The following is a 272,081-nucleotide window of genomic DNA, read 5'->3' on the forward strand; positions in this document are numbered from 1 at the left end:
ATATGGTCTGGACAAAGAATAATTAATGAATAACTTTATTCTGGGCTGTATACTCAGAGCTTCTCGATATAGGCACACTTACAACCAGCACAATAAAACAAATTTGTGACCTTTGACTGTTTTAGTTTTTTTTGCAAGGGGCTCCCAGCCAACCAGCAGAATTTATAAATAGTTCAGCACTCTTGTTTGCGCTGCATTTCTTCTGTGTATCGTCTTAATGAATACATCAATAGATTAAAAAAAAATCTTGAACCTAAAAGGGTTCTTCGCCTGACCCCGTGGGAGAATCCTTTGAAGAACCCTTTTAGGTTCCAGGTAGAACCCTTTTGGGTTCCATGTAGAACCCTTTCCACAGAGGGTTATACCTGGAATCTGAAAGGGTTCTTCAAAGGGTTCTACTACTAGGACAGCTGCAGAACCCTTTTGGAACCAATTTTCGTAAGAGTGCAGTTATACAATATAAAAATTATTCAGGGAAATTGACATCATGCAACAGACTTGTGCATTGTGATTGAAATATGTGCTTTAGGATTGTATCGTAAAGCATTTATCTCAAGTCACAATTCAACTTTTCTAAAATTAAAAATGGTCTATTGTGGTCAGACCTCAGAGTTAGCTATAGTCTGTTTTTCACACAGAAAGATCGCTGTTTTGCTTTTTGTTGTTGCATGTATGTTGTCATCATGCTCTTTCAAAACTTGCATTGTGTTGTTACCACACGGAAACTGTTACTTGAGAAAGAGACCTCAGTAGGGAAGTTTCAGTAAACTAAGCAAGGTATTTAACTCCTAACATGACTAAGTTCATTTGAAATTAAATAGACACATAAATACTTTGGATCTTGTTTAGATATTCACCATCATACTTCCTTGTTTCAGGGAGTGACACTTTATTGATATTATCATAGGAATGGTGTTGTACAGTAACAATGTGCGGATGCAGTGCATTTGCACAGGGAAATTCGTGGTACCATATTGTTATTTTGTGTTGTTCTTTATGGAATGTGGAATGAGGAAAGACAAAAGGAAAGCCTGAGGTAATATTCTGTCTGTGATGATGATGTGTGTTCCATGATTAATCGAGTTTAGGGTTTGTGTCTGGATGAGCATTTAGACTCCCGTCTAACAGTGATACTGCAGTATTACCTGTTTCCGAACACTTAGACCAAAACAGAGGTTTACTTTGCCTGTCTGATTACTAATTGCTTGGACCTGCCCAATGACAGACATGTGAGACAAGGGTTGCAACGCGCATTGTTCCTTGGGGCATGCCGCTCTGTCGTGTCTGCCAGCCTCTATGTTGCATTGATCTGTTGTAGATTCTCAGAACTCGTGTTTTACAGATCCACTAACATAAATATCACTGGGAAAACTATGAGTCCTTCTGTGGTACATGGCCCACACAGGAACGTCTCCAGTCCGGACAGTTCCCTATATTGAGGTTTTAGCAACGTTTACCAAGACATGGTTTCTCGTTGGCTAATACTATGACACAGCAAAAACGAATTAGAAGCCACTTGATTGCAACAGTGGTGGGAGGCTTGCAAACTGTCAAGCAGTTAGTTGCCCCCTAGCCCCTATACCTTAGGCCATATTGCTTCCATGGCCTATCCAGTCCTCTTAGAATCCTGCCAGGCCATATTGCTTCCATGGCCTATCCAGTCCTCTCAGAATCCTGCCATATGGGGGACAAAACATAATAAGTTTCTTACACCTATGCAAGACAACACATTGTGGTATCAAGAATCAATGTAATTACCATGATCTATAGTTAAGGTATGGCCCAAGAAGTGGTCTTATTTTACAGTTTTCTTTTCAATTGCTGTGGTACATTTTCACAACGCTTAGTACAAAATCTAAACAGATCATCAGGCAGTCGTTTCAAAACTCTAAGACCATTTTTAATTGACTAAGTACAACGCACAAAATCATACAGTAACTTTTTCACCAAACTTGAGTGTTTCATCTAGAAATACCAAATATGGGTAGTTGAAGCCGAAAATGTCGACCGGAGTATGGGCGATTGGGTGTGTCGAAAGGAGTGGGTGTATGGAAAGCGAATCAGCTAACTGGGCAGATTTGTTGCCAGACCATTTTGCATGGCTGATTGGGCTGCAAGACGAGTTGATAAGCCGGCGGTGTCGTGTTAACGTGCCTGCTGACTTGAAGTGCTTCTTACTGGATATAACAGTTGTGTTGCCGCCATTTCTTTTCTCACATGATTTTAATTTCAAGTTGGATTGCGACCAACACAAGAAATAACTAATATTGACAACCATCTAGATGTCACCTTGATACATACAGTACCAGTCAAAGGTTTGGACACACCTACTCATTCCAGGGTTTTTCTTTATTTTTACTATTTTCTACATTGTAGAATAATAGTGAAGACATCAAAACTATGAAATAACACATATGGAATCATGTAGTAACCAAAAAAGTGTTCAATATATTTTATATTTGAGATTCTTCAAAGTTTATTTTTTATTTATTTATTTCACCTTTATTTAACCAGGTAGGCAAGTTGAGAACAAGTTCTCATTTACAATTGCGACCTGGCCAAGATAAAGCAAAGCAGTTCGACACGTACAACAACACAGAGTTACACATGGAGTAAAACAAACATACAGTCAATAATACAGTAGAAAAATAAGTCTATATACAATGTGAGCAAATGAGGTGAGATAAGGGAGGTAAAGGCAAAAAAAGGCCATGGTGGCGAAGTAAATACAATATAGCAAGTAAAAACACTGGAATGGTAGATTTGCAGTGGAAGAATGTGCAAAGTAGAGATAGAAATAATGGGGTGCAAAGGAGCAAAATAAATAAATACAGTATGGGGAGAGGTAGTTGTTTGGGCTAAATTATAGATGGGCTATGTACAGGTGCAGTAATCTGTGTACAGGTCGCAGTGGTGGGTAGTATATGGGGCTTTGGTGACAAAATGGATGGCACTGTGGTATTGGAGGCTATTTTGTAAATGACATCGCCGAAGTCGAGGATCGGTAGGATGGTCAGTTTTACGAGGGTATGTTTGGCAGCATGAGTGAAGGATGCTTTGTTGCGAAATAGGAAGCCAATTCTAGATTTTACTTTGGATTGGAGATGTTTGATGTGAGTCTGGAAGGAGAGTTTACAGTCTAACCAGACACCTAGGTATTTGTAGTTGTCCACATATTCTAAGTCAGAACCGTCCAGAGTAGTGATGTTGGACGGGTGGGCAGGTGCAGGCAGCGATCGGTTGAAGAGCATGCATTTAGTTTTACTTGTATTTAAGAGCAATTGGAGGCCACGGAAGGAGAGTTGTATGGCATTGAAGCTCGTCTGGAGGGTTGTTAACACAGTGTCCACAGTAGCCACCCTTTGCCTTGATGACAGCTTTGCACACTCTTGGCATTCACTCAACCAGCTTCATGGGTAATACTTTTCCAACAGTCTTTAAGGAATTCCCACATATGCTGAGCACTTATTGAATGCTTTTCCTTCACTCTGCTGTCCAACTCATCCCAAACCATCTCAATTGGGTTGAGGTCAGGTGATTGTGGAGGCCAGGTCATCTGATGCAGCACTCCATCACTCTCCTTCTTGGTCAAATAGCCCTTACACAGCCTGGGGGTGTGTTGGGGGTCATTGACCTGTTGAAAAACAAATGATAGTCCTGCAAAGCACTAACCAGATGGGATGGGGTATCGCTGTAGAATGCCGTGGTAGCTATGCTGGTTAAGTGTGTCTTGAATTCTAAATAAATCACTGACAGTGACACTGTCACGTTCCTGACCTTATTTCCTTTGTTCAGTCTTGTTTAGTTGGTCAGGACGTGAGCTGGGTGGGCATTCTATGTTATGTGTTTCTATGTTTGGTTTAGGGTTGTCAACTAGCCTGATATGGTTCTCAATCAGGGGCAGGTGTTTTACGTTTCCTCTGATTGGGAACCATATTTAGGTAGGCTGTTCTCACTGTTTGTTTGTGGGTGATTGTTCCTGTTCATTGCGTTCTTCGTTGTCTCTATGTTCACATGTTCAGGTCTGTAGCGTCGTTAGTTTCATTTTCTATTTATTGTTTTGTTCGTGTTAAGTGTTCCAATAAATTATGGAAACGTACCACGCTGCAATTTGGTCCTCCTCTCTTCCACCTAACGATGAGCGTTACAGACACCAGCAAAGCATCCCCACACCATCACACCTCCTCCTCCATGCTTCACGGTAGGAACCATACATTTGGGGAGATCATCTGTTCAACTACTCTGCATCACACAAAGACACGGTGGTTGGAAGCAAAAATCTCAAATTTGGACTCATCAGACCGAAGGACAGATTTCCACCGGTCTAATGTCCATTGTTTCTTGGCCAAGCAAGTCTCTTCTTCGTATTGGTGTCCTTTAGTAGCGGTTTCTTTGTAGCAATTCCACCATGAAGGCCTGATTCACAAAGTCTCCTCTGAACAGCTGATGTTCAGATGTGTCTGTTACTTGAACTCTGTGAAGCATTTATTTGGGCTGCAATCTGAGGTGCAGTTAACTCTAATGAACTTATCCTCTGCAGCAGAGGTAACTCTGGGTCTTCCTTTCCTGTGGCGGTCCTCATGAGAGACAGTTTCATCATAGCGCGTGATGGTTTTTATGACTGCACTTGAAGAAACTTTCAAAGTTCTTGAAATGTTTCGAAATGACTGACCTTCATGTCTTAAATTAATGATGGACTGTAATTTCTCTTTGCTTATTTTAGCTGTTCTTGCCATAATATGGACTTGGTTTTTTACCAAATAGTGCTATCTTCTGTATACCACCCCTACCTTGTCACAACACAACTGATTGGCTCAAATACATTAAGAATGACATGGCACACCTGTTAATTGAAATGGATTTCAGGTGTCTATCTCCTGACGCTGGTTGAGAGAATGCCAAGAGTGTGCAAAGCTGTCATCAAGGCAAAGGGTGGCTACTTTGAATAATCTCAAATATAAACCACTTTTTTGGTTACTACATGATTCCATATGTGTTATTTCATAGTTTTGATGTCTTCACTATTATTCTACAATGTAGAAAATAGTAAAAATAAACAAAAACCCTGGAATGAGGAGGTGTGTCCAAACTTTTGACTGGTACTGTATGTACAGTCTACTACTCAATGGGGAGGGCATGAACAGCAACAACACTGGGACACAGTGACCTTCGCTCTACCTAAGTACTACTGTCCAGCAACGGTGTGGGAAGTAGCTACCTAGTAGCCAACATCAGGGTGACAGTCACAGTAAGTATAAGAATACAATGCATGAAGCAACAGTACACCCAACATCAATACTTTTAATAAAAATAAACAATCGTCAGTTTTATAACTGAAAATGTGCAATTATTTGTGTAAAACTAACAGTGAAATATGATACCAGAGCGCTTTCGACACACCCACTCCTGTCCACACTCCCAGTACATTCAGCCGCGAAGTGGTAGGCCACACCAGTTCACAGAACGGGACTGCCGAGTGCTGAAGCACGTAGTGCTTGTAACACTCACTACTGCTTTCCAAACTGCCTCTGGAAGCAACCTCAGGACAAGAAGTGTTCGTCGGGAGCTTCATGAAAAAGTTTTCCATGGCCGAGCAGCCGTACACAAGCCTAAGATCACCATGCGCAATGGCAAGCGTCGGCTGGAATGGTGTAAAGCTAGCCTCCATTGGACTCTGGAGCAGTGGAAACGCATTCTCTGGAGTGATGAATCACTCTTCACCATCTGGCAATCCGACTGACAAATCTGAGTTTGGCGGAAGCCAGGAGAATGCTTCCTGCCCAAATGCATGGTGACAACTGTCAAGTTTGGTGGGGCTGTTTTTCATGGTTTGAGCTAGGCCCCTCAGTTCCAGTGAAAGGAAATATATATTTTTATTTATGTTTAGAATTATCCAATAAAAAATAAACAAAAAAGACAGAGATACAAACATTGACATTCATTGTACTGTTGAATGGGATGGCAAATTTAGAGGACAAAACAAAACTTAACTCACACATACAAAAAATAAAACTAATTCTATTAGGTGGTACATATATAAGAAGACAGCATATAGTCATTACAAGCAGTGTAGTTAAGCCAAAAATAAATATTGAGTGGAGTACAGCACAGAGTAGCAGCAGATCATCAACCCAGTTATGAAGCGGCACTAGAGCATTTATCCAGTATCGGCTGCCATATTTTGTAAAACATTGGACTTCTATTGGAGGTATTGTATCGTATCTTTTCCATATGTATTACATTCCCTGAATCACGTAACCATATTTCAAAGGTAGGTACAGTCTCCCATTTCCAAAATTGCAATATGAGCCTTTTGGCTAATAGAGTAAAAAGAGAGACAGCCTTCCATTCCTGGTTATTCCCATCAACAGTACCAAACAGAGTGATCAATGGATCTGGGGCTATAACTCTATCCAAAGGCTTTAGATACTGTAAGTAATCAAAAATGAGAGCCCAGTGTCACGGACGTCGTAAGAAGCGGACCAATATGTGGTAAGCGTATATATTCCTTTTTATTAGAAACGACGCAGACAAAAACAATAAACAACACAAAACAACCGTGAAGCTTAAGGGCTATGTGCCACAAACAAAGTTAACTTCCCACCCAGAAAGGAGGGAAAAGGGCTACGTAAGTATGGTTCCCAATCAGAGACAACGATAGACAGCTGTCCCTGATTGAGAACCATACCCGGCCAAACAAAGAAATACCAAACATAGAAAATAGAACATAGAATGCCCACCCAAATCACACCCTGACCAAACCCAAAATAGAGACATGAGGGCCTCCCGGGTGGCGCAGTGGTCTAGGGCACTGCATCGCAGTGCTAACTGCGCCACCAGAGTCTCTGGGTTCGCGCCCAGGCTCTGTCGCAGCCGGCCGCGACCGGGAGGTCCGTGGGGCGACGCACAATTGGGCTAGCGTCGTCCGGGTTAGGGTGGGTTTGGCCAGTAGGGATATCCTTGTCTCATCGTGCTCCAGCGACTCCTGTGGCGGGCCGGGCGCAGTGCGCGCTAACCAAGGGGGCCAGGTGCACGGTGTTTCCTCCGACACATTGGTGCGGCTGGCTTCCGGGTTGGAGGCGCGCTGTGTTAAAGAAGCAGTGCGGCTTGGTTGGGTTGTGCTTCGGAGGACGCATGGCTTTCGACCTTCGTCTCTCCCGAGCCCGTACGGGAGTTGTAGCGATGAGACAAGATAGTAATTACTAGCGATTGGATACCACGAAAATTGGGGAGAAAAGGGGATAAAATTTAAAAAAAAATAATAAATAAATAAATAAATAGAGACATGAAAAGCTATCTAAGGTCAGGGCGTGACAGTACCCCCCCCCCCCCCCCCCCCCCCGAAAGGTGGGGACTCCGGCCGCAAAACCTGAACCTATAGGGGAGGTTCTGAACCTGAACCTCTGGGTGGGCATCTATCCGCGGTGGCGGCTCTGGTGTGGGACGTAGACCCCGTTCCACCTCTGTCTCACCTCACTTCGGTGGCGCCTCTGGTACGGGGACCCCCGTCGCCGACCCCGGACTGGGGACCCTCGTAGCGGGCCCCGGACTGGGCACCCTTGTTGCGGGCCCCGGACTGGGTACCCTCGTTGCGGGCCCCGGATTTGGCACTCTCGTTGCGGGCCCCAGACTGTGCACCCTCGTTGCGGGCCCCGGACTGGGCACCCTCGTTGCGGGCCCCGGACTGGAGACCGTCGCCAGGCCCCGGACTGGAGACCGACGCTGGAAGCTCCGGACTAGAGACCGTCGCTGGAGGCTCCGGGCTGGAGACCGTCGCTGGAGGCTCCGGACTGGAGAATGTCGCTGGAGGCTCCGGACTGGGGACCGTCGCTGGAGGCTCCGGACTGGGGACCGTCGCTGGAGGCTCCGGACTGGGGACCGTCGCTGGAAGCTCCGGACAGGAGACCGTCGCTGGAGGCTCCGGACCGGAGAACGTCACTGGAAGCTCCGGACAGGAGACCGTCGCTGGAGGCTCCGGACTGGGGACCGTCACTGGAGGCTCCGGACTGGGGACCGTCGCTGGAGGCTCCGGACTGGGGACCGTCGCTGGAGGCTCCGGACTGGAGACCGTCGCTGAAGACTTTGTGCCATGACTCCTCACTGGAGGCTTCGTGCCATGGATCATCACTTGAGGCTTCTTGCCATGGATCATCACTGGAGGCTTCGTGCCATGGATCATCACTGGAGGCTTCTTGCCATGGATCATCCCTGGAGGCTTCGTGCCATGGATCATCACTGGAGGCTTCGTGCCATGGATCATCACTGGAGGCTTCGTGCCATGGATCATCACTGGAGTGAGGAGACGTATGGGCAGTCTGGTACGTGGCGCTGCCACAGGGCTCACCAGGCTGGGGAGACATACAGGAGGCCTGGTTCTGGCAGCAGGCACAGGACTCACCAGGCTGGGGAGACATACTGGAGGCTTGGTTCTTGGCGCTGGCACCGGATACACTGGGCCGTGGAGGCGCACTGGAGGTCTCGAGCGCACAGCTGGCAAAACCCGTTCTGGCTGGATGCCCACTTCCAACCGGCAAATGCGGGATGCTGGCACAGAGCACACCGGCCTGTGAATGCTCACTCGAGACACGATGCGCATCACCCATAACACGGTGCCTGACCAGTCACATGCTCCCCATGGTAAGCACGGGGAGTTGGCTCAGGTCTAAACTCCGACTCCGCCAATCTCCCCGTGTGCCCCCCCCCCCCAATTTTTGCCTCTCGTGCCTGCTTCGCTGACTTGCCTCCTTATATCGCCGCCGCTCTGCTTTCGCTGACTCCAGTTCCTCCACTTGAACGACGATACTCCCCAGCCTGCCTCCAGGGTCCCTTACCGTCCAGGATCTCCTCCCATGTCCAGGAGTCCCTTTCACCACGCTGCTTGGTCCTTTGGTGGTGGGAAGTTCTGTCACGGCCGTCGTAAGAAGCGGAACGAGGTGCAGCGTGGTGAGTACATATTCCTTTTTATTAGAAATGACGCCGACAAAAACAATAAACAATACAAAACAACCGTGAAGCTTAAGGGCGATGTGCCACAAACAAAGTTAACTTCCCACCCAGAAAGGAGGGAAAAGGGCTACCTAAGTATGGTCCCCAATCAGAGACAACGATAGACAGCTGTCCCTGATTGAGAACCATACCCGGCCAAACAAAGAAATTCAAAACATAGAAAATAGAACATAGAATGCCCACCCAAATCACACCCAGACCAAACCCAAAATAGAGACATAAAAAGCTCTCTAAGGTCAGGGCGTGACACCCAGTAAGCATGTAACTTAGGACATGTCCAAAATAAGTGGGTCCACGTCCCCTCATCCTGTACCTCTCACACGGTGGTGAGGTGTCTGGGAATATCTTATGCAGTTTCACTTTTGAGTACTGTAACTTGTGTATCACCTTAAACTGAACAAGGTTGTGTCTGGCATTCACTGAACTGTGGTTTATATTCCTGAGAGCTTCTACCCAGTCCTCATCTGAGATTTCTGAACCAAGTTCCTGCTCCCAAGCTATACAGTCTCGAGATCGATCCTTTTGAATGGGGTTTGACAAGGATGAGGCTATCTAATGTAGGATTATTTGGTTTAATGCCACACTGTAGGATAAGTGTCCTTAAGAAATTCCTGATTTGGAGGTATTCGAAAAAATGTGTTGTTGGCATGTTAAACTTACCCTGTTAAACTTACCCTTTCGGTTACTGGCTCAACACTCTAACCACTAGGCTACCTGCCACCCCATCTTTCTTATACCTGCATAAATGCTTCTTTGAAATTCTGGCTGCCTTGTTAACCCATAAGAATGGAATTACTATTGAATCCAGTTTCTTAAAATAGCTTTGTGGTATGAAATTGGGTAGACATTGGAAGAGGTAAAGAAGCCTGTCTAGGACAACCATTTTAATAATAATTAATTTTATACGCCCAACCAAGGAGATAGGCAGAGTTTTCCAAAAATCTATTTTTGTTTAAGCTGATCAATTTTCATGTCCCAATTGGTTTTCAATAGCTGATCAAGTTTTCTTGTCTCTACAGTGCCAAAGCTTGTGAACTTGTCCATCACTGTTCTAAATTGGGTAGATTGCAAAAATTGCATATCCACAGGCGTGATATCGGACCGAGGTAAAGACAGTTTCAGGTTGGATATTCAACGGATATTCCCGCTTTCAAACCTCAATAGCTTTCAAACTACTTGATCCACAGACTTCAAATAAGGCAGTTAAATATTTTGTCTTGCCCATTCACCTTCTGAATGACACACATACACAATCCATATCTCAATTGTCTTAAAAAAAGGCTTAAAAATCCTTCTTTAACCTGTCTCCTCCCCTTCATCTGCAGAGATTGAAGTGGATTTAACAAGTGATGTCAAAAAGGGATCATAGCTTTCACCTGGATTCACCTGGTCAGTCTATGCGAATTTGTGAATTTTTATAAGAATCCCCATTAGCTAACGTCGTAAAGTCATGTGATATCCTGGGTGATAGAGGGGAGGTACATGCTGCCATGTTGGCTCCCTCTGCTGAGAGTACACGGGCTGGGCACCACGACGCGCATGACTACAAGTAGAGGCAATTAGGGGAAATTGCCAACCAGCCGTGGAGGCCACGTAAAAGGAGCACTGTGGCAGACCTGTGAGAGAACAGAGAGACCGACACAGAGCAGAAGATGAGAAGAAGGACACAGCCAACCCTACGCGATTTTGTTTTATTTATTTTATTGCCTAGTAAAGTCGTGTTTGCTGACTAGAACCTCCCTGTCTCTGTGTTGATCTCTGCACACCCAGCACAACACCCAGCAGTTTACCACAGTTAGCTAATCTTCTTGGGGTCCAACACCAAATAATAAGACATTACAAACAATTCCAAATTAAGACTTTACAAACATTTAACAAGTAGACAATACTAATACCTGACAGGAAACACATTTAACATTCAGTTGATGCTTTCAATTTCAAGTGTGATAGGACCAGGGATTGAATCAACTGATTCAGAGTGCTAGATGTTACATACTCTGAACATTTTCTTGTAACAGAAATTCCCTTACCCATCTTAATAACAATATTATCTATGTGTTCTGACCATGATATAGCTGCGTCCAAAATAACGGCTAGTAGGTTTTTTTCTCACTTGCTCTACATGCATTCTATTCTTCGACACATTCAATTGGGGATCATCTGCAAGCATATATCTTCAACCAAATACAAAACATTTAGTTTTAGAAATGTTCAACACCAATTTGTTCATATCAACCCACTCAGACACCATTCTTAGTTCACTACTCAGTACATCTGTTAGCTCATTACATTCTGATGCTGCGCTATACATTGTAGAGTCATCAGCATACATTACCACTCTTGCTTTGTTCATTACTGAAGGTAAATCATTAGTAAAAATGGAGTAGAGAAGAGGGCCTAGATAACTTCCTTGAGGAACACCACAGTGTATATCTTCACTGTTTGAAAAGCTATTAAAGGACACTTTTTGCCTTCTCCTGGATAGATAGCTTTCCATCCTGGATAGAGCTGCAGACTTAAAACCATAACATTTCAGTTTACAGTTGAAGTCGGAAGTTTACATACACTTAGGTTGGAGTCATTAAAACTCGTTTTTCAACCACTCTACAAATTTCTTGTTAACAAACTATAGTTTTGGCAAGTCGGTTAGGACATCTACTTTGTGCATGACACAAGTCATTTTTCCAACAATTGTTTACAGGCAAATTATTTCACTTATAATTTACTGTATCACAATTCCAGTGGGTCAGAAATTTACATACACTAAGTTGACTGTGCATTTAAACAGCTTGGAAAATTCCAGAAAATTATGTCATGGCTTTAGAAGCTTCTGATTGGCAAATTTACATAATTTGAGTCAATTGGAGGTGTCCCTGTGGATGTATTTCAAGGCCTACCTTCAAAGTCAGTGCCTCTTTGCTTGACATCATGGGAAAAACAAAAGGACTCATCCTTGGGAGCAATTTCCAAATGCCTGAAGGTACCACGGTCATCTGTACAAACAATAGTACATAAGTATAAACACCATGGGACCACGCAGGCATCATACCGCTCAGGAAAGAGACGCGTTCTGTCTCCTAGAGATGAACGTACTTTGGTGCGAAAAGTGCAAATCAATCCCAGAACAACAGCAAAGGACCTTGTGAAGATGCTGGAGGAAACGAGTACAAAAGTATCTATACCCACAGTAAAACGAGTCCTATATCGACATAACCTGAAAGGCCGCTCAGCAAGGAAGAAGCCACAGCTCCAAAACCGCCATAAAAAAGCCAGACTACGGTTTGCAACTGCACATTGGGACAAAGATCGAACTTGTTGGAAAAATGTCCTCTGGTATGAGGAAACAAAAATAGAACTGTTTGGTCATAATGATCATCGTTATGTTTGGAGGAAAAAGGGGGAGGCTTGCAAGCCGAAGAACACCATCCCAACCGTGAAGCATGGCGGTGGCAGCATCATGTTGTGGGGGTGCTTTGCTGCAGGAGGGACTGGTGCACTTCAAAAAATAGATGGCATTTTGTGTGGATATATTGAAGCAATATCTCAAGACATCAGTCAGAAAGTTAAAGCTTGGTCGCAAATGGGTCTTCCAAATGGACAATGACCCCAAGCATACTTCCAAAGTTGTGGCAAAATGGCTAAAGGACAACAAAGTCAAGGTATTGGAGTAGCCATCACAAAGCCCTGACCTCAATCCCATAGAAAATTTGTGGGCAGAACTGAAAAAGCATGTGCGAGTAAGGAGTTACACCAGCTCTGTCAGGAGGAATGGGCCAAAAAGAATCCAACTTATTGTGGGAAGCTTGTGGAAGGCTACCCGAAACGTTTGACCCAAGTTAAACAATTTAAAGGCAATGCTACCAAATACGAATTGAGTGTATGTAAATTTCTGACCCACTGGGAATGTGATGAAAGAAATAAAAGCTGAAATAAATCATTCTCTCTACTATTATTCTGACATTTCACATTCTTAAAATAAAGTGGTGATACTAACTGCCCTAAACGGGGAATTTTTACTTGGATTAAATGTCAGGGATTGTGAAAAAGTGAGATTAAATGTATTTGGCTAAAGTGTATGTAAACTTCTGACTTCAACTGTACATAGTAACAATTACATCAAAAGTAACACTGCACCAACTAACTTCCTGTCATCCATACTCTTTAACCAATCATCTGTCATTTGTGCTAAGGCCGTACTCGTAGAATGCCCTTCTTTGTATGCAGACCATTACATGAGAAATAATCCTTGATTTGTACAGATACAATTTTTCCAATAATTTACTTAACACAGGCAGCAAGCTTATAGGATGACTATTAGGACCAGTGAATGCAGATTTTTTATCCTTAGGTAATGGAATAACCTTTGACTCTTTCCAGACTTCTGGGAACACCCCATACATCAAGCACTTCTTAAAAATATGAGAGATTGGGGTAGATATTTGGTTAGCTGTAACTCTAAGCAATTTGGCGTCAAGATTAGCTGTACCAGGTGACTTGTCATCCGAAAGAGACAACAGCATCCTTTCTACCTTTTACCTTTCTACTTGGTGAAATTCGAACATGCATTGCTTCTCCTTCATGATGTCACGACTTCCGCCGAAGTCGGTCCCTCTCCTTGTTCGGGCGGCATTCAGCGGTCGATGTCACCGGCCTTCTAGCCATCGCCGATCCACTTTTCATTTTCCATTTGTTTTGTCTTTGTCTTACACACCTGGTTTCAATCCCCCAATTACTTGTTCATTATTTAACCCTCTGTTCCCCCATGTTTGGTTGTAATTGTTTGTCTTGTCTACGGTCCGTTATTGTGAGCTCGGTATATTGTATTGTATTTGTGAATACTCAAGTAAATAAGTTGATTACTCATATCTGCTGTCCTGCGCCTGACTCTCTACACCAGCTACACACAGGCCGATTACACATGATACCATCTTTTATAAGGGTATATGACATGGAGCCATCAGTTGGAATCAAAGCATTCCTCAACTTGTCTACATTGCCTGTAAAATATTCATTAAAGTAGTTTCAATGTCATGTGGTTTTGTAATAAATATACCCTCTGTTTCAACAAGAGGCGGACATGTTTGAATTCCTACCCATAATTGCGTTCAACGTTCTCCACAGTTTTTTCCCAAACGCCCTTTACTTCATCAATTTTGTGCTGATAGAAACCCTTCTTATTTCCTTTGTTTAGCATGGTTACACAATTTTTTAATTTACAATAACTTTGCTTCTGAAACAGTGCCAGATTTATCTGCTGCTTTTTTGGCATCATAATGTTGAATTATTACATTTCTCAGCTCATCATCAATCCATGGGGGACTGTTTGGCCTCACAGTGCATTTTCTTAAAGGGTCATGCTTATCAGCTATACTCATAAATAATTTAATAAACAAACTTAGTGACATTTCAGGATCATCCTTACTACACACTTATAACCATTGCACATTCTTAATCTCATCCACAAATGAGCCCTGATTGAACCCTCTGTAGGACCTTCGGTAGATTACCTTAGGGCCAGCCTTCGATATTTTAGTTTTCCTAGTGAGTGCAACCAAGTTATGATCACTACAACCTAGTGCCACTGATACAGCTTTAGAAAAATGTTCAGCCATGTTAGTAGAAATGTGATCGATACAAGTTGATGATGTAATACCGGACCTATTAGTGAACGTTCTGGTTGGTGATGTCATAACTTGGGTCAGGTTACATACATTGGCAACAGAAATACGTGTATTTCTCATTGGACAGTTGGTGTTAAAAAAATCTATATTCATATCTCCCCAAAAATATATTTCCCTATTTTCATCAGATACCTTATCCAACATTTCACAAATTACATCAAGATATTTCACATCAGCACTAGGTGGCCTATAGCAGCAACCAACTAGTATAGGTTTCAAATGTGGTAAATGCACCTGTACCCATAGTGCCTCTAATCCATTCAACATTAAGTCCTGACGTTGTTTTGCTGGAATATGACTCTGCATGTAAACTGCCACTCCACCCCCATATCTATTTCTGTCCCTCCTGAACAAATTATATCCATGTATAGAGATCTCAGCATCCTCAAAAGAGAGTAAAAGTGAGTCTCTGATATTGGCAATACATGAATATTGTTTGACTGCACAAGTTTATTTTTTTATAGTTTTATAGTTTTGTAGTTTTCCATTGACTGCCTATACAGATTCCATTGATTTAGGACTCAAATTGCACTTCCTATGGCTTCCACTAGATGTCAACAGTCTTTAGAAATTGTTTCAGGCTTGTATTCTGAAAAATGAGGGAGTAAGACCACTCTGAATGAGTGGAAACTGCAGTGTCCCAGAGTTTTTCATGTGCACGACCGAGAGCGCACCTTTCTTGTTTTCCTTTTATATTGACAAAGCTTTTGTCCGGTTGAAATATGATTGATTATTATGACTAAAAACAACCTGAGGATTGATTTTGAAAATCGTTTGACATGTTTCTACAAACTTTACTGATACTTTTCGGATTTTTCGTCTGCCTGTTGTGACTGCCTTTGAGCCTGTGGATTACTGAACAAAACGCGCGAACAAAACTGAGCTTTTTGGATATAAAGAGGGACTTTATCGAACAAAACAAACATTTATTGAGTAAATGGGAGTCTTGTGAGTGCAACCATATGAAGATCATCAAAGGTAAGTGATTAATTTTATCACTATTTCTGACTTGTGTAACTCCTCTACTTGGCTGGTAACTGTTTGTAATGATTTGTCTGCTGGGCGCTGTTCTCAGATAATCGCATGGTATGCTTTCGCCGTAAAGCCTTTTTCAAATCTGACACCATGGTTGGATTAACAAGAAGTTAATATTTAAACTGATGTATAACACTTGTATGTTTTATGAATTTTTATAATGAGTATTTCTGTTTTTGAATTTGACGCTCTGCAATTTCCCTGGATGTTGGCCAGGTGGGACGCTACCGTCCCACACCCCCTAGAGAGGTTAACAGACCTTTCTTTGGTCAATATACAGGGTCTACAGGCAATTACGGACTACAAAAGGAAAACCAGCCACGTCACAGACATCTTGCTTCCAGACAAACTAAACACCTTCTTTGCCCGCTTTGAGGATAATGCGTTCTGCATTATCCCCACTTCGCCATCAAGCATAATTTATTGTATTATGCTATTATTGTATCAGGTAGTAAAGCAAAATACTTTGTACTCATACCCACCCAGTATGTTAGGACTGTCTTGCAGCTCGCCCACATCCAATTGCTTGGGGCACACCTGGGGATGGAGAAAGCCAAGGAGCAGATCGGGAATCAGTTCCACGGCCTGGAGTCAAGCGCGCCGTAGAGGACTACTGCCATACCTGCCCGGAGTGCCAGATCACATCTCTGAGGGCACATTATAGAAAGTCTTTGGTCCCTTGCCATTTTAGGGGTGCTGTTTGAGTGGGTGGCGATGAATCTGGTGGGTCCGTTGGTGAAGACCGCGAGGGGACACCAATACATCCTGGTAATCGTGGATTACGCCACCTGGTATCCGGAGGCGATCCCGTTATGCACGGCGGCAGCGAAAGGTATCGCACGGGAGCTCTTCCATTTATTCAGCCGGGTGAGTATTCCGTGGGAAATCCTGACGGACCAGGGCACTGCATTCATGTCTCGTGTAATGAAATATGTCTGCAATCTATTACGAATCAAACAGGTGAGGACTAATGTGTACCATCCACAAATGGACCAGCTAGACGAACACTTCAATAAGACCCTAAAGCAGATGCTGAAGGTCATCGGGAGAGACGGGGGACCAGCTGCTGCCCCACCTGATGTTCTCGGTGCACGAGGCACCCCAAGCGTCCACTGGGTTCTCCCCCTTTGAGCTCCTGTATGGCCGTCGGCCCAACGGACTGCTGGACCTAGCCAAGGAGGTCTGGGAGGAGCAACCAAACCCCCTTCGCAGCGTGGTGGAACACGTGGAGGAGATTGCCAGTGGTGAGGGAGCACATGACCCAGGGGCAACGCGCCCAGGAGTGCGGATACAACCGGGGGACCAAACCCTGAGAGTTTTACCCGGGTAAGAAAGGTCTTGGTGCTGATCCCCGCAACAGAGAGCAAATTCTTGGCTAAGTGGCATGGGCCCTACGACATCGTTGAGCGAGTAGGCAACGTCAATTATAAGGTCCGCCAACCTGGGCGGAGAAAACCCCTCCAGCTTTACCATGTGAATCTACTGAAGAAGTGGCATGCATGAGAGGTGCTGTGCGCAACGTGGACCCGGCCACAGCAGAATCCGCCCTCTGTCGAAGTTGCCATGGGAGAAGACCTCAGCCCGACCCAACAACAAGCGCCCCGAGAGTTGGTCCATCGGAATACGGCCATGTTCTTCGAGGTGCCGGGGCGCACGGATCTCGTGGAACATCATATCCACACACGTCCGGGAGAAAAAGTGTGCAAACGGCTATACCGGATACCAGAAGCCCGGAGGGTGGCGGTCCAGCGGGAAGTGACGACAATGCTAGACATGGAGGTACTGGAGGAGTTCCACAGTTAGTGGTCTAGCCCTATAGTGCTGGTACCAAAACCGGATGGAACCGTCCGCTTCTGCAACTATTTCCGGGGCCTGAACGAGGTCAGTAAATTCTACGCCCACCCCATGCCCCGGGTGGACGCACTGTGAGTACGCTGCTGCTTATTTGGATGACATAATTGTGCACAGTGACAGTTGGGAGTCCCATCTCTGTAGGTTACAGGCGGTGGTGGATGCGCTAAGGGATGCGGAGCTGACCGCGAACCCCCACAAGTGCAAGGTGATATCCCGGGAGGTCTACCCCTGGGGTTGGTGATAGAGGGAAGGTACGTGCCGCGACGTTGGCTCCTTCTGCTGGAAGTACACGGGCTGGGCACCCCGACGCTGATGGCCCCAAGTAGAGGTAATTAGGGGAGAGTGCCAACCAGCCATGCAGGCCACTTTTTATTTTTATTTTTATTTAACCTTTATTTAACATGGCCAGTCAGTTAAGAACAAATTCTTATTTAAAATGACGGCTTACACCGGCCAAACCCTAACCCAGGCGACGCTGGGCCAATTGTGCGCCACCCTATGGGACTCCCAATCACGGCCGGTTGTGATACAGCCTGGAATCTAACCAGGGTCTGTAGTGACGCCTCTAGCACTGAGATGCAGTGCCTTAGAATACTGCGCCACTCAGCAGCCTATAAAGGGAGCACCGTAGCACACCGCAAGGACAGATGTAGAGACAGACACGGAGCAGAATCTGAGAAGGACTGAGCCAAACCTAAGTTATTTTGTTGTTATGTTTATTTTGTTGCCCAGTAAAAGTCGTGTTTTCTGACTAGAACCTTCCTGTCTCTGTGTTAATCTCTGCACGCTCAACCCAACACCCCACGGTTTACCACAAGTATTTATATGTCCAACCATGAATCAGCAGAATCTGAGAGAGAGATACTGGAATTAACGTGTCGGTTGCTCTTCCTAACTCCTTGGGAGGGAGGGTGAACAATCAGTTTGTCATACCTCAGGTATGCTATGTCACCTCGTTCTCTTGCAGCCTTCATAGCTGGTATTAGTTCCTCATTGATGAAGATGTCGGACACTTTAAGGCTGTTGTCAGAATGGTGCTGGAGGGGATGTCTGCCGTCTTATCGGCTTTTAACCAACCACGCTATTTTGTTTGTTTTTTTCGCATTTTTCGTAACTTGTTTTGTACATAATGTTGCTGCTATCGTCTCTTATGATCGAAAAGAGCTTCTGGACATCAGAACTGTCATTACTCACCTTAGATTAGACAAAGAGTTTTTCTTCAATGAGTCGGATGGGAGGGAAATACTACAGACACCCGACCAGGCCCAGATCCCCGTCATTCGCTGGAGAAGGAAACTGAGATTTCGTAGAAAAAGATCAGGATGCCTTGTGAGGATCAGGTGACAAATGGCTAATCTGCCTTTGCCTTCCGTCCTGCTAGCTAACGTTCAATCACTGGAAAATAAATGGGACGAACTGAAAGCACGTATTTCCTACCAACGGGACATTAAAAACTGTAATATCTTATGTTTCACCGAGTCGTGGCTGAACAACAACATTAATTTAAGAACACACAGCTGGCGGGTTATACACTCTATCGGCAGGATAGAACAGAAGCCTCTGGTAAGACACAGGGCGGGGGCCTATGCATCTAGGTAAACAACAGCTGGTGCACGATATCTAAGGAAGTCTCAAGGTTTTGCTCGCCTGAGGTAGAGTATCTCATGATAAACTGTAGACCCCACCATCTACCTAGAGAGTTTTCATCTGTATTTTTTTGTAGTTGTCTACATACCACCACAGAACGATGCTGGCACTAAAACAGCACTCAATGAGCTGTATACCGCCATAAGCAAACAGGAAAACGCTCATCCAGAGGCGGCGCTCCTAGTGGCCGGGGACTTTAATGCAGGGAAACTTAAATCAGTTTTACCTCATTTCTATCAGCATGTTAAATGTGCAACCAGAGGGAAAACAATTCTAGACCACCTTTACTCCACACACAGTGTCACGTTCTGACCTTAGTTCCTTTGTTATGTCTTTATTTTAGTTTGGTCAGGGCGTGAGTTGGGGTGGGCATTCTATGTTGTTTTTCTATGTTTTTGTTCTATTGTTCTGTTTCTATGTGTTTGGCCTAGTATGGTTCTCAATCAGAGGCAGGTGTCAGTCGTTGTCTCTGATTGGGAGCCATATTTAGGTATCCTGTTTTTCATTGTGTTTTGTGGGTGATTATTTTCTGTTCTGTGTTTTTGCTTCACCGTACAGGACTGTTCGTTTTATTGTTTTTGTTCAGTGTTCAGTATTCCTATGAAAACAAAATGGACACTTACCACGCTGCGCATTGGTCCTCCTCTTCTTCCACCCACGACGAGCGTTACACACAGAGACGCATACAAAGCTCTCCCTCGCCCTGCATTTGGCAAATCTGACCATAATTCTATCCTCCTGATTCCTGCTTACCAGCAAAAATTAAAGCAGGAAGCACCAGTGACTTGGTCTATAAAAAAGTGGTCAGATGAAGCAGATGCTAAACTACAGGACAGTTTACGTAGCACAGACTGGAATATGTTCCGGGATTCTTCCGATGGCATTGAGGAGTACACCACATCAGTCACTGGCTTTATCAATAAGTGCATTGAGGACGTCGTCCCCACAGTGACTGTACGTACATACCCCAACCAGAAGCCATGGATTACAGGCTCTTGGACCAACAGGCTCCAAGACAGCTTCTACCCCCCAAGCCATAAGACTGGTAAACAGACAGATTGCTAAGTAGTCAATTACTGGTACCCGTACTATCTGCACTGACTCTATCTTGAACTGACGCTATGCACACTCACCAGACTATATACAGTGCCTTCGGAAAGTATTCAGACCCCTTGACTTTTCCCACATTTTGTTAGGTTACAGCATTATTCTAAAATGTATTTTCCTGTTTCTTTCCTCATCATTCTACACACAATACCCCATAATGAAAAAACTGAAATATCATATTTACAGAAGTATTCAGACCCTTTACTCAGTATTTTCTTGAAGTACCTTTGGCAGCGATTACAGCCTAGAATCTTCTTGAGTATGACGCTACAAGCTTGGCACACCTGTATTTGGGGAGTTTCTCCCATTCTTATTTGCAGATCCTCTCAAGCTCTGTCAGGTTGGATGGGGAGCGTTGCTGCAGAACTATTTTTATGTCTCACCAGAGATGTTCGATCAGGTTTAAGTCCGTGCTATGGCTGGGTCACTCAAGGACATTGAGACTTGTCCCGAAGCTACTCCTGCATTGTCTTGGCTGTGTGCTTAGGGTCGTTGTCCTGTTGGAAGGTGAACCTTCACCTCAGTCTGAGGTCCTGAGAGCTCTGGAGCAGGTTTTCATCAAGGATCTCTCTGTACTTTGCTCCATTCATCTGTACTTTGCTCCATTCATCTCTTTTTCATCTCTAAAAAAACATCCCCACAGTATGATTCTGCCACCACCATGCTTCACCGTAGGGATGGTGCCAGGTTTCCTCCAGATGTGACGCTTGGCATTCAGGCCAAAGAGTTCAATATTGGTTTCATCAGACCAGAGAATCTTTTTTCTCATGGTCTAAGAGTCTTTAGTTGCCTTTTGGCAAACTCCAAGCGGGCTGTCATGTGCCTTTTACAGAGGAGTGGCTTCGGTCTGGCCACTCTACCATGAAGACCTAATTGGTGGAGTGCTGCAGAAATGGTTGACCTTCTGGTTACGCTACTGCTACTCTCTGTTTATCATATATGCATAGTCACTTTAACTATACATTCATGTACATTCTAACTCAATTGGGCCGACCAACCAGCTAACCGGGCTATCTGCATTGTGTCCCGCCACCCGCCAACCCCTCTTTTACGCTACTACTACTCTCTGTTCATCATATATGCATAGTCACTTTAACCATATCTACGTGTACATACTACCTCAATCAGCCTGACTAACCGGTGTCTGTATGTAGCCTCGCTACTTGTATAGCCTTGCTACTGTATATAGCCTGTCTTTTTACTGTTGTTTTATTTCTTTACTTACCTATTGTTCACCTAACACCTTTTTTGCACTATTGGTTAGAGCCTGTAAGTAAGCATTTCACTGTAAGGTCTACACCTGTTGTATTCGGCGCACGTGACAAATAAACTTTGATTTGATTTGATTCTTGGTCACCTCTCTGACCAAGGCCCTTGTCTGTGTTCTAGGGAACCTTCAATGCTGCAGAATGTTTTTGGTACCCTACCCGAGATCTGTGCATTGACACAATCCTGTCTCGGAGCTCTACGGACAATACCTTTGACCTCATAGCTTGGTTTTTGCTCTGACATGCTCTGTCAACTGTGGGACCTTTTATAGAGACAGGTGTGTGTCTTTCCAAATCTTGTCCAATCAATTGAATTTACGATAGGTGGACTCCAATCAAGTTGTAGAAAGATCTCAAGGATGATCAATGGAAACAGGATGCACCTGTGTTCAATTTCGATTCTCATAGCAAAGGGTCTGAATACTTACGTAAATAAGGTATTTCTGTTTTACATTTTATACATACAAGAAATTCTAATAACCTCTTTTCGCTTTGTCATTATAGGGTATTGTGTGTAGATTGCTGAGGATTTTATTTAATCCATTTTAGAATAAGGCTGTAACGTAACAAAATGTCAGAAAGGTCAAGGGGTCTGAATACTTTCAGAAGGCATTGTATACACACCTTATACACACTCACTCACTCACTCACTCACTCACTCACTCACTCACTCACTCACTCACTCACTCACTCACTCACTCACTCACTCACTCACTCACTCACTCACTCACTCACTCACTCACTCACTCACTCAAACACACTACATTGACTCTCCCACACAAAACCCACACCCATTCACATACACTACATACACACGCATACCGGCACAACATAAACACACATACATACACATTACACACACACACACACACACACTTACACTTTCACCATTTGCTGCTGCTACTTTCTTCTTTATTTTACTCCTAATATTATCCATCCTGATGCCTAGTCACTTTACCCTGCCGTCATGTACTTATCTACCTCAAATATCTTGTATCTCTGCACATTGATCTGGTACTGGTACTCACTGTATATAGCTCCATTCTTGTGTATTTTATTTTATTCCTCTTTTGTTACTATTTTACACTGAATAAACACAACATGTAACATGTTGGTCCCATGTTTCATGAGCTAAAATAAAAGATCCCAGATATGTTCCATACGCACAAAAAGCTTCTTTCTCGCTCAAATTTTGTGAGCATTTCCACTTTGCCATGTTAATCCATCCACCTGACAGGTGTGGCATATCAAGAAGCTCATTAAACAGCATTATCATTACACAGGTGCACCTTGTGCTGGGGACAATAAAAAGCCCCTCGAAAATGTGCCACAGATGTCTCAAGTTGTGAGGGCATATGCAATTGGCATGCTGACTGCAGGAATGTCCACGAGAGCTGTTGCAAGGGAATTGAATGTTCATTTCTCTACCACCATCTCCACATCCAACGTCATTCTAGAGAATTTGGCAGTATGTCCAACCGGCCTCACAACCGCAGACCACGTGTATGGCGTCATGTGGGTTAGCGGTTTGCTGATGTCAACGTTGTGAACAGACTGCCCCATGGTGGCAGTGGATTTTTGGTATGGGCAGGCATAAGCTACGTACAACGAACACAATTGCATTTTATCGATGGCAATTTGAATGCACAGAAATACCGTGACGAGATCCTGAGGTTCATTGTCGTACCATTAGTTCACCACTATCACCCTATGTTTCAGCATGATAAAGCACGGCCCTTGGAAGTTTTAAATGTCCCAGTTTTCTATGGCCTGCGTACTCACCAGACATGTCACCCATTGAGCATGTTTGCGCTGTTCTGGGTCGATGTGTACGACAGTGTCTTCCAGTTCCCGCCAATATCCAGCAACTTCACACAGCCATTGAAGAGAAGTGGGTATCTGTGACCAACAGATGCATATCTCTCTTCCCAGTGTTGAAATTCTCAGATTAGGGCCTAATGAATTTATTTCAATTTCCTTATATGAACTGTAACTCAGTAAAATCTTAAATTTTTTTGCATGTTATGTTTCTATTTTTGTTCAATATATTTGTATTTTATTTGTATTTTTAAAATATGCTTTGTTGGGAAGGGCTCGTAAGCAAGCATTTCACTGTAATGTCTACACCAGTTGTATTCGGCGTATGTGACATATACAATTTTATTTTATTTTATTGAACAGAAAAGGTGTATACAGCAGTAGTTTATAGGATCAACCTTGACTAGAATTAAGCAATAAGACCCGATAAGGTGTAGTATATGGCCAATATACCAGGGCTAAGGGCTATTCTTACGCTTGACGTAATGAGGAGTGTCTGGATACATCCCTTAGCCGTGGTATATTGGCCATATACCACAAACCCCTGAGGTTCCTTATTGCTATTATAAACTGGTTACCAACGTAATTAGAAGTTTCACATTTTAATGTCACATGCACAAGTGCAGGGAAATGCCTTTCTTGCAAACACAAGAACAGTAAAAATAAATGTTTTGTCATACACAAAGTATACAGTACAGGCTATACCACGGCTTTCATCCAATTATTCAGCGCTTGAACCACCCGGTTTATAACACAGTATATACACTGAGTGTACAAAACATTAGGCACACCTGCTCTTTCCATGATTCAAACCATGTTTCCAGCCAACCTTTTTATGCAATAAAGTACATGTTGGATGAGAAATTTCAACTTTCCAAATGTCCACAAAACAAAATACCTAGACAAGGTGAGATCTTTTTGTGTTGGTAAATGAATTATGTGCGAAATGTCAGTGGAAACCCTTTTATGTGCAAATATTACCATCATATTGTCACGTTCTGACCTTTATTTTCCTTTGTTTTGTCTTTAGCTAGTATGGTCAGGGCGTGAGTTGGGGTGGGCAGTCTATGTTATGTGTTTCTATGTTTAGGGTTGTCAATTGGCCTGATATGGTTCTCAATCAGAGGCAGGTGTTTTGCATTGTCTCTGATTGGGAACCATATTTAGGTTGCCTGTTTTCACTGTTGGTTTGTTGTGGGTGTTTGTCTTCCGTGTCAGTGTTTGTGCCGCACGGGACTGTTTTTCGGTTAAATTCTCTCTGTTGTTTTGTGTAGTGTTCAGTTTTCTATAATAAAACATGGACACTTACCACTCTGCATTTTGGTCCGATCCCTGCTACACCTCCTCTTCAGAGGAAGAGGAGGAAATCAGCCGTTACACATATCAAGTAAATTTGGAGTCACGTGATGTGTGGTCCTCCCACTACTAATCGTCAGGAAAGCATGCAGTTTATGGAGGCTATTACAAAATAGCCTCCAACACTCTACTCAGCAAATTGGATGCAGTCTATCACAGTGCCATCTGTTTTGTCACCAAAGCTCCATATACTACCCACCTGTTAATAAACCCACCAAAATCAACTAATAGGACACAAGACAGACAGACACAAACGAAAAGGAAAAATGGATCGGTGGCATCTAGTAGGCCGGAGACGACGACCGCCGAGCACCGCCCGAACAGGGAGAGGAGCCACCTTCGGTGGAAGTCGTGGCACCACCACTGCGACTTGTATGCTCTCGTTGGCTGGCCCTCGCTTCATATTCATCACCAAACCCACTGGCTCCAGGTCATCTATAAGTCTTTGCTAGGTAAAGCCCCGCCTTATCTCAGCTCACTGGTCACCATAGCAGCACCCACCCGTAGCACGCGCTCCAGCAGGTATATTTCACTGGTCACCCCCAAAGCCAATTCCCTGTTTGGCCGCCTTTCCTTCCAGTTCTCTGCTGCCAATGGCTGGAACGAACTGCAAAAATCACTGAAGCTGGAGACTCATATCTCCCTCACTAGCTTTAAGCACCAGCAGTCAGAGCAGCTCACAGATCACTGCACCTGTACATAGCCAATCTGTAAATAGCCCATCCAACTACCTCACCATATTGTTATTTATTTTATTTATTTTGCTCCTTTGCACCCCAGTACCGCTACTTGCACTCATCTTCTGCACATCAATCACCCCAAACTTTTAATTTGCCAGACTGTATTAATTTCGCCACTATGGCCTATTTATTGCCCCACCCCCCTTATCCTACCTCATTTGCCCACACTGTATATAGACTTTCTCTATTGTATTATTGACTGTATGTTTGTTTATTCCATGTGTAACTCTGTGTTGTTGTTTGTGTCGCACTGCTTTGCTTTATCTTGGCCAGGTCGCAGTTGTAAATGAGAACTTGTTCTCAACTAGCCTACCTGGTTAAATAATGGTGAAATTAAATACATAAATAAAACTTGGGTTTTGTTATAGCATCCAGATACTGAAACAAAAGTTACAGCTTATATTGAATTGGGACCCTCATTACTTTTGTACAACTCAGTTCCGCAATACCAAAGAGAATACAAATAGCTTATCACACTTCAACCTGTGGTTTTCTGTCAAACTCTGATTGGCAGGGCTTTCTGTGGCAGCTGGCCCCTGTCTATACCCCAGTCCTACATTGAGCGGTTATTCATTTTCCAAGTAGTTTTTGAAAGAGACTGACTTATGATGGCCTCTTTCAAGCTTGCACTCGTTGTCTTAATTTCTTACCAGACCACAGGTATGCTATACAATTGCACACAGTTTCGGTTAATACTATAACATATTAATATGATGTTATAGTATATTTAATTCAATGTACATTATTGACATATACATTCATGTTTTAATTAAACATGTAATTAAAATATATAATCTTGTTCATGAGACATTTAGAACCACAAATGGAAAAAAGTGTTTATGGAGACACATTTATATAACAGATTTAATTTTTCTTCATATTTGTATCTTTCCACAGCTTTGGCAAGGGTTGTCGGTGGGGAGGGAACACGACACGCCTGGGACAAGCTGAAAGTAAGAACTATTTTTATTTTGAAAACAATGATTCCCCCCTTTAACCCACAAAATATAGGACTACCAGTGTATGCAACATTGTGCTGCATACTAACAACCCCCTGGCAGGATTCAAAAAGCAAAAAAATATAGAGAAAAAATATAGAAATATTATTGTGTTTTACTAAGAGAAAATGACCAGATAATGTGCTCCATAATCAATATCATTACTACAGTATATGAATCAAATAAAGTATAATTATCAATAGTATTATCAATCAGATTAGTTCCCAGGGGTTCCCAAACTTTTTTGGCCCATGATCCCATTTTGATTAATGAATACATTTTTTGTGTTCTCACCAAAGGTGATGTAATCAACGGCCAATGTTTATTTAATATTTTAATTGGGGCTATGGCAGTCTACTACAAATCAGTCTGACAATACTTTTGACAGTATTTCAAGTTGAATGAAGTATGTTTTTTCGCTCAAGTTTTCATGTATCGAATACAAATCTAGATTTCAGTGTGTTTCAATCGCATGTTCAACTCTACTGATTTTTGTCACAAAAATTATTGCGTAAAATAGCAAATGTGCCTACTCTGTGCTTGGCACGTGCGCTCTAGCCAACAACACGCAAATACAGAGCGGGTAGACTGTGCGGGTAGGCTAGTCACATTATGAGATTATTATGGATAACAGCCAGAATATTTGTATTTGTCAAACGGCAGTCAAGCATCGATCATTATGTCACCAAATTAAGACCCTAAATATTTATTGGAAAGGAGCATTAAACTCATCGCCGTGCACTTTCACCACCCTAATCTCAGGTCTCAAACCCTCGACCTTCTAGCCCGAGGTCCGGCGCGCTATCGACTGTACCGCAAAAGCATGCTCGTGCGGCAGAGTCGATTTCCGCGTTTATAAACCCAGGGTCGTTACACTATGTAGTTTAAAGACTGCATGGTTTTCCGAGTAGGCCTAGTAGTGGGAGGACCACACAACATGTCATCGCGTGATTCCAAGTTTACTTCGATATGATGGTTATTATATCAATATTTGCACATAAACTCGTTTCCAACCCTTTTCTTGAATAATTCATTTTACCGACAGAAAAAATCCCACCATGTCAACTAACAAATGATCTGTTGGCATTTATAAAATTGTACCGAAACGTCCTATTTCCATCACAGCTATCTTGATTTTTTTCTCATACAGTATGACTTTACTTGCATAAAAACTGTAGATGGAAACTTTTCTCCCAGTCTGATTTAGTGCCTGGTCTTGTCTTCTCTGTTCAGTGGGGGTAGGTGCCGTTTAAAATGAGGGAGGATAATTGTATGTTTTATGAGCATGGCCTTATTTCTATCACAGCATATTGGATGACTGTCATTCATATTCCACTCACCCAGCTCAGTGTAACATCGGTAGGTTTATGCTACTACATGATACTCAAAATGTCCCTGTTCCCATCATGAGGTTGCTACAACCTAGCCTATGAATGCAAGTTTATAATGTAGGTGCACAGGTCGAGATTACTGAGTAATCAAGGTGACAGAATTAAGGTGACAGAAACATTCAATACCGTTTTGCACACTTTTGCTTGCATCTAGCTGATCTAGGATGTAATCATTAGTCCAACAGTTGCAAATGAGAGTTTCTATTGAAATAATTCAGGTATATTTATCCCCGTTTCGTTCCATTTGCTTTCATTTAAGAAACGTTTTCAACAGAATTGGTGGAATGAATACACACCTGATCACACGCATTCACAGTTGACTTTCATAGCAACCATATTAAAACAGCATGATCACTTTGCTCCTTGTATATATAATTCCTTCTCGCAACTCTCTACGCGCTCTCCTCCTCTCACTTTTTTCCTTCGCTTGTAGACTTCAGTGCACAACACATCAGCTATCTGTGACCAGGAAAAAAAACTTCCCAAGTCAAACCTTCATATCATGACTGTTAACCATCATTGTCACCTCATAGTCAACATACACAACATGACCAAAGGTATGTGGACACCTGCTCGTCAAGCATCTCATTCCAAAATCCTGGGCATTAATATGAAGTTGGTCCCCCTTTGCTGCTATAACAGCCTCCACACTTCTGCGAAGGCTTTCCATGAGATGTTGGAAAATTGCTGCAGGGACTTGCTTCCATTCAGCCACAGAACATTAGTGAGGTCGGGCAATGAGGTTGGAATCTGTGCAGTCAAGTTTTTCCACACCGATCTCTACAAACCATTTCTGTATGGACCTCGCTTTGTGCTTGTGGACAATGTCATGCTGAAACAGGAAAGGGCCTTCCCCAAACTGTTGCCACAAAGTTGGAAGCACAGAATCGTCTAGAATGTCATTGTTTGCTGTAGCGTTAAGATTTCCCTTCCCTGGAACTAAGGGGCTTAGACCAAACCTTGAAAAACAGCCCCAGACAATTACTCCTCCTCCACCTAACTTTACAGTTGGCACTATGCATTGGGGCAGGTAGCGTTCTCTTGGCATTCACCAAACCCAGATTTGTCCGTTGGACTGCCAGATGGTGAAGTGTGATTCATCACTCCAGAGAACGAGTTTCCACTGCTCCTGAGTCCAATGGCGGTGAGCTTTACACCACTCCAGGACGTCCTTCGGAAGTTGTCATAATTACTGTGTACGTCTGTGGAAGGGGGTGAGAACCAAGAGCCTCCTAGGTTTTTTATTAAAGTCAATGAACCCAGAGGAGGACAGAAGCCAGCTGTCCTCCGGCTACACCATGGTGCTACCCTATAGAGTGCTGCTGTGGCTACTGTAGACCTTCATTACAAAACATTGTGTTTTAATCAATTATTTGCTGACGTGAATATATTTAGAATCGTTTTATCTAAAAAGGATAACTTTTTAAATGTTTCATTATTTTTATTTTTATGAAATTCACTGAGGAGGATGGTCCTCCCCTTCCTCCTATGAGGAACCTCCGCTGACACTGTTCTAATGAAGCTTGTGGGCATTGTATAGGGAAACGGAAGACACATACAGTGGGGCAAAAAAGTATTTAGTCAGCCACCAATTGTGCAAGTTCTCCCACTTAAAAAGATGAGAGAGGCCTGTAATTTTCATCATAGGTACACTTCAACTATGACAGACAAAATGAGAAAAAAAATCCAGAAAATCACATTGTAGGATTTTTTATGAATTTATTTGCAAATTATGGTGGAAAATAAGTATTTGGTCACCTACAAACAAGCAAGATTTCTGGCTCTCACAGACCTGTAACTTCTTCTTTAAGAGGCTCCTCTGTCCTCCACTCATTACCTGTATTAATGGCACCTGTTTGAACTTGTTATCAGTATAAAAGACACCTGTCCACAACCTCAAACAGTCACACTCCAAACTCCACTATGGCCAAGACCAAAGAGCTGTCAAAGGACACCAGAAACAAAATTGTAGACCTGCACCAGGCTGGGAAGACTGAATCTGCAATAGGTAAGCAGCTTGGTTTGAAGAAATCAACTGTGGGAGCAATTATTAGGAAATGGAAGACATACAAGACCACTGATAATCTCCCTCGATCTGGGGCTCCACGCAAGATCTCACCCCGTGGGGTCAAAATGATCACAAGAACGGTGAGCAAAAATCCCAGAACCACACGGGGGGACCTAGTGAATGACCTGCAGAGCGCTGGGACCAAAGTAACAAAGCCTACCATCAGTAACACACTACGCCGCCAGCGACTCAAATCCTGCAGTGCCAGACGTGTCCCCCTGCTTAAGCCAGTACATGTCCAGGCCCATCTGAAGTTTGCTAGAGAGCATTTGGATGATCCAGAAGAAGATTGGGAGAATGTCATATGGTCAGATGAAACCAAAATATAACTTTTTGGTAAAAACTCAACTCGTCGTGTTTGGAGGACAAAGAATGCTGAGTTGCATCCAAAGAACACCATACCTACTGTGAAGCATGGGGGTGGAAACATCATGCTTTGGGTCTGTTTTTCTGCAAAGGGACCAGGACGACTGATCCGTGTAAAGGAAAGAATGAATGGGGCCATGTATCGTGAGATTTTGAGTGAAAACCTCCTTCCATCAGCAAGGGCATTGAAGATGAAACGTGGCTGGGTCTTTCAGCATGACAATGATCCCAAACACACCGCCCGGGCAACGAAGGAGTGGCTTCGTAAGAAGCATTTCAAGGTCCTGGAGTGGCCTAGCCAGTCTCCAGATCTCAACCCCATAGAAAATCTTTGGAGGGAGTTGAAAGTCCGTGTTGCCCAGCAACAGCCCCAAAACATCACTGCTCTAGAGGAGATCTGCATGGAGGAATGGGCCAAAATACCAGCAACAGTGTGTGAAAACCTTGTGAAGACTTACAGAAAACGTTTGACCTCTGTCATTGCCAACAAAGGGTATATAACAAAGTACTGAGATAAACTTTTGTTATTGACCAAATACATATTTTCCACCATAATTTGCAAATAAATTCATTAAAAATCCTACAATGTGATTTTCTGGATTTTTTTCTCGTTTTGTCTGTCATAGTTGAAGTGTACCCATGATGAAAATTACAGGCCTCTCTCATCTTTTTAAGTGGGAGAACTTGCACAATTGGTGGCTGACTAAATACTTTTTTGCCCCACTGTACATGTTCTTGAGAATGTTATCTTTCAGTGATGGGGTCATAATATTTTGTGTCTTAATAAGAACCGAGCCAATTTCACTTCTGTTTTCTTTAAAACAGATTTTCAGTCTATAGACTATAGAAGCAGGTATAAAAGAGAGGAGACATGTTTTGCAACACAAAATAACATTTCATAGAAATCCAGCACTGCTTTTCAGGGAGTACCTTCAGGAATAATGTCAACTTCCACTTATATACTAAGTGGAATAAATGGATGTCTTTGCCTCAGTATCCCGCCACAGCTTTGAGTTGGCATTCTTCTCTTTCCCTTTCCTCCTCTCAGAAAGGGGACAGCTGCCAGGACTGTACCCAAATAATTGAACTCCTTAAAGACCTTATCTCCAACCCGGACATACAGGTGAATGCATCGACAGAACATGCACCCCTGAACCATACATACCATACATTTGAATCATTCATAATAACACCCAGAAACATATAACCATCACATCAGTACTACTTGTATGTGCATATGATGCTCATTCACCTGGGTCAGTTTTTCTTCCTATTTATGGCTGCAGATAGAGCATTCAGGTTTCTTTTCCGCAAACAATGAAAAACAACAGACACTTTCAGTTCCTGAAATGGTTTTCACCTGTTTTTTCCCACAAACCCTCACTCAACACAAGTGGTACAGTTTGTGTTTCTGTTCTGCGATGCTGTTTTGGAGAGTTAGAAAGCCACTTCCTCTTTTCTATATAAAAGTAACTATAAAAGCAGTTCACAGTGTATTTCTGACTTCTAAGTTCCCCTTTCCTCTGAGGCTGGTCAGGCACTTCGGTCTGTGTAATCTCACCCCGGAATAGTTAATTCTTCTTAAACACAATCAGTGGCCCAACAAACCAGTGGTATGCAAAAATAAATGTACTTTACTGTAGCTTTTAATACATATTCTAATATGTCTTAATGATTGTAAAACACATAATTTACTTAATGTGCCTCAAAATGATTTCAACTGATGCCTCCCACTCCTCCATCCCCAGACTGAGATCAGGGGCGAATTGGAGAAACTATGTGACCTCATGCCAGGCCCTGCGTCCCCCAAACTGTGCCGGGAGCAAGTGGATAAGAACCTCCCCCTGGTCATCACCTTCTTGACCAGCTTCTTCGTAAGTGCTGGTGGGAGGTTGAGAAAGATCCTGGTTTGTAATTTTTTATATCATTCTGACTGAATGAGCCTGAATTGAGCCTCTCTCCTCTCCCACAGAAACCCACTGAGGTGTGTACCGTGTTGGGACTTTGTGGCTCCCAGTCAGACAGCCAGCAGCAGAGCCTGCTGACCGATCACATTCAAGAGGGTCTGAAGTCAGCCATGACAATGACAAAGGTGAGACAAAAAGAACAGGACTAATGCACTCTCTCTCTGACCTCTACTCTGTGTCCCGCTGACTGTTTTTGTTTGTCTGTACCTGACTGTTTGTCTGTCTTTATCTTGTTCTCTTTCTCCCTCTGTTTTCTTTCTGTTTTGTCTACCAGGTGCAGTTCTCGCCAGAATGTACCTTCTGCATTTATCTTATCAAGTCACTGGAGAGTATGCTGCCGAAAATAAGGACTGAGGTAAGGCATGCCATAGAAATATAATTAGTGCAGGGATCATCAACTAGATTCAGCCAAGGCATGCACATAGGAACACACACACCCCAGCTGTTGTTCATATCTTTATAATACTGTTATTCAATCGAGGTGTTGCCTGTGTTAGTGTTCTTTTTTTTTCCAATCACTTTGGCACATTTTTCAGATGTAAGTTGTATATTTTCAAAACTCTTAGAACAAAACTCTAAACTGATAACACTTGTAATGCCCCTATCTTATGTTCAGAACATTTGACTGTGTATTCATAGAGGTTAGGGTTAGGGTTAGGGTTCACCCCTGAGTCATTCATGCAAAATTAATGAAATACCATGAGAACATTCAATTTAATCACCAATATATCAGGTAATGACAGGCTCACCATTTAGTCATTTTAACTACCATTTAGTCCAATACCAAAAAATACAAGACACGCATTTCAAAACTGTTCTTTTTGAAATGCTTAATAGAAAGAATAGTAGATGGTAAATATCATTTTCCATACAGTATTTGACTATAACTTGCAAAAAAATATATAATTTGTATCCAATGGCAGATTGTGAGCATGTTGAGAAATATGTCTGTCAGTTTTACATTTTATTATTCTTATACAGTAAATAGGTAGGACAAATCATCAGAAATTGGGGTATTGTAAAGGAGTTGGCTACTGTAAAAACGTAGCACGGTGTTGTATGTTATTTCTGCCCCATGCTACATTTTCCAAGATCACCTTTTCTACGGGACTTGTCAAATGATACAGTATCGCCTGTCTATCTGCTTGAAATTCATCAGCTTACAGTGTATCAATGAAATTCAGATAATGAGTGGACTATATTGTTATATATAACGCAGGTCTTTCATCAGATCATTGTACAGTACACTATCGTTCCAAATGATAGCACATAGAGTGACTCTTTCCACTTCCTATTGAAGCACAATGGCACATACATACAGTATATGATTTGGTTTACCTTCCATCATAAAGTGATGTCAGATTGATACGTTTATGAGGCAAACATATATACATTTACAGTGTTCAGCAGTTATCAAACTATACTGTATATGCTAACTACAAGCACTACATAATTTTGGTTCAGTACCTACCAGTTTTGATTAAGTGATTGTCTGATTATTTGTATTGTTAACAACAAATAAGAAAATCTAATCAAAAGTCAAGTGAATGTTGCATTTTGAAAAGCAGATACTTAGGTTGATTATGCATCCAAATTGAAAGAGTGATTTGGTGCAATGAACAAGTAACTTTGTGATAGTCATTTTGATGATGTTTGTGTTTAGTATTGTGAAAATGTAACACATACTTGTGAAAATTGTACCAAAGTGATTTTTAAAAATGTAATACAGTTTTTCACCGTATTATGGTGAAATTGTGGTGAATTTTCTAAACTCTTAGTACAAAACTCCACACTGGTAACACTTGTAAATTACAGTACATTATACTGTTTTCATATTAGGTACACTATCCCATGTGTGATCAAAGGTGTGATCAAATGAAAGAAACATTGTTTAGCAGGCACTAAATTGCATCAAGCCTGTCTTGAGCATTTGGACATAGGTTCTCATCGAAATCAAAGTAAATATCCTTATTGTTCATGCACCTGGGGAATAACCTTTTAGCATTGCAAATCAAAGTCGGATTTAGGTCTGTGTGAAATCATTGCATGCCTCATCCATGGCCTGAAGGAGGGTGGTACGCTTATGGGATGGCAATCATACATCTTCCACCTGTATTGTAATCATGTATTGTATTTTAAAGTATTGTATTGTACTTCTGTATTGTGTTGGTCCTGTACGTGGCTTAGTTCATTAGAACACAGCACTAGCAACACCAGAGTTGTGGGTTTGATTCCCACTGGGGTCACATACCAAAATGTGTAGACTATTGTCACTTTGGATTAAAGTGTCTGCTATGTAAATGGCATATATTACAGTACTGGGGGATGCATTTCTTTCTTGTTTTGGACTTTCTGAATTATTTGCATATTGGTATTGTATTGATATTGTATTACTGCACTGTTAGAGTTACAAATACAAGCATTTCACTACACCTGCTGTAACATCTGCTAATCTGTAGATGCGACCAATAAACTTTGATTTGTTACGTACAGTACATATCTGATCTTGTCAATGTCAGATTTTTTTTATGTACTGTGAAGTAAAATCATCAATTGTCATCATCATAGTAGTACATTTGAGTATACAGTAAATCATACTTTTTATGTTTCTACTTTACAGACATATATTTTAATTATGGAGTTCTCAAAATCTGTAGTAGACAAAACAGTTGACATGTCAAATCTATAGGTTTACCAAATGTTTAAGTGATCATCAATTCAGAGCAGTCGGATTAAGTAATAGTAAAATGTATTTTAACAAAAGAGGAGAGAATCATATCAAAAGTAATGTGAGCATTGCATTGTGAAAAGCAATTACTTTTATATGAACATGTATTGCAATGTGAAATGTATTTCTAGATGATTAAGTTTGATGAAAGGTGACTGTATGATTTTGTGTGTTGTAATTAGTCATTTGAAAATGAGTTGTAAAAATTGCAGGTACATATATATTTTTTTTTTTGCATGTACATTGATTTTATGCTACACAAATGTAAATACCATGAAATTTTTCTAAACTAATCCAATCTGTTAGTACCGTAGTTGGATTTATTGCACCCGTTGCTGAGATGGTTGTTCCAGTTTAGATAGTTTAGTTGGTCTACATTTTTTCGAGCTCTACCTTGGCAGTCATTCTAAATGCAGGTTGCAGGTGATTAAAAGTACATTTTACATTTACATTTTAGTCATTTAGCAGACGCTCTTATCCAGAGCGACTTACAGCATACATTTTATTACATTTTACATACTGAGACAAGGATATCCCTACCGGCCAAACCCTCCCTAACCCGGACGACGCTATGCCAATTGTGCGTCGCCCCACGGACCTCCCGGTTGCGACAGAGCCTGGGCGCGAACCCAGCCCAGCCTGGGCGCGAACCCAGAGACTCTGGTGGTGCAGCTAGCACTGCGATGCAGTGCCCTAGACCACTGCGCCGCCCGGGAGACCGGGTAAAGTAAAAATTGTTGGATATCCTCAATCTGGCTGGAATTCAATAGGATTTACACATCATTTTGCAAGCCAGCATAATGTGATGTAGCCAGTTTATAAGCTAGTAAACTGTTAAATTCAAATTCCAAAATACACGGTATCAGTGAACACCATAGGACTGTACCTTACACACTGAGTTAGTGTAACATTTTAATGCCACTGGTGTTAGAAACTATCAGTTGGAACACACTAAAAAGTGTTGTCGTCACCTAATATAGCGTTCAATACCTACATCGCTGGTGTTAGGAAATATACACTGCTCAAAAAAATAAAGGGAACACTTAAACAACACAATGTAACTCCAAGTCAATCACACTTCTGTGAAATCAAACTGTCCACTTAGGAAGCAACACTGATTGACAATAAATTTCACATGTTGTTGTGCAAATGGAATAGACAAAAGGTGGAAATTATAGGCAATTAGCAAGACACCCCCAAAAAAGGAGTGATTCTGCAGGTGGTGACCACAGACCACTTCTCAGTTCCTATGCTTCCTGGCTGATGTTTTGGTCACTTTTGAATGCTGGCGGTGCTCTCACTCTAGTGGTAGCATGAGACGGAGTCTACAACCCACACAAGTGGCTCAGGTAGTGCAGTTCATCCAGGATGGCACATCAATGCGAGCTGTGGCAAAAAGGTTTGCTGTGTCTGTCAGCGTAGTGTCCAGAGCATGGAGGCGCTACCAGGAGACAGGCCAGTACATCAGGAGACGTGGAGGAGGCCGTAGGAGGGCAACAACCCAGCAGCAGGACCGCTACCTCCGCCTTTGTGCAAGGAGGTGCACTGCCAGAGCCCTGCAAAATGACCTCCAGCAGGCCACAAATGGGCATGTGTCAGCATATGGTCTCACAAGGGGTCTGAGGATCTCATCTCGGTACCTAATGGCAGTCAGGCTACCTCTGGCGAGCACATGGAGGGCTGTGCGGCCCCACAAAGAAATGCCACCCCACACCATGACTGACCCATCGCCAAACCGGTCATGCTGGAGGATGTTGCAGGCAGCAGAACGTTCTCCACGGCGTCTCCAGACTCTGTCACGTCTGTCACATGTGCTCATGTGCTCAGTGTGAACCTGCTTTCATCTGTGAAGAGCACAGGGCGCCAGTGGCGAATTTGCCAATCTTGGTGTTCTCTGGCAAATGCCAAACGTCCTGCACGGTGTTGGGCTGTAAGCACAACCCCCACCTGTGGACGTCGGGCCCTCATACCACCCTCATGGAGTCTGTTTCTGACCGTTTGAGCAGACACATGCACATTTGTGGCCTGCTGGAGGTCATTTTGCAGGGCGCTGGCAGTGCACCTCCTTGCACAAAGGCGGAGGTAGCGGTCCTGCTGCTGGGTTGTTGCCCTCCTACGGCCTCCTCCACGTCTCCTGATGTACTGGCCTGTCTCCTGGTAGTGCCTCCATGCTCTGGACACTACGCTGACAGACACAGCAAACCTTTTTTGCCACAGCTCGCATTGGTGTGCCATCCTGGATGAACTGCACTACCTGAGCCACTTGTGTGGGTTGTAGACTCCGTCTCATGCTACCACTAGAGTGAGAGCACCGCCAGCATTCAAAAGTGACCAAAACATCAGCCAGGAAGCATAGGAACCGAGAAGTGGTCTGTGGTCACCACCTGCAGAATCACTCCTTTTTTGGGGGTGTCTTGCTAATTGCCTATAATTTCCACCTTTTGTCTATTCCATTTGCACAACAGCATGTGAAATGTATTGTCAATCAGTGTTGCTTCCTAAGTGGACAGTTTGATTTCACAGAAGTGTGATTGACTTGGAGTTACATTGTGTTGTTTAAGTGTTCCCTTTATTTTTTTGAGCAGTGTACATTGTAACACTGTTAAAAGGGCAACACTTTGAAAAGTCTTTAGAAAAATACATTCTGGTGGTTCTCATGTAAACACTTAAAAATCATTCAATTGTACACCCACAGTGTAAACTTACCAATCAGAGTTTTCTGTGCGCTAACGCACACATGTATATTTTAGCAGACATTTGTATCCAAAGCAACTTGCAGGAGCAATTAGGGTTAAGTGCCTTGATCAAGGTCACATTGACAGATTTTTCATCTAGACAGCTTGGGGATTTGAACCAGCAACTTTCTGGTTACTGTCCTAACACTCTTAACCGCTAGGCTACCTGCCACCCTACATGTGTGTGCATGTACGCACACACAAACAATCCTTTTCCCAATGCCCTGTATCTGTTTCCCGTCCCAGATGGCTGTGATTGATCTGCTGGGGAAGGTGTGTGGTATTCTACCCATGTCCTACAGGAAGCAGTGTGAGAACCTGATAGAGAAGTATGGTAAGATGCTGATGGACATGCTCCTGACCTACGCCACCCCTGAGGTCATATGCACCCTCGTCGAAGCCTGTCATGGCATGGATACGCCTGTCCTGGGTGAGTTCATGACCACTTCATCGTTCATCCCTCCTGCCCTGCTTTGCACCACCACCATATAATCACTTTTCTCTCTATAATTTCCTCTTCTATATTATCCTCTGTTTGAAATGTCTCTCTCTTCTTTCCCTCTCTCCTCTCCCTCTTTCTCTCCCTCTCAGAGAGTGCTCCTCTGTCTGACTGTGACTCCTGTCTGACCCTGGCGGTTCTGACTCGTCTACAGCTGGGCTCCAATGCTTCAGAGCCTCAGACCTCCTCCTTCCTGGCCTCTGTCTGCCAGCTCCACCCCAAGGCCCTGCCTAAGGTCAGCCCTGCCCCCTGGTCTACATCTCCCCTCATCTCACATAGGAGCCTTATAGATGCCTCTGGGCTCATGTCTTATTTCTCTCTTTTCAGTGTGATGGCTTTACCCAGCGTCATGGCCACCAGCTGAAGGGGGTTCTGGGTAAACCAGAGTCTGCCCTTGATGTGTGTGAGGTATGTCATGTTTAGAGTCACTCGACTACACACTGTAACATAACATGAAAGTCACTAAGGATCTGACCCTTTTTTCAATTTTCGCCTAAAATGACATACCCAAATCTAACTGTCTGTAGCTCAGGACCTGAAGCAAGGATATTCTTGATACCATTTGAAAGGAAAGACTTTGAAGTTTGTGGAAATGTGAAATTAATGTAGGAGAATATAACACATTAGATCTGGTAAAAGATAATACAAAGAACAAAACATGCGTTTTTTAGTATTTTTTTGTACCATCATCTTTGAAATGCAAGAGAAAGGCAATAATGTATTATTCCAGCCCAGGCGCTATTTAGATTTTGGCCACTAGTTGGCAGCAGTGTATGTGCAAAGTTTTAGACTGATCCAATTAACCATTGCATATCTGTTCAAAATGTTGTATCAAGACTGCCCAAATGGGCCTAATTGGTTTATTAATACAATTTCAAGTTCCTAATTGTGCACTCTCCTCAAACAATAGCATGGTATTATTTCATTGTAGCTATTGTGAATTGGACAGTGCAGTTAGATTAACAGGAATGTAAGTTTTCTGCCCATATCAGATATGTCTATATCCTGGGAATTTATTTTGTTACTTACATTAGCCTACGTTAGCTCAACCGTCCCGCGGGGGGACACCGATCCCGTAGAGGTTAAATTCACATTTCTATGAGGTGGGGATGTACTTTAAGTTTGTTTGTTTCTCAGAGAGTGGGCCTGTGTGGGGGAGTGATAGAGGCAGGAGAACAGGGAGGGGACCCATGCACTCTGGGCCCCAGCTACAGTTGCAGAGACCTCAAGACTGCCCTGGAATGCGGGGTAAGGCCACTGAACGCACCAACAAAGTTTTATTTTATTTTACCTTTATTTTATCAGGGAGTCCCATTGAGACTAATGTCTCAAGACTAAGGGAGCCTTGCATCACACAATCACACAAGAAATTACACAATAGGAAATACATCAAGAAAATACATAAAAGGATAGTACACATTTCATAACAGAACAAAGGTGTTTAAATCTTTGCATGCAATTTGTCTTATATAGATGATGTCAATCTGCCAGAAGTTTGCGTGGAAGTAAGAACCTCTGCCCAGCACCTACTCTCAAAGTGGACGGTAAGTTGACTCTTGATGTACATACAGCGCCTATAAAAAGTATTCACCCGCCTTGGATTTTTTCACATTTGTTGCTTTACAAAGTGGGATTGAAATGGATTTAACTATGATATTTTGCCATGGATCTACAAAAAATACTCCATAATGTCAAGGTGAAAAAAAATCCTGTACATCTTTACAAATGTATGCAAATTAAATAACTAAAATACAGTTGTTGCATAAGTATTCATCCCCTTTGTTTTGGCAAGCCTACATTAGTTCAGGAGTACAAATTGGCCTAACAAATCACATGAATTAATAGGGGTTGACATGACTTTTGAATGACAACCCACTGGACACACACACTGGTTTAATCATTGTTGTTTCAACGTAATTTGTCAATGTATTGTGACGTAGAATCAACATGGAAATACATTGGATTTGAAAAGGGTCATCAACCAGTAAGGGAGAGGGGTAAATTGAGGGAAAGGGTTAGTTAAGCCACCCCTTGTTTCTAAGAAACCATACACAAAATGTATAATTTGAACAAATATTTAGGAAGAGATCATCTTTTCATACAGTATTATCATTCATTCATGGTTGAATGGATCTTTGGAAGTTTAGAAGTAGTTAGTGATATTAATAATACACTTTTACCTTTGGATATTTTATTTTTTATGAAGGACGGTGGGTTGATCTACAAGTTAGTAATATGTTGGATTTATGTCTCCATCTCAACCAAAATTCTAAGTTGAAGAATAGGACTAAATCAAATAAAACTATATTTGAAGTGCATTTAAGTTGAATTTTATTTAGTGCTATTCATTAACTGAGAGACAAACTGGATATTGAATTGTGAACACAACCACATATCAACATGTGAAGGAGATGTGTCTTCTGCTTGGATAGTGTATACATACAGTACCAGTCAAAAGGACACATCTACTCATTCAAGGGTTTTTCTTTATTTTTACTATTTTCATCTTTGTACTTTGAAATAACACATATGGAATCATGTAGTAACCCAAAAAGTGTTTAAAAAATCCAAATATATTTTATATTCTTCAAAGTAGCCACCCTTTGCGTTGATGACAGCTTTGCACACTCTTGGCATTCAAACATACCATTTTACCATCAACATTGAAACATGGTCAAATAATACATGTCTAATCAAATATGAAATTCAACATACACTGAACAAAAATATCAACGCAACATGCAACCATTTCTAAGACTTTACTGAGTTACAGTGCATATAAGGAAATCAGTCAATTTAAATTAATTAATTAGGCCCTAATCTATGAATTTCACATGACTGGGAATACAGATATGCATCTGTTGGTCACAGATACCTTAAAAGTTACGGGCGTGGATCAGACAACCAGTCAGTATCTGGTGTGACCACCAATTACCTCATACAGCGCGACACATCTCCTTCACATAGAGTTGATCAGGCTGTTGATTGTGACCTGTGGAATGTTGTCCCACTCCTCTTCAATGGCTGTGCGAAGAAGCTGGACATTGGCAGGAACTGGAACACGCTGTAGTACACGTCGATCCAGAGCATCCAAAACATGCTCAATGGGTAACGTGGAAGAACTAGGACATTTTCAGCTTCTAGAACATGTGTACAGATTCTTGCAAAATGGGGCTGTGCATTATCATGCTGAAACATGAGGTGATGGAGGTGGATGAATGGCACGACAATGGGCCTCAGGATCTCGTCACAGTGTCTCTGTGTATTAAATCGCCATCGATAAAATGCAATTATGTTTGTTGTCCATAGTTTATGCCTGCCCATACCATAACCCCACCGCCACCATGGGGCTTTCTGTTCACAACGTTGACATTAGCAAACCGCTCGCCCACAACGCCATGCACGTGGTCTGCGTTTGTGCACATTTTAGAGTGGCCTTTTATTGTCCCCTGCACAAGGTGCACCTGTGTAATGATCATGCTGTTTAATCAGATTCTTGATATGCCACACCTGTCAGGTGGATGGATTATCTTGGCAAAGGAGAAATGTTCACTAACAGGGATAGAAACAAATGTGTGCAAAAAAATGCTTTTAATACGTATGGAAAGTTTCTGGGATCTTTAATTTCAGCTCGTTTATATTTTTGTTATGTGTTTGTGTAAATCGCTGACAAAATATTATTATTTTTTATTTCACCTTTATTCAACCAGGTAGGCTAGTTGAGAACAAGTTCTCATTATTACAATTAAATCCATTTTAATCCCACATTGTAACACACAGGGCCGGTTTAATGCAGGGGCTTACAGGAGCCCGCTCTCAATGTTCAAAATACACCAGAGAGCATAATGTAGCCACATTTCTTTATTTTGGCAGTTACAGGTATGCCTTACAATTTGGGCAGCATGCTCGCCAAATATAGAACAGTTTGTTGCATTGTGGCCATAGACACATTTTCCATAGAAGGGTTTTGAAGCCTCTTACGGCTGTTAATTTGCCTTTTGCTAATTTAAAAATACAATCACAGGAAAAACATAGTTTGGAAAGCAAATGCCTACTGCTGAAAAGAGAAGAATAATCTGTTTGTAGATTTTTTTTGTTTGTTGAGGGAACAGTATCACTGTTTTTCAAAGTAGTTTATCTTGAGATATGCTATTGCCATGAACAGCGCATCGGCCATCACCGGTGAGTACTAGCCTAGGCTTCTTCTTCATCACCGGTGAGTACTAGCCTAGGCTTCTTCTTCATCACCGGTGAGTACTAGCCTAGGCTTCTTCTTCATCACCGGTGAGTACTAGCCTAGGCTTCTTCTTCATCACCGGTGAGTACTAGCCTAGGCTTCTTCTTCATCACCGGTGAGTACTAGCCTAGGCTTCTTCTTCTTCATCACCGGTGAGTACTAGCCTAGGCTTCTTCTTCATCATTGGGTGAGTCAGTGTGCCACTTATTTAGTAGCCAACTGTAGCCTATAATATACTGTACATTTAACCTGGTCAGTCTGTCATGGAAAGAGCAGGTGTTGGTAATGTTTTGTATACTCAGTGTATTTCCTCCTAATATTGTAGGCTACATTGAATCTGTGTGTCGCTTCATTGGCCACAAAGCCAGATTGTTTTTATTGATAAGTTTGTCACTGTCAGAGTAGCCACTCTCACAGTAATTTGCTTGGCATTAAAAGAGATTCTGCTAATGTTATGTAGAATTGCATGAAAAGGCACATTTTCCAGACCCTGCAAAAAGAAATGTGGAAATCTACTCAACTGTAGCCTGTGCTTTATTACAAAGGGCCTTTTTCTTCAAGGGTACATTTAATCACACAACGATTTGCATTTTTGTGCACGGATTGGGCTTACAAAACACTAGGATGTGTCAGGAAGGTGGGGGGGGGGGGGGGGTTATAAAAAACAAAGACATGATTTATTAAACTGACCCTAGTAACACATATGAATAAATCTTATGATAGGCAAGCTATTTAGGTTTCAGATGAACTGGTTGTCACACACACAAATGACTCGGGTTGTAAATAAATGTTGTGCCCACTCTCTTTTCAGATTGATAATCCAAGACTTTGAGAGCCTGAGGCCTTCGCTACAATGGAAGATCCCAAAACTTTCAACAACAAATTACAAATATTCTATTTACTGTGTCAATATTTTTCTATATGATAACACTTCTTTCACACATGAACATTGCACTGAATATTTTGCCAATGGATATGATTTTATAAAACTCTTCTGTACTTTTACTTGCAGGCAGCACACAACAGTCAGTATGAATAAATCAATGCATTCCTGTGAGCTAGGGATTAAGAGAACATGATAAAGACATTGAAACTATTTAGAGACATATTAGCAGTAAAGGTGGTCTACAAAGCTAAATGTACTAAGAAAATGGTCAGATTACCTTGCTTGTGATTTTAGCTTTACATGTGACCTCAATCCTCATGAATATTAGTTGTGTTCCCCATGCTCTTTCTTTTATGGTTACTGACATTATCCAAATCAAATCACATCATAAATAAAACTTTTCCCATTGACTGACCCTTTCATGGAAATAATTTCTACAAACAGGAGCAATTGTGTATTGAAATTCCAAACATTGTACATTAAATTGTGTCCTCATTAGGGACATGATAATCTACCTCTCCCAATTAATGTATTTCTGTTTCAGTACCCATGGAGGTTAGTGCTGCAAGAGTTGCATATTGAGAATTTTTGAAAAATTCAAAAAGGAATTATGCACAGAACATCAGGGTAGACTTTTATTCAAAGGTTTCACATGGAGCATTTCAAGTCTTTCAGAAATTGAACATTTGAGCCAAGGGGAGGGGTCTGTAAGCATCAAGAGAGCATCACAGGTGAGGGGTTGGAGATGGTAGCAGGAGCAGGCAGGGTGTGTGTGGGGAGGTAAAAACATTAAAAAAGGCACTTTTACACCTTCAGTAACCAGACTGAGCCTCACCACCAAAAATGTTAAAGATATTAAAAGAATGTAGAGAATGCAAATGATGCAGTCCGCACATACCCAACAGAGAGAGCATTGTAAACGAGGCCGGTTTCTCTGTACAACACCCGCCAGACTTTTGCTCCCATCAGTGGGCATGTGGGAAGGAAAAAAAAGGTTGAAATATTTCTGCGAAGTCAGTCATCTCCCAAACCAAACCCTTGTCGCTAAAATATAAATAACACTGGCAAATGCTTAGAGCACCACCTAGTGGCTGCAACCCAAAGTTTTTCTGTGGACCACTTTAGGAACCAGAGGGTAAAACAATGCTCTAATGCTTTTTTATTGTTTATTTTTTTAAGTTTACCTTACTCACTTGTCAGCATCCATGTTAAAAGATCCCTAAAGGCAGTCAAAAATGAAGCACTTTCGTTTGTTTTCAAGTATTGAGTTATCAAATAGTAAAGAGAGCCCCTCACAGGCGCAGACTGAAGCAGTTTCTCTAGCGACACCCAGTGGTCACTGTCTAGAGGGGAAGTGCCTTGCCTTCACCTTGGTCTATCAGGACAAACAGAACATTCTAGAACGTTCACATGTAATCTTAATTTGACAAAGGATGTGACAGAGGGAATAGAGATACAACATACATCCCAACAGAACCAGAATTCATTAGAAGCTTCTGACTTCTCTGTAACACGTCAGAAAACATGGTCTGAAGGGTTAACTGTTCCAAACAAGGTACTATAGTTTAAGAAAACTCAAGTTCTGCAGTTCCACTTTGACAAATGGGGTTTTGGTTGCATCTGACAAATGGCAAAAACTTAACTTTTAATCAAAAATAGTTAAGGGGACAAGATGTACATCCTAATTACCTATTGCAACTCCTAGCATTCTTAGGCCTAAAATGTGCCATCAATTATTTCTCCAACCAGAGAAACATTGGGTGGGGGATAGGTACAGTAACAGCAGGGAGAAGAGAGAAAATACATTTCTGTGAAGATAAAACAACTGTCAGAGGGAAAGACAGGAAATGGATTTCAGGGGGTGTGCAAGCAATTGCAGATGGGTAGAGGGGACAGGAGAGTAAAATGTTTCCTTTAGGGATGAGAGTTTGGGGGTGATTGTGGACATTCGTCCCTCCCAGAGCTTGTAGGTTTTTCTGTAGTACACCCATAGCTCAGGGTGAGGGATTCAGTATTTGAGCTTTTTGGGGACCTCCCAGGGGAAGGCCTCCCGCCCAAAGTGGCCATAGGCAGCTGTCCGCTGGTAGATAGGCTTTTTCAAGTCGAGCTCCCTGGAACACAGAAAGCACAATAGTGTTGAACTGGGTAAATAAATGCACAGATTACTAGAGGGCAAACCAAGCCGTTGCCATTCAAATGTAGAACCCCTAGACCCATGAGGACCAGCTCCGGCCCTATGGGACCGCTGATAACAAAATATGTTACTGGCAGCCACCATTGTTCCACACTACCTGACAATAACACCAGGGCGGAGGTCAAAGTTCTTCTTGACGATGTCCAGCAGCTCCCTCTCGCTCTTCTGAGAAGTCCCATAGTGGAAGATGGAGATGGATAGGGGATGGGCCACTCCAATAGCATAGGCTACCTGACAACACAGCAACTTCTTATTAACTTACATGATCAAGATTCACATGACAGGTTGTAAAATATGCTATCTTTACTTTTCATCTCATTGTTATACATAACAGTTCTAAGTGAATGACTCTAATAGCAAATCAAAACCTGAATCCACAAGCTGAAAACAACCACAAAAGACAAATAAAAATGTTAGGTTGCAGCCATTAGCTCAATCCTGACCTGGACCAGTACGCGCTTGCAGAGCTCAGCCTTCACCAGGGACTTGGCCACCCAGCGGGCAGCGTAGGCAGCAGAGCGGTCCACCTTAGTGTAGTCTTTCCCTGAAAAGGCCCCTCCACCGTGGGCCCCCCAGCCTCCGTAGGTGTCCACAATGATCTTACGTCCGGTCAGGCCAGCATCACCCTGTGAGGGGGAGAGTCAGCCAAGGAGCCCAGGACAGCCTTGGAAATGTCTCTCGTGTTGACAAGAGCCTACTTTAAAAAACAAATCTGACTGACTATGTAGCTACTTGATCACATCTCTCTGGATGGCCATTTTCTAGAGTCTATTGAGGACAATGGTGTACAATACATCTCTCAGTCTCACCTGAGGACCTCCGATGACGAAGCGGCCGCTGGGCTGCAGGTGGTAGATGGTGTCGTCGTCCAGGTACACGGTGGGCACCACAGCCTTCACAACCTGCTCCTTCAGCGCGTCACGCATCTCATCCAGGCAAATTACTTCATCATGCTGCACGGACACCACGACAGTGTGCACACGCACTGGGAGCATGGCCCCACGGTCCTGCCTATACTGAACAGTCACCTAGAGAGGGCGACGAGGTATGAAATGTCAATCAAAGAGTACACACGTTTGACAAGGTAAGGCAAGGTACTAGGATACCTGCATGTGATTGGAGTGCATCTGAAAAGCCAGCTTCATTACGAAGATCTGGACAAGGGATTACATGACTTCCTTGCCATAGTTGGTACATGGGTGTTCATGGGCTACAATGCTGAATCTAACCTGAGTTTTGGAGTCTGGCCTCAGCCAGGGGAGGGTTCCGTTGCGGCGCAATTCAGCCATCTTGGCATTGAGCTTGTGGGCGAGGACGATGGTGAGGGGCATACACTCCTCAGTCTCATCAGTGGCATAACCAAACATCAGACCCTGTAACACAAAACACAGTCAAACACGTTGAGCGGGATCAAAAACAAACACTAGCATACAGTCAAGGCCCAGTCACTTCCTCTCACAAACACTCAAAGACAGGAGCCTTCTAACCTGGTCTCCAGCTCCCACATCCTCCTCTTTGCGGTCCAGGTGAACACCCTGAGCGATGTCAGGGGATTGCTGCTCCAGAGCCACCAGGACATTGCAGGTCTTATAGTCAAAGCCTGTGGGAAGGGAAGTCAAACCTCAGTGTTACTTTCTGTACCTACTAAAGCAAACCCTGTGACCTCTTAAAACCATGTTTTCAATGGAAAGTAGCAATTTAATTTAATCAGAGCAAATTCGCCATAATACCCTTGGAGGAGTCGTCATAGCCAATGTACTTGATCGTGTCCCTGACGACCTTCTGGTAATCGACGTTTGCCCTGGAGGTGACCTCCCCTGCCAGCAGGATCATCCCAGTCTTAGCTACAGTCTCTGAAGAAAATGCAGACAGAAAGAGAAAGCATGTGAGAGAAAGAAGGGGACAAATGGAAGAAAATCAAGTGAAGGAAAGTGAGTGGAAGTGAGGTAAACATGAGCATTAGCTATTCAGGGTGATAAAGGGGGGACAGAAGCAAGGTCATGTTAATGTAACATGGACAAATCCATAGAAAAGTTTTTAATGGGTGCTTGATCATTACCACATGCCACTTTGGCATCAGGGTCCTGCTTGAGATGGGCATCAAGCACAGCGTCACTGATCTGGTCACAAATCTTATCTGTCAAACAAGAAAAGGGAGTTATGGGGTGTATCCTGCTTAAACATATAAAAAAGACACAGCTGAACACTTCCCCAGGCAGTTTATCCCTGCAAATGCAAAACCAATGGACCAATATGAGTGACAGCTGCAAAGCACTAGGGTGGCCACATTCCTAACCACAGTCCATTCACACCCTGGCTGGCACCCCCCAGCCCTGCAAGGAGGGGGGCAGTCTCTACAAGACTGTCTCACCACTAGCACCATGTTGGCTTTTAATTCAAAAGATTATCATATGGACTGAATTGTTACAACATTGACTGCTTGCTTAAAGCAGCTTCTTGTGACAAAAGGTGCATAATGCTACAGGCTGCCCACAGTTGCACTGCAGTCCCTGGAGAAGAGGCCTAGGCCTATATTTAGGGTGGAGGTAAGCCTAGATAATCAGCTGCAATGGAGCTGTCTCCCTCCCCCAAATGTTGAGTGAGCATTGCACTTAAACCTGTACATGAGGACTGTAGCCAGAAAACCTGGCTAGCTACTGTAATGCAAACAAAAATATAAAAACATGAAACAATTTCAAAGATCTTACTTCATAAGTAAATAAATTCATTAGGCTCTAATCTATGAATTTCACATGACTGGGAATACAGACATGCATCTGTTGGTCACAGATACCTTGACAAAAAAAGGTAGGGGCTTAGATCAGAACACCAGTCAGTATCTGGTGTGACCACCATTTGCCTCATGCAGTTCGACATCTCCTTCGCAGAGTTAAATCAGGCTGTTGATTGTGGCCAGTGGAATATTGTCCCACTCATCAATGGCTGTGCGAAGAAGCTGGATATTGGCGGGAACTGGAATGAGCTGTCATAAACATTGATCCAGAGCATCCCAAACATGCTTAATGCGTGACATGTCTGGTGAGTATGCGGGCTATGGAAGAACTGGGACATTTTCAGCTTCCAGGAATCATGTACACATCCTTGGGACATGGGGCTGTGCATTAACATGCTGAAACATGAGGTGATGGAGGTGGATGAATGGCACGACAATAGACCTCAGGATCTCATCACGCTCTCTCTGTGCATTCAAATTGCCATCGATAAAATGCAATTGTTTGTTGTCGGTAGAGGTGAACAGAATGCCCCACAATGGGGCATTCTGTTCACAACGTTGACATCAGCAAACCGCTCGCCCACACATGTGGTCTGCGGTTGAGGCCAGTTGGATGTACTGACAAACTCTAAAAATACATTGGAGGTGGCTTATGGTAGAGAAATTAAAATTCTCTGGCAACAGCTCTGGTGGACATTCCTGCAGTCAAAATGCCAATTGCACACCCAAACTTGAGACATCTGTGGCATTGTGTTGTGACAAAACTGCACATTTGAGTCACTTTTTAAATTGTCCCCTGTAATGATCATGCTGTTTAATCATAGTCTTGATATGCCAAACCTGTCAGATGGATGGATTATATTGGCAAAGGAGAAATGCTCACTAAGGGTATAGTAAACAAATTTGTGGACAACATTTAAGAGAAATAAGCTTGTTGTGCTTATGGAACATTTCTGGGATCTTTTATTTCAGCTCATGAAACAATGGTAATTTGAGGTGAAATGAGTACACCGTGGTCTCATGCTTCAGTCAAATCAAAATAAATCACCGACACAATTGTTACTATACTACACGCATTGGAATGAACTAAAATACACCACTGCTAGAGAACTCCGCTAACCCAGTGACCAGATAACAACAAAAGCTACTTGGTCCGCGCTCGCAGTTGCATTATGTCACGTGCACGAGCTCGCAGTCTACTGATGTAATACCGTTGTTCGACTCGCCCAAAATGTGGTAATAAATTCAATGAAAGGAACAACGACGAATATATAAAAATATGGCATATATGTTACGTTTTTAAATAAACGCACCACAGGTGGCGACTTGACCATCCAGACAAGTATTTTAGTGTCACACTTTTCTGGATTAGCATTAGCTCCTAGCTAACGTTAGCTAGCACCCGATCCCATGGCGAAGGCAACCCGCGTGGCCTGACTCTGGCTCGCGTTCCCCATTCATAATATCGGCTGACTCAAAGATCAGCAAATGTGAAAAATAGTCAAATAGCTAGCTGACTGAGGCATACGAACAATATGTTAGCTAACGTTTATGCGTGTTTGTAAAAATGACTGGCAGGCATTTGGCAGCACTTGGCTGCTAGTTCGCTGAATCTACCACATAACCTTTCCTTATGTTGGAAACTAGCTAGCTAAAATAATACGGTCGCAAACTCACCTGGGTGTCCTTCTCCAACAGATTCAGAGGTGAACAAAAAGCAGTCTTCATCAATGAGTGAGTTATGGAACCCGTTCAATTGCCCGTTCATTTTAAAGGAATTGTTATTTGCAGAGTATATCTAGCTAAACTCAGTCAACTGTAGTTTACAAAATATGATGTATCTGATACTAAGTATATTGCCCAATTTAAAAATTAGGGTTTCTGTAGACTTAGCTATTTCGCCGGTGTTCTTGAAACAATCTGGTGGCGTTGATATTTATCCTTCAATCGCGTCAGTGAGGGGCGTCCCCGTGTTCTGTCTGTTTAGCCAATTGCAACGTATAGGAGGGGCTGTTGACTAAGGACACGTTCCAGGTAGTCTTTTTTCGGGGGGGGGGGTGTAGTGATGATCGAGTACACACTGCGCCCACCAAGTCGTTTTTTACATTTATTTTTTATTTCACCTATATTTAACCAGGTAGGCTAGTTGGGTTCTCATTTGCAACTGCGACTTGGCCAAGATAAAGCAAAGCAGTTCGACACATACAACAACACAGTACAACAGTAGTACCACGGTGAAGCATGTGTTGATGTATTGTTGTTAGTACCGGTATGTGGAAGAGAGGGAAAGATTGGTGTATAGGGTTATTGAGGTTGGAAGGGGATGAAGGGGATGGGGCAGGGTTTGATAGAAGTTAGTAGGTCTCTTTTAATTTTCTTAGTAGTACAGGATAAGTGTGCAAAAACTAAATTCGGTCTTGCATTCCTAAATAACATTTTTTTTTTTAAACTTTGGCAAAGTCTACAAAACGCAGTCCACTCTGTTTGTTACAGAGTCTGGTTTTGGAAACAAAAAAATTGTATGGAGATCATACGTTTGATCGATGGCCTCCCAAGTGGAGCAGTGGTCTAAGGCACTACAAACCTGGGTTCGATCCCAAACTGTGTCACAACCGGCCGTAACTGGGAGTCCCATAGGGCAGCGCTCAATTGGAGTTGCAGCGATGAGACAAGATAGAAAAAGGGGGTAGAATATAAACAAACATTTTATCGATGAGAAAATTTGCATAATCTCAACCAAAATCCATCTTTTCCCACTTCCGACCATTGGGCTTCCTCTCATCACCATATTTGGTGGTGAGTGAAAATGCCAACCGGATGCTTCCGGTGAAATACCTGTCTCGTTCTTCTATCTGTGGTTGAACGTTCCGAGAGCACCACTTTCTCCTCCATAGTTGTTGCTAAGTGATAATTAACGATTCCGCATTGTGCTGTTTGTTTCTGATAGTTTTCAAAACATATGAAGATGTCCAGTGAAAGCAGATATGCAATTTGATGACACTACAACACAGTAAAAACTTGGATACCCATTATCTCAAATGGTAACCAATAAAAATGTCTGTTAAATTTGTTGCTCTGATTTGCTCGTTTACAGCGGGTAATTTCATAGGGAACTGTCGGAGGCACTCTCGTATTGTTACATCACCAACATTTCAAGAATAGAGTTCTATATGGGTGCTAACATGGCGGCCGTTCTAAACCCTGGCCTAAACTCTCTATATACAGTGCGTTGCAAAAGTATTCATCCACTTTGCATTTTTCCTATTTTGTTGCATTACAACCAGTAATTTAAATAGATTTTTATTTGGATTTCAAGTAATGGATATACACAAAATAGTCCAAATTGGTGAAGTGAAATTAAATAAATAACTTGTTTTAAAAAATTCTAAAAAATAAAAAACGGAAAAGTGGTGTGTGCATATGTATTCACTCCTTTGCTATGAAGCCGCTAAATAAGATCTGGTGCAACCAATTACCTTCAGAAGTAATTAGTTAAATAAAGGGCATTAATCAGGGCATTAATCAGAGAGGCAACAAAGAGACCAAAGATAACCCTGAAGGAGCTGCAAAGCTCCACATCGGAGATTGGAGTATCTGTTCATAGGACCACTTTAAGCCATACACTCCACAGAGCTGGGCTTTACAGAAGAGTGGCCAGAAAAAAAGCCATTGCTTAAAGAAAAAAATAAGCAAACATGTTTGGTGTTCGCCAAAAGGCATGTGGGAGACTCCCCAAACATATAGAAGAAGGTACTCTGGTCAGATGAGACTAAAATTTAGCTTTTTGGCATCAAGGAAAACAATATGTCTGGCGCAAACCCAACACCTCTCATCACCCTGAGAACACCATCCCCACAGTGAAGCATGGTGGTGGCAGCATCATGCTGTGGATATGTTTTTCATCGGCAGGGATTGGGAAACTGGTCAGAATTGAAGGAATGATGGATGGCGCTAAATACAGGGAAATTCTTGAGGGAAACCTGTTTCACTCTTCCAGAGATTTGAGACTGGGACAGAGCTTCACCTTTCAGCAGGACAATGACCCTAAGCATACTGCTAAAGCAACACTCGAGGGGTTTAAAGGGAAACATTTAAATGTCTTGGAATGGCCTAGTCAAAGACCAGACCTCAATCCAATTGAGAATATGTGGTATGACTTAAAGATTGCTGTACACCAGCAGAACCCATCCAACTTGAAGGAGCTGAAGCGGTTTTGCCTTGAAGAATGGGCAAACATCCCCGTGGCTAGATGTGCCGAGCTTATAGAGACATACCCCAAGAGACTTGCAGCTGTAATTGCTGCAAAAGGTGGCTCTACAAAGTATTGACTTTGGGTGGGTGAATAGTTATGCACGCTGAAGTTTTTTGGTCTTTTTTCTTGTTTGTTTCACAATAAAACATATTTTGCATCTTCAAAGTGGTAGGCATGTTGTGTAAATCAAATGATACAAGCCCCCCTCCAAAATCAATTTTAATTCCAGGTTGTAAGGCAACAAAATAGGAAAAATGCCAAGGGGGGTGAATACTTTCGAAAGCCACTGTATATGTGTACTAGCTTGCTAGTTAGTGTTGCATCTTATGTTGTACTAACTAGCTAGCGTGTATGTAGTGACTTAATGCTTGTTGTGATGTAATGCTAATGGGCTTATGTAACCGATGTGAAATGGCTAGCTAGTTAGCGGTGGTGCGCGCTAATAGCGTTTCAATTGGTGACGTCACTCGCTCTGAGACCTTGAAGTAGTTGTTCCCCTTGCTGGCGCGATGGGTAACGATGCTTCGAGGGTGGCTGTTGTTGATGTGTGCAGAGGGTCCCTGGTTCGGGGCGAGGAGAGGGACGGAAGGTATACTGTTACACTTACTGTTACTAGTACCTACAATGGCAGTAGGCGCTGTGTGTAGTGGGTGCGGCGTGTAGTTACTGCAGTCCACAGATATATATTATTGCATATGCCATCTAATGTATATATAAGTATTGATTAACCTTCATGTCTTAAAGTAATGATGGTCTGTTGTTTCTCTTTTCCTATTTGAGCTGTTCTTGCCATAATATAGACTTGGTCTTTTACCAAATAGGGCTATCGTCTGTATACCACCCTACCTTGTCACAACAAGTGACAAAGTCAACTGCACTACCTCCTGTCCTGTGCCATAAAGGTCCAGAGTCCAGACACCAATTGGCTGGGGTAGAAGGCCTACACAGAACTGTGGTGTTGTTTTGCCTACTCCTCCATACCCTTTGTTATTGTGCTTCATAATCAATCATCCTGTTTTCATCAATATCTTCTGATGTCCTTCCTTTAAGATGTTTACTGTGCTAGCCAAATAACATTTTATTGGTCGCATACACAGGTGTTATTGTGGGTGTAGTGAAATGCTTATGCTCCTAGCTCCAACAGTGCAGTAATACCTAACAATACAAAACAATACATGCAAATAACAAAAAAGAATGAAAGAGGTCATTGAGTGCCAGGGAGGGCATTTTATAAGATGACAACAAACTAATGCTGCAGTGTGTTGCTGTTAATTCCACTGTCTGGCGCACACTCAGAAGATTGCAGTGGCATGGAGAAATAGAAGCTTTCATGTATTTAGTCAAACATACAATACATGACCAAAAGTATGTGGACACCTGCTTGTCGAACATCTCATTCCAAAATCATGGGCATTAATATGAAGTTGGTCTCCCCTGTGCTGCTATAACAGCCTCCGCTCTTCGGGGAAGGCTTTCCACTAGATGTTAGAACATTGCTACAGTGACTTGCTTCCATTCAGCCACAAGAGAATTAGTGAGGTCGGGCACTGATGTTGGGCGATTAGTCCTGGCTTGCAGTCGGCGTTCCAATTCATCCCAAAGATGGGGTTGAGGTCAGGGCTCTGTGCAGACAAGTCAAGTTTTTCCACACCGATCTCTACAAACCATTTCTGTATGGACCTCGCTTTATGCACAGGGGCATTATCATGCTGAAACAGGAAAGGGCCTTCCCCAAACTGTTGCCACAAAGTTGGAAGCACGGAATCGTCTAGAATGTCATTGTATGCTGTAGCGTTAAGATTTCCCTTCACTGGAGCTAAGCTCCAGTTCTAGCTCTAACCATGAAAAACAGCCCCAAACCATGATTCCTCCTCCACCAAATGTTACAGTTCGTACTATCAATTGGGGCAGGTAGTGTTCTTCTGGCATCTGCCAAACCCAGATTCTTCTGTCGGACTGCCAGATTGTGAAGCGTGATTCATCACTCCAGAGAACGTATTTCCACTGCTCCAGAGTCCAATGGCGGCGAGGTTTACACCACTCCAGCCAATGCTTGGCATTGCGCATGGTGATCTTAGGCTTGTGTGTGGCCATGGAAACCCATTTAATGAAGCTCCCGACGAACAGTTCTTGTGCTGACATTGCTTCCAGAGGCAGTTTAGAACACTCGGCAGTGAGTGTTGCTCTTCAGCACTCGGCGGTCTCGTTCTGTGAGCCTGTGTGGCCTACCACTTTTTGCTCCTACACTTTTCCACTTCACAATAATAGCACTTACAGTTGACTACACTATATGTACAAAAGTATGTGGACACCACTTCAAATTAGTGGATTCGGCTTTTTCAGGCACACCTGTTGCTGACGGGTAATTAAAATCGAGCACACAGCCATGCAATCTCCATAGACAACCAGTGGCAGTTTAACAGGTGTGCCTGAAAAAGCCGAATCCACTAATTTGAAGTGGTGCCCACATACTTTTGTACATATAGTGTAGCTCTGGCCTGCATTCAAGAACAGGATTGTACTCAAATCAAATCTAGTGGCACTATAAATAGAGTTTGAGGACATACTGTTCATACTCTATTTATACTGAAGTATGTGCTTTTTTTGTAGCAGACCATTTTAAAGATTATATATAGTTGAAGTCGGAAGTTTACATACACCTTTGCCAAATACATTTAAACTCACTTTTTCACAATTCCTGACATTTAATCCAACTAAAAATTCCCTGTTTTAGGTCAGTTAGGATCACCACTTTATTTTAAGAATGTGAAATGTCAGAATAATAGTAGAGAAGGATTTATTTCTGCTTTTATTTCTTTCATCACATTCCCAGTGGGTCAGAAGTTTACATACACTCATTTAGTATTTGGTAGCATTGCCTTTAAATTGTTTAACTTGGGTCAAACGTTTCAGGTAGCCTTCCACAAGCTTCCCACAATAAGTTGGGTGACTTTTGGCCCACTCCTCCTGACAGAGCTGGTGTAACTGAGTCAGGTTTGTAGGCCTCCTTGCTCACACACGCTTTTTCAGTTCTGCCCACAAATTTTCTATAGGATTGAGGTCAGGGCTTTGTGATGGCCACTCCAATACCTTGACTTTGTTGTCCTTAAGCCATTTTGCCACAACTTTGGAAGTATGCTTGGGATCATTGTTCATTTGGAAGACCCATTTGCGACCAAGCTCTAACTTCCTGACTGATGTCTTGAGATGTTGCTTCAATATATCCACATACTTTCCCTGCCTCATGATGCCATCAATTTTGTGAAGTGCACCAGTTCCTCCTGCTGCAAAGCACCCCCACAAGATGATGCTACCACCCCCGTGCTTCAAGGTTGGGATGGTATTCTTTGACTTGCAAGCCTCCCCCTTTTTCCTCCAATCATAACGATGGTCATTATGGCCAAACAGTTCTATTTTTGTTTCATCAGACCATAGGACAATTTTACAAAAAGTACGATCTTTGTCCCCATGTGCAGTTGCAAACCGTAGTCTGGCTTTTTTTATGGTGGTTTTGGAGCAGTGGCTTCTTCCTTGCTGAGCGGCCTTTCAGGTTATGTCGATATAGGACTCGTTTTAGTGTGGATATAGATACTTTTGTACCTGTTTCCTCCAGCATCTTCACAAGGTCCTCTGTTGTTGTTCTGGGATTGATTTGCACTTTTCGCACCAAAGTACGTTAATCTCTAGGAGACAGAACGCGTCTCCTTCCTGAGCGGTATGACGGCTGCATGGTCCCATGGTGTTTATACTTGCGTACGATTGTTTGTACAGATGAACGTGGTACCTTCAGGCATTTGGAAATTGCTCCCAAGGATGAACCAGACTTGTGGAGGTCTGCAATTTTTTTTCTGAGGTCTTGGCTGAGTTCTTTTGATTTTCCCATGATGTCAAGCAAAGAGGCACTGAGTTTGAAGGTAGGCCTTGAAATACATCCACAGGTACACCTCCAATTGACTCAAATTATGTCAATTAGCCTATCAGAAGCTTCTAAAGCCATGACATAATTTTCTGGAATTTTCCAAGCTGTTTAAAGGCACAGTCAACTTCTGACCCACTGGAATTGTGATACAGTGAATTATAAGTGAAATAATCTGTCTGTAAATAATTGTTGGGAAAATGACTTGTGTCATGCACAAAGTAGATGTCCTAACCGACTTGCCAAAACTATAGTTTGTTAACAAGACATTTGTGGAGTGGTTGAAAAACGAGTTTTAATGACTTCAACCTAAGTGTATGTAAACTTCCGATAACAACTGTAGATATGAATATATTTAGATATGTTTTGTATTTTTTACTTATAAAATTAAAATTAAATTAAATTATTTTTACAGAAACATTGTTTTACAATGTTATACTGTAGTTGCCCAGGACAGGATTTATAATCCAGTACTAATCTATAGTGAGGTTTGTAACATCAGATTATGAAAATGTGTTTTATCACATCTTTATATACCAATAATGCTTTACTTTGTAAATGTAACAAAAAGTAGGCTAAATAGCTCTCTCCTTCTCACCCTCTCTCTCTCTCTCTTTCTCTCTCTCTCTCTCTCTCTCTCTCTCTCTCTCTCTCTCTCTCTCTCTCTCTCACACACACACACACACACACACACACACACACACACACACACACACACACACACACACACACACACACACACACACACACACACACACACACACACACACAGTTGTGTTTAACTAACCTTGTGGTGACACACAATTGATTCCCATTCAAAATCCTAAACCCCCTAGAAATAGCCTTTTTTTTATTTTGGGGGCTAATAACATGTTCCCAGTTGGTCAAATTTAGTTTTTTTTACTATTCTTGCAACTTGTAACTCTTAATCAAAATATTATCTCAAATAATTATGCCTCTCTCACTCTCTCTGTTACACACACACACACAAACCAAGATTAGCTTATGGGCAAACACTTGAAAAGTCAAACAAACACACAAATTCCTCAAGTTATGGTGCCCCATGTGACTCTGTACTGTACACCCTGTGATGTCTCATGCTGCTACAGAGCTTTAGTCTCAGATTATCCTCTTTCTAATCCTTAGAGTAATTATTCTGATTGCTAAAGAACAGGGGAGACTACAGCTACCACACAACATGTGTGCATGTTTCTCTCAGTCATGAAGTCATGGCAGTGACTCCTATCTCTGCTACACCATAACAGCTGGGGCTGCTTAAATCAACTGTCAGATTCATTTTGAGTGTCTGCCATGCCAAGGTGTGACTGTGCTGCCTACAGTTGCTTTTGTATTGGGAGAAAGTGTGTGTGTTTGTGTGAGGAGACTTCTCAGCATATTCAGGGATTTACGACAGGATAAGCTGCTTTCCATTAGCCTCTGTCTCCTCTCACTGACAGATCTAAATACCACTTTCCTTGCCTCACAACACTCTCAATGCACGTACGCAAGCACGCGCACACACACACACACACACACACACACACACACACACACACACACACACACACACACACACACACACACACACACACACACACACACACACACACACACACACACACACACACACAAACAAACACATGTATACATGTATCTGTCTAATAGCATTAGACAGATACAAAAGGTAATCCTCTTATAATTGAAACAAATCATTCAATTGGATACAGTGACTTGAACCGACTGACACGTAAAGGCTACTGAGCTAAATTAAATGTGTGGTGCTTTTTCACCAGTTCTATTGTTCTCTATCACAGTTCTTGATTCCATTCTTTAGTTTTATTAATTTGAGTTGACAGACACCAGTTTCTTTCATTGTTTTATAAGATGATTCAAGGCCATGAGATGCACACAATGCACAAAACTCCCAGGATGGAGACAGAGTCAAACTTGATACTTATAAGTCCAAATATTACTCATGACGCAGGCAAGGAGATAAGGGACCCGATAAATCCAAATAACTTTTGAACAATTTTGAACATACAGTGCCTTCAGAAAGTATTTACACCCCTTGACCTTTCCCACATTTTGTTGTGTTACAGCCTGAATTTAAAACTGTTTACATTTAGATTTTTTGGTCACTGGCCTACATACAATACCCCATAATGTCAAAGTGGACTTATGTTTTTCAAATTTTATACTAATTAATTACAAATGAAAAGCTGAAATGTCTCGAGTCAATAAGTATTCAACACTTTCGTTATAGCAAGCCTAAATACGTTCAGGAGTAAAAATGTGCTTAACAAGTCACATAATAAATTGACTACCTCATCTCTGTACCCCACACATACAAGTATCTTTAAGGTCCCTCAGTCGATCATTGAATTTCAAACACAGATTGAACCACAAAGACCAGGGAGGTTTTCCAATGCCTCGCAAAAAAGGGCACCTATTGGTAGATGGGTTAAAAAAAAAAAATAAAGCAGACGTTAAATATCCTTTTGAGCATGGTGAAGTTATTAATTACACTTTGGATGGTGTATCAATACAGCCAGTCACTACAAAGATACAGGTGTCCTTCCTAACTCTTTTGCCAGAGAGGAAGGAAACCGCTCAGGGATTTCACCATGAGGCCGATGGTGAATTTAAAACAGTTACCGAGTTTAATGGCTGTGATAGGAAAAAACTGAGGATGGATCAACAACATTGTAGTTACTCCACAATACTAACCTATTTGACAGAGTGAAAAAAATGAAGACTGTACATAATACAAATATTCCAAAACATGCATCCTGTTTGCAACAAGGCACTGAAGTAATACTGCAAAAAATGTGGAAAAGCAATTCACTTTTTGTCCTGAATACAAAGTGTTATATTTGGGGCAAATCCAATACAACACATTACTAAGTATCACTCTGTGGTGGCTACATCATGTTATGGGGATGCTTGTAATCGTTAAGGACTAGGGACTTTTTCATGATAAAATATAAACAGAATGGAGCTAAGCACCAGGAAAATCCCAAATCTACACTGGAGTTGCTTACCAAGAAGACATTGACTGTTCCTGAGTGGCCAAATTACAGTTTAGACTTAAATCTACTTTGAAATTGATGGCAAGACCTGAACATGGTTGTCTATCAATGACCAACATCCAATTTGACAGAGCTTGAAGAATTTTTTAAATAATAATAGTCAAATGTTACACAGTCCAGCTGTGGAAAGCTCTAAGAGACTTACCCAGAAAGACTCACAGCTGTAGTCACTGCCAAAGCTACTTCTACAAAATATTGACTCAGGAGTGTGAAAACTTATTTCTGTATTTCATTTTCAAAAAATTAGCAAACTTTTCTAAAAACATGTTTTAACTTTGTCATTATGGAGTTATTGTGTGTTGATGAGAAAACAAATACATTTTTCCCATGTTGAATTCAGGCTGTAACACAACAAAATGTGAAATAAGTCAAGGGGTATGAATAGTTTCTCAAGGCTACACCAAACATTCTGTGACAGGATATGTAAAACAATAACCTGACCTGAAGATAACAGTTACATATTAACTTTCCAGTTTGCAGAATATATTATCCAATGAGTACTGTTGTGTTGTTGAATTAAAGAAGTAGTTCTGGATCTCGTTTAACTCACTTTAATAACAACTAGTACTTTTCAAGGTTTCACAGTTGTCACGTTCCTGACCTTATTTCCTTTATTTTGTCTTTGTTTAGTATGGTCAGGACGTGAGCTGGGTGGGCATTCTATGTTATGTGTTTCTATGTTGGGTTCTTTTCAATTAGCCTGATATGGTTCTCAATCAGGGGCAGGTGTTTTACGTTTCCTCTGATTGAGAACCATATTATTAAGGTAGGCTGTTCACACTGTTTGTTTGTGGGTGATTGTTCCTGTGTCAGTGTTTGTGCCACACGGGACTGTTTTGTTTGTTAGTTTGTTCCTGTTCGTGCGTTCTTCGTTGTCTGTAAGTTCTCATGTTCAGGTCTGTTTACGTCGTTTATTGTTTTGTAGTTTGTTAAGAGTTTTTCCGTCTTCGTCTTCCTTTAATAAAACAAACATGTATTCTACCCAAGCTGCGTTTTGGTCCGATCCATGCTCCTCCTCAGACGAGGAGGAGAACGAACGTTACAACAGTTCAAAGCCATTTTCATTCTCTGGTCTTGGGGCTTTTCCTACGGCCTCAACTTTCTGTGGGTCTGGTTTTATCCCTTTTGCTCTGACTACAAGCTCAATTATTTCAATCTGCTTAAGTCCAACAATGCATTTTTGTTAAGTGTCAGCCCTCTGTCTTGGAATCTTTGGAAGACTTTTCTCAGTCTCTGTTCTGGTTCACTTTCTCTTTCAGCAAAGACAACAACATCATCCATGTAGCAAACTACATCTTGTAATCCACATAGCATAAATTCCATGGTTTTCTGGTAGGCCTCAGGTGCGCTTGATTCTCTTGTTCTAGTCCTGTCTTCATCACTATAACAAGTAGGTAATCTTAAAACAGTCCAATCACCATACTACAAGTACCAATATACACAATATGTAAATATTTAATGGGCCCCTTGAGGGGAAATGTCAGGTATGTGCACATCTTTGTTACAAAACCTGTTAAGCTAGTGGCAAGGCCCCCACTGTCACAATTGCCATCGTCGTGGAAATGACAGGACAAAGGTGCAGCGTGGTGAGCGTACATTTTTATTTATTATAAATGTCGCCAACAAAACAAGAAACAACACAAACGAACGTGAAGCTTACTAGGGCTATACAGGCCACTAACAAAGACAACTACCCACAAAATACAAAAGGAAAAAAGGCTGCCTAAGTATGATTCCCAATCAGAGACAACGATAGACAGCTGTCCCTGATTGAGAACCATACCCGGCCAAAACATAGAAACACAGAACATAGAGTTTCCCACCCGAGTCATACCCTGACCAACCAAACATAGAGAATAAAAAGATCTCTACAGTCAGGGCGTGACACCCACATTTTTTAGATACCTCTACCCGAGGTAGAACAAACACAACCATGTTGTTTCACATCCATAATGTCTCCCATTCATGAAAGAAATGGTTGTGTAAAAATATTTTACTTCAAAAGTACTTGAAGGTGTTGAAGCACCTTTGGCAGCGATTACAGCCTCGAGTCTTCTTGGGTATGACGCTACAAGCTTGGCACACCTGTATTTGGGTAGTTTCTCACATTATTCTCAGCAGATCCTCTCAAGCTCTGTCAGGTTGGAAGGGGAGCGTCGCTGCACAGCTATTTCAGGTCTCTCCAGAGATGTTCGATTGGGTTCAAGTCCAGGCTCTGGCTGGGCCACTCAAAGACATTCAGAGATTTGTCCTGAAGCCACTCCTGTGTTGTCTTGGCTGTGTGCTTAGGGTCGTTGTTCTGTTGGAAGGTGAACCTTCACCCCAGTCTGAGGTCCTGAGCACTGGAGCAGGTTTTCTTCAAGGATCTCTCTGTACTTTGCTCCGTTCAGCTTTCTCTCGATCCTGACTAGTCTCCCAGTCCCTGCCGCTGAAAAACATCCCCACAGCAAGATGCTGCCACCACCATGCTTCACCATAGGGATGGTGCCAGGTTTCCTCCAGACGTGATGCTTGGCATTCAAGCCAAAGAGTCATCAGACCAGAGAATAATGTTTCTCATGGTCTGAGAGTCCTTTAGGTGCCTTTTACTAAGGAGTGGCTTCCGTCTGGCCACTCTACCATACATTCTACCTGATTGGTGGAGTGCTGCAGTGATAGTTGTCCTTCTGGAAGGTTCTCTCATCTCCACAGAGGAACTATCAGCGCTGTCAGAGTGACCATTGGGTGGCCAGCTCTAGGAAGAGTCTTGGTGGTTCCAAACTTATTCCATTTAAGAATGATGGAGGCCACTGTGCTCTTGGGGACCTTCAATGCTGCAGAAATGTTTTGGTACCCTTCCCCAGATCGGTGCCTCAACACAATCCTGTCTCTGAGCTCTACAGACAATTTCTTCGACCTCCATGGCTTGGTTTTTGCTCTGACATGCATTGTCAACTGTGGGACCTTACTGTATATAGACAGTTGTGTGCCTTTCCAAATCATGTCCAATCAATTGAATTTACCACAGGTGGACTCCAATCAAGAAACATCTCAAGGATGATAAATGGAAACAGGATGCACTTGAGCTCAACTTCGAGTATCATATCAACTTCCGGCGCCGACAGAGATGGCCGCCTCGCTTCGCGTTCCTAGGAAACTATGCAGTATTTTTTTTTTTATGTGTTATTTCTTAGATTGGTACCCCAGGTAATCTTAGGTTTCATTACATACAGTCGGGAGGAACTACTGAATATAAGAGCAACGTCAACTCACCATCATTACAACCAGGAATATGACTCTCCCGAAGCGGATCCTGTGTTTTGCCTTCCACCCAGTACAATGGATCTGATCCCAGCCGGCGACCCTAAACAACGACGCCGTAAAAGGGGCAAACGAAGCGGTCTTCTGGTGAGGCTTCGGAGACGGGCACATCGCGCTCCACTCCCTAGCATACTACTCGCCAATGTCCAGTCTCTTGACAACAAGGTTGATGAAATCCGAGCAAGGGTAACATTCCAGAGAGACATCAGAGACTGTAACGTTCTTTGCTTCACGGAAACATGGCTCACTCGAGCGACGCTAACGGAGTCGGTGCAGCCAGCTGGTTTCTTCACGCATCGCGCCGACAGAAACAAACATCTTTCTGGTAAGAAGAGGGGCGGGGGTGTATGCCTTATGATTAACGAGATGTGGTGTGATCATAACAACATACAGGAACTCAAGTCATTCTGTTCACCTGATTTAGAATTCCTCACAATCAAATGTCAACCGCATTATCTACCAAGGGAATTCTCTTCGATTATAATCACAGCCGTATATATTCCCCCCCAAGCAGACACATCGATGGCCCTGAACGAACTTTATCTGACTCTTTGTAAACTGGAAACCACACACCCTGAGGCTGCATTCATCGTAGCTGGGGATTTTAACAAGGCTAATCTGAAAACAAAACTCCCTAAATTCTATCAGCATATCGATTGTGCTACCAGGGCTGGTAAAACCTTGGATCATTGTTATACTAACTTCCGCGACGCATATAAGGCCCTCCCCCGCCCTCCTTTCGGAAAAGCTGACCACGACTCCATTTTGTTGCTTCCAGCCTACAAACAGAAACTAAAACAGCAAGCTCCCGCGCTCAGGTCTGTTCAACGCTGGTCCGACCAATCTGATTCTACGCTTCAAGACTGCTTCGATCACGTGGATTGGGATATGTTCCGCATTGCGTCCAACAACAACATTGACGAATACGCTGATTCGGTGAGCGAGTTCATTAGAAAGTGCATTGACGATGTTGTACCCACAGCAACGATTAAAACATTCCCAAACCAGAAACCGTGGATTGATGGCAGCATTCGCGTGAAACTGAAAGCGCAAACCACTGCTTTTAACCAGGGCAAGGTGACCGGAAACATGACCGAATACAAACAGTGTAGCTATTCCCTCCGCAAGGCAATCAAACAAGCTAAGTGCCAGTATAGAGACAAAATAGTCGCAATTCAACAGCTCAGACACAAGAAGTATGTGGCAGGGTCTACAGTCAATCACGGATTACAAAAAGAAAACCAGCCCCGTCGCGGACCAGGATGTCTTGCTCCCAGACAGACTAAATAACGTTTTTGCTCGCTTTGAGGACAATACAGTGCCACTGACACGGCCCGCTACCAAAACCTGCGGGCTCTCCTTCACTGCAGCCGAGGTGAGTAAAACATTTAAACGTGTTAACCCTCGCAAGGCTGCAGGCCCAGACGGCATTCCCAGCCGCGTCCTCAGAGCATGCGCAGACCAGCTGGCTGGTGTGTTTACGGACATATTCAATCAATCCGTATCCCAGTCTGCTGTTCCCACATGCTTCAAGAGGGCCACCATTGTTCCTGTTCCCAAGAAAGCTAAGGTAACTGAGCTAAACGACTACCGCCCCGTAGCACTCACTTCCGTCATCATGAAGTGCTTTGAGAGACTAGTCAAGGACCATATCACCTCCACCCTACCTGACACCCTAGACCCACTCCAATTTGCTTACCGACCCAATAGGTCCACAGACGACGCAATCGCAACCACACTGCACACTGCCCTAACCCATCTGGACAAGAGGAATACCTATGTGAGAATGCTGTTCATCAACTACAGCTCAGCATTTAACACCATAGTACCCTCCAAACTCGTCATCAAGCTCGAGACCCTGGGTCTCGACCCCGCCCTGTGCAACTGGGTCCTGGACTTCCTGACGGGCCGCCCCCAGGTGGTGAGGGTAGGTAACAACATCTCCACCCCGCTGATCCTCAACACTGGGGCCCCACAAGGGTGCGTTCTGAGCCCTCTCCTGTACTCCCTGTTCACCCACGACTGCGTGGCCATGCACGCCTCCAACTCAATCATCAAGTTTGCGGACGACACTACAGTGGTAGGCTTGATTACCAACAACGACGAGATGACCTACAGGGAGGAGGTGAGGGCCCTCGGAGTGTGGTGTCAGGAAAATAACCTTACACTCAACGTCAACAAAACAAAGGAGATGATTGTGGACTTCAGGAAACAGCAGAGGGAGCACCCCCCTATCCACATCGACGGGACAGTAGTGGAGAAGGTGGAAAGTTTTAAGTTCCTCGGTGTACACATCACGGACAAACTGAATTGGTCCACCCACACAGACAGCGTTGTGAAGAAGGCGCAGCAGCGCCTCTTCAACCTCAGGAGGCTGAAGAAATTCGGCTTGTCACCAAAAGCACTCACAAACTTCTACAGATGCACAATCGAGAGCATCGGGCTGTATCACCGCCTGGTACGGCAACTGCTCCGCCCACAACCGTAAGGCTCTCCAGAGGGTAGTGAGGTCTGCACAACGCATCACCGGGGGCAAACTACCTGCCCTCCAGGACACCTACACCACCCGATGTCACAGGAAGGCCATAAAGATCATCAAGGACAACAACCACCCGAGCCACTGCCTGTTCACCCAGCTATCATCCAGAAGGCTAGGTCAGTACAGGTGCATCAAAGCAGGGACCGAGAGACTGAAAAACAGCTTCTATCTCAAGGCCATCAGACTGTTAAACAGCCACCACTAACATTTAGTGGCCGCTGCCAACATACTGACTTTAATAATGGGAATTGATGGAAATTATGTAAAAATGTATCACTAGCCACTTTAAACAATGCCACTTAATATAATGTTTACATACCCTACATTACTCATCTCATATGTATATGTATATACTGTACTCTATATAATCTACTGCATCTTGCCATCTTTATGTAATACATGTATCACTAGCCACTTTAAACTATGCCACTTTATGTTTATATACCCTACATTACTCATCTCATATGTATATACTGTACTCTATACCATCTACTGCATCTTGCCTATGCCGTTCTGTACCATCACTCATTCATATATCTTTATGTACATGTTCTTTATCCCTTTACACTTGTGTGTATAAGGTAGTAGTTGTGGAATTGTTAGGTTAGATTACTTGTTGGTTATTACTGCATTGTTGGAACTAGAAGAACAAGCATTTCGCTACACTCGCATTAACATCTGCTAACCATGTGTATGTGACAAATAAAATTGGATTTGATTTGATTTGATAAGGTTTGAATACTTATGTAAATTAGGTATTTTTTAAATCTGTTTTTGCTTTGTCATTATGCAGGATTGTGTGTAGATTGATGAGGCAAAAAAAATATTTGATCCATTTTAAAATAAAACTGTAATGTAACAAAATGTGGAAAAAGTCAAGTGGTCTGAATACTTTCCGAATGCACTGTATGTACAGCTCTAACCTTTTCCCCTCTTTTCCCCACTGAAACTAAGTGTGCAAGGTTGATTCAAAGTCTTGACCAGGTGACCAGGACATGAGTGTGTCCTAGCAGGATGAGTAGACAAAGTCGGCAGTGGTGGTTGTAGTTCTGGGGCCTGACCAGCTTGCACAGCTAACTGGTCATTCTGGGAAAGCTGCAGCGACAAGGCCAGTGTCCTTCCTGAATGACAGGCTGGGTATTGGGGGTGTGTGGTGATCAGTTTCCAATTCTACAACAGTTGGGTGCAGGCACTCAGATGCAGCTTGCATGCCAACTAGACACACTGACTAACTGGAGTGTTAGCTCAGCCTGAATGATGCAGGGGATACTCCAGTAGTGGATTTTTTTGTTGCCTGGTTGTAAAGGAGAGTCTGTGAAAGGGTTGGCACAAACAGACCTGCCCTTAGAGTTTTTTATGTTGAATGTGGCAAAAAGTTTCAGGTCACGTGCTATATATTCCTTCATATTCCATTGGAAGTCAGGTAGGATGAGAATTTGGCTGATATGAATTGTGGGTGGTTGGCTGTGATTACGGTCTGGGGCAGGCCCAGCAGGAGATAAGGAGAGTGACAGAACCAGTAAGGGCAAGCTCAGGTTAACTAGAGATTACTGAGGTCGTAGGTCATAGAGTACGACTAAGAAGCATTGTGAGGGTCGTAGCACAGCTCCACACACACATACATTTGAAGATGATCCCTGGGCTTTGACAGTAAAGGGGTTGCAGAGGAGGTGAAGCTGGTCAAGCAAGGTGCACAAAGGCCAATATCTCAAAGCCAATCCCCAGTCACCATACACGATAAAATACAGCATCTTTCTTTACATTTGACCATTCTAAGGGGCCTCTTGTTTGCCATAGATGCCATATGTCCTTAAAGGGATGTTCAAATCAAATTGTATTGGTCACATACACATGGTTAGCAGATGTTAATGTGAGTGTAGTCAAAAGCTTGTGCTTCTAGTTCCCACAGTGCAGTAATATCTAACAAGTAATCTAACAATTTCACAACAACTACCTAATACACACTCATGTAAAGTGATGGAGAATAAGAATATGTACATATAAATATATGGATGAGCGATGGCCGAGCGGCATGGGCAAGATGCAATAGATGGTATAAAATACAGTATACATATGAGATGAGTAATGTAAGATATGTAAACATTATTAAAGTGACATTTTTTAAAGTGACTAGTGATCCATTTATTAAAGGGATTACTGCACAGACCAATGCATGAGTCACCCCAACATGAGAAGTCATTATTTACATGTGAGTCCAGTTCAGGTTTCACATGGGTTGGCCAGCCATGGTTGGTAGCAAAATAGGTACATAAGAGGGCAACGCACGCCAGCACTTTCTAGATGGTATTTTGGATGTTGAATGGCCCTCTGACCTGTGGCAGTCCAGTTTTAAGGTGTCTCTGGTTGTAGTAACTGCCAGAGTGGAGGACTGATGGTCGGATTGGGCCTATTGAGGACAGTTCTGGGAGATTCAGGATGGCACTGACATTGGAGAGGTTTAATTCTTATCATATGTGAAGGCTCAGTAAGTTGATGGCATTTCTTGTCAATGATTGTCAGGTTGTGTTGGTTCAGTGTAGTGAACACCTACCTGCCTTATGCGCTTGTAATCATGTGTGGTTGCATCCTACCCATACACCATAATGTCACCAAGTCAACATCTATGGGATCTCCAGGACAGACAGCCAGGATGGTAGACATGGTTTTCTGGAAAAAGTAATGTGTTAGCTCAACCTGAACAGCATAGGAGTGCACCGGAATATCCCAATGCGCATCACAATTTAGTGAGCCAGCGGAAGGTCATGTTGCTAGTCGTATTGGACTAGCCATGAAACAAAATGTATTTCTAAATGATAGCGAGGTGACTTAAGAGCCCAATCCTGGAGGCACAAGTTATACCACAGTGAGTGCAAGATGTAGAGTTAGGGAGAGGGTGTCAAGAGTCCAGAGTTGGATTCTCTTTCCTTTCGTTGGACCCTCTGAGTTGCCTCATTGATCCTCAATGACTACTTAGTGTTGCCATGTCAAGCAGTCTGCTACCTTTTCTATATCCAGACAAATGTAATTATGGCAGGTATATTGGAATCCCAACAAAGTTGAATTGCACAAAATAGTATTGAGTACAGGTCATAAGAACAGTACACAAATCTGAAAGATTTACATGTGATTTAACCACAATTTAATGGTATTGTGGCAGCCGTGTTGGATTTTGGATGCCATATTGGATTTATAGTCAAATTTAGGTGGGCCTCCTAATGTAATTGCAAGAGTAGGGGCTGAACAAACAAAATCCACAGAGGAAACTGTTTTTTTGTGTCTGACCCAACTTGTTTGTCTTAGAGCCGATTAGATTACAATAGCCACAACATCAAAAAACATATGTAACTGTATGTATTCTTGTCAGACAGGACCATACAGCACTGAATGAGAGCACATTTGACTTGGAAAGTTGTCTATTAATCAGCTACCAAAAAGTAAAGCTTACATTCATCATAAATATTCATAGTTGATATTTCTGCCTATTGTATCTCTGTGTCTACAGGACTGTAATTCCAAGATGCATTAAGATATCCTGACGATGTTTGTTTGTGTATGTAGTGCAGACAACTGACTACTTGTATTTCAAAGTCTAGCAACATCAGAGCTTCAATATTGAGTTACATGAGCTTATGTGGCCCATCCCACCTCCAGCCAGGAATTATTCAGCATTTTTTGAGTTCAAGGGGTGTTTTCTTCAGAGCAGATTACAATAGCCACAACATAAAAAAAGAAACATGTAAACTGTACAGTGCCTTCAGAAAGTATTCACACCTGTTGACTTCTTCCACATTTTGTTGTGTTACAGCCTAAATTTAAAATGGATTAAATTGAGATGTTTTGTCACTGGCCTACACACAATACTCCATAATGTCAAAGTGTAATTAAGTTTTTAGAAATTCTTACAAGTTAATAAAAAATGAAAAGCTGAAATGTCTTGAGTCAATAAGTATTCAACCCCTTTGTTATGGCAAGTCTAAATAAGTGTAGGAGTACACATTTGCTTAACAAGTCACATAATAAATTAAATGGACTCATTCTGTGTGCAATAAAAGTGTTTAACATTATTTTTAAATCACGACCTCCTCTCTGTACCCCACACATACAATTATATGTAAGGTCCCTCAGTCAAGCAGTGAATTTCAAACACAGATTCAACCACAAAGACCAGGGAGGTTTTCCAATGCCTCGCAAAGAAGGGCACCTAAATGTAAAAAGTAGGCATTGAATACCCCTTTGAGCATGGTGTTATTAATTACACTTTGGGTGGTTTATCAATACACCCAGTCACTACAAAGATGCAGGCGTCCTTCCTAACTCAGTTGCAGGAGAGGAAGGAAACCGCTCAGGGATTTCACCATGAAGCCAATGGTGACTTTAAAACAGTTACAGAGTTTATTGGCTGTGATAGGAGAAAACTGAGGATGGATCAACAACATTCTAGTTACGCCAACATTCTAATACTAACCTAAATGACAGAGTGAAAAGAAACAATCATTCTGTTTCAACAAGGCACTAAAGTAAAAATTTGGCAAAGAAAGGAACTTGATGTCCTGAATACAAAGCGTTATGTTTGGGGCAAAAACAACACAACACATCACTGAGTACCACTCTTCATATTTTCAAGCATGGTGGTGACTGCGTCATGTTATGGGTGTGCTTGTCATCGGCAAGGACTAGGGAGTTTTTTAGGATAATGCAGAAACAGAATAAAGCTAAGCACAAGCAAAATCCTAGACAAAAACCTGGTTTAGTCTGCTTCACAACACACAAATTCAGCTTTCAGCAGGACAATTACCTGAAACACAAGGCCAAATTCACACTGGAGTTGCCAACCAAGATGACATTGGATGTTCCTGAGTGGCCTAGTTAGAGTTTTGACTTAAATCGTCTGTAAAATCTACGGCAAGACTTGAAGAATTGTAAAAGATAATAATGTGCAAATATTGTACAATCCAGGTGTGCAAAGCTCTTAGAGTCTTACCCAGAAATACTCTAAGCTGTAATCGCTGCCAATGGTGTGATATTTCTGTATATCTTTTTTTTTTGTAATTGAAAGAAATTCTAAAAATATGTTTTTAGTTTCAATTAATCCGTTTTGAGTTTAGGCTGTAACACAACAAAATGTGGAATAAGCCAAGAGGTATGAATACTTTATGAAGGCACTTCATGTATTTTTTTCAGGCAGGACCATACAGAACTGAATAAGAGCTTATTTTACCCGGCATTATTCTACACTTTTGGAGTTTAGGGTGTGTGTCATATTTTCTATCAATTGAACTGGTTTTGCAGTAAAATATTTTTACACACCCATCCATTTCATAAATGGGAGACAAGAGATGTGAAAAAACATGGCTAAGTTTTGTTCTACCTTGGGTAGGGATATCTCAAAAAACGAAAGCCCTGTTTGAGGATTGGCCATTAGCCTATGTGGACTCTGCACGTTATAATTACGAGCTGTCCCATTGAATGTTCTGTGCATGATATCAAAAACCAAAAGTATTTTCTCAGGATTATAATTTTATTTTCCTCACACAACCAATATGTCCACAACCAAAACAAACCACCAAATCATTAGAATCGTTATCACTCTGAAAATAAGACAGGAATGTTTTTTTCTCTCAAACATGTACAATTCTACACACATATACACAAGATGGGGAGATTCAGAAACAAACCAGTTGGAGTGGTTTAATATCAGTTGGCGCTTAGGGGCATGGAAAGATGGATATCATACCACACCAAGTGATCCAGCCCATATGGGTAGGGCATATAGACATCCTTTAAACTTACCATAACAACAGCAGTACTGTACATTGCAGATTTACTCTTGCTTTGGCTTTACATTTATTGTGTACATAGAGTATTGATATGAGTCTGTAAAAGCACTTCTTGGGGTAAGACTTAGACTGTTATCGATTTGGACTAGCTCCTGACTCCAAAGTACACACAGTGTATGTATGGGATGAAGTCACTGATAAGTAGATTAAGAAACAGAGACAACTGGTTCACTACCATGTGGAATGTTGCAAACTACAAGTCATACAATGCACTGCTTTTATGAGCGCAGTGACAGTGTGGGGTCAGATCAGCATCAGAATAATGGACCATATCAGCCCTAGATTCTATCATCATATAGTCTTTACTGGCCTGATTTCAACAGTCTTATCTTAATGTCTGTGCACATTCATGACCCCACAGAGATTGTTGCTTGGGCTTCTCATAAACTTGTCTCTCCAGTCTTGCCTGGTGACCTGCCCCCTGTGGGGGTGACCTGAGTTGGCCTGTGTTCCCCCAGGATGGCAGCGATCAGAGCCTCTGGGGCTGAGACCCCACCCCCGGGGGACACAGGGCTGCGGGGCGTGAGTGGGCTGATGGGCGACGATAGGGTGTCCTGGGGGGAGACCAGGTGCTCCTTCTTAGCTGCAGAGCAGGGTGAGCGGCTGCTTGGTAGCCCCTCTAGGGGACGAGGGTGCAAGCTGAGGCCCTGCAGGGAGGGCATGGGGGTGTTGGAGTGAGCAGGACTGCGGCTGCGGCGGTGACGATGGTGGTGTTTGCCTTTTCCAGGGCTTGGGCTGCGGGAGCTAGCAGGGGCCAGCAGGACCAGTGTGCTGTCATCCTCCGAGCTGACATCAGAACTGTCTGAGCGGCATACTGGTGGGGCTGTCGGGCTGCGCACAGGAACATGGATCTATGGGAGATGGGAGGGTTGTTGAAGAGAGTAGAGGAAAGGGTGGGAAGCAATTGCTTTATTCTCTGTTCATTGAACAACACAGGAAGAAAAACCGCAGGAAGGGTCCTGACCTGAAAGGGCAATGTCACTCCGATAATGGTATTCATGTTGTTGCTGTAGAAACCCAAAATGTATTCCCCTGCATCCCTGGGTAAATCCTCCTCTGTAAATGTCACCTGAGAAGAGAAAAGGAAAAAGAAAGAGAAGAACAAATTAGATTAAATGGAAAGATAGCAAGTGTGTGTGTGTGTAATGTTATTATCTTAATGGATCTCTGAGGTTGGTTGTGAGAGCATGTTTGTCAGGCTTTGTATCATACCTGTGACCCATGATCTGCCTTGGCCCACACATATGCTACATAGTCCTTGTGATGTTTGAACCCAACCTGTGAAGAAAAACCACAGATATCAATTAACCCCATATTGACAAAGTGGAAACATGTTTTTAGAAATGTTAGAAATGTATTGAAACTGAAATACACAAATATCTAATTTCCATAAGTATTCACACCCCTGGGTCAATACTTTGTAGAAGCACCTTTGACAGTGATTACAGCTGGGAGTCTTTAAGAGCTTTCCACATCTGGATTGTGCAACATTTCGCCATTATTCTTTTCAAAATGTTTCAAGCTCTGTCAAATTGGTTGTTGATCATTGCTTGACAACTGTTTTCAGGTCTTAGATTTTCAAGTAGATTTAAGTCAAAACTGTAACTCAGCCACTCAGGAACATTCACAGTCTTCTTGGTAAGCAACTCCAGTGTAGATTTGGCCTTTTTTAGGTTATTGTCCTGCTGAAAGGTGAATTCATCTCCCAGTGTCTGGTGGAGGACAGACTGAACAAGGTTTTCGCCTGTGATTAGCTCCATTACGTTTCTTTTTTATCGTGAAAAACTCCCCAGTCCTTAACTATTACAAGCATACCAATAACATGATACAGTTACCACTATGCTTGAAAATATGGAGAGTGGTACTCAGTAATGTGTTGTATTGGATTTGCCCCAAACATAACACTTTGCATTCAGGACAAAAAGTTAATTGCTTTGCCAAATGGATGTATGTTTTCGAATATTTTTATTCTGTACCGGCTTCCTTCTTTTAACCCTGTCAATTATGTTAGTATTGTGGAGTAACTACAATGTTGTTGATCCATCCTCAGTTTTCTCCTCTCCCAGCCATTAAACGCTGTAATTGTTTTAAAGTCACCATTGGCCTCATGGGGAAATCCCTGAGCGGTTTCCTTCCTCTCCGACAACTGAGTTAGGAAGGACGCCTGCATCTTTGTAGTGACTGGGTGTATTGATAAACCATCCAAAGTATAATTAATAACTTCACCATGCTCAAAGGGATATTCAATGTCTGCTTTTTACATTTTTTTACTCAACTACCAATAGTTGCCCTTCTTTACGAGGCATTGGAAAATCTCCATGGTCTTTGTGGTTGAATCTGTGTTCGAAATTCACTGTTTGACTAAGGGACCTTACAGATAATTGTATGTGTGGGGTACAGAGATTGTAAGTGTAGGGTACAGAGATGAGGTAGATAAAAAAAATTATGTTATCGTTATTATTGCACACAGAGTACTCATGTGAGTCCATGCAACTTATTATGTGACTTGTTCAGCACCTTTTTACTCCTGAACTCATTTAGGCTTACCATAACAAAGGTGTTGAATACTTATTTGGCACGTAACCAAAAGGATGCCGGATAAAATCCCAGAGCTGACAAGGTAAAAATATGTCATTCTGCCCCTGAGCAAAGCAGTTAACCCACTGTTCCTTGGGTGCCGAAGACGTGAATATCGATTAAGGCAGCCCCCCCGCACCTCTCTGATTCAGAGAGGTGCGTTGAAGACAACGTGTGTTGAGGTGTGTTGAAGACATTCAGTTGTACAACTGACTAGGTATTGTCACGCCCTGACCTTAGAGAGACGTTTTATTTCTCTATTTGGTTAGGTCAGGGTGTGATGTGGGGTGGGCATTCTATGTTTTGTATTTCTGTGTGTTTGGCCGAGTGTGGTTCCCAATCAGAGGCAGCTGTCTATCGTTGTCTCTGATTGGGAATCATACTTAGGCAGCCTGTTATGCCACCTTAGTTGTGGGTAGTTGTCTTTGTTAGTGGCCTGTATAGCCCTAGTAAGCTTCACGTTCGTTTTTGGTGTTTCTTGTTTTGTTGGCGACATTCTTAATAAAGAAAAATGTACACTCACCACGCTGCACCTTGGTCCGGTCATTTCCCTGACGACGTTCGTGACAGAACTACCCACCACAAACGGACCAAGCGGCGTGGCCGGGAGGAGAAGCGTTTTCTGGAAGAATGGACATGGAAGGAGATCTTGGAAGGCAAGGGACCCTGGGCAAAGGCTGGAGAGTATCGGCGTCCAAGGGAGGAGATAGAGGCGGCGAATGCAGAGCGGCGACAGTACGAGGAGTTGGCACAGCGGAGCAGGCACGAGAGGCAGCTCCCAAATTGTTTTTGGGGGGGGCACACGAGGAGATTGGCTGAGTCAGGTTGGAGACCTGAGTCAACTCCCCGTGCTTACCGTGTATCCAGCCAGGACGAGTGGTGCCAGCTCTGCGCATCAGACCTCCAGTACGCCTCCACAGTCCAGTACGTCCTGTGCCTCCTCTCCGCACTCGTCCTGAGATGCGGGTCATCAGCCCAGTGCCACCGGTACCGGTCCCACGCATCAAGCCTCCAGTGCGTCTCCACAGTCCAGAGCTTCCGGCGACAGTTCCCAGACCAGAGCTTCCGGCGACAGTTCCCAGTCCAGAGCTTCCGGCGATGTTTCACAGTCCGGAACCTCCAACGACGGGCCACAGTCCGGAACCTCCAACGACGGGCCACAGTCCGGAACCTCCAACGACGGGCCACAGTCCGGAACCTCCAACGACGGGCCACAGTCCGGAACCTGCAACGAGGGTCCCCAGTCCGGGGCCTGCAGCGAAGGTCCCCAGTCCGGGGCCTACAACGAGGGTCCCCAGTGTAGGGCCTGCAGCGAGGGTACCCAGTCCGGGGCCTGCAGCGAGGGTCCCCAGTCCGGGGGCCTGCAACGAGGGTCCCCAGTCCGGGGCCTGCAGCGAGGGTCCCCAGTCCGGGGCCTCCAGCGACGATCCCCAGTCCGGAGCCTCCAGCGATGAGGGTCCCCTGTCCAGGGCCTGCAACGAGGGTCCTCCGTCCGGGGCCTGCAACGAGGGTCCTCCGTCCGGGGCCTGCAACGAGGGTCCCCAGTCCGGGGCCTGCGGCGAGGGTCCCCAGTCCGGGGCCTACGGCGAGGGTCCCCAGTCCGGGGCCTGCGACGAGGGTCCCCAGTCCGGGGCCTGCGGCGAGGGTCCCCAGTCCGGGGTCGGCGACGAGGGTCCCCGCACCAGAGGCTCCACCAAAGTGGGGTGAGCCAGAGGAGGAGCGGGGTCTGCGTCCCGCACCGGAGCCGCCACTGAAGTAGATGGCCACCCGGAACCTCCCCTATAGGTTCAGGTTTGCGGCCGGGAGTCCGCACCTTTGGGGGGGGGGGGGGGGGGGGGGGGGGGGGGGGTAATGTCACGCCCTGACCTGAGAGAGACGTTTTATTTCTCTATTTGGTTAGTTCAGGATGTGATGTGGGGTGGGAATTCTATGTTTGTATTTCTGTGTGTTTGGCCGAGTGTGGTTCCCAATCAGAGGCAGCTGTCTATCGTTGTCTCTGATTGGGAATCATACTTAGGCAGCCTGTTTTGCCACCTTAGTTGTGGGTAGTTGTCTTTGTTAGTGGCCTGTATAGCCCTAGTAATCTTCACGTTCGTTTTTGGTTTCTTGTTTTGTTGGCGACATTCTTAATAAAGAAAAATGTACCCTCACCACGCTGCACCTTGGTCCGGTCATTTCCCTGACGACGTTCGTGACAGGTATCCCCCTTTCTCTTTCCCTTACTGACTCAAGACATTTCAGCGTTTCATTTTTTTTATTAATTTGTAAAAATTTGTAAAAACACAATTCCATTTTGGCATTATGGGGTATATTGTGGAAGCCAGTGATAAAAAAATCTACATTTTATAACCAAAAAATTCAGGCTATAACACCAAAACATTTTTTTAAAGTAGCGGGGTGTGAATACTTTCTGAAGGCACTGTACTGTAGCTATGTGTGAGAGCAAATATGAACTCTCACTGGTTTAAAGTTGAATTCACAGTTACCTTGTATATTGCAACCCAGTCCCATGAGCTGCGCTGGAAGCTGGACCTCACAGTGAATCTGACTGTAGCGTCAGAAACTTTAGTCCACTCCTTCTCATACTCTAACGTTACAAGAGGAAGGTCCACTTTGAATGGGAACTGGAGGAGAAAGTATGATAGTGAAAACAGACACAGAGAAAGATGGAAAGAAAGATAATTTCAGAGGCTGATTCTAATGATGTGAGGTCATACTAGTGTTATAATGTGACAGTAACTGTGAAGGTTTTTCACCATATCTGGATAAACATCAAACAGTGTGACTGCTGGGGTGAGAGTTCAGGGGTCACAGGGAGGTTAGACTTACATGTAATGAGAAGACAGCAGAGACCGGTTTGTGGTCGCTGCAGGTGTAGCCCATGTGACTGCGGTAGGAGTGTTGCACCACCTTGGTTGCCCCACCCAGCCACGAGGTTAGGCCACGCTGCAGAGCGGCATTGTGGGTAGGAACAGGGGAGCCCGTACAACGCAGACGCCACAAGATACGGTCTGTCCATGCTGGCTTTCGCTTCTTACTGCTGTGAGAGGTACAGAGAGAGAGATAATAGTGGGAAATATAGGTCAGTGAATCAGTTAATGGAGGAGGGAGCATCATCTCAATCACAAACCGTGTATTTCTCTACACAGAATCACATACCTGGTGTCGTATGTGTGTGTCCCCACGTCAAACTTATATGTGGGGGGAAATTTGAGAGGGCCTTCCAAGAAGCCATCTAAGATGGACTCACTGTTTTTGGCTATGTTAAGCTGCAAAACAAATGAGAGAGAGAGAGAGAAAAGAGAGAGAGAGAAAAGAGAGAGAGAGAGAGAGAGAGAGAGAGAGAGAGAGAGAGAGAGAGAGAGAGAGAGAGAGAGAGAGAGAGAGAGAGAGAGAGAGAGAGAGAGAGAGAGAGAGAGAGAGAGAGAGAGAGAGAGAGAGAGAGAGAGAGAGAGAGAGAGAGAGAGAGAGAGAGAGAGAGAGAGAGAGAGAGAGAGAGAGAGAGAGAAATATATATACCAATGAATCATCAAAGTAGCTGGTTTGACTTGATGTAGTCACTGAGTGAATAAATATTATTGGGCGTAGGTTCATTTTTGTGGTGCTATAGCTCCCTCTGTTGGTAATGAATCAACAGTCTTTGTTTCCAAAGATGATCATGACTTCCAGAAAATTCCATTTGGACTTTTTTTAATGTCAAATAAGTAGATTCTACAGCTTTCTCACCTGGTCTCGCTCCCACAGCAAAGGGAGCTTATTGCTGTCAATGGCACTCTTCACCACATGAATGTCATAGTCCTCGATGCGGAAGTTAAGATCCCCAAACCAGAACACCACGCTGGGAGAAGAACAAATAACCATTTCATCGACCACTCCATGAGCCAACGACTGATCATCAGACCACATAATTAGGAGTATTTCGTGACCATATGACCAAGGAAAAACTCCCAAAGGTCAAATAGGGGGTTCTTATATTTGTTATGTTTCACACATGTACATGTGTAGTGTAATGGAATTGTGTTTTTTGTATATCCCAACTACCTCAGAGAGTGGAATCACGGCATGGTATCAGCCATTATTGACAGCAACCCGGGAGAAATTATGGTTAAGTGCCTTTCTCAAGGACAGTTTTGTTTTACTTAGTCGGTTCAGGGATTCAAACTAGCAAACTTTCAGGTTACTGGTCTAAGGATCTAACCACTAGGCTACCTGCCGCCCGGTGGACAGGTGGGAAAAACTCCTGGCCCTACACATACTGTTTACATCAGCCCTCCCCCATCCAATAACCCACTCATGGTCCAGCACACCCGAGGCGGTCGCGCCATCAAACTGCTGTTGCTGCAGGATGCTCTCAAAGTCCTCCATGCGCTGCTCCAGGTTCCGCATGTGAGCCGGCAGGTGACAGTTCAGGAAACACACCGGGTGGCCGAACATCGTCATCCTCGCACTTACACCCCCTTTATTACCCTGGGGGCGGGGAAGAGAGCGATAGAGAGAGAGTGTGAAAATGTCACACACATTGATGGATTAAACATAGATGCTCTCCAGGTCTCTGTAATCAAACATCCACTGTGATAAGCATGAAAGGACAGATGGCATGGTATCAGAGAACCAGACAGCCTGACAGTCCTGCTGCACTGACCTCAGAGAAAAGGAGACTGCACCAGCAGCCAGTAGTCATGCTGACATCAACATGCACAGGAAGGTCACACACACACACACACACACACACACTCACACACACACACACACACACACACACACACTCACACTCACACTCACACTCACACTCACACACACACACACACACACACACACACACACACACACACACACACACACTCATTCTCTCTCTCCCTGGCATATTAACATATTTTAATGCAATCTAAAAACAATTTGTGTACAAGGGTTTCTGGACTGTGCATTTACTGACAAGCTCCTATTTTAGAGCAGGGGTTGCTATGGGTGACACTCACCCAGTAGCCCCCGAGGCCTGTGCGTGTTTTCTCTGTCTGCACCCCCCTCAGGAATGGAAGATGGCAGAATTTAGAGAACACCAGCAACAGCACCCCCTGCATACGCTGGGACGCCACCTATAGTGATTAAGGAGGATGTGAAGAGAAGGGTAGAGAGAGACAGAGAAAGAGAGAGAGATGAAGAGAGATAAAGAGACAGAGCAAGAGAGAGATAAAGAGTTAGATAGAGAGATAAAGAGAGAGGAGAAAGAAGAAAGAATCGTACATTAAGAAGATAAACCATTAGATAAGATGTTTGACATTATACTCTGTCTGTCACGACTGTCGTGAGTAACTGTCCCTATAGAGATTGAGACAGTGACTGGCACATCATAGCGAGCTAACTCCTTACTGACCAGCACATATCCAAAGCGACTGAGTGTGTCCATGCAGAGCTCACTCCACTGGTCGTGGAAGAGAGCGTCCTTCAGCCGCTTGTTGATCATAGAGTTCATTTCCTGAAGCCTGAGTGGGGAGGAAGAGAGGAAGAACAACTCGTAACTCAGTGGGAGCAGAAGAGCAATGAGAAAATGTTTGGATGGGTAGATGAGGTAGTAGAGGAGAGATCAGAACAGTGATAGAGATATGATGGAGGAGACATTCAAGGCTGTCTCCCTGGCACCGTTGTGATTGGAGCAGAAGCTCACCCAATGATAAACATGTCTGTGCTCCCATCGCCAGCATGTGGCCCAAACAGAGATGCGACGTCATCAGGGGGAACAGCAGAGCCCACATTCCATGTGACAATGTGCACCCTATTAGAGGACAACACAGGTGAGCATGCACATCCTACATTATCAGTAGTTATGCAAACACATACATTACTTTCCCGTTACAGTGATTTGCAATCATAACTGTGTAGTCACAATGTAATTATTATGTAATAATGTATAGCTCAATGTTAAGTGTTGAACCCATACTGTACAGTGACCAGTGGGGGTTCTGGGACCTCTGTCAAGGAAATGTACAGCCTGCATCCATTCTGTCCACTTCAGACAGCTCTTACTGAGATGTATGACATTTGATTCATGTGACACACTCTGGCTCAAATCAACCCATCATGCTGCAAATGGCTTCTATCACTGAGGCTGGGTTCTGCCTAGCTGGTCTGCCAAGGAGGGAAAGAGAAAACTATCTCCATGGAGACAACATGTTACTATATTTAGTTAGGGAGTAGAAACTTTAGAACAAATGTCATACAGTGGCATGCTACTAAAATAGTACTTGGCATCATCAGTCGTGATCTGTCTCACCTGAAACCGTGATCCGTTTCTCCTTCAGTCTGTGGCTGATTCTCCATAGCGCCCAGAGGGGAGCTGGTCCTCTGGGACTGTGGACTGGAGCCTGGTTTGGGGCTGAGGCTGGATGGTGGGGTGAGGCAGGGCTGAGGCAGGTTAGGCTGGGGGATGAGGTAAGGCTGGCCGGTGTAAGGCTGAGTGCTGTGAGGACTCTGAGGGTTGCGGGACAACAGGGAAGACTCTGTAGGGGACTGGGACAGGGAGATGGAGCTGTGTGGTCCAGGAATGCGGTTTGGAATAGAGGCCTTATCCTTCATATCAGCCTCTGAATCTCTGGAGGAATTTAGTGCAGTAGGTCTGGGACGGCTGAAATAGACTGGAACTGCAGGACTGGACCCAGGTTGTACATGCTCCAGCCTCACCTGGTCTGGCATCTGACGTACACCTGAGGCCAGTCCTGGGAGTTTCCCAGACCCCCCTGTGGGACTGGGGATAGAGGTGTCCTGAGCTGTTGGTCGCCGGGGTAGAGCAGGTCCTGGAAAGGTTTTCCTCCCAGGTTGTCCAGAGTGTCTGGCTGGATCTGTGCTGCTTTGTTTATGCTGCATTTGATCCATCAACCTGGTTAGTAACTATACATCATGGTGAAGGGATGGGAGAGCGATTGTGAGATAGAGAGAGGAATGTGCAGTCTGCTGAGCTGGGTGTGTAATAGAGGAGGCTGGTGAGACGAGCTATGGGAGGACAGGTTCATTGTAATGGCTGAAAAGGAATCAATGGAATGGTACCAAACACATCCAACACATGGAAACAACGTGTTTAACTCTGTTCCATTGATTCCATTCCAGCCATTACAATGAGCCTGTCCTCCTATAGCTCCTCCCACCAGACTCCTCTGGTGTGTAACTGATACCAATGTAGAATGAGAAGATGAGTGACCTGTGTTTGTTTGTCCTTCACAACCCCCTCCCTCGTCCTCCCTCTGGTCACAGACCATCTCTCCATCTATCACAGAGCCCTGTGGCCCGACAGGAGGGGGGGATTGGCATGGAGCCAGAAGCGGGTGGGGGGAGCTGGCTCACATTGAGTACCTGTCCACCTCCTGCCCCCTAGTCCTCAGACACCACTGCTGACATCATCACCATACTGAACCACAGGCAAGCTGGTGGGTACCAACTTTCTACCCCCATCGTGGTCTACTTCCCTGTTGCTTAGCAACATATTTCAGTCCTCCAACCCCCTTTCTACCCCATTCCCTCCTTGTGTCTTCCCTTTCAACTACTGTATGTTTTGGAGATGGAGGGGGGAAGATTGACTTTCTGTGCATGAAACCAATATTTCATGCTCCTCTGCCTCAGGTAGAACTAGCTAGGTCTCTCTCTAATACACTCTAACACACACACTTTCTGTGGCAGCGAGAGTGTGTGTTTAGAGATGCAACACTAACCCACTGCAGCAGCAGATATAGAGGGACACAGCGCACAACACAAATGTCAACAGACGAGCCACATAGTGGTCTACATAGTCCCCCTCTCTATGAGAAGTAGCCTATAGGCCAGTGGCAGGTGTGACAGCTCACTTACCAACCACATTGTTTGTTCTCTGACCTACAGAAATAAAAAAATACCCTCCTCAGGGCCGGCTCCAGTTGCTTAGGGCCCCCAGCCGCTAGAGAGCCCCCGAACGCCCCCCCCAAAAACAATTAATATTATTATAATTTGTTCTTTTTGGGGGGGGGGGGGGCTCAGTTGTGGTCTCAATTTACTGTTGAGAGTTAGAATAGTAGAATACACAAGGTGCAAGTTCGAAATTTGGTTGTGCATCCGCAGTTTTACTCTTGTCAGTCACTGACAGTCACAACCAAATCTCGCTTAGGGCCCCCATAATGCTAGAGCTGGCCCTGACCCCCTTAATTTATTTATGACATTCAGAGGGGCTCTGAAAATTGAAGGGCACATGTTGCTTGCTTGTGCAAGGGTAGCCTAAACATAATAGATTGTGGTTGTGGTCATTGAAGGTGTGTCAATACATCAATATATTGGAAAGTGAAAAGCCACCACAAATGTTGTTGATAATGGCTATTTCAGCAGAGGTGGAGTCAAATAGGTGGATTAATATTGTAATGGCCTGGAGATTCTATTCTACCCATCTGTCACACATCAAAGTTTATAACAGATCTACTTAATACAGCTCTCCTCAGCCATGCACCTCTCTGCTGGGGCACACTGACATCATAAAAAAAAATAACAAGAATGTATGATCATCAATCAACATACAATAATAATCACATAGCCTATAGGCAGATGCCTGTTGTACGGTTGCGCACACTCCGACAAATACATTACCTTTTATCTGAAAGGTGAACAAGGAATCCGTCTCAAACTGGCGCAAGGCAGGGCATGGTAAAATAGACTTATCCAATTGAATCGGTCCAGGATATGGACAGAAACATCTACGCTTTCTTTCAATCCTCAAAAAGACAGGACTTTACGGTATACGGTTTTCTTCGACGCGTCTGAAATATATACTACGCCTGGGGGAATGACAAATAGATACCGTGGAGAGACAAGTGCATACGGTGGTGAATGACAGCAGTCAGTGACGCTTGCGCGAGCTGTCAAAGGTAATGAACCTCGCGCCGGTCCCGGTACGCGAGTTTAGTGTCATAAAACGTGAAAAAACAGTAACCTAGTGTCTTATTTCCAGTAAACATATCCTTGAGATGTGTGTTTAGCTCATTTAAATAAATAGGCTACCAGAAGAGCATCTGTACGCGTGATGCAGACTGCCCAGTTAACGGGACAGCTGCCTGCGCCTCGATCCTGCTTACCTGCTGCCTGACCGGTGCAACTGTTTTCCTAGAGAGGAACCCACATTACTCACACAGCGCCCTGATAATATCTGATTGAGAATAGAGTCAGAGTGAGACCGTAATAAATGCACCCAAGAAATCACAACCTCCAAATTCAGCAGGCGTTGTTACTAGGTTTCTATAAATGAACTGCGCAGAATGAAAATGTCAGGCTGGTAGGCTATCTTAACGTGCACAGCCGTGTAGCCTAGTTGTTATCCTACAGGACACTGCGCAAGAGCGCCCGGAGTTGGGGCCCCGCGTGACCACTATGGTTGAGCGCATTTAAATGATGTTATCTCTGCTGTCAGAGTTATCTTACTTGTGAAATTATTGTTTTAACCGTTATGTGAACTATGATTGTCCGTTGAAAGCGTAAAATGTAGTGAAAGATGCCCGCACCTGCTGTCTCAAAGTCTGAATGCTTGGCTATGAAAAGCCAACTGACGTTTACTCATAAGGTGCTGACCTGTTGCACCCTCTACAACCACTGTGATTATTATTATTATTATCTATGAACGTTTGAACATATTGGCCATGTACTGTTATAATCTCCACTGGCACAGCCAGAAGAAGACTGGCCACCCATCAGAGCCTGGTTCCTCTCTAGGTTTCTTCCTAGGTTCCCTGCCTTTCTAGGGAGTTTTCCTAGCCACAACGCTTCTACATCTGCATTTCTTGCTATTTGGGGTTTTAGGCTGGGTTTCTGTATAGCACTTTGTGACAACAGCTGATGTAAAAAGGGCTTTATACAAGCATTTGATTGATTGATTGATTGATGATGTGACCATCTGTCAATCATGCACGTGGGCAAGAAGAAGACACCCCACCGTGTCAGAGGTGCGAGTTATGTTATGTTATTTTATTGTGTGTTTATTGTGTATATATCAGTCCAAATTGACACACATACAGCGCACTCTATTGGATTAGTAGGCTTGGTTTGTTTATTTAACTGTTATTCACTGATATACATTAGCCTACACAGTCTGGTGAGCTAGAGTAGAGTGGCAAAATTTTGAAGAATCACTTCCAAACTGTATGTATTTAGGCTACATAATGTAGGCTATATGACTAACATAGTGCACTATCAATAATGGAGGGAAAAACATCCAAACCATTCAAGATGAAAATAAAAATGCAGGACAAGGTATGGCAACTCTGTGTTTATATAGTATGATTATAGTCTGTCCCTGAGCACATGGTGGTCCTGAGAAGCTTAGCCTATAATAAGTCAGTGTTACTGTGAGCCAGTCACTGCCTTTTATTTGCCCTGGACCAAGATGCCTTTGGGTCTAAACTTTTAATAGAGTAGACTTCAGGGATATTTTCCATTTTTAAATAGTGACCAAATACAGTAATGATTTGGCAACAATCCTCTTTCAGGCTGAAAATGGTGAGGGTTCCCCGTAATAGAAATGTAGTAGTACTCTATAATGTGATCAGAACAAAATAAATGTTCACAAATCAAACCACATCATTCACATTACATTTGACCTCATGTATCTTTAACCCATACATAGCCTACCCACAAAAAGCCATTGTAGTCAGGGCACAGCACTGCAGCACCATAAAAAGCCATTCCCAGATTCTCCATGGCTCTGACTGAGATTATAGCAGATGTGTAATCTCAGTGGAATGTACTGATCTTAAGTGCCAGCTGTCCTCTCAACACATAAACAGAAAGTGTCAGCTAATACACACAAACCAATACAAAGATACACACAGTTAATAAAAATCCCAACTATGTGCTTAAAAGGCACTGCAGCAAACTACAAACTCTTATATGCCCTCCCCATCCCCATATTGTGAAACATCCGTCTCTAGAGTTTCTTTTTGGTTTTAACTAGGCCTTTCTCCACCAGGCATCGGTAGAACTCCTGAATGTATGTGTACACACACTTCCAGTCAGGCTCATGCATCCGCAGCAAGTCTTCAACGTCCAACAGAGGGGGGCAATCTGCCAGCCTTCTACAGCCAAAAGAGAGGAGAGAGACACAGGCCTGAGCTATCACAATCATTGTCCCCAGGCAGGATCTACTGGCAGTTGAGCTAGTGGACAATACAGGTTATTTTTTTTCTCAGAGAAGGTATTTTTGTCAAGTTCAATCGATCACTGCACAGCCCTTGGGGCCTTCCTGTGCATCTAAAAAGTGCATTTTGTCAGAGTAGGTTTTCTGTGGCTGAGGGTGTGTGTGTGTGTTTGTGTTTCAATGTTTGTTTAGAATAGATACATAGGGAACTCACTCTGCAGTGCTGAAGGCCAGCTCAAAGTTGTCTTTGCGTGCGTTGGGGTTGAGTATGGAGTACTCAAATGCATCTGGGAAGAACCTGTGCACCAGTGCACAGAATGCTATGCCATCACTCCAACTGGAAGAGAAGTTGCGGATTTCCACCCCCTGCACAGAGTAAGGGAGGAGGGGACATAAAAGGGAACAGCAAAGAGAACGAGGAGAGGGATTGGATTTACAAAGACATTGATCAAGTGAAGTAAGGTTATTGGTATGCTGGGGACACTGTGGGTATAAAACAAGAATATATTAATGTAGAGATAAGATAGTGAGTCCTCAAATGCTTACCTCATATGGTTCGGTTTTGGCCCTGCACCAATCCAGTAACATCTGCTTGACATTTTTCATGTTGGGTGCTGCAACAACAGGGGAACACTGATGGGCTGGTGCCATAGCTGGGTTGGCCATGCTGGGGAGAGAGGATAAACACGTTATTTAACACACTACTAGTATCACAACTTAGACATGCAGAATTTGATCAATCACACGTGAAGCATGGCTGGCTGTTAGCTCAATGACTCACCTGCCAGTTGTTTTAGTGAAGGAGTTGGTAGTTGATGCAGAGAGTTGGCTGTGCACTGTAGAGAAACAGAAGGGGGCATGTAGTGATTTTGAGTAGGCAAGCAGGTCATCTCTCACAATCCCACTTTGATTTGAAAGATTGGAGAGAGAGAGAGAGAGAGAGAGAGAGAGAGAGAGAGAGAGAGAGAGAGAGAGAGAGAGAGTGAGTGAGTGAGTGAGTGAGTGAGTGAGTGAGTGAGTGAGTGAGTGAGTGAGTGAGTGAGTGAGTGAGTGAGTGAGTGAGTGAGTGAGTGAGTGAGTGAGTGAGTGAGTGAGTGAGTGAGTGAGTGAGTGAGTGAGTGAGTGAGTGAGAGAGAGAGAGAGAGAACCAGCACTTGGTCTGCCTCTACTGATAGCTACTTTATTGAGGAAAAACGTTACTTTCTATGCCTGATATGTGATATGTGGTTATCCCACAATCTTCAGATGAATGCACTAACTGTAATTCGCTCTGGATAAGAGCATCTACCAAATGACTAAAATGTAAAAATATGTGTGTGTTGTGTCCTGCGGAGGGATATGATACTCACTGTGGGATCTTTGCTGGTGGTTGCTGGTCTGGCCTCTGTTCATTCCCATCCGTCCTGTGCCTGCTTTACTCAAAGCCTGTTGCTTCAGGTCATCTTGCCTGGACCCCCGCTCTTTCTCTCGCTTCTCTTTGGAGAGAAGTAGAGGGAGAAAAAGAGAATTGTAGTATTAAAATTGGAAGTAGGACAGCGAGTGGACATTCAAAGGGGTTGTCAGGAGTGATAGCAAAGATGCGATCCTGTCACATTTCACGTTGAAGCTCTCTGATCTTACCTCTCTTCTTCTTGAGCAAGTCCCTCAATGCAGCGCGGATCATTCGCCTTTCATCAAAATCCACAGCTTTATCCAACTGTCAGAGATAAACCCATGTAGAAACCAAAAGATGAGGAGACCAAGGCCAAACTCAATAGTAATGGCGTCTTTTGTAGGCAATAACTCCACCATGGTTTGTTGTGTTATAGCCTGAATTCAAAATGATTCAATATATTTTCTCACCCATCTACAGACAGTACCCCAATATTGTTGTTTTTAGAAATGTTAGCAAATGTATTGAAAATAAATACATAAATATCTCATTTACATAAGTATTCACACCCCTGAGTCAATACTTTGTAGAAGCACCTTTGGCAGCGATTACAGCAGTAAGTCTTTCTGGGTAAGTCTCTAAGAGCTTTCCACACCTGGATTGTGCAACATTTGGCCATTATTATTTTAAAAATTCTTCAAGCTCTGTCAAATTGGCTGTTGATCATTGCTAGACAACCATTTTCAGGTCTTGCAATATATTTCCAAGTAGATTTAAGTCAAAATTGTAACTGAGCCACTCAGGAACATTCACTGTCTTCTTGGTAAGCAACTCCAATGTAGATTTAGCCTTGAATAACTCTGAATGCTCGGCTATGAAAAGCCAACTGACATTTACTCCTGAGGTGCTGACCTGTTGCACCCTCTACAACCATTTATTATTATTATTTGACCCTGCTGGTCATCTATGAACGCTTGAACATCTTGGCCATGTACTGTTATAATCTCCACCCGACACAGCCAGAAGTGGACTGGCCACCCCTCAGAGCCTGGTTCCTCTGTAGGTTTCTTCCTAGGTTCTGGCCTTTCTAGGGAGTTGTTCCTAGCCACCGTGCTTCTACATCTGCATTGCTTGCTGTTTGGGACTGTAGGCTGGGTTTCTGTATAGCACCTTGTGACATAGGCTGATGTAAAAAGGGCTTTATAAATACATTTGATTGAAATTTGATTGATTGTGTTTTAGTTTATTGTCCTGCTGAAAGGTGAATTCATCTCCCAGTGTCTATTGGAAAGCAGAATGAACAACGTTTTCCTCTAGGATTTTGCCTGTGATTAGCTCCATTTTGCTTCTTTTTTATCCTGGAAAACTCCCCAGTCCTTAATAATTACAAACATACCCATAGCATGATGCAGCCACCACTATGCTTGAAATATGGAGAGTGGTACTCAGTAATGTGTTGTATTGGATTTTCCCCAATCATACCACTTTGTATTCAGGACAAAAAGTTAATTGCTTTGCCAAATATTTCACTGTGTTACTTTAGTAAACAGGATGCATGTTTTGGAATATTTATATTCTGTACAGGCTTCCTTCTTTTAACCCTGTCAATTAGGTTAGTATTGTGGAGTAACTACAATGTTGTTGATCCATCCTCAGTTTTCTCCTCTCCCAGCCATTAAACTCTGTTTTAAAGTCACCATTGGCCTCATGGTGAAATCCCTGAGCAGTTTCCTTCCTCTTCAGCATGGTTTTTGTAGGGTTTTTGGATAAATGCAGAAAATAAGGTCTGTGGTAAACAAAGGCATAGGAGATCTTATTAAAAAAAATCTATGAGATAATCTTCATCAGCTAATGTCACTTTTTGTGAATTTTGAAGCATTTATGTAATTAAAAAACCCATAACGCACATAAAGGCTTCCTAATTCATAAAGGTCATGTTAACTGACACCGTATCATCTCATAGATCAAAACGTATAAGATCTCATAAGCCTATCCTTTCTCCATTCATTTTGCCCATCGGAATGGCTAAACGAACTAGAGGTAAATCATTTCCGTTTTTAGGACTACAAACTGGCGAGATTATAGCAAAGATTATGGAAATACTGACAAGATACATGTCTCTCTGCCCTAACAATGGGAGTCGTTGTTTACAAAGCGGCATGGCAGGCTGTCTATCTCTCACCTTTCTTTGGATTGGTGGATACATCTCGTTATTGTAATCCTTATTTGAATATTCAATAAGGGGTTGTCGACCAAATTCGACACTCATTAACCTCCATACTAAAACGTCTTACTTGGTGTGCGAAACAAACAAAAAATGTCACCTGCTGTCTATTGGCAGGTGTCCATTGACCCAGCTTTACTCTACAAAATATGTCATGGAAATGGCAGATATAGGATAAATTATCTAAAGATAGCCTACACTTCTACAGGGGTGGATTTTCTTGATTACGACAAATGTTGATGGAAACAGTGTTTTTCCGAATAAGTAATCATTGGCGAATACTTTTGCAGGTAGGCAGAGCACGTGATGTCATCATGTAGCCTTACTACACCCTCCACTCCACATTTAATTCTAAATGCCTACTGCTTGCAAAATCTTTTTTTTTCCAACTATAAACAAATAATGCTTCTTTGCAGGACAAGGATTGCCCTGACCTTCAAGAATGCCTGAATTGTTTCACCTTGCTTTTCTGGTTGGCTGGATGCAAGTTTCACCATCCAATTATTACAGATCTACAGGAGTGCAAGTCTCACTATGGCACGGACCATGGTGATACATTGGCACATGATAATTATTAGAATATGGCAAATATTAGTCAATTATTGTATTCTATCCATGCGGGCTTGCACGGGCCACCTGAGACATAAAACAAATAGGTGGAAGGGCACACAGGCTTTCGCCAATTTATTCATGCACAATTTTCCTAAAAGGGTAATGGAAACACTTCAACCACTACATTTTTATAAGACACTGTAGACTTTTGCAAATACGCAAAAAGGCCAGCATCCTGGAGTATGAGTATCTTCACTGTTGACATTGAGACTGGTGTTTTGCGGGTACTATTTAATGAAGCTGCCAGTTGAGGACCTGTGAGGCATCTGTTTCTCAAATTAGACACTCTAATGTACTTGTCCTCTTGCTCAGTTGTGCACCGGGGCCTCCCACTCCTCTTTCTATTCTGGTTAGAGCCAGTTTGCGCTGTTCTGTGAAGGGAGTAGTACACAGCATTGCACGAGATCTTCAGTTTCTTGGCAATTTCTTGAAAGAAATAGCCTTAATTTCTCAGAACAAGAATAGACTGACGAGTTTCAGAAGAAAGTTATTTGTTTCTGGCCATTTTGAGCCTGTAATCGAACCCACAAATGCTGATGCTCCAGATACTCAACTAGTCTAAAGAAGGCCAGTTATATTGCTTCTTTAATCAGGACAACAGTTTTCAGCTGTGCTAACATAATTGTAAAAGGGTTTTCTAATGATCAATTAGCCTTTTCTAATTCTAAACTTGGATGAGCTAACACAATGTGCCATCAGAACACAGGAGTGATGGTTGCTGATAATGGGCCTCTGTACGCCTATGTAGATATTCCATAAAAAATCTGCCGTTTACAGGTACAATAGTCATTTACAACATTAACAATGTCTACACTGTATTTCTGATCAATTTGATGTTATTTTAATTGACAAAAAATTTGCTTTTCTTTCCAAAACAAGGACATTTCTAAGTGGCCCCAAACTTTTGAACGGTAGTGTACAGTCGTGGCCAAAAGTTTTGAGAATAACACAAATATGAATTTCCACAAAGTTTGCTGCTTCAGTGTCTTTAGATATTTTTGTCAGATGTTACTATGGAATACTGAAGTATAGTTACAAGGATTTCATAAGTGTCAAAGGCTTTTATTGACAATGACATGAAGTTGATACAAAGAGTCAATATTTGCAGTGTTGACCCTTCTTTTTCAAGACCTCTGCAATCCACCCTGGCATGCTGTCAATTAACTTCTGGGCCACACCCTGACTGATGGCAGCCCATTCTTGCATAACCAATGCTTGGAGTTTGTCAGAATTTGTGGGTTTTTGTTTGTCCACCCGCCTCTTGAGGATTGACCACAAGTTCTCAATGGGATTAAGGTCTGGGGAGTTTCCTGGCCATGGACCCAAAATATCGATGTTTTGTTCCCCGAGCCACTTAGTTATCACTTTTGCCTTATGGCAAGGTACTCCATCATGCTGGGAAAGGCATTGTTCGTCACCAAACTGTTCCTGGAACGGTTGGGAGAAGTTGCTCTCGGAGGATGTGTTGGTACCATTCTTTATTCATGGCTGTGTTCTTAGGCAAAATTGTGAGTGAGCCCACTCCCTTGGCTGAGAAGCAACCCCACACATGAATGGTCTCAGGATGCTTTACTGTTGGCATGACACAGGACTGATGGTAGCGTTCACCTTGTCTTCTCCGGACAAGCTTTTTTCCGGATGCCCCAAACAATTGGAAAGGGGATTCATCAGAGAGAATGACTTTACCTCAGTCCTCAGTAGTCCAATCCCTGTACCTTTTGCAGAATATCAGTCTGTCCCTGATGTTTTTCCTGGAGAGAAGTGGCTTCTTTGCTGTCCTTCTTGACACCAAGCCATCTTCCAAAAGTCTTCGCCTCACTGTGCATGCAGATGCACTCACACCTGCCTGCTGCCATTCCTGAGCAAGCTCTGTACTGGTGGTGCCCCGATCCCGCAGCTGAGTCAACTTCAGGAGACGGTCCTGGCGCTTGCTGGACTTTTTTGGTCGCCCTGAAGCCTTCTTCACAACAATTGAACCGCTCTCCTTGAAGTTCTTGAATATCTGATAAATGGTTGATTTAGGTGCAATCTTACTGGCAGCAATATCCTTGCCTATGAAGCCCTTTTTGTGCAAAGTAATGATGACGGCACGTGTTTCCTTGCAGGTAACCATGTTTGACAGAGGAAGAACAATGATTCGAAGCACCACCCTCCTTTTGAAGCTTCCAGTCTGTTATTCAAACTCAATCAGCATGACAGAGTGATCTCCAGCCTTGTCCTCGTCATCACTCACACCTGTGTTAACGAGAGAATCACTGACATGATGTCAGCTGGTCCTTTTGTGGCAGGGCTGAAATGCAGTGGAAATGTTTTGGGGGGATTCAGTTCATTTGCATGGCAAAGAGGGAATTTGCAATTAATTGCAATTCATCTGATCACTCTTCATAACATTCTGGAGTATATGCAAATTGCCATCATACAAACTGAGGCAGCAGACTTGAAAATTAATATTTGTGTCATTCTCAAAACTTTTAGCCACGTCTGTCTGTCTGTCTGTCCGTCCGTCCGTCCGTCCGTCCGTCCGTCCGTCCGTCTGTGTGTGTGTCTGTGTGTCTGTGTGTGTGTGTGTGTGTGTGTGTGTGTGTGTGTGTGTGTGTGTGTGTGTGTGCGCGTGTGAGACGTCATTACGTCCAGCAGTTTTTATCAACCCAAGATAAATGGAAACATACCCTAGCAGGCAATTGTCACATCTATTTTCTAAACATCGACAAAAAAGTAATTGGACAAGATAATGGAAACAGTTTATGTGAAGTATGCACTACTACTGCCTCACCAGTTTATTCAGGACTTCTTCATCCTCAATAGCAGATAACTGCTGACTGGTCAGTATGCCTGACGGTGTGTCACCGGGGTTCGTCTCGGAGGTCTCGTTTGCAGACACAGCCCCCGCCACTCCCTCATCAGGTCCCGCCTCCATGTCCAACGTACTGTACGGGACTTCTAAATAAGGTAAAGAACGGAAATAAGGGGGCTCCAATGGCAAGAACTCTTACACAAATATCCAAAGAGCCAGAACATATAACGTCATTTGTTTGAATTTGTATTTATTATGGATCCCCATTAGCTGCTGCCAAGGACCTCTTCCTGGGGTCCAGCAAAATTAAGGCAGTTATATACATTATTCAAAACTATTACATTTCAAAACAGATTTCACAACACATTAAGTGTGTGCCCTCAGGCCACTACTCTACTACCACATATCTACAACACAACATCCATGTGTACATGTGGGTGTGTATGCATGTGTCTGTGCCTGTGACCCTTCACAGTCCCTGCTGTTCCCTTAGGTGTATTTTTATCAGATTTTACTACTTGCACAAGTTACTTGATGTGGAATAGAGTTCCATGTAGTCATGGCTCTATGTAGTAATGTGCACCTCCCATAGTGTGTTTTGGACCTGGGGACTGTGAAGAGACTGGTGGCATGTCTTGTGGGGTGTGCATGCTGTCTGATCTGTGTGCTAGTAGTTTAAACAGACAGCTCGGTGCATTCAACATATCAATACTTCTCACAAATACAAGTAGTGATGAAGGCAATCTCTCCTCTATTTTGAGCAAGGAGAGATTGACATGCATTTTAATATTATATGTTGTTGATGGATCCATGGCAAGCAGTTGCATAGCTAGCAGACATACAGGTAACTGCCATACAGGTAACCCCAAACAGCAAGCAATGCAGATGTAGAAGCACGGTGGCTAGGAAAAACTCCCTAGAAAGGCCAAAACCTAGGAAGAAACCTAGAGAGGAACCAGGCTATGAGGGGTGGCCAGTCCTCTTCTGGCTGTGCCGGGTGGAGATTATAACAGTACATGGCCAAGAAACACTTGAAAGGAAACACTTGACTAAATGAGGGATACTAAATATATTGAAAGCTGGTGCTTCCACACAGTTGTGGTTTCTGAGTTAATTAAGGGACGGATCAACATTTACATAATGGGTATCTGAAGGAAAATGGGGGAGGGTCATGCTTTTTCAATTTCAGTCAAGGGGAGGGTTTAGTATTTTTGTGTATCTAGTCCAGGGGAGTGTCATGTAATTTGAAATGGATGAAATTTCTATATTTCTCAGTGTTTTATAATTAGTTGCTTATTAGCCTATATATCGATGTGTGCCCGGTGCCACCACTCATCTCTGATTCTCAGCTGGGGCTATATCAAGTGTGCCTATAGGCTATTTAGTGTGGTCTCAATCAAATGATCCATAGCCTATATGCTATGAAGTGCATTCTCGGAGAAGCACAGAGCAAAGTTATATTTCTAAGATAGCTGCTGGGATGGTGTAAATATATCTAGGCTGCATTACACACGGCAAGGGACATTCCAACCCTGAGCCCCGGCCTGCTCTGCTGTTGCTGATCAAAACATGTTGTGTGCTGTTTAACCAATGGCTGTGCTGTTTAGGGCTACAGTGGTTGTTCAGGAGGAAAGTCAAAGGTTCCTTTTGTAAATCATTTTTGATTAGGCCTAGTCCAAAAAATGCTTTATCTTGCGCGCGGACTAGCCTATAGCCTGTGTTCTGTTCAGTTTGAGAAGGAGAGTGTGAAGATAAAGAGGACCAGAGGTCAACTTTGATAGCTTGCTACTACTATAATTGAATTTATTAAAAACAATATGTTTCTTGCCCATGATGTATTTATCAGAGTTATTGACCTCACAATAAACCAGATTTGAGTAACTTACATTGTTGTGCTGAAACTTGAAGCAGCAGCCATGGCACAATCAATCAGAAATGGAAGCTCATTGTGCTGAAAGTAGGCAAATTCTAGTTGCCATGTAATGCTGACAGGACAAAGAACAGTTTCTATAACTGCATATCTAAGTCTCTGATCTGTCCAAGAAGTGAGGGTAAATGGTAGACATGTTCTCTGCTATCCACTTTGTTGTAATTATAATTTTGGGTATAGTGAAGGGTTCAGGGAGGGTTTAGGTAAAGTATACTTTGCATAAAGGGAGGGCCATCCACTTTCATTTCAAAGAGGTCCAATTTTCTCCATGTAACCCTTATTATAAATAACATTAATTCCCTAAGCAACAACATGTATAAAAATGCCCAGTTGCCCATTATTTTAGCTACCATGGCTAGAAGAGATCTCAGTGAATTTGAAGAGGGGTCTCAAATGTGCATAGGGGGTTTAAAGTGTGTGTGTGTCTCGGTCACCAGATCTGAACCCAATGTTGAAGGTGCATAAAGGTGGAGGAATTAAAATATGACGTCATTGTTATTAGCACTACCCACAGAGTTCTTAAACTACGGCGCGCAACATGGTCCAACGTGCCAGTAAATCAGCACAAACAACTTTTTCGTTTTTTCTAATTGCCGCCGTCATTGAGCTAGAATTGGGATCATGTATACTGTGTTAATGCCGATACAAAAGAAGAGTAACGGAGAACAATGTACAATACGTAGAATTTAGCAAACAAGGCATTTGTGGTAAGTACATGGGGGCCGCCGTTTTTATGCACCTTCACTATTGAACATTTATGGGAGATTCTGGAGCGGTGCCTGAGACAGCATTTTCCTCCACCTCCTACAAAACCCCAAATTATGGAGAATTGGTGTCGCATCACTCCAGACACTTGTAGAATCTATGCCAAGACCCAACGCCCTATTGATGCCCCATTAAGACACTATGTTGGGGTTTCATTTATTTTGGCAGTTACCTGCACATAGGCCTACATTAAACATATGATAATCTTCAACCATCTCTCTCTTTTCCCTGAACCAGAGGGACATCTGAAGAAAGGCAGACTAAAAGAGCAAGACAAGTGGTCAGAGGTTGAGGATAAAGTGTGTGTGTGTGTGGGTACAGTATTTGCGTGCTAGAGATATAATGTTTTTGGTGTGTGGAGATGAGAGGACTAGCCCTGTCTACATGAATCATTATAAGTACATACCATAATTAATTTAAGCTAGTTATATAATTACATTCATAAAGCTAACAGGGTTAGGCAGCATTGACATTTAGAGCGCTTGGGACTATAAGGTTCTATCTGCATTTTTGTCTAAATTAAGTTATTGATGTAGCCTTGTTCTGTTCAAGGCTCTCTACCTCTATAGTACTAGGAACACCACAATTTATGTTAAGTTCAAAAGAAGACTAGATACAAAAAAAATTGCTGACACCATTCAAACCAATTAGGGTTCGGGAACTTGAAAGACAATTATCTCAGAATCATCTTTTTACAAATAGAACCTTATAGTCCTAACCTCTAGATTTAAGTTTCAACACCCAGTGACGTGCAGATAGCAGCGTTCTCATAATGTAAACGCATAACACCATCTGTTCGACTTGTAGTCTGTCCAGTAATCTGAATATAAACAGTGAGTGGGTCTAAACTGACATAAACCATGCTGCTCTAGAGAACTGTTTGTGTTAACACTGAAGTGCCCTTATTCTCTCTGCAACCAGCCTAGACCAGCACACAAACAGTATAAAACATGTACAAATATAGTAATCTAGCTTCGCACATTGTAACACCAATCATCCATGAAATTTACACAGAGGAAAATAGATGGATAAAAAGACAATGACAGACAGACAGACTGATATAACTACACACACAGTAACTAAACATACAGTACATGAAGGGTAACATCAATTCATATAGAGGAAGCTAAAATCTGTTATAGAAATTGAGACAACAGGAGAGTCAGAGTGATAGTGTCACACACCTACCTGTTTTGTGGGTTCTGTCTGTGTCTTGGGGGACAACGCAGCAGCTGTTTGCGGCAGGTGATGGAGACTTCAGTATTTACCCTGATGTTCAGTTCAGTACCCCTGTCCCACTTTCTCCTCTTCCTCAGACTTGCACAGGAGAGTGCTCAGCCCTTTAACACCACACTCCCTGCCTCAGAGTTGGACCAGGATGGAGGAGGAGGAAGAACAGAATGAATCATGGGACTGTCGGTCCTCTCCTCCCTCACTACTTCCTTCAAAACTCTTCTCCTCAATTGACTCTTATGTCATGCAAAACTTTGAGGCATAACTAGAGAGAGTACCATGTCTTTGTAATGACACCATTTTGACAAAAAGCTCTTAATCAACTCAGTGGGTGAGTGAAGAGTTGTTTAGAGAGCCCTATATACAAATAATTTGAAAGGAAGTGAAAGGGTTAAATACAAGGCAGAAGGGGAGCAACAACACTGCCTTATTCAGGCAAAAGGCGACTGTTCACTGTTTACAGAGAGCCAAGACATCCCTGTATGGAAAGACAGAACACACACACATTTGGCAGAAGATGGATAGCAAATCCAATCTACTCTCATTATGCTATTTTCATAAGGTTGAGACTAGTGATGGGGGGGGGGGGGTCGATACAGTTACATATTGAGATATTATTTGACGATATACAATGCATTCGGAAAGTATTCAGACCCCTTCCCTTTTTCCACATTTTGTTACTTTACAGCCTTATTCTAAAATGGATTAAATAAATAAAAACATCCTCATCAATCTACACACAATGAAAAGCAAAAACATGTTTGTAGACATTTTTAGCAAATTTATTTAAAAAAAACAACAGAAATACCTTATTTACATAAGTATTCAGACCCTTTGCCATGAGACTCGAAATTGAGCTCAGGTACATCCTGTTTCCATTGATTATCCTTGATTGGAGTCCACCTGTGGTAAATTCAATTGATTGGACATGAATTGGATAGGCACACAGCTGTCTATATAAGGTCCCACTGTTGACAGTGCATGTCAGAAAAAAACCAAGCCACGAGGACAAAGGAATTGTCCGTAGAGCTCCGAGAAAGGGATGTGTCAAGGCACAGATCTGAGGAAGGGTTGCAAAAGATTTCTGCAGCATTGAAGGTCTCGATGAACACAGTGGCCTCCATCATTCTTAAATGGAAAAAGTTAGGAACCACCAAGACTCTTCCTAGAGCTGGTGGCCTGGCCAAACTGATAATCGGGAGAAGGGCCTTGATCAAGGAGGTGACCAAGAACCCGATGGTCCCTCTAACAGAGCTCCAGAGTTCCTCTGTGGAGATGGCAGACACATCCAGAAGGACATCCATCTCTGCAGCACTCCACCAATCAGGCCTTTATGGTAGTGGCCAGACGGAAGCCCCTCCTCAGTAAAAGGCATGACAGCCCGCTTGGAGTTTGCCAAAAGGCACCTAAAGGACTCTCAAACCATGAGAAACAAGATTCTCTGGTCTAATAAAACCAAGATTGAACTCTTTGGCCTGAATGCCAAGCGTCACGTCTGGAGGAAACCTGGCAATATCCCTACAGTGAAGCATGGTGGTGGCAGTATCAAACTGTGTGGATGTTTTTCCAGAGGCAGGGACTGGGAGACTAGACAGGATCGAGGGAAAGATTAACAGAACAAAGTACAGAGATCCTTGATGAAAACCTGCTCCAGAGCGCTCAGGACCTCAGACTGGGGGCGAAGGTTCACCTTCCAACAGGACAATGACACTAAGCACACAGCCAAGACAATGCAGGAGATCAATCTGCAAAAATGTCTAAAAACCTGTTTTGCTTTGTCATTATGAGTTATTGTGTGTAGATTGAGGGACAAATAAAACCTTGAATCAATTTTAGAATAAGGCTGTAACGTAACAAAATGTTAAAGTCAAGGGGTCTGAATACTTTACGAATGCACTATCGTTTTGACAATGTCGCAATATTATTTTTGCGCTAGTTGGCTGTACCTGCACCACAACTCCAGTATTTCTCCTTCATAGCTTGTTCTAAATCCTCTTAAATAGGGAGCACTTTTATTTCCATGTCCCTCTACAGTAGACATTTGGTGAGAAATACGTTTGGAACATCGAATCGCTACATGTTGGTACCGAAGTATCATGATAATATCGTATCGTGAGCTCACTGGCAACTCCCAGCCCTAGTTGAGACTGGGGGATTTTGAGGTCAAACATATCAGTAACTAGGGAAATGCCTCCACCACGTGGTAAGCTCAACTAAATACATACAGTACAGTACATAGGTTAGTGCTATCTGGGAACCTTGGGACGACCCTACCCTTACCTTAACCATACCAGTAGTGTGGCCATCTACTTTACCAGTGTTTTCTTTTTTCTTTTTTTAACTGTACTTTGTGTTTGCTTAGTGTGTCTAGACATGCCATTTAGTTTTTTGTTAATCTAAAATAAGACAGGAGACATATGTTCTTGAACTAGTATATTTGAGCCAGCCATGATTGTAAAATACATAAATATATTAAAATGATTTACATTTAACTTTTGCAGACATCAAAAACAGTACATACACATGAGCCCTATGCTGTAAAGGCAGCATCTCCAAAACTCGTCAGTGCAATATGAGCTTTTCCCCACCCTCAAAGATAACTCCGTATGAACATGCAGCCTGACTAGTCAAACCGACTTTCAGTTTGACAAATCAAACCACGATCTGTGAAGCTGGTATAGTCTATATATAGATATTCTAAGGGCTGTGTGATTGAAAAGCCCTCATCGTCAATCCAAAGGTAATAAACCAAATTGGCTTTTAAAAAACAGTAGGCAATTTAACAGAATATAAACAGTTGACAAACCGTGGTTGTGGGCAGACATGCTTTCAGCTGCTTGATCTCTTCAACTGCTAACTTACATAAGTCATTAAACAAATGGTCTTTAACAAGCCATGTTGAAGACTGAGGTATTTAAACTAACATCAATAACAAGACCCTCTTGATACAACTATGAATGTTAAAACAAATGGGTGACTGGCATTAATCTTATCTTCATTCAACGTCTCATTTATCAGGTCGAGGCTGGCAACAAATCAATGTGTCTACTGCTGTGCATATGGCAACATATTAGGGAAAAAAAGAACAGGTGGGTAACAAAATATATATAACCATTTCCCATTAGAGAGCAACTTTGTTGTCCAGTGTCTATCCGAGGCTGAACAGAAGCTAAACCAAGAAGTCAATGTTTGGCACACCGGAAGGTTCTTTTGACTGGGGAAGGAAGATTAGAAACATCTTCATTCAACACCTTCATAAGCTCCTTGCTGTACATTGGGCAGACATGCAATTTTACACCTGGATCTGAGTTATGCAAGGCCTCCAGTCACATGACTGTTTGCCAAGTGACAGACCAGTTGATTAGACCTCCAGCTACTGAGTGACCGCTGTCATATGTCAATGCCATAGACCAGGGTTTCCCAAACTCTGTCCCCCCACGTTTTTTTTTTTTTAACGCTAGCACTACACAGCTGATTCAAATAACCAACTCATCAAGCTTTGATTATTTGAATCAACTGTGTAGCGCTACAGGCAAAAAAAACTAACCGTACACCCAGGGGGCCCCAGGACCAACTTTGGGAAACCCTGCTATAGACAAGATAACGTAAGAGCTTTCAAACTTCAATTACATATTTTTTTTTGTGTAGATGGCAAAACAAAAACATCCTCTTTGTCCTTTCTAAGACCAATAAACAACACAATGTTCCTTACCCAATTCAAAAAGCAGAAAAAAAACGAACAAACAATAAAACTAAAATGTCTTAATAAATATTCAAATGTATTGTAATGGGAGTTACAATAACACTGTCCAGCAGAGGTTATAAGGGAGACTAAATGTAAAAGGTTAAAAATAGAGGCACCCTCTGAGTGTAGACATGAGACCTGGCAGAGTAGACATTTCTATTCGGCCCAGGAGTGGCGGTAAGGAGAGGAACATGAAATTCTTTTTAATGATCTCTCCCAGAAGAAAATAACTGTACTAAAGATGAGTGAGACTCCTTAGAGTGAATGGGCCTAATAATAGAGGTTTTCTGCAGTGAGAACTGCTGTTCAGGTTGGAGGTTATTAAACTGATTATAAGAGGTTCCTTTTATTAAGAGGAAATTCAATAAGAGGTCGCTGAGCAGGAGTGCCTGCCCTCAGATCTGCGCTTCACTATGCAGTAGATTAACAGTGTGGCTCACTGACCTCCATGCCTACAAACAGCCAACAGAAATGATATGCCGACCCTGTTAGCTTGCATGTCTCCACCATTGTAAACGTCATCTAGACAAAAGCTATAGCACTATAACAAATGCTACACCCCCCATATTAAGATCCACCACATAAAAAGCTGCCAGGAAACCTCTTTCACACTGATACAAGACCAGGGGAAGGATAGGTAACAGTACCATGCTTATTTTTTTATTTGTGCCCATCTATATGAGGTGTTCCTAGTCCTTCCCTCCCAACATCCCATTGAGCACTCATGTTGAACATTTTCACAGTGGAGTAGTGAGAGCGACACCTCATGAGATATATCACATTGTTTGTGTGCTCATGCATGCATATACCAGTATGTGTGCACGTATGGGTATTAGAACAGTGAAAACTCAACTGTCACTTTCATAAAGGCATCAGATTTTTTTGTCAGCTGGCCTAGACTGACTTCTCATTCTATGAGACCATGGCAGAAATAAATACATTGGCACAGTGAAGAGGTAAAAACGACCCAACAAACAAGTTCTGTCACTCATGTCATCATCATCATCAACTATAACCTCAAAGCCCATCTCCTGATCCTCTCCACAGAACCACCTGACTTAACTAACCCCGAAGGACAGGGTTGCTGTAAACAGTCCAACTCCTATTCTCCTTCTCTTTCAGTCTATCTTGTCCTCTCGCTTGCCATCGGCATCCCTCCTCCCCTGCTGGTCTTGGGGGGGTTGTGATGGGCCAGCGATGTCCTCCTCCCTCCCACGAATGAGCGCCCTGGCTTTGGCTCGCCGTGCGTCCATGTAGTCTGAGATAAATTCAGAGTTCTGGTAGATGAGCATGCCGGAGAGTGTGAGTGCCACGCCGACGCAGCTGAGCGCTGACATCTCGTTGCCGAACAGCAGCTGGGAGAGCAGCAGGTTGCCCACAACGCTCAGGTTGCCGAGGATGTGCAGGGTGACGGCGGAGGTGAGGGTTATGACGCAGCAGCTGGCCAGGTTGTACATGACAGAGCCCAGGCAGCTGAGCAGGATGAAGAGCCACAAGTTGTGGTCGTAATGCATTGGAGACTCTAGCACGGCCCAGTTCTCCAGGGCCAGAGCAGCTACGGCCAGGATGCAGAAACTGGGGATGGACATCAGGTAGAGCAGGAACACAGAGTTGATCTTCTCCTCCTGGAGCAAGATACCTGAGAGAAACACACACAAAGAAAACCATTTAAATATAACCTACATAGAGACAGAACACACACACACAAAAGTAGGCTTAACACGCAGTGGTCAAATACAAAGTCTGCCACATCTGCCATGTTCAGAACATCAAAATGTCAAAGGTTTGTGAACTCGGGAGTAGATTTCACATCATGACACTAGCAGGCTCATTATCATTACAGCTCTGTACTGTACACGCTGTACACTGACAAAACAAGTAGGTCAAAAGCAAATATATGAACAAGTTCATACTGGTCAAATACAGAACCAGGATTCAAATGACACATTGTTCCTTCTCTGAACATAGCTAGGAGATTGGTCAGATGATTTTAACTAGGACACCACTTAAGCCAACATAAACCTCCAGCTGACATCAATTCCTAGGGGAAACAGAACACATCTATGATTCCTTACCTACGTTTGGTATTCATAAGTGGATGGACATTCTGCGCTTGACAGTATGTAATGTAGTGATAGGACTTAATTACAGTAAACAGGTTGGAGCTCTCTGCCTGTTCTTTTGAGTGCTCCAACCAATGTTCCCTCTAAGTTGCGGGCCTGCGAGGGTGTGTGCAGCTACCCACAGGACTGCGCACAGAAGAAATAAGCGTGCGGAGAGAAGCACAAGATTGAACTAGAGTTTCCCCCGTTAACACTATCAACGTTTCACTTTACTGTGGGAATTGTGATCAAATAAATGCAATACTAGCCACTTTCAATGCAACAGGCCACTCACTACAAAATGAACTATGCAATACTTAGCATGCAAAACTAACTATGCAAGAGATTTTGTTGTAGGCAGAATGCATCGGAGTAGGACTCTATTGCATTGACAGGCATGACTCAGGCCCATATTCTACACAGACTGGTGCACCATAACCAATCAGAGCTGTAGTAGGCCTATATCCAAAACAGACCATTGCCATATATAGATCTGTGCCATTCACTTTTAACTTTTTTGTTTATTTCACCTTTATTTAACCAGGTAGGCTAGTTGAGAACAAGTTCTCATTTACAACTGCGACATGGCCAAGATAAAGCAAAGCAGTGCCACACAAACAGCAACACAGAGTTACACATGGAATAAACAAACATACAGTCAATAATACAATAGAAAAAAAGTCCATATAGAGTGTGTGCAAATGAGGTAGGATAAGATAGGTAAGGCAATAAATAGGCCATAGTGGCGAAATAATTACAATATTGCAATTAAACACTGGAGTGATAGATGTGCGGAAGATGAATGTGCAAGTAGAGATACTGGGGTGCAAAGGAGCAAAATAAATAAATACATTATGGGGATGAGGTAGTTGGATGGGCTATTTACAGATGGGCTATGTACAGGTGCAGTGATCTGTGAGCTGCTCTGACAGCTGGTGCTTAAAGTTAGTGAGGGAGATATGAGTCTCCAGCTTCAGTGATTTTTGCAGTTTGTTCCAGTCATTGGCAGCAGAAAACTGGAAGGAAGGGCAGCCAAAGGGGGAATTGGCTTTGGGGGTGACCAGTGAAATATACCTGCTGGAGTTCGTGCTACAGATGGGTGCTGCTATGGTGACCAGTGAGCTGAGATAAGGCGTGGCTTTACCTAGCAAAGACTTCTAGATGACCTGGAGCCAGTGGGTTTGGCGATGAATATGAAGCGAGGCCCAGCCAACAAGAGCATACAGGTCACAGTGGTGGGTAGTATATGGGGCTTTGGTGACAAAACAGATGGCACTGTGATAGACTACATCTAATTTGCTGAGTAGAGTGTTGGGGGCTATTTTGTAAATTACATTGCCGAAGTCAAGGATCGGCAGGATAGTTTTGACACACTGAACTCTGAGAAGTAGATGAACCAGGCGAGGCAGTCATTTGAGAAACCAAGGCAGTTGAGTCTGCCGATAAGAATGTAGTGATTGACAGAGTCGAAAGCCTTGGCCAGGTCGACGAATACAGCTGCACAGTATTGTCTCTTATCGATGGCGGTTATGATATCGTTTAGGACCTTGAGCGTGCCTGAGGTGCACCCATGACCAGCTCGGAAACCAGATTGCATAGCGGAGAAGGTACGGTGGGATTCGAAATGGTCAGTGATCTGTTTGTTAACTTGGCTTTCAAAGACCTTAGAAAGGCAGGGCAGGATAGATATAGGTCTGTAACAGTTTTGGTCTAGAGTGTCTCCCCCTTTGAAGAGGGGAATGACCACGGCAGCTTTCCAATCTTTGGGGATCTCAGACGATACGAAAGAGAGGTTGAACAGGCTAGTAGTAGGGGTTGCAACAATTTCAGCAGATCATTTTAGAAAGAGGGTCCAGATTGTCTAGCCCAGCTGATTTATAGGGGTCCAGATTTTGCAGCTCTTTCAGAACATCAGCTATCTGGATTTGGGTGAAGGAGAAATGGGGGGGGCAAGTTGTTGTGTGTGGTGTTCAATGTAGGCCTACATTCCATGAGGGTGGAGGGCTGTTGACCGGGGTAGGGGTAGCCAGGTGGAAAGCATGGCCAGCCGTAGAGATTTGCTTAATGAAATTATCAATTATCGTGGCTTTATCGGTGGTGACAGTGTTTCCTAGCCTCAGTGTAGTGGGCAGCTGGGAGGAGGTGCTCTTACTGAACTGAATTGTTACAGCATGTGCGTTCATGAATAGAAGCGCTTGTTTTGAGATCAAAGCGAGAGCTTCATGTAGTGACGTGTGCACATTTGTTCATATCCTTTGTTAGTTAGTAAGTTATTAGCCCAGTTATAGATAATTTGTAGGCAGCAATGGGAGAGTGATTGGTTCCTACAAGAGCACCAAACGTGTGCATTTCTAGACATCCTTGAAAAGCCAGTCAGGTAAATAGATTTATTTTGTCCTAAAGGGGCAGTATTATATGGGAATAATTATACATTTTATTTTGTAAAGTGGTTTCTTGCATCAAACACCACAACAACATTTTCAGTCACCTCCTTGTCTGATGGACAAGTGGATAAACAGGTTAATGTCAAGCCCTGCATGTTTTTCCCCCCCCAAAAGTCTCATGGAATGTAGGCCTACATTGAACACCACACATTGGCTGCTACTGTAGGCTGAATGATAGAACAGCTATTTCCATGTTAAAATGTTAATGTCTCCATTGTTTTTGATGGTAGGCCTCTCTGATAGGCCTACATTATGGTCAAATAGCCACAGTAGCCTACTTGACCACCATTAAAACTAACTTAAAGCGAGTACAGCCTCAGTGTTCACAGTAAACGTGAGCTGGAAGTTGCACAGAAAGTTCGCATTCAGCAGCCCTGAAATTTGCTCAGTGATGAAAAAAATGAGAGGAAACATAGGCTCGAACCTGTTTACCAGGCAGGGATTAGTCCTTTTTGATACGTTTTCCATGGGTAAACTGTCAGTAGTTTTGAAAGTTTCCTTAGCAACAGGCAACACACCATCTCTAGCTAGACTGGGTGTGTCACTTGAGGAGTGACTCAGAGCATCAGTAAAATGTTCCAACCCTAACTGCAGTGTGGGAAGTTTAATATGAACATGGGATTGGAGGGAACACCAAAACTACACTGATAAGAGTATTTCAGTTAGGGGCATTATCTTCCACGCTCTTGAAGGGAAAGTATTGAAGTACACAGGGCCATTCTGATTTATTCCAACATAACACCCATACGTTAATTGCTTAGGCCTACCACAGTTATACAGACAATGTGTCAACACTCATCAGAAATGAAACATAATAACTATTATAAAGGCATAATAAAAAGGTAGCAGCTGGGACTTTACTCACTTTGCTGGATGGTTTTGACACCTCTCAACATTGTCGCAGCGAATATGAAGAAGCAACCTGTCTGGTCGTACTGGACCTCGCCCATAATGCTGAATGAGGCTCCCAGACAGATGGGCATCATGGCCGTGTATTTGAGGATGTGATGCTGCTTGCCCAAGATCAGGGTGGAAATCGCCAGGGTGAAGATTGGCGTGGTGGTGTAGATAATTTGCGCAAAGGACAGCTGGACATAGTTCAGACCCACGTTGCCAAACGCAATGCTGGCACAAAATGTCAAGCTCAATAGAAACACCTTCCATTTGGCGCTGTTGGTAAGGTCCTTATGCTTGTCAACACCGCCTTTGTGCTGGAGCATTCGAAGTTTAATAAGCCAAAAGTCCACCACTATTGCTGTCAACATGTGCAGGGCCGATAGCAGTAAGGGGTACCTGAAGTTGTACACTGCAAATATCCATTTGTTAAGACTGGAGATGGTCGTCCCCGTCACAAGCCAGACAATGACAGCGGACAGAAGGTGCAGCATCTCCCCCAGTGGCCTTTTCCCCGTCTTGCGCCGGGTCGCCTCGCATTTAGAGAGGCCATCGGTGCTAATCATGTTCTTTTCATCCTCTTTTCTGTAAGACAAACACATCTTGACTTCGTAATGCAATAACATCACATTAGTGTCTGCACAAACTGTCCCGATTGCATAACCCTTTTCGATACGGTCGGCGTTAGCTAGCCGTTTTCAGCTGTATAAAATGTCCCTCATCCTGATAATCGTCTCACAAAATAGATCTAACCTTAGCTAACTAACTTACTTGAGACTATTCTGTCGATTACATATCCATAGTTTTCTGTGTTGTTTTGCTGAGGTAAACAAGGCTTTTTTTTACACCAGGCTGAGACACGTGTTACTGTTTTGCATAGGAGATGGTTGTGTAACCAAATAGTAGTGACAGATGCTAGCTAGAGTACAAGACAAGTGCGAAGTGGTGGGTAGCAGGAGATTGTTCTTCCCTTGGAGAATTGCGGACTCTCCTACATCCTCTACTGGTGCGTCCGTGATTGGTTACAATTTAAAGTCCCCAAATGATGACACAGAAAAGTTTCCAAAGAGTATTATATTGGCTACATTCAGCTGGCTATATTTATCCTACCGTTGTTTGCCATGAATTACGTCGCCAGCCCGGAAATCAAACGGCCACTCGCTCTTGCAGCGGCTGCAGTTGCAAGTAATGCCCATAGATAGAAACTTACTTCATGCGAGGGGTCTCGTCCTATCAGCAGAACTACAACAATTCCTATACATACATTGTTCACACATTGAAAAGATGAGGCCCCGCAAGGTTCTACACAGCGGAATGAGTGCACGGACCTAGCGTCATCATTACGCCCTATTTCACATGCTTTGCGTCATCCGTGAAGTACCGAGGTAAAACTAGTTTATATTGGATATTCGGTTCTCTTGTCAAAGCATGCGATGACTATGAAGATGGTATATTCTGAATTGGATGAATGGAGAAAAATCCACACACAGCTCTTACACCAAGCGTGCCATGACAATTGAAATGATATATTCTGAATGAGGGAGTGGACAAAAAAATCCAACGTTTTTTGTTGTTGTTGAAATGTATTTATTTTTATTTGCTTTCAAGCTTCAATAGCACTTACACAAAGCGTGCCATGACTATGAAAATGATATATTCTGAGTCATTGGAGGATGAACAAAAATCTACCGCTTTTTTTGTTGTTGTTGAAATTTATTTTATTTTCATTGGCTTTCAATCTTCAATAGCTCTTACACAAAGCGTGCCCTGACTATTAAAATGATATATTCTGAATCGGGGATGGATGGACACATTTTTTTCCTAATACATTTTACAATAAATATATAATTATCATGGTCATGGAACACTGTGTAAGAGCTATTGAAGATTGAAATCCAAAATCTTATTATTTAAAAATAACAATAAAAGTCAATACAAATTTGATGATTTCTCTCCATCCACCCTTGATTCAGAATATACCACCTTCATATCAATGGCATGCTTGGATCAATAGGTATTGATGAGAAAATCAATATCCACCTAATATCGAATATGTGGCGATGTTGGCTAGCTAAGCTCATGCGCAGAAATAAGTCATCGGGTCAAACGGTCGTCTAGCGCCGAACTGCGCATGTGCACGCCATCAACACAAAGGTGTCACTTTCACGAGGTTGGATTAATAACATGTTCAACTACTTAAGAAATTGGCTCCAATCGAGTTGTGCTTTTAGATTGCGAAAATTAACAGCTAAGGAATATTTTTACTTCTCAAACCCAGGCCTGGTCTGCTTTGACAAGCGTTCCAGGAAGTCTCGCGATGTTGCGTCTCTGGGTTTAGAAACTCTGTGCCTATTCTATCAACTTAATTTATTATATAAACTACCCGTATACCTAAACAAGTCCGATTCAAACGTAATGTCAGACCAGAAAGGCCTGATAAACGATCACAGAATCGCCAGCTAATGTTGCCCACTGAAACAATTGACCAGCTAAAATAGCGAACGTGAACCATGTTCCCCAAATGTAACATCACGCGGCAGCATAACGGTATGAATGACTATTAGTTATGCCTTTTGGTTACATTTACCTCTGTAGTTGTGTATCTTTGTCTTGGTAACATCACAAAAAACATCCCAGGCGAACGAGCTGAGCTGACTGCTTGTCTGCCTCAGTGCCTCGTTATCGCCCGATCAGCTGTACCGGTCACGTCACTGCTCTCTAACTGGAACCAATAGATATTGTTACAACTCTGCAATCAGAGATATTGCACATCGTTACAACACTGTATATAGACATAATATGACATATGAAATGTCTTTATTCTTTTGGAACTTAGGTGAGTGTAATATTTACTGTTCACTTTGTTTATTTCATTTTTGTTTATCAATTTCACTTGCTTTGGCAATGTTAACATTTAACCCATGCCAATAAAGCCTCTTGAATTGCATATATATTTCTTAAAAGGAAGAGATAAGAATCCCTGCGGGAATGGAGAAACATAACGCTCCGCCCAGCAGACTGTCGACCAATCGCGTTCACGTTATCATGCTGCGTTACGCGGTTGCTAAACTAATCGTCACGCAAAGAAACTTGCTTATTTTCCTCGAAAGAACGCAATGTCACGATTTCAAAGCTATACGATATTGCAGAGAACAAGTTCATTATCACATATATCGGAAAAGATTTGTAACGTTGTACCTCTTGTTCACGTAATTCATGCTAATGTTGTTTTTTGGAGCTAACGCCCAAATAACTCCAATTTACTCCTTGATGGAGCGATCTCCCTGTCCCGGAATCACCCAGAATGCACCGCGCGGCCAATTGACAACGTATGGGCAAATGTACACACGACGGGCGTAAATACGATTCCAATGGAGGAATCTCCTCAAAAGCATTTCTGCTGCAATCACCCTCTTCTTATTATTATTATTTTTCTTTTATTTTGCCCTGTTTATCAAAAGTTTTGGAAAAACTTCTCAATAGTCAACTGACTGGCTTTCTTGATGTCTATAGTATTCTCTCTGGTATGCAATCTGGTTTCCGCTGAGGTTATGGATGTGTCACTGCAACCTTAAAGGTCCTAAATGATGTCACCATTGCCCTTGATTCTAATCAATATTGTGCTGATATTTTTATTGACTTGGACAAAGCTTTTGACACGGTAGACTATTCCATTCTTGTGGGCCGGCTAAGGAGTATTGGTTTCTCTGAGGTGTCTTTGGCCTGGTTTGCTAATTACCTCTCTGAACGAGTGCAGTGTATAGTCAGAACATCTGCTGTCTCAGCCTCTGCCTGTCACCAAGAAAGTACCCCAAGGCTCGATCCTAGTCCCCACGCTCTTCTCAATTTACATCAACAACAGCTCAGGCAGTAGGAAGCTCTCTTATCCATTTATATTCATATGATACAGTCTTATACTCAGCTGGCCCGCCTCCGGATTTTGTGTTAAATGCTACAACAAAGCTTTCTTAGTGTCCAACAAGCTTTTTCTGCCCTTAATGCCCTTAACCTTGTTCTGAACACCTCCAAAAGAAAGGTCATGTGGTTTGGTAAGAAGAATGTCCCTCTCCCCACCGGTGTGATTACTACCTCTGAGGGTTCAGAGCTTGAGGTAGTCACCTCATGCAAGTACTTGGGAGTATGGCTAGAGGGTACACTTTCCTTCTCTCAGCACATATCAAAGCTGCAGGCTAAGGTTAAATCTAGACTTGGTTTCCTCTAACATAATCGCCCCTCTTTCACCCCAGCTGCCAAACTAACCCTGATTTGATGACCATCCTACCTATGCTAGATTACGGAGACGTAATTTATAGATCGGCAGGTAAAGGTGCTCTCGAGCGGCTAGATGTTCTTTACCATTCGGCCATCAGATTTGCCACCAATGATCCTTATAGGACACATCACTGCACTCTATACTCCTCTGTATACCTGTCGCATAACCCACTGGTTGATGCTTATTTATAAAACCCCCTTAGGCCTCACTCCCCCCCTCTGAGATACCTACTGCAGGCCTCATCCTCCACATACAACACCCGTTCTGCCAGTCACATTCTGTCAAAGGTCCCCAAAGTACACACATCCCTGGGTCGGTTCTCTTTTCAGTTCGCTGCAGCTAGCGACTGGAACGAGCTGCAAAAACACTTAAACTGGACAGTTTTATCTCCATCTCTTCATTCAAAGACTTAATCATGGACACTCTTACTGACAGTTGTGGCTGCTTCGGGTGATGTATTGTTATCTCTACCTTCTTGCCTTTGTGCTGTTGTCTGTGCTCAATAATGTTTGTACCATGTTTTGTGCTGCTACCATGTTGTGCTGCTGCCATGTTGTGTTGCTACCATGCTGTGTTGTCATGTGTTGCTGCCATGCTATGTTGTTGTCTTAGGTTTGTCTTTATGTAGTTTTGTGGAGTTACTCTTGTCGTGATGTGGGTTTTGTCCAATATTTACATTTTTAATCCCAGCCCCCGTTCCCGCAGGAGGTTTTTGCCTTTTGGTAGGCCGTCATTGTAAATACAAATTTGTTCTTAACTGAATAAAGGTAAAAAAATATATATATTCTTCTGCCGCCACCTACAGTATTGACTGTGCATCAGCCTACTATTCTGTAGTATGAATTCATTACACTTTGTGAAAAAATTGCCCTACCAACTATCCCTGCACCCATTACAACCTCACCATTATTACACTACTTTGGCCCTATCTGATCTTACTCCAGGCCTGCAGCCTGGGAGGACGGGACACTATAGTTCAAACGTCTGGTAACTCTTTTGCAGTAAAATCTCATATGCCCAAGTACTTCTCTGCAGCTGCCACCACAACATCTATCCTCTGTGATTAACGTTCCATTCCTGCTGTACAATTGACAACCATGGCCATGAACGCCAAAACAACAACCTTAATGAAGCACATGTTATTCCTATCACTCTCTATTGGCCTTGGCCTACTCACAGGGACTAAGGATACCTCACCCTGGACCGACCTTCCTCTACTACTCTCTGCACTTCGTCAGCATACGACACCTTCTGCACTACTCTGATGATCAGAATTATCATCATCAGGACAAGGCTCAAATTCGACGGTCTTCACCGAACCTTCCACCGCAGTTAATTCATCCTCACTCTCCTCACATTCAATTTCCTTCTGTAACTCTTCCAAAAGTTCTGTGATCCACCACTCCATATTCACTCAAAACATGTTCCACTTTTATCCTTTTTTTCCTACCCCCCAACGTATGGCCACACCAGCAGCCACAGTCTGATAAAACAATCACCCTCTCTTTGTTTACTGGGACAGTAACAAAGAAAAGATTACCTTAGCCTGGACAAGAGCTCATGCCTATACCTTTTACAGTAGGCTAAGCTTAGGTAAAAACTACATAAAACATCACACACTCACAGCTTACTTGCTTTGCTTGCCTCTTAGGGCTATCCAACTTATATCTTTGACACTTATGCGTTGCCCACGTTGGTCCCTGATACAGTATAAAATATCAGTCTATGGCCATATTGCTACATGTCTAGATAGATAGAAATAGGCCTCACCTAGAAACCTGCCGATAGAGGAGTACGGAGGAGCTGCAGAGTGAAACACATACTGAAATGCAACTGAGAGGAATAAGAAGCGTTACTTTATTATGCAGTGTCAGCACATACAGCACACTTCTTCCTCTAAAGGCGTTTGTTTTTATATAACACTTAATAAAACATGTCTGCACAAATATGAATTAACCTAAACAGAGCACTCAATGTACACAGTGAACAAATGTTGATCTACTGATTGTATTAAAAAACAAACAATCCACCAATGCAAATATAGCACATGGGACAGAAATCGCAGTGAGATTGTTCCCCCCTTTACCACAGCACCTTGCATTCCCACCCCCTAGTGAGGAGTTGTATGTGAAAAACAGAATGCATGATACTCTGCCTCAGTTTGGAACATTCTGTTCTCAGTGTAGAATACAGTACAGATGTTATCTTGCCAGTGAGCACGACACCACCGCCTTAAAACAGCCAAAAGGACTGTATGTTGACTGATCAGCAACAAATTGTGCAAACTTTCACATTTGTTCAGATATAATTACTGTAATGCTTAATTCCAAAATGATCTTTTATAAGAAGACACAGGAACACTAGGATATTCCATTCACTAAGGTTATCCTAGGTTATGTCATCCTAAATTCTGTGCCATATTAAGCATATAACATCTTATGGTTGTGCATGTACATCCAGGATATTTCAAATCATGGTATCATGTGAACAAGGCAATTACCTATTCACTGTTTGCAATGCATTTTCATTTTTCTAATCATATCTATAGCCTAACACAATAATTGTATTTGAATTATTAGACCACCGGAATACCACTTGTCGCCACACCAATCTGCTTTCAAGCCATAGTATGCTTGAATACTTACATGGCATTTGACAATGCAAGCCCGATGTCAGAATGAAGCTTTTTTCTTTTTACTTTAAGTGGACATGGCATTACATCAGCAATATTAAAATGTAGGCTATAGCGGCACCCGCTGGATGTAAGTGCAACTGCAGCAACATTAAAAACAGAAAAAGTATTTTTCATCCTCAGGTTGAGGTCAGTTGAAGACGAACATTTATCATGATTACAAATCTGGCAAGCCAATAAAGTGCACATAATTAGATTGAATTGCTTTTATTGAGTGGTACCTTGAATACATATGTGTGCTAGAGCCAAGATGACGTCAAACGAGTAATGTGGAGTGTGCAGCCCCATCAGACCAGCTAGCCCAGATCAGACAGACTGTCCCAGGGGAAATCTCCTCTTGGCTTTTGAGTCTTCAACTTGTCTCATTTATTTCTCATCATGTCTTGAGTTGAGAACTGCATGACACCAAAGCTGGTTACTACATTATAGACCATCTCTGATAACACTGTGGGTGTTTACAAAGACCACATTGAGACAGTTTGTGTTTGTTCAAGCAAAAAAAAGTCAATTTTCAAAGACCTAGGGCACAAGAGGTGAATTCACACAATGTTCTTCTGTGAATGAAGTCTAGAAACAACTATTGAGGCTAATGCCTAATTAATACTAGGCAGCAGTGCATGAGCACATTAAACCATGCATTAGCTACAAGTGGTGCCACAACACTGATCTGAGTTCATTGATGGTGCATGTTTAAATGCCTGCAGTCAAACACAAAGATGTGTAATAATTGGAGTACACACCTCCTTTGCATTGTGAAACCCGACATTACACATCCTATAGTATAATTCAGACGATTTCTTCTTATTAAAAAAAATATTTAAGACATTGAAACATTTCATTGCACAGGGTGGAATCATTAACCAATTTTGTTAAGATTTACCATTTTGTCTGTTCATAATGCACCCTCATCAACATTTGAGAAATCAAGACATTAGAACACAATCGATATCGTTTACAAATGATCATAATCGTGGGTAGCTTCTTACATACTAAAAATTCCTCTACCGTTTTTGGTCTGTACTAATCACTCATGGAAAGACGCATGTAACATAACTGGTAAAGACTTTAGTTCTTGGTTTCCGAGATGAGGTCTGTACAGATCAAAAGTGTCCAGTGATATCAGCGTCCACTACATGGGTGTTTTCATGCACTGCAGAAATGCACTGTTAAGTTACAAATCTGGGGAGTGCCTAGCTGTTGCAACGGAAGGAAACACTGGCACTGCACAATGTTACATATAGATATGCATAGTTACATATAGATATGTAAAGTATGCAAAACATTAGGAACACCTGCTCTTTCCATGACACGGCATCCAGGTGAAAGCTTTGATCCCTTATTGCTGTCAACTAAAAGAAAATCTGCTTCAAATCAGTGTAGCTGAAAGGGAGGACAGGTTAAAGGAGGATTTTCAAGCCTTGAGACACGGTTTGTGTATGTGTGCCATTCAGAGGGTGATTGTGCAAGACAAAATATGTAAGTGTCTTTGAACAGGGTATGGTAGTAGGTGCCAGGCACACCGGTTGGCGTGTGTCAAGAACTGCAATGCTGCTGGGTTTTACATGCTTAACAGTTTCCTGTGTGTATCAAGAATGGTCCACCACCCAAAGGACATCCAGCCAACTTGACTCAACTGTGGGAAGCATTGGAGTCAACATGAGCCAGCATCCCTGTGGAACGCTTGACACATTGTAGTCCATGCCCCAACGAATTGAGGCTGTTCTGAGGGCAGAAGGTGGTGCAACTCAATATTATGAAGGTGTTCCTAATCTTTTGTACCCTTGGTATATATTGGAGATAGTTGCTCAGACTGGAACAGGACATCCTAGAACCAAAACACAACCTCTTTCACTTTCCCCCCTTTCCTCCCCACTTATCCATACAATTGTCCCAATATTATTCTATAATATTATAAACTTACGGTAGTTATTACCTTATTACCAGATCAATTGGGCGCTAGGCACCACTAGACATACCACCTCAAATAAATATGGGTTTCCATGCAATAGCTCTATCTATTTTGTAACTCTTAATCAAAATATCTCAAATAGGTTGTCTCTCTAACTTACTCTGTTGTGCCACGCACACACGCGCGCACACACACACACACACACACGAGGCCATGCTTGGGAAACACACTGGTCGGTGAAGGGGACAGAGAATGTTCTTGAAGTTTGGCATGGAGGGCTCCGTCTTTCTGGAACACACACACATTGACAAAAGAGTTGGCCACATGTCAATGTGTTTGCAGCATGTGGACCCCTCCCTCTGCTTGTCCATTATTCCCTCAGCTCTGCCCTCCAGTGATGTCACAGACCCAGGGGTGGAGCCTTAGAAGATCTCAGGGCATTGGCTCCAGTCCTGTCTGTCTTTGGCCTCCCAGTATCCACCCCTGTACACGTAAGTGCTCTCCCCCGTTGAATCATCTGTCCTCCTCTCAAACCACAGTGGCTGGAAGCCCTCGATGTCTTGGCCTAAGGAGTCAGAGACACAAACATACACATATGTAACTCCATATGGGTAACATCTTGCTGACATACACTGTATTGCAATTGTCACACTTTTGCTTCCTAGTTTCTATACTGTAATCTCTCTTGAGATGTCCTTTATCAAGTCCTTTCACTACCCTCCTCACCTTCTTCCAGGACCTGTGTTGCTTGTGCCTCCCTCTTCCTCCTCTCCAGCCTCTGTCGTTCCTCCAAACGCTGTTTGTGGGCGTTGGCCTCGTCCCACAGCCCCGCCTCCATCAGCCGTTGGTCGGGCCTCAGGCGGCTGTCAGTCGGGGCCACGCCCTCCTCAGGCTCGTTCAGGGTCAGGGCCAAGGAGGAGAAGAAGTGCATGTTCTCAGAATTCTCCCTGGGGAGTGGAGAGAAAACACTGAGGTGAGACAGATAGATAGGATGGACAGAGAGGGAGAGGGCGAGTAGCGACGGGTAGTGATATGGGAGTAAGAAGTGTCGCTAAGATGCTTAAGGCTGACTTGATAATATGCAGGCAGGCTGATCTTACGGGAGAGGGTATTTCTTCCACAGCACTTTGGGCTGGAGGGTCTGATAGAGGGTCTTCTGTTTGCCCTCTGACCCTCCACATCCCCGGCTACTCTCCACTATCTTGGCGCTCTCCATCTTGTCGTCCCAGGTCCCAGACAGAATGTGATGGGCCGTGCCCTCGCTGTCTGCTACCACACCTGTCACCTGGAGTCACAACATCAGAGGGAGGGAGGAAACATTGAGGATGTGGGAAGGACTGCCTCTGTTTCTAAAACCATAGATTTACCTTGCGTGAGAGGTCTCTGGAGAAATAACTGTAAGGGACAAACTTGAGATGGCAGCTGTCCTTGGTCCTGTGGTTGACTATTTCAATGTCCCCAGACTACAAAGAGAAAAACACAGGCTATTTATCCCATGCCACAGGCTGATGATTCTCCTGGTGGAAATTAGCTTCAGCATTATCTACACACTGTCAACAATATGATTACAAAATACTTCTGGTTTATCAATGTTAGCAATATATCATAATCATTACTATTGGTGTCATTAATCATGAGGGACAATGTTGAGAGTGAGGACAGCAAAGCAGGACAGGGAGGGATGGAGATAGATAGATGGGAAAAAACAGATTGGATTGTGTTTTTGGCAAACATGGAGACCTGATGATTCATGCAGACATAATGAGAGAGAGCAGAGTGAGGTAGATTCTCTACAACACCGCCCACCACAGGAGGCTGCTGAGGGGAGGACAGCTCATAATAATGTCCAGAATGAAGCAAATGGAATCAAACACATGCGAAACCATGTCGCTGTCTCTGCCTGGCCGGTTCCCCTCTCTCCACTGGGATTATCTGCCTCTAACCTTATTACAGGGGCTGAGTCACTGGCTTACTGGTGCTCTTCCATGCCGTCCCTAGGAGGGGTGCGTCACTTGAGTGGGTTGAGTCACTGACGTGATCTTCCTGTATGGGTTGGCGCCCCCCCTTGGGTTGTGCCGTGGCGGAAATCTTTGTGGGCTATACTCGGCCTTGTCTCAGGATGGTAACTTGGTGGTTGGAGATATCCCTCTAGTGGTGTGGGGGCTGTGCTTTGGCAAAGTGGGTGGGGTTATATCCTGCCTGTTTGGCCCTGTCTGGGGGTATCGTCGGATGGGGCCACAGTATCTCCCGACCCCTCCTGTCTCAGCCTCCAGAATTAATGCTGCAGTAGTTTATGTGTCGGGGGTGGTCAGTCTGTTATATCTGGAGTATTTATCCTATCTTATCCGGTGTCCTGTGTGAATTTAAGTATGCTCTCTCTAATTCTCTCTATTTCTTGCTTTCTCTCTCTATTGGAGGACCTGAGTCCTAGGACCATGCCTCAGGACTACCTGGCCTGATGACTCATTGCTGTCCCCAGTCCACCTGGCCGTGCTGCTGCTCCAGTTTCAGCTGTTCTGCCTGCGGCTATGGAACCCTGACCTGTTCACCGGACGTGCTACCTGTCCTAGACCTGCTGTGTTCAACTCTCTAGAGACAGCAGAAGCGGTAGAGATACTCTGAATGATCGGCTATGAAAAGCCAACTGACATTTACTCCTGAGGTGCTGACCTGTTGCACCCACTACAACCACTGTGATTATTATTATTTGACCCTGCTGGTCATCTATGAACATTTGAACATTTTGGCCACGTTCTGTTATAATCTCCACCCGGCACAGCCAGAAGAGGACTGGCCACCCCTCATAGCCTGGTTCCTCTCTAGGTTTCTTCCTAGGTTCTGGCCTTTCTAGGGAGTTTTTCCTAGCCACCGTGCCTCTACACCTGCATTGCTTGCTGTTTGGGGTTTTAGGCTGGGTTTCTGTACAGCACTTTGAGATATCAGCTGATGTAAGAAGGGCTTTATAAATACATTTGATTTGTTTGATGTATTCGATACCATTTCACCCCAGTCATTACTGCGACACCGTCCTCCTCAGTGAAGCTGCCCCAACCTCCTGTGCCGCACTTCATTTGATCACTCTTTTGTTGCTGAGAATTGTCATGCGCCGCAGGAAATGCAGAACAACTTTGTGTTTTACATAAATTCACTGAAAACCCACAGTTACATTAAGAGTATTGCACTTATGCAGCCTACTTTTGGCCAGCCAATAGCCTAACCACCAATCAAGCAACATTAAGGACTAAATGTTCAAATCATGTTGCTGCAGGATTACATAGCTGTGACAATATAGGTATTTTTTCCCCATCCTACATCGGTATATAAACAATAGGGACAAACGGACTGTATACAAATATACAAACACACATTAAATATGTGAGACACTCACCTGGTCAATCCACAGTTTGCCCACTATGATGTTGTGCACCGTGGAGGTGACTTTGCCCCACACATAGTGATTCCCACTGGAGTGGAACTGCAGGTGGATGCAGCCTAGAGAAAAAGATAATTCAAATAAACAACATTATACAAAATATCTAATTAAGATGGATTTGAAATAGCTATGTGACATGATTCTGTATATGTAACCAGTATTTAGTGCATATTGGAGGACAATGTATGTACTGGGTATGCACGGCTCACCTAATGGCATTACAGAGATGTATTTCCCTCTGAACTTGCTGTCGATAGTGATCTCCTGCCACAGGGTCCAGCCTCGCTGTGACGTCACATGGTGGGCGGCGGCTGGGGGGTGGTGACTTACCTGAGAGAGCAGGACGAGGAGGGTGACGTCGTCAGTAGTGCGTGGGCCATTCTGTTTGTCTCTGTGCATGTTAGACATACATGTTTCAGAGAGAGAGTGTGCCGGGGTGTTCGTTGTGTCTGACCTGCTCGCAGATGGAGCGGTAGCCGAAGTCGTCCAGGCGGTCCAGCTCGTAGGTCTCCCCCAGCAGGGGGTTGAAGGGCTTGGCAGTGCGGTGGATGGTGGTGGAGTAGGAGGACACAGAGAAGGCTGCCACCAGGCACATCTGCTCCAGGGACGATTCGCAGCGAGACGCCCGGTCCAGCAGGTCACTGTACTCTAGATCCTCAGTCAGACGCTGCAGCATCGATAGGGGCTCGTTGAAGTTTACCTGAGGTCACAGATGCAGGCAGACACGTTGGTGTTGCGTCCTGCGCTTAATACACAAACACTAGTACAGACCATATAATCACTTATCGTTTCTCTTACAGGCATGGGGATCTTGGACAGCTCCTTGCCGATGCAGTTCTTCATGATGCTCCACAGGTTGAGGGAGTAGTTGGGTTTGTCTGGGATGCGGCTCCGTCTTACTCTACGCAGCTGCACGTTGTTGGAGCCAGAGTCCTGAGGAACACATGCATGGTCAACCACGGTTAATCAGGTAAGCAGAGGTATTACAGGATATATTATTTCACCCTAAAGTATTGTATCATACAATCCCTGAGGCCCTAAGCAAGGGTTCCCCAACTGGTGTCCCACGGGTGCTTTTATTTGGCCCCCCAAGTTTTCTGAGCAAAAAACGTATTCCCACACATAATAGAGAGACACATGTGACCGTATACAAATGTAAGCAAGGTTTAAATTTAATAGGTTTTAATCAAACATTTTATATGTTTGGGCTTCTTGCGGTTAATTTGCAGTTAATCTACAATAATACAAATGATTTGTAATTCGGTTCCGGCCCCCCGACCATCCACTCATGAAAAACAAATTGTCCCGCGGCTGAATCTAGTTGATGATCCCTGCCCTCAGGTAAGATAAACTTGCCTATGGTTTACTAAACCTCTGTATGTAAAGAGGTGGTAAAGCATAAGACTGCAGACTCACATTCTCATTGTGGCTCCATTCATTATTGGGTAATCCTCCACTCATGATACTCTGGTTACTGCTGGAGCGTCTGAAACACAAACACACTATAACTACTATATACACAAAACAGTCAAATTAATTCATTATACATAATAAAGCCTAATGAATTATGCTAGCATCGTCATATTACATAGCTATATGAATGAACTCTACTTGGCCCCATGATCAGTAGAGATAAGGTCAGTGACCCTGACTGAGGAAAATTCTGGTTCTGAATCCGATGCAACACATGTAATAACTCATGTTTCAACAGCAAGCTTCCTTCATCAGGGTTTCATCCCAGTGACCCTGACTGACCTGTGCTGGGTGTGGTCAGAGGCGGTCACTGTGATGAAGGCAGGGGAGTCCTCCATGGCATCAAAGAACTCTGTGTCTTCATTCTCATCACTGGCGTCCCCCTCCTGCGTTCTCTCACCTCCGTCTGCCAGATACACAGGATAATTACAGTTTGAGTTCGGGTGTTTTGTTTGTGTAGATCTTATTTCTCAAACCGGAGTGCATTTATGCTACAATAAATGAAATTCTGAAAGATAAACCAGCGACATCCCACTATGAATGCAGTGCCTGGGATGACCAGAGGGACAGTTTCTTGTGAGATTCCAATCCATACCAAGCAATAAACTGCACCAAACTACCTTCACGGTAGGAGCTTAAACCATTGAGTGTTTTCTAATCTTAATCAAATATGAGGGAACAGACTGGTGTGTGTGTGTGCGCGCCTCTGACCTGGGTGTGTGCTGGGAGCCTCTCTCCAGGCCCTCTCCAGGCTGTTGTGCTGCTTGGCTAGCTGTTCAATAGTCTCCTCCAGGTGGTGGCGCTGTTCTCTCTCATACTGCAGGGCTCTCTGCCACCTCCGGCTGTGTGTCTCTGCTACGTCCAGGAAGTCCCGACAGGCCTGAGACCATACAGAGAGGGCAGCCACAGAGGGTACAATATATCAATGACACCTCTAAAGTTACAGAGCATAGCTACAACACACAGTCCAATATAATAAACACTTCTATTGATCATGGCATTAAGAGTTCTTATTGTTGTATTGATCAAAGCAGTAGGATGACTACTAGCATTGGTTATACTAAAAAAATCGATTGAAGTAGCCAGTAGGCGTTGTACTGAAATGTTGGCAAAGTGTTAGCAAAGTGAGTCGGTCCTCACATTGATCATAGCATTGGAGGTGATGCGGAAGAGTGTGGCACGCTCGTTGACAGTCTTGAGTTTGTCGGTGCCGTCGGTGGCCGTGCGCAGGTCCTCGAGCTCGCTGAGGGATCGCTGCAGGGCGGCGCCGTGTTTGCCAATTAGCTCGTTGCAGGTGCTCAGGTCGTCCAGCTTACTGGCCAGGGTCTTCAGAGCCCCCTGGGTCAGGGCTCGGTCAGGCTGGGGCACGGGGGCCTCGTCTCCAGAGTCATCTGTACAGACAGAGGGTGGTAGGGATGGTTAGAGGGAGCAGCACTGAATTTGTTCCATTCATTCAGGCATTTGCTTACAAAGCCATATTCTTAGAATAGCATTGACTATATAAATCTGCAAGTGGAGAAGACATTATGATTGATTTGAAGGGCGGAATGTGTTATTTCCTTTCGTGCCCTCGGACGGTCATACAGTTTCCATTATGGACGAGAAGATGAGGTAGAGATACTGTAGACAATTATAGTTGTGATGCAGGCAGAGATAAAACAATAACTTCTCACTGACAAAGAGATAGACAAAGATGGAGAGATACTACAGAGATGTGAAGTTATGTATGGGAATAGATCGAGAGTGTGAGACGGGAAGAGAGATATTAACGCTATACACCGTTGTGACCCCCCCCCCCCCCGCAAACAGGAAGCTATGAATTACATTTCTATGGTCGCTGTGGAAACACAGGCCCAAGCAATTGGAGGACTGAGTTATTTTTAGCAGCGGAGGGAGAAAGACGATGACGCACTTCACTTCCATCCGTTCCTCCCCCGTGTTGGTACCATCAGTCACAGGCAGCTGAGAGGCAGCAAGAGGAAATAAATCGACCAATACCAGCAGAGGCAGACATATTCCTGGGGTGCGATCATTATGTGGACTTTAAGGAGCTCAGAGAGTGAGGACAGGCGGAATAGACAGACAAGTCTCTCAGTGAGAGCAGCAGTGTTACAGACATCTCAGAGCTGCTGGAGCCTGGTGTCTGAAACACCCGCCACGGTCACCTAGATCTCCACAACCTTGCCATCTGCATCATACAACAACAAAGTAATCTGGAGTCCTACCCTGTAGACTAGATTATTGACACCTCAGAACTTGAATCCTACTGTTCACTGGTAGTCAAGGACATTGGACAAGATGGAACGCTAGAGAAAACAACATTGTAAAACCCTGCACTTTACATGGTGCCAGAGGCATCAAAAAGCACCAAATCAGAACAACTCAAATTATAAACAGCCCTTGCTGTCTAGAAATAAAATCTAGGCTACTCATCTCCATATCGACAGAACTTTGCCAAACTCAAACACTACTGTTGTGTGAATCCAGTGGTTGTTAAGTAAATGTCAGAATAAACAATGTAAATATCCCAAATACCTACAGTAGATCCTACCGTAAAAACACAGATCTGGGCCAAATCCATCAGCTTCTGCATTTGCCTGCTTCATGTGACATGCATGCATATATAAGCTACAATCTCCCAGGCAGGTTGTCTGAATCAAGGCCAGTGTCAGGCAGAGCAGCCTTGGAGCGCCAGACAACAGTGAAGGACTCCCATGCTGTTATTAGAAAAAAACAAAATAATGGAAAGTGGATTTATGAGCTCTCAGGGGAAGAAGATTAAAATGAGAGTGAAAACTCCTTCAGACATCTGCAGTGGTCCGATGACACATATACAGCACATGGGGAGAGAGACAGATAAGAGCACCCAGGAGATATCCCTCACCCTCTCTCTCTCTCTCTCTCTCTCACACACACACACCTCTGACAGCTGCTCTACATGGTGCTGCTATGACACCAGTGTACAATTGTTTTACCATAGTCACCAAACCTGTGACTCTGAATAGAAGCACACCCATCCTAGGAAATGTCTGTGATAAGGTCGCCTAAATGGACTGTGATAATGTAGTCTAAATGGACTGTGATAATGTAGCCTAAATTGACTGTTAGTAATATCTGCTACACAGTAGAAGGAGATGAGGAGGGCTGCATGGTATGTTTGTGTCTGTGCAATCGTTAAGTACACATCATCATCTGTCATATGTGGGAGTCAGAGGAAAACATGTCAGCAGATAACTGATAGAGATAGCCATGACTCATACATCTGAATGACTCATGTGTGACAGTGATCCACCCCTACAGGTGATGGAGAGGGAACCCACAATGGGGATGGGCAAAGGAAAGATGCCAGGAGAAGGAGTAAGGAAAGAGGAGAGACAGGTGGTGTGAGCTACTGTAAGGTGTTACGAGTGGACACTTACAGTGCCTTCGGAAAGTATTCCCACCCCTTCACTTTACCAAATGTTGTTGTGTTACAGCCTCAATTTCAAATGGATTAAATTGAGATTCTGTGTCACTGATCTACACACAATACCCCGTAATGTTATTAATTAAGCTTTGGATGGTGTATCAATGCACCCAGTCAGGCGTCCTTCCTAACTCAGTTGCAGGAGAAGAAGGAAACTGCTCAGGGATTTCACCATTAGGCCAATGGTAATTTTAAAACAGTTACAGAGTTTAATGGTTGTGATGAGGAAACTGAAGATGGATCAACAACATTGTAGTTACTGCACAATACTAACCTAATTGACAGAGTGAAAAGAAGGACGCCTGGGGTCTCCATATTTTTAAGCATAGTGGTGGCTGCATCATGTTGTGGGTATGCTTGTAATCATTAAGGACTGGGGAGTTTGTCAGGATAAAAAAGAAACAGAATGGAGCTAAGCACAGGCAAAATCCTAGAGGAAAACCTGATTTAGTATGCTTTCCACTAGACACTGGGAGATTAATTCACCTTTCAGCAGGACAATAACCTAAAACACAAGGCCAAATCTACAATGGAGTTGCTTACCAAGAAGACAGTGAATGTTCCTGAGTGGCCGAGTTATAAGTCTTACTTAAGTACTTTACAGCACTGAGTAGATTTAAGTAAAAATACTTTAAAGTACTACCTAAATAGTTTTTGGGGGTATCTGTACTTGACTATTTATGACAACTTTTTCTTCTTTTTTTTTCCTTCTTTTTTTTTTAAACAGTATTTTTATTGGAATTTCACAATTTTCACCCATATTAAAGAGATACAACAACAGAGACAAGGCAAAAAAAACAACAACAGAAAACAGCACCCGCCTACACATACCTGCGCATACATATATATATACACATATACATACACATACACACACATACGCACACCATTTTCCTCTCCCCGCTTCTCTCACCCCATCCCCATCACTGCGTCTCTCAATACATACATTTTAAACAAACTTACAAACAGAAATTAAACAAAAAAGCTCGGTTTAAACTAAGAAGTTAGGTTCCACACATGGAACATACAGTGTAATTCTGAATACCTAGATCACCACCATTCTAAGAGAATCCTTGCAGCATAATAGCTGATACCTCAGGTTCTAGGTAATTTAGATAGGGTTCCCACACTTTGTAGAACTGATCTGTTTTAGAATGCAATGTACATGTCAGATATTCCAGAGACACCCATTCAAAAAGTATCTTATGCCAATCTTTAATAGAAGGAACCTTATCACTAATCCACCGTAAAAGGATGTTTTTCCTTGCAGCAAAGGTAAGGATGTTGTAAAGCCTCCTCTTACTCACAGAAGTAACATGCCTACTAGGGAGACCTAACAGTAAAGAAACTGGGTCCAATTCTAGATCAACCCCTAGGATCTTTTCAATTTCTTGCAGAACACCAGACCAGTATCTTTGTATTTTGGTACATGACCATAAACAATGTGTTAGGGTGCCTGTATCAGTTTTACATTTAAGACACTGAGGAGAAGAGGAAGAGGGGCTAAAGGCATGTCTGCGATTTGGGGATATATGCAGTCGGTGTATTATTCTTAATTGGATTGCTCTAGTACGATTACATATAGATATTGTTTTTGCATATCTCCAAATGTCCTCCCACATCTCTTCGTCAATAGTCACAGACAATTCTTTCTCCCACACTTGTTTCACCCTCTGTGTATCGACAGCAGGGGAGGACCTCAAAGCATCATAAAACAGACTTACAGACATTTTCCTTTGTGGAAAAAAAAGCATTCTCTCAATGACAGACATATCAGGGTTACCAATTAAGGTGGTGCTCTTCACAATATAATGTCTTACTTGTAGGAAGCGGAAAAAGTCCTGCTTTGGGAGTCGATATTTCTCCACCATCTGCTCAAATGACAATAGAATCTTATCAGCAAATAAGTCATTTAGTCTGCGTATGCCCTTATTAAGCCAAAAGTTAAAGCCAGCATCCAGCAATCCTGGACCAAAATCTGGGTTGTTAAGAATTGGGGTAAGAGCAGAGGTTAGTTTGGATCTTCCCAGGAAGCGCTGAACTGACCTCCAAACCTTGAGTGTGTTAAGTGTAATAGGATTATTGCAGTGATCTTCTACAGACTTGAAACTTCTGAAAAATAAAAGATCCTGTAAGGGGTATTTTGAAAGAGAAGTCTCAATGTCTAACCAAATAGAGGAGTCATCGTTTGTGATCCAATCAGAAATATAACATAGGTGGGCACACCACTGATAGAACCTGATATTGGGCAGATCCAAGCCCCCCATAGAACTTGGCAGCTGCAATATTGCCATCTTAAGCCTTGGCTTGCGTTTACTCCATATGAAGGAACTTAGCCATCCATTTACATCCTTTATTATCTTATTGGAGAGTAATACTGGGATCATTTGGATTGGGTAAAGTAGTCTAGGTAAAATGTTCATTTTCAAGAGGGATATTCTACCCAACCAAGAAATCGGGAGAGAGTTCCAGCGCTCCAGATCCTGTCTTATTGTATCAAACAAGGGAACAAAATTGGCTTTGTACATTTGCTGGAATTTAGGAGTTACAAATATACCCAGATACGTAAAGCCTGAGGGAGACCATTTAAAAGGGAAGGGGGGAGAAGTATTAGGTACAGAGTGAAGGCTACCAAGTGGCATAGCCTCTGATTTAGTTAAGTTAATCTTGTAGCCTGAGAATTCGCTGAATAATATTAATAAGAGATGTAGTTGAGGTCTCAGGATTAGAGATGAATATCAGGACATCATCAGCATACAAGCTTATTTTATGGTGAACCTCACCAATGAGCAGCCCCTGTATAGCAGGCGTTACCCTTATGCCCTCGGCCAGTGGTTCCATAGCGAGTGCAAATAGGAGGGGGGACAAAGGGCAGCCCTGTCTGGTACCTCTGTATATAGAGAAGCTATTTGACCTTAGCCCATTAGTAAGGACAGCAGCCTGAGGATCATCATATAAAACTTTCACCCATTTTATAAAGTTGTCCCCTAGACCAAATTTATTTAGAGCAAAGAGTAGGTAAGACCACTCCACACGATCAAATGCTTTCTCAGCATCTAGGGAGAGCACAAGACCATCCCTAGCACTTTGTTGGTAGGCTTGAATTACATTAAGAAGCCGCCTGACATTGTTGCACGACTTACGGCCCTTAATGAAGCCAGTTTGGTCTCCTTTCACAATTAGTGGCAGTGAGTCCTCTAATCTTGTGGCTAGAATTTTAGAAAGTAATTTTCTATCCACATTCAGAAGGGAAATTGGTCTGTACGAGGAACAAGACTCTGGACATTTTCCCTTTTTGAGAATAAGTGATATGTTGGCTTCCCTCAGCGTTTGAGGGAGCTGGTCATTTGAAAATGAGTGGTTAAACATATCACGCAATGGCTCAAGGATCAGGCCATGAAACTCTTTATAGAATTCACTACCAAACCCGTCTGGTCCTGGGGCCTTACCGTTTTGCAGATTCTTAATTGCGAACATTATCTCTTCCTCGGTGATAGGGGCATTAAGGAGAGACCTCTGTTCTTCGGAGATAGTAGGGAGCTCAATCTTTTTCCATGTGTTGAACTCTCTTCTATCTCACCGAGCATAAACAAACGATATGAACCCTGAACTCTAACTATACTAAACCCAAAAATTAAACATGTAAAGATCCAAAAGGGGGTTTTCCCACTAGCTAACATGCAGGGGATTTCAACTTTCCAATGTAGACTCTTAAGTCTGCATTGCCACTCAATAGCCTCGTCCTTTATACATATGAAAATCAATATATGAAGATTGAGGCTCTTCCACCTAAAACCAAGCCTGGGCACCAATATAGATTCACCCATATCTCAGCCTGAGCTATAGCGGCAGTTACTTTAGCAAGAAAAATAATAAAAATACGAATATTACTGAACCGGAGCATGTGAGAACTCACACCACTGTTTCATGATCAGATTCAAATAAGATAATAAAGTTATCCAATGCTGCGGCGGCGCAGCTTAAAGATATTTACCCGAGAGAGTCAATAAACGCCACAGCCTCTTCAGGCGTGGAGAGTTTCTTAGGCGATCCGTTGACCATAATCTTCAATGTGGCCGGGTACAACAGTGCGTAGTCCATCTTCATTCTCCTGAGTCGAGCCTTCGCCTCATCAAACCCTTTGCGTCTTCGTACAACCGCTGTGGAGTAATCATTGAAGAATGAGACCTTTGGACCTTTACGTTGACTACCTTCAGAGCCGATGTTTCTAGCCGCATCCATAACGCGCTGCTTGTCGGTGAAGTTGTGGAACTTTATAACCACTGGCCGTGGGCGCTGGTTGGGACCGGGTATCGGTGCTTGGGAGCGATGGGCTCTGTCCAGCTTCACACGACCAGATTTTACTGAACGTGTCCCTTCAGAATTTTCCGGGAGTCCCACAACACGAATATTGCATCTGCGTCCTCGATTATCCAAGTCGTCAATGTGCTCCGCCATTTCGCGCACCTGTTTCTCAAGTGCTTTCATCTTAGTGTCCATAGCTGTAGTTGAAGCTTCCACTGTAGCAATTCTTCCTTCCGCCTCATCGACACGTTTGACCACCCTCTGTAATTCAGCTGAATGGCCTGCTATTGCTTCCAAGACCGTTCTTATCTTAACATCGATCACTTTAGTAATGTTGTCCGTCATCTTTTGAATCACCAGGTCCATTGTGCCTGGATCCGCAACGGTGTTAGCTTCGCTAACGTAAGCTAGCTCCTCCTGCACATCTACAGGGATGGTGGTTTTGGTCGAGTTCTTAGTAGCTCTGCTGGGCATGTTGTCGGAGATTTTGGAGAAATAACCGTCAAGACTCATTGCAGGATAACTTATTTAGCCAATTCTACCACTTTTTCAAGCTAGGAGATTAATGAAAGAATATAAATTTACGAATGCCACGGGAGCTCGCTGAAACGCAGTGTTCTCTCTACGGCGCCATTTTGTCCCCCCCATGACAACTTTCTAAAGACAATTATTTACTTTTTACTCCATATATTTTCCCTGACACCCAAAAGTAAATTTTTAAGACTTAGCAGGACAGGAAAATGGTCAAATTCACACACTTATCATGAGAACATCCCTGGTCATCTCTACTGGCTCGGATCTGGCGGACTCACTAAACACAAATGCTTCATTTGTAAATGATGTCTGAGTTAGAGGTCGACCGATTATGATTTTTCAACGCCAATACCTATACCGATTATTGGAGGACCAAAAAAAGCTGATACCGGTTAATCGGCCGATTTTTATATATATATATTTGTAATGACAATTACAACAATACTGAATGAACACATATTTGTTTTTTTGTTGTTTTTTTTGTTTAATTTTATCCCATTTTCTCCCCAATTTTCGTGGTATCCAATCGCTAGTAATTACTATCTTGTCTCATCGCTACAACTCCCGTACGGGCTCGGGAGAGACGAAGGTCGAAAGCCATGCGTCCTCCGAAGCACAACCCAACCAAGCCGCACGGCTTCTTAACACAGCGCGCCTCCAACCCGGAAGCCAGCCGCACCAATGTGTCGGAGGAAACACCGTGTACCTGGCCCCCTTGGTTTAGCGCGCACTGCGCCCGGCCCGCCACAGGAGTCGCTGGAGCGCGATGAGACAAGGATATCCCTACCGGCCAAACCCTCCCTAACCCGGACGACGCTATGCCAATTGTGCGTCGCACCACGGACCTCCCGGTCGCGGCCGGCTGCGACAGAGCCTGGGCGCGAACCCAGAGACTCTGGTGGCGCAGCTAGCACTGCGATGCAGTGCCCTAGACCACTGCGCCACCCGGGAGGCATGAACACATATTTTAACTTAATATAATACATCAATAAAATCTATTTAGTCTCAAATAAATAATGAAACATGTTCAATTTGGTTTAAATAATGCAAAAACAAAGTGTTGGAGAAGAAAGTAAAACTGCAATATGTAAAAAAAGCTAACGTTTAAGTTCCTTACTCAGAACATGAGAACATATGAAAGCTGGTGGTTCCTTTTAACATGAGTCTTCAATATTCCCAGGTAAGAAGTTTTAGGTTGTAGTTATTATAGGACTATTTCTCTCTATACCATTTGTATTTCATATACAGTTAAATATTGGATGTTCTAATAGGTACTTTAGTATTGCCAACCTAATCTTGGGAGTTGATAGGCTTGAAGTCCTAAACAGCACAATGCTTGAAGCACAGCGAAGAGCTGCTGGCAAATGCACGAAAGTGCTGCTTACGAGCCTGCTGCTGCCTACCACCGCTCAGTCCGACTGCTCTATCAAATCATAGACTTAATTATAATATAATAACACACAGAAATACGAGCCTTAGGTCATTAATATGGCCAAATCTGTAAACTATAATTTCGAAAACAAAACGTTTATTCTTTCAGTGAAATACAGAACCGTTCCGTATTTTATCTAACAGGTGGCATCCATAAGTCTAAATATTGCTGTTACATTGCACAACCTTCAATGTTATGTCATAATTATGTTAAATTCTGGCAAATTAATTACGGTCTTTGTTAGGAAGAAATGGTCTTCACACAGTTCGCAACGAGCCAGGCGGCCCAAACTGCTGCATATACCCTGACTCTGCTTGCACAGAACGGAAGAAAAGTGACAATTTCCATAGTTTAAAGAAATTCATGTTAGCAGACAATATTAACTAAATATGCAGGTTTAAAAATATATACTTGTTTATTGATTTTAAGAAAGGCATTGATGTTTATGGTTAGGTATACATTGGTGCAACGACAGTGCTTTTTTTCACGAATGCTCTTGTTAAATCACCCATTTGGAAAAGTACGCTGTGATTCAATGACAAATTAACAGGCACCGCATCAATTATATGCGACGCAGGACAAGCTAGATAAACTAGTAATATCATCAACCATGTGTAGTTAACTATTGATTATGTTAAGATTGATTGTTTTTTTATAAGATACGTTTAATGCTAGCTAGCGCCTTACCTTGGCTCCTTGCTGCAATCGCATAACGGGTAGTCAGCCTGCCACGCAGTCTCCTCGTGGAGTGCAATGTAAATCGGCCATAATCGGTGTCCAAAAATGACAATTACCGATTGTTATGAAAACTTGAAATCGGCCCTAATTAATCGGTCGACCTATAGTCTGAGTGTTGGAGTGTGCCCCTGGCTATCCATAAATGTAAAAAACTAGAATAGTTTGGTTTGCTTAATATAAGATATTTGAAATGATTTACACTTATAGTATAGTTTAGCAATTACTTGTACTTTTGATACTTAAGTATATTTAAAACCAAATACTTGTATACTACTTACTGAAGTAGTATTTTACTGGGTGACTCACTTTTACTTGAGTAATTTTCTTATAAGGCATCTTTACTTTTACTCAAGTATGACAATTGGGTACTTTCTCCACCACTGAATCTAATTGAAAATATATGGCAAGACCTGAAAATGGTAGTGTAGCAATGATCAACAACCAATTCGACAGAGCTTGAAGAAATTTGAAAATAATAATTGGCAAATGTTGCACAATCCAGGTGTGGAAAGAGACTTACCCAAAAAGACTCACAGCTGTAATCGCTGCCAAAGGTGCTTCTACAAAGTATTGATTCAGCAGTGTGAATACTTATGTAAATTAGATATCTGTATTTAATTTAATAGATTTGCATAAATCAAGGGGTATGAATACTTTCTGAAGGCACTGTAAATCAAGGGGTATGAATACTTTATATTGATGGGTTGGCGGGACTTTTAAACATCTTTTAAACATCAAATTATGACTAGGTCGGTAGGCGGAAATAAAATTACAGGCTTTGTTGCCGGCAATACCTTTCAGATATAAAGGAAAGTCAGCAAAAAGCTGGCGGCATGCTAAAGTTGCCGGCAAAACATCTTGCTCTGCTGCAATCATCTAAGACAACTGGTGTGTCCATCTATTATCATCTAGAATCTAATTACTGAAGACCTCTGTTATAATCATCAGTAGATCACACACACATAGCCCATACACTCACTTTCCCCCTCTCTCTCACACACACACACACACACACACACACACACACACACACACACACACACACACACACACACACACACACAGTAAACACCAATCTGATTAACTTCCCTTGGTACAAAACAATACCACAACAACAATAACAGCTCCTAAATATGGGGGCAACTCTTCCAACAGTGCCCAATCTCAGAGACCAGGGAATTAAAGCAGAGATCATGAGGCTAATACTCAATTAAAATCCACAGCTCTGCGAAAGGAATGATGTTTACTATTATTGCACCACAAGTGTCCAATGTCCTATATTACTGTAGTTTCAGCAGTTTCTGAGCCATGGGTGAATGGAAAATCATCTAAATGGGCTCAGATCTAACAAATGCTGTTCAGTGACTTAGCGTAGCTTCATTTGCTACATCTGTTTAGCCGCATTGACCATAGCCACTTGCCGGGCTGTTATTGTACATAAGAATCTTTTCTCAACTTACTTCCCTGACTCACCACTCGCCAGGCTGTAAGAATTTGTTCTTAACTGACCCGTTAAATAAAGGTTAAGTAAACAAACAGATGACTTTAAAGTTTAAACCCATGTCCATAAACACAAGCATACACAGACAAACCCTCCAGAGGGTAAGAGTACTGTGGAACGAAGCAGAGGCACAACCCCTCTCTAATGAATGAATGCAGAGCACTGAGAAAATCAGTCATAAATCCTATCTGTAGAAAAACGTGCATTACATGTATTACCACCATCTGTCATATTTAGGTCAGTTCAAATCAGTAAGGAGCTAAAGATAGATTTTTGACTGAGCATTGCCGCAAAGAGAAGCGGACACATTAAAGATGCCAAATAACATTGTGCAGCTGATAAATTAAGTCTACCCCACAAAATAAGTCTACCCCACTGACTGTCAAAGTGAATTACCATGAGGACAAAAACACCTTACAGTACCACACAGGGAATGAATCCACTCACAAATACACACACCAACCCCTCCACTATAGCTTACTTGACAATTCTTTCCTCATTATAGTTATTGCAGGTAATAAATACTTACAGAGGAAAACTCATTAGGAGGCTGCACTCAATCTCTTTCTCTACAGTGCAGATGGAGAGAAAATAGTCTTAATGGAAATATGAAGCATCTCTCCTCCCATAGCAGTGGGAGGAGGAGTATAAATGCTGGAAGGTCGCTTCATTCAACTCTGGCTGTCGTCATACTCAAAAAGGGAGGGGTATGGGGGGAAAGAGAGAGCAAGTGTGTGAGGGAAGATAGAAATTAGATGTAAGGCAGAGAGAGGAGAGAGAGAGAGATGCCATTACAAGCTGTGCGCTTGCACCATCCTTCGCAGTCACCCTCTTTTCCACAAGCTCACTAAGTGCAAATCAGAGAACTGGACTTAAACCAGCAATCGGTGGAGACAGCTCAAAACTACACAGTTCAATCAAGAAAATGTATTCTCAAGGACACCAGAGCAGTGCCCACTCTTAGCAATGCAATTAGCAAAAAAGCCACATGATAGCTTGTTGAAATGACTGATAAGCGAGTGTCTCCATCGGAGGTTTTTAAGGGAACAGAACCAACCCCCACAATAATTATATTCAAATGTTTCATTATACGGCAGGGTAGCCTAGTGGTTAGAGCGTTGGACTAGTAACCGAAAGGTTGCAAGTTCAAATCCCTGAGCTGACAAGGTACAAATCTGTCGTTCTGCCCATGAACAAAGCAGTTATCCCAATGTTCCTAGGCCGTCATTGAAGATAAGAATTTGTTCTTAACCGACTTGCCTAGTAAAATAGAGAAAACAGGAACACTTGTCATAAACAGTCAACATTTATTGAGCAAGTCCACCACCTTGTGGTTGATTGCATGAATGACACTGGTAACCTTGACACGGAATGCTACATTATACGATTTGTTTACCTCGGGTGCCCAAACTTGAAAATTCCAAAAACAGAACCTGTGGACAGTTAATACATTTTCACCTCCAAAGGTAAAATATCCTAGTCTCAATACTTCGGCATAACTTTTTCATAATTCTAAGGGTCACAAATCAGTGTTGTCATAAACATTCTTCACTCACTCTCCCATTTAAAAACATCCCAATCCACTCAAACATATAATTTTCCACTGTCTCTCACCTGATTGGTGCATCATGTGACTGGCGTTGGCCTTAGCCTGTTGGAGGGCAGAGACCCAGCGCTGACTCTCCCCATCTGAGGTGGCCTTCAGGTGGTAGCTCCGCCCTCCACTGGTTAGCACCAGGTGGCACGCGTCACCCACTTCAATGTGTGCCGTGGTCAGGGAGATGGTGCCACGGCAAGTGTGGGCCATCTCTGCCTGAGTCCTAATGCACAGAGACGCACACACACCAACACACACAGAGACAAGGGAAAAGAGTCTGCTGACTAAATCTAGTTCTAGAGACAGAAATGCCACACACACATGCACACCACACAAATTCAGCCACACACACATGCAATTATTTATTTTTCATAGGAGTACAGTATCTCATGGTTTGTTACACCTGCACCTACTTGAGCATAGCTGATGTGAGTGCTTGGCAGTGTATCTGTGTGTGCATGTCAGTGCAATGTGAATGCGTTGGTTATGCCAGGGCATTTAACTCTTTATTCTGTGCTGGTACTCAAGAGTTCAGTTACATAAACACACACGGCAAAGCAGTCATGCATTCCCATCAGAGACTGTAGGGCAGCCGGGGAAAGTGGTGATGTCCAAGTGTGTCCACACACACACACCTCTGACAAATACCAAATATTAGTGCATAACACAGTCTGGCTGACATCCCTCTTAACTGGTTTTAGGGAACTGTGCCTAACAACTGTGAAGGCCGTTACTGAATCAGAGGACCACACATTCTAAAAGCATCAGATAAATCATGTCTGACATCTTATACATCATAATGAAATGTAACGACCTAGGTGGGTCTCGTAGGTTACATAGATATGCAGTGTCGTACGCGCTGACAGTCATTCCTGTAAAATAACCCCTCACCCACAAAAAAAAAGGTCTTCCAATAGGAATCTCATCTAAAATATTATTCAAAGCTTCATTGATAACAATTATCTACATGAAATGTGCAAATGTCATCATATAAGCAACCATAAATATAGACTCATTGGTCAGTTTATTAGTTACACCATCCTGTTCACAAATGTGAACAGTATGGCTAGAATGGGCAAAATGAGTGGCCTAAGCGACAGAGCGTGGTATGATCGTCGGTGCAAGGCGCGCTGGTTCGTGTCTCAGAAACGGCCGGGCTCCTGTGCTTTTCACGCACGACAGTGTGCGACAAACAAACATCATCCAGTCAGCGGCAGTCCTGTGAGCGAAAACAGCTTGTTGAGAAAGGTCGAAGGAAAATTGCAAGAATTGTGCAAGCTAACAGGCTGGCCACAAACAGGCAAATAACGGCGCAGTACAACACTGGTGTGCAGAACAGCATCTCGGAACACACAACTCGTCAGTCCTTGTCATGGATGGGTTATTGCAGCAGTTGACCACAACGAGTTCCACCCCTATCAGCTAAAAACAAGAAGACGTGGCTCCAGTGGGCATGTGATTACCAACATTGGACAATTGAGTGGAAAAACATTGCCTGGTCCGACGAATCCCAGTCCCTACTGCCTCATGCTGATGGTAGAGTCAGGATTTGGAATAAGCAGCATGAGTCGATGGCACCATCCTGCCTAGTGTCAACAGTACAGGCTGGTGGCGGTGGTGTAATGGGGAAGTCCCTTGATACCAATTGAGTAACGTTTGAACGTCACAGTGCACCTGAACATTGACTCCAGAACAGCCTGAATTATTCGGGGCTAAGGGGGGTCTGATCAAGTACTAGATGGGTGTACCTAATAAACTGTCCACTGAGTGTATATTCATTCATTTGGAGTCTGATAAGTTTCTATTTTTCTGCTTTTGCCTAATTGTCTCCCACACATTCAGCATTTATGCCTGGTCATTGACTGACTAGAGAATTGCCTTACTGTGGGATGATGCTCATCATGGCATGCTGTTCTCAATTGCCAAATATCTTAACATACTTGTTTTGGTGAGTAATATTGGTCCAACTACAGCAGTTCTAAAGTTACCTGTTAACGTTGCTGCATTTATATTAATTGTTCACGCCAAGCAGTCTATAGAAATTACAGTCACTGTGGGATTGGTTCTAAACTGCACTTGACTTTGCTTGCATTAACGCAGCTAGCATTCTAACTAGCTTTCTAACGGTAGCATAGCTAGCTGCTAGCAATTACCTGTAATATGACAGAAGGCCGTTGCTAAGGACAAACCACCGGCGTTGGTAGCCCTTCAAGTAGTTAGTCCATTTATACAGCCAGCCTTTGTAGGTGTCAGACCCCGCAGGTTGCCCCCCTGAAGAAGTAGGGGAAGAAAGCAAACTCTTCCCCGGTTCACTCATTTGCACCAGTGTCAGCGGTAGATAGAGTCAAAGGAATCAACACTGAGCTGCTAACGTTAGCTGGCTACTAGCTAGCGCTGGAGGGATGATACTGCTAACTAGCTTGCCTATGAACGACCGCGACACCGTACCCATGAAGTAACGGCGACGAGGTAACCCACTGTAGTTATTTACTAGTAGTTCAGCTAGACGGAGTGGGGCTACCACGGCAATGGAAGGCGTGTTTAGCTCGCTTGATTCCCCCGAGCCGAGCGTTCAGCACTGTTCCTGGTGCGAGTAGGGGAAGAAAAGTAGTGTGACGTAGATGCTCGGCCAAATCCAACACTGGTTTATGACAAAGATTGTCTATTATATTGACAAGATATTCGAGTAACCGCTCTAGCAAAGGAAATACATGTCCTCAAAGATGGGAGGAAGCGAGATCAGTCTGCGGTCCAAACACGTTATTTTTAACATTATTTTTAACCTCAATCTTCGCGCTAGCTACTTTCCCTCCGGGAATCCCCGTCGAAACCGGATGCAGTTTAATTGCCATTTTAAGTGGAGGTCCAATTCACTAACGTTACCCCCTCGGCCTTCGATTTAGCTCGAGGGAGCGAGTGAAGAACTTTGATCACTTGTGGGGTTGAGAAGACCCACAATTCAATCCAAACTGCAGTCACCTGTCAAACAATGGTGGCCGCGAAGTGTCAAATTTAAACAAGGCTACATTAGTAGAAAGGAGGAAGGGAAGCGCTACTAAGGTACACAATAGTACATTTTGGTACAGGTGCTTTGGTAAATTGGTCATCAAAAAGAGAGGACCAAGGCACTCTTCATATAATTAATTTAAATGCCTTTATTAGTATTGCATGTTCAATAGAAACAAAGTTTTAAAACCCCGACGCGTTTCGGCTGCATGGCCTTCGTCAGGGAGTACAAAAAAATAATACAATGTCCTCTTTTGAACAGCTTTTCCAATTAGAAGAGGGAGTGGTAACAATAAGTGACCCTATTACCTCAACAAATTGACAACTAGAATGCCTAAAGTCTGCAGGGCTGTAATTGCTGCAAATGGAGGATTCTTTGACAAAAGCAAAGTTTGATGGACACAATTTCAATTAAAAATAATTATAACCGTGTCAATGTCTTGACTATATTTCTTATTCATTTTGCAACTAATTTCATATATGTTTTCATGGAAAACAAGGACATTTCTAAGTGACCCTAAACTTTTGAACAGCAGTGTATATTTTCTATTTTAGATTCTTCAGAGTAGCCTCCCTTTGCCTTTAACAGCTTTGCACACGCTTGGCATTCTCTCAATCAGCTTCACCTGGAATGCTTTTCCAGCAGTCTTGAAGGAGTTCCAACATATGCTGAGCACTTGTTGGCTGCTTTTCCTTCACTCTGCAGTCCAACTCATCCCAAACCATCTCAATTGGGTTGAGGTCAGGTGATTGTAGAGGCCAGATCATCTGACGCAGCACTCCAGCACTCTTTGGTCAAATAGCCCTTACACAGCCTGAAGGTGTGTTGGATCATTGTTCTGTTGAAAAACAGATAGTCCCACTATGCACAAAGCAGATGGGATGGCGTATCACTGCAGAATTGCTGTGGTAGACATGCTGGTTAAGTGCGCCTTGAATTCTAAATAAATCAGTGTCACCAGCAAAGCATCCCCACAACATCACACCTCCATGCTTCACAGTGGGAATCACACACGCAGAGATCATCCATTCACATACTCTGCATCTCACTAAGACAAAAATCTCAAATTTGGACTCAGACCAAAGGACAGATTTCCACCGGTCTAATGTCAATTGCTCGTGTTACTTGCCCCAAGCAAGTCTCTTCTTATTGGTGTTCTTTGCAGCAATTTGACCATTGACCACACTAGCTTCTGCACTTAAGACTCATGAGCCCATACGCTTACTGGTAAAATTACCAAGGGGCATTATTGTAATTCCAAAATTTTAAGCATGATGTCCCCATAGGATAAGCATAATCAATATGTACAACTCCTTTGAGCAAGCATACATATTAGGCCCATCTCTCGAATGTCATGGTAAGCTAGACAGTCTGCGTAACTATCCGTCTGTCCACAATGAGACCTCAACATTTCCTTAAATCTGTAGTGAAACGATGCTCATTCCATTACTAAAATCAATAGACAAACCCCTTTTCCAGGAAAGTGACAATTTTTTAATTCAACATTGTCTGAGAAGGGAGGGCATAATAAGTAAAAAAATGTTTTGCTTACCACAAGGTTTCACAAATACAATCTCACAATTTATCTGTACACGACAGCATGCGTTTGCCACAGGTTCACAAATGTTCAACCAGACCAGAACAAAAAAACACAAATAACACTGGTAAAAAATAAAAAAGGTCACCGAAGTTGACTATCGAGCCACAAATTCCCACCATTAACCATTTATAAATATGGAGATACAAGTTTAAAATGTTCATTTAAAAATAAATCCTGTATAACATGGGAATTTATTCAAGCGTTGTATCCTTCAGTAGGGACGACCTCTGCGGTCCTGGCGATGGTCTCCCCTGGAGAGGGAATAAACATTTCCGTTAACAACCATGACCGATTTATTCAAACAGCTTTCAGAATTTCTTTTGGTCTTTCCCTTTTCATTCAGAACTGTATGTAATTTAACCAGGACGGATTACAATGCAATCAAGTAATTTCTGTTGCCAAAATGTGAAACTATGTGGGGGTTTAAATGTGAGAACCCCAAGTGGCATTAGAAGCTTGTTTGATGGGAGCTGGCTGAATGTGAATAATTCTTTACTCACTTCATTTCCATCATCTTGCCGGGGGGGCCCATACCCCTCCTGCCTCGGCCGCCCATGTCATCCATGGGAGGGCCACCACGGCCCCTGCCGCCGAAGCCTCCTCTTTCCATGCCACCACGTCCTCTGAATCCGCCTCCACGATCACCACCCCTGCCTCCACGGAAGCCTCCAGGGCCCCCTGGACCTCCACGGTCCATCCCTCCACGCCCACGCATGCCTGGGCCACCCCTACCACGATCGCCACCTAGAAACAAGACAATGTGTTGGTTGGAAGACAATTTATAGCTTTTCCCCTACTACTTAAATTGATCCTTCATGAAGTAGATATTTTTAAGCTAAGCATTTACCTGAAGGGGAGAAAGGTGGTCCAAAGCCTTCTGGTTTGGGTGATTTGCACTGGTTACACTCCATTCTCCAGGCAAAGTTCTGGTTACCGCAGCCCCTGCAATCATAAGCCTCAGTCAGGACTACCCCAAACCACAGAGAAAGGCAGTTATAGACTGAACAATTTACTTATTTTGTTAGTACTCACTCTTTAGGGCACTCCCAGTCTCCTGCTCTCTGCTGCATGTTGCCCCCTGAGGGCCCACCTCTACCCATGCCATGAGGACTGCCCATGCCACGGGGACCACCCCTGGGGATAAATCCGCCACGCTCCCCACCGCGTCCCATTGGACCACCACGGCTCATCATTCCTGGCCCTAAGAGTGACCAATGGATAAGTCAGTGTTCAGAATGTTACACTGAGTTTGAGATCAACTTTTACCACCATCTACTAATTGCCAAGTATACCTTACATCGCAAATATATTTTCTATCTACCAAGACGCAGGGATGCAAATTGGTAAGGGCCCAACAAACAATTCACACGGAAAGTCCAGAAAGTGTCTACTTTCAGAGAACAACAAGTATATTATAAACATGATTAATCTCAATAATCCCAACTTTCTAAAGCACAAAAAGAAAATAATGCCCTGGGGTGGGGAAGTCAGGCTCAACATCGTTGGTCTGGGGTTAAGGTTCATTATGATACTCTCAAGTCTCCCCAGAAAGGAATACATAGGACAGTAAATTAGAAAAATGTAAAAACCTTGTTTATATTTTTATTTTTTAATCTGTTTAGTTTCCTGGTTTTGGATTTAACCATTATTTTTTCCAGGGTGGCTAACAGTGTTTCATGTGATGGGAGAGTTTGTAAAGCAAATGCCCACCCGATTGATACAAATCATATCATTCTGCCAGGTAGGCCTACTTTGCAGTCAACATTTCATAGGGAAGGTTTTTTGGGAAAACCTTTAAAAATGACTGTTTAGGCATGCTAAGTGGCTACACAACATAGGCGCACAGAAACATGTATTACTTCTGAAAGTGGCAGGAAACATGAATCACTGATGCATTCTTTTCATAAATTATGAAACTAATCAATAACTACTTTTGTAATAAGTTCACCACGTTAAAATTTGTGCTCAGTCCATAGGCATGATTCACGTGGATGGTCCATTGAGATCATAACAGCGATTGCCAAAAAGCAATGAGTTTGCATCCCTAAAGATATCCTAAAATGCTACAAGTGAAACAGTTACAGAACAGTTTGGAAATGTCCATTCCAGATGTGTGGAACAGGATTTGGCAGAACATACCTCCACGGTTCATCATGCCTCCCCGGTCACCCCTCATGGGCATGCCTCCTCGCATCATCCCCATCATGGGCTTACGGCGAGCCATCGACACCTTTAGCTTCTTCCCCTGAAAGTCTTTGCCTAGGTAGAAGGGGGAAGAGAGGTGCATATTCAATACCAACATTCACTGAAAGAACTCTGCTAAGGTTATGCATGAAGCCGTAATAATTATTATCAAGGGGCAATCAGAGGGCCTCTGTTAGTACCCCCAAAAAAAGACACTCACCATCAAACCACTCAACTGCAGCTTTGGCACATGGGGGCTCATCATAAGACAGAGTACAATCACCCTTTGGTTTCCCCGAATCTTTGTCGGTGTAGATGTTGATAGCAGGCAGACCTGTACGCTTGTTGATCTGAAAGATGGAAAACAGTTAAATCCCCCAATTCATCAGTCAATACTTTTCAAAAGCCTGTGATAACATTTAGGAAAAGGCCTCCAAACTGCATCATAGTCTAGTACCAACCCTGATTATTCCACTGTGCTTGAAAAAGTCAGCGACTTCGGGCAGCGTTGCATTCTCCGTCAGGCCAGTGATGTAAATAGTGTTGTTCTCAGAGTCATCCTGCTCCTCTGGGCGTCCTGTGGACAGAGTAAGGCCTGTTTAAAATATGTATAACTTGATGCACACAAACATTGCTGTGTTTGATACATGGCATGATGAACTCACCTGTGTCTGAGTCTGGTCCTGTTGCCCATCCACAAAGAGAGAAGACAAGAGACCAAACGTTAGAATGCACATTTGCCTGATCTACCCCACATGCTGCAGGTTAACTTTACCCTGGCACACATGCTCCTCTGAGCATTCCCCTTTGTATAAAAATAAACATGGTGTTGCAACCTTAGAAATTAGATTATTGAAACCCAATTTGGGCAAATATATAAGAAGTGTTTTCAAATGAACTGAACACCCAAAACACCTAAGGCTGAAAATTAACCTAATTTGAAAGTTAAAATCAAAAGACCACATTAACAAAATAAATATTTAGAAAAGTGGTGAAAAGCCTAATGGCTTCATTGGCTTGGGGCAGCATATAAAAATATATCAGTGGGAACACTTTAAAAATAGTAATCAAGTGGACGCTTGATATTGAAAATACCCTCAAAGCAGTGTGTGAGAAAAACCCTAATGAACCAGCAATATATTTATTTTGTTTTCCCCTTTGTCTAGAAAATACAACACGACAAGTAGATACAAATGTATAAATGTGTTAGGTGGTCTAGTGTATTATCGTCTTGTAATTGTCATTAAACTTACCACCAGGCTTACTGAAGCCACCTCTGTCTCCAGTGATGCTGGGGGAATAAGCGGAGATATGAAGACGATATCCCTTTAACAGCCACTTTGTACCACATAGGGATGGGGGAGATTTGGCACAGTTCTGACTAGCTCTTATTTATAAAATGCCCAAGAAACTAACTTAGCTATTAAACCCCCCAAAGACACTTTGAATCTTTAAAGGAACTATAGAATCTTGACAGGGGTAGGGGTCTATACAACGTTTGTGATCTATGGGTTCCCTTGCTGAATACAATATATGAACTCAAGCGGCATAACTTTCTACGAGTATCAATGTTTGGCATAATGGGGTGGCTTTAATCTTTATTACCTCTGGGATTGAAAACCCTTGTATTTTACACAACAGGATATATTTGAATTGTTTCAGATGCAGCTCAAGTTATAGACCAGTGATCTAGTTGGATTTGAAAAGAACTATACAACCAAAATTTGTTCATAGACTTCAGGCTTAGAGGATAAGGTCAATATAAAAACTACCCCCCCCCCCCCACAAAATGCCATAACATGGAAGTGCTTGGCTGACACGCATGGAAGCCTTTACTATTCAGAGCTGTACCTGAGACAATTGTTACAAATAACTTGTATGGTACATTCAAACATCTCAAGTAAAATTTCAGCCAATAAACATTGTTTTACACAAGATTTTTTGATTACACAAAGCAAAAAAATGCAACCAATAATTTTCATGAAACATTTTGCTTTCTAAAAACGTTTTTCCCCCTTGATGACATTCTGACTTTTTTGGGGGACATTTTTAGCCACCTCTTGTTGACACCACCGATATTGTCCCCTTTTCAAAAGGCTGCCGGCACAGACCCAGAACTGAGTTGTGGTACTGTAAAAGTATTGGTGTGTTTACATGGATCTCACTTTGTTACCTGTAGCATATAAATGCGACAAAGCATGTTAAAGAAAAGTGCACTTCAGCAATACATTTGAAGTTATACCATTTTACACTTATTTGTTTCTTACCTGTGTGTAAGAAAGGTGAATGAATTGCATTTGTGATTATTGGGGTAATTAAACATTAAGTATGTTTAGTGAAGACTAAGGTAAATGTGCCTCTGATTTTAAACCTTTTGATTTGACCAATACAATAAGCACTGGTAGAAGATAGTGATATAAATAGATAGACATAGCCTTGAAGTGACAAAGCAATGCATTCACCTTTTTAAAAAACAAACAAATAATACAACCCCCTCGGCCCCAACACCAACTCTGAACAAATATTCAGAGGTAAATGCTTTAGACCATTTCACTAAAATGTTGACACTCGACGACTAACATCAAAACCTAACATGGCTAAATGCATAATTGTACTTTATGTATGCAGGTTGAGCTATAAGTTCCCAGTGTAAGTCCAGCTCACACAATTGTAGCATTGTATACCTAAAGGAGTGCCAAAGTCTGCACAAACTAAATACCTTCAAAATGAGAAATGGCTAAATCTATAGAAAATTATTTCCTGAATTTAAAAAACATAAAGACCAGAAAGATTTAATTAATTTCACTCAGTCCCATTAGAACAACGTGGTTGAATAGCCTATCCAAAATGCACTCCTTCATGACCATTTATTTGAATGTGACCAGAAGTGCCCTCATTCAAAAAGGCCTACTGGCATCCTTGTAGAATAAACATGCCTGCCACTTATTATCCCAACTGACTTTGGCTCTTGTGTGCTCCTGTGATTGAAAATAATTCCCACGGGAAAGTTTCTCTCAACATTGGCTACCTAGAAGATGGCTAACCGGTATTTGCTTGACAAAGTTCAGTTGGGAGGGTCTAGGTCACATCTCAAACTAATTCCACGGATAGCCGAGTGTCAGCGGATTTACACTCCTCCCTTTAACTCAATTGAAGAACTCCCCTCACCAATTAGTAAGGAACTCCCCTCACCAATGAGTAAGGAACTCCCCTCACCAATGAGTAAGGAACTCCCCTCACCAATGAGTAAGGAACTCCCCTCACCAATGAGTAAGGAACTCCCCTCACCAATGAGTAAGGAACTCCCCTCACCAATGAGTAAGGAACTCCCCTCACCAATGAGTAAGGAACTCCCCTCACCAATGAGTAAGGAACTCCCCTCACCAATGAGTAAGGAACTCCCCTCACCAATGAGTAAGGAACTCCCCTCACCAATGAGTAAGGAACTCCCCTCACCAATGAGTAAGGAACTCCCCTCACCAATGAGTAAGGAACTCCCCTCACCAATGAGTAAGGAACTCCCCTCACCAATGAGTAAGGAACTCCCCTCACCAATGAGTAAGGAACTCCCCTCACCAATGAGTAAGGAACTCCCCTCACCAATGAGTAAGGAACTCCCCTCACCAATGAGTAAGGAACTCCCCTCACCAATGAGTAAGGAACTCCCCTCACCAATTAGTAAGGAACTCCCCTCACCAATTAGTAAGGAACTCCCCTCACCAATTAGTAAGGAACTCCCCTCGCCAATTAGTAAGGAACTCCCCTCGCCAATTAGTAAGGAACTCCCCTCGCCAATTAGTAAGGAACTCCCCTCGCCAATTAGTAAGGAACTCCCCTCGCCAATTAGTAAGGAACTCCCCTCGCCAATTAGTAAGGAACTCCCCTCGCCAATTAGTAAGGAACTCCCCTCACCAATTAGTAAGGAACTCCCCTCACCAATTAGTAAGGAACTCCCCTCACCAATTAGTAAGGAACTCCCCTCACCAATTAGTAAGGAACTCCCCTCACCAATTAGTAAGGAACTCCCCTCACCAATTAGTAAGGAACTCCCCTCACCAATTAGTAAGGAACTCCCCTCACCAATTAGTAAGGAACTCCCCTCACCAATTAGTAAGGAACTCCCCTCACCAATTAGTAAGGAACTCCCTAGTAAGGAACTCCCCTCACCTGGTTGTCTGTCTTAATTGAAGGAAAAAATTTAAACCAGCAGATACTATGCCCTCCGTGGAATGAGTGACACCCCTAGACTAGGGGGCCAAAGGGGAGATATTTGCTGATGGTCTTTAGCTTGTGGATACCTTCTTACCTTTGGCCATACAGTGGGAGGGCTGAGAGCAGCAACCAGTGGCACAACATACATCTACTAGGGTGATGACTGATTTCACATAATATTTTAAAGGATGTGGTCATCAAGCTATACTGAATAAAAATAACACCACGCAACAATTTCAAAGAGTTCCAGTTCATAAGGAAATCAGTCAATTGAAATAAATGTGTTAAACCCTAATCTATGGATATGACTGGGAATACAGATATGCATCTATTGGTCTCAGATAACTTATTGTGTTGTCCATAGCTTATGCCTGCCCATACCATAACCCCACTATGGGGCACTCCTGACGTTGACATCAGCAAACCGCTCACCCACAACGCCATACACATATGCTCTACGGTTCTGAGGCCGGATGGATGTACTGCCAAATTCTCTAACATTAATTTCTCTGGCAACAGCTCATGGACATTCCTGCAGTCAGCATGCCAATTGCACACTACCTCAAAACATCCGTGGCATTGTGCTGTGTGACAAACTGCACATTTTAGAGTGGCCTTTTATTGTCCCTAGCACATGGTGAACCTGTGTTATGATCATGCTGTTTAATCAGCTTCTTGATATGCCACACCTGTCAGGTGGATGGATTATCTTGGCAACGGAGAAATGCTAACTAGGGATGTTAACAAATTTATGCACATTTGAAAGAAATAAGCTTTTTGTACATATTGAACATTTCTGGGATCTTTTATAGTAGCTCATGAAACCATCACTTTACATGTAGCATTTATATTTTTGTTCAGTGTAGTTTAAAATGTAACCTACATCCTATGCCTCAACTCCTCACTTAATTCCAACAGCAGAAATCATGTGTATCATGTCTTTCTGCGGAGCTTAATTTGGCTAACTGCCCTATCCAGTGAGGGGTGATGTGCCACTCTCAGCCCAGTGCAGGCCTCACTCTGCTCCTGTAGGAGAAAAGGTTTGATGAAGTGAGAGGACGGGCGAGCACTTACCCCATGCCTCTGCTCATTCCACCACGCATGCCGCCACCACGCATCATCCCGCCGCGGTCAAACCCCCCACGGCCGCGGCCCCGGCTCTCCCCCCCACCCATGCCTCGGCCCTCACCGCGGCCCCTATATCCACCCGACTCTGGCCCCGAGTAGCCCCCTCCGTTGGAATGATCCTGCCTGTAGTTGCCTGGGGAGAGAGCAGACAGTTAGGACCCACCACAATTAAGAACTATGTATAACCAGTATAAAATCATACAATGCCATAAGACTTACTGTACTGGCTAGGCATTCTATATTCACCCTGCTGACCATAGTTGCCTCCTGGTCCACCCTGTTGTCCATACTGGCTGGCAGGTGGCTGACTGTAGGACCCTCCGGATGTGGGAGCATAGCTGGAAGGTGGGGCCTGCTGCTGGGGTGGAGGGGCCTGTGGCGCCTGATAACCGACACCCTGTTGGGTGTAGCCACTCTGCTGGCTCTGGTATCCACCACCTTGTGGCGGCTGGGAGTAGGAGCCCTGCTGGGGTGCCTGAGAGTAGGAGTTCTGCTCATAGCTGGTTGGTGGCTGGCTGCTGCTGCTGTAGCTGTGGGGACAGGAGATGAGGACAAGAGAAATTGGGTCAAACCTCCAGCCTGCATAATGCAGCTTGGTCTTTCTCAGATTAGTAAATACATAGCATTTGGCTTCACTCACACATTTAGCAGATGTTATTGCATGTGATCAATAACATTTTATTTGATGGGTGGGATACTACCAATGCCTCCGCCAAGGATCGTAAGTTAGATTCCCAGTGCATGCATGACTACGTTGCTTTGGATTAAAGTGCCTGCCAAATGGCACATATCATATTAACCAGTGTTCAGGTAAAGGAGCTTGAGCTGACAGTTAAGCAAACTTTTAAGTGTGAAATTTGAGGGCTCAAAGACACACCTGGGTGGTGCTCCAGCGGCCGGCTGCTGCCCATATCCCTGGTATGCAGTCTGGGCTCCATATCCACCCTGGACCCCATAAGAGGCCTGGCTGCTACTGGTGGTGGCGGCAGCAGCGGGGGCTGCAGCATACCCTCCAGCTCCATACCCTTGCGTTGGCTGGCTGTAACCCTGAGGTGCAGCAGGAGTGGCAGCGTAACCAGCTGAGAGGAGAAAAACATAAGCCAGTGTTAAACTGCACACACAAGCCCCAGCTGCCCCACAACAAACTAGGGGCTAATGCAGGGGGTGGGCAATTCCCGTCCCAGAGGGCTTGATAGGTGTCAGTTTTGCCCCAGCTAACACACCCAACTCCAAAAATCACCTAATCATGATCTTCAGTTTAGAATTCCATTTGAATATCAGCTGTTTGCTAGGGATGGAGAAAGTGACACCAACCAGGCCCTCGGGGACTGGAGTTGCCCATCCCTGGGCTAGTGGCATAAAACTATACATTTCGATACGTGCTGGTCTCACATAAAAAGTTTTATAACTTTTGATTACAATGCTTTTCAGTTAGTTGGTCATGTATTTATCAGAATAGATCAAAGTTATCACCTGCAGCGGGTGGCTGCTGACTGTAACCCTGTTGAGCGTAACCACTTGAGGTGCTACCACCTTGGGGATAGGTTGACTCAGTCGGCTGGCTGTATGACCCATATCCCTGCGGTTGGCCATAACTCGGCTGAAAAACAACAGATGTCATCTATCGAAAGTCCAACACCATTACAGATCAGTTTCTTCAGAAAAAAACGTTGTTTCTGAAATCTGCCCTCCCAAACTCAGGAGAGAAGCTTCATATTGTGTTAATTCATTGAGTCCTTTCAGATCATTGAACCCTAAAAAGCTAGGGGCTATGGAAAGGGGCTTTGGTCAGAACAAAAGTATCCTACCTGTGTGTTTTGTCCATAGCCAGCCTGAGAGGGCGGCGCCACATAGGAGCCATACCTACAAAAATAAAACAGCCTTAGTGCTATACTCCACCCCCCACCATCTTCATTGACTCGTCAATACAATAATTGTAGAGTCAGACTAATGTTCGGGGGTACTATCAACGCGATAAACAGTTCAATTATATACATTCGTTTTTCAGTGCAAGAAAACACTTACCCCGGTTGGCCTCCCGCCTGTCCATAGGAGCTGTAGTCTGCAAAATACAACAACCATGAGGACAGTTCCATTTTGATAATAAATGTCATCATGAACATGCTTCTTTAATTCTTTACCATGTCAAAATTACTAACTGTTTGTGGAAAATGCAGTCTCCAAAACCTGGCTATTAGTTGACAAAGCTCAATTCAAGAAATGGCCGCCTTTATCAGCTTGTTTTACAGTGTCCACACCAACTAACGTTAGAACAGGCGCGCATTCGCTCAGCTAACGAAAAAGCTAGTTAGCTAACGTTAACTAGTAAGAGCCATCGGACGATACTATAGTTAGAACTAGCAAACTAGAGGAATGAGATGTAAGTTCCACGGGAAAATAGCTCACAACCGGTTCAAAAATAGTTATAGGCTTGGGGTTTTGAAAATGTAATTCCAAAATGCAATAACAGTTATAGCTCGTTAGCTAGCATTAAAAGCTAGCGAAAGAACCCCTCCCCCATACAAGGTAATGTAGCTAAATGGCTCGCACTGCACATAACGGTACTTAGCTGCTGCCTACATGTCTAATACCTAATATTGAAATTGATAAACTGATATGTAGACCTATTACTACGGTTTTGCAATCCTTACCCGCTGCTGATGCCATTTCGATGTCTGGTCTTCACAGAATGTTCTTCTCTCTATTCAGGCCCGCGCAGCTGGCCTGATTTTAAACGAAGGCGGACCTAACTGAAAGGGACGGTCTTCTTCTTGTTCGTTGTGGGGGGGTTTATCGGCGGTTGGCATCCAACGTTATGGTGCATTACCGCCACCTATTGTACTGGAGTGTGGGACAGAGACAGGGAGATAATGAATCCTACCTGCCAGCCCCATTACTCTTAAGAAAGATAATACAATATAAGACTATATCTAATGACGTTCTACTCAATATACTCTCCCGTTCTTCTTCATACTAGATCTCAGTCTCTCTCTTTCCCTCTGATACTGCCCACATTGTAGCAATACATGCTCCACAGTCTTTGTTTCCTGGAAATAATCCCACTTTCCTGTTGGATGCTTTCCTATCACATTTAAAGTCTCAGGTGTGGCTTCAGGACAAGTCTCTGAACATCCTTGAGTGGCAAAGACAAAGCCCGGACTTCTGGAATATTTCTGGAGAGACCTGAAAATAAGTGTGCAGCAACGCTCCCCATACAACCTGACAGAGCTTGAGAGGATCTGCAGAGAAGAATGGGAGAAACTCCCCAAATACAGGTGTGCCAAGTTTGTAGCATCATACCCAAGAAGACTCACTGCTTTAATCGCTGACAAAGACGCTTCAACATAGTACTGAGTAAAGGGTCTGAATACTTTTGTAAATGTGATATTTCAGTTTTTTAAATTTTATAAATTAGCAAACATTTCTAAAAACCTGTTTATACTTTATCATTATGGTGTATTGTGTGTGGATTGGTGAGCGCTATCGTGCATACATTTATTTTGCCCCCCCCCACACCAAACGCGATCACGACACGCAGGTTAAAATATCAAAACAATATATTGATAACCAGTTGTTCAGAGACACAAAGACTACTCCATGGTTATTTTAAAAATTACAAAGTTCTCATAGACGAGGGAAATAAACACAATTCAAGCCCGGTTACTGATTGTAACAATACAATAAAAAATATAGCTTTTCTATAAATCTTCACATATAACTAATTGAACACACAAGCACTAATTCAACATAGTGAAGATAAAAACTAAGTAAACAGAAGGCACAGTATGTGTGGATGGTATGGTTTGTGTTTATTTTTTATTTTATTTGTTATGTTTGGAAAGTTGAGTGAGTGAGTAAGGAAATGGTTGCATATCCCAGAGCCAATGTATTGCTGTGAGCCGGGTATGAGAGGGCTTTCAATGTTGTTCAGATGATGGATATACTTTTATAATGAATTATACGTCTTATTTATTTATTGTCCTATCATGGAGAACTACATTTTTTAAATATTTTTTTATAAATTATATCTAATTATTTATTATCCTATTTTAATGGTACGGTCCATGGCACTATACCCTAGACACCCACCTGAATGACCCAGATACTAAGGAGAAGTCCCTAACTGTTTTATGTGCTCGCTGTAAGCGGTCTCTGTATGCAGCTAAAATGAGGTCAGAGACCAAGAGCAGCACTGCCCCCTCAAGATTCTGAGCCTGCTTGGCAGGGTTGGTCCTGCAAAGCCAAAGCCCCCTAAAGGGAGAGCATAATATACAAGGAAATTCTCAAAGCTGCTAATGAGAACCTTGACGACCTTGTACCTAGCCGGTGGGGATTCCGGTGGGGTGCCCCCACCCAGGCAGTGGCAGTGCTGGCAACACTAGCTGCAGTAACCCATGGGGAGGGGGTCACACTCGGACATTCAGAGAGGGGGTATATTATTGTGGACCTGGCGGCACAAAATCAAAGTCGGACTGCATGGAGATGCGTGGGGACATGGTCATGACGGGTGGCCGTATTGTGGGTGTTTCAGGAATAAGGTGTACATTTGACCTCCATTATCTAGGATGTGACAATGGTAAATAAATCTCTCAATTTTTGCTCATTTTTTGTGCGGTCTTGCAGGCCTTCTCATGTAGCTGCAACTGCAAGTGCATTTGTAAATCATGACCCATCTTGAGTTGGGCTCTGGGATGGTGCAATTGTTGAGAAAGTGAGCTTATGGTTGTGTGGGGGTAAGGGCTGAGTGTGTGTGGGTGTATGTGTGTATCCCACAACTGTTGCGAAGGAAGAAGTAAAAGATGTTAGGGACAATAGAGGATGATCCACAGATATATATAATACAAATCGAGGTGAGGGCAATGGAAATGCATATGGCAATTGATCTACTTCAATTCGGTAAATGGCACTGTATGCTCTTTTCAAAGAATGGATCCCAGTCGGTTCAGGGCTATGGGATACAGGGGGTCGAGGGTGGTCTGCCGGGCATTGGGATGACAAGCCATCTCGAGATGAGGCCTTTTAGCGGGTGGAATAGTAGGGACCAATTGGAGGTTTACTTAGTAGAAATGCAAATATCATGGTACAACTATATAGACACTCAATCATTATGTTACTTTTTAATAGTACGTTTACAAAAATATATTCTGATTAAAAGAATGAAAGGTGTGTCTCATTATGGTAAGTGGTGAAATAAGTATAGCCAGTTACAATTGTAATGGCTTAGCAGATAATAAGAAAAGACGATCAGTATTTACCTGGCTAAAAGAGAAGGATTATAATATCTATTGTTTACAGGAAACCCATTCAACAATTTTAGATGAAGTTTTGTGGAAAAAGAACTGGGGGGGCAAAATATATTTCTCCCATGGGCAAAGAAATTCAAAAGGGGTGATGGTTTTAATTAACAATAATTTTGATCCAAATGTGCAAATTGTCCAAACAGATCCTCAAGGTAGATGGATTATTTTAAATATGTTATTGGACAATAAACAAATATGGCTTGTTAACCTATACGGTCCGAATAATGATGATCCAAGCTTCTTTGAAAATATATATAAGAATTTATCAACTCTACAAGCAACACTAGACTCTATTATTATAGTGGGAGATTTTAATACGGTCTTAAATACCTCTATAGACCGGAAAGGAAATCACACTACAAACTATCACCCTCAGGCACTTAAGGAAATCATGAATGTCATGGATATATTGGAATTAGTGGATATATGGAGACTTAAATACCCTGATTTAGTGAGATATACATGGCGGAGGCTGAATCAAGCTAGTCGTCTTGACTACTTTCTTATACCATTCTCTCTGGCACCAAAAGTTAAAAAAGTGTTGATAGGGGACAGAATGCGGTCGGATCATCACATAATTGGCATATATATTTCTCTTACAGAATTTCCACGTGGGCGAGGATATTGGAAATTTAATCAAAGTCTACTAGATGATAAATTGTTTAGAACTAGGACAGAAGATTTTATAACTGACTTTTTCAGACATAACATAGGTACAGCAGATCCCCTTATTGTATGGGACACTTTTAAGTGTGCCTTTAGAGGCCATGCAATTCAGTACTCATCTATAAAACAAAGGGAATTTAGATCAAAAGAGTCCATATTAACAAAGGAAATTGAAGGACTAACAGTACAGTTAGATAGCAATAAAAACGGTACCATAGAGGCACAGAATAAGTTAGAGGAAAAACAAAAAGAAATGGAGGAACTTATTCAAGAAAGATCCAGTGTAATATATTATAAAAATAAAGCGAACTGGATGGAATATGGGGAAAAATGCACCAAATTCTTTTTCAATCTTCAATATAGAAATGCTACCAAAAAAAATGTATTAAAACTTGTTACAAATGATGGTGTCACGCATGATTCACCAAATGATATTTTGAAAGAGGAAGTAAAGTACTTTAAGAATATGTTTTCGTTTCAGGCTCCTCCATCTCCACTAACTGAAACTAATTGTATGGATTTTTTTCCTATTAATAATGTAAAATTAACATCTGTACAGAAAGACTCATGTGAAGGCCCAATTACAGAGGAGGAACTGCTTGATGCAATTGGGGCCTTTAAGGATGGGAAAACTCCAGGGCTGGATGGCATACCAGTGGAAGTATACAAAACTTTTTTTGATATACTCAAAGGACCATTATTAGCTTGTTTTAACCACTCCTATATAAATGGTAGATTATCAGACACGCAACAAGAAGGTCTGATATCGTTATTACTGAAACAGGACCCAAGTGGTATATATAAAGATCCAGTCCAATTAAAAAATTGGAGACCTCTTACACTTCAGTGTTGTGATGCAAAAATCCTAGCAAAATGCTTGGCGCATAGAATAAAAAAAGTTTTGTCAGATATTATTCATCCTAATCAGACAGGTTTTTTACATGGACGATACATTGGAGATAATATAAGGCAAGTACTGGAAACAATAGAACACTATGAAATATCGGGGACACCAGGTCTGGTTTTCATAGCTGATTTTGAAAAGGCTTTTGATAAAGTACGACTGGAGTTTATATATAAATGCCTAGAATATTTCAATTTTGGGGAATCTCTTATAAAATGGGTTAAAATTATGTATAGTAACCCTAGGTGTAAAATAGTAAATAATGGCTACATCTCAGAAAATTTTAAACTATCTAGAGGAGTAAAACAAGGTTGTCCACTATCGGCATATCTATTTATTATTGCCATCGAAATGTTAGCTGTTAAAATTAGATCAAACATTAATATTAATGGATTAGAAATCCGTGGCTTAAAAACCAAGGTGTCATTGTACGCTGATGATTCATGTTTTCTTTTAAAACCACAACTAGAGTCGCTCCACGGCCTCATAGAGGATCTAGATACCTTTGCTATCCTCTCTGGATTAAAACCAAATTATGATAAATGTACCATATTACGTATTGGATCACTAAAAAATACACATTTTATATTGCCATGTAGTTTACCAATTAAATGGTCTGACGGAGATGTGGACATACTCGGTATAAAAATCCCAAAAGAAAGAAATGATCTCACTCCAATAAATTTTTATAGAAAGTTAGCAAAAATAGATAAGATCTTGCTACCATGGAAAGGAAAATACTTGTCTATTTGTGGAAAAATCACCCTGATTAACTCTTTAGTCATATCACAGTTTACCTATTTGCTTATGGTTTTGCCTACACCTAGTGACCTGCTTTTTAAATTATATGAACAAAAAATATTCCATTTTATTTGGAACGGCAAGCCAGATAAAATTAAAAGGGCCTATTTATATAACGAATATGAATTCGGAGGGCTGAAATTATTAAATATTAAAGCATTAGACCTCTCACTAAAGGCATCAGTCATGCAAAAGTTATACTTAAATCCAAACTGGTTCTCTAGTAAATTGGTACGAATGTCTCATCCTATGTTCAAGAAGGGCCTTTTTCCCTTTATTCAGATTACACCTGCTCACTTTCGGGTTGTTTGAAAAGGAAATAATCTCCAAAATATCCTTATTTTTTAAACAAGCCTTAGAAAGTTGGTTGCAATTTCAGTTTAATCCACCTGAAAGGACGGAACAAATAGTACAACAAATATTGTGGTTAAATTCAAATATAGTAATTGATAAAAAAACTGTATTTATCGAAGAAATGTTTAAAAAAGGTATAATTTTTGTGAATGATATCATAAATAGGACTGGTGGAGTTATGTCACACATGCAGCTAACACAGACATATGGAAATGTCTGCTCTACCCAAAATTACAACCAATTAATTGCAGCATTACCACAAAAATGGAAGAGGCAAGTAGAAGGGGAAAAAAGTAAGGAACTTGTATGTCGGCCCTGTATTAAAGAACATAAATGGTTAAAGAAAAGTGTGATAAATAAAAACATATACCAATTTCATTTAAGGACCAAAAAACTGACAGCTGTGCCATATAAATTGCAAAATAGTTGGGAAGAGATTTTCGATGTACCCATTCCATGGCACAAGGTTTATGAATTGATACGCAAAACAACGCCGGATTCAAAACTTCGAATTTTTCAATTTAAATTACTGTACAAAATTCTTGCAACTAATAGAATGTTATATATATGGGGTATACAATCTTCCCAGCTCTGCAGATTCTGTTGTGAGGAGGCAGAGTCATTAGATCATTTATTTTGGTATTGTCCATATGTAGCTCGTTTTTGGTCACAGGTCCAGGAATGGCTGAAGAATTGCAACATTTGCCTAGAACTAACGCTACAGATAGCAATACTGGGGGATTTGAAAAGCCATAGTCAATCAATCAATAATATAATAATTATTTTAGCAAAAATGTTTATTTTTAATTTACAATCTGTAGAAGCTATGAGAATAGGAAGGTTCAAATCTTTTGTGAAGCATCACAGCACAGTTGAAAAATATATGGCAAATAAAAATCCGAAATGGATGATGTTGGAAGATAGATGGGAAGGGTTGAGTGGAACTGAAGGGTGGGACTAATAACAAGATAAACAATGTAGGGCATACGGGATCTGTGAAATGTGTATAGGTGCGGAGCTTTTGTGAAATAGCACAGTTACAAGTGGAAATAAAATTGGATGGACAACAGAAATAGAGGAAGGACTAAGAACAAACAAGAGAGAACTATTATAAAGTAGACTGTGTCTGTAAAATAGGTATAAGATGTATAAATTGAAGGTAAAAGCAGAAGTGTTTATTAGTTTACTCCAATTGGGGGAGCGGTGGTAGGGTTGCGGGGAATAATAATAAAGGTATATTCTTTAAAAAAGTATGTATGTCTATATAGGTATGTGTATGTATATATGTGTATATGTATGCATGCGTGTATGGATATATATATTTACCCAAAAAAATATGGGGGATTGGAAATGATGCAGACAATTACATTGGAAGCAACATTCTTTCCGCAATATTAAGCTGATCCACCCCTAAAAAAAAAAAAAAAAAAAAAAAAAAAAAAAAAACATACTCTGAACCAATGACATTAATTTGGGGACAGGTCGAAAAGCATTAAACATGTATGGTAATTTAGCTAGTTAGCTAACGTTAATTTGTCCTATTTAGCTAGCTTGCTGTTGCTAGCTAATTTGTCCTGGGATATAAACATTGAGTTGTTATTTTACCTGAAATGCACAAGGATCTCTACTCCGACAATTAATCCACACATAAAACGGCCAACCGAATCGTTTCTAGTCATCTCTCCTCCTTCCAGGCTTTTTCATTGTTTAAATTATATGGTGATCGCATCTAAACTTTCATTGTATTAGCACGACTACCAGCAAAACAGTTCGTCTTTCTATCACCCACGTGGGTATAACCAATGAGGAGATGGTACGTGGGTACCTGCTTCTATAAACCAATGAGGAGATGGCACGTGGGTACCTGCTTCTATAAACCAATGAGGAGATGGGAGAGGCAGGACTTGCAGCGCGATCTGCGTCAGAAATAGGAACAACATCTATTTTAGCCATTGGTGTCGCAGACGCTCGTTGCTTGCGCATGCGACGTGTCCGGTCTGGTCAGCATGTTACACTTTCCCACCACTCTCTCAATGTGTTAGTCCAGTGTTAAAGTATACCCCAAGGAACCTGAAGGACCCCACCTTCTCCAAGTTTCTCCCATATAACCTCAAGCGTACCTCATCTCACACCCTCCTCCTGGTAGAGAACACTGTCTGAGTTTTCCCGACAGAGAACCTGAATCCCCACCTCTCTACTTCATCAATTACTTCCTGTACCTTCCTGACTATGTACGGCAGTTTTCTTCCCCTCTCCCATAAGGCCCCATCATCTGCAAATAATGACCGCCCAATGTCTGAGAGTAAACGTCACTGATCATGATTGATAACAACTATCTGATGCTGTCTGATCCAAAAGAGTATGACATTGTTGCCGCCCGTAGCATTGAATGCAAGGGAAACCAGCGAGCATTTGGCCTCCCTTGATAAAAAAAAAGTATAACATAATAGCCAATCAACGTTGAGCTAAACTGATTGAGCTCAACTGTGAATGGTCTTGGCGCACCAAAAAAAAAGTATCTAGGGTAGCCAGTTTGGATTTGGCATCACTCCTATCAAATCGCATTGAGAGCATACGTCATTGGCAGAAACAACTTGAGTTGTTGCATCTCGTTGTGGTTGTGTTGTTGTCCTCGGTGGCTAGCTAACTAGTTAAAATTGTCCCTTTCCTAAATTAGCCATGAATGAAAATAGGGATATGGACTTAATTTTACATACTGGCAATGATTCTAACGGTGATTCTGATCCAACCATTAATTCATACATTGTTGTGCTGCTGGCCTGAGAGGGTTGAAGTTCAATATGTAGCTAGATGTAGTAGGCTAATGTTAACTAGCTAGTGTTGTGCATGAAAGGAAGTTAGGCTAGCGAGCAAGCATTTTAGCCAGGTAGCCTAGGACAACAAAAATAAAACTGTGTACTGTATGACAGAGTGCTAGACAGTGTACTGCATGACATAGTGATAGACCATTTACTGTATGACAGAGTGATAGAAGGTTTACTGTATGACAGAGTGTTAGACAGTATACTGGTTTAATTTATTGGCAAGGCATATGAACTAACAAGTTATAGAGAAAACAACGCAATTATCACAACACATAGGTTGTAATATGGCTTTTGTTCCTAGTGTTGATGATTCGTTACTAGAGAAATGAGACCAAGTTAAGACGCTGGACAGGGTGGACTTCGATATTGTGAAGGCAGTTTATTCAGAGTTAAAGATATCTTGACAAGCGTGCACGGGCTCATTCGTTTAGCTCAGAGGGAACTAGCAGGAAAAAGAGAGCGCTAAACATGGTGTGCATTACATTTATACATTAAATGACGTAGGTTGAGTCTTGTAGTTCTGTTCTCCTGACTGGTCGAGGAGAGTCGAAGGCGGTTCCTTCCGGGCCTTGTGTCGGTGTTCCATTGGTTCTTGATTGCTTTCTTTGTTCTTGAAACCCAGCCTTAAAGGAGGGGTGCTTGTGTGTGTGTGTGTGTGTGTTCGTATCTGTTTAAGATAGAACTTGTTTGCTATGGAGTATAAAGAAGAGTGTTGCAACAGAACCTGCTTTAAACAGGAAGCAGTTATGGCAATGTTATAGCTGTGTATTACGGTTAATAAAAATATAATTTATTACAAATCCCCCTCTTCACGTCTAAAAGACGTGACAACAGTAAAATTTGTCAGAAGACAAATTTTTAATTCCCCCTCTTCACGTCTCACCAGAGACGTGACAACAGTAAGCATTATTCAAATAGGAAATCAGTTTCCTGTTCCTCAGTATCAAGCAAAGGGAACATCTGGGCTCTATCAGTATGATTCGGATCAATGGCAGAGGTTATAATTCTTGAGAGAAGAGTTCGGGCGCATGGTATGCAACAACAGCCGCAAAGAGTAAGAATAGCAGCAAAAACAGCAATTGAAACCAAGATAGATGACACCAGAGTTTTATATTTCCCAAAAGCATCCATCCATGAATCCCACATAGAAGTATCCACACCAGAATGTTTCTTCATTTTACCATTAAGGCCCTCCAAAGCCACCGTAAGGCTACCATCTTGAGCAGTATTATTAGGTATGAAGGTACAACATTGTTCACCAAACATAGTACAGACACCACCCTTTTCTGCCAGGAGCATGTCTACAGCAATACGATTTTGGAAGGTCATGAGTGAGGTTGCCGCCAGTTGTCCATGGACTGCCTCGAATCCTTGCTGGGTCCAATTGCCTAGTTTTTGAACATTGAAATGTATGTAATTAATCCGATCAACATTTTTATTAACAGTACACCACCAGCATATGGATGACTCGAAACCAGCAGCCACCTGGTCAACCAATTTGTACTCATCTGGCACCCCCCTGGGGACGCCGATAGCGTCGATATAGGTTGGGTCCCCAGGAGATGTGCCAACCGAGCGCTTGGTCCTGGTATAATCCGGACCTTGGGCTTGTATTCGGATCAGTAGCTCCTGGACTCCTGTGGGATGATGAGGACATCAATTTGCCGGGAGGCAAATTTTTGATTCCCCCTCTTCACGTCTCATAAGAGACGTGACAAATATAAGCAGGTCAATATAAGCAGTTCATAGACATACATAAATTTGCTACAAGGCAAATTTTAATTCCCCCTCTTCACGTCTCATAAGAGACGTGACATATAAAAGCTAGAATTCATCAAAAAGAAGATCTGGATCTGGTTCGTCTGCCGCAAGCAAAGGAAAAAATAAGGATGAGCAAGGACCAAAAGGAGACCACTCCAAGAACTACCCCTGGACACATTAGTAACCAAAAAACGAGAATATGTTAAACCCTCAGGTCCATCCCTCTATACAACCTGTACCAGGTGGACTCGTCGCCACCCGGGAACTTCAAACCTTCACAACAGGGAGGACAAACATCACTTTTTATTCATTCGACAACATCAACTACAGCGAACCAAGGGTCCTCCTCTGTCAGGCCCACTCTCCTGCGAAAGCTTGATTTCGTATCAGCCTCTCCAACTGGAGCATCAAGCAACGGCATCATACCAGAGGCCCTTTCCACATCTGTAACAGACTTCTTCAAACAAGGTATGATACAGGCATCACGGCACATGAGCATACGAAAAACAACAACTTAGGGTCAGAAATCCAGTAATCATCATTGCAGTGTACTTACCAAACCAACCACCCAGCCAGGGGAACAGTCCACTCTCCTCCACACCTGCAAGACCCCTCATCTCCACCGATAACCTTGCCAACCCACTCAGAGCTTTTGAAATGCTCCCATCCGGACTAGTATTGTTAGGGACAAACGTCCAGCACTGTTCTCCAAACATTTTACATACACCTCCCTGGTTGGCCAGAATCATGTCCAGTGCTAGTCTATTTTGTCTACTGGTTTGAGAGGTAGCATCCAATTGTTCAGCCATCCCCGTAAGTGCTGTGTGGGTGTATTTAACAAATCATTATTAATTATAGTAGATATAATTGATCCAGGCATTTTGTTTAGCATCAACAATAGCTGGGCCAATGATGGGCATCAGATGCCACAGGCCATCTTTCCTGTTTAATGTCTGGAATTCGTGGGGGACCCCTATTGGGACCCCCAACAGGTTGGTGTGGATGTTATCTGTACCCTCGGACCAAGGAGCGTCACGTTTCTGCCGTCTCCTGGGTTGGTCCCGAGCCTCTGTGTCATGTGCAGCTCCCAGGAGTTGGTTAGCTGTAACCTCAATAATAGGCAATGGTGTTTATCAGACTGGCCAAAGCACATGTGCCCTGACAATCTTCTTTCAAAATGGGGTCAACCGCCTGGCAGGTCCACACATCCACCATACATCAGCAACACCTCTAGTTAATAGTAACATTAGTGATGCAGGCAGTAGTAGGGAGCCTCCCATAGTCTATACCTCTACCTGTACCAGTGATACAGCTGTAATATCCCCCATATGCCTTAACTCCCCACGGTGCCTCCTGGGGAGGGACTTCTGGGAACACAAGACTCAGAGTTTTACACAGGGTTGAATTTGGCTTAAACTTTCCAATATGCACATCCAACCTTCCCCATTACTTAGGGCAAATGGGTGAGCAGCCAGAATAGGTCTGGCATGTCCACATACGACACAGTCCTTTCTATTAAGTGTTTTGTAGGCCAACCACATATTCTCCCTACCCTCTTAACCAATTTCAGTTCCCAATTTGTCACTTTCTGAGATGTCTTTTACATTTATTACCTGTACCAGATTGGAGAGCTTAGGTGATGGCGTGGGACTTGGTCTTGAAGTGGTGGAGGAGGCCGGCTGAACCCTGGTCCGTTGGAACTGGTGGTGGTTCTGGCAGTACTGTGATGGTAACATCCCCATCGTATCCTAATCAGACAGCCCAGGACTACAAGCAGTCCTGTAAAGCCCCATCCTCTCCCAGAGAACACATCATCAGCCAGAGATCAAGCAACACTTTCACTTCTATGAACGTACACAGTGATGAAAGGTCGGGGTCAGGGATTTCTTCATTAAGGAGTTGATCCCCGAACTCTATTAGCAACGGTTCTTCTCCTTAACTCTGTGATCATTCGACAGTGTCAGTGTGTCTCACCCTCCAAGTGCGATATGCCCCCAGGTCGGGTGAATCACCTTCTCCTTTAATTCACCTGCAATGCATAAAATCTTGGACATACAGGTTTGGTTAACAAACAGTTTCTCATTTGTTCTATCTGATTATATATTTAACTTCTATGTCTATTTGTTAGCTATAAATTTTTAATTTCAAATCAGTTTATTATCCAATAGGCCCCATCCTATCCTAGACCACAATTAATTTTAAATTAGTTTATTATCCAATAGGCCCCATCCTATCCTAGACCACAATGTACCCCTCCCCCGTTTGATACCTGGCTCTGGCCAGGTATCAACCTTACCTACTCTAAATAATGACTTAGGTAAGATTATGGTCAAGAGTTATAAACTCTATTATAATCATTTTAACTCAAAACTAGTATCCCAAATGACCACAAATTCATTATCCTCACTACATTCCCCGTGGGTGATCAAACCACAGGAAAAATGCAACGAAAATAGGTCAAAAGGTTACACCTCCCCCTTACATTCGTGTTCCATACCATATCTAGACATATCAAAAGAACCCTTTATCTTAAAAAAAGTTCCTTGTCTAAATAAAACTCAGAAAGTAAAACTCCTATTATTATCTTGTCTCTCGGAACACGGAAAACCACTTAACCCAAACGTTTACCACAAAAACAAAACCTAATAATTATGATAATACCCTCAAATCATTCGTTTTAAATTTCCCCGATGTTTCATGTAACTTATTCACACAACTGTGATAAACGTGTACTGTCCCTTTAAAAACTCCCAGCCAGCCATACCAGGTTGCGAGTCGTTCATTGTTCCCCTTAATGAAAACAGATCACGTTTAGAATACGTTTACTTATTGGTTGAATTCTCTGGTGTTACCTAAACAAAAACCAATAACTTTTAGCAACTTTTGAAAAGTAACTTAAAGCTATAATGCACACATTTTCCCTCTAAATTACACAACCAATTTTCTCTAGCATAATTTAATACAGCCACACCCGGTGGGGAAAGTACAAATTGTATCCCGTTCCTCCTATAATACCCAATGCTAAATTCAAAGTTGTGGTTAAATATATGGATTTGCCAATCATTATCAAATGTTAAATATACTGGTTTAGTAATATTATCCCTAGCCCTGTCCAGGGAGGGAGAAATGTCCCTCTAACTGGGCGAGGTTCCTTTTTCAGGGGAGGCGGAGTTTGATGCCGCATCACCTGAGTCAGGAGTGTCTTCATTTAAAATCGAATTTAGGCCGCTCAAATCAGCTTTGACTTCTGTCAGTGTTCTGGAAGGAATTGGAGCTGGAGTGCAATGTGTTAGGTGGTGCCAAGGTGCGCCTGATTTACCTTTGACCTGGACTGAGTGTGAAGTAACCTCCCTCACTTCGTACGGTCCAGTCCACCTGGGTTCCAGCCACTTTCTCTTGTGGACTTTAATCCTCACCCAGTCACCAACTTTTACCTTCAGTGGTGGCGTGTCTCTCGGCAGCTCCCCCTCTTGGACCTTGCGAACCTGGGTAGAGAGTGCTGCAGAGAGTTCCGTCAGTAGTTTCACATAATTACATCAAGAGCGGGCATATGACCTCCCTCTCTTGGTGGACCAGGCATGACTCTACCAGTCATTATCTCATGAGGAGAGAGATGGGTGCCTGCACCTGGCGAGGCTCTCATGGCCATCAACGCCAGGGGCAGGGCTTCGACCCATGTCAACTTCGAACCTGCACATACCTTAGCTATCTTAGCCTTAAGGGTCTGATTGGAGCGTTCCACGAGACCCCGAGATACCATACGTAGGTATGAGTTCTGTCTGTAGCCACTTAATGACCGACTTAGCATCTTCCCTTGCCGTTGGTACTGCCTCAACTCATTTAGAAAACCTGTCTACCATTACTAGTAGGTACCTTTTCCCATTGGTCACGTTGTCTGGCCCCATGTCTGTGTAATCTATGCTAATGTCCTGGCCTCTATCGCCCAAGTCCCTATTCTCAACTCTGCCTCGGCTCTCTCTGTGTTTAGTTCCTTCTTTCTTAAATAAGTGCATCTTATTTCTCTCCACCTCACTTTTACCGCCTCCTCTAATCCTTTCTCCATAGAGAGAAGTTGTCCCTTTGATGGGGCACCTCCGCTAAGGTAACCTGCCTGTGTCCATTTCAGTCTTACTCCCTCCCATACTTTCTTTATCGTTTTATACTGTTCCTTTCCCCCTGCTCTATCCTGTATCTTTTGGTCTAAATATTCATTGAATTTGAGTTTGGGCACTGTAGTTGTAGTCATCTTGCCTAGGTTATGTGTTTTGTGTGTGCGATCTTTTCACTATCTTAGCGTACTTAGCCCGTCCCTGGTTAAAACCAGCGATGTATTCTTGGTGCCGACACAGACTTATCTCTTGTGCCTCACCCTCGTACACAAAGAGTTTTATCAGTGCCCATTCAATGAATTAGTTAAATGCTTTCCTAAAGTATTATAGCAATATCCTTTTGGAACAATATATTAGTAAATTTAAGCGCTTCTATAGTAATTATCAAAATAATTTTAGCACTAAATTTGTACACCAAAAGTTTTATTAGCGTATATTCAATGAATTAATTAAATACTTTCCTAAAGTATTTCAACAATATCCTTTTGGAACAATATGTTAGTAAATTTAAGCGCTTCTAAAATAATTATCAAAATAATTTTAGCACTTAAGGAAATACCAACAACACAAAAGGGAAAAAATCAAGTCCACGCTCAGCACGGCGGCTGCAACAGGGCCTTGTGTCTTTGATTTTTGACTCGGCGGTCACTTATGGCTCAGTCCTAATTTAGTTTATCAATATTTGGTAACAATCGGTCTCGTGGAACGTTCAATCATTTACATAAAATTTTAACCAATTCAAATCAAATTCAACACTTGTCAACCCCAGTTTTACTGATGCTCTTGACTCAATTGACTTTTACCAATCCCAGGTTTATTGATGCACCCGGTTGAATGCCACTTCAACCAGTCCCAAGTTTACTGATGCACTTGATACACAATTTCAACACTTATCAATCCCAGGTTTACTGATGCACCTAGTTGAACACTAATTCAACTAGTCCCAGGTTTACTGATGCACTTGATTCACATAAACACTTATCAATCCCAGGTTTACTGATGCACCTAGTTGAACACTAATTCAACTAGTCCCAGGTTTACTGATGCACTTGATTCACATAAACACCTATGTAATTTATTTATTGTCACAGATATCTTTAACCAATGCCTTAGAATTGTTAATGAATTTTCATAGAATTTAACAGTAATTCATACTCACGCCCAGTACTACTGATCAAAATTTGGATAATGACTATGATACAATTATGCAGATTTTGATTTAACAGGCTCTGCTTACCTTTTTTAGTCGAGCTCTCTGATCAGTTTCCTGAGGCAAGTCGAATCACCGATGGCTCCTGAGGACAGGTCACCCGTCCTTCCGGAATCTGTCTTAGACTTGTCTCTTCTCACATCAACTTTCTATGGATCGAATTCAAGAATAAACCATCCTCTGCTACCAAGTTTTGTTGATGATTCGTTACTAGAGAAATGAGACCAAGTTAAGACGCTGGACAGGGTGGACTTCGATATTGTGAAGGCAGTTTATTCAGAGTTAAAGATATCTTGACAAGCGTGCACGGGCTCATTCGTTTAGCTCAGAGGGAACTAGCAGGAAAAAGAGAGCGCTAAACATGGTGTGCATTACATTTATACATTAAATGACGTAGGTTGAGTCTTGTAGTTCTGTTCTCCTGACTGGTCGAGGAGAGTCGAAGGCGGTTCCTTCCGGGCCTTGTGTCGGTGTTCCATTGGTTCTTGATTGCTTTCTTTGTTCTTGAAACCCAGCCTTAAAGGAGGGGTGCTTGTGTGTGTGTGTGTGTGTGTTCGTATCTGTTTAAGATAGAACTTGTTTGCTATGGAGTATAAAGAAGAGTGTTGCAACAGAACCTGCTTTAAACAGGAAGCAGTTATGGCAATGTTATAGCTGTGTATTACGGTTAATAAAAATATAATTTATTACAAATCCCCCTCTTCACGTCTAAAAGACGTGACAACAGTAAAATTTGTCAGAAGACAAATTTTTAATTCCCCCTCTTCACGTCTCACCAGAGACGTGACAACAGTAAGCATTATTCAAATAGGAAATCAGTTTCCTGTTCCTCAGTATCAAGCAAAGGGAACATCTGGGCTCTATCAGTATGATTCGGATCAATGGCAGAGGTTATAATTCTTGAGAGAAGAGTTCGGGCGCATGGTATGCAACAACAGCCGCAAAGAGTAAGAATAGCAGCAAAAACAGCAATTGAAACCAAGATAGATGACACCAGAGTTTTATATTTCCCAAAAGCATCCATCCATGAATCCCACATAGAAGTATCCACACCAGAATGTTTCTTCATTTTACCATTAAGGCCCTCCAAAGCCACCGTAAGGCTACCATCTTGAGCAGTATTATTAGGTATGAAGGTACAACATTGTTCACCAAACATAGTACAGACACCACCCTTTTCTGCCAGGAGCATGTCTACAGCAATACGATTTTGGAAGGTCATGAGTGAGGTTGCCGCCAGTTGTCCATGGACTGCCTCGAATCCTTGCTGGGTCCAATTGCCTAGTTTTTGAACATTGAAATGTATGTAATTAATCCGATCAACATTTTTATTAACAGTACACCACCAGCATATGGATGACTCGAAACCAGCAGCCACCTGGTCAACCAATTTGTACTCATCTGGCACCCCCCTGGGGACGCCGATAGCGTCGATATAGGTTGGGTCCCCAGGAGATGTGCCAACCGAGCGCTTGGTCCTGGTATAATCCGGACCTTGGGCTTGTATTCGGATCAGTAGCTCCTGGACTCCTGTGGGATGATGAGGACATCAATTTGCCGGGAGGCAAATTTTTGATTCCCCCTCTTCACGTCTCATAAGAGACGTGACAAATATAAGCAGGTCAATATAAGCAGTTCATAGACATACATAAATTTGCTACAAGGCAAATTTTAATTCCCCCTCTTCACGTCTCATAAGAGACGTGACATATAAAAGCTAGAATTCATCAAAAAGAAGATCTGGATCTGGTTCGTCTGCCGCAAGCAAAGGAAAAAATAAGGATGAGCAAGGACCAAAAGGAGACCACTCCAAGAACTACCCCTGGACACATTAGTAACCAAAAAACGAGAATATGTTAAACCCTCAGGTCCATCCCTCTATACAACCTGTACCAGGTGGACTCGTCGCCACCCGGGAACTTCAAACCTTCACAACAGGGAGGACAAACATCACTTTTTATTCATTCGACAACATCAACTACAGCGAACCAAGGGTCCTCCTCTGTCAGGCCCACTCTCCTGCGAAAGCTTGATTTCGTATCAGCCTCTCCAACTGGAGCATCAAGCAACGGCATCATACCAGAGGCCCTTTCCACATCTGTAACAGACTTCTTCAAACAAGGTATGATACAGGCATCACGGCACATGAGCATACGAAAAACAACAACTTAGGGTCAGAAATCCAGTAATCATCATTGCAGTGTACTTACCAAACCAACCACCCAGCCAGGGGAACAGTCCACTCTCCTCCACACCTGCAAGACCCCTCATCTCCACCGATAACCTTGCCAACCCACTCAGAGCTTTTGAAATGCTCCCATCCGGACTAGTATTGTTAGGGACAAACGTCCAGCACTGTTCTCCAAACATTTTACATACACCTCCCTGGTTGGCCAGAATCATGTCCAGTGCTAGTCTATTTTGTCTACTGGTTTGAGAGGTAGCATCCAATTGTTCAGCCATCCCCGTAAGTGCTGTGTGGGTGTATTTAACAAATCATTATTAATTATAGTAGATATAATTGATCCAGGCATTTTGTTTAGCATCAACAATAGCTGGGCCAATGATGGGCATCAGATGCCACAGGCCATCTTTCCTGTTTAATGTCTGGAATTCGTGGGGGACCCCTATTGGGACCCCCAACAGGTTGGTGTGGATGTTATCTGTACCCTCGGACCAAGGAGCGTCACGTTTCTGCCGTCTCCTGGGTTGGTCCCGAGCCTCTGTGTCATGTGCAGCTCCCAGGAGTTGGTTAGCTGTAACCTCAATAATAGGCAATGGTGTTTATCAGACTGGCCAAAGCACATGTGCCCTGACAATCTTCTTTCAAAATGGGGTCAACCGCCTGGCAGGTCCACACATCCACCATACATCAGCAACACCTCTAGTTAATAGTAACATTAGTGATGCAGGCAGTAGTAGGGAGCCTCCCATAGTCTATACCTCTACCTGTACCAGTGATACAGCTGTAATATCCCCCATATGCCTTAACTCCCCACGGTGCCTCCTGGGGAGGGACTTCTGGGAACACAAGACTCAGAGTTTTACACAGGGTTGAATTTGGCTTAAACTTTCCAATATGCACATCCAACCTTCCCCATTACTTAGGGCAAATGGGTGAGCAGCCAGAATAGGTCTGGCATGTCCACATACGACACAGTCCTTTCTATTAAGTGTTTTGTAGGCCAACCACATATTCTCCCTACCCTCTTAACCAATTTCAGTTCCCAATTTGTCACTTTCTGAGATGTCTTTTACATTTATTACCTGTACCAGATTGGAGAGCTTAGGTGATGGCGTGGGACTTGGTCTTGAAGTGGTGGAGGAGGCCGGCTGAACCCTGGTCCGTTGGAACTGGTGGTGGTTCTGGCAGTACTGTGATGGTAACATCCCCATCGTATCCTAATCAGACAGCCCAGGACTACAAGCAGTCCTGTAAAGCCCCATCCTCTCCCAGAGAACACATCATCAGCCAGAGATCAAGCAACACTTTCACTTCTATGAACGTACACAGTGATGAAAGGTCGGGGTCAGGGATTTCTTCATTAAGGAGTTGATCCCCGAACTCTATTAGCAACGGTTCTTCTCCTTAACTCTGTGATCATTCGACAGTGTCAGTGTGTCTCACCCTCCAAGTGCGATATGCCCCCAGGTCGGGTGAATCACCTTCTCCTTTAATTCACCTGCAATGCATAAAATCTTGGACATACAGGTTTGGTTAACAAACAGTTTCTCATTTGTTCTATCTGATTATATATTTAACTTCTATGTCTATTTGTTAGCTATACATTTTTAATTTCAAATCAGTTTATTATCCAATAGGCCCCATCCTATCCTAGACCACAATTAATTTTAAATTAGTTTATTATCCAATAGGCCCCATCCTATCCTAGACCACAATGTACCCCTCCCCCGTTTGATACCTGGCTCTGGCCAGGTATCAACCTTACCTACTCTAAATAATGACTTAGGTAAGATTATGGTCAAGAGTTATAAACTCTATTATAATCATTTTAACTCAAAACTAGTATCCCAAATGACCACAAATTCATTATCCTCACTACATTCCCCGTGGGTGATCAAACCACAGGAAAAATGCAACGAAAATAGGTCAAAAGGTTACACCTCCCCCTTACATTCGTGTTCCATACCATATCTAGACATATCAAAAGAACCCTTTATCTTAAAAAAAGTTCCTTGTCTAAATAAAACTCAGAAAGTAAAACTCCTATTATTATCTTGTCTCTCGGAACACGGAAAACCACTTAACCCAAACGTTTACCACAAAAACAAAACCTAATAATTATGATAATACCCTCAAATCATTCGTTTTAAATTTCCCCGATGTTTCATGTAACTTATTCACACAACTGTGATAAACGTGTACTGTCCCTTTAAAAACTCCCAGCCAGCCATACCAGGTTGCGAGTCGTTCATTGTTCCCCTTAATGAAAACAGATCACGTTTAGAATACGTTTACTTATTGGTTGAATTCTCTGGTGTTACCTAAACAAAAACCAATAACTTTTAGCAACTTTTGAAAAGTAACTTAAAGCTATAATGCACACATTTTCCCTCTAAATTACACAACCAATTTTCTCTAGCATAATTTAATACAGCCACACCCGGTGGGGAAAGTACAAATTGTATCCCGTTCCTCCTATAATACCCAATGCTAAATTCAAAGTTGTGGTTAAATATATGGATTTGCCAATCATTATCAAATGTTAAATATACTGGTTTAGTAATATTATCCCTAGCCCTGTCCAGGGAGGGAGAAATGTCCCTCTAACTGGGCGAGGTTCCTTTTTCAGGGGAGGCGGAGTTTGATGCCGCATCACCTGAGTCAGGAGTGTCTTCATTTAAAATCGAATTTAGGCCGCTCAAATCAGCTTTGACTTCTGTCAGTGTTCTGGAAGGAATTGGAGCTGGAGTGCAATGTGTTAGGTGGTGCCAAGGTGCGCCTGATTTACCTTTGACCTGGACTGAGTGTGAAGTAACCTCCCTCACTTCGTACGGTCCAGTCCACCTGGGTTCCAGCCACTTTCTCTTGTGGACTTTAATCCTCACCCAGTCACCAACTTTTACCTTCAGTGGTGGCGTGTCTCTCGGCAGCTCCCCCTCTTGGACCTTGCGAACCTGGGTAGAGAGTGCTGCAGAGAGTTCCGTCAGTAGTTTCACATAATTACATCAAGAGCGGGCATATGACCTCCCTCTCTTGGTGGACCAGGCATGACTCTACCAGTCATTATCTCATGAGGAGAGAGATGGGTGCCTGCACCTGGCGAGGCTCTCATGGCCATCAACGCCAGGGGCAGGGCTTCGACCCATGTCAACTTCGAACCTGCACATACCTTAGCTATCTTAGCCTTAAGGGTCTGATTGGAGCGTTCCACGAGACCCCGAGATACCATACGTAGGTATGAGTTCTGTCTGTAGCCACTTAATGACCGACTTAGCATCTTCCCTTGCCGTTGGTACTGCCTCAACTCATTTAGAAAACCTGTCTACCATTACTAGTAGGTACCTTTTCCCATTGGTCACGTTGTCTGGCCCCATGTCTGTGTAATCTATGCTAATGTCCTGGCCTCTATCGCCCAAGTCCCTATTCTCAACTCTGCCTCGGCTCTCTCTGTGTTTAGTTCCTTCTTTCTTAAATAAGTGCATCTTATTTCTCTCCACCTCACTTTTACCGCCTCCTCTAATCCTTTCTCCATAGAGAGAAGTTGTCCCTTTGATGGGGCACCTCCGCTAAGGTAACCTGCCTGTGTCCATTTCAGTCTTACTCCCTCCCATACTTTCTTTATCGTTTTATACTGTTCCTTTCCCCCTGCTCTATCCTGTATCTTTTGGTCTAAATATTCATTGAATTTGAGTTTGGGCACTGTAGTTGTAGTCATCTTGCCTAGGTTATGTGTTTTGTGTGTGCGATCTTTTCACTATCTTAGCGTACTTAGCCCGTCCCTGGTTAAAACCAGCGATGTATTCTTGGTGCCGACACAGACTTATCTCTTGTGCCTCACCCTCGTACACAAAGAGTTTTATCAGTGCCCATTCAATGAATTAGTTAAATGCTTTCCTAAAGTATTATAGCAATATCCTTTTGGAACAATATATTAGTAAATTTAAGCGCTTCTATAGTAATTATCAAAATAATTTTAGCACTAAATTTGTACACCAAAAGTTTTATTAGCGTATATTCAATGAATTAATTAAATACTTTCCTAAAGTATTTCAACAATATCCTTTTGGAACAATATGTTAGTAAATTTAAGCGCTTCTAAAATAATTATCAAAATAATTTTAGCACTTAAGGAAATACCAACAACACAAAAGGGAAAAAATCAAGTCCACGCTCAGCACGGCGGCTGCAACAGGGCCTTGTGTCTTTGATTTTTGACTCGGCGGTCACTTATGGCTCAGTCCTAATTTAGTTTATCAATATTTGGTAACAATCGGTCTCGTGGAACGTTCAATCATTTACATAAAATTTTAACCAATTCAAATCAAATTCAACACTTGTCAACCCCAGTTTTACTGATGCTCTTGACTCAATTGACTTTTACCAATCCCAGGTTTATTGATGCACCCGGTTGAATGCCACTTCAACCAGTCCCAAGTTTACTGATGCACTTGATACACAATTTCAACACTTATCAATCCCAGGTTTACTGATGCACCTAGTTGAACACTAATTCAACTAGTCCCAGGTTTACTGATGCACTTGATTCACATAAACACTTATCAATCCCAGGTTTACTGATGCACCTAGTTGAACACTAATTCAACTAGTCCCAGGTTTACTGATGCACTTGATTCACATAAACACCTATGTAATTTATTTATTGTCACAGATATCTTTAACCAATGCCTTAGAATTGTTAATGAATTTTCATAGAATTTAACAGTAATTCATACTCACGCCCAGTACTACTGATCAAAATTTGGATAATGACTATGATACAATTATGCAGATTTTGATTTAACAGGCTCTGCTTACCTTTTTTAGTCGAGCTCTCTGATCAGTTTCCTGAGGCAAGTCGAATCACCGATGGCTCCTGAGGACAGGTCACCCGTCCTTCCGGAATCTGTCTTAGACTTGTCTCTTCTCACATCAACTTTCTATGGATCGAATTCAAGAATAAACCATCCTCTGCTACCAAGTTTTGTTGATGATTCGTTACTAGAGAAATGAGACCAAGTTAAGACGCTGGACAGGGTGGACTTCGATATTGTGAAGGCAGTTTATTCAGAGTTAAAGATATCTTGACAAGCGTGCACGGGCTCATTCGTTTAGCTCAGAGGGAACTAGCAGGAAAAAGAGAGCGCTAAACATGGTGTGCATTACATTTATACATTAAATGACGTAGGTTGAGTCTTGTAGTTCTGTTCTCCTGACTGGTCGAGGAGAGTCGAAGGCGGTTCCTTCCGGGCCTTGTGTCGGTGTTCCATTGGTTCTTGATTGCTTTCTTTGTTCTTGAAACCCAGCCTTAAAGGAGGGGTGCTTGTGTGTGTGTGTGTGTGTGTGTGTTCGTATCTGTTTAAGATAGAACTTGTTTGCTATGGAGTATAAAGAAGAGTGTTGCAACAGAACCTGCTTTAAACAGGAAGCAGTTATGGCAATGTTATAGCTGTGTATTACGGTTAATAAAAATATCATTTATTACACTAGCTTCCCCAGTGATTTTACCTACGCACCGCTACTGCTCATACCCCCATAATATCAAGCTTGATTAACAACCCCTCCTTCCACATCATATCATACGCCTTCTCCACATCAAAAATGACAGCTACAACAGTCTCCTTGTTCACCTGAGCCTTCCTGACCTCTGCTTATAAGCAGAGCACTGGGTCCATAGTTCCCCTCCCCTTGCTGAACTCACTCTGTGGCGACACTAGCCCCCTTCCCCTCCAGGAAGTAAGTTAGCCTTTCCGTAATCATACATTCCATAATCTTACATACGTGTGATGTTAAAACTATTGGCTGATAGCTTGTTGGCTTCGTTGGGTCCTTCCCTGGCTTCCGGATTGGTACCACTACTGCCTCCTTCCAGCTGCATGGTAGTTTCCCCTCCTCCCAAACTCTGTTGTACAACACCAAAATCCAGTGCCACTAAGATGGGCCAACATAACATAGCACACCTCATATTTCCCAGGTGAAGTTAACCCAGCCTTACCTATTGCCCTTTTCATCTCTGTCATTGTAAATGGTGCATTCAACGCATCATTTACCTCCTCCCTACTATCTAGCACTCCAGGGTGCTCTTCTCTTGTTCTCTCTCTCCCCCTCTAACCCTCCTCTGACAAATTTGGCAAACTATGCACTTGGACAAATGCTTTTGCCATCATCTCTGCCTTCTCATCTGCTACTGCCACATCCTCCCCACTCGTCAACACTGGATAATCCCACTCTCTTTTGACCCCACTTGACCTCTTTGACCCTTGACCTCTTAATCTTCCCCCACACTTCTCCCACAGGTGTCGCCTTCCAATGGTGTCACAGAACCGACAACAACATGACCTCTTTGCCTGACGAATAGTTCTCCTCACCAGGGCCTGGAACTGCTTATACTGAATCAGTTGGAAGTTATGCGTCCTTTTCAGTACTCTAAATGCCCTGTTCCTACTCCTCACCATTGCCCCACACGGGACAGCTTCCTTCCTCCTCCTCCCTGAACTTAGGTATAGCTATAGAATAACTATCTTCAAAGTAATGACTCGGGACGTCGGGTTTGAAATGAAAGCTTCTTTTAGTAATACTACTTGTTCACGTTACATTTAACAACTTTAGATTTTACAAAACAATAAAAGAAAGTTGCTAGCGAAAGTCAGGATAATCACTTGTCGCTTGTACATAACTGGCACGTTCTCTCTCTCTCTCTCTACCTCCTTTCGCAAGGCATTCTGGAACTTGCAGTCAATAGCGTAATTCAATACAACAGAAATATGTATGTAGTTTCTCTCAATCTCCAACACACTAATTCTAATACAATTACTTATGTAAATAACTGTAAAGAAAATATCTTTAGATACAGCTCAATTAATTAACTGTAAACCTTAACTCTGTAACCCATTAAATTTACAACATCCTCCCCCCGATGAACAACTGTGTTCATCTAAATCTCAAAGCAGTATATCAACTGAACAGGTCTCCTCAACAAAGTTCCTGACGCAGTATGAACTGAACATGACCTAACTGGCTTTGGCGGCAAAGAGGTTAGTCTTTTACCCACCAGGAAGTGTGCTGGGGTCCGGGGTTGTGGTTCATCCACTTCATTGTGCACGAAGGTCAGAAGCCTAGAATTTAGCTAGCTTCAACATCTGTCAGGACTGTGCATATCTCATCAAAGTTGAGTGAAGCTCTCCCAAGAACCTTTCTCAGGCATGTTTTCACTGACCTGACGAGTCTTTCCCAGAATCCGCCCCACCAGGCTGCTCGCTCAGCGATGAACCTCCAGGTGATGCCCCTTTCTGAGAAGAACGCCAAGAGTTGGGGCTCTTCGATTGCCTTCCACAGCTCTTTCAAGTCCTGATCAGCTCTCTTGAACGTTTTTGCATTGTCTGAGTAGATTACCTTGCATAATCCTCTCCTTGAGATTCATCTTTTTAGAGCTAACAGGAATGTCTCTGTTGACTGATCTGAGACTAGTTCAAAATGCACTGCTCTGGTGACTTCTTCACAGAACCATTTTCTTTCACGTAGAGCGGTCCTGCAAAATCCACACCTGTGACTTCGAATGGTGGGGATTCAGTTATTCTGTCTTTTGGTAAAGGCTCGGTGACCTGCTGTCCGGCCCTTGCCTTGAATCTCTTGCACACTATACATCTTGTCACTGTGCTCTTGACTAGCTGCCTAGCACGCAGGATCCAGTATCGCTCTCTGATTTGTACTAGAGTCTCTCTTGCTCCGGAATGCATCACCTTCTCATGGTGGTACTGTATCAGCATTTCTGAGTATCTGTACTTGTTGGGCAAAAGCCATGGGTGCTGCTCTCTGAATGTGGAGTTGGACTGTTGCAGTCTTCCTCCTACACTGAGTAGTTCGTGTTCGTCCAAGAACGGTTTCTGTTCTCTGATTTTACAGTCATTGGTTAGGCCTTTTCCTGCCTTCAGTAGTTTGATCTCCTGTCCGAAACTCTGTTGTTGCGTTACCTTGATCCAGTACTTTTCTGCATCGAACAGTTCCTAAGCAGTCAGTTCACCTTGCATCTTTATGTTTGTACGAGTATTGGCTATGAATCTCTTTATCCAGGCGGTGACTCTGAACACTCTTTTCAGTTTGCTGTACCTTTCAAGCTCCAACACAGGTTCAGTGCCGTCTGTGCTGTTTGCTGCGAGTTGTACAGTAACCTGGCGACTGGACTTGAGTTCTGTATTTACCTCTTCTGGAACCTTATCAGTCTCTTCGGACTGATTGGGTGATGTCAGAATTCTGGGTCCATTCCACCATAGCTCGCTCTGTGTCAAGTTTCGAACAGTTTGTCCTCTTGTAGGGAGGTCGGCTGGATTAGTTTTCCCTTCAATATGTGACCATGACTCTGGATTGGTCAAGGACTGGATCTCAGTCACTCTGTTCGCGACAAACTGTTTCCATTTCTGAGCTGAGCTGCAAATCCAATGCAGCACGATCACCGAGTCTGTCCACATTTTGATCTGTTTTTCTTCCATTTTCAGTGTGGTCATCAGGTTGTTTGCTAGTCTCGCTCCAAATCACAGCTCCCATGAGCTCCAGGCTTAATTTTCTTAAGTGGGGCTACCCTGGACTTGGATGTGACTAGACTTGTCGTTGTTCCCTGTCTTGTGATTCACCTTGCAAGTAAGCTACTGCACCGTAAGCCCTTTCACTTGCGTCACAGAACACGTGTAGTTTCAGGGTGTGGCTGTTCTGTGGCCGCATGTCTGTTCTGTACCACCTTGGTATGGCGAGTTGGTGTAACTGGGTTAGTTCTGAACACCCCTGTTGCCATTCTCGTGTCAGATCAGGTGGTAATTTTTAGTCCCAGCTGAGTCCCCTCTCCCACATTTCCTGGAACATGCACTTGATCCTGATGGTGAAGGGGGTCAAGGAAACCAAGAAGGTCGAAGATACGTGCAGACGACTGCAGAACACTTCTCTTTGTGTTTTCCTTTAGAATGCTCAGTAGCGGCCTGAGATCAAACACAAAGTCATCTGTTCCTGGTCTCCATACTAAACCTTCAGCACTACTCCTTGTGTTTCTAGCATCAACGGTTGGTCAGTTGTCGTACTCTCCTCCAATTTTGTTTTCAGTTCAGGAGAGTTGGTAATTCACTTGCAGAGGTCCATGCCTGTAATCGACAGCATTCGCTTTGCAGTTGTTGTCACAAGGTAAGCCTCTTCAACATTGTGTGAACTTGCAATGAAGTCATCTACATAGAGTGACTCTCAATATCTCCACAACTTCTGGTTGTTCTGTTTCATATTGTTTCAGGTGCTTCCTGATTGTAGCTGCCAGGAAGAATGGACTTGGGGAAGCTCCAAATACCACTCTTCATCCTCAGCACACGCAGCTCCTCTTCATTTTCTCCCCTTGGTGGGCCTGTGAGCCATAGGAATCTCACGGCTTCTCTGTCTCTCTCTGCTAGGGATATCTGCAGGAAAGCCTTCTTGATGTCTGCCATGAATGCGATCTCATGTAGTCTGAACTAGAGGTCGACCGATTAATCGGAATGGCCGATTAATCGGGGCCGATCTCAAGTTTTCCTAACAATCGGAAATCGGTATTTTTGGGCACCGATTTGCCGATTTTTTTTACACCTTTATTTAATCTTTATTTAACTAGGCAAGTCAGTTAAGAACACATTCTTATTTTCAATGACGGCCTAGGAACGAGGCAGAACGACAGATTTTTAACCTTGTCAGCTCGGGGGATCTAATCTTGCAACCTTACAGTTAACTAGTACAATGCTCTAACACTGATTACATTGCACTCCACGAGGAGCCTGCCTGTGCCGCGAATGCAGCTAGCTAGCATTAAACTTATCTTATTAAAAACAATCAATCAATGACTGTCATTGCTCCAATGTGTACTTAACCATAAACATCAATGCCTTTCTTAAAATCAATACACAAGTATATATTTTTAAACCTGCATATTTAGCTAAAAGAAATCCAGGTTAGCAGGCAATATTAACCAGGTGAAATTGTGTCATTTCTCTTGCGTTCATTGCACGCAGAGTCAGGGTATATGCAAGTTTGGGCCGCCTGGTTCTTTGCGAACTAATTTGCCAGAATTGTACGTAATTATGACATAACATTGAAGGTTGTGCAATGTAACAGGAATATTTAGACTCATGGATGCCACCCGTTAGATAAAATACGGAACGGAATAAATGTTTTGTTTTCGAGGTGATAGTTTCCGGATTAGTCAAAGGTATATGGTTTAGAGAGAAATAGTCGACGCGTTATAATTCCTGTAATAACTTGCGGCTGAACTTGAAAGGGGTTCCTTCGTTATTTTACCGTTCATGTCTTCCATAGAGAATGTCTTGATCTACTTCAAATAAGGTCTGTGTTTCATGCAGGCTTAAACCGCCTCAACGTTTTGATACCCGTGTAAATCTCACTAGGATAAGGTAACGTTTGTCAACATATTTTCATAAATCCACCCTACAAAAAAAATGATCTTCGCTTATATTTAGCCAATATTGATCATAGTTACCTTGTCCTATGGATATCTACACAGTTATAAAATTGGCAAGGTGGTGTAAGCCTACACGAAACACAGACCTTATTTTAAGTGAATCTAAAAATATCCTATGGAATAAATGAAGGAACCGCTTTTCAGATTTTTCTAGAAGGTGTCATGGGAATTATGACTCGCACTTTGGTCGTCAATTCTTACCATGCCCATTATTAAAATAGGATTTCCTGCATATAGAAATGACAGTTTTTGTTTTCATTCATCACAGGTAACTTAAACTCTATTTTTATTCAAACAGTTGAGAGTATTTGTCTCCTAAGCAGACTCTTCAGTATCATTGTCACTTCAGAGCTGTGTGTGTGTGTGTGTATTTATGTATTATATTAAGTTAAAATAAAAGTGTTCATTGTTCATTCAGTATTGTTGCAATTGTCATTATTACAAAAATGTGTGTGTGTGTATGATATATATATATAAAACATGTTATTTTTATTTTTTATAAATCGGCCGATTAATCGGTATCGGCCTTTTTTGTCCTCCAATAATCGGTATCGGCGTTGAAAAATCATAATCGGTCGACCTCTAGTCTGAACCTTATCAGAACGCTGAGCAGATCCGGATTCAGGTTCGGTCCTGTGAGTAGACAGTCATTGAGGGATGGACAGCCATCTTCATGGGACGAGGCATCAAATACCACTCTCAGTTTTGTCGTCACCTTATCTTCTCGGAGTACTGCATGGTGAGGTAAGTAGTATTTTATGTTGTCTGCCCTTGATGCGTTGTCTTTGGGCACGTCCTCTGCCATATCCTGTTGTAAGTAGTCCTCTACTACTTCATTGTATCTGCTGTACAACGTCACATCCTTCTTCAGACCTTCAAACCGTTTCTTGGCGATTCTATAGTTGTCTTGGAGTTTTGGCATTTCTCGTTTCCATGGCAACTCCACATGGTATCGTCCATCTTTGAAGGTAGTTGTTTTCTCGAACCTCGGTAAAGCCTCGTTTTCCTCTGGGTTCTGTGTTTTCTTGCTTATAACACCCAGAGACTCAAGTTCCCAGAATGCATGCAGTTGTTTGGAGACTAGTGTGTCTTCATCAAGTGGGATGAACATGCATGTTGCCTCAGCGACACTTGACATGGACACTGGTCCCTGCACCGACCATCCAACGGTGCTCTCTAAAGCAACCAGCGTCTCCATCAGTCACTCCACTCTGCTTGATACTATCTGCCAGTAGTAGTCTGCTCCTATCAGGACAGAGAGTTCAGGATCATTGTCATCTCCTGGAAAGTCTGCGAGCTGCAGTCCCTTTCTATTGAGCTCATGTTGAATCTGTTCACCAGGAACCTTCATCACAGCTGTGCACACTTTTTCAATTGCCTCCATCTCTATTCTCTGCTGTTTGTCCCAGACATTCTCCAAGATGACTTTCATTCTGTTGCGTTGGGACGTTGCTGGAGCAGAGGCGCCAAACATGTGAAGAGTGAGTGCCTCTTGTCTGATTACTGGAAGCTTCAAGCCCTTCACAAGGTTTTCATGTACAAAGCTTCTCTGACTGCCTCCATCTAGTAAGCAACGAGCTATCTTCCTGCCCGATGGGCCTTCTACCCATGCCTTTGCCGTTTGTAGCAACACAGTGTTCTGTCCATCTGGTTTCATCTTCACTGAATGGGGGATAACTGAGGAAAAACAGCATCTGCAGAAACAGTAGGGGATTGCACCTCACTCCTCTTACCGGTACACACAGCAATGTGATGTTTGCTTCCACATGTTGCACATGACACATCTTTGACCTTACAGAATTTTGCTATGCGTTTCTGTCCTAAACATATGTAACAGTATAACTTTAGACCGTCCCCTCGCCCCGACACGGGCGCGAACCAGGGACCTTCTGCACACATCAACAACAGTCACCCACGAAGCATCGTTACCCATCGCTCCACAAAAGCCGCGGCTCTTGCAGAGCAAGGGGAACCACTACTTCAGGGTCTCAAAGCGAGTGACGTAACCGATTGAAACGCTATTAGCGCGGACCACCGCTAACTAGCTAGCCATTTCACATCCGTTACACATACAAAGCATCTTCCGATTTTCTTTAGTTTCTCTTTGCGTGTAGCAATATTGTGGTCAGAGCAGTTTTCTGATTTGTGGTCTGCACTGTCACAGAATAGACAGTTTTGTTCCTTCTGGCTGGCTGTGTGCAGTGCCGCAGCAGATGGCATGTTGGGTATTTTTGTTTTCATTTCATTGGAGGAGCATGACCTGTTCCATGGTTTGCTCTCTTTCTGTTGGTTGCATGGTCTTGTCATTTGTAGTGCTCTCTCCCTGCTCTGAACCTCCTTCTGTAGGAAACTGACAATCTCAGGCACTTTCCATTCATCATCTACTCCCCTCTGACGACTATAGTCAAGAGATATGTCCTCTGGAATCATCTGCAGTAAGATTGGGCATAGTAGGCTTCCATAGGTTTCGGACACTACACCCAGTGATTCCAAGCTCCTAATCTGAATTTCATATTCATCATATAGCTGCCTCAATGCATTTAGATCAGAGGATTTCTTCACAGGAGTGAGATTCAGCAGCTTTGACATGTGAGCACTAATCACAAAATCTTTCCTTCCAAATCTGCTCTTGAGCAGAGCGATTGCAACATCATAGTTACTGTCTGTTAACATCAGTCCTGCTACTGCCTTTGCAGCTGGTCCAGTGAGATATGTTTTCAGATAGGTAAACTTCTCTTCATTACACAGTGAATCATTGTTGTGAATAGCGGTCTCATACTGGCTCCAAAACTCCTGCCACATACTGACATCTCCATAGAATTTCTCAATAATCAACTTCGGTAGCCTTACTGATTGTCTCTGTGATCTGTTGGAGTTAGCGTGCACCCGTGCTGGTAGTGGATTGAGGTCCTGGTTTTTCTTTATCACTTGTTGTGCACGGCTCTTCAGCATGATAACGCGCTCTTTGTAATCCTCCGTGCATGTAATCTCAGCCTCCAATCCGTCCAAAAGCGTTAACTGTTCAATTCCATGATCAAGTAAAAGTAAACTGTCCCCCTTAGACGACAGCAATTCCAACAATGTACTCAAGTGATCGGTATCCGAATTTGACTGGGTTATTTCCACGTCAATCTGATTCAAAATCCGTGTTGTGGCACCTCGAATGGTACCCCGCTTTCGTCTCATTTTTTTTGCCTCATGCCGACGTTCCTCCTCAGCAATTTTAGCCGCTTCATCCCTACAATCTTCGTCGCAGCTCATACGTTTCCCGGGTTTCGGCACCAAAATGTAGAATAATTATCTTCAGAGTAATGACTCGGGACGTCGGGTTTGAAATTAAAGCTTCTTTTAGTAATACTACTTGTTCACGTTACATTTAACAATTTTAGATTCTACAAAACAATAAAAGAAAGTTGCTAGCGAAAGTCAGGATAATCACTTGTCACTTGTACATAAATGGTGCGTTCTCTCTCGCTCTCTCTCTCTACCTCCTTTCGCAAGGCATTCTGGAACTTGAAGTCAATAGCGTAATCCAATACTAACCAATACAACAGAAATATGTATGTAGTTCTCTCAATCTCCAACACACGAATTCTAATACAATTACTTATGTAAATAACTGTAAAGAAAATATATTTAGATACAGCTCAATTAATTAACTTTAAACATGAACTCTGTAAGCCATTAAAGTTACAACAATAGACTCAGTAGCTGCCCCACTAAAGCTGTTCTCACCCAGTTATTCATACTGTCCACATCCCCTCTCATATCCACCCGAGCCATCACCTGCTCCCTCAGCTCCTGAAACGGATCCCACTTTGCCCTTCCAAACGCCCACCTGCCTATTCCATCCACTGACACCTCCTCCTCCCTCCAGCCTACTGTGCATACTATGAGGTAATGATCACTCTCTACTGCAAAGTCCATGGAGAACAAGAGCACCTCCTCCCAGCTGCCCACTGCACTGAGGCTAGGTAACACGGTCACCACCGATATTTCCATGATAATCGAAAATTTCAATAAGCATTTCTCTACGGCTGGCCATGCTTTCCTCCTGGCTACCGCAACCCCGGCCAACAGCTCCGCACCCCCCGCAGCTACTTGCCCGAGCCTCCCCAGCTTCTCCTCACCCAAATCCAGATTGCAGATGTTCTGAAAGAGCTGCAAAACCTGGCCCTGTACAAATCAGCTGGGCTAGACAATCTGGACCCTCTCCTTCTAAAATTATCCACCACCATTGTTGCAACCCTTATTACCAGTCTGTTCAACCTCTCTTTCGTATCGTCCGAGATCCCTAAAGATTGGAAATCTGCCGCAGTCATCCCCCTCTTCAAAGGGGGTGACACTCTAGACCCAAACTGTTATAGACCTATATCCATCCTGCGCTGCCTTTCTAAAGTCTTCGAAAGCCAAGTTAACGAACAGATCACTGACCATTTCGAATCCCACCGTACCTTCTCCACTGTGCAATCCGGTTTCCGAGCCGGTCACGGGTGCACCTCAGCCACGCTCAAGGTCCTAAACAATATCATAACCGCCACCGTTTAAAGACAGTACTGTGCAGCCGTCTTCATCGACCTGGCCAAGGCTTTCGACTCTGTCAATCCCTGTATTCTTATCGGCAGACTCAATAGCCTTGGTTTCTCTAATGACTGCCTTGCCTGGTTCACCAACTACTTCGCAGACAGAGTTCAGTGTGTCAAATCGGAGGGCCTGTTGTCCGGACCTCTGGCAGTCTCTATGGGGGTGCCACAGGGTTCAATTCCCGGGCCGACTCTTTTCTCTTTATAGATCAATGATGTTGCTCTTGCTGCTGGTGATTCTCTGATCCACAACTATGCAGACGACACCATTCTGTATACATCTGGCCCTTCTTTGGACACTGTGTTAACTAACCTCCAAACGAGCTTCAATGCCATACAACACTCCTTCTGTGGCCTCCAACGGCTCTTAAACGCTAGTAAAACCAAATGCATGCTTTTCAACCGTTCGCTGCCCGCACCCGCCTGCCCAACTAGCATCACTACTCTGGACGGTTCTGACCTAGAATATGTGGACAACTACAAAATACCTAGGTGTCTGGCTAGACTGTAAACTCTCCTTCCAGACTCATATTAAACATCTCCAATCCAAAATCAAATCTAGAATCGTCTTTCTATTTCGCAACAAAGCCTCCTTCACTCACGCAGCCCAACTTACCCTAGTAAAACTGACTATCCTACCTATCCTCGAATTCAGCAATGTCATCTACAAAATAGCTTCCAATACTCTACTCAGCAAACTGGATGCAGTCTATCAGAGTGCCATCCGTTTTGTTACCAAAGCCCCTTATACCACCTACCACTGCGACATGTATGCTCTTGTTGGCTGGCCCTCGCTACATATTCGTCGCCAGACCCACTGGCTCCTGGTCATCTATAAGTCTATGCTAGGTAAAGCCCCGCCTTATCTCAGCTCACTGGTCAAGATAACAACACCCACCCGTAGCACGCGCTCCAGCAGGTATATCTCACTGGTCATCCCCAAAGCCAACACCCCCTTTGGCCGCCTTTCCTTCCAGTTCTCTGCTGCCAGTGACTGGAACGAATTGCAAAAATCGCTGAAGCTGGAGACTTATATTTCCCTCACTAACTTTAAACATCAGCTATCTGAGCAGCTAACCTATTGCTGCTTCTGTACATAGTCCATCTGTAAATAGCCCACCCAATCTACCTACCTCATCACCATATTGTTTTTATTTACCTTTCTGCACACCAGTATCACTACTTGCACATCATCATCTGCTCATCTATCAATCCAGTGTTAATCTGCTAAATTGTAATTACTTCACTACTATGGACAATTTATTGCCTTACCTCCTCACGCCATTTGCACACACTGTATATAGACTTTATTTTTTTCTACTGTGTTATTGACTGTACGCTTGTTTATTCCATGTGTAACTCTGTGTTGTTTGTGTCACACTGCTTTGCTTTATCTTGGCCAGGTCGCAGTTGTAAACGAGAACTTGTTCTCAACTAGCTTACCTGGTTAAATAAAGGGGAAATATATATATATTTTTTTAAATACTGTCGATTCAACCCATCTTACTGGATGCCAGATTGTATAAGGGCACAAGGCGAGACCCAGATGCAGACAGAGGAGGCAGATGGTTTGAGTCTTTGATATTTATTACAATCCAAAAGGGTAGGCAACAGAATGGTCGTGGACAGGCAAAAGGTCAAAACCAGTTCCCAGTCCAGGAGGTACAGAGTGGCAGGCAGGCTCAAGGTCAAGGCAGGCAGAATGGTCAGGCAGGCGAGTACAGTGTCCAGAAACAGGCAAGGGTCAAAACCGGGAGGACTAGCAAAAAGAGAATAGAAAAAGCAGGCGCACGGGAAAAACACACTGGTTGACTTGAACATACAAGACAAAATAGCACAGAGAGACAGTAACACAAGGATACATATACTGGGGAAAATAAGAGACACCTGGAGGGGGTGGAGACAATCACAAGGACAAGTGAAACAGATCAGGGCGTGACAGATTGAGGTCCAAGGCAGACTTTTTCCTTGTGGCTACATCAATCCTGGTCCCTCGGCCATCATTCAGGCACACCAGCTCTTTAATTTCTATCAGATCATCATTTCCATCCATCCATCCATCCCCCCCCCCCCCCCCCCCCCCCCCAGAGCGTGTTGTGGGCATTAAAATCCCCACATCACAATACCATACTTCTATCCAGGCCATCCACCCTCTCCAGCACTTCCAGGTCCAATATCCGGCAAGGATTATATTAGTTCACTACCACTAGCACCCCTCCTCTCAACCTTCACCACCACATATTCCTGTTCAATACCTTGCCTAGCACCCCCCCCCCCCCCACCACCACCACATTTCTGTCCCTACAAACCAATACATATCCCTGTATAATAAACTCCACAGTCGGTTAGAGCCATGTTTCCTGCACACAAAACGGGACTGGTCATCACTAGTTCTTCTTCTTCAGGATTGGGTTAGTGGATCGGATCCAGCTTTCAATGTGCATACATCGCCACCTACTGTACTGGAGTGTGAGGCCAGTCACAGCCTAACTATACTGAACAAAAATATGAATGCAACATGCAATGATTTCAAAGATTTTACTGAGTTACAGTTCATATTAGGAAATCAGTCAATTGAAATAAATTCATTAGGATGTAATCTATGGATTTCACATGACTGGGAATACAGATATGCATCTGCTGGTCACAGACACTTTAACATAAAAGGTAGGGGCGTAGATCAGAAAAACAGTAATTTTTGTCTTCACTATATATATATTCTACCACCTTCTGCCCGATTGTCCACCTGTATGCCCTATGCTTACCCCCTCCTCGCTCCCAGCATTCCCCAGTTGCCGTGACCGCAGGATGTCCTGAACTCCCTTTCAACCTTGCCCAGTACGCTAATGCAAGTTTGTCCTGCCTTATCCTCAGTGGCAGTTCCTCACTATCCACCTGCAATGCCTCAACAGGCGTTGTCCTGAAGGCACCCACACACAATCTCAGGGCCCTTGACTGTATCCTATCTAGGCGCTGTAGTACCGTTTCGGCTGCCGATCCATATACAAAGCACCCATAATCCAAAAATGACCTGATCAATGCCTGATACATATACAACAGTGTTAGTCTATCCGACCCCCGATCATATCTGCCAGTGTCTTCATGAGGTTCAGCACCTTCCTACACTTAATTTCAATATGCTCAACATGTCTCTTCCATGTAATCCTCTCATCAAACCACATACCTAAATACTTAAACTCAGACACCCTGCCTATATCCTGACCGTATATTTGCAGCCTAACATTTTCAACCTTCCTCCTAGAAAACACCATAAGCAGGACTTGGCCACAGACATCCTAAACCCCCATGTTAGAGACCAATCTTCCACAACTCCCACAACTTGCATCTTCCTCATCACATATTTCACATTCCCACCTCTCTTCCACACAGCCCTATCATCAGCATACAAGGCCACACACACTCCCTGTCCCACCTCTTTAAACATGTCATCTATCATCAGGATGAACAAGACCTGATTAACCACACTTCCCTGAGGAGTAACATTGTCTAATTCAAACCGCATTGACAATTCTGACCCCACCCTCACCCATATGACTCGATCGAAGTTCATGATCCAGTTATACAGATGTCCTCCAATGTACGCAACTTGATCAACAACCCTTCCCTCCACATGGTATCGTAAGCTTTCTCAATGTCAAAATACACAACACTCATCACCTCTTTTATTATCAGGGCCTTGGCTATCTCTGTACTAACTGTCACCAGGGCATCCATGGCAGACATCCCTCTCCTGAACCCACTCTGTGCTGCGCTCATCAAACCCCTAACCTGTCGTCACTAGTTACCACAGCCATAAAGTCATAACCCTTCCCATTTCTACCGTTTCTTCTTCTTCTTCTTTGATATTATGGTGGTCCGCAAACAAATGTTATAGGTGCATGCCGCCACCTATTGTATTGGTTGTGTTTCAGCCTACTATTCTGTAGTATGAATTCATTACAATTGTGAAAAAAATATAAATACAGTACCAGCCAAAAGTTTGGATACCTACTCATTCAAGGGTTTTTCTTTATTTACACTATTTTCGACATTGTAGAATGATAGTGAAGACATCAAAACTATGAAATAACACACATGGAATCATGTAGTAACCCAAAAAGTGTTAAACAAATCAAAATATATTTTTTATTCTTCAAAGTAGCCACCCTTTGCCTTGATGACAGCTTATGCACACTCATGGCATTCTCTCAACCAGCTTCACCTGTAATGCTTTTCCAAAAGTCTTGAAGGAGTTCCCACATATGCTGAGCACTTGTTGGCTGCTTTTCCTTCACTCTGCGGTCTACCTTATCACAAACCATCTCGATTGGGTGGAGGTCTGGTGATTGTGGAGGCCAGGTCATCTGATGCAGCACTCCATCAGTCTCCTTTTTGGTCAAATAGCCCGTACACAGCCTGGAGGTGTGTTGGGTCATTGTCCTGTTGAAAACCAAATGATAGTCCCAATAAGCGCAAACCAGATGGGATGGCGTATCACTGCAGAATGCTGTGTTAGCCATGCTGGTTAAATGTGCCTAGAATTCTAAATAAATCACAGACAGTGTCCCCAGCAAAGCACCCCCACACCATCACACCTCCTCCATGCTTCACGGTGGGAACCACACATGCAGAGATCATCCGTCCACCTACTCTGCGTCTTACAAAGACACGGTGGTTGTAACCAAAAATCTCAAATTTGGACTCATCAGACCAAAGGACAGATTTCCACCGATCCAATGTCCATTGCTCGTGTTTCTTGGCCCAAGAAAGTCTCTTCTTATTGGTGTCCTTTAGTAGTGGTTTCTTTGCAGCAATTCGACCATGAATTGCTGCAAGTGCTGCCGAGTGGTGCAGCGGTCTAAGGCACTGCTTCTCAGTGCAAGAGGCGAGAGGCGTCACTACAGTCCCTGATTGGGAGTCCCATAGGGCGGTGCAAATTTGGCCCAGCGTTGTCCTGATGGCCTGATTCACACAGTCTCCTCTGAACAGTTGATGTTGCGATGTGTCTGTTACTTGAACTCTGTGAAGCATTTATTTGGGCTGCCATTTCTGAGGCTGGTAATTCTAATGAACTTATCCTCTGCAGGATAACTCTGGGTCTTCCTTTCCTGTGGCGTTCCTCATGAGAGCCAGTTTCATCATAGCGCTTGATGGTTTTTGCTACTGCACTTGAAATTGTTGAAAATTTCTGTATTGACTTAAAGTAATGATGGACTCTCGTCTCTCTTTGCTTATTTGAGCTGTTCTTGCCATAATATGGACTTGGTCTTTTACCAAATAGAGCTATCTTCTGTATACCACCCCTACCTTGTCACAACACAACAATTTGGCTCAAACGCATTAAGAAGGAAAGAAATTAAGCTGGTTGAGAGAATTCCAAGAGTGTGCAAAGCTGTCATCAAGGCAAAGAGTGGCAACTTTGAAGAATCTGAAATATTAAATATATTTGTATTTGTTTAGCACTTTTTTGGTTACTACATGATTCCATATGTGTTATTTCATAGTTTTGATGTCTTCACTATTATTCTACAATGAGAAAATAGTAAAATAAAATAAAAACCCTGGAATGAGTAGGTGTGTCGAAACTTTTGACTGGTACTGTATATATTTTGCCCTACCAACTAACACTGCACCCATTACAACGCACCCTGCACCCTCACCACTATTCCACTACTTTGGCTCTATCTGATCCTACTCCAGGCCAGCAGCCTGGGAGGACTAAAAACTATAGTTCAAAACATCTTGTAACGCTTCTGCAGTAAAATATCGTACACCCAAGTACTTCTCTGCAGTTGCCACCACAACATCTATCCTCTGTGATTTACATTCCATTTCTGCTGTACAATTGACGACCATGGCCATGAACGCCAAAAAAACAACCTTCCTGAAAGACATTATTCCAATCCCTCTCTATTGGACTTGGCCTACTCACAAGGATCTTCTTAGAATCCCTCACCCTGGGCCCCATCTTCCTCTACTACTCTTCCTCTACACCTTCTGCACTACTGTGATCCCGGCACCCTCAACCTGCCTTTCTCTCACCAGACACCTCTGATCTCCAGTACCATGGGTACCCCTACAGTTTATACACACAACTTTTTCCATCAATACTATACACTCCTTTGTCTCATGTCCGCCTCCACACTTCTCATGTCTAAGAATCTCCCTCCTACACACTGATGCTTCTACTACCATTCATTTTATTAAAATCTGATTTTAAACCTAATCCTAACCTCAATCCTAACCTGTTTTCATGAATTTTTACGATATAGCCAATTTTCACTTTGTGGCTGTGGTAACTAGTCAAAACCCTGAGGACTGGACACAGTCAAAGGTAGTCTATTATATTGACAAGAAAGTCAAGTGACTGCTCCAACAATGGAAATAGATGTCCTCAAAGATGTAAGATTAGGTGGGACCATTCTAGCCAATGAGAGGGCAGATACAAATGTGAACAACAGGCCATAGAGATAGAGGACTCATCTTTGTATCTGTGCCATTATGCTGTCAGTGACAGCATGGGCAGCACCATTGAAGCTATCTTTATTTTAAAGTAATACATTTTCTTTTTCATTGGCTGATTTCTCCCAACTCATAGGAATCCTCACTCAGTTGACTACTTTAAAATGGCGGAAGCCCTCAATGGCAATGTTCATGCTAAAATGGGTTATATCCACGATGAATCTTCTATCTAGCTCTATGCCAACAGGCATTAATATTAATATGATATTAAGTTTTTTTTTTTTCAAAGTTGAGAAATGCCACATGCGTCCATTTATATCAGTGCATTCCTAACATCCAAACCATTACAAAACGTATATTCAATCAAATAACCCTCACATGGCAAATTGGCAATTATATTTTTTGTTGACCAAATTTGACACTATCATTGACCTCCATACAAAAATGCCTAATTTTGTAGGCTTATTTTCGTGGGCAGATTTTGAGCTGAGTAAAAGCTCTCGCTTCGCCTCTTCCTCTCTGAAATACTTCAGTAAAAGTGTGAATGGACATGGCATCAATCTGAAGAAAACTTTAATCCACACAGGAACTTGTAAGTCAACTACCTGGAATACCTATTGTATTCATGGCATATTAAATTAGATATATTTACAAGATCTAGAAAATGTCATTGATTAGTCTGTATTCATGGTATTGAACATTGACTCTTTATTTGCTGGCATTTGTGCATCACATCCAAAAACTAGTTCTAAAAAAGGATTAAGATCCTAGCTTCTTAAAAAGACATAAATAAATACATGTAGCTAAATGACATGAATCATGATGATACCAGTAATCCATTTACCAACTAGCAAATAAATTGCACCTCCCTTCACTACAGACACAATCCAGACGGATCAACAGTCCATGGTCAGAGTCCAATTAATGTCTACAAAAATTATAATTTGAGCTTCAAGTCAACTTCAGTGGATGTCCTTAACCACCAACATTTAAACAAATATTTCAAGCCTGTGCAATTTGTCTTGGTGTAAGTATCTCCTAACATTTGGCATCGTCAGAGTAATAGTTATCAGTGAAAATGCTGACTTTTATTGTACAATCATTTCTGCATTGTTCTTTGAAAAGTGCTCTGTGGCAATGTCCTCTGCAAAAATTCGTAATTGATCTGTCATCTTTTATCCTCCCCGAAATGCCACAAGGAGTGTATAATGGCAAAACCAGAGGAACATATGTTCTACAAGTTTACAATTCATTAGACAATACTATTTCTTCAGAGTTGTATTCATGTGGATAAGCACTGTGAAAAACTGCACAATTAGCAGCCATGGCATTCACATTTGTCATTATCGGGAAGAAATTGTTATGGCACTAGAAATCAGGATATTTGATAAGACCTCCAGTCCTTTATGTTTTGAATCTCTATATTTTTTCTTCTTCTGTACTTTAAAGTTGCCTCGGATGAATATGAATCAAGTAATAAATTAACTTTAAAAAATAATAATAATAATTTTCTACAAAAAGCAAATAAAATGCTCAAAGCCACCAAATTGACTTAAAGTGACCACTATATGAGATGCATCAATTCATCCAGAATATTACAAAGTACATATCAACAGACCAAGATGAAAGTTTTTGAATCCCACTGAATTGAGGTTAGCTGGATATGGACGCAATGATGATGTAAGGAAGTCAGTGCAGCCAATAGTGTCAAAAGTCATATGCTGAAAGACTTTGCTACAAGTCATCCCACCACTGCTCTGCAGTTTCTCCTCTTCATCAGTATGCCATCTTGCTCTAACTCAGAGCATCCTTCCTGGTACATGTTTTCCTATTCAAATCCAGTGAATCTGGTTGTTGCTGGTCACAGTAAACCGTCCTGCTCAAAGACTGAGGGCAGGGCAGAGAAGTCGAAGGGGGCAAACTTGATACCCGTCCCATGATAGAACTTATTCTGGAACTCCACCCTACAAAGGAGAGCATTCACATATGTAAATAACCAGTATGAATGCATGCATGAATAAATGACTGAGTGAATAATTAGAAGAGAGTTAAAGATGAAAAAAGTATACCGAGTAGGTGACCACTGGGGAATGAGAGAGTATGTGAGAGTGGATGAGTGATTAACAGAGAGTGATTGATTGACTGACAGAATGAGTCATTCAGTAAGGCATCATTTGGTTAAGTATAAAGATAGACTCACCAGTGCAGCCGGAGGGCATGGAGGAAGGCGGAGAGCCCTTCCATGACAAGCAGGATGGACACAGTGAGCACAGCGAACAGGCTGAACACTGGTACCAGAAACAGCACCCCCAGTCTGGAGGTCATCCTCAGGCCCAGACGCATCACCATGGCCCACAGCACCTCGGAAAGCTCTGACAAACACATAGATGGACACACAGTAAGAGGGAGATTTATGAATCAATATCTGAACATGGAGACAGTAATTGATAGTAATTGCCCCCCTGTGGCCTTTTAAAGGTGTAGTGAGTACGATCCTTACGAGCATGGGCCAAGCTGAGGGCCCAGAGACGTAGGTAAGACGCCGTGTTGGAGATGCAGCCCAGGCAATACTCTATGGTATGGATGGCCTGGTGCAGGAACACATCCCCAAAGTCAAACTGAAAGATGTACAACACATTGACTAGATAGAAAGGCAACAGTGATGACTGAAATTCAACTGCTCTTACTCAAATATTTATATGAGATGTATGTACAGTTGCGGTTTTGACCTCCTTAGGCTGGGTGTCCCTGCTGGTCATGAGGTCATCAAATCCCTCTTCCTCATCATCAGCGTAAGCTGGTGCTTGGGACATATCATCCTCACTCACACGCCGAACTCTCTCATAACCCTAAAACACAGACAACAGACATTAAAATGCACATATATTATTCACTAAAAACACATGGGTAACAAACTCATGACACGACTCTTTCCACCATACTCACCCTGCGCAATCGCAGGCTCTTCCCTCCACGGTGCAGCCAGTAGAGGTAGACAGGTTTTCCTATCAGCAGCACAGGCACACACAGCAGAGCCACCACCACCAGGAAGACCTGCAGCCCAGTCTGTGGAGCAAAATACACAGGGTCAAACACAGAGCCACATGTACAGAGATGGTCAAAAGAGACATTCAGAGATTCAGATAGACATGCTGAGAAAACCCAGAGTCAGGGGGGACACTGAATCATGACTCCGTCACTAACACCCACCTGTCCGGGGTAGAGAGGGGTGTTGTCCCCTCCCTGCATTAGGAACATGTTGATGAAGTGGATGAGGATGCTGGGGGCCAGGCGGGAGTCACGTGCACCAAACGCCAGCCACTTGTAGATGATCATGAAGACCAGGTAGCCAAAGAGACACAGCAGGAACAGCAACTCAGGGAGGAACAGCAGGTAGATGTTGAACCTCTGTTTGAAGTGCCTGGATAAATGGAAGAGAAGAGGGAAGGGAAGGGGAAGAACAAATTTATATAAATGTAGAGGAACTCTTTCTGATGTTTTGTATTCCACAGTAGTGACTACTGTTAGGATCCACTAACTGGTCACTCACAGATGGTTGAAAACACTGAGCACCACCCCAAAGCTCATGTGCATGACCCCTATGATGACAGACATCTTCATCTTGTAGGAGTTCAGGAAGGACAGGCGATTCACTGCCATGTTCCATATCTGTAGGTGTGATACAAAGCATAACATGAACATAACATCAGACAATATCAATACCTGTGTCACGTCTACCCCCGCTCCCCCCTCCGCACTCAACGTCGCCGGTCTACTAACCACCGGTCCTGGCAACACATCATTACATCACCTGGCAACCATCCTTACGCACACCTGCGCCTCATCTTTAGGCACACCTGGACATCATCACTTCCCTGATTTATTTAGCATTCTGTTGTTGTTACCCATCAGGCGGTATTGTTTATGTGTTCATGTTCAGATGCTACGCTTGTTTGTGTATTCACTTTATGTTCATTCGTATTAAACTCACAGACTGCACCTGCTTCCTGACTCCCTGCGTCTTCGTTACAATCTGGATATTTGAGATCAGTGAAAGGCACAAGGAAGAGTATAATTGTGTGTAGCATCAAACTATTTATTTGTGTCTGTGCATGTATACTCACAGGATCAATGCCAAAAGGGTATGGTCCAACGAAGACACCACTGACATTAGGATCAAGGATGAGCAAAGTATTTGTTTGGAGTGTTTCATTTCTGGAATAAAAGGTGAAGATGAGTACAATAACCTCAGCCAGTTACTGCTAAATGAAACTACACATTTACAGGTACACTACCGTTCAAAGGTTTGCGGTCACTTAGAAATGTCCTTGTTTTTGAAAGAAAAGCACTGTTTTTTTTGGGGTCCATTAAAATAACATCAGATTGATCAGAAATACAGTGTAGACATTGTTAATATTGTAAATGACTATTGTAGCTGGCAACGGATAAAAAATAAATAATTAAGGAATATCTACCAGTCTCAACAGCGAAGAGGCGACTCCGGGATGCTGGCCTTCTAGGCAGAGTTCCAGTGTCGGTGTTCTTTTGCCCATCTTAATCTTTTATTTTTATTGACCAGTCTGAGATAAGGCTTTTTCTTTGCAACTCTGCCTAGAATGCCAGCATCCCTGAATCGCCTCTTCACTTTTGACGTTGAGACTGGTGTTTTGTGGGTACTATTTAATTAAGCTGCCAGTTGAGGACTTGTGAGGCATATTTTTCTCAAACTAGACCCTCAAATGTACTTGTCCTCTTGCTCAGTTGTGCACTGGGGCCTCTCACTCCTCTTTCTATTCTGGTTAGAGCCAGTTTGCTCTGTTCTGTGAAGGGAGTAGTACACAGTGTTGTACGAGATCTTCAGTTTCTTGGCAATGGAATAGCCTTAATTTCTCAGAACAAGAATAGACTGACGAGTTTCAGAAGAAAGTTCTTTGTTTCTAGCCATTTTGAGCCTGTAATCTAACCCACAAATGCTGATGCTCCAGATACTTGTAAGGGGTGCGTAACTGGTGGCAGGGAAGTCAGACGCAGGAGAGCAGAACTAGGTAATAGCCGGAGCAGTTTAATTGCAAAACCAACGGCATAAAGAATAACAAACATGGGTACAAAACCCGTCGCGCACCAGTAAACATGTGCACAAGCACTTACAACCACCAATTCCACACAAAGACATGGGGGGAACAGAGGGTTAAATAGACAACAATTAATGAGGGAAATGAAAACCAGGTGTGTAGGAAAACAAGTGGAAAGTGGATCGACGATGGCTAGAAGACCGGCGACGCCGACCGCCCGAACGCCGTCCGAACAAGGAGAGGAACCGACTTCAGTGGAAGTCGTGACAATACTCAACTAGTCTAAAGGCCAGTTTTGTGGTTTTCTTTCAAAAACAAGGACATTTCTAAGTGACCCCAAATTTTTGAACGGTAGCGTACATTGACAAAAATGTACGTGCGTACTGTGCTTGTGCATGTTTTTGTGTGTTAGTTTAGACTCACGTCCACTGCTGATCTGTGAACATAGCCCTAACACTCCAGCCTGAGCCAAATATGTTGAGTGACTTGGAGAAGCAGTCATTGTAGATCAGCCCCGTGTACACAGAGAAAAGGCCCATCATTAGTATGATATAACGTCCCTCGAAGAACATTGTCCAGATCTGAGGACAACACAGAAACCAATATTAATGGAAATCTATCAATTTACGCAGCAAAATCAAGATGACCACAAAAACGCAGTCGAATGTGATAGAAATTTCTCTTTAAACGTTCTTACCTCATTATCAGAGCGCTTGCGCTTGTGGCTCTTCTCTGTCAGCACCATCCACAGGGCAAAGCATGCCATGACCATGCCGTGACCAAGGTCCCCAAACATGACCGCAAACAAGAACGGGAACGTAATGATGGTGTAGGGGGCTGCCAATCAGAGATAAACATGATCAGCATGGACAACTTTGCTGGCCTTCATTCAGTCCTATGTAACTTTGCTCAACCTGACCTGTCTGCATTACATGAAGTGGTTAGTCGTACTTCGTACTTTTGGATCCATGCTTTTTAAATCTGGAAGCTGATTTCATAGCTGAACCACTTACATATCTGTTCAATCTAACCCTGGAATGTAATGAAATTCCAAAGATCTGGAAATCAGCATTTGTCCTACCACTTTTAAAAGGGGGAGATCCAACTCTTTTAAATAATTATAGGCCAATCTCAAAGCTGTCACCCCTGGTGAAAATATTTGAAACCCTTGTAAGTGAACAGCTAAAAGAGTTTTTATTTACTAACTCTATTTTATCAATGTACCAATCGGGCTTCAGGAAGAAGCATAGCACAATTACAGCAGCCATGAAGGTTTTAAATGATATCACTGAAGCCCTTGACAAAAAACAGCACTGTGTCTCACTTTTTATTGATCTCTCTAAGGCTTTTGATACAGTTGATCATGCTATACTGAGGCAGAGATTGTTGAGTGTAGTTCTTTCGGAGCATGCAGTTGCATGGTTTGCTAACTATCTGTCTGATAGAACTCAGTGCACTCAATTTGATGGGCTTATGTCTGTTAAATTGTCTGTCCTTAATGGTGTGCCCCAAGGCTCTGTACTTGGTCCTCTCTTATTCACTATTTATATAAATGATTTAGACAAAAATGTTCAAAATGCACAACTTCATTTTTATGCTGATGATACTGTTATTTACTGTTGTGCCTCGTCTCTTACAAAAGCTTTCCAGAACTTGCAAACTGCTTTTTATACTGTTCAACATACCTTGTGTCAATTGAAGCTTATCCTCAATACTGACAAAACTAAACTAATGGTGTTTTCTAATGCAAGAAATAGACCTCTGAACCTTTCACCTATTACTACCTGTCAGGGCAAGGAGATTGAGGTTGTAACCTCATATAAATATCTTGGAATTCTAATTGATGACGGCCTCTCTTTTAAATTGCATATTCAACAACTTACAAAAAAATTGAAGCTGAAATTGGGATTTTATTTTAGGAATAAGGCCTGTTTTTCTTTTGAAGCCAGAAGGAGGCTAGTATCAACTACATTTATGCCTTTACTAGACTATGGGGATATTTTATATATGAATGCTTCCGCTCAGTGTTTGAGATCAATTGACACTCTTTACCATGGCACTTTGAGATTTATTTTAAACTGCAAAACCCTTACGCACCACTGCACTTTGTATACCAGGGTTGGCTGGCCTTCTCTAGTCACTCATAGGCTCAGTCACTGGTATACTTTTATTTACAAAGTCATTTTGGGTTTACTACCTTTTTATTTGGGCATTTTTATTGTTCAGAAATGTGGTGGGTACTCTCTTCGTTCGCTGGACTTTATCCTGCTAACTGTTCCAAATGTCCAAACTGAATTTGGTAAAAGGTCTTTTATGTACTCTGCGCCATCGTCTTGGAACACCTTACAAAATAATTTTAAACTGGAAGAACTTGTCCCGATTGGTGTTTTTAAATCACTGATGAAGGATTTTGAGGCTGATTCCCTGACCTGTCAATGTTTTTAATTTGCTGTTTTTGATTTTGTTATACTCTTGTGAATTCAATGGTTTTTACTAGATTACTTGTAGTTTTTCATGTTGTCTGTCTGTAATTTTTGTAATGACTTGGTGCTGCCTATCTTGGCTAGGACGCTCTTGAAAAAGAGATTTTAAATCTCAATGAGCCCTTCCTGGTTAAATAAAGGTAAAATAAAAAATAATAAAAGTGCTCAGCTGAGCTTGCCTAAATATTGTGTCTGAAGTGTTCCAAACTAGCTTACCTGTAGGTCTGTCTGTGAACTGTATTTGTACTCACCTGGACTAACCTCCCTGTAGTCTCCAACCCCATAAGCCTCTACGATACTCTGAAAGCCAGAGGTGAACTTGTTTGTTCTCAAGAGCGTAGGCGGAGTGTCGTTGCTTGGGATTCGGTTTACAAAGGATGGTACAGTGGCGTCACCTTTTCTCTGATAAGGGAAAAATCCATGTATTACATTTATACACTACTGCCAGATTTGACTAAACAAACTGTATCTGTAGCAGGTTAGCATTTATTGGAATGACTCACGTACTGGAGGCAGCTCTGCAGAGTGGTGAATATCTGGCACAGCCACAGTCATAAAATCTGATTTTAAACCTAACCTTAACCTTAACCACACTGCTAACCCTAATGCCTAACCGTAACTTTAAATTAAGACCAAAAAGCAAATGTTTGTTTTCATGAATTTTTACAATATGGCCAATCTAGTGGAAATCGATCAGGACAAGACTCATCCCAATAAATGTCGACGTGCGTATCTGTAGGACTACAGCATCCTCAACAGCCTCACTCACCGAGCCTTCCTCCAACGCCCCCCGCAGGTTGGTCAGGTCATTGACAGGGCACCACACCTCAGCTATGAGACACTTGTTGGTGACGTCAAAGCTACACAGGTTGAGGATGTGGTAGATAGCCTTCATCTTCTTCACCTGCACTACCCAGGTGAAGGCTGACTCTGAGGCCTTCTGCAGCACCTGCCTCAGGTACTCCTCAGTGCGGTGGAGCACCTGGTGAAGCCAGGGGACATTTACAAGATGTTGCACGTTCAAGCATTTGCATGTAGTCTTATTACTGGTGTTAATGCAAATCATCTAGCCATCCTCTGTCATACTTTGTTTGGGCTTTGCCTCAACATGACATAGACATAAAAAAACAGAGACATATACATACATTGTTTAAGTCCTGGATGCGTGTCCTTAGGCTGTCCATCACATCTGCCCTCTCCTCGTCGTTCTCAGGGTGGGGGTAAAGGTGACAGTGGTAACTGGAAGAAAATAATAAAAAATATAATTGTGGCCTGATACAGATCAATGACAGACAGGCTTGTCAGATGATGCAGATCTGATGCTGATAATGGATGATTTTGTCTGTTTTGTGAAGGCAAAAGTACACTTACCAATCACAGATCTTCTGGACCTTCTGTCCAATCTGGTCACCCCAGAATGAGATGAGGAACACCACATTTGTGCTGATCTCACCCTGAAAGGGACACACACATGACATGTATAGTATTCCACTTATTATGACATTAATTGATATGGTGGACATAGCAATACGAATTTGAGGAATCTATCTATTTCTACTCACCGTGTCCAGGTCAGCGAGGCTCTCGCCCAGCTCTGCATAGCTGAGGATAGTGTAACCCTTACACACCCTCCACAACATGCGCTCAAAGGCCTCCACCTTCACCCGGTGGATTAGACCTGACACGAACCTACAGCCAAGAGGAATACTTTACTATTCAGAACTCAAGCTGATTCTGAATGTGATTAGCTACACATAATGTGAGTGTCTATTTCTCTGTTAAACTCACCCCAGCTTGGCTCCCAGTCTCTGCATACCAGTGCAGCCTGCAGAGTCTGACTCAATGGATTGGAACTCTTCATACTGGGGGCCAAGGGCCTTATTCTGCATACAAGGAAAGGCCAGGTTAGCATTATCAACACACAAACACCAGTAGCCTAGATTTAATTAAACACATTGGTAATTCTTAAAAAAATTGGTAATGATTAAATAAAATGGTATTTAAGTAGTTTTTAAATGTTAATTTACTAGTTTATAGATAGTTTGTAAATCTGTACTTGCAAAGTTATTACATAATGGTTGAACTTCATTGCTACACCTATTGTCAAGTGTAGCCTATAATCTGCAAGCTAAAAACCATGCATCATAGGCTGTGGAATCACATGACCAAATGACATATTGTGTTCATTGTTCAAAGTCAGGTGACATTCATGCGCGTGGTGTGACCGTATCATGTCAGAACGGTCTCTGCTTCACCCTGTCTTATTCCAGGTTATGGGAACTCACATGGAGAGGACAGCAAGAGCCAAAATATGGTGTCACTGTCAACAAACAAATGCGTCTGGGAGGGCAATAGAGCAAAGGGTGAGTCTGATAAGAGTATGCGTTACTTAAATGGCATGAGGTAGTTATGAGGCGAGGTCATGTAATAGTAGAGTGTATGGTGTAAATAGACATGATAACCTGGCACTAACCCGGGAGCGGCTGTGTACGAAGGTGCGCGTGATCCTCAGCATGTGTGTGTACTCAGTCAGCTCCAGAAGATTCCGCTGCAGCTTCTCTTTGTTCCTGGCCACCTCACTAAGCTCCACCTCCAGCCTCTGGAGCTGCTCCTGGGGGACCACAGCAGACAGACCATACACAGTCAACTGCCCTTAACCACAGCAGAGAGACCACACACGGTCAACTCCCCTTGACCACAGCAGAGAGACCACACACGGTCAACTCCCCTTGACCACAGCAATCATATGGGAATCAGTTCCCCTCAACCATTATTAACACAAAATCAATACCCTAAACCCTGCTCAATACTATCTCGAAACATTTACCAACTCAGCGATTCAACCTAAATACAGTGCACTCAATGGCAGTGCCCATCAACCACATCACTCACTTGTTTTTACATGACAAACAGCATCTCAGACCTACCATGATCTCAAGGACATGTTTGGGGGGAGGGGCGACTGGACAGATTTCGTCATCTTCTGGCACGGCAATATTTGCCTTTCGGATTTCCCTCAAAAGGTACCCTGTCCAAAGAAAAAAAAGGTGAAAAAATAGTTATTGTTTAATCAGTTAAACAAACACTGACTGAGCACATAAGAACACACAATCATTATGGGAATCTGTTGAAACATCCACATTTAGAAAACCCAGACACGTTTGATCAAAACATAAAGAGGCCTTGCTAAAAATATTTGTGGAGGAATAACTGAGATCTATATCTAGCACAAAGCTAGTCTTTCACAGCAAAAAATATATATCATTAGCTGATAATACATTCTCCTGCTGTTGTCATCACTATATTTAGCATGACTTGTAATTCAATCCGACTGCATGGCTGTTACCAAAAGCAATCTGTCATTCTGTAGAGTAGACCAGAGCTTGATCAAACCCCACCAGTAAATCAAATGTATGGTGGTAGTAGTCCTGCTTTAGTGTCCATCTCAATGACCTCACCCAGAATTCTCTCCATCTCCTCGCATCTCTTGATTTCGCTGACGAAACGGCGCTGGAACGAGTTGACACTGGGGTTGAGCTGAAACCAGAGGAGCACAGTGGTTAGGTGACAGTGCCAGGTGGACCAATGCTCACACCATGGAATTCATCAAAAAGATGCCTTTCCAGTCCATTATTTTCTATTCTGCAGAATGTATCACTCAAATATCAACATTTAATTTTGAAAGATCGAAATCCATTGCTTTTAAAATTTAGGCCAGGTCAGTTCAATTAGACTAAACAAACCATGTGACCAAGGTACCTGGGTAAGATGTTTTTGGAGCCCCCGAATCTAGTCAGACCACACAGCTGCATTGAGACCTCCATCAATACTACCAGCCAATCACAGAATAGGGGGAACAACGATATGTGATCCAATTAGGCTTTTAATGGTGTGCTTAATCAGCTTGTGCTACTTCTTTGACAAGTAATTGGTCAATAAGTATCACATTAACTGGACTGATAGACACACTTATGATTAATGATGATAGACAGACACATGTAGGTTGAATGATGATAGACAGGCACAAGTAGGATGAATGATGATAGACAGACATATGTAGGAAGAATGATGATAGACAGACACATGTAGGATGAATGATGATAGACAGACACAAGTAGGATGAATGATGATAGACAGACACAAGTAGGATGAATGATGATAGGCAGGCACATTTAGGATTAAGGACGGGTGCACTGGCAGTCTTGTAACACACACATAGATGCAGACTGACAGGCAGGCAGACAGACAGACACACAGAGAAAACGTTTGGTCCAGACATAATTGACAACTGACAGGTGTCTGTCGAGCCTATGTACAGACTTGCAATGCAATAATACCAGCACAAGTGTATATCAGTTAGGCCTGCTCAGTGCCTGTCAGTTGTCAATTATGTTGACAACTGACAACTACTTACATCTCGAAACTCGACCAGACCCATTTCTCCCAGCTCACTTATGCAATCGTATGCAGAACCGGACTGCAGAAACAACTGCACCAAACACATCTCCTCACTTCGGAACACCGAGCCCATCTTATCTGCCACCGGCACCTTGCTGACGAAATCTCCGGCCTAGGCCTATTAATTTACACTACGTGAACTGTAGCAGTTGCTTGCGTTCAATAAATCATAACAAAGCGACAACACAACTCTGTCGGTTTCTACTATGCCACGTTTCGCAATAACGTTTCCGAAAATTAATACATCGTATCGAGTATGAGCTCTCTCAATTTTGCTAAATTACTCTGCCTGGTGACAGTAGCCGTCTTAGTTATTTAATCGATAATAGCGCTCGAGTCCTTAGATCCCCTAAATTATGAATACACTATACAAAGAATACACTATAACCCACCCTAACCCTTCTATCGCTTTGCACCTATTTTATCGAGCGAGCCACATACTACGCGTCATCCTGTACCTTTAATAGCTGTCGCTATCACAACGAGTCAACTCTATCCCCGTCGCAATGCTGGGCAAGACTGCTCATTATGCAAAACAAAAATAATATATATATATATATAAAATCAGTCTTGCCATAAGCTAATATCCAAAAATTATACATATAAATAAAAAGTACAAGTTAAACTGTGGGTAAATATAAATACAGCCTTGATCCCAGTACATCGGCCACCTATAGCGACAGATTGCGCCTGGTTGCCAGATATTTTTCTTTCAACACTGATCTTTAGATTTTACATAGGGCGTTAGTTTTAAAAGTTATTCTTACAAGTGTATAAAGGTAGGGTATAGACTACTACACCCACAGTCTATACACTCAAATATGACCACATTTTGATTGCGAAATTACTAATGCGCAAACACCACATTATTCTCGATAAAGCTTATGAACCCTTGTGGCAAGAGAGAAATAAACACATCCAGTAGGCCTAGTACAGTCAATATATTTTTCTATAACATTTCCAAAAACACGGAGAATTGTAGATTAATTCCCATTTAATGTGTATTAGTCTATATTTACTTCAAGAAATTGTCACTTTTCTGATAGCCTGTATGGAGACTAATACATCGGGACTAATAAGCACCATAGCTACAATGTGGACCTATTCTGGCAACCAAGGCATCCTATGATTTATTCAATTACATCATTCAAATTCGGGCCGACCATCTGCCCTTTCTTAGTCTGTGTAGGTTTGTGCGATGATTGTAGATGGTGGTAGTCATAAATAATATCCACTAGTTTATAATTTTAAGTCAAGTCAAGTGTATTTCAATCAAACTGTTTACTGTGATGTTTTTTTTTCAGAACCCACTTTGATCTCATCAGCACTTTGCCTTCATGACCAGATTAGAGGGTAGAGTGTAATTGTTCAGTTCGTCATCACCCCAATCCTTAACCCAAATAGCATAATCTATCCAGTTGGGTAACATGTTGAATGAGGCAGACAGGATTTCTGACATCATAGTAACAAGTGTCTTATGACCTACATATTTTTTTCTGCAGGTTTACCATGACATGATCATTTTATTGATGCTAGTAGCAATTACAAAAAAAGTGTTTAGTAAGTGCTTACTAAATAGTGGTATTGGATGTTTTCATCTTGCTTCTTTTTTTTTTAAATATATATATAATTTTGCACACACGGGCTTTACACAACTTGTTTCAACATTTATTTGTGGGTACAAATATTCTCAGTTCTGACACTTTGTAAATCAGTGACTTAAAAAAATGAAGATTGATGTCCAGTGTCCATCAATGATCCCTAACTCAGCATAACTTTTGCCAAGAATGGATAAATGTTGCACAAAGGTGTGCATAAAGATTAATGGCAATTTGCTGCCAAATGTGCTTCTGCTAAGTATTGATTCAAGCAATAGTTAAGCAATTAAGAAATCACAGGTTATTTGTTTTTAATCAATTGTAGAAATTAAAACTCATGGTATGAATACTTTCACAAGGCACTGTAAACATTTATTTTCTCTAGCAACATCATCTCTTACAAAGTTCTATACTAGTGCCAAGAAGTACACAGTCAGAGAAAAATGTAATTCACTTAACATATCAGAAGCTTAGCCAAGTTTATCCAATAAATTAGGTGATTCAAGTGGAGATTTGTTTTGACAGGTCAAAACAACTGACCTCCACTGGAAAGAACCACTGCCCTGCATTTACAGGACCAGCTGTGGCTAAATGACAGACTGTTCAACATCTCAGAAGCCCTTTTCCAGTCTAACTGTCACCTGAGGCTCTGAGCCAGTCTATTGAGCTCTTGTGAGAGAGCAGTGACAGTGTTCAGGATCCTCTGCTTGTCTCCATCCTCCAGCCGGGCCCCACAGCGCTGGGCAAACCTATCTGGGTGCCAAACGGCCTGCTGGCGCCGGAGATGTTTACGGAACACTGCAACATCTTTCTTGTCTGTGCCATGCAACATCACCTCCACCATCTCCTCCACTGAACCCTTCGGTGCCGGCCAGGGTATGTCCCCATAACTCAGCTTTGTGGTGATTGCTGCTGCAGTGTCAGTGCTGAAGGTAGCTGCACATCGCTCTTCATAGCGCTGTTTTTTCCCCTGACGTGTCTCCTCCTCTTTTCGTGCCGCACGCGCCAGGTACTCTTCATGCTCCCTTTGTAGCCTCTCATGCAGCTCTCTGTTAGCCCGCTCCTCCTCCTCTGCCTCTTTCTTTCCTTTCTTCCTCTTCCCATGAGAGCCTGAGGATGCCAGTCTTTGAGCTTCTGCGTGCCGTTTTGTGACATACTCTTGTCTAATTCTATCTGCCCAGTCTTGAAAGTCCTCCTCATCGGTATCGTCCTCAAATAAATAATCTGCTGTAAGAGAGAAAAGAAAAAAAGAGAAGACAAATGGACAATGATCTAAATCAAATCAGATTATTCAGGAGTGAAATCTTGCCACCTTACCATCATATTGTCCAAAGGTTTCAAAGAACTCATCCTGGCATTCTCCAAAAAGCTTCTCCTGCCACTCTTTCTCAGCGTCTTTTTCTTTAGAAGTGTTTCCCTTCGGTGCAGTCTTTTGGAGAAAAGAAAGATTCAGTGCACACAATACAACCATATCCCTAGCTTCATAATTACCAGACTGGTTACCAAATGTAAGTGTGCAAGACTTCTGGATGGTTGTACGAAGTTATGTCCCAGCACTCTCCTAAAACACATATTAGCAACTCATACATATGGCTGAGACATTCATACCGTCTCAAATTTTATCCATTGCAGTAGGTCATGAGGTGTAATTCCTGCATTATTTGGTGCAACCATGGCTTCTGGGCAACTCTTTTGAAGGGGCACTACGAGGTCATCATATACTGGATAAAAAAGAAGAACAAGGTTAAGGCATGTTTTTATTATTCTACATATTTTTGTTGTTTAGTAGCTAATATTGGCAGTCCATTACCTATTTTGCCATGTTTCAGAGCCTTGTTAGCAGCAATGTGTAGAGGCGTGTCCCCTTTTTTGTCTTTCAAAAGGATGTCGGCTCCATTTTTCAACAAAAGCCGGAGGATGGCGTCATCACCAAGCGAGCAGGCCAGGTGCAGGGGAGTCCTGCGCTTTTTCCCCTGGGAGAAGTTGACGTCAAGGTCGGAGTGTTTCCGCAAGTATGACTTCAGCTTCATTAAACTGCCCTCTTCCACGTATCTTATCATCTTTTTCTGTGTACGAGTCACCATGACTTGCCTCCGTATGGTGATTTACTGTAATCTGCTGTAACAACAATAGCTAGTAACGTTAGTTTGATAATTCAGCTAACGTTACCCAAATTAGCTAGTCAACAACTCAACAACAACAAAAAATAATATCTAGCTATAGCTTGTCATAAAATACCAAAAATGGATGGCGTAATCCTATTACCCGTCTTTGGTGCATAAAGGTTTTTGTCAATTGATTAAGCCAATGTCAATGGCTCGCATCCCCCATTAGTTAGCTAGTTTGCCGATTAGCTGATGCTTGTAACATCGACCAAATTTGAGGTAGCACGGACAAATAACAATGTAACACAAAGTCAATATCGTGGGAAATGCTCAAATCGATTTCCCGCGTCCTCAAAACCCATTGGATAATAAAGCCAGAGATCCCGCCTCCCTGACCTTTTCTTCCAATGGGGGTTGAGAAAGACGCGAGGAGAATTCAATTGAGATTCCTCCCATGTATATTTCTTCCGAGTCATTCAGTTCCGGGTGGGTTGTAATTCTGTATTTAATCACTAAGTGGCGGTATACTGCTATAATCAAAACGTTAAATTACTGACTTTATGCACTGCACTTAATTGATATCTTAATCTCTTGCTCTGATTGTGTTTAAAGTTTATGCAATTTTTTTAATCTCTTGCTCTGATCGTGTTTAAAGTTTATGCAATTTTTTTCATCAAGCAGATTGGTAAAACTAACATCTGCTTTTAATCCAAGTGATCATACTTTTCGAGGTAGACCGCTTTAGCAGGGGAGGAGCTGGTGATCCCCTGTGCTGCTTTAAATAGCAATGTGAATTTGTGTCATTGATTGATTGTGTGTAGGCAACTGATATAAATCTTAGCCATAAATTACATAACATATGATGTAGCTATAGAGCTGAAGTTTGTTGAGCAAGTGTATTTTTCTCTTTTTAATTGTTGGTTGGCCCCCTTACATCTTTATATTAAATTATTTTGGTCTGATCATCGTTTCTCATGTCAAGTTCCTCCTTTCCTCTCATTTGGGGGTTGATGCTCTGCCATGCATCTGTTCTGGAGGTCCTTTCAGTTTACCACCTGTCAGGAAGAGGAGACTATGTAGGCTATGAGAGAGCATCTGTCTTTCTGTGTGTGGGTGTTGTGTAGGTGGGCAGCAGCTAGTTGTTGTCGCAAGCACCAACATCAATGGCGCCAGAAATAACAGAATAACATAACCAAAATGCAGAAATGTGGAACATCAGACTTAATCTCTTTTTTTTTTTACAAGAGTAATTTGTGTTTCAAGTTTCAAAGTTTATTCGCCATGTGTACAGGATACAATGGGTGTAAAATAGTACAGTGAAATTATTACTTTGAGGGCTCTTTCCAACAATGCAGTGATAATAATAATATTTTGTATCTGTGTGTGTGCATTTGAATGTGTGTGTGAGGGAATTTTGATAAACACAGATTTCGCCACACATTTTAATGCCGTCCCCCATTTGTATTAATCATAACTCATCTGAAAATGTCTATAAATAGTAATCAGTGCATCCGGAAAGTATGCAGACCCCTTGACTTTTTCCACATGTTACAGCCTTATTCTAAAATAGATAAAATTGTTTCCCCCCCCATCAATCTACACACAATACCCCATATTGACAAAGCAAAAATTGGTTTTTAGAAATAGTTGCACATGTATTAGAAAAAACCCTGAAATATCACATTTACATAAGTAATCAGACTCTTTACTCAGTACTTAGTTGCAGCGATTACAGCCTTGAGTCTTCTTGGGTATGACACTACAAGCTTAGCACATCTGTATTTGGTGAATTTCTCCCATTCTTCTCTGCAGATCCTCTCAAGCTCTGTCAGGTTGGATGGGGAGCGTCGTTGCACAGCTATTTTCAGGTCTCTCCAGAGATGTTTGATCGGGTTCAAGTCCGGGCTCTGGCTGGGCCACTCAAGGTCATTCAGAGACTTGTCCCAAAGCCATTCCTGTGTTTTCTTGGCTTTGTGCTTAGGGTCGTTGTCCTATTGGAAGGTGAAACTTCGCCCCAGTCTGAGGTCCTTAGCGCTCTGGAGCAGGTGTTCAACAAGGATCTCTCTCTACTTTGCTCCGTTCATCTTTCCCTCGATCCTGACTAGTCTCCCAGTCCCTGCCGCTGAAAAACATCCCCACAGCATGATTCTGCCACCACCATGCTTCACCGTAGGGATGGTGCAAGGCTTCCTCCAGACGTGATGCTTGGCATTTAGGCCAAAGAGTTCAATCTTGATTTCATCAGACCAGAGAATCTTGTTTCTCATGGTCAGAGAGTCTTTAGGTGCCTTTTGGCAAACTCCAAGCGGGCTGTCATGTGCCTTTTACTGGGGAGTGGCTTCCGTCTGGCCACACTAACATAAAGGCCTGATTGGTGGAGTGTTGCAGAGATGGTTGTCCTTCTGGAAGGTTCTCTCTTTTCCCCAGAGGAACTCTGGAGCACTGTCAGAGTGACCATTGGGTTCTTGGTCACCTCCCTGACCAAGGCCCTTCTCCCCCGATTGCTCAGTTTGCCTGGGCGGCCAGCTCTAGGAAGAGTCTTGCTGGTACCAAACTTCTTCCATTGAAGAATGATGGAGGCCATTGTGTTCTTGGGGACCTCCAATGCTGCAGAACTTTTGTGGTACCCTTCCCCAGATCTGTGCCTTGACACAATCCTGTCTCGGAGCTCTACGGACAATTCATTCGATGGGTTGTAGAAACATCTCAAGGATGATCTATGGAAACAGGATGCACCTGAGCTCAATTTCCAGTCTCATTGCAAAGGGTCTAAATACTTATATAAATAAGTTATTCTGTTTATTTTATACATTTGCAAAATTGGTAAAAACTGTTTTTGATTTCTCCTTATGGGGTATTCTGTGTAGATTAATGAGGGGAAAAAAGTAATGTAATCAATTTTAGAATAAGGCTGTAACGAAACAACGTGGAAAAAGTCAAGGGGTCTGAATACTTTCAGAATGCACTGTATTTGTATTACAAACTTACCCTGTGATCAAATAAGGATGGAATCAGCTGAGCTAACTCTTGTCCTAAAGTGCAGCAAACCTCACACATTTGTACCTGTCTCCAGGTCTGTCTGTCTATCAGTGTACCTGTCAGTCCCTGAGATGCAGTAATGTTATGCTCATAGGGCTTGAATGAGTCCAGCTGAACTGCCTCTGTGCTGGGGCTGATGACAGGGGCTTCATTTAGCCCTCTGGTGGGTCTGAGGGAGGGAGAGGCCTTCTGTGCAGAGAGAGGGCTCCCTCACAATGGAGGGGATAGAGAAGGAGATGAAGGGGTGCTTTGTGCCCTGGAGAGGAGGATCTTTTCGGGATAATTCAGTTCCTCACACCCGTAGATCCGGAGCGGTCCCCCAGTCACAACCCCCTTCCACCCACATGGCTGTCGGAAACGACGTGACTCCTTTAACGATACCCCTCTTGTGTGAAAGCCTTTGAAATGTCAGAGAGAAGGCTCCACTCTGTCATCTCAGGTGATTGGGTCACATGCTCACCTCAGGTGTTTGGGTCACATCCTTACTTCTCTGTAGAGACTGGGCTGAAAGCGATAGATGTGATTCTCAATGACAGTCTGTTTCAGCAAGATGAGCTGGATCACCTCCCCCCATACCATTGCCTCAGAGTGGGGTCATGTGCCAGGTTTGATCAGATCATATCACAGTGTTACGTAGCTGTTCCTGCTAACACCCTGAACTCCCATGGGGTTAGGCAGGGCATGCGTCTCTCGGCCCAGGGGAATGAAGCGGAGCGATACTGCTGAAAGACAGGATATCCTTGGACAGGAACCCTTACCTTGCCCCAGCCTCCTCTTGTCTGTCCTGCCTGGCCTGCTGACTCTATCCTGTCCACTGAGGTCCATCACCCTGCAGAGAGGGAGGAGGGGGGAGGGGAATGGGGGAGGGGTAAGGCAGGAAGGCAGGGGTCCTACAAGACGCTCCAAGGGTCATCTCCCCATACCGCCAAAGCACAGCTAGGTCTGGCCCCAGGTCCAGTTTGTGGCCTGGGCTACCTTCTCCCCATTGTTCAGATGGAAGAGAAACATCCACACACTTCCTCTGGATCTGTCTTTGTCTGTTTTTTTTGCTCTGATTTAGGACAGCTGGAGATATGTGTAATGTGTGACATCCCTGTTTTAATAACATTACCCCATTGTGAAAGATGGCTGGAGTCACTCATAGCAGGTAGAGCAGTTGTGGAGGACTGTTGTGAGGGAAGGGTGTTTGTCTGAAATGGCTCATCTCCTAAACAAGGGTTTGAAGAGGGCCATTTCAATTTTACCATTATTGCCCATAAGGATGTCAAGGCGGTTTTCACACCTCACATGCAAACCACAGCCTTATTTACAACTTTTGTAAAAACACACTCCTGTTAACATGTCAACAAGGAATAAACTCTTATTTGACCCACAATGTGCTATGGTTGGTAAATATTCCCTGGAGTTTTCCTGGGTGTGGTAACACCTTCCATACAGTCTATCAGGGGCATGTCCACTGATGATAGCCATTAGGCTTAAGGAGATCATCACTAGGACACTACAATTCTACTACTCTTCCCCTAGTCTAATGACATTCAGTGGTATATTCAAGCCTGACTATTTTCTAATGGTGAAAGGATTTCTATGCTGTTTGACATTTTACTGTGAGGATGCCTTTGCAGCTTGTGTGTACTGTGTATTTGCCATAATTTGTATTCCATTGGAAATGGGTGACTTGATATCGGTAAGGCAGAGTGGTCTTGCATTTACCACTCATACTACTTGAAAACATTTAAAATAGTTTAAGTACCATTTGATGCTTGCCTTTACCCAGGTAGGGGCTACATTGGTCGTCTAGATGGCTCAGTGGGGTGTTGATGTGTTTATCTTGCAATAGGAGAAGGGGCAAACAAAAAAGATGAAAGATCAGTTACACCAGTGTCATTGCAGAGCTGTGCCTGTATACCTGGATCAATAGCTACAATATACATTATACAGTGTTCATTTTCTTGCCTGTCAGAAAAAAACTTTGTTCATACTGGCGCCACAATCTCAAATTAGTCTGTTTGCTACAGTGTCAGCAAAGCTATGTCGAGAACCTAAGACTAAGGCCTTTGTGGGTCTACAGTAGGGTGGCCATTTAACATTTGAGTTACAGCGGAGTAAGCAGCATCTATGTAAAAAAAAATATGTTGAAAATCTTGCACATGCATAGAAGCTTCATACCTTTAGCTATTGGAAAGAGGGTTCCAGAGAATTCTGATCTGCAGCCATTACGTTTGAGGTAATGCCCCTTTGAAAATAAAAACTCTGCCCCTGTCTTTCTCTCCTTGTTTTAATTGAGATGTTTGTCCGTACAGTCATTCTGTGAACGTTTTTTGTCATCCAATGCAAAGTCCATTAAGATAATCAAATGAGAGGGGTTTTGAATGGGAAATCCCCATGGTACGGCTGCTGCTGTCATAAATATAGGCCCACTTGAATCTCACACACTGTTATTACATAGGAATGTTGATTTGAAATCTCTTGTGTAATCTATTTTGAAAAGTACTCTACGACATACCATCAATGCCATCTCACATAGGGACCAGAGGGGTGCAGGGAACAGACACACAAATGCTTTTCATGTTACTATGGCTAAATGCCCTCTCTAGCTCAAAGAGAAACCATGTTGCCCAGCATATGCAAGGTTCCGGCTGTGAAATCTGTACAATATGATCAAATTACCTCCATAAAACTTGAAAACCTCAGAGCATAATCTATTCAGATTCTTTCACATATTCTTTCACACTTTTTTTTAACCCTTCTTTGACCCTCCCAAGTGGTGCAGCGGTCTAAGGCACTGCATCTCAGTACTAGAGGCGTCACTACAGACCCTGGTTTGATCCCGGGCTGCATCACAATCAGCCGTGATCAGGAGTCTCATAGGGGGGCGCACAATTGGCTCAGCGCTGTCTGGATTAAGGGAGGATTTGGCCGTCATTGTAAATAAGAATTTGTTCTTAACTGACTTGCCTAGTTAAATAAAGGTTAAATAAAATACAATTGTGGAGTCGGCAGATAGGGTCATATTTTTACATGGTGAACGATGCCTGGTGTGTCTGATGTGGACCAGGTCAGGACAGCTGCTGATGAGGAAGACATGGGGGCTTTGTGTGATGGGTGAAATCTCCTGTCTGATAAATGACCTAACCTGTATCAGACATGAGATTAGTTCATACTGTAGCAGTGATTTCAATCTGTCTATGGGTCTGCGTTCTGTGCGATGGGTTTAGAATGCATGAGAAAGAGGCAGAATGAATGTGTTTGTATTTGTTGGGCTTCTGAAACATGCAGAGAATTCCAACATGGTGGTTTAATGACAGAGCGCATGTTTGGGTTGTAGATTAGAGACAGGGATGAGGTTTTCTAATTGGGAAGAGTTTTACTAGTGTCTGTACATTTGAGACGATGAGAAATAAACAACAGTGATAAATAACTTCCAACTGGCCTCCAGGGCCACACTTTAACTGTTGAATCAGGTTCAGGCTCCACCAAGCCCAATCTATCCTGTCAACAAAGGCAAATATTGTCTCACAGGAGGAGTGTGGTGTCCATAAGTGACCCAGGATTAGTAGCCCACTCCTATCCCCCCTACGGTCACTGATTATATCCTGAAGCTCATTACAGCCAAATCATTTAATATTGGGGATCGTCTCTTACAGGTCAATGACCCGCTGTACGCACCACGCTTGTTTGCAAATGTCTCATACAGTATTTACATTATCGTTATTGGCTTGAATTGGATTCAGTGCAAAGCATCCCAACAATGGAACATGATAATAGTACACTACAATATTGGCACTTGTTTAAAACAAGGAGTGAATATTACATATTTTATTTTCAAATAAGCTACTGAAGCTTATATGTTGCTTGAGGGAGTGAGGGAGAGATGTGGCAGCATGGTTGCAGTGGTTTACATAATTAACATGTAAGTTCTCTGAGAAGATTGTCCTCTGTGAGTTTATACTGTATGTCCAACAAATCTTCAACAAATTTCTGTTAATCGTCTAAGGGGAACAACTGCCGCAAAGGAGCAAAGAAATAAACAAGTTGGAGGGGAAAATAGAACACAAACATGTATTTCCTTTAGACAGCTTTGATTATGGTCTGACTGCACACAATGGGAGGGAGACTGCCACCCTTCAACCTTGTGTGCTAACAGGAAAAAGCACATTCTACTGAATAGTGTTTCCATGACATCATAACCAGCAACAGAGTGACATGAAGATATTAGTTAAAAAGAAACCTTTTTTATTACAAATCACACACATAAAAGCATTATACAGCATGTATTCACATCTTTGTCAAATAAAGACAAGTTCATTCATGCCTTCTTCAATTCTAATTCAATAAACACACATACAAATGCACACTAAAATTTAATCTGTCAGAGCAGTCGCCTATTAGTTAGCCCTTCTCCCCCTCAACAACATTTGTCAGCTGCCATCTGTCCGTCTGGAACCCCCACTCGCCGTGCCCTTGTCTCCCCTTCCAACCCTTTAATCAAACGGCAACACCTTTCTTTGACTGGCTGACTGGGGCAGATAAGACAAAGACAGTCTGGACGATGGGGTCTCACCTCTTTCCAATTAGCAAGTGCTTACAAAATAAAAACAAGAACAGCATGGTACACAGGCATGAATAATACATTCCACCAGTGTTAAAAGCCAGAGCCTTGGGACCCCCATCCAAGAGCTTGTCTTTAGTCCACACAGGACACCAGCAGAACAATATGAGCTGCTTTGTCCTTTTGAAATACATTCAACTCTGTCCAAAATGTCTGGGGTCTGGTTTGCATCACCCTGGTATGGAGCTTGGTCCCCTGTATCAAGCAGTTCAAGGGATTTGTACAAACTTCCCAATCACTGAGAGTGGGCTTGGAGGATGTTAGTGAGTCTATCAGTTTCCTCACTCACTCAGTCTGCAGTCCACATGTATGGGGCAGGCGGATGATGACACCCCCAGGAACTGACTGGATAGGTAATTATGTCATGCACCTCTGAAGTCTTAGATGTATCTGCAGTGTTCAGGTGGAGGCAGGACAGGGCAGCTGGGGACCCATTCCCTCTGGCTGGCGTCCCTCTCCCGTGCCCTGACTACAGCACAAACATCACATCTTAGTGGCCAGCGATTGGGCCTCTGTCTTTTGGGAGGACAGGGAGCTATTTGGGCTGGCGTGCATGGCCTTCTTCAGGTTGAGCAGACAAAGGCACTGGGAGCGGAAGCGCAGGTCGAAGAAGGCGTACAGGATGGGATTGAGGCAGCTGTTGACGTAGGCCAGGCAGGTAGCGTAAGGGTGGGCCAGCAGGAGGAAGCGGAGGAAAGCACAGGTGTTTGGAGCCAGGTTCAGGTAGGAGAGGGCATCAGCGCTCTTCAGCATGTGGAAGGGCATCCAGCAGGCAGCAAACACAAGCACCAGGGTGGTGATGATTTTCAGTAGACGCCGCTTCCTCTGGTCCTCCTTACGCAGACTCTTGAAGTGGCGTGTCACGGTGCAGCCGATGAAGCAGTAGCACACCATCATGGCCAGGAATGGCAGGAGGAAGCCCAGGGCAGAGGAGGAGATGCTGAGCCCTGCGATCCACATGAACTCCTGCTGCTTCAATACATTTGATTGATTGATTGTTTGATTGTCCCCACCCAACACCAGGCTGAAGTCCATGCCACAGGAGATGCGGTCGCTGTTCTCGTCGTACTTGGTGGTTCGGAAGATGAGGGTGGGGGCGGCCAGCAGGCCGGAGAGGAGCCAGATGGCCGTCAGGGAGGACTGCAAGTGGACACGGGTACACAGCTGGGTGCTGGACAGAGAGTGCACGATGGCTAGGTAGCGGTCAAAGCTCATGGCGGTGAGGCAGAAGACGCTGGCGTACATGTTGAGCAGCACCACGTAACTGCTGATCTTGCAGAGGGCCACACCGAAGGGCCAGTGGTAGCCTAGCGCAGTGTACACTGCCCACAGTGGCAGAGTCAGCACGAAGGTCAGGTCAGCCATGGCCAGGTTGCCTATGTAGATGTCTGCTGTCCGGCGCTTGGCCTGAGACCTCCACACAGTGAAGATGACCACGCCGTTGCCAGAGAGACCCAGGATGAAGATGAGCATGTAGAGGACTGGGATGACCGAGTAGGATGGCTCCCACTCAGAGTAGTCACACATGGTGCTGTTCTCCTGCTCTTCATAGTCATAGTCATAGTAGTCAGGGCTCTCGGTGGTTGTCCACGGCTCCATTCTTTCTTCTCAGAGTATCCTTTCCTTTTCTTCTTTCAAAGTTTCTGTTATTTGATCAGTTTAAATAATTTGATCTAATGTGTTAATAAAATGTATAAAGTAATTAGAAACGTAGTCCAAATATGTGTGCAAGAAGTTCAGAAAAAGCACGAGTTTCAAAATAGTTCCTGCTCAGTCGAGGGCAATTTTAGGTCTGGTGTCACAGTGCCGGGGCAGGCTGCCTTTTTAAACCTAGGCAGTTCTGCACACACCCCTCTGTCCCCTCCTCCCAGGCCGATCCCAGCACTCCCAACCCCCTTTTCCCATACGCTCTCGCTCTTTCACCAGCACCCATTCCCCCCGTGACTCCCTCACATGCCCTTGTGAAGATAACTCTCCAATAGCCGGTAAGCAGGGCTCAATTATTAAAAGCGAAACCGTAATGAAATTACAAATAGGGAAGTTATGAAGCACACTTTTACGATCTTTGAGACTGTAGCATATTTGTGAAAGCGCATCTTGTGGATCTGCCACACATTTTACAACCTTCAGAAGTCATAAGAAGTAGAATTGTATTGATATTAACACCATTCGTTTTATTGCCTGTCTTGGCAAGCCACTAGTCGAACATTTGACAATTACAATAATAAAGTGACGGCATTTGAGGGGAAACCACTGCTAATCTGGCAATTGTACACCCAAATTAGAATATACACTACCGGTCAAAAGTTTTAGAACACCTACTCATTTAAGAGTTTTTCTTTATAATAGTGAAGACATCAGAATGATGATAACATCATTGGAATCATGTAGTAACCAAAAAAAGTGTTAAACAAATCAAAATACATTTTATAATTGAGATTCTTCAAATAGCCACCCTTTGCCTTGATGACAGCTTTGCACACTCTTGGCATTCTCTCAACCAGCTTCACCTGGAATGCCTTTCCAACAGTTGCCACAAATGCTGAGCACTTATTGGCTGCTTTTCCTTCACTCTGCGGTCCGGCTCATCCCAAACCATCTCAATTTGTTTGAGGTCGGGGGATTGTGGAGGCCAGGTCATCTGATGCAGCACTCCATCAATCTCCTTCTTGGTAAAATAGCCCTTACACAGCGTGGAGGTGTGTTTGGTCATTGTTCTGTTGAAAAGCAAATGACAGTCCAGCTAAGCACAAACCAGATGGGATGGCGTATCACTGCGTAATGCTGTGGTAGCCATGCTGGTTAAGTGTGCCTTGAATTCTAAATAAACCACGGACAGTGTCACCAGCAAAGCACCCCCACACCATAATACCTCCTCCTCCATACTTTACGGTGGGAAATGCACATGCAGAGATCATCCGTTCACCCACACCGCATCTCACAAAGACACGGCGGTTGGAACCAAAAATCTCTAATTTGGACTCCAGACCAAAGGACAAATTTCCTCCGGTCTAATGTCCATTGCTCGTGTTTCTTGGCCCAAGCAAGTCTCTTCTTCTTATTGGTGTCCTTTACTAGTGGTTTATTTGTAGCAATTCGACCATGAAGGCCTGATTCACACAGTCTCCTCTGAACAGTTGATGTTGAGATGTGTCTGTTACTTGAACTCTGTGAAGGATTTATTTGGGCTGCAATTTCTGAGGCTGGTAACTCTAATGAACTTATCCTTTCCAGCAGAGGTAACTCTGGGTCTTCCATTCCTGTGGCGGTCCTCATGAGAGCCAGTTTCATCATAGCGCTTGATGGTTTTTGCAACTGCACTTGAAGAAACTTGAAAAGTTTTTGAAATGCTCTGTATTGACTGACCTTCATGTCTTAAAGTAATGATGGACTGTCGTTTCTCTTTGCTTATCTGAGCTGTTCTTGCCATAATATCGACTTGGTCTTTGACCAAATAGGGCTATCTTCTGTATACCCCCCTTACCTTGTCACAACATAACTAATTGGCTCAAATGCATTAAGAAGCAAAGAAATTCAACAAATTAACTTTTAAGAAGGCACACCTGTTAATTGAAATGCATTCCAGGTGACTACATCATGAAGCTGGTTGAGAGAATGCCAAGAGTGTGCAAAGCTGTCATCAAGGCAAAGGGTGGCTATTTGAAGAATCTCAAATAAACAAATCAAAATATATTTTATATTACTTTTTTGGTTACTACATGATTTCATAGTTTTGATATCTTCACTATTATTCTACAATGTAGAAAATAGTAAAATAAAAAATAAAAACTTGAATGAGTAGGTGTTCTAAAACTTTTGACCGGTAGTGTACATTTCCATGTCAATGATCACACAATAGCGGAGGTGCATAAAGTTGGTGGCCCCCATGCACTTACCACAAATTCCTTGTTTTGCTAGTTCGCTGTATTGTACATTGCTCTCCATTAGTCTTTTTTTTGTAAGGTCATTAGCAGATTATACATGATCCCAATTTTAGTTTCAAGACGCCGCCGGCAATTAGAAAAAGTGAAAAAGTAGATTATGCTGATTTATTGGCACATTGAACATATCGCTCGCCGTAGTTTTAAAACTCTTTGTGGATAGTGCTAAAATCTGAATTTTGCCACCTGTATGCACATTCGCCATTGCAAAGGTCTGCTTGTTCAATCATGTTGCTTGTATCGTGTGCAATGTAACAAATGAAATATGTTATTACTGCAGTGCTATATGAGTATAACACAGTATTTAACATAATAAATGTTAATAAATGATCAATTATCCTGGTCTAGCAAATAGACATTGATGGAGAAGATTAGCTCATAAAATATTATATTATAAATATTATATTCTCTTTTAAATGGGAATTTGTTGTTCTGCATGAAATAAGACCGAAAAGGGTCTTTGCCTATGTTGTACATGTACAGTAAATGTTTAGCTTACTGTTTTCTTATCTGACCATTAGATGTCTTTGCGTGGGGTCTACCCTATCAGAGTGGGGTCTGCCCTATGTTAGTCCTAAAGAACAAGAAAATATTATTTATTATAATTTACCTAAAAAACAACCCCAAGAAGCAGCATACTTTTTCGATATAGGCAGCCAGGAAGACTTGGTCTGCGAGGGCTCATCAGCTAAGACATATTCCCACATCCAGGACAATGTTATTGTTGGCCATCACTGCCTGATATCAAATTACACTACATGGCCAAAAGCATGTGGACACTGCTCGTCGAACATCTCACTCCAAAATCATGGGCATTAATATGGAGTTGGTCCGCTTTTGCTGCTATAACATCCTCTACTCTTCTGGGAAGGCTTTCCACTAGATGTTGGAACATTGCTGCGGGGACTTGCTTCCATTCAGCCACAAGAGCAATAGTGAGGTTTGGCACTGATGTTGGGCGATTAGACCTGCCTCGCAGTCGGCGTTCCAATTCATCCTAAATGTGTTCGATGGGGTTGAGGTCAGGGCTCTGTGCAAGCCAGTCAAGTTCTTTCACACCGATCTCAACAAATCATTTCTGTATGGACCTCGCTTTGTGCACAGGGGCATTGTCATGTTGAAACAGGAAAGGCCCTTCCCCAAACTGTTTCCACAAGTTGGAAGCACATAATCATCTAGAATGCATTGTTTGCTGTAGCTTTAATGATTTCCCTTCCCTGGAACTAGGGGGCCTAGCCCGAACCATGAAAAACAGCCCCAGACCATTATTCCTCCTCCACCAAACTTTACAGTTGGCACTATGCATTGGGGCAGGTAGCGTTCTCCTGGCATCCGCCAAACCCAGATCTGTCTGTTGGACTGCCAGATGAAGCGTGATTCATCACTCCAGAGAATGCCAATGGTGGCGACCTTTACACCACTCCAGCCGAAGCTTGGCATTGCACAAGGGGATCTTAGGCTTATGTGCGGCTGCTCGGCCATGGAAACCCATTTCATGAAGCTCCCGACGAACAGTTCTTGTGCTGATGTTGCTTCCAGAGGCAGTTTGGAACTTGGTAGTGAATGTTGAAACCAAGGACAGACAATGCGGTACACACTTCAGCACTCGTCAGTCCTGTTCCGTGAGCTTGTGTGGCCTACCACTTTGCGGTAGAGCCATTGTTGCTCCTCGACGTTTCCACTTCACAATAACAGCACTTACAGTTAACCGGGGAAGCTCTAGCAGGGCAGACATTTGACGAACTGACTTCTTGGAAAGGTGCCATCCTATGACGGTGCCACGTTGAAAGTCACTGAGCTCTTCAGTAAGGCCATTCTATTGCCAACGTGTGTCTATGTCAGCAATGGGTGTGGCTGAAATAGCCCAATCCACAAATTTGAAAGGGTGTCCACATACTTCTGTATATATACAGTATATACAGTATATAGTGTACATCACAACAGACTCATCATAAAAAAAATTCCCTGACTGATCTGGTGCTTTGGAGACAGTCAGACATACTCATTATCCTGTGGGTCAGTGTGTTACTGTGAGGTTGAGAGTTGAGACCTGGCCTCATAATTTTAAATACAAGTGCTCAATAGTTTGTCTTATTTCCACTCAGAAATATGATTTTGTCCAAATGGTTTAGTTGGTGAGAATCATCAGTTGACTGATGTTAAGTGAATCTGATCTAGTCGCTGTATATCCATGTTGAAGGAGCCCAGGTGGGAAGGCTCATTCTCTACCCTCCTCTGTTTCTCAGTAGTGTGGCAGCAGTGGCGCCACAGCCCTGACCCTCTCAGACACAACTATCACTCAACAATCTGCTCAGCTGGTTCCCTCCTCCTCCATCCCCCTATTCCTGTCTCACCCACAGCTCTCTCTCGCTCTCGCTCTCCATCCCCCAACCCCTCTCCACCCATCTCTCTCTTCCTCTGACGATGAGCCAGAACCAGGATATGTGAAAGTCTCTGGTTCTCGTCAGTACTAGTCTTCAAGCGTCACTTACCCTACATTGACCAGTTATTTTTGTTACTTATTTTAGTGGTTTGTGTGGTGAGTAACCTGGTCGAATTGTCTTTCTCCCTTTGCTCTGTCTCCTAACCCACTCTCTCTCCTTGGAGCTGTCTCCTGAGCTCTCTTGCAGCTCGGAGCAGGAAAGGAGCAGAGTGAGTTGAATCAAAGCAAGCTTCCCCTGTTCTAATGTGGCTCTATTTATATGTGAAGTTGTAATTTGTGCAGCATTGTAGGGGCGTTGGGAGGATATGCTGGTCAGGGCCGTGAAATCTAAAGTTAAATAAAAGATTACACCTAATCCCATTCACACCCACCCACCATTCAGCACCATAGACTTTATCAACCCTCTAACGAGCAGATAGGCTAATTTGACCGAGATCAGAGATAAGAAACAGATGGCTAATGCTGATTATTAACATGAACGACACCTTCCAATCTTCCTACGTCCATTGCAATGTTGCCCGATGTGTCGACCCATGTTGCCCTGAGAGATTCACTGAAATCCAAAGGAATTCTAACTTTTCATTTTGTCAGTCAGTGTGAGCTTAGTTCTGTTTTTCCAACATTCCATTGGTGTTTTCTCTCTAAATTGCCCACCTGTTTTTTAATAGATTGTTTTTGCTACTGTGTGCTGTTTATTTTGCTCTCATCCTCTCCTGTGTGGCCTTGTGTAGTAAATCATGCACAGGCAAGACACCATGAAGCTTCCTATACATGTGTTCTGCTGTTGACCACATGACATCTCATGTCATCTCCTGTTCTCAACCAAGGCCTTCATCTATAATCCGTTGGTCTACATAGCAAGTTTTGAACAAGTTAAAAAACTTTGCTATATTGAAAAAGAGAGGGATAAGAATGGAGACCACACACAACCAAACAAACGCATGCATACACTCACACAAAAATTCAAGAATGTACAAACGTACACACACACGCTACACATACAGACAGAGGGTCTACATATGTCTGCATGGCAGCTGAGAGCTCCTTTGATGTGTGTTTATGAGCCAGGGTTCTGTTGTGTTTTTTTCACCAAATGAGTAGGAGGTGATACGGCAGGGTGTGTGTGGTGTGTTTTGGTGCGATGTGTGTGTGTGTGTGACAGAGAGAGGGAGAGACAGTCAGACAGTTTGTGTGTGTGTAGTGTGTGTGTGTGTGTGTGTGTGTGTGAAGCTGTCAGAGACCACATACATTTGCCCCCTGTAACTTACTGTGACAGCTGGCTCTGCGGGGATTGATTTGTGAGCTGACCAACATTGAGCCAGTCAGTAACTACTACAGCCAGTGACATACAGTACATATCTGTTTTATAACTTTATATTTAGAGTGTACAAACACATAACAAACACTGAGGAGAATAATATTGAAGTCACACTAGTGAAGTACCATCAATGTCAAAATAAGATCGATATAGTGTACAGTCTCCAAAACTAACACCCCTTCCCGGTTGGAGTGCGCCCATTTGGGCACCTTTATGGTTCATCCCCCTGTCCTCTCCACCTCCCTTCAACCAGGGGGATAAGATGGTTTACACCAGCCTGTTAAGCACTGGGGCCACTGTTGGGGAGAGGAAGACCACATGACGGAGAGTGCGACCGTCTGTTTGAACATGTAAACAATCATAATGCATCTGATTGATTGGACATGTATCTGCTTCTGTGAGACCTCAGACTGCCTGATACCCTTGGCTGGTGCTGAATGTTCATGTGAGAAAATGTCATAACACTTGGATGTGGTCTACCATACAACACACACCCATATGACTTGCTGCTCAAAAGCTAGATCATGTCATATCATGTCTCATGTCTGCAAGGAACATGGGCTAGCTGGGAGAAACACTTGGACAAACCGGCCAGGACCTGTGTCTTGTTTCACTTGTTAGGAAAGAACCCACAAGATAGTCAAAGAGAGGGGATTCAATGAAATGTGAATAACTGACTTCATAACAGGCCTCTCTATTGAGTTCACCTCCAGGCTGCTTTGGAGGGTTTAAACATTTTAATGAATGTGAAAAAACCTAGTTAAAATTAAATATGCATCATTTCCTTATTTTCTTAACTGCATCCTGCAGACAGAGAGCTATACAGAAAGCTATGTTCTGTCCTAGATTTTGTCTTGTCCCACAGTGACCCAAGCGCTGAGAATACTGAATGAGCTTTTTGAGGCTCATCTCGTTTTTTTTTTCTCTGCTTCCTCTATATATAAAAACTTATGAAATCATTGTACTGCACCATGAGGATTTCCATTTCAGCCTTCCCCAGCAAGACGTTTTTGTGTGCCCTACACACTTTAAGGAGTAGCCGTGCATTTAAGCCCCTCAACATCCCAAACACACACGTGTGGCTGGATGATCACACGCACCCAGACCTCCGGTCTTCATCGTCCTGATGATGGAGCACCGGTGATTAGAAATCTGCATGATTGGGCCTTTCCCTCTGTCAATTAGATGAGGTGAAAGATGGGAGCTCCCGGCTGCTGAGGAGGAAGCATGCAACCAGTGCTGTGTTCACTTAAATGTCCCTTATCATCCCACGTCAGAGAACCTGCGACTAGGGTTGCAAAATTCCCGGGAACTTTCAATAAATTCACTGATTTTCCCAAAATCACGGCTGGAGGATTCCCAGAACCAGCAGGGAATAAGCAGGAAAACCAGTGAATTTATTGAAAGTTTCTGGAATTTTGCAACCCTACCTGGGACAAACAGAGGAGATAACGGGCCCAGAGCATTACTACAAGATTTCCTCCCTTGCTTTTTATGGCATTCCATGTGCATAAGCGACATGCCAGTGGAAAGGGAAGTCCACTCTTAGTGGGTGCATAGTTTCTTTGTCTCATACTGAAGCTTTCTTATGGCATACTTGAGAACAGAGAGGGTATGGTGGGAGCGACAGTTTAGCCAAGAACTTTCAGTGATCCTCAGTGAAAGTAGAGCAAATATTCAGTAAGTGAAAGTAAGACACAACAACACTTAAATAAATATAGGCATACAGTATGTAGACATGGTTTATTTTGTATGTTACAATGATGTGAAACTAAACTGTCCAAGTTAGTGCCAACATAACTGTAACTTTGTAAGGATATGCCATTTCTGCATTTGACAATACACCACAACCTTGTAGCATAAAGTTCACCCCTAAACGGTTTGAGCTTAGTTGTACAGACAAAGTTGTATAGACAAAGCTACCCAGACCACTTTCTATGTCAGAAAACAACATAAAAAGACCCTCATAGAGTGTATCCACTGTAACCACTCTGTTTCAGCACCCCTGTCACCCCAAGAATAAGGTTCACATGGTGTTTTTCTGACCTCATTGCCCCCATGCCCACTTCCTGCCCTTTGGACAGACAAAACAGCGAGAGCTATCTTGAGCTTTGCTTTAAACCCTGGCTGACGCACCAGTGTCCGGTCTCTGTTTGTGGGCCACACTTCACGACGCTGACTACCTTGTTCAGATTAATCATCTTCATTTCACTCGGTTGTTGTCTTTATAAAGGGGGACTGTGTAATACAAATATTTATAGCAAATGTGTGCACAACAGGGGAAATCCCAATTCATTGTTTTAATATTGGGTATAAATAAATAGCTCACTGTTCAGGGTCAGCAGTGAGAGTGCAGCAACTAGCATGTGAAGATGGGGAGCCAATGTGTCTCTTAAGCAGGAGAGACGGCAGAGTTTAGACCACAGAGGGAAGAGGAGAGAGCGATTCAGAGCTAGTTGGCTATAACAATTGGGACAGCAAAGCAGCATCCCAACCTAGCTGGCCCACAGGTCTGTTAGCGCTGATAGACATGGCCGCAGCAGGGTCAAAGGTTCAATAGGGACTTCCTGTCTGGCACAGGATGTGTACCAGTGCTTCAGGAGATGATCTTTGTTTGGGTACCATAAGATGCTGTTTTTGCGGACTAGGTAAGGCCGTGTATAGCAATAGTCATGTAAACACTTTACTCTGCTTATCTTAATAAGCGTAAAGGTCAAAATCGAACTAAGCATACGCAGATTAAAATACCTGGTACTTGAGCAATCTTTAAAATTATTAGGACATGTAAACAGCTTAATTGGCATTCCAGCTGTGTATTTCATCTACGCATGTGCTGGTAGCGCAAGCCTCCCTCTTACGCAAGAGTGAGATTGTAAAAACTGAAAGTAAGTGTCTTAGAAATAAAGTTTGTATGTGAAACCTATATGTCCCAACTCAAATACACATCACAAAAATAACATGGTCGCTGTGGTAAAACATTTATTTTGATTGCCGATTTTCTGCCTTTACCCTGGGCTCTGGGAGTCACTTAAATGGCTATATTGGTTTGCTTAGTTGTTTATCAGGGGCTTTGTGGAGATGTAACAATGAAGCATTGAGGCAACATACACACAGCAGACGTTACGTTTTATTACCTGGTTGATCACATTGAGGATGCAAAACACTGGCTGATTCCTTTGGATTTTATTTAATCTAGGAACCGGCTGCATCCTAAATGGCACCCTATTCCCTTTATATTGTACTCCATTTGACCAGGGCCCATAGGGAATTGGGTGTCATTTGCTACGCAACCTGGGTGAAGATAAAATATGACTCAGGGGGCATAGAGAAGAATAATCTAGAGTAGAATATGATGGACAATTTTCTCTGGCATCACCATTCAATAATCTACGGCAAGTTTCAGTTGAATGCCTAGTTCTATAGTTGTTGAGCTGACTCAATAAGACAATGAAGAGGACCTACTTTTCAGGTGAGTATTTACTGTAGTTGCTTATTCGCCTAAAATAAAAAAAAACAGAGACCCGTTCCAATTGGACCCGGGGACAGTAAGACCTGTTCCGAAAAGGTCTGTGGAAAAACCGTCCTAAACAGACCCGCGCCGGTTCGGATCCGAGAGACCAGTTCAGATCCAAGAGAGAAATAAATATCAGACTGTGCGCTGCCAGCGTCATCAATAAATGAGCGATATTGGCCAAATGATCCACAGTTACGTGTCCTTAAACTGCCTATAACATATTTTAAAAATATATTTGTTGTGTTTCGTGTGTAGCATTTTTACAACTTTTTAGCCTATTGTTTTTGTTGTTTTTTACTTTCCTAAAACAATAAATTGTCCACCTCATGGTTCAGCTGTCAGAGATTTGAGCACTAAATGCATCAGGGCATTGCATGCATAGACCTATAGGCGTCCACTGTATGATTTTAATATTTAAAATATATATGTATCAAATGCAGATTGCATCTTTAAAGAGGCAAGAAAAAGTATGTGAACCCTTTGGAATGACCTGGATTTCTGCATAAATTTGACCTACATTTTTGATCTGATCTTCATCTAAGTCACAACAATAGACAAACACAGTCTGCCTAAACTAATAACACACAAATTATTGTATTTTTCTTGTCTATATTGAATACATCATTTAAACATTCACAGTGTAGGTTGGAAAAGTATGTGAACCCCTAGGCTAATGACTTCTCCAAAAGTTAATTGGAGTCAGGAGTCAACTAACCTGGAGTCGAATCAATGAGATGAGATAAGAGATTTTGGTTAGAGCTGCCCTGCCCCATAAAAAATATTCACAAAATTTGAGTTTGCTATTCACAAGAAGCATTGCTTGATGTGAACCATGCCTGGAACAAAGGAGATCTCAGAAGGCCTAAGATTAAGAATTGTTGCCTTGCATAAAGCTGGAAAGGGTTACAAAAGTATATCTAAAAGTCAGTCCATGGTAAGACAAATTGTCTATAAATGGATACATTTCAGCACTGTTGCTACTCTCCTAGCCGTCCTGCAAAGATGACTGCAAGAGCACAGCGCAGAATGTTCAATTAGGTTAAGAAGAATCCTAGAGTGTCAGCTAAAGACTTACAGAAATCTCTGGAAGATGCTAACATCTCTGACGAGTCTACAATACCTAAAACACTAAACAAGAATGGTGTTCATGGGAGGACACCATGGAAGAGGCTACTGCTCTTCCATGGTGCCTGAAGTTTGCAAAAGAGCACCTGGATGTTCCACAGCTCTACTGACAATGCCACCAGCCAAACTGCTCATTCTGTGCGTGATTTCCTGCAAGACAGGAACGTCAGTGTTCTGCCATGGCCAGCGAAGAGCCCGGATCTCAATCCCATTGAGCACATCTGGGACCTGTTGGATCGGAGGGTGAGGGCTAGGGCCATTCCCCCCCAGAAATGTCCGGGAACTTGCAGGTGCCTTGGTGGAAGAGTGGGGTAACATCTCACAGCAAGAACTGGCAAATCTGGTGCAGTCCATGAGAAGGAGATGCATTGCAGTACTTAATGCAGCTGGTGGCCACACCAGATACTGACTGTTACTTTTGACCACCCCTTTGTTCAGGGACACATTATTCCATTTCTGTTAGTCACATGTCTGTGGAACTTGTTCAGTTTATGTCTCAGTTGTTGAATCTTGTTATGTTCATACAAATATTTACACATGTTAAGTTTGCTGAAAATAAACACAGTTGACAGTGAGAGGACGTTTCTTTTTTGCTGAGTTTATGTTTTCTTCCCACTGTAAATACCACTAGATAACACCTAGCCCCTACCCTGGCAATCATACAATCTGGTTTCCCCTAAGTAGCTGGGGAACTGAAGTGTCAGAGCAGAGCTAGCAGATGTGGTAAAATACCACAGCTAAAAACATGTTTATGATGATGGAAAAACAGGTGGTCTTTGTGGTCTGTGGTTTTAAACTTTGTGGTCTGAAGAGTTATGCAACTTATGAGGGCTGTACGAATATGATGCTTTATCCAACAGCAACAAACAGTGGTTATGAAAAAAGGGTTCAAAAACAGAATCTTATGGTAGTAGCTCCACTACACCCTGCCTACTAATATAGGCCATATAACACACACACGGTCTCATTTAAGATGAGGAGAACCATTCTTTTTTTATGAGCATGGCCTTATTTCTATTACAGCATGTTGGATGACTGTCATTCATATTCCATTCACACAGTTCAATGTAACATCGATAGGTTTAGGCTACTACATGATTCTCAAGTTTTCCCTATACCCATCTTGCTACAGCCTAGCCTATGAATGAAAGTTTACAACCTAGGTGCACAATTCCAGAGAAAGGTTTGAGTAATTAAGGTGACAGGCAGTGACACATTCAATACCTCCTTGCACACTCTTGCCTGCATCGAGCTGATCTAGGGTGTAATCAACCAACAGTTGCAAAGGAGAGTTTCTATTGGACAAATTCAGGTATGTTTATCCTTGTTTCATTCCATTTAAAAAACTTTTTTCAACAGAATCAGCATAATGAATACAACCATGATCACATGCAAACAGTTCACTTTCATAGCAGGTACATACAAACAGTATTTAAAAAAGAAAAACATTTATTTGACCTTTATTTAACTAGGCAAGTCCGTTAAGAACATATTCTTATTTACAATGAAGGCCTACTGGGGAACAATGGGTTAACTGCCTTGTTCAGGGGCAGAACAACAGATTTTTACCTTGTCAGCTCAGGGATTCGATCCCCGAGCTGACAAGTATGATCATTTTGCTCGTTGTATAATTCCTTCTTGCATCTTCACGCTCTCCTCCTCTCACATTTTCCCTTCGCTTTCGGACTTCAGTGCACAACAAATAAGCTGCCTGTGACAAGGCAAAAAAACCTGTCCAAGCCAAAGCATCATAACCGCTAACCGCTACACACAGTCTACATTGTCACCATATTAGCTAACGTCATAGTCAACATAGCTACTAGAACTAATGTGTTAGTAAACCCACTAACACATTAGTAAAGCCCGGTGGCAATAAATTAATACAACCAAAAGCTTATCTTGACTTGGAAGAGTTCCAGTGTTGGAAAGCCATAGCCAGCCAGCTAACATAGCATCCCTCTCTGTTTGAGCCATGTGTTTGAGTAGGCTAAAGTATCTACACTATATATACAAAAGTATGTGGACACGCCTTCAAATTAGTGGATTTGGCTATTTCAGCCACACCCGTGCTGACAGGTATATAGAATCGTGCACACAGCCATAGGCAAACATTGTCAGTAGAATGGCCTTAGTGACTTTCAATGTGGCACTGTCATAGGCTGCCACCTTTCCAACATGTCAGTTTGTCAAATTTCTGCCCTACTAGAGCTTCCCCGGTCAACTGTAAGAGCTGTTATTGTTAATAGGAAACATCTAGGAGTAACAATAGCTCAGCCGCGAATAGTAGGCCACACACGCTCACAGAATGGGACCACCAAGTGCTGAACCGCATAGCGGGTAAAAATTGTTTGTCCTCGGTTGCAACACTCACTACCGAGTTCCAAGCTGGCTCTGGAAGCAACGGCGGGAGCTTCAGGAAATGGGTTTCCATGGCCGAGCAGCCACACACAAGCTTAAGATCACCATGCGCAATGCCAAGCATCAGCTGGAGTAGTGTAAAGCTCGCCGACATTGGAGCAGTTGAAACACATTCTCTGGAGTGATGAATCACACTTCACTGGATGCCAGGAGAATGCTACCTGCTCGAATGCATAGTGCCAACTAAAGTTTGGTGGAAGAAGAATAATGGTCTGGGGCTGTTTTTCATGGTTGGGGCTAGGACCCTTAGTTCCAGGGAAGGAAAATCTTAATGCTACAGCCTACAATGACATTCTAGACGATTATGTGCTTCCAACTTTGTGGCAACAGTTTGGGAATGTCCCTTTCCTTTTTCAGCATGACAATGCCCCCCGTCCACAAATCGAGGTTCATACAGAAGAACTAGAAGTTATTGACTGGCCTGCACAGAGCCCTGACCTCAACCCAATCAAACACCTTTGGATGAATTGGAACGCTGACTGCGAGCCAGGACTAATCGCCCAACATCAGTGGCCTATTAGCCCAACATCAGTGCCCAACCTCACTAATGCTCTTGTGGCTGAATGGAAAAAAGTCCCTGTAGCAATGTTACAACATCTAGTGGAAATCCTTCCCAGAAGAGTAGAGGCTGTTTTAGAAGAAAATGGGGGACCAACTCCATATTAATGCCCAGGATTTTGGAATGAGATGTTTGACGAGTAGGTCTCCACATAATTTTGGCTATGTAGTGTGGCTGCATTCACTAGCGAAGTGAAACTGAAAAAAATTGTAAATATAGCTATCTCTCTCTCGCTCTCGCTCTTGCTTCTCCTTCATTTTTAATTAAATACATTTGTTCAAAACTGTGCAACTATTGTCTTCTCTCTCATTGAGTCAACTCCTCACCACATTTTATGCACTGCAGTGCTAGCTAGCTCTTATGCTTTCAGTACTGGAATCATTCTATGATCCTTTGATTGGGTGGACAACATGTCAGTTCATGCTGCAAGAGCTCTGATAGGTTGGAGGATGTCCTCCAGAAGTTGTCATAATTACTGTGTAAGTCTATGGAAGGGTGTGAGAACCACGAGCCTCCTATGTTTTGTATTGAAGTCAATGTACCCAGAGGAGGATGGAAACTAGCTGTCCTCTGGCTACACCATGGTTCTACCCTACAGAGTGCTGTTGAGATTACTGTAGACCTTAATTGCAAAACAGTGTGTTTTAATCAATTATTTGGTGAGATGTGAATATATTTAGTATATTTTTATCTAAAAAAGAAAACTTTTTAAATGTTTCACTATTTTCGTTTTTATGAAATTCACTGAGGAGGATGGTCCTTCCTCCTCTGATGAGCCTCCACTGATTTATACAACAACGTAGCCCTTCCCTTCAGTCAATAACCAAAAGCGCCCTCTTTGGCCTCATAGGTGGAATGTTATTCATATTTTTCATAATTTCATAATTAATAATAAATTACCAAATTAAACCAACGTAAATGCGGTGTTTCTATGTCACGCAGTTTTGTTATATTTCTTCTGTGATGTATATAAAGTGTAATATTGGGTTGCAAACTCAAAATGGAATACATTTCAACTATATATCTTTCCTCATTCCACAAATAACGCAAAATAACAATATTGTACCACAAAAATCTCTGTGCAAATACACTGCATCCGCACATTATTACTGTACAACACCCTTCCTAAGATAATATAAATAAAGTGTAACTCCCTGAAACAAGGAAATATGATGGTGAATTTCTATACAAGGTCCAAAGCATTTACTGTGCATTCGGAAAGTATTCAGACCCCTTGACTTTTCCCACATTTTGTTAGGTTACAGGCTTATTCTAAAATGGATTAAATTGTTTTTATTCCCTCAATCTACACATAATGACGAAGCAAAAACATGTTTTTAGAATTTTTGCAAATGTATTTCAATTATCTATTTTTAATATCACGTTTACATAAGTATTCAGACCTTTTATTCAGTACATTGTTGAAGCACCTTTAGCAGAGATTACAGGGTATGACACTACAAGGCTGGCACACCTCTATTTGGGGAGTCTGGTTCATCCCTGGGAGCAATTTCCAAACGCCTGAAGGTACCACGTTCATCTGTACAAACAATAGTACGCAAATATAAACACTATGGGACCACGCAGCCGTCATACCGCTCAGGAAGGAGGCGCGTTCTGTCTCCTAGAGATTAACGTACTTTGGTGCAAAAAGTGCAAATCAATCCCAGAACAACAGCAAAGGACCTTGTGAAGATGCTGGAGGAAACAGGTACAGAAGTATCTATATCCACATAACCTGAAAGGCTGCTCAGCAAGGAAGAAGCCACTGCTCCAAACCCAACATAAAAAAGCTAGACTACGGTTTGCAACTGCACATTGGGACAAAGATCGTACTTTTTGGAGAAATGTCCTCTGGTCTGATGAAACAAAAATAGAACTGTTTGGCCATAATGACCATCGTTATATTTGGAGGAAAAAGGGGGAGGCTTGCAAGCCGAAGAACACCATCCCAACCGGGAAGCACGGGGGTGGCAGCATCATGTTGTGGGGGTGCTTTTCTGCAGGAGGGACTGGTGCACTTCACAAAATAGATGGTATCATGAGGTAGGAAAATTCTGTGGATATATTGAAGCAACATCTCAAGACATCAGTCAGGAAGTTAGAGCTTGGTCGCAAATGGGTCTTCCAAATGAACAATGACCCCTAGCATACTTCCAAAGTTGTGGCAAAATGGCTTAATGACAACAAAGTCAAGGTATTGGAGTGGCCATCACAAAGCCTTGACCTCAATCCTATAAAAAATTTGTGTGCAGAACTGAAAAGTGTGTGCGTGCAAAAGGCCTACAAACCTGACTCAGTTACACCAGCTCTGTCAGGAGGAATGGGCCAAAATTCACCCAACTTATTGCGGGAAGCTTGTGGAAGGCTACCCGAAACATTTGACCCAAGTTAAACAATTTAAAGGCAATGCTACCAAATACTAATTGAGTTTATGTAAACTTCTGACCCACTGGGAATGTGATGAAATAAATAAAAGATTAAATAAATCTCTCTACTATTATTCTGACATTTCACATTCTTCAAATAAAGTGGTGCTCCAAACTGACCTAAGACAGGGAATGTTTACTTGAAATAAATGTCAGTTTAAATGTATTTGGCTAAGGTGTATGTAAACTTCCGACTTCAACTGTATATTGGAATTCAAAATCTGACATGGTACACAGGTGTTTTCTTTTTTTTAAGCCCATAACTATGTGAGTGAGGTGTATACTTTTGTTTCAAAGTAGATTTGTTTCAGATTACTAAGAATCCCTCCATGTTACCCTGATTTAGCCCACTGCAATAAAAGGTGAATGTGTTCCCAGTGGGCATACACTAGTAGAATCAACATTGTGTCCACGTTTTTTCAATTAAATTTAGCTGAACCAACGTGGAATAGACTAACATGAATTGATCTAATAGCACAACCCAATGACCTGGATTGCAGTTGAGATTACATTGAAAGTACATAGTGCAAGTGATCAATACTGTTCAAGATTCTGCGCAGATTATTATAGCAACTGTGAACATCTCCACAGACCTGCCACCTATGCATGCTATTTTGGACATGCACGCGTTCTATGATTACATACAAATAAATCTATAGTAGGCTAACCTCAATGTGGCCATGGATGTGTTACTAATTTTAAGGTTGAATATAAACTGTTACATTAGTTTGTAAAATAGCCTTTACTTTAGGCTATTTACTGTATTAGAAAAGTAATACGGAATTGTGTTTGGTTGACAATGCAACCAAATATCAACATTGAAAGGTTATCTAATGCTTGAATAGTTTCATCTGAGCCACTGGTTTAATCCTATTTTTTTACTTTTAATTTTGGTTCAGTTGGAGACATGAATCCAACATATAATTTGATAATCTATTAACCTGTCGACAAGTTATCTACTGTATTGCAAAAGTGATATTGAATAGTGTTTGGTTGTCAACGCAAGCAAATATCAACATTTGAAGGAGATGTGGGCCTATCTTTCGTGCCACTAACTTAGTCTGGCTTTAATTCCAGTTTGTCTACAAATTCATTATTGATATGTTGGATTCATGTCTCCATCTCAACCAATACTCCAAGTTAAAGAATAGGACTAAATCAAACTTTATGTAAAATGCATCTAAAGTTTGATTTAGTCCTATTCTTTAACTTATATTTCTGGTTGAGATGTAGATGTTGACTGTGGGGATGTTCACTTGTGGTGAAGCTGGTGAGAACCAACCACTGGTGATCACTGACAGAAACTCTAGTTGCACTGCACATCTTAATTCAGCTTGAGATACTTAATTTATTATAAATAGCATGAAATATATCATGACATTTTTAAGTATTTGAAGAGTTTATTTCCAAAACGTTATCCACAAATTGTTCACATTTGTGTTTTTTCATCAGAAATGATTGCTTATGGGTGCCTTCATTTGTGTGTAAAATATTACTGTTCTCAGATATTTTGGAGCAAAACGCTATAAATAAACTCTTCACACCCCTTGACTTTTTCCAAATATTGTTGTTTTTCAGCCGGAATTTAAAATGGATTACATTTAGATTTTTTTGTCACTGGCCTACACACAATATCCCATAATGTGGAATTATGTTTTTCAACATTTTTACAAATTAATTAGAAAAGAAAAGCTGAAATGTCTTGAGTCATTAAGTATTCAACCCCTTTGTTACAGCAAGCCTACAACATTTCAAGAGTAGAAATGTGCTTAATAACAAGTCACATAATAAGTTCCATGGACTCACTCTGTGTGCAATAATGGTGTTTAACAGGATGTTTGAATGACTACCTCATCTCTGTACCCCACACATACAATTATCTGTAAGGTCCCTCAGTCGAGCAGTGAATTTTTAACACAGATTCAACCACGAAGACCAGGGAGGTTCTCCAATGCCTCGCAAAGGGCACCTATTGGTAGATGGGTAAAAAAAAGCACACATTGAATATCCCTTTGAGCATGGTAAAGTTATTAACACTTTTAAATTGTATCAATACTGCCAGTCACTACAAATATATAGGTGCCATTCCTAACTTAGCTGCCGGAGAGGAAGGAAACCACTCAGGGATTTCACCATGAGACCAATGGTGAATTTAAAACAGTTACAGAGTTGAATGGCTGTGATAGGAGAAAACTGAGGATATATCAAAGACATTGTAGTTACTTCACAATACTAACCTAATTGACAAAGTGAAAAGAAGGAAGCTTGTACACAATGAAAATATTCCAAAACATGCATCCTGTTTGCAACAAGGCACTAAAGTAATACTGCAAAAAAATGTGGCAAAGCAATTAACTTTATGTCCTGAATACAAAGTGTTATGTTTGGGCCAAATCCAACACAACACATTACTGAGTACCACACTCCATATTTTCCAGCGTAGGCGTGGCTGCATCATGTTATGGGTATGCTTGTAATCGTTAAGGACTGGGGAGTTTTTCAGGATAAAAAATAAATGGAATGGAGCTAAGCACAGGCAAAATCCTAGAGGAAAACCTGGTTGAGTCTGCTTTCCACCAGACACTGGGATATTAATTTACCTTTCAGCAGGACAATAACTTAAAAACACAAGGACAAATTTACACTGGAGTTGCTTACCAAGAAGACGGTGAATGTTTGGCAGAGTTACAGTTTTGACTTAAATCTACTTGAAAACGTATGGCAAGACATAATTTGACAGAGTTTGAATAATTCTTTAAAGAATAATGGGCAAATGTTGAACAATCCAGGTGTGGAAAGCTCTTAGAGACTCACATCTGTAATCACTGCCAAATGTGCTTCAACAAAGTATTGACTTCTACAAAGTATTGGGGTGTGAAAATGTATGTACATTTGATATTTTTGTGTTTCATTTTCAATAAATGTGCAAACATTTCTAAAACATGTTTTCACTTTGTCATTATGGGGTATTGTGTGTAGATGGGTAAGAAAAAATATTTAATTTTGAATTTAGGCTGTAACACAACAAAATGTGAAATAAGTTAAGGGATATGAGTAGTTTCTGAAGGCACTGTATCTATTGTTTAGCTGGAATGGAATGTTCATATTCTGTATATTCTTTTCCGCTGATCTTCACTTTTTTTGTACATAATGCCTCCGCCATCATTTCCTATGACCGGAAATGGGTTCTGGACATCAGAGCAGCGATCCCTAACCTTGATTTCTACTTCAACGAGTCAGGGGCACAAGACATATTGCTCATATTGACCAGGCCCTAATCCCCAAGACTCGAAAACAAAGGCAGTGTAAGAGAGGCCGATGTGCGGGCACCCTGACGAACTATGTCGGCGAGTACATAAATCACTTCTACCCTCCATTCTATTGGCGAATTTACAATCACTGGAGAACCAACTGGACGAGCCCCGTTCGAAACTATCCTATCAACGGGACCTGAAGAACTGTATTATCCTATGTTTCTCAGAGTCGTGGCTGAACAAGGACATGGATTATATGCATCTAGCTGGTTTTTCTATGCTTTGGCAGGACAAAACAGCTAATGCACTCTCTAATATTAAAGATGTCTCTAGGTTCTGCTCGCCTGAGTTTAGAGTTTAATCTACAGTGGCAAGAAAAAGCATGTGAACCCTTTGGAAATACCTGGATTTCTGCATAAATTGGTCATAAAATTTGATCTGATCTTCATCTAGGTCATAACAATAGACAAACACAATCTGCTTAAACTAATAACACACAAACAATATGTTTTATTATATTTAACACATTGTGTAAACATTCACAGTGCAGGGTGGAAAAAGTATGTGAACCCTTGGATTTAATAACTGGTTGACCCTCCTTTGGCAGCAATAACCTCAACCAAATGTTTTCTGTAGTTGCGGATCAGACCTGCACAACGGTCAGGAGGAATTTTGGACCATTCCTCTTTACAAAACTGTTTCAGTTCAGCAATATTCTTGGGATGTCCGGTGTGAACTACTCTCTTGCGGTTATGCCAGAGCATCTCAATCGGGTTGAGGTCAGGACTCTGACCGGGCCACTCCAGAAGCGTATTTTCTTCTGTTGAAGCTTTTCTGGTGTTGGTTTACTTCTGTGTTTTGGGTCGTTGTCCTGTTGCATCATCCAACTTCTGTTGAGCTTCAATTGGCAGACAGACATCAAGACATTTTGCAGGAGAATGTTAGGCTAAACTTGGAATTCATTTTTCCGTTGATGATAGCAAGCTGTCCAGGCCCTGAGGCAGCAAAGCAGCTCCAAACCATGATGCTCCCTCCACCATACTTTACAGTTGGGATGAGGTTTTGATGTTGGTGTGCTGTGCCTTTTTTTCTCTACATAGTGTTGTGTGTTCCTTCCAAACAACTCAACTGAAGTTTCATCTGTCCACAGAATATTTTGCCAGTAGCACTGTGGAACATCCAGGTGCACTTTTTGCAAACTTCAGACGTGCAGCAATGTTTTTTATGGACAGCCGTAGCTTCTTCCGTGGTGTCCTCCCATGAACACTATTATTGTTTAGTGTTTTACATAGCATAGACTTGTCAACAGAGATGTTAGAGCATGTACCAGAGATTTCTGTAAGTCTTTAGCTGACACTCTAGGATTCTTCTTAACCTTATTGAGCATTCTGCGCTGTGCTCTTGCAGTCATCTTTGCAGGACGGCCACTCCTAGGGAGAGTAGCAACAGTGCTGAACATTCTCCATTTATAGACAATTTGTCTTACCATGGACTGATGAACATCAAGGTGTTTAGAGAGAATTTTGTAACCCTTTCCAGCTTTATGTAAGTCAACAATTCTTAATCTTAGGTATTCTGAGATCTCTTTTGTTTGAGACATGCGTCACATCAGACAATGCTTCTTGTGAATATCAAACTCATAATTTGTGAGTGTTTTTTATAGGGCAAGGCAGCTCCAACCAACATCTCCAATCTCGTCTCATTGATTGAACTCCAGGTTAGCTGACTCCTGACTCCAATCAGCTTTTGGAGTGGTCATTAGCCTAGGGGGTTCACATACTTTTTCCAACCTACACTGTGAATGTTTAAATGATGAATTCAATATAGACAAGAAAAATACAATAATTTGTGTGTCATTAGTTTAAGAACACTATGTTTGTCTATTGTTGAAACTTAGATGAAGATCAGATCAATTATGATGACCAATTTATGCAGAAATCCAGGTAATTCCAAAGGGTTCAAATACTTTTTCTTGCCACTGTATATTTTTCATAGCTGTCTATTTACCACCATAAACCGATGCTGTCAGTAAGACCACACTATCCGCCTGATTCCTGCTTACAAGCAAAAACTCTAACAGGAAGTGGTCAGATGAAGCGGATGCTTAGCTACAGGACTGTTTTGCTAGCACAGACTGGAACATGTTCCGGGATTCATCGGATGGCATTGAAGAGTTTACCACATCAATCACCGGCTTCATTAATAAGTGCATTCACGACGTCGTCCCCACTGTGACCGTACGTACATATCCCAACCAGAAGGCATGGATTACAGGCAACATCCGCACTGAGCTAGAGTGAACAACATTCTCACATAGGTGTACCTCTTATCCAGGTGGCTAGAGCTGCCACTTTCAAGGAGCGGGACACTAATCCGGACGCTTATAAGAAATCCCGCTATGCCCTCCAACGAACCATCAAACAGGCAAAGCGTCAATACAGGACTAACATCGAATCCTACTACACCGGCTCTGACGCTTGTCGGATGTGGCAACACTTGCAACCTATCACAGATTACAAAGGGAAACCCAGCCGTGAGCTGAGCTGCCCAGTGATGCGAGCCTACTAGACGAGCGAAATGCCTTCAATGCTCACTTCGAGGCAAGCAACACTGACCCATCCATGAACGCACCAGCTGTTCCGGACAACTGTGTAATCACACTCTCTGTAAGACTTTTAAGTAGGTTAACATTCACAAGGCTGCAGGGCCAGACATATTACCAGGATGCATACTCAGAGCATGCGCTGACCAGCTGGCAAGTGTCTTCACAGACATTTCCAACCTCTCTGTGACTCAGTCTGTTATACCTACGTTTCAAGGAGATTACCATAGTCCCTTTGCCCAAGAATGCCAAGTTAACCTGTCTAAATGACTATCGCCTAGTAGCACTCACATCTGTAGCCATGAAATGCTTTGAAAGGCTGGTCATGGCTCACAACACCATTATCCCAGACACCCTGGAGACATTCCAATTCACATACTGCCTCAACAGATCCACAGAAGATGCAATCTCTATTGCACTCCACTTTGGCCTCTCCCACCTGGATAAGAGGTACACCTATGTGAGAATGTTGTTCATTGACTACAGGTCAGCATTCAAATACACAGTACCCTCCAAGCTCATCACTAAGCTAAGGACCCTGGGACTGAACACCTCCCTCTGCAACTGGATCCTGAACTTCCTGACAGGCCGACCCCGGGTGGTGAGGGTAGGCAACAACACGTCTGTCACGCTGACCCTTAACACTGGTGTCCCTGAGGGGTGTGTGTTTAGTCCCCTCCTGTACTACCGGTTCACGCACAACTGGTACGACTCCACACCATCATTACATTTGCAGACGACACGACAGTGGTAGGCCTGATCACTGATGATGATGAGACAGCCTGCAGGGAGGTCAGAGACCTGGCAGTGTGGTGCCTGGACAACAACCTCTCCCTTAATGTCAGCAAGACAAAGGATCTGATCGTGGACTACAGGAAATGGAGGGTAGAGAATGCCCCCATCCACATCAACGGGCTGTAGTAGAGCAGGTCAAGATCTTCAAGTTCCTTGGTGTCCGCATCACTAAGGAATGATCATGGTCCACACACACTAACACAGTCATGAAGAGGGCACGACAACGCCTCTTCCCCCTTAGGATGCTGAAAAGATTCAGCTTGGGCCCTCAGATCCTCAAAAAGTTCTATAGCTGCAACATTGAGAACATCTTGACTTGCTGCAAAACCGCTTGGTATGGCAACTGCTCGGTGTCCGACAGCAAGGCGATACCGAGGGTAATGTGTACGACCCAGTACATCACTGGGGCCGAGCTCCCTGCCAGGAGGTCAGAGGAAGGCCCTAAAAATGGTCAAAGACTCCAGCCACCGAGGTCATAGACTGTCCTCTCTGCTACCGCACGGCAAGTGGTAACGATGCACTAAGTCTTGAAACAACAGGACCCTGAACAGCTTTTAGCCCCAAGCCATAAGACTGCTAAATAGTTAGTCCGGATAGCTATTGGTTAACTATTTGCATTGACCCTTTTTGCCCTAACTATTTTGACTCATCACATAGGCTGCTCTTGCTGTCTATTATCTATCCTGTTGTCTAGTCACTTTATCCCTACCTACAGTATATGTACATATCTACCTCAATTACCTCGTACCCCTCCACATCGACTCGTACCCCGTGTATATAGCCAAGTTATCGTTACTCATTGTGTATGTATTCCTTGTGTTATACGTTTTCAATTTTTCTATTATTTATCATACTTTTCTCTGCATTGTTGGGAAGGTTCTGTAAGTAAGCATTTCACTGTTAGTCTACACCTATTGTTTATGAAGCATGTGAGAAATGAAAATGTTATTTTTTCTAGAGAGAGAACAAGTACGTGTGCACATGTACACTGTCACGACTAGGGCGTAGCTGCTGGGAGGTTCAGGGTTAAAGAAGGCCTCAGTGTCCAGGAAACCCAATGTAATGAAAACCTTCAAAACCACATTTAGTAGTGTGCGTGTGTGGGAGATCAGAGTCGTCGTTACTCACTATGACCGAGTGACTCTGGTGATTACCATGGTAAACTGGAACAGACTGAGAGATGGAGAAAGAGAGAGACAGAAAGAGAAGGAGAGAGAGAGGGGTGAGAAAGACAGATTTTCCTCGCTTCGATTATAAGAACATATAGGGAGCAGAGCAGCATCCATTTTTCAGTACTGCAGTATTATTCTATATTCAGTTCCGGAGCTCTGTCTGCTCTGTAAATTTCATACCCCACCCTTTTGCCACTCCAGGCAGGCTAAAGCAACCGCCTGAAGGATTTGACTTTGAATATGATGTGAACCCAGGTCTCTGTATTTTTAATACATTTTGGCAAATACATTAAAAATAAAAACAGAAATACCTTATTTACCTTATTATTCAGACCCTTTGCTATGAGAATTGAAATTGCGATCAGGTGCATCCTGTTTCCATTGATCATTCTTGAGATGTTTCTACAACTTGGGAGTCCACCTGTGGTCAATTCAATTGATTGGACATGCTTTGGAAAGGCACACACCTGTCTATATAAGACCCCACAGTTGACAGTGCATGTCAGAGCAAAAACCAAGTCATGAGGTCGAAGGAATTGTCGTTAGAGGTCCGAGACAGGATTGTGTCGAGGCACAGATCTGAGGAAGGATAACAAAAACATTCTGCAGCATTGAAGGTCCCCAAGAACACATGACCTACATCATTCTTAAATGGAAGAAGTTTGGAACCACCAAGACTCTTCCTAGAACTGGCCACCCGGCCAAACTGAGCAATCAGGGGAGAAGGGCCTTGGTCAGGGAGGTGACCAAGTTCCCGATGGTCACTCTGACATAGCTCTAGAATTCCTCTGTGGAGATAGGTGAACCTTCCAGAAGGACAACCATCTCTGCAGCACTCCACCAATCAGGCCTTTGTGGTAGAGTGGCCAGACGGAAGCCACTCCTCAGTAAAAAGGCACATGACAGCCCGCTTGGAGTTTGCCAAAAGGCACCTAAAGGACTCTCAGACCATGAGAAACAAGATTCTCTGGGCTGATGAAACCAAGATTGAACTCTTTGGCCTGAATGCCAAGTGTCACGTGTGGAGGAAACCTGGCACCATCCCTACGGTGAAGCATGGTGGTGGCAGCATCATGCTGTGGGGATGTTTATCAGAGACAGGGACTGGGAGACTAGTCAGGATTGAGGGAAAGATGAATGGAGAAAATACAGAGAGATCCTTGATGATAACTGCTCCAGAACGCTCAGGACCTCAGACTGGGGCGAAGGTTCACCTTCCAACAGGACAACGACCCTAAGCACACAGCCAAGACAATGCAGGAGTGTCTTCGGGACAAGTCTCTGAATGTCCTTGAGTGGCGCAGCCATAGCCTGGACTTGAACCCAATCGAACATCTTTGGAGAGACCTGAAAATAGCTGTGCAGTGACGCTCCCCATCCAACCTGACAGAGCTTGAGAGGATCTGCAGAGAAGAATGGGAGAAACTCCCCAAATACAGGTGTGCCAAGCTTGTAGCGTCATACCCAAGAAGACTCGAGGCTGTAATCGCTGCCAAAGGTGCTTCAATAAAGTTCTGAGTAAAGGGTCTGAATCATAATTTTTTTAATACATTTGCAAACATTTCTACAAACCTATTTTTGCTTTGTCATTATGGAGTATTGCGTGTATATGATGAGGGGGAAAAAACGACTTAATCCATTTTAGAATACGGCTGTACGTAACAAAATGTGGTCAAGGGGTATGAATACTTTCCGAATGCACTGTAAGTGAGGGATGGGGAACGTATTGTTATCAAGCACAATTAAAAAGGCAAATACACTTCCTGTCCTCGGTCTACTGTAAAAGCATCTGTTTTACCCCTGACCCCTATTAGTCTGAACCAGCTTCCTGTCCCACACGCTCAGGAGGAGACTACTGGAATCTGGTTTCATCAAAGCTGTTTCCCACAGACATGAAGGACGTGGAAACATCACATGAATGGGTTGGGGAACTACATTTCATCTAGTGGCGGCATTGAGTCTCAACTACTTGGTTTAGGTCAATCAGACGTTGACTAACAAAGTGACAGTTACAGTAAACTTACCCCCTCAGAGGGAGTGTTCCATTTGACATTTGTAAAGATAAAATAAGATAACCTTGAACTCTTTTGCGTGTGACAACTGCAATTATATGCTGCTGTGTTTTATGGCTGGTATACTGTATATAATTGAACGTTTCAGAAAGCATTACAATAGTGGTGATCCTCACTACCAAGGCAAGAAAAAAGTGTCAGATGCTGCATGCTAGATCAACCAATAAAGACAATAAGATTGTCGTAATAACGTTGACCTGTGCCGTTGAACTCTAGCTTCTCTCTGCAGCCCGTCACGGGCAGTAAGACATTGGGCTAAGAAGGGGGTGACTGACTAGGATAATGGAAGAGGGAGACCCTCGGTCACCAAAAAGCTTTAGAGGAGCTTTAGGGCTCATTAAACCAGACTACAATCCCCCAGACGGACGCTGTCCACATATGGCCCTATGAGATCATTCCTCCACACCGCTATACATACATACATACACACACGCCCTATAAAGTGCTATAATGCAAAAACACATCATGGAAAGATCATGAGCATGGGATTCATAACACAGGATCCTAATCTTATAAAACAGGAGTGTACTGGTATCGATGCCTTGATTCACTGGGATATACTTTATGACTAGGAAATGTGGAGTGTCTGGCTGGTTTTATTCATTTTTTTATTTCACCTTTATTTAACCAGGTATGCCAGTTGAGAACAAGTTCTCATTTACAACTGCGACCTGGCCAAGATAAAGCAAAGCAGTGCGACAAAAAACAACAACACAGAGTTACACATGGGATAAATAAACGTACAGTCAATAACACAATACAAAAATCTGTATACAGTGTGTGCAAATGAAGTAAGGAGGTAAGGCAATAAATAGGCCAATAGTGGCGAAGTAAGTACAATTTAGCAATTTACACTGGAGTGATATGTGCAGATGAGGATGTGCAAGTGGAAATACTGGTGTGCAAAAGAGCAGAAAAACAAAAACAAATATGGGGATGAGGTAGGTAGTTGATTGGATGGGCTATTTACAGATGGGCTGTGTACAGTCTTTTATCGATGGCGGTTATGATATCGTTTAGGACCTTGAGCGTGGCTGAGGTGCACCCATGACCAGCTCGGAAACCAGATTGCATAGCAGAGAAGGTACGGTGGGATCCGAAATGGTCGGTGATCTGTTTGTTAACTTGGCTTTCAAAGACTTTAGAAAGGCAGGGCTGGATGGATATAGGTCTGTAACAGTTTGGGTCTGGAGTGTCTCCCCCTTTGAAGAGGGGGATGACCGCGGCCGCTTTCCAATCTTTAGGAATCTCAGACGATACGAAAGAGAGGTTGAACAGACTAGTAATAGGGGTTGCAACAATGGCGGATCATTTTAGGAAGAGAGCATCCAGATTGTCTAGCCCAGCTGATTTGTAGAGATCCAGATTTTGCAGCTCTTTCAGAACATCTGCTGTCTGGATTTGGGTGAAGGAGAAGTGGGGTGCTGTGGGGGGTGCAGAGTTGTTGGCCGGGGTTGGGGTAGCCAGGTGGAAAGCATGGCCAGCTGTAAAGAAATGCTTATTGAAATTCTCGATTATCGTGGATTTATCAGTGGTGACAGTGTTTCCTAGTCTCAGTGCAGTGGGCAGCTGAGAGGAGGTGCTCTTATTCTCCATGGACTTTACAGTGTCCCAAAACGTTTTATAATTAGTGCTGCAGGATGCAAATTTCTTTTTGAAAAAGCTAGCCTTTGCTTTCCTAACTGACTGTGTGTATTGGTTCCTGACTTTCCTGAAAAGTTGCATATCGTTGGGGACTATTCGAAGCTAGTGCAGTACGCCACAGGGTGTTTTTTTGCTGGTCAAGGGCAGTCAAGTCTGGAGTGAACAAAGGGCTATATCTGTTCTTAGTTCTACATTTTTTGAAGGGGGCATGCTTATTTAAGATGGTGAGGAAAGAACTTTTAAAGAATAACCAGGCATCCCCTACTGATGGGATGAGGTCAATATCCTTCCAGGATACCCGGGCCAGGTCGATTAGAAAGGCCTGCCCACAGAAGTGTTTTAGGGAGCGTTTGACAGTGATGAGGGGAGGTTGTTTGACCGCGGACCCATAACGGACACAAGCAATGAGGCAGTGATCGCTGAGATCCTGGTTGAAAACAGCAGAGGTGCATTTAGAGGGCAAGTTGGTCAGGATGATATCTATGAGGGTGCCCATGTTTACGGATTTGGGGTTGTACCTGGTAGGTTCCTTGATAATTTGTGTGAGATTGAGGGCATCTAGCTTAGATTGTAGGACGGCAGGGGTGTTAAGCATATCCCAATTTAGATCACCTAGCAATACGAACTCTGACGATAGATGGGGGGCAATCAATTCAAATATGGTGTCCAGGGCACAGCTGGGAGCTGAGGGGGGTCTATAACAAGCGGCAACAGTGAGGGACATATTTCTGAAGAGATGGATCTTTGAAAGTAGAAGCTCGAACTGTTTGGGCATAGACCTGGATAGTATGACAGAACTCTGCAGGCTATCTCTGCAGTAGATTGCAATTATGCCCCCTTAAGACAGAACAGCTAGATGGAAAATGTTGTAATTGGGGATGGAAATTTCTGAATTTTTGGTGGCCTTCCTAAGCCAGGATTCAGACACGGCTAGGACATCAGGGTTGGCGGGGTGTGCTAAAGCAGTGAATTAAGCAAACTTAGGGAGGAGGCTTCTGATGTTAACATGCATGAACCCAAGGCTTTTACAGTTGCAGAAGTCAACAAATGAGAGCGCCTGGGGACACACCCAGGTTAATCTCTACATCACCAGAGGAACAGAGGAGGAGTAGGATGAGGGTACAGCTAAAGGCTATAAGAACTGGTCGTCTAGTGCTTTGGGAACAGAGAATAAAAGGAGCAGATTTCTGGGCGTGGTAGGATAGATTCAGGGCATAGTGTATAAACAAGGGTATGGTAGGGTGCGAGTACAGTGGGGGTAAACTTAGGCATTCAGTGACGATGAGAGAGGTTGCATCTCTGGAGGCACCAGTTAAGCTAGGTGCGGTCTCCGCATGTGTGGGGGGTGGGACAAGGGGGCTATCTAAGGCATGTTGAGCAGGACTAGGGGCTCCGCAGTAAAATAAAACAATGAGAGCTGCCCTAAACAACAATATACAAGGCATATTGACATTAGAGAAAGGCATAAAGTAATCACAGGTGTTGATAGGGAGAGCTAAGACAACAACGGGTGAGACAACAACGGGTAAACAACTAAGACAACAACAACGGGTAAATGGCGATGAATGGGCAGAGAGGGTCAGTTAGCTACACACAGGGCCTGAGTTCGAGACTGGAGCCGACAGATAAACTAAATGAAGTACTGTGTTAATGAACAGTCCAGCAGGCATCAGCTGTGTAGCCGAGTGATCATAGGGTCCAATGAGCAGCAATAGATGAAACAGGGAGCCGCTCGGTAGTCGAACGGCTAGTGGTTACAGTGACCTACACTGTTACAGTATGTCCTGTAGGTTGGTTTGGTTCTAGAGGCATGTCTGGGTCGTTTCTTGTCCTCCACAGATCAGCTCTGATGCTATTTACTGGTTTCCAATTACACTCCCTGTAATCTGGGCCCCCGTCTGAATGTCCCTGAGCAACAGAGGGGACAGGTGGAGAGCAGAGGGAGATGCATTGTTTACCCCAGTAATCAGGAGTAAGGCCAAAAGGAGACGAGAAACCATGCAATAGCTTCCAATGACTGGTATTCTCTGATTGTTAGACACAATGATGAGGGCGGCTTATCAATGCCAAACACAGAGGAAAGAGAAAGAAACATACTCCATCATCTGATCTGAAATTCATATCATCTTGTCTTCTGGCCGTCTGTGGAAGTGAGGATCCCTCTCTCCTTTCCCTTGGGGTATAGTAAATAAATCTTCTCCTTCATCTCAACGGTGAACTGTTGGACTCCCGAGTGGCGCAGAGTTCTAAGACACTGCATCTCAGCGCAAGAGGCGTCACTGCAGTACCTGGTTTGAATCCAGGCTGCATCACATCCGGCTGTGATTGGGTGTCCCATAGGGCGGCGCACAATTCGGCCGGGGTAGGCCGTCATTGTAAATAAGAATTTGTTCATAATAAAAATAAATAAATAAACGGAAGAAGCAATCCACAGAGGCCCTAAAATGTATTCTGTTACAAAGGATCGGAAGTGTGTGGAGAGGAGACACAACAAAATAAGGTGCAGACGTATATCTCTCAGGTCTGTGTTACCTTAAGTTTCAGTGCATCTATGGCAGGGAGACAGAAACATGAAAGTCCCCCTAAAAATGTTGGTACTGTATGTTTAGATGCAAATTATGTTGAAGAAAATAACCTGGCCTCAGGGCAATTAGTAAGATGTCGGACAGAGAGTGTGAAACGGCCTTTTCTGGTAATTATGACTGTCTAGATAAAAGCATCAGAGTGAGGAACACGGCTATCCTTATTGTTTGGCAGTTGCACATTTAACAGGCACTGCACATCCATTAACGGGTGATGGGAAATAGTTGGGGCGAGGCGTGTTGTGGGAATCTACTGTCTTTGAGATGCAAATACCGCTCAGAGCTGAAAGACCCAGATAAACAGGTGTCCAAGGAAGTAATGTGCGTATGTGAGGGTGGTTGGATGATTGGGGGAGTATACGGAAATCACATTACCCTCTATCCAGTCGTCTTCTGTTCTGCCATCAGTCTCTTTTGCACCAAATGTTTTACTATATTGAACGAGAAACAGACATAACTGATTAGTCCAAGAATATCACATTTTATTCATGTAAATGCGAGTGGCTTAGTTCATACACAGCTGGTAGATACAAGGAGATGTAGTCTAATAACAAAACTAAAATGGAGTGCCTTTACTATCTCATCATCATCACTCATGGCCATGTGGAAAGTAGATAGCTATATTCTTCTGGTTCCTCCTAAGTATAACCTACAATGAGACCAACATAATGCCTAATTTGTTAGCATTTAGGTTCCAAACATTGACAATTCTTCTTACAGATGAAGTTCCAGCAACAGAGAATCTCCCAAATGTGCTTAATCTATAACTGTTTTCCCATACGGACCCCCTATTCCCCCCAAAAATCCATGCACACTTAACGTGGTTGTAGAAATATGACCCAGGATCAAGACCCAGGATCATTAGCACATTTGAGTAGGATTAGACCCATGCTAGAATTTCCTGTTTAACAAAGCTCAATGGTACCACCTACTGTACACACCAGTATTTAAAGAGCTGAGATACCCTTCTGCACCGTTCACCTTCTATTGTGTCAGATTGTTGGTAAAATGTGTCAGAACTCAGGTGGATATAGATTTCCCACTAATATATATATATATATATATATATATATATATATATATATATATATATTCGGAAAGTATTCAGACGCCTTGACTTTTTCCACATTTTGTTACGTTTCAGCCTTATTCTAAAATGGATTAAAATTGTTCCCCCCCTCATCAATCTACACACAATACCCCATAATGACAAAGCAAAAACGATTATAAAAAATCTGAAATATCACATTTACATAAGTATTCAGACCCTTTACTCAGTACTTTGTAGAAGCACCTTTGGCAGCGATTGCAGCCTCAAGTCTTCTTGGGTATGGCACTACAAGCTTGGCACACCTGTATTCTTCTTTGCAGATCCTCTCAAGCTTTGTCAGGTTGGATGGGGAGCGTCGCTGCACAGCTATTTTCAGGTCTCTCCAGAGATGTTCGATCAGGTTCAAGTCCGGGCTCTGGCTGGGCCACTCAAGGACTTTCAGAGACTTGTCCCAAAGCCACTCTTGGCTGTGTGCTTAGGATCATTGTCCTGTTAGAAGGTGAACCTTCGCCCAGTCTGAGGTCCTGAGCAGGTTTTCATCAAGGATCTCTCTGTACTTTGCTCCGTTCATGTTTCTCTCGATCCTGACTAGTCGCCCAGTCCCTGTTGCTGAAAAACATCCCCACAGCATGACACTGCCACCCCCATGCTTCACCGTAGGGATGGTGCCAGGTTTCCTCCAGACGTGACGCTTCGACCGAATGGCTTGGTTTTTTCTCTGACATGAACCGTCAACTGTGGGACCTTATATAGACAGATATGTGCCTTTCCAAATGATGTCCAATCAATTGAATTTACCACAGGTAAACTCCAATCAGGTTGTAGAAACATCTCAAGGATGATTCATGGAAACAGGATGCACTTGAGCTCAATTTCGAGGCTCATAGCAAAGGGCCTGAATAATTATGTGAATAAGGTATGTTTTTTATTTTTAATACATTTGCAAAAAATTTGAAAACCTGTTTTCGCTTTGTCATTATGGAGTATTCTGTGTGAACTGATGAAAAAAAACAACATAATTGAATCAATTTTAGAATAAGGCTGTAACGTAACAAAATGTGGAAAAAGGGAAGGGCTCATAATACTTTCCAAATGCACTGTATACTAAGCAAAAATATAAATGCAACTAGCGACAATTAGAAAGATTTTACTGACAGTACATAAGGAAATAAATGTATTCATTAGGCCCCAATCTATTGATTTCACATGACTGTGCAGGGGTGCAGCCATGGGTGGGCATAGGCCCACCCACTTGGCAGCCAGTCCCAGCCAACCATTATTAGCTTTTCCCTACAAAAGGGCTTTATTACAGACAAAATACCCCACCCCACTGAGGATCCCGCAGATGAAGCCAGACGTGGAGGTCTTGGGCTGGCATGGTTACACATGGTCTGGGGTTGAGGCCAGTTGGACATACTGCCAAATTCTCCAAAACGACATTGGAGGCAGCTTATGGTAGAGAAATGAACATTCAATTCTCTGGTAACAGCTCTGGTGGACATTCCTGCAGTCAGCATGCCAATTGTACGCTCCCTCAAAACTTGAGACAATTGCGGCATTGTGTTGTGTGACAAAACTGCACATTTTAGAGAGGCCTTTTGTCCCCAGCACAAGGTGCACCTGTGTAATGATCATGCGGTTTAATCAGCTTCTTAATATGCCACTATCAGGTGGATGGATTATCTTGGCAAAGGAAAAATTCTCACAAAGGGATGCAAAAAAAATTGAGAGAAATAAGCTTTTGTGCTTATGGAACATTTCTGGGATTTTTTATTTCAGCTCATGAAACCAACACTTTACATGTTGTGTTTACATTTTTGTTTTGTGTATATACACACACGGACAATTTTACAGAAGACAAACAAAATGTTATTGTTCATTCTATTCTTAAAGGGATTGACCAGGGACAAAGTGCTTCATCTTAGACAAATAAAAAATCTATAGTATATTAAGTTTTATACTACGCTATGTGCAAGTGTGAAAATCTACAGCAATTTTTATAGAAATCATCCTTTTACCATACAAAAATATACAATCATTTTTTTACCCAGTTCTTTCATACAAATGTTCCCTTCAGAAACGTCAACTTCAGCAGTTGTAATCTTATCTACAGGCAAATATTTGACCGTGACACACATTTATGTGAAACATAGATGATTGTATACAAAGAAATTATGCACAGAGTTAATAAACAGCTATACACAAATAGCTTATACTTCTCTTCAAAACGTCTAGATGAAATCAACATGGCTGAGTATGATATGAGTGGTCTATTGACTGGCATTCTACCATGTTTCTCCCACTGCATGACCACACACACACACACACTCACTCTGTTCTCTGGAGCTCAGCAAAGAATCAAAAACACACTCAGGAATAATTCAGACAACATGGCTCTTACAACACATACTATATGTCAAAACATCAAATCAACAAGCTTTGGTCTAGTGACAGGAATTGTCCTGCAAATGTTCATTTCCTTCATTTAAAAATATGAAGATGATATACAGATGATTGATTTTCCCTCAACCCGTCATTCAAGTTCTTTCATTGGTCAGGGCAGGAAAATGCCCCACAGAGCCCTCTAGTGTTCATCAACATCCACTACAACCAGAGAGAAAGGATGCACCAATGAGTGAATGACAATAGCATTAATCTTTATACAGTATGTTGGCAACCTATGTGATTCAAAATATTCTGCTGGGATTACAATTTAACTGAATTGACATTCCCTGTGACTGAGAACTAAATCTAACAATGCTGGATTGGTGTGTGTTGGCAATGTAGTGTCTCATACTACAGTATATATTAGGTGGAATACGTAAATAGGCAGTGGTCCAGCCTCCAGATCCAGAACTCTTGGCTAAGCAGACTTCATAGTTATGTCATCTGATATTGACTCAGTCTAAGACTTCTTCAGTGAGAAAAGATTGAGATAATCAACTGATATGATTATACAGCCTGCCGCTGAGATCAATCTACCCTCAGCCCAAGTGCATGTATACCCGTATGGCCAACTAAACGAAGGTTAGTGCTGCACTCTCCCAACTGATTGAATTGTCATCTCGCATATATGTGTGAAAAACAACTACTACTTGGGTCTATGCCAGAGGCTTCCAATTGCTTTAGAGTGTTTTGCTATGGATGCAAATGGCTATAATGGAAAGGGTCAGTCAAGAGGTGTGGGACCTGATCGTCAGGGCAGAGGTGGGGATGGGTCAGAGGGTAAAGGTATACTGGGGATATGGAGTCAGTGAGCAGTAAACAAGTGTCATGGCTATCCGTACCTGCTACAGGTAGGTGTCATGCTCTGTGCTGCTCAGGCTCTGATTGGAGCCCAGCAGGGCTGTGTCTTTGAGGGGGGAGGGCTCGCTGGGTTCAAGGTAGGCTGCCACTGGGGTCGGAAAGCTGTTTTTCTTCCCATTCTTCTCCTCTTTGGTCCTTTTCCTTTCCTTGTCCTCCCCATTGCTCTTGGTTGCCAGGGGCGACTCGACTATGATGGTGGGGTTCTGTCTCAGGTCTTGGCAACTGGGCGGCTCGGCAGCCATGATGGCCTTGGCGCCGTGCATTCTGGGAAGGGACTTGCAGTGCAACTCACCCCGGGTCTCCTTCCAGCGCCGCACTGATGCCAGGTGCTCCTTCTCAATGTCCCGCTCTGACACCGGCAGCTCTAGAATCTGGGACAGAGCATAAGGAGTAGTGGTTAACCAGTGGTCTTAGCAGAAATCATGACTCTAATAGTGTTTTATTAAAGTATCAATAGGTGGCAGCAGGGTATTTTTTTCAGTTTACACCATGGCCCTTAGCATGCAATGTGGCCATGACAGTCTCGTCATTCTCAGCTATTCTCAAAGTGACTAAAAAACATGACACTGAGCATTCTCCAGTAATTGATGTTTCTGTTCTATAAGTGTGGCTGTGGGTGGTTGTACCTCCCGCACTAGAAACCCCTCCTGCATGTAGCGTGTATCTATGGTCTTGAGCAGCTCCATAGTCTCATACTGGCCCTGGCACGTCTTCAGCTTGTCCTGGGAGCCCAGCATGCACTTCAACAACACCAGGCCCACCCGGAAGATGATCTTCACTCCTGGACGAACACACACCAGACAGCAGTGGTGTAATGTGCTCAAGTAAAAGTAGTTTTAGGGTATCTGTACTTTACAATTTATATTTATGACAACTTCTCCTTCACTACATTCCTAAAGAAAATTTAACTTTTTATGCCATACATTTTCCCTGACACTCAAAAGTACTCGTTACATGTTGAATGCTTAGCAGGACAAGAAAATGGTCTAATTCACAAACTTATCAAGAGAACATCCCTGGTCATTCCTACCATGGACTCACTAAACACATGCTTCGTTTATAAATGATGTCTCAGTGTTGGAGCGTGCCCCTGGCTATCCGTAAATTAAAAATAATGTAAATGCTGCTGTCTGGTTTGCATTATATACTTTTACTTAAGTATATCTTCACAATTACATTTACTTTTGATACTTAAAAATAATTAATTCATAATTAACTTTTACTTAAGTACTATTTTACTGGGTGTATTTTACTACTTACAACACACAGAGTGTCCTGAGATACAGTTAAAGAAGTCGGAAGTTTACATATACTAAGGTTGGAGTTATTAAAACTTGTTTTTCAACCACTCCACAAATTTCTTGTTAACAAACTATAGTTTTGGCAAGTCGGTTAGGACATCTACTTTGTGCATGACACAAGTCATTTTTCCAACAATTGTTTACAGACAGATTATTTCAAATATAATTCACTGTATCACAATTCCAGTGGGTCAGAAGTTTACATACACTACGTTGACTGTGCAGGTACAGGTACAAAAGTATCTATATCCACAGTAAAACAAGTCGTATATCGACATAACCTAAAAGGCCGCTCAGCAAGGAAGAAGCCACTGCTCCAAAACCCCTGCACATGGGGACAAATATCGTACTTTTTGGAGAAATGCCCCCTGGTCTAATGAAACAAAAATAGAACTGTTTGGCCATAATGACCATTGTTATGTTTGGAGAAAAAAGGGGGATGCTTGCAAGCCGAAGAACACCATCCCAACCGTGAAGCATGGGGGTGGCAGCATCATGTTGTGGGGGTGCTTTGCTGCAGGAGGGACTGGTGCACTTCACAAAATAGATGGCATCATGAGGTAGGAAAATTATGTAGACATATTGAAGCAACATCTCAAGACATCAGTCAGGAAGTTAAAGCTCGTTCGCAAATGGGTCTTCCAAATGGACAATGACCCCAAGCATACTTCCAAAGTTGTGGCAAAATGGCTTAAGGACAACAAAGTCAAGGTATTGGAGTGGCCATCACAAAGCCCTGACCTCAATCCCATAGAAAATGTGGGCAGAACTGAAAAAGCGTGTGCGAGCAAGGACGCCTACAAACCTGACTTATTGTGGGAAGCTTGTGGAAGGCTATCCGAAACATTTGACCCAAGTTAAACAATTTAAAGGCAATGCTACCAAATACTAATTGAATGTATGCAAACTTCTGACCCACTGAGAATGTGATGAAAGAAATAAAAGCTGAAATAAATAATTATCTCTACTATTATTCTGACATTTCACATTCTTAAAATAAATTGGTGATCCTAACTGACCTAAAACAGGGAATTTTTACTAGGATTAAATGTCAGGAATTGTGAAAAACTGAGTTTAAATGTATTTGGCTAAGGTGTACTTCCGACTTCAACTGTAACACTCCTGAGACAGGTGTGTGTGTTCCTTTGTATATTTCAATGTGTCTATGATGTACACTACCGTTCAAAAGTTTGGGGTCACTTAGAAATGTCCTTGTTTTTGAAAGAAAAGCACATTTTTTTGTCCATTAAAATAACAAATTGATCAGAAATACAGTGTAGAAATTGTTAATGTTGTAAATGACTATTGTAGCTGGAAACGGCAGATGGCAATTTCTCGCATGGAATAGCCTTCATTTCTTATTACAAGAATAGACTGATGAGTTTCAGAAGAAAGTTCTTTTTTTCTGGCCATTTTGAGCCTGTAATCTAACCCACAAATGCTGATGCTCCAGATACTCAACTAGTCTAAAGAAGGCAAGTTTTAAGCTGTGCTAACATAATTGCAAAAGGGTTTTCTAATGATCAATTAGCCTTTTAAAATGATAAACTTGGATTAGCTAACACAATGTGCCATTTGAACACAGGAGTGATGGTTGCTGATAATGGGCCTCTGTACGCCCATGTAGATATTCCATAAAAAAATCTGCCGTTTCCAACTACAATTATCATTTACAACATTAACAATGTCTACACTGTATTTCTGATCAATTTGATGTTATTTTAAAATGGACAAAAAATGTGCTTTTCTTTCAAAAACAAGGACATTTCTAAGTGACCCCAAACTTTTGAACGGTAGTGTATGTAATGATGAGTATGCCGGCGTGTGTATGTTTCTGTCTGTCTAAAGAGCATGCCTCAGTGCTCTCATGTGGACATAATTTAATGTGTGTATGTTTACTGTGTGGAATGTCTCTCTCACCCTCACAGAGGAACATGTCCCAGACGCGCAGCACGGAGACCCAGGGCAGGGTTCTGGAGAAGGCACACATGAACCACTCTGTCATGTACAGGATGGGGTCCAGCTTGTGCTTCTTCAGGTGGCGGTGGGCCAGAGGAGACACCTGCTTCAGCAGAGCAAACAGGATCTCTCCATCCAGCTGGATCGCCTCCTACAGGAGCACACAGGAACAACAGTCAGAAAGGAGAGCAGAGGGGGAGAGAGGCAGGGAGGGGTGAGCGGGAGAAAGAAAGAGTGTGTGAGAGAGTGTGAGGGGACACGAGAACAGACTCCTTCCTCTTTGTTAAATCTAATAGTTGCATTATCTGGACCACATTGTCTGGTCACCCGCTCACTCAGGGCATTATGTCATTAGCATGTCACGGTCACAGACAACAAGCTACAGGTATGCAATGACAGCAGCACATGCCAGCTAGAGAGCTGGCCCAATAATATGAACTGCAAGCCTGCATTTCAACATGATTGTCACCTAAAATTGTACAGCTTTTCTTTTCCAAGACACGGGTGTTCCTGACAATGATAAACATGCTGAATGAATGTTTAATTTGATTTTAGTGACAGGTAAGCTCTTTGAGTTAACCCAATTAACTGTATCCCGTATGCCTGATCTTTAAACCCTAGTAAAAGACCTCACCCTGTCACAGCCAACAGTCAGCAAATTCTCTAAAGCACATGATCTTGGGTCATTGTATTTTTGTGTCTATGTGTTCTTTTTGAGTATAAGTGTGAGTGAAGGAGAGAGAATGTGTATGTAGTTTGAAGTAACGTGCGTCTTACCAGCCCTGCACTGTAGTATCCAGGAAGGTACTTCTCACAGATCTGGACCAGACCCCAGAATGCATCCTGTCAATAAAGCACAAACATAAATTAAACATGACGGTTGACGTATGTATGCAACATTATCAGAAAACATTGTCGTGTGAGTAACAGTATGTGTGTGTGTGTGTGTGTGTGCAGGCTCACCTCAGCAGGCATGTGCATTAGCAGCACAGCAGCAATGGGAGCCTGGGCCTGGCAGTAACCCTCCTCTGGCCGGTGCAGAGTATAGGCCTTCAGGACACGGTACAGGTCCTGCTGCCTAAATACATAGTAAGCACAATTCAGTTACTAAAAAACAAACATAGAAAAATACTGAGACAAAGGCACAAGTAACACCAACAGAAACAATAACAAACAACGTCCCATTCACATTGCTTACCCATGGCCTCCTCTTGCCACAAACATCTCATGGAAGGGGAACTGTCTGTGGAGGTCCCTCTCTATCACATCCACCCACTTAGGGTCTCCTGCCTGGCTGTCCAGCTCCTTAAAAAGAAACACAGCTATTTACATGCTACACTATGTGTAAAAGTATAAGTGTGTGTGTTTGTGAGAGAAACTGGTATTAACAGTGGAGGGTAGTGAGTAACCTCAAATGTGCCCTTGTGCTGCTCCCTCTTCACCTTTCCTCCAGACAGGTAGAGCCACGCCCGGCCTCGCAGAGAGGGGGGTATGCCCTTCTGACAGCGCAGCTTCATCTGGGGATAGGGAGTTAGTGCTATGGTTACAGCCACTCATTATCATGCACGGTCAGATTAGTTTAAAAATCATGGGAATTCCATAAGTGTAATATATTAAAATATCAAGCAAGGGGAACAGGTTGTTCAATTATGTGTTGAATGACTTTCCTTCTACAGTTCATGACCTAAGGACTTTTCTCCAGGCTGGTTTGTGTACACTGTGTGTGTAATAATAAATCAGCTGAGTTACACATTGCAAAACAGGTGGGCTGTGGTGATTGCATTGTGACCTGACAGGTGCATACTGTAGTTTCCAAAGCAGTCACTCAACAGGAGTAAAAGGGGTGACACATAACAGCTTGCAAGGCTACCTTAACATGCTTCTAGAAAAGACCAACACAGGAATTTGCTGTTATCGTCAGCAATGGGATTTGTGTAGATCAGCCAGTGTTTGACTGACTTACCTTCTTGTGTCTCTTTGCCATCCACTTGTCCCAGTTGTTGAGCATGTCCAGCCATTTGGCCTCCCTCTGCCTCAGCACCTCAGGAGGGATGTTTTCAGCTCTGTGGGAGTCAGGGAGACAGACCGACCGACCCAGGGTCACACTACAGACACATACATCTGTCTCTCTAAACAAACACTCAGGGATTTATTACTTTAGACATGAAAAGCAAAAGGTAGTCAAATGGCCAACCAGACTATTTACATTGACCCCACACCTCTTTGTTTTTACACTGCTGCTACTTGCTGTTTATTATCTATGCAGTCACTTTACCCCTACCTACATGTAAAAATTAACCTGACTAACCTGTACCCCCGCACATTGACTTGATACCGGTACTCTCTGTATATTGCCTCGTTACTGTTATGTAATCTTGTGTTACTTTTTGATTACATTTTTTTACTTTATTGAGTAAATATTTTCTTAACTCTATTTTTTGAACTGCTTTGTTGGCTAAGGGCTTGTAAGCATTTCATGGTAAGGTCTACTACACCTGTTGTAGTCGGCGAATGTGACAAATACAATTTGACTTGATTGTCAACACAGACAACAGTGAAACAAGAGGAGAGTGAGGGAGGGCCGGGGGCCAAACAGGAAGCGCCATCCATCACACAGGAAGTTGACTTGGAGAAAAACAAAAATACAAGCCGCTTCCTGTTGCTTTTTAAAATAATTTGACCATAGGAGCCTACATTGTTTCTCTTTCAGAAACAACTCTTTCGCTAGAAAACTTGAGTCATATGATCATAGTGTCCGTTGAAACAAGAGCGGAAATTGAAGAAAATATAAAAAAAGACAAGGACAATGTCTGCCATTGTAGCGCCTCTCCATATGAAAACAAGAGACATAGGAGGAGAGCTGGAATTGTGCTCCTTCCCTCGGAAGAGAGAGAGCAGAGGATGGAGGCGAGGACAGTAGAGTCGAGGGCGGTTCAAAAGGGACCCTCAAGACGCTGCGTGTTTCAGAAGGCCTCTGAGAAAAAGCATCTTTATTGCATCCATCGGACAGACACACCCGGTAACCTGGAACTACTGTGGTCAAATTAGCCGAGGGGGATGGAGGAAGGAGGGGTGAACTGTGTAGATGGCGCTGCAATGGCAGTCTTACGGGCTCCTGACCAATTCTGCTATTTTGTGTTTTTTTCCACTAGTTGTTACTTTTTTTGTAGGTAATGTTTCCACCATACCAGGCGGTAATGCAACCGGTCAGGATGCTCTCGATGGTGCAGCTGTAGAACTTTGAGGATCTGGGACCCATGCCAAATCTTTTCAGTCTCCTGAGGGGGAAAAGGTGTTGTAGTGCCCTCTTCACAACTGTCTTGGTGTGTTTGGACCATGATAGTTTGTTGGTGATGTGCACCAAGTCTGGAACCAACAGGACCCTGAACAGCTTCTACCCCAAGTACTGATGGGAAGTTCAGCTCTTTACCAACCTTGATCTTTTTAGGTCATTAGATCAAAATAATTAATCGTTAGACTACTGATTTTCAAATTAATGCCCAGAGCACGCAGGACCGCCTACTCACCATAGAGGCTAATTTGATCTGTCATTTGTAACTGACTTGTAAAAGTGTGATTTAAACAATGTACATTTGTTGATTGCTAGGCATACAAATAATATTATTTCTTGATACAGTTGAGACGAGATCTAGTTGTGGCCGCAACCAGACTAGATTGTGAATGACACGGAATGCATAGCTGGACTGCCGTGAGAGTGATTCGCTCAATATAGTTTGAACTGCAGCCCCCCAAACGATTCGTTACCGAGTTCAAGTTTGTTGAGCAGAGGTTGTGTATGTTTTGGTTCTACAAAGGTGTGTCCATCATAACATTCAATTAATTGCATTAATTTTTGCACCATGCGATCAATTATCAGTTCTAAACATGTATTTTTCTTCTCTATGCTGCCTGCAGCGTGATCGATTTTCCCTAGCGGACATGATAGACAGTTGCTGGTCAGAGCAAGTCTCCAGAGGCGCTGAGCCGGACGACCATGTATTTATCCTGCTGCAGAATTAATTGCGGCCAGCAGGTGAAATGAATGACTAAAATGAATGAGTCACTCAGAAAAAAAACGAATCTTGATTCTCGAGTCAGCAAAGAGTCGTTCAAAAAGAACGAATCATTCGTGAACTGCACATCACTACCTCCAAGCCACAAGACTTCTAAACAAGAGTGCTAAATAGCTACCTCCATTTACCCTTTTTTTGCACCAACAGTTGTCTCGATGACTATGCACACACACACTGGACTCTGCCCACAAATATACCGTACTTACACCAATACACACAAAAGCTGAGACGATAAACTGAAAAAGATTGACAACGACTATACCGACCACTTATCGTGGGCATTTTGCTGATATCGTTCACTATGATAAGTAGCCTATACTAGAGAAATATGGGTGACTTAACGGGATAATTGGTAGCTACAAACATTCAAAAACTAGTAGTTTAAAGGGTCATAAAAAATGTTTTGTTTACATTTATTGTTGTACATTTATAGTAATGGTATTAATTCAGGCAATTTGGATTTTAGCTCCATATCGCCCAGATTCACACTTTTTTGCACTAACTCTCCTGCACTGACTATGCACACACACACCGTACATACACCCACACCACACGCATATTGACACCACACACACACTTTCCACATTTGCTGCTGCTACTGTGTTATCTATCCTGTTGCCTAGTCACTTTACCCCTAACTATATGTACATATCTACCTCAATTACCTCCTACCCCTGCACATCTACTCTGTACTGGTACTCCCTGTATATAGCCATGTTATTTTGATTGTTATTCACTGTGTATTTATTCCTTGTGTCTCTGTTTTTATATCTTTATCTCGGCATTCTTGGAAAAATACTCTTAAGTAAGAATTTCACTGTTACACCTGTGGTTTACAAAGCATGTGACATAAAATTAGATTTGGAATTATACTGTGTCATTGTCCTCATTATATGTAGCCTCTCCTTTTTCTCAGCGATGAATGAAAATAGGTTGTGTGTTGTAGGCTACATAAATAAATCCTCAGTGGAGGCACAGACCTCGGACATATCACGCATACAAGGCAATAGAACACACACAGATCCATGCACACACAGATACCACTGTTGTCACAGTGGCAGCAACTGTGGTAGCCGTAGCATCATTAGTCAAAGGACAACATGCCCTTTCCCTTCCAATGGAGCAAACCAAAACAGCCAGAAAAGCCTGCTGCAGAATGCACAACAAAGAGACTTTACAATAATAATAAAAGACAGTTTGGACAGGCTAAAACTAACAAGCTCTTCACTTAAGAGGCTCTGACAAGTCTGCTTTGTTTAGACTTTTTACATTTATTCTAGGGACTGCCTTGCAGTCATTAGTCTACATCCAACAAAATGGGCAGAACACAGACCTGCATTCTCTTTCAAACTCCAGCAGATCATATGGCATGACAGATACTAGGACATAAAAACCCCAGAGTGAAAGACAAGGGGTCACTCATGCCGTGCAAACAGCAGTGCCTCACAAGCACCTGCTTTACAAGGTAGACAAATACCAGGTAGTACAAAGGGCTGAGTGCAGCATAGACACAGTGATTGGCATTAGCCTGGCTGAATTAGTGCAGACTATCAGATTACAGTCATCCCGTGTCGAGGGTGATCTTAGGAAGCTCTAGGTAAACAGGGACAGGTGTTCCAAATACTATAATTTTGAGCAATCACTCTCAAATACAAAACACCATACAAACAGTTCAGAGTGCTGGGATGTGGCATGCTTTTTTATCACATCTTGGCACTCTAGGGGGAGGGGCCTGTCATTGGTGGGGGAGGAGCAGCGTCTGATCTCTTCCTACTCCTCAAAGGAAATTAATCCTCAGAAAAAACAGTGGAACACTTGCCACAGCCTGTGAAGCACACAGAAAACAGGAAGCTCTGAGAACATTCCCCTAGTTCTGTTCCCCCCCACTCCTACTCCTGGTGCTTGTCAACCACTCACAGGGGGCCTAAACACAAGAGAAATGCACATCACAATAGGTTGTATGTAGAGTCAGAAGACGTTTGTTTGGACCAAGTGGTGACACATCAGGCCGGTATTCTGTTTTGCAAGGAACCAGCGGCACATGTTGAACTCAGTGGCTAAAAGCCATAGTAGTGTAGAAAAGAAAATGGCTGTGTCCGAATACCCATACTTGTGTTCTAAATAGTAGGCTTCTTGGGCATGCAGGAATTTAATTCTGATCCTAAAGTCTTCTTAGACTCAACAACTCTGAATCAATTATCAGCAGACAAATAATTATCAATAAAAACAGAGACATTGTTAAAAAGTGAACGCGGAGGAAAAACACCAGGAAAGGACGGCTTTCCCATAGAATTCCATTTAACATTTTGGGACAAAGTAGCGCCCCTATTTACACAAATGACAATAAACGTCACTCAATCCAGTGCTTCCTAGTTACATGTATCAAACAGTTATTTAAGTTATATTAAAACAAGGAAAATCTGGAGAGTCCTCTGCTGATTAGACCCATAACTTTAATAAATTGTGACAAAATAATAACAAAGCTCATAAGCAATAAGAATGGCAAAAGTATTACCCAGACTTGATACATATCAAACAGGGCATATTAAAAATAGACAAACAAATACAATAACATTTCAGTTTAATACAATATGCTAAAAAACAAGGTATAGATTTATCAATAATGGCTGGTGATGTCGAAAAGGGTTTCGACCGTATTGAATGGCCTTTTCTATTTCGAAAAATGTAACATTTTATATACATTTCAAAAATGTAGTATGCTTTAAAGGGTAACTCTCGACCCCAATTTCAGTCTTTACCCAACCCCTTCAAGTAAAATTAAAAATGCATTCAGGTGAGAAGTTGTGAGTGGGGGGGAATTGCTCATAAATATTACGTTTGGGGGTGGGTAAACAGTTGTACCTGATCCCAACACTTTCTCACTAAATCATACCAGAAGTCCACTGGCACCCTCTAATAATCAAATTATGTGCATCGTGAGCAAATACAGCTTTGAACAGTTACCGCACATCAATTGCCACTTGTGGTATAAGTTCAAATCCTTGAAAATGTGGACTCACATGCAATTAAGTGCAATCATCACCTTGAAAATGAAGATTAGTGTCTCAAATCAATCCAACCTGCATTTCAGTACACAGTAGCTCTTTTTCCAATGGTCAAATTAACTCAGACTGATCTTGGGCACTGTTAAAAAAAATAAAAAAATACTACCAGGGTTACCCCTCTCGCAGGTATGCCTTCACTTTTCAGAATTAAAAGTGTTTGGGCACGGGATAAATATTGTAAATAATGGGATTAGAACTCACAACCATTGAATTAGTGGACTGCGCCACCAGTCGGGAAAAACACAAGACGAGTCAACATGACCACCACTGTCATCCATTTCTTTTTACGATGGATGTAGCTACCACAGGAGGTTGGTGGCACCTTAATTGGGGAGAACGGGCTTGTGGTAATGACTGGAGTGGAATCAGTGGAATGGTATCAAATACATAAAACGCATGGTTTGCATGTGTTTGATGCCATTCCATTTGCTCCGTTCAGGCCATTATTATGAGCCGCCGTTCTTCCCTCGGCAGCCTTCACTAGCTACGAATATAAACGTATAATCCTCATAGCCTTCAGATGTGCATGAAACGGTAAGCAAAAACCTTGAATTTGGCTTTTTGAATTTTGCATCAAGCAAAATATATTGGCACAGTCCACTTACCAAGTCCATTGCCAAATAAGGCACACTGTCACCTGCTTTTATAGAAAGACTTGAGGTGGTACCACCCAGCACATCTAGAAGAGAGTGTATTTCATACCGAACCCCTCCCTTGAGATGACATAAGTGTTCCTACATAACCATTTCAAATGGTTAAGAGATGAAGCGCTAGGGGCAAAAAGAGCTAGGTTTACTACTAAAAGTTCCAAATATATCACTTTTGAAATTAACTGTCCAAATGAAGCCCAGAATGTGTGTTTCACTATAACTAAGCCTAAAACATGTGGTTTTCTATGTTTTTTTTTTGCATGAAAGTTCTTTAAAAGGCCCAGCGCAGTCAAATACCATTTTAATGTAAGAGCTGTTTTGAAAAGACCACCTGAAATTTCAGGCTTTTTTGGTGGGATGGAGCTTTGGCTTGCCTGATGACACCACCAGGCAGTAAAGGAGTTAATAGACCAATAAGAGAGATCAAAATCAAATAAAATGTTATTGGTCACATGCACCGAATACAACAGGTGTAGATATTACTGTGTAATGCTTACTTACGAGCCAATTCCCAACAATGGAGCTTTAAAATGTATGAAAAATATTTGCAATGTAAAAAAAGGAAATAGTAATACAATAAAAAAGGCTATACACAAGGAGTACAAGTACGAGTCAATGTGCAGGTGTACGAGGTAGTTGAGGTAATACAGTATTGTACATGTAGGTAGGGGTAAAAGTGACATGGCAATCAGGATATATAATAGAGTATCAGCAGCGTATCTGAGGAGTGTGAAAGTGTGTTTATGTGCAAGTCTGTGTGTATGTGTGTAAGCGTATGTAGTGTGTGTGTTGGAGTGTCAGGTCTAGGATCCAGGTGTTCAGTCTCAGGCTCCTTAGCGTAGTGATGAGCTTGAGGACCCTATGGTGTTGAACACTGAGCTATACTCAATGAACAGCATTGTCACATAAGTGTTCCTTTTGTCCAGATGGGAAAAGGCAGTGTGGAGTGCAATAGAGATTGTGTCATCTGTAGATCTGTTGGGGCGGTATGCAAATTAGAGTGGGTCTAGGGTTTCTGGGATGGTGTTGATGCGAGTTATGACCAGTCTTTCAAAGCATTTCATGGCTACAGATGTGAGTGCTACGGGGCGTTAGTCATTTAGACAGAATACCTTGGCGTTCTTGGGCACAGGGACTTTGATGGTTTTCTTGAAAGATGTAGGTAACATGTCTGCTTTGAGTACACGTACTGGTAATCCGTCTGTCCCCTCGGCTTTGTAAATGTTGACCGATTTAAAGGTCTTGCTCACATCGGCTACAGAGAGCGTGATTACAGAGTCATCCGGAACAGCTGGTACTCTCATGCACGCTTGTGTGTCGCTTGTCTCGACTCGAGCATAAAAGGCATTTAGCTTGTCTGGTAGGCTTGCGTCACTGGGCAGCTCACGGCTGGGTTTCCCTTTGTAGTCCGTAATAGTTTTCAAACCCTGCCACATCCGACGAGAGTCAGAGCTTCGCTAAGAAGCTATTTTTGTTAATTTTTAAACAGAAATGTCTTTCAGCCACCAGTAAATATACTAAGTTTCAAATTACTTTTCCCTCAATCAATCTTAAAAGAATTGAATGGACTACCTACATGTGCATTTATCCTACGGTATTTACCAAAACCACCCCAAGCCCACCTGGTCGTGCTGCTGATCCAGTTTCTGCCTGCAGCTATGGAACCTTGACCTGCTCACTGGTCGTGCTACCTTGTCCCGGACCTGCTGTTTCGACCCGCTCTCTCCCCCCTATGAAAAGCCAACTGACATTTACTACCGAGTTGCTGACCTGTTGCACCCTCTATAAGCACTGTGATTATTATTTGACGCTGCTGGTCATCTTTGAACGTTAGAACATCCTGAAGAACAATCTGGCCTTAATGGCCATGTACTCCTATAATCTCCACCCGGCAGAGTCAGAAAAGGACTGGCCACGCCTCAGAGCCTGGTTCCTCTCTTGGTTTCTTCCTAGATTCCTGCCTTTCTAGGGAGTTTTTCAGAGCCACCTTGCTTCTACAGCTGCATTGCTTGCTATTTGGGTTTTTAGGATAGGTTTCTATATAAGCACTGGCAATTGCTGATGTAAAACCCGCTTTATAGATACATTTGATGGAGCATTTGATTGATTTTAATAGAAAAATATAACAGTAAGGTACTTAACTTCTTATGGCTGGGGGCGCTGTTTTCACGTTCAAGTGAAAAGCGTGCCCAGAGTAAACTGCCTGCTACTCAGGCCCAGAAGCTAAGATATGCATATTATTAGTATATTTGGATAGAAAACACTCCGAAGTTTCTAAAACTGTTTGAATGATGTCTGTGAGTATAACAGAACTCATATGGCATGCAAAAACCTGAGAAAGAATCCAACCAGGAAGTGGGAAATCTGAGGTTTGTAGGTTTTCAAGTCTTTGCCTATCCAAGATAGTGTAAATTTGGTCCGATTGCACTTCCTAAGGCTTCCACTAGATGTCAACAGTCTTTAGAACCTTGTTTCGGGCTTCTACTGTGAAGGGGGAGCGAATAAGAGCCGTTTGACTAAGGAGTCTGGCAGAATGCCATGAGCTAAGTCAGGCGCGTGGCCGTGAGAGCGAGCTCTGTTCTTTTTCATTTCTAAAGACAAAGGAATTGTCCGGTTGAAACATTATTGAAGATTTATGATAAAAACATCCTAAAGATTGATTCTATACATCGTTTGACATGTTTCTACGAACTGTAATAGAACGTTTTTGACTTTTCGTCTGGACCTAGTGCTCGCGCCTTGTGAATTTGGATTTGTGAACTAAACGTGAGAACAAAAAGGAGGTATTTGGACATAAATGGACTTTATCGAACAAAACAAACATTTATTGTGGAACTGGGATTCCTGGGAGTGCATTCCGATGAAGATCATCAAAGGTAAGTGAATATTTATAATGCTATTTCTGACTTCTGTTGACTCCACAACATGGCGGGTATCTGTATGGCTTGTTTTGGTCTCTGTACTCAGATTATTCCATGGTGTGCTTTTGCTGTAAAGCTTTTTTGAAATCTGACACAGTGGTTGCATTAAGGAGAAGTATCTTTAATTCCATGCATAACACTTGTATTTTCATCAACATTTATGATGAGTATTTCTGTAAATTGATGTGGCTCTCTGCAAAATCACCGGATGTTTTGGAAGCAAAACATTACTGAACATAACGCGCCAATGTAAACTGAGATTTTTGGATATAAATATGAACTTTATCGAACAAAACATACATGTATTGTGTAACATGAAGTCCTATGACTGCCATCTGATGAAGACCATCAAAGGTTAGTGATTTATTTTCTCTCTATTTCTGCTTTTGGTTACTCCTCTCTGGCTGGAAAAATGGCTGTGTTTTTATGTGACTAGGCACTGACCTAACATAAATCGCATGGTATGCTTTCGTCGTAAGGCCTTTTTGAAATCGGACACTGTGGTGGGATTAACAACCAGTTCATCTTTAAAATGGTGTATAATACTTGTATGTTTGAGGAATTTTAATTATGAAATTTCTGTTGTTTGAATTTGGCACCCTGCACTTTCACTGGCTGTTGTCAAATCGATCCCGTTAACGGGATTTCAGCCGTAAGACGTTAATTGTTACTCAGAAATGATTTGATATTGAGATGAAAACAGCTGCATAGGGCCTTTCAATGCCAGGATGTTCTACTAAGTTAGACTTTCATAAAGTAGAATTCTCTGCACGCTACTGAGGAAGAGAATTGTCTTTTCACACACGTGTTTGACAACAGTTGATAATCAGATGAACAAGCTTGATTGCGCATTAGATGATGCCTTCACAGTGTGGATGATCATTATGTTCATATTTGTTCCTTACTACATTAAGCTACGTTTTTACTAAACAGTACATTCTAGATAGTATATTAGTACACAGTAGGCAATGTCGTTTTAGTAAGTAGTAGGCAAGAAGGATTTCAGTCATCGCCACTTACAATTTTAATAAATCAAAAGCACTTTACAATAGAGGTCGACCGATTATTTTTCAACGCCGATACCGATTATTGGTGGAACAAAAAAAGCCGATACCGATTAATTGGCCATTTTTTTTGTATTGATTTATATATTACAACAATACTAAAGGAACAATGAACACTTATTTTAACTTAATATAAATACAATCTAATTAGTCTCAAATAAATAATGAAACATGCTCAATTTGGTTTAAATAATGCAAAAACAGTGATGGAGAATAAAGTAAAAGTGCAATATGTGCCATGTAAAAAAGCTAAAGTTCCTTGCTCAGAACATATGAAAGCTGGTGGTTCAATATTCCCAGTTAAGAAGTTTTATGTTGTAGTTATTATAGGAATTATGATGCGTCGACTATTTCTCTCAATCCCTTTGTATTTCATATACCTTTAATGTTCTAACCAGCACTTTAGTATTGCCAGCATAATCTCAGGAGTTGATAGGCTTGAAGTCATAAACAGCGCTGTGATTCAAGCATTGCTAAGACCTGCTGTCAAACGCAGTAAAGTTTGAATGAATGCTTACGAGCCTGCTGCTGCCTACCACCGATCAGTCAGACTGCTCTATCAAATCATAGACTTAATTATAATAAACACATAAATAGGAGACTTTGATCATTAATATGGTCAAATCCATAAACTATAATTTCGAAAACAAAATGTTTATCCTTTCAATGAAATACAGAACCCTTCCATATTTTATCGAACGGGTGGCAACCCTAAGTCTAAATATTGCTGTTACATTGCACAACCTTCAATGTCATAATTATGTTAAATTCTGGCAAATTAGTTCGCAACGAGCCAGGCTGCCCAAACTGTTGCATATACCCTGACTCTGCATGCAATAAACGCAAGAGAAATGACACATTTTCCCTAGTTAATATTGCCTGCTAACATTAATTTATTTAAAATAAATATGCAGGTTTAAAAATATATACTTCTGTGTATTGATTTTAAGAAAGGCATTGATGTTTATGGTTAGGTAGAGTCGTGCAACGATTGTGCTTTTTTTCGCGAATGGGCTTTTGTTAAATCATCACCCGTTTGGCGAAATAGGCTGTGATTCGATGATAAATTAACAGGCACCGCACTGATTATATGCAACACAAGACAAGCTAGTTAACCTAGTAATATCATCAACCACGTGTAGTTAACTAGTGATTATGTGAAGATTATTTTTTTATAAGATAAGTTTAATGCTAGCCAGCAACTTACCTTGGCTCCTTGCTGCACTCGCAGTTCTCGTGGAATGCAATGTAATCGGCGGCCAAAAATGCCGATTACCGATTGTTATGAACATTTTAAATCGGCTCTAATTAATCGGCGATTCCGATTAATCGGTCGACCTCTACTTTACAAGGCAGCAGGCAGTACCCAGCCGAACATAACACACATTGGTAAACAAAATGAGAAAGGGAAAATGCCATACAACACAAAGGCTGTCAAGTCTCCATGGAAGCAGATTATGTACAATATGTTACAAATTCCAATTTGCTGTGGCTAACGTTAGCTAGGCGGCTAACGCTAACTAGCTCTAGGAGTTAGGGATTAAGGTTTGGGTTAAGATTAGGAGTTAGGTTGAAGGGTTTAGGTTAGGGAAAAGGTTAGCTAAAAAGGTCAAGGTTAGGGGATGGGTTCGCTAACATGCTAAGTTGTTGCAAAGTAGTAAATTGTTGTTAATTAGCTAAAATTCTAAAGTTGTCCGTGATGAGATTCGAACACGCAACCTTTGGGTTACTAGACGTTCGCGTTTTAAGTCTTAAATATGTAACCATACCAAACGTAACGTAAATTTATTATGTTACGTCTAGTCTATGAGACCAGCCTGGAGTGTAACACTGAGCAAGAGGAAGAAATGTTTATGTTGGCCTCCAGGGATAACAAATAACAGGCTACTGATTAAAATGTGGATTGCATATTAGAAAATAACAAACAGTAAAGTGGTGCGTGAAGTCAGATGACAAGGGGTCAATCAGGTGACTAATCTGTAAGAAACTTCTTATGACAACGTCTTGACAATTTAGAACAGTCATGTCTGTCATCCACAGACGAACGAGCTAGCTAGCGACGTCATTTTTTATGGAAAATTCTAAACAGATGGGTCATACTTACGATTGTTCTGAATATTGTTGTGCACCCCCAATAAATCCATATTTATCCGTCTGTCTCTCACTGGTATAGGCATTTAGTTCCGAGTCTGAGCCGAAGAGGTTGCCTTCTCCATCTGTCAGTGCCAGACTTTCTGTCGTGCCCCGCAAACTTTTGCGGGACTCTGCTGACTTAAGTCCATTGCCTGGTTCTATTTTTGCCATTTAAACCACTAGCTCCCTCTAGCTTACTTCTTCAAATACAATTAGTCAACTAAACCTCCCATTATTTAATTGTAACTTTAGCTAGGTAGCTAGTTTTTGGTTGTCCAACATCTTGTCATAAGCTGACCATAGCATCGTCGCAGTTAAATCAGTAACCTAGCTAGCTAGCCTTAATCAAAGCAACTAGCTAGTTATCTCGACTAACTAGTACGCTAATAAACGTTAGCTCGCCAACCAATTAACGTTAACGAAAATAAAAAAACAATGTCAGAATCAATGAATGGCAACTAGATAGCTAGCTGGCTATGTTTGCCAACCGCTAGCACTGCCAGTGAGAAGCATGCCACTAACGTTAGCTGTTTAACAACAACAGCACCGCAAGTCAAAATACAAAAATTGGTATACTTCTAATGACTGGTCAGCCCGATAAAACCGTTGAAATCAAATGACAATCAATCTCTCACAGGGCTGGCACGTCTAAAGAGGTGATGCAGAGACAGAAAAGATAACCCAGATATGTCACAGGTCTACATGTCTTCTTCTTCGGTGGGGTTTAACAGAGGTTGGCATCCAACGTTATGGTGCATTACCGCCACCAACTGCTGGAGTGTGGGCCAAAGACAGAGAGATAATAAATCCTACCTGACAGCCCTGTTGCTATTAAAAAAGACAACATATTTGAGACTATATCTAAGGAAGTTCTACTCAATAAATGCTTGAAACTAATTCCCTGTATCTCCATCTTCCTCATACGAGATATCATCCTCTCTCTTTCCCTCTGATACTGCCCACACTGTAGCAACACATGCTCCACAGTCTCTGTTTCCTGGCAATAATAACACTTTCCTGTTGGATACTTTCCTATCACATTTAAAGTCTTATTCAACCGGCTGTGTCCCACCCTTAATCGTGTAAAAATAGTCTCCTCTCTTCTGTACCATCCTGTACTTGAAATAAATGCATGCCCTTAGTATCTATATCTATGCTCCTGCCATCTCTGCACCATCACTGTCCATGCTCATTAAAACTACTAAGTGTTTGTTTAGCCAGTACATCAACTGCCTCGTTCCCCTCCACCCCCACATGGGCTGGGACCCAATCAATTGTATCTGTATACCCATTTGTCTAATCCTGCCATGGGTTTGTTGTACCTCATAAAGTAGGTATTGTCTGCTACGTGTGCTAAAGTACTGCAGACTCATCAACACTGCACATGAATCAGAGCAAATAACTACTCTCTCTGGCTTGACTTCCTCTATCCACTGCAAGGCCAACAGTATAGCCATCAGCTTCACCAAATATACAGTGCATTCAGAAAGTATTCAGACTCCTAGACTTTTTCCACATTTTGTTATATTACAGCCTTATTCTAAAATGGATTAAATAAATACAAATCCTCAGCAATCTACACACAATTTACCATAATGAGAAATCAAAAACATGTTTTTATAAATGTTTTTATAAAAAACAGAAATATCTTATTTACATAAGTATTCAGACCCTTTGCTATGAGACCTTGAGATGTTAATACAACTTGATTGGAGTCCACCTGTGGTAAATTCAATTGATTGGACATTATTTGGAAAGGCACACACCTGTCTATATAAGGTCCCACAGTTGACAGTGCATGTCAGAGCGAAAATCAAGCCATGAGGTCGAGGGAATTGTCTGTAGAGTGATTGTGAATAATGATGCCCGAAGGAGTTGGCCGCCGTTTTATGATCCCGTAACCAATTGTGCTATTGTTTATGTTTTTTCGCGTTATTTATAACCTATTTTGTACTTAATATTTCTGCCACTGTGTCTTATGATCGAAAAGAGCTTCTTGATATCAGGGAAGCGATTACTCACCCCATACTGAAAGAATTCTTCTTCTTCAATGAGTCGGATGGGAAGGATTTACTCCAGACACCCGACTAGGCCCTCATCCCCGTCATTCACAGGAGGAAAAGATGGAGATATCTTGGACGACGGTCCGGGTGCATTGTAAGGATCCGTCGTCTAGAGGGTAATCTACCTTCACCATCGATCCTATTAGCCAAAGTACAATCAATCACTAATAAAATAGACAAACTACAAGCACGTATATCCTACCAACGGGACATTAAAAACTGTAATATCTTATGTTTCACTGAGTCGGGATGGAACGACGACATGATTAATATACAGCTGGCAGGTTTTAAGCTTTTTTGGCAGGATAGAACAGCGGCCTCTGGTAAGACAAGGGGCGGTGGCCTATGTGTGTAAACAACAGCTGGTGCATGAAATCTAAGGAAGTCTTGAGGTTTTGCTCACCTGAGGTAGAGTATCTCATGATAAGCTGTAGACGACACTATTTACCAAGAGAGTTTACATCTATATTTTTCGTAGCTGTCCAAATACCACCGCAGACCGATGCTGGCACTAAGACAGCACTCAATGAGCTGTATACGGCCATAAGCAAACAGGAAAACACTCATCCAGAGGCGAGGCTCCTAGTGGCCGGGGACTTTAATGCAGGGAAACTTAAATCACTTTTACCTAATTTCTATCAGCATGTTAAATGTGCAACCAGAGGGAAAAAAACTCTAGACCACCTTTACTCCACACACAGAGACGCATACAAAGCTCTCCCTCACCCTCCATTTGGAAAATCTGACAATAATTCTATCCTCCTGATTCCTGCTTACAAGCAAAAACTAAAGCAGGAAGCACCAGTGACTCGGTCAATAAGAAAGTGGTCAGATGAAACAGATGCTAAGCTACAGGACTGTTTTGCTAGCACAGACTGGAATATGTTCCGGGATACTTCCGATGGCATTGAGGAGTACACCACATCAGTCACTGGCTTCATCAATAAGTGCATCGATGACGTCGTCCCTACAGTGACTGTACGTACATACCACAACCAAAAGCCATGGATTACAGGCAACATCCTCACTGAGCTTTCAAGGAGCGGGACTCTAACTCGGAAGCTTATCAGAAATCCAGCTATGCCCTCCGACGAACCATCAAACAGGCAAAGCGTCAATACAGGACTAAGATTGAATGGTACTACACTGGCTCCGACGCTCGTCAGATGTGGCAGAGCTTGCAAACTATTACAGACTACAAAGGGAAAAACAGCCACGAGCTGCCCAGCGACAAGAACCTACCAGACGAGATAAATTACTTCTATGCTCGCTTCGAGGCAAGTAACACTGAAAATTGCATGAGAGCACCAGCTGTTCCGGACGACTGTGTAATCACGCTCTCCGTAGCCGATGTGAGTAAAACCTTTAAACAGGTCAACATTCACAAGGCCGCAGGGCCAGATGGATTACCAGGACGTGTACTCCAAGCATGCACTGACCAACTGGCAAGTGTCTTCACTGACATTTTCAACCTGTCCCTGACTGTGTCTGTAATACCAATATGTTTCAAGCAGACCACCATAGTCCCTGTGACCAAGAACACTAAGGTAAGCTGCCTAAATGACTACCGACCCGTAGCACTCACATCTGTAGCCATTAAGTGCTTTGAAAGGCGGGTCATGGCTCACATCAACATCATTATCCCAGAAACCCTAGACCCACGCCAATTTGAATACCGTCCCAACAGAGCCACAGATGATGCAATCTCTATTGCACTCAATACTGCCCATTCCCACCTGGACAAAAGGAACACCTATGTGAGAATGTTATTCATTGACTACAGCTAAGCTAAGGACCCTGGGACTTAACACCTCCCTCTGCATCTAGATCTTGGACTTCCTGACGGGCCGCCCCCAGGTGGTAAAGGTAGGGAACAAACCATCCGCCACGCTGATCCTCAACAGGGGCCCCTCAGGGGCGCGTGCTCAGTCCCCTCCTGTACTCCCTGTTCACTCATGACTGCATGGTCAGGCATGACTCCAACTCCATCATCAAGTTCGCAGATGACACAACAGTGGTAGGCCTGATCACGGACAACGATGAGACAGCCTGTGGGGAGGAGGTCAAAGACCTGGCCATGTTGTGCCAGGACAACAACCTCTCCCTCAACATATCAAGACAAAGGAGATGATTGTGGACAACAGGAAAGGGAGGATCGAGCATTCCCATCTACGGGGCTGTTGTGGAACAGGTTGAGAGCTTCAAGTTCCTTGGTGTCCACATCACGATCAAATTATTATGGTCCAAACACACTAAGACAGTCGTGAAGAGGGCACAACAAAGCCCATTCCTCCTCAGGAGACTCAAAAGATTTGGCATGGGTCCTCAGATCCTCAAAAGGTTTTACAGCTGCACCATCGAGAGCATCCTGACTGGTTGCATCACTGCCTGGTATGGCAACTGCTCAGCGTCCGACCTCAAGGCACTACAGAGGGTAGTGCGTACGGCCCAGTACATCACTGGGGCCAAGTCGAGGTCCAAAAGGCTTCTTAACAGCTTCTAACCCCAAGCCATATGACTCCTGAACAGCTAATCAAAGGGCTACCCAGACCCCTCTTTTACTCTGCTGATACGCTCTGTTTATAATCTATGCATAGTCACTTTAACTCCACCTACATGTATATATTACCTCAATTACCTTAACTAACCGGTGCCCCCGCACATTGACTATGTACCAGTACCCCTTGTATATAGCCTTGCTTGTTATTTTACTGCTGCTGTTTAACGATTTGTTACTTTTATTTTCTATTTATCTATTTTTTACTTAACACTTTAAAAAAAATCTTAACTTCTTTAAGCCCTTAACCAACAATGCTTTAAGTAAGCATTTCAATGTAAGGTCTACACCTGTTGTATTCGGCGTGTGTGACAAATACAATTTGATATGATTTGATAGAGCTCCAAGACAGGATTGTGTCGAGGCACAGATGTGGGGAAGTGTACCAAACATTTCTGCAGTATTGAAGGTCCCCAAGAACACAGTGGCCTCCATCATTCTTAAATGGAAAAAGTTTGGAACCACCAAGACTCTTCCTAGAGCTGGCCGCCCGGCCGAACTGAGCAATCGAGGGAGAAGGGCCTTGGTCAGGGATGTAACCAAGAACCCGATGGTCACTCTGACAGAGCTCTAGAGTTACTATTAGGTGATGGGAGAACCTTCAGAAGGTCAACCATCTCTGCATCTCTAAGAGGCACTTGGAGTTTGCCAAAAAGCACCTAAAGACTCTCAGACCATGAGAAACAAGATTCTCTGGGCTGATGAAACCAAGATTGAACTCTTTGGCCTCAATTCCAAGCGTCACATCTGGAGGAAACTTGGCACCATCTCTACGGTGAAGCATGGTGGTGGCAGCATCATGCTGTGGGGATGTTTTTCAGCGGCAGGGACAGGGAGACTAGTCAGGATAGAGGCAAAGATGAACGGAGCAAAGTCCAGAGAGATCCTTGATGAAAACCTGCTCCAGAGTGTTCAGGACCTCTTACTGGGGTGACGGTTCACCTTCCAACAGGACAATGACCCTAAGCACACAGCCAAGGCAACGCAGGAGTGGCTTTGGGACGAGTCTCTGAATGTCCTTGAGTGGCCCAGCCAGCCAGATCCCGGACTGCAGGATGAGACAACCCATGTCCCTGTAGGTTGAACCAATATTTCATGCCAGCTGCTGTCTCCTAATATGCAATGGCATATCCCCCATCTGCACCAGTAGTTCAGCCACTGGGGAGGTCCGAAATGACCCACTACATATTCTGAGTCCTTGTCCCTGTATGACATCTTGCCTTTCCAATGAGGTCCGTACTGCCGAACCATACGCTATACGTTACGCTATACGCTATACCATACGTTCTTCCTCCTACCCCTATAATATCAAGCTTCCCTGTTTGATCAGTCCAAATGCTCAACACCACTCCTGTTATCACCCCTTTAATCCACTGCTTCCCTGTTTGATCAGTTCAAATGCTCGACACCACTCCTGTTCTCACCCCTTTAATCCACTGCTTCCCTGTTTGATCAGTCCAGCTGCTCGACACCACCTTACACTTCCCTATTTGCTTCACTCAGAGCTTTTTCCTTCTGTGCCATGTCCTTACAGAACACCAACATGGTCCCATCTCTTAACACTTCAGCATTGACAATTTCCCCAATCAACTCTTTTATCACAGCCGGCAACCTTATCGGACTCATCGCCTCAACTCCACCTTCCTCCCTGAACTTCAGAATCACTTTATGCTCCTCCTCACCTTGGTGCTCCCCTCGCAACTTATTTCGCACTTCCTCTGCATTCTCTACCCCCGAACTGCCGCTAGCGTTTGGAAACTATGTTTCTCTCCTCAAACTTCATTTTCTGTCTTCTCTCTGCCTCCACAAACCTCTCTCTCCCCTTCAAACCCCTACTCCCTTTCTCTCCTGCTTTCTTTTTCCTACTCCGCCTTTTATTTGTATCGCTCTGCTCCATACTTGATTCACTTTCTTCTCCATCACTACCATCTCCTACCACAGCCATGCCGAACCGCCTCCCCACTGAGTAAAGTTTGCTTGTTTGTTTATCAATGATTGATACTGGAGCTCTGATCAACCCACGTCAACAACCATCGACAGCAATTCACCTGTGTCCCAGAAAGCATCACAGGGCTATAAAGCTGAAGCATCCATTTAGAACATCTTCTCACCACCAAATATGGTAGTCAGAAGAAGTCCAGTCGCAGGTAGTGGGAGAGGATTGAACTAGGTGAAACTGGGCTGACATTCTGCTCATTTTCTCATCGATGAAACATCTGATCTCAATACCTTTTTCTGTTCCCAAAACTAAAATCTGTTATGAACGCAGTGTAGTAAGTTTACAGACTTAACACGTTGTTTAGGAGTGCAAGGTTGAATTGTCTTTATGCACATGCGCACTTCACAGAAGAGGCGTTCCCTAACGTAAATATGCAAATACATGCTACAACGGCCAATAAGATCTCGCTAGCTTGGCTTTAGTCACCTCTTTGCTTGTTCTGCCCACTATACTTAATTTGCTCTCATTGTAAACTACACTGATCTAGGGTTAGTTATAAATATCTTCGGTGGATGTTTCAGAGCTGCTAGCGTCAGCTGACTGTCATGGAGGCAAAGACCTCGTTCATGGTCGTTTCTTATTTTGGAAAGTATGAAAAAGATTGGATACATTTAGTTCTCGGAAACCACATCAATATGTTAAAGAATTTTTCTGCATGTGATGTGTGCATATCATATGGATGTGGTTCCGGACAAGCTAAACACTTGTCCTGAGGTTGTGCGATCTTCTGCACAGCGCGACTAAAATAAAGATCAGCCGAAACGTGCCCATAAATCTCAACTGCTGCGTCAGCTGTTTTGTTCTTTGACTACCATGCTCTTAACTTATATTTGTTGCCACCTACCGATGCATTTAGCTAGCTACATGTCCCAAAGTACTGCTCCAAGAGATGGGCTAAAAGTAAAATACTATACTTAATTGTGAGTGCACTGGGGTAAATGGTTCCACAGAAATGTAATTATAACAAACTCATTGGATAACTCTCAAAATTGTGGTCTGGCTTCAATCCTTCCAAAATGACTGGTGCAGGTGGTAGGGGAAACTGTTTAGCCCAGGTTTGCCAAAGTATATGTCGTCTCCCTTACGAAAAAAATATGTAAATAATGCTGTGGTCATTTGGTTAATTGTTCAGCAGTCTTATGCCTTGGGGGTAGAAACTGTTAAGGAGCCTTTTGGTCCTAGACTTCGCACTCCTGTACCGCTTGCTGTGCGGTAACAGAGAAAACAGTCTATGACTTGGGTGACTGGAGTCTTTGACAGGTGCGTCAATAGACTCTTAAGAATTTAACCTCTTCTGTGCAAATAGCTGACCTGATATCAACTAAAGCCCTCTTGGGCAAATATGTGATACTCCTTCAAGGTTAATTATTTCAAAAATGTCTTTGATAATGCCTGATGGAATAAAATAATGAAAATGCACTTTATTAATAAATAAAGCTAATAATAGATCATTAATATGAATAATAAATCACCACTAGTGCTCATGGCTGTCTGGCTAGAACATCACTAATCATCCTGGACACTGTCCCAGTTTAGATTACACACATCTCACTTATGAGATTGGCTCTATTTTGAGATGTCTGTCTTTAGTAATGTGCAGGAGAGAAAACCCACGAGATGGCACTGGCACAAATACAATAGGCCGGCTAGCACGTGTCCATCTCGTGGTTTAAGGGCACTCCTTTCACGCTCTGCCTCCACTGGCAGCATTGTTCATTATGTGGGTGGATATGGAAATAGGTTTGGCATCTATATTCAATACATAGCCTGCAGATATGGGCCTGTTTTGGTGGTGACACACTAGTGTGTTCCAAGGTCACACAGGCTCATATGCCATATTGTCTGACACGTGTGGAAAAAGAGAGCGAGAGTAAGTGAAAGAGAGGAAGATAGAGATTAACTGAGAAAGAGAAGGACATGGTGGAAATAGGATTACAAAAAAGGGATGCGCGAGACAATGACAGAGAGGGGATAGTGGATGGTCCTTCTTGCAATTATGTGCCAAAACAAGAAACAAAAATAAAATTGTGACTAATCTGGACCAGTGGCTTTGGTAGGCTGTCTTCCACGTAAAGGGAGATCGACACACAATTGAGGGTCAGGTTAGCTCTTACATTATGCCAAAATCCTTTGATGAATGCTTGGGAGGTATGCCAGCATATTGCAAGGGGGACCAGCGTTTGACCATGACAGTAAGGCAAACTCATTAAGCCCTTACCAATCAAGACAGGTCTAAAATAGCTCAGCTTCATAGAGCTGACCTCACCAGTGGAGGTTAATCTGCAGGCTGGGCAATGTTTCACACTGCCAGTGAAATTTGTTACAGGCAATGCCATCACATGGAATGCTGCAATCAACAGCAGTGCACAATCTCATGACTGTCTCATACTGGTAAACACAGGGAACGTGCGCCTGTATAAAAACAGGGTTTTGTGGGAAACCGGTTTTAGCATCTACATACTCACAAACATGTATTTTAGTACAAATACTAGATTCTTTATTTGAATATTTTACA

General features: G+C 42.7%; 10 protein-coding genes and 1 pseudogene across 22 annotated transcripts; 1 reads left to right on the forward strand and 10 right to left on the reverse strand.

The window, feature by feature from the left end:
• Nucleotides 1-26,085: 26,085 nt before the first annotated feature.
• Nucleotides 26,086-43,797, forward strand: sftpba (surfactant protein Ba). Of its 2 annotated transcripts, XM_038965015.1 has the most exons (12): nucleotides 26,086-26,172; nucleotides 26,410-26,465; nucleotides 31,384-31,458; nucleotides 32,084-32,209; nucleotides 32,308-32,427; nucleotides 32,577-32,657; nucleotides 38,012-38,195; nucleotides 38,357-38,499; nucleotides 38,592-38,672; nucleotides 39,402-39,512; nucleotides 39,738-39,808; nucleotides 43,313-43,797. In XM_038965015.1, exons 1-11 carry the CDS (start codon nucleotides 26,118-26,120, stop codon nucleotides 39,771-39,773), a joined length of 1,068 nt encoding a protein of 355 aa, XP_038820943.1. In that variant the 5' UTR covers nucleotides 26,086-26,117; the 3' UTR covers nucleotides 39,774-39,808; nucleotides 43,313-43,797. The 2 variants fall into 2 exon arrangements, with proteins under 2 accessions (XP_038820943.1, XP_038820944.1); XM_038965016.1 differs by lacking the exon at nucleotides 31,384-31,458.
• Nucleotides 43,798-44,009: 212 nt separating this feature from the next.
• On the reverse strand, nucleotides 44,010-50,257 carry LOC120021312 (S-adenosylmethionine synthase-like). Its single transcript, XM_038965014.1, has 9 exons — nucleotides 49,993-50,257; nucleotides 47,641-47,718; nucleotides 47,312-47,434; nucleotides 47,069-47,181; nucleotides 46,811-46,954; nucleotides 46,391-46,609; nucleotides 46,025-46,207; nucleotides 45,679-45,812; nucleotides 44,010-45,498 (listed from the first exon to the last, which is right to left on the reverse strand). Exons 1-9 carry the CDS (start codon nucleotides 50,081-50,083, stop codon nucleotides 45,396-45,398), a joined length of 1,188 nt encoding a protein of 395 aa, XP_038820942.1. The 5' UTR covers nucleotides 50,084-50,257; the 3' UTR covers nucleotides 44,010-45,395.
• A 21,060-nt stretch (nucleotides 50,258-71,317) lies between these two features.
• On the reverse strand, nucleotides 71,318-80,395 carry LOC120021023 (annotated as a pseudogene).
• A 3,499-nt stretch (nucleotides 80,396-83,894) lies between these two features.
• Nucleotides 83,895-96,015, reverse strand: LOC120021673 (smoothelin-like). Its single transcript, XM_038965496.1, has 8 exons — nucleotides 95,842-96,015; nucleotides 91,938-92,104; nucleotides 86,577-86,652; nucleotides 86,306-86,431; nucleotides 85,738-85,792; nucleotides 85,503-85,623; nucleotides 85,171-85,322; nucleotides 83,895-84,894 (listed from the first exon to the last, which is right to left on the reverse strand). The coding sequence occupies exons 2-8, from the start codon at nucleotides 92,079-92,081 to the stop codon at nucleotides 84,747-84,749; spliced, it is 822 nt and encodes a 273-aa protein (XP_038821424.1). The 5' UTR covers nucleotides 92,082-92,104; nucleotides 95,842-96,015; the 3' UTR covers nucleotides 83,895-84,746.
• Nucleotides 96,016-98,304: 2,289 nt separating this feature from the next.
• LOC120021352 (solute carrier family 35 member E4-like) lies at nucleotides 98,305-107,733 on the reverse strand. Of its 2 annotated transcripts, none has more exons than XM_038965078.1 (3): nucleotides 107,659-107,733; nucleotides 105,043-105,656; nucleotides 98,305-101,270 (listed from the first exon to the last, which is right to left on the reverse strand). In XM_038965078.1, the coding sequence occupies exons 2-3, from the start codon at nucleotides 105,635-105,637 to the stop codon at nucleotides 100,750-100,752; spliced, it is 1,116 nt and encodes a 371-aa protein (XP_038821006.1). In that variant the 5' UTR covers nucleotides 105,638-105,656; nucleotides 107,659-107,733; the 3' UTR covers nucleotides 98,305-100,749. The 2 variants fall into 2 exon arrangements, with proteins under 2 accessions (XP_038821006.1, XP_038821005.1); XM_038965077.1 differs by lacking the exon at nucleotides 107,659-107,733 and adding an exon at nucleotides 106,182-106,401.
• A 5,969-nt stretch (nucleotides 107,734-113,702) lies between these two features.
• On the reverse strand, nucleotides 113,703-135,367 carry LOC120021315 (oxysterol-binding protein 2-like). 2 transcript variants are annotated; one of them, XM_038965017.1, is made up of 14 exons: nucleotides 134,578-135,367; nucleotides 132,442-132,647; nucleotides 119,992-120,242; nucleotides 119,563-119,731; nucleotides 119,134-119,257; nucleotides 118,795-118,864; nucleotides 118,177-118,311; nucleotides 117,833-118,078; nucleotides 117,588-117,708; nucleotides 117,334-117,437; nucleotides 115,313-115,408; nucleotides 115,046-115,230; nucleotides 114,672-114,892; nucleotides 113,703-114,510 (listed from the first exon to the last, which is right to left on the reverse strand). In XM_038965017.1, exons 1-14 carry the CDS (start codon nucleotides 134,739-134,741, stop codon nucleotides 114,368-114,370), a joined length of 2,235 nt encoding a protein of 744 aa, XP_038820945.1. In that variant the 5' UTR covers nucleotides 134,742-135,367; the 3' UTR covers nucleotides 113,703-114,367. The 2 variants fall into 2 exon arrangements, with proteins under 2 accessions (XP_038820945.1, XP_038820946.1); XM_038965018.1 differs by having other exon boundaries at nucleotides 132,442-132,720; nucleotides 134,578-134,690.
• Nucleotides 135,368-136,902: 1,535 nt separating this feature from the next.
• Nucleotides 136,903-147,306, reverse strand: ewsr1a (EWS RNA-binding protein 1a). 3 transcript variants are annotated; one of them, XM_038965021.1, is made up of 16 exons: nucleotides 147,207-147,306; nucleotides 146,581-146,617; nucleotides 146,364-146,418; nucleotides 146,029-146,155; nucleotides 145,433-145,634; nucleotides 144,811-145,085; nucleotides 144,502-144,688; nucleotides 140,469-140,506; nucleotides 139,881-139,898; nucleotides 139,677-139,792; nucleotides 139,436-139,565; nucleotides 139,171-139,290; nucleotides 138,064-138,232; nucleotides 137,879-137,973; nucleotides 137,532-137,775; nucleotides 136,903-137,282 (listed from the first exon to the last, which is right to left on the reverse strand). In XM_038965021.1, exons 1-16 carry the CDS (start codon nucleotides 147,220-147,222, stop codon nucleotides 137,243-137,245), a joined length of 1,869 nt encoding a protein of 622 aa, XP_038820949.1. In that variant the 5' UTR covers nucleotides 147,223-147,306; the 3' UTR covers nucleotides 136,903-137,242. The 3 variants fall into 3 exon arrangements, with proteins under 3 accessions (XP_038820949.1, XP_038820948.1, XP_038820947.1); XM_038965020.1 differs by having other exon boundaries at nucleotides 144,802-145,085; XM_038965019.1 differs by having other exon boundaries at nucleotides 144,775-145,085.
• A 39,570-nt stretch (nucleotides 147,307-186,876) lies between these two features.
• On the reverse strand, nucleotides 186,877-198,733 carry LOC120021317 (V-type proton ATPase 116 kDa subunit a2-like). 4 transcript variants are annotated; one of them, XM_038965022.1, is made up of 20 exons: nucleotides 198,162-198,733; nucleotides 197,206-197,284; nucleotides 196,675-196,775; nucleotides 196,221-196,358; nucleotides 195,536-195,630; nucleotides 195,310-195,436; nucleotides 195,119-195,201; nucleotides 194,893-194,986; nucleotides 194,517-194,729; nucleotides 193,999-194,149; nucleotides 191,962-192,101; nucleotides 191,688-191,845; nucleotides 190,317-190,407; nucleotides 189,743-189,861; nucleotides 189,403-189,613; nucleotides 189,139-189,258; nucleotides 188,907-189,041; nucleotides 188,693-188,810; nucleotides 188,393-188,564; nucleotides 186,877-188,156 (listed from the first exon to the last, which is right to left on the reverse strand). In XM_038965022.1, exons 1-20 carry the CDS (start codon nucleotides 198,276-198,278, stop codon nucleotides 188,054-188,056), a joined length of 2,565 nt encoding a protein of 854 aa, XP_038820950.1. In that variant the 5' UTR covers nucleotides 198,279-198,733; the 3' UTR covers nucleotides 186,877-188,053. The 4 variants fall into 4 exon arrangements, with proteins under 4 accessions (XP_038820950.1, XP_038820951.1, XP_038820952.1 ...); XM_038965023.1 differs by having other exon boundaries at nucleotides 188,922-189,041; nucleotides 198,162-198,731; XM_038965024.1 differs by lacking the exon at nucleotides 198,162-198,733 and adding an exon at nucleotides 197,507-197,587.
• Nucleotides 198,734-199,860: 1,127 nt separating this feature from the next.
• LOC120021715 (NF-kappa-B inhibitor-like protein 1) lies at nucleotides 199,861-202,205 on the reverse strand. 3 transcript variants are annotated; one of them, XM_038965559.1, is made up of 5 exons: nucleotides 202,069-202,205; nucleotides 201,614-201,921; nucleotides 201,412-201,524; nucleotides 201,121-201,232; nucleotides 199,861-201,030 (listed from the first exon to the last, which is right to left on the reverse strand). In XM_038965559.1, the coding sequence occupies exons 2-5, from the start codon at nucleotides 201,885-201,887 to the stop codon at nucleotides 200,441-200,443; spliced, it is 1,089 nt and encodes a 362-aa protein (XP_038821487.1). In that variant the 5' UTR covers nucleotides 201,888-201,921; nucleotides 202,069-202,205; the 3' UTR covers nucleotides 199,861-200,440. The 3 variants fall into 3 exon arrangements, with proteins under 3 accessions (XP_038821487.1, XP_038821488.1, XP_038821489.1); XM_038965560.1 differs by having other exon boundaries at nucleotides 202,042-202,205; XM_038965561.1 differs by having other exon boundaries at nucleotides 199,861-201,027; nucleotides 201,614-202,205.
• A 6,964-nt stretch (nucleotides 202,206-209,169) lies between these two features.
• On the reverse strand, nucleotides 209,170-211,329 carry LOC120021601 (apelin receptor B-like). The gene has a single exon (XM_038965401.1). The coding sequence runs from the start codon at nucleotides 211,153-211,155 to the stop codon at nucleotides 210,040-210,042; it is 1,116 nt and encodes a 371-aa protein (XP_038821329.1). The 5' UTR covers nucleotides 211,156-211,329; the 3' UTR covers nucleotides 209,170-210,039.
• Nucleotides 211,330-244,228: 32,899 nt separating this feature from the next.
• Nucleotides 244,229-263,645, reverse strand: LOC120021697 (TBC1 domain family member 10A-like). Of its 3 annotated transcripts, XM_038965536.1 has the most exons (10): nucleotides 262,919-263,645; nucleotides 251,005-251,104; nucleotides 250,451-250,558; nucleotides 250,240-250,346; nucleotides 250,005-250,119; nucleotides 249,819-249,884; nucleotides 249,003-249,192; nucleotides 246,408-246,562; nucleotides 245,763-246,152; nucleotides 244,229-245,079 (listed from the first exon to the last, which is right to left on the reverse strand). In XM_038965536.1, exons 1-9 carry the CDS (start codon nucleotides 263,116-263,118, stop codon nucleotides 245,766-245,768), a joined length of 1,428 nt encoding a protein of 475 aa, XP_038821464.1. In that variant the 5' UTR covers nucleotides 263,119-263,645; the 3' UTR covers nucleotides 244,229-245,079; nucleotides 245,763-245,765. The 3 variants fall into 3 exon arrangements, with proteins under 3 accessions (XP_038821464.1, XP_038821465.1, XP_038821463.1); XM_038965537.1 differs by having other exon boundaries at nucleotides 244,229-246,152; nucleotides 250,484-250,558; XM_038965535.1 differs by having other exon boundaries at nucleotides 244,229-246,152.
• Between the last annotated feature and the right edge of the window lie 8,436 nt (nucleotides 263,646-272,081).

The sequence above is a fragment of the Salvelinus namaycush genome, chromosome 26, assembly GCF_016432855.1.
Source record: "Salvelinus namaycush isolate Seneca chromosome 26, SaNama_1.0, whole genome shotgun sequence".
Classification (NCBI taxonomy): Eukaryota; Metazoa; Chordata; class Actinopteri; order Salmoniformes; family Salmonidae; genus Salvelinus; species Salvelinus namaycush.

What these genes read in the sequence shown, in the direction of transcription:
- sftpba (XM_038965015.1), top strand. Translation starts at nt 26,118, where the DNA reads ATGATGGCCTCTTTCAAGCTTGCACTCGTTGTCTTAATTTCTTACCAG. An exon ending in AATTTCTTACCAGACCACAG is followed by an intron (nt 26,173 to 26,409) that starts GTATGCTATACA and finishes ATCTTTCCACAG; the next exon opens with CTTTGGCAAGGGTTGTCGGT. An exon ending in CAGCCATGACAATGACAAAG is followed by an intron (nt 32,428 to 32,576) that starts GTGAGACAAAAA and finishes TTTGTCTACCAG; the next exon opens with GTGCAGTTCTCGCCAGAATG.
- LOC120021312 (XM_038965014.1), bottom strand. Translation starts at nt 50,083, where the DNA reads ATGAACGGGCAATTGAACGGGTTCCATAACTCACTCATTGATGAAGAC. An exon ending in TGTTGGAGAAGGACACCCAG is followed by an intron (nt 47,719 to 49,992) that starts GTGAGTTTGCGA and finishes CTTGTTTGACAG; the next exon opens with ATAAGATTTGTGACCAGATC. An exon ending in GGCCAGACTCCAAAACTCAG is followed by an intron (nt 46,610 to 46,810) that starts GTTAGATTCAGC and finishes CGCCCTCTCTAG; the next exon opens with GTGACTGTTCAGTATAGGCA.
- LOC120021673 (XM_038965496.1), bottom strand. Translation starts at nt 92,081, where the DNA reads ATGGAGGCGGGACCTGATGAGGGAGTGGCGGGGGCTGTGTCTGCAAAC. An exon ending in CCACCAGCAAAGATCCCACA is followed by an intron (nt 85,793 to 86,305) that starts GTGAGTATCATA and finishes GTTTCTCTACAG; the next exon opens with TGCACAGCCAACTCTCTGCA. An exon ending in TTCACTAAAACAACTGGCAG is followed by an intron (nt 85,624 to 85,737) that starts GTGAGTCATTGA and finishes CTCTCTCCCCAG; the next exon opens with CATGGCCAACCCAGCTATGG.
- LOC120021352 (XM_038965077.1), bottom strand. Translation starts at nt 106,267, where the DNA reads ATGGGCATTACTTGCAACTGCAGCCGCTGCAAGAGCGAGTGGCCGTTT. An exon ending in GTAATTCATGGCAAACAACG is followed by an intron (nt 105,657 to 106,181) that starts GTAGGATAAATA and finishes TTTGTCTTACAG; the next exon opens with AAAAGAGGATGAAAAGAACA. An exon ending in TGTCAAAACCATCCAGCAAA is followed by an intron (nt 101,271 to 105,042) that starts GTGAGTAAAGTC and finishes TGTTTCTCTCAG; the next exon opens with GTATCTTGCTCCAGGAGGAG.
- LOC120021315 (XM_038965017.1), bottom strand. Translation starts at nt 134,741, where the DNA reads ATGAGTGAACCGGGGAAGAGTTTGCTTTCTTCCCCTACTTCTTCAGGG. An exon ending in GGCCTTCTGTCATATTACAG is followed by an intron (nt 132,648 to 134,577) that starts GTAATTGCTAGC and finishes TCTGTGCATTAG; the next exon opens with GACTCAGGCAGAGATGGCCC. An exon ending in CCAGAGACCTCTCACGCAAG is followed by an intron (nt 115,231 to 115,312) that starts GTAAATCTATGG and finishes TTGTGACTCCAG; the next exon opens with GTGACAGGTGTGGTAGCAGA.
- ewsr1a (XM_038965019.1), bottom strand. An exon ending in TCAGCAGCCACCCGCTGCAG is followed by an intron (nt 145,635 to 146,028) that starts GTGATAACTTTG and finishes TTCTCCTCTCAG; the next exon opens with CTGGTTACGCTGCCACTCCT. An exon ending in TAGAATGCCTAGCCAGTACA is followed by an intron (nt 144,689 to 144,774) that starts GTAAGTCTTATG and finishes CTCTCTCCCCAG; the next exon opens with GCAACTACAGGCAGGATCAT.
- LOC120021317 (XM_038965022.1), bottom strand. Translation starts at nt 198,278, where the DNA reads ATGGGCTCGGTGTTCCGAAGTGAGGAGATGTGTTTGGTGCAGTTGTTT. An exon ending in GCAAGCGCTCTGATAATGAG is followed by an intron (nt 191,846 to 191,961) that starts GTAAGAACGTTT and finishes TGTTGTCCTCAG; the next exon opens with ATCTGGACAATGTTCTTCGA. An exon ending in ACCCTTTTGGCATTGATCCT is followed by an intron (nt 189,862 to 190,316) that starts GTGAGTATACAT and finishes TCACACCTACAG; the next exon opens with ATATGGAACATGGCAGTGAA.
- LOC120021715 (XM_038965559.1), bottom strand. Translation starts at nt 201,887, where the DNA reads ATGGTGACTCGTACACAGAAAAAGATGATAAGATACGTGGAAGAGGGC. An exon ending in AATGGATAAAATTTGAGACG is followed by an intron (nt 201,233 to 201,411) that starts GTATGAATGTCT and finishes TTTCTCCAAAAG; the next exon opens with ACTGCACCGAAGGGAAACAC. An exon ending in AACCTTTGGACAATATGATG is followed by an intron (nt 201,031 to 201,120) that starts GTAAGGTGGCAA and finishes TCTCTCTTACAG; the next exon opens with CAGATTATTTATTTGAGGAC.
- LOC120021601 (XM_038965401.1), bottom strand. Translation starts at nt 211,155, where the DNA reads ATGGAGCCGTGGACAACCACCGAGAGCCCTGACTACTATGACTATGAC.
- LOC120021697 (XM_038965536.1), bottom strand. Translation starts at nt 263,118, where the DNA reads ATGGCAAAAATAGAACCAGGCAATGGACTTAAGTCAGCAGAGTCCCGC. An exon ending in AGCACAAGGGCACATTTGAG is followed by an intron (nt 250,347 to 250,450) that starts GTTACTCACTAC and finishes TTTCTTTTTAAG; the next exon opens with GAGCTGGACAGCCAGGCAGG. An exon ending in GTGGCAAGAGGAGGCCATGG is followed by an intron (nt 250,120 to 250,239) that starts GTAAGCAATGTG and finishes CTATGTATTTAG; the next exon opens with GCAGCAGGACCTGTACCGTG.